The sequence below is a fragment of the Saccoglossus kowalevskii genome, chromosome 16 (genome assembly GCF_978046115.1).
Source record: "Saccoglossus kowalevskii chromosome 16, keSacKowa6.1, whole genome shotgun sequence".
Classification (NCBI taxonomy): Eukaryota; Metazoa; Hemichordata; class Enteropneusta; family Harrimaniidae; genus Saccoglossus; species Saccoglossus kowalevskii.
In genome coordinates this window covers 2,726,433-3,013,577 of record NC_140656.1, presented here as the reverse complement: position 1 = coordinate 3,013,577, position 287,145 = coordinate 2,726,433, and the positions used below count along the sequence as shown (strand labels likewise).

The 287,145-nt window shown below is 37.1% G+C and overlaps 5 protein-coding genes and 1 long non-coding RNA gene across 6 annotated transcripts; 3 read left to right on the top strand and 3 right to left on the bottom strand.

The window, feature by feature from the left end:
- Positions 1–5,893: 5,893 nt before the first annotated feature.
- On the top strand, positions 5,894–8,678 carry LOC146733607 (uncharacterized). The gene is made up of 2 exons (XM_085491438.1): positions 5,894–6,541; positions 7,347–8,678. Exons 1-2 carry the CDS (start codon positions 5,911–5,913, stop codon positions 7,856–7,858), a joined length of 1,143 nt encoding a protein of 380 aa, XP_085347564.1. The 5' UTR covers positions 5,894–5,910; the 3' UTR covers positions 7,859–8,678.
- A 37,213-nt stretch (positions 8,679–45,891) lies between these two features.
- LOC102807612 (A-kinase anchor protein 10, mitochondrial-like) lies at positions 45,892–83,040 on the bottom strand. Its single transcript, XM_085491600.1, has 13 exons — positions 82,989–83,040; positions 75,780–76,028; positions 74,345–74,872; positions 71,178–71,276; positions 70,461–70,545; positions 69,481–69,604; positions 68,577–68,713; positions 59,386–59,530; positions 56,441–56,727; positions 54,829–54,911; positions 53,903–53,952; positions 52,684–52,857; positions 45,892–51,933 (listed from the first exon to the last, which is right to left on the bottom strand). The coding sequence occupies exons 1-13, from the start codon at positions 83,011–83,013 to the stop codon at positions 51,889–51,891; spliced, it is 2,031 nt and encodes a 676-aa protein (XP_085347726.1). The 5' UTR covers positions 83,014–83,040; the 3' UTR covers positions 45,892–51,888.
- Positions 83,041–84,039: 999 nt separating this feature from the next.
- On the top strand, positions 84,040–177,263 carry LOC144352010 (LHFPL tetraspan subfamily member 6 protein-like). Its single transcript, XM_078009318.2, has 2 exons — positions 84,040–84,415; positions 176,573–177,263. Exons 1-2 carry the CDS (start codon positions 84,040–84,042, stop codon positions 176,827–176,829), a joined length of 633 nt encoding a protein of 210 aa, XP_077865444.1. The 3' UTR covers positions 176,830–177,263.
- A 73,052-nt stretch (positions 177,264–250,315) lies between these two features.
- Positions 250,316–252,577, bottom strand: LOC102807357 (glutathione S-transferase 3-like). Its single transcript, XM_006816547.3, has 5 exons — positions 252,532–252,577; positions 251,949–252,081; positions 251,282–251,417; positions 250,952–251,083; positions 250,316–250,537 (listed from the first exon to the last, which is right to left on the bottom strand). Exons 2-5 carry the CDS (start codon positions 252,062–252,064, stop codon positions 250,316–250,318), a joined length of 606 nt encoding a protein of 201 aa, XP_006816610.2. The 5' UTR covers positions 252,065–252,081; positions 252,532–252,577.
- Positions 252,578–262,463: 9,886 nt separating this feature from the next.
- LOC146733606 (uncharacterized) lies at positions 262,464–267,943 on the bottom strand. Its single transcript, XR_014926658.1, has 2 exons — positions 267,781–267,943; positions 262,464–263,377 (listed from the first exon to the last, which is right to left on the bottom strand). It is a non-coding gene; the product is annotated as an uncharacterized LOC146733606 (long non-coding RNA).
- Positions 267,944–276,773: 8,830 nt separating this feature from the next.
- Positions 276,774–278,872, top strand: LOC100374678 (BMP-binding endothelial regulator protein-like). Its single transcript, XM_002734819.2, has 4 exons — positions 276,774–276,825; positions 277,193–277,458; positions 277,609–277,913; positions 278,734–278,872. The coding sequence occupies exons 1-4, from the start codon at positions 276,774–276,776 to the stop codon at positions 278,756–278,758; spliced, it is 648 nt and encodes a 215-aa protein (XP_002734865.2). The 3' UTR covers positions 278,759–278,872.
- The last annotated feature ends 8,273 nt before the right edge of the window (positions 278,873–287,145 follow it).

Below are 287,145 nucleotides of genomic sequence, written 5' to 3'. Positions count from 1 at the left end.
TCTCAAAATTCCAGTTGATTACGAAGTTACAAGAATATGTGAAGTTATTTAATATGGTTGTCACGAATTATTACAGCATTGCGATGATTACTGTTATTTTGTTATGACATAATATTTTAACATGGCTTTCCACGGAAATTGTTCAAAAACCGTTAATTTTTACATCTTTTTAGGTATTTTTTCTCCAAACAAATATTTATACTGGGATAAAAACTCGAAAGTTCATGATAGGAGTAACAATGTCACATTTTTAAAACAAAATATTTTGATAAGTTGTTTGCTCCTATTTATTAAGTTGAATACCAGTAATCTACTGGAAATACTAAATCTACAGGAAATACTAAATCAACTACGTTCTCCTAAAACCAATAAAACGACAGACCCTACAACAACTAGTCAAAACTGGTTAAAATATTGAAAACATAAATCCGACACAGTGAACGGCAGAAAATCGTGGGAAAATGAAAAAGTCAAAAAGGAACAGAAAGTAACAAATATCAACCAACTATATGATAATATGAGTCTCGGAAGAAACAAACATATATTAGTCAAAATAATCAAAATAGGGAAAACAAATTAAGAACAACAAATTATTAAAAACAGACTTCGGAATGCAAAAAATAACAAAATAAAATACAATACTAGTGATAGAAACATTTTGACACACGTTAGAATAAGTGATCATAGTTTGAAAATCGAAAATTGAATACAAGAATAAACGTATTTGAAATATACAAAACTTTCTTTATTTTAATTTTTAATTGTGACCCATAATTACAATTACATGTATTTGGTTTTATCCGTGTAGTGTATTTGTGTTTTGTCTTCACCACACAGTACCTTTAGATGGTATATGTCACTATCGAAACTTCTGAGAGTGTATTGTCATTTTGTGAAAGATATATCCACAACAATTTTTTCTATTTGCGATGTCAATATATATGAATTAGAACGAATTACACTATAGAAAGCAATATCGCGTGAAGGCAAAAACGCAAGTTTGAGAATCCGTATACCATATAAGTCGTTCACAATATATGAACGTTACCCGAATTCGGGCGTGTTGTAGCGTTCCCCTCACACGGAATGCATTTTATGTAACATTTTTGTAGAACGTTTTAACGTAAATTTGCGATTTTCGGTGAATCACGCTACTTACAATAAACACTGGACCAATAGATAATGTCACCGCATCTGAACACAGGAGCCTCCTGAGACGATGTGATCTCTCAGGACACCGTTCATTTGTTATATTTGAACAATAAACACCGAATGTTTTTATTTTGGTGGTAATTTAACGAAGCTGCACGGCGTTTTGTGGTCTGAAAATCAGTGGTTGTTTATCAACGATAATACTCAAAATAACAAAGTTATGACTTTTTTTTTTACATATGACTTTTCATAACAGGATGACAAATAATAAAATGTAATATTCTAAAAAGTGACCATACACACAATTGGTGTACAAAATAAAGTGAAAATAGCATATATTACCTCAGTTAACATGTAACAATAATTTTCTATTGGGGGGATATATCTCACTGTTTCACATTTTTTCTTGAGGTCATATGGAAAAAACCCGATGTATAGTGCCTTTCGGGGTACCTGTTCACGTATAGAAGTGCTGACCAATTTAAATTTTATTTTAATTAACGAAATGTTTTTTACGTTGTCTATGAAAAAAGTGATGATAAAATACGGAGCATATTATTTGACAAAAGAACATCATAACAGTGAACAAAAAAATAACGTCTACATACCCATGACAATATCTGAACAATTTACAATAGGTGGATCTTGACACAGAATATTTTCACTGCTATTAATACTGAGTTTAGGTATGCCCTGATTTTAGGGTAAAACATGAGATACTGAGGAGTTTACCTTATCTTCCTTTTATTGACATTATTTTAAGAAATTTATCGCATTCCATTCCCCCAAGTATACATATTACATCTATTAGTTCAACTCACACCCGACATTGTAAATAGTATGGCGTAGTTTCCTCAACAGAGATATACGAGAGCGGGAGATTGTCACATAAAGTATTTGTCGCTTGGCAAGTTTATAGCCGATAACTTTATGAATGTGGTGCTAGGTCCGTCTGTGTTTATCACAGTTATATGGTTTTATATCGTGTTTTATAACGTGTACCTCTTGACAGGTGGTTAGCAAGCGATGGCGTGCTTTATAAATAAAACACCTGAAAAACCAAATCCGTGTGGTCCAGTTAAAGGAAACCCAACAGTTAATCTAAATGCCGATCTGACACCGTGACATTTAGAGAGATTATTCAACTGTTTATATTTGTAATCGGTTTCATTTTTAGTACTGCTGCTGTAGTCATATTTTTTCATATTTGATTTTAAAACCTTTCATACCCCACTTTTAATTAGGCGTGTGGCTAGATATGCATACAGTCTCTTGTTTGTTTTTCGGTGTTTTTTTTTTAATAAAATAAAATATTATATTTACATTGCCGTTTAATTCTATATTGTGTGGGGTCTGTAGATACCGGGGTTGTTGGAACACAAACACTTTCGACTTATTTCCTGTTGGATTTAGTGACAATGAGGAATCCTTTTATCACGAATCGCGTTTCAAATGGTATCGTTACAAAGACTTCGACAGTAAGTCGGAATTAATGTATAGCCAACAGCTAAACACATTACCGTCACGTCAGTATGAAGTTGTGATACGTATACCGTTCCAAAACTATGCTTTCATTTTCAGTACTTGTCTTGTGTGTTTCCGCACTTGATGAGACAATCACCCGATGACGTCTTTGTTAATGTGTAAATGGACCAGTGCCAACATCTCCTAGATCTGATAAAATAATATTTGCATATTGCAATTTGATTTGCGTCATATTATTAATCATTTAGATTATTACGAGGAATGAAAGAAAAAATACACCGTTTTGAGTGAATTTGTTTAATTTCACAATGCGTCAACACTAAATAATATAAAACATATGTCAATCAGTTCCAGTAGGTGAACAACCCCCGATAGCTTACAAATGAATGCCCCAGGCGTCTACACCTCAAGTTACCGGCCAGTTACTAGAGTGCGTTTTGTCTGGGTATGACAAATACGACAATAAAGCTTCACTTTCAACGATCAATGCATTATGTGCATGTGTCGCTTCTGATGTATCTGTATCAATACCACCCCGGAGTGGCGCATATGTCATTGCCCTACCCTGGGGAAAACCTGATCAAGAGCGCGTTACAGCAAAATAAAACATTTTTCCATGCCGATGCTAATAATATACATAGTGACATTAAATCAGAATCAACAACTAATAGATTTTAAATCATGGACAACTTTCTTGAACAAATGGGTTTTAAGGTTCTGTTTAAAATTGTCAATATGTGTTCGATAGTGTATGGTAAGTCGTTCCATAAACGTTGCCCAGCAACAGAAAACGTCCCATAGTCACAAGTTGGTAAATTGGAATTTGGTAAAAAACAACGACCGGTTAAAGAAACGAAACCTAGATCATAGTGACAATGCAGTATGTCGTTTATATACTCTGGTGCTTTTAAACACTCGAAGTAGAATCTTGAACTAACAGGCAACCCCTGAATGGAATTTAGTAAGGTTGGGGTGATATGGTCATACATTTTACTGTCAACGATAAGCCTCTTATATATCATCTTCAATTTAGAAATCAACACATAAACCATACATCAGGTAATTACAATGGTCTATTTTCGAACTGACAAGGGCATGGACCGACATTTCGGTTAATTCAATGAATAGACATTTTCTAACTTGTGATATTTTTTGAAGATGATATAATGACGTTTTATAAAATTGACTAAGCTCCGTACACTATTCTTCACGGAAACCAATTTACCATCATTGTCTAATCATTGTATCGCATATTTCCGAGTGTCTATTAACACGCCTGGGAGTGATGTGAACTGTGATCACTAACATTCATATAAAAACAGAGATATTTGGTTTTTGGACAAAGCTCATTAATATTAAGAACTGCAAATTGTAATAACGATCATTAAAACATTTTATTTAATGATAATCCTTAAAGCGATATTTCCTAGCTACCAGTTAATCTCCATTGTACAAGTAATTTCATATAGAGCGCCTGAGTTCACCCTACCCCTTCACCCCTAAACCCAACACTAACACTACCCCTACCTTCCAGCGCTCCCCAATGTAATTGTATCGTACGCCCCTTCTAAGAACACATATAGTTATCTTGAGGGGACATAAACAATTGAATTATGGGCTGACTGAGGGTTAGTGTTAGGCTTATGGGTTGGGGTGCAAAAGAACTGTTCTCCCTGCATAGCGTTCAAGACAATAACAAAAACGTACATCGTTGCGTTAATGCTGGCAGTAATTTGTGTATTTGTAAAACATAGATTGCACGTGTGCACGCCCCAAATGCCAATTACATCATTTCTATTTCATATAATATTTTATATAAACAAGTTGCTAAACAAAATGTCATGAAATAGGAAATCTGCGCTTTTCTGGTGGGATGATTAATTGATTTGGTAGGATTCCATTCTCAACTGTTTCGCTATGATTGTAGGGACTGTAGTACAAGGCACTATGGACTCTAGTAGGTCCATAAACACAAGAATGCGTTATTTATTTAGCTACACTGATGTATATTACATCTTGCAGCCGTAAATTAATTTCCTCTAAGTTGAGAGACGGAGATACAAGACAGAAACCCGTAACAAGCTGTCTGGGCGTAAATGTATCAATAGCCACTCGGTTATTGCCACACCGCGTGTCAATGGCCACCGTGAACTGATTTAACCACATTTCGTTATCTGATAGAGAAAGAAACACTTTGAATATAAACGCCATCAACGACACAACTTGTAAATGTACCAGTGAAATGAAAATTGTTGTTACGGCAAATGCGTGTCATATTTGACCCAAGTCATGAGAACAAATTCTAAGAATGCAATATAATAAAAATACTATTTCTTATTGTGTCCATCAATATACAGAAAATTCTTTTTGCAATTCATTATTAATTTTACAAGATTAACTGAAACTGAGAAAGCGTGTATTGTTGTCCACTCTAGGTGACTGCATAGCACATTTCATATGGTTATTCTTTTAACTTTGTTAATCAACTATAAATTATTTCAGTGAAACTGATATTAAAAAGTGCTGTCTTATATTGATATGTTGATTTTTAAATTTTCTATCGTGGATGACAGTGAAAAATTAACGTCAAATAAAGTTATTTTCATTATTACTAGCATTATCATGATAAAAGAACTGCACTGGTCAATCAATCACTACCGAGTTAGGGTTGCTTACCGACTGAAGCTGGTTACATTTTAAACAAATATCTTATAGATTTGTAATTCATAATTACGGCATTTATGAAATAATAACAATTTTTACTGGAAACAATAAATAAATATCTGTATCCTTTTCTTGCCTCGTAATAATCTAAATATTTGAAAGTTTGATAACTGAAATCGAATTGCCATATGCAACTATGATTTCATCAAAGCTGATGGATGTTGGCACTGGTCCATTTACACATTAACAAAGACGTCATCGGGTGATTGTCTCATCAAGTGCGGAAACACACAAGACAAGTACTGAAAATGAAAGCATAGTTTTGGAACGGTATACGTATCACAACTTCATACTGACGTGATGGTAACTTGTTTAGCTGTTGGCTATACATTAATTCCGACTTACTGTCGAAGTCTTTGCAACGATACCGTTCGTAAAGCGTTTCATGTTGAAAGGTGAGAAACAGATTATTTATAATCATTAAAGTTGAGTGGACGGATACAGGAAATGCTTCTAAAATGACATTTTTTTCAAAAACCTCTGTATCTATATAATGGCGTTTTAATCATAGTCATTATTTGCATCGATACAGGCAGCCATCACACAGACATGCATGCCAAGTGTATCATTGTGGCGTTTACGTTGATAACGTTATCAGTCATCTCCTCTATACCTGTGAAAAGATCTGGTGTAGTGCATCCTTATTCAAACAGACCACCATCATATTCGTCAGAAGACGCAAAAGGCAGTAGAGAGGAGGGTCATCTTCTTGATGGGGTTGTACTCAGAACAATGATAGAAGACGCAGGCGCAGGTATCTTAGACATAGAGGAAGACGAAAAGTCCCTAAAACGACTTGAAAAGGAATGCCGCCAATTGTTTGCACTAAACAAACCTAGATGGGGCCGGAAATTGGACTATGCGAACATAAAAAGCTACTGCAAGAAAATGGTTAGGGACGACTTCATCCTCACTGGCCAGCTTTCTCCACAACCCGTTTGCACAGAGCCATGGCATGATAACACAGAGGAGCTTGAGAATAGCAAACCAGACCAAACCACGACCATGAGTCCGTCAGATCTCTGTGACCAACAGCTGAAAGATCTCTGCAGCCCTTCACAATTGCAAGATTCTCTGAGAGACGAATGGTTGATAACAAGGTTATGTAACAAGTGTAATGGCAAATGTGGCGTTGACTGTGTTAATTCTTCGGACCACACCTACCCGAGTCATTTCCCAGGTAAGTAGAATACATTGGGTAAATCATCACCAACAGTTGTTAAAGCTATTACACAAACTCGCGAACTGTAAACGCCAAATGGTTTTGTGCCAGCGTTAAGTCATAATCCTTCCCCATAATTTTGTATAATTATTTATACTAATTAGCGCAATAAAACGTATTTGAATCAGATAAACAAGACACGATTTCAAAATCCGGAACAACGACAACAATAATAATGAATTTAAACAATTCTTCAATTTGTAGTGAACTAACTCGAAAACTAATAATAAATTGAGAAACATACAGAAATTTTAAAATCAATCTGGTACGGTACTTCGTGCATGGCTTACTGCCGATTTCGCCTAAGTGACCACCAATTAAGAATGACAATAAAAACATACCAGACCTAAAACTAAGAAAGAATAAATAACGAATCCGTGAAGTGTGCACTATATAGTATACAACGGAAAAACAAACATTATAATGATTTTTAAAACGCACCTGGTACATTCTCAACCAATTAGAAAGCTCCATTACGGAACTTTAGATACACTAAATGTCTGTCAAATTTTTGTTTCATAAATGTCACAGAACATTTATACGCCTTTGTTTTATGTTGTTTATGTAATTGACCTAGCTGTGTCATTACTTATATTTCATTTTGTGTCAAATATTCTATTCTATTCTATTCTATTCTATTCTATTCTATTCTATTCTATTCTATTCTATTCTATTCTATTCTATTCTATTCTATTCTATTCTATTCTATTCTATTCTATTCTATTCTTCACTCTCATACCCATATTTGGTGTTTTATTTACAGAACAATTCACCCATGCCAAGCATAAATACGACGTGTACTTCGACGTGAACGTCTTCGACGATTCGTCCAATTACGTTGTGTATATTCCCCAGTGCCTAGTCATGGTAGCTGATGAAAGAGAATCCCTGATTCACAACGCCACTTCCGGTCACTTCTCCATCTTACACCATGAACGGGTATCCGAAGTTCAAACGCAAGAGTTTCGAGTGATGTGGATGGGAGTCAACAACGACTCGAGTTCGGCACCCGGCTCCGAACACGTCAAGCCTTTCGGCATGGAGAGTATCGGTAATGTCACGTGTCAGAAATACAATGTTACTGGATTGATCAACGAGAATATACTTAACAGCGAACCGGAGGCAGAGATCCACGGACTCAAGTTCAAGTTAGAAGCAGTCTGCACAACGCCCTCAGGCAAAGAAGCACCATGCGGCGATCGAGCATGCGTTCCTTCTACGGAGTTGTTTCTTGGTACCGAGCCGAAAATCAAAAGTGCACCTGCCACAGTTTAGACTTGGTCACACTCATACCTCTCGATCGACAAAGTATTTAGGATTTGGCATATATTGTATCAGTGTGTGTTGTTTGTCACCGTGTTTATAGTATTTGGGTACTAAGCTAATTGTCATATGTTTTACATCGATTTGAGCAAAATTAATGCATTAATCTAACAGTATTAGAGCAGCTAGTCTGATGAGGCCTACATTCATGTTAGTTTATTAATGGGAATACTAATTAACCACACCGTAATTGATGCACGTTTGATTTGAAATGTACGGACATTTTTAAAGTGCAAGTATTCACCATTCTTCACCAGTCGCGCCCTCTACTGATGAAATGCTGATATGACGTCAAAGTGACGTCGTTATATGTGACAAAATGCAGTTATTTGTCATCTAAAATATAGTAAAAGCTCTCAAAAACATGATTATCATTGCTGGACGACTGGAGATCAAAACCATATCGCCGATTTGAACGGCATAAGTGTTATCCTTTCACCCATTTACGTCATTGACGTGTGTTGTCGATAGAGGGCGCGATTATTTTATTGAAGTATTTTAATTTGTCAGCACATTCTGCGCACTATTTAGTATTTTAACATATTTTTGGCGTTATTAGTATATCATATCATATTAGATCACATGGTGTATATGTATTTATTAGGTACTGTGATTGAAATCGCCAACGAGGCTGGCGTTATTATTCTTTTAATCAAGAGTACGACCATACCAGTGTCTTTCAAATGTGTCCGTTATTTACACTTCCTGTACATCGACTGAGCATTGTAATAAGTTTGTTGTCAATTAAAGTATTTGCAAGAACATCCCAAAATTGAATATGATTTCAGTTTACAGGCGCCAAGGGTGGGGGTGGGAGTCGTGCGGGATGCGGCATCTAAAATAGAATTGGAAAAATCAAATTGTAAAAAATTGGAAACTTGTTATCTCCACTGCCATTGAAGATGACCGAGCGTTCACCAAAACCGTCAGCTGGATTGCCTTGCTATTTATACCACACCTACCTGGAATGGTCCTCTGTCAGATTTGTTCATTTCATGACATCACAATTTTTTGGAAATATCTTTGTCATTGATGGTTAAAAATTATTTTTGTCACATTGCTTTTCTTCAATTTAACATATGTTATATATGGGCTATGTATAATGCATGGACTCCAGTAGACAACTGTATCAGTTGGAAACTAGACTTTTTCAGTACACATTGTCTTGGAAAATGATCTGGATGAACCAATATTTTCCAGAAATTCTCAAGTTCAGGTTGAGGTAATTATAAGGTTTATACGTTTGCTGTTTTTATGTGGGTGGTACTGCGTAGTGAGGGGGCTAAAACACTTCTCCCAAAACCTCAAGACCAGGTCAAAGTTATCTCAAGGTCACATGTTGATTGCGTGTGTGTTTGGAATCAGGAGGTTACCCCTTCATCAAGATCTTTTAAGGAAGTTCAAGGTCATCTCAAGATCGCATGTCATATATTGGAGATATCTGAATAATGTGATTATTACTGCCAATGGCTTCTGCCCTTGTCAATTACAGTGAAGCTTCACCGACAGCAAGGTCGGATGTTTGAGAAAAGAAAGCACATAGCCCACAGCCACACATAACTATACATGCTGAACAGATGTGGTCTTGAATCATCCCTAATTCATCCAAGTAGAGAAATCGACAATCTATTTTTTTTCTCAAAATGAACGGAAATTACAGTTCTTCTAGTTAATGGCAGTCAGTCAAATTGCAATGAAGATTATATTTGAACTTACATACTTGACAGTTGTGAGGGTGATTTGGTGATGTGTAAGAATAAAAATAACCAAAACTTATACTATTCATGCATATTTGCATAGTTGTGTACATTGAACACTGCCATGTTTAGACGTGTTTAGATGACTGATATCTGATTACAACTCGTGAGGCATTGGACCAGAGAATTCCCTTGCGCAACATGAAATAGAATGATTGAGATGGATAGGTGTGATAACGACCACTGTCAGGGCCCATTGAGATGGATGGGTATGATGATGATCACTGTCAAGGCCCATTGAGATGGATGGGCATGATGACGATCACTGTCAGGGCCCATTGAGATGGATGGGCATGATGACGATCACTATCAGGGCCCATTGAGATGGATAGGTGTGATGACGACCACTGTCAGGGCCCATTGAATTGGGTAGGCGTGATGACGATCACTGTCAGGGCCCATTGAGATGGATAGGTGTGATGACGATCACTGTCAGGGCCCATTGAGATGGATAGGTGTGATGACGACCACTGTTAGGACCCATTGAGATGGGTAGGTGTGATGACGACCACTGTCAGGGCACATTGAGATGGGTAGGTGTGATGTCGACCACTTTTAGGACCCATTGAGATGGGTAGGTGTGATCACGATCACTGTCAGGGCCCATTGAATTGGGTAGGCGTGATGACGATCACTGTCAGGGCCCATTGAGATGGATAGGTGTGATGACGATCACTGTCAGGGCCCATTGAGATGGATAGGTGTGATGACGACCACTGTTAGGACCCATTGAGATGGGTAGGTGTGATGACGACCACTGTCAGGGCACATTGAGATGGGTAGGTGTGATGTCGACCACTTTTAGGACCCATTGAGATGGGTAGGTGTGATCACGATCACTGTCAGGGCCCATTGAGATGGATAGGTATGATGACGATCACTGTCAGGGCCCATTGGGATGGATAGATGTGATGACGACCACTGTTAGGGCTCATTGAGATGGGTAGGTGTGATGACGATCACCGTCAGGGCCCATTGAGATGGATAGGTATGATGACGATCACTGTCAGGGCCCATTGGGATGGATAGATGTGATGACGACCACTGTTAGGGCCCATTGAGATGGATAGGTATGATGACAATCACTGTCAGGGCCCATTGGGATGGATAGATGTGATGACGACCACTGTTAGGGCCCATTGAGATGGATAGGTATGATGACGATCACTGTCAGGGCCCATTGGGATGGATAGATGTGATGACGACCACTGTTAGGGCCCATTGAGATGGATAGGTGTGATGACGACCACTGTTAGGACCCATTGAGATGGGTAGGTGTGATGACGACCACTGTCAGGGCCCATTGAGAAAGATAGATGTGATGACGACCACTGTCAGGGCCCATTGGGATGGATAGATGTGATGACGACCACTGTTAGGGCCCATTGAGATGGATAGGTATGATGACGACCACTGTCAGGGCCCATTGAGATAGATAGGTGTGATGACGATCACTTTTAGGACCCATTGAGATGGGTAGGTGTGATGACGACCACTGTCAGGGCCCATTGAGAAAGATAGATGTGATAACGACCACTGTCAGGGCCCATTGAGATGGATGGGTGTGATGACGACCACTGTTAGGACCCATTGAGATGGGTAGGTGTGATGACGACCACTGTCAGGGCCCATTGAGAAAGATAGATGTGATGACGACCACTGTCAGGGCCCATTGAGATGGGTAGGTGTGATGACGACTACTGTCAGGGCCCATTGAGAAAGATAGATGTGATGACGACCACTGTCAGGGCCCATTGAGATAGATAGATGTGATGACGACCACTGTTAGGGCCCATTGAGATGGGTAGGTGTGATGACGACCACTGTTAGGACCCATTGAGATAGATAGATGTGATGACGACCACTGTTAGGGCCCATTGAGATAGATAGATGTGATGACGACCACTGTTAGGACCCATTGAGATGGGTAGGTGTGATGACGACCACTGTTAGGACCCATTGAGATAGATAGATGTGATGACGACCACTGTCAGGGCCCATTGAGATGGATAGGTGTGATGACGACCACTGTTAGGACCCATTGAGATGGGTAGGTGTGATGACGATTACTGTCAGGGCCGATTGAGATGGATAGGTATGATGACGATCACTGTCATGGCTCATTGAGATGGATAGGTGTGAGGACGACCACCGTTAGGGCTCATTGAGATGGATAGGCTCTGGCATAACCACCAAGGGTAGAGTAGCTGTGGCCTCCCAAATGAGTCTGTGTCGCAATCACCCTAGATATAGTAGCTGTGACCACCCCATTGAGTCTGTAGCACAATCACCTAGAGTAGAGTAGCTGTGGCCTCCCCATCGAGTCTGTAGCACAATCACCTAGGGTAGAGTAGCTGTGGCTTCCCCATTGAGTCTATGGCACAATCACCTAGGGTAGAGTAGCTGTGGCCTCCCAATTGAGTATGTGGCACAATCACCTAGGGCAAAGTAGCTGTGATCTCTCCATTGAGTCTCTGGCATAATAACCCAAGATATAGTAGCTGTGACCTCCCCATTAAGAATGTAGTGCAATCACGCAGGGTAGAATAGCTGTGGCCTCCCCATCGAGTCTCTGGCACAATCACCTAGGGTAGAGTAGCTGTGGCATCCCCATTGAGTCTGTGGCACAATCACCTAAGGTTTATTAGCTGTGGCCTCCCCATTGTGTCTGTAGCACAATCATCAAAGGTAGAGTAAATGTGGCCTCCCCATTGAGTCTGTGGCACAACCACCTAGGGTAGAGTAGCTGTGTTCTCCTCATTGAGTCTGTATCACAATCACCTAGGGTAGAGTAGCTGTGGCCTCCCAATTGAGTCTGTAGCACAATCACCTAGGGTAGAGTAGCTGTGACCTCCCAATTGAGTATGTGGCACAATCACCTAGGGCAAAGTAGCTGTGATCTCTCCATTGAGTCTCTGGCATAATAACCCAAGATATAGTAGCTGTGACCTCCCCATTAAGAATGTAGTGCAATCACGCAGGGTAGAATAGCTGTGGCCTCCCCATCGAGTCTCTGGCACAATCACCTAGGGTAGAGTAGCTGTGGCATCCCCATTGAGTCTGTGGCACAATCACCTAAGGTTTATTAGCTGTGGCCTCCCCATTGTGTCTGTAGCACAATCATCAAAGGTAGAGTAAATGTGGCCTCCCCATTGAGTCTGTGGCACAACCACCTAGGGTAGAGTAGCTGTGTTCTCCTCATTGAGTCTGTATCACAATCACCTAGGGTAGAGTAGCTGTGGCCTCCCAATTGAGTCTGTAGCACAATCACCCGGGGTAGAGTAGCTGTGGCATCCCCATTGTGTCTGTGTCACAATCACCTAAGATATATTAGCTGTGGCCTCCCCATTGTGTCTGTGGCACAATCATCAAAGGCAGAGTAAATGTGGCCTCCCCATTGAGTCTGTGTCACAATCATCTAAGATATATTAGCTCTGGCCTCCCCATTGTGTCTGTTGCACAATCATCAAAGGTAGAGTAAATGTGGCCTCCCCATTGAGTATGTGGCACAATCACCTAGGGTAGAGTAGCTGTGGCATCCCCATTGTGTCTGTGTCACAATCACCTAAGATATATTAGCTGTGGCCTCCCCATTGTGTCTGTGGCACAATCATCAAAGGCAGAGTAAATGTGACCTCCCCATTGAGTCTGTGTCACAATCATCAAAGGTAGAGTAAATGTGGCCTCCCCATTGAGTATGTGGCACAATCACCCGGGGTAGAGTAGCTGTGGCATCCCCATTGTGTCTGTGTCACAATCACCTAAGATATATTAGCTGTGGCCTCCCCATTGTGTCTGTGGCACAATCATCAAAGGCAGAGTAAATGTGGCCTCCCCATTGAGTCTGTGTCACAATCATCTAAGATATATTAGCTCTGGCCTCCAAATTGTGTCTGTTGCACAATCATCAAAGGTAGAGTAAATGTGACCTCCCCATTGTGGCTGTGGCATAATCACCCAAAATACAGTAGCAGTGACAGCCTTATTGAGTCTGTGTCACAATCACCCAAGGGTAGAGTAGCTGTGTCCTCCTCATTGAGTCTGCATCACAATCACCTAGGGCAGAGTAGCTGTGGCCTTCAAATTGAGTCTGTGGCACAATCACCTAGGGTAGAGTAGCTGTGGTCTCCCCATTGAGTCTATGGCACAATCACCCAGGGTAGAGTAGCTGTGACCTCCTCATTGAGTCTGTAGCACAATCACCTAGGGTAGAGTAGCTGTGGCCTCCCAATTGAGTCAGTAGCACAATCACTTAAGATAGAGTAGCTGTGGCCTCCCCATTGAGTCTATGGCACAATCACCTAGAGTAGAGTAGCTGTGGCCTCTTCATTGAGTCTGTAGCACAATCACCTAGGGAAGAGTTGCTGTGGCCTCTCCATTGAGTCTGTGGCATAAAAACCCAAGATATAGTAGCTGTTAGCTCCCCATTAAGTATGTGGCACAATCACGCAGGGTAGAATAGCTGTGGCTTCCCCACAGTGTCTCTGGCACAATCACCTGGGGTAGAGTAGCTGTGGCCTCCCCATTGAGTCTATGGCACTATCACCTAGGGTAGTGTAGCTGTGGCCTCCCCATTGAGTCTATGACACTATCACCTAGGGTAGAGTAGCTGTGGCCTCCCCATTGAGTCTATGACACTATCACCTAGGGTAGAGTAGCTGTGGCCTCCCCATTGAGTCTATGGCACAATCATCTAGGGTAGAGTGGCTGTGGCCTTCCCCTTGAGTTTATGGCACTATCACCTAGGGTAGAGTAGCTGTGGCCTCCCCATTGAGTCTATGGCACTATCACCTAGGGTAGAGTAGCTGTGGCCTCCCCATTGAGTCTATGGCACTATCATCTAGAGTAGAGTAGCTGTGGCCTCCCCATTGAGTCTATGGCACAATCATCTAGGGTAGAGTGGCTGTGGCCTCCCCATTGAGTTTATGGCACTATCACCTAGGGTAGTGTAGCTGTGGCCTCCCCATCGAGTTTATGGCACTATCACCCAGGGTAGAGTAGCTGTGGCCTCCCTATTGAGTTTATGGCACTGTCACCTAGGGTAGAGTAGCTATGGCCTCCCCATTGAATCTATGGCACAATCACCTAGGGAAAAGTAGCTGTGGCCTCCCCATTGAGTCTATGGCACTATCACATAGGGTAGAGTAGCTGTGGCCTCCTCATTGAGTGTATGGCACTATCACCTAGGGTAGAGTAGCTGTGGCCTCCCCATTGAGTCTATGGCACAATCACCTAGGGTAGAGTAGCTGTGGCCTCCCCATTGAGTTTATGGCACTATTACCTAGGGTAGAGTAGCTGTGGCCTCCCCATTGAGTTTATGGCACTATCACCTAGGGTAGAGTAGCTGTGGCCTCCCCATTGAGTCTATGGCACTATCACCTAGGGTAGAGTAGCTGTGGCCTCCCCATTGAGTATATGGCACTATCACCTAGGGTAGAGTAGCTGTGGCCTCCCTATTGAGTTTATGGCACTATCACCTAGGGTAGAGTAGCTGTGGCCTCCCCATTGAGTCTATGGCACTATCACCTAGGGTAGAGTAGCTGTGGCCTCCCCATTGAGTTTATGGCACTATCACCTAGGGTAGAGTAGCTGTGGCCTCCCTATCGTGTTTATGGCACTATCACCTAGGGTAGAATAGCTGTGGCCTCCCCATTTAGTCTATGGCACTATCACCTAGGTTAGAGTAGCTGTGGCCTCCCTATTGAGTTGATGGCACTATCACATAGGGTAGAGTAGCTGTGGCATCCCCATTGAGTCTATGGCACTGTCACCTAGGGTAGAGTAGCTGTGGCCTCCCTATTGAGTTTATGGCACTATCACCTAGGGTAGAGTAGCTGTGGCCTCCCCATTGAGTCTATGGCACTATCACATAGGGTAGAGTAGCTGTGGCCTTCCCATTGGGTCTGTGGCACAATCACCTAGGGTAGAGTAGCTGTGGCCTCCCCATTGAGTCTGTGGCACAATCACCTAGGGTAGAGTAGCTGTGGCCTCCGCATTAAGTTTATGGCACTATCACATAGGGTAGAGTAGCTGCAGCCTCCCCATTGAGTCTATGGCACTATCACATAGGGTAGAGTAGCTGTGGCCTCCCCATTGAGTCTACGGCACTATCACCTAGGGTAGAGTAGCTGTGGCCTCCCAATTGAGTTTATGGCACTATCACCTAGGGTAGAGTAGCTGTGGCCTCCCCATTGAGTCTATGGCACTATCACATAGGGTAGAGTAGCTTTGGCCTCCCCTTTGAATCTATGGCACAATCACCTAGGGTAGAATAGCTGTGGCCTCCCCATTGAGTCTATGGCACTATCACCTAGGGTAGAATAGCTGTGGCCTCCCCATTGAGTCTATGGCACTATCACCTAGGGTTGTGTAGCTGTGGCCTCCCCATTGAGTCTGTGGCACAATCACCTAGGGTAGAGTAGCTGTGGCCTCCCCATTGAGTCCATGGCACTATCACCTAGGGTAGAGTAGCTGTGGCCTCCCTATTGAGTTTATGGCACAATCAACTAGGGTAGAGTAGCAGCGACATCCCTATTAAGTCTGTGGCACAATCACCTAGGGTAGAGTAGCTGTCACCTCCCCATTGGGTTAGTGACACAATCACCAGGGATAGTGTAGCTGTGGCCTCCCCATTGAGTCTATGGCACTATCACAAAGGGTAGAATAGCTGTGGCGTCCCTATTGAGTTTATTGCACTATCACATAGGGTACAGTAGCTGTGGCCTCCCCATTGAGTCTATGGCACTATCACCTAAGGTAGAGTAGCTGTGGCCTCCCCATTGAGTCTGTGTCACAATCACCTAGGGTAGAGTAGCTGTGGCCTCCCCATTGAGTCTATGGCACTATCACATAGGGTAGAATAGCTGTGGCCTCCCCATTGAGTCTATGGCACTATCACCTAGGGTAGAGTAGCTGTGGCTTCCCCATTGAGTCTGTGGCACAATCACCTAGGGTAGAGTAGCTGTGGCCTCCCCATTGAGTCCATGGCACTATCACCTAGGGTAGAGTATCTGTGGCCTCCCTATTGAGTTTATGGCACAATCAACTAGGGTAGAGTAGCAGTGGCATCCCTATTAAGTCTGTGGCACAATCACCTAGGGTAGAGTAGCTGTGACCTCCCCATTGGGTTAGTGACACAATCAACTGGGATAGTGTAGCTGTGGCCTCCCCATTGAGTCTATGGCACTATCACCTAGGGTAGAATAGCTGTGGCCTCCCTATTGCGTTTATTGCACTATCACATAGGGTAGAGTAGCTGTGGCCTCCCCATTGAGTCTATGGCACTATCACCTAGGGTAGAGTAGCTGTGACCTCCCCATTGAGTCTGTGTCATAGTCACCTAGGGTAGAGTAGCTGTGGCCTCCCCATTGAGTCTGTGTCACAATCACCGAGAGTAAAGTTGCTGTGACCTCCCCTTCGAGTATATGGCACTATCACCTAGGGTAGAGTAGCTGTGGCATCCCCATTGAGTCTATGGCACAATCACCTAGAGTAGAGTAGCTGTGGCCTCCCCATTGAGTCCTTGGCACAATCACCCAAGATACAGTAGCAGTGGCCTCCCCATTGAGTCTATGGCACTATCGTCTAGGGTAGAGAAGCTGTGGCCTCCCATTGAGTCTATGGTACAATCACCCAAGATACAGTAGCAGTGGCCTCCCCATAGAGTCTATGGCACTATCGCCTAGGGTAGAGTAGCTGTGGCCTCCCATTGAGTCTATGGTACAATCACCCAAGATACAGTAGCAGTGGCCTCCCCATAGAGTCTATGGCACTATCGCCTAGGGTAGAGTAGCTGTGGCCTCCCCATTGAGTCTGTGGCACAATCACCCAAGATACAGTAGCAGTGGCCTCCCAATTGAGTCTATGGCACTATCACCTAGGGTAGAGTAGCTGTGTCATCCCCATTGAGTATATGGCACCATCACCCAAGATGCAGTAGCAGCGGCCTCTCCATTGTGTCTATGGCACTATCACCTAGGGTAGAGTAGCTGTAGTCTTCCCATTGAGTCTATGGCACTATCACCTAGGGAAGAGTAGCTGTGGCCTCCGAATTGAGTCTATGGCACTATCACCTAGGGTAGAGTAGCTGTGGCCTCCCCATTGAGTCTGTGTCACAACCACCTAGGGTAGAGTAGCTGTGACCTTTCCATTGAGTCTGTGGCACAAACACCTAGGGTAGAGTAGCTGTGACCTCCCCATTAAGTCTGTTGTACTATCGCCCAAGATACAGTAGCAGTGGCCTCCCCATTGAGTCTATGGCACTATCACCTAGGGTAGAGTAGCTGTGTCATCCCCATTGAGTCTATGGTACAATCACTCAAGAAACAGGAGCTGTGGCATCCCCATTGAGTCTATGGCACAATCATCTAGGGTAGAGTGGCTGTGGCCTTCCCCTTGAGTTTATGGCACTATCACCTAGGGTAGAGTAGCTGTGGCCTCCCCATTGAGTCTATGGCACTATCACCTAGGGTAGAGTAGCTGTGGCCTCCCCATTGAGTCTATGGCACAATCACCTAGGGTAGAGTAGCTGTGACATTCCCATTGAGTCTGTGGCACAATCACCCACGATACAGTAGCTGTGACCTCCCCATTGACTTTGTGGCACAGTCACCTGGGATAGAGTAGCTGTGGCCTCCCCATTGAGTCTATGGCACTGTCACCGAGGGTAGAGTAGCTGTGGCCTCCCCATTGAGTCTATGGCACTATCACCTAGGGTAGAGTAGCTGTGGCCTCCCCATTGAGTTTATGGCACTATCACCTAGGGTAGAGTAGCTGTGGCCTCCCCATTGAGTCTTTGTCATAATCACCTTGGGTAGAGTAGCTTTGGCCTCCGCATTGAGTCTATGGTACAATCACCCAATATACAGTAGCTGTGGCATCCTAATTGAGTCTATTGCACAATCACCCAAGATACAGTAGCAGTGGCCTCCCATTGAGTCTATGGCACTATCGCGTAAGGTAGAGTAGCTGTGGTCTCCCGATTGAATCTATGGCACAATCACCCAAGATACAGGAGCTGTGGCATCCCCATTGAGTCTATGGCACAATCACCCAAGATACAGTAGCAGTGGCCTTTCCATTGAGTTTATGGCACTATCACCTAGGGTAGAGTAGCTGTGGCCTCCCCATTGAGTCTATGGCACAATCACCCAGGGTAGAGTAGCTGTGGCCTCCCCATTGAGTCTTTGGCACAATCACCCAGGGTAGAGTAGCTGTGACCTCCCCATTGAGTCTATGGCACTATCACCTTGGGTAGAGTGGCTGTGGCCTCCCCATTGAGTCTATGACACTATCATCTAGGGTAGAGTAGCTATGGCCTCCCCATTGAGTCTATGGCACTATCACCTAGGGTAGTGTAGCTGTGGCCTCCCCATTGAGTCTATGGCACTATCACATAGGGTAGAGTAGGTGTGCCCTCCCCATTGAGTTCATGGCACTATCACCTAGGGTAGAGTAGCTGTGGCCTCCCCATTGAGTCTATGGCACAATCATCTAGGGTAGAGTGGCTGTGGCCTTCCCCTTGAGTTTATGGCACTATCACCTAGGGTAGAGTAGCTGTGGCCTCCCCATTGAGTCTATGGCACTATCACCTAGGGTAGAGTAGCTGTGGCCTCCCCATTGAGTCTATGGCACTATCATCTAGAGTAGAGTAGCTGTGGCCTCCCCATTGAGTCTATGGCACAATCATCTAGGGTAGAGTGGCTGTGGCCTCCCCATTGAGTTTATGGCACTATCACCTAGGGTAGTGTAGCTGTGGCCTCCCCATCGAGTTTATGGCACTATCACCCAGGGTAGAGTAGCTGTGGCCTCCCTATTGAGTTTATGGCACTGTCACCTAGGGTAGAGTAGCTATGGCCTCCCCATTGAATCTATGGCACAATCACCTAGGGAAAAGTAGCTGTGGCCTCCCCATTGAGTCTATGGCACTATCACATAGGGTAGAGTAGCTGTGGCCTCCTCATTGAGTGTATGGCACTATCACCTAGGGTAGAGTAGCTGTGGCCTCCCCATTGAGTCTATGGCACAATCACCTAGGGTAGAGTAGCTGTGGCCTCCCCATTGAGTTTATGGCACTATCACCTAGGGTAGAGTAGCTGTGGCCTCCCCATTGAGTTTATGGCACTATCACCTAGGGTAGAGTAGCTGTGGCCTCCCTATTGAGTTTATGGCACTATCACCTAGGGTAGAGTAGCTGTGGCCTCCCTATCGTGTTTATGGCACTATCACCTAGGGTAGAGTAGCTGTGGCCTCCCTATTGAGTTTATGGCACTATCACCTAGGGTAGAGTAGCTGTGGCCTCCCTATCGTGTTTATGGCACTATCACCTAGGGTAGAATAGCTGTGGCCTCCCCATTTAGTCTATGGCACTATCACCTAGGTTAGAGTAGCTGTGGCCTCCCCATTGAGTCTATGGCACTATCACCTAGGGTAGAATAGCTGTGGCCTCCCCATTGAGTCTATGGCACTATCACCTAGGGTTGTGTAGCTGTGGCCTCCCCATTGAGTCTGTGGCACAATCACCTAGGGTAGAGTAGCTGTGGCCTCCCCATTGAGTCCATGGCACTATCACCTAGGGTAGAGTAGCTGTGGCCTCCCTATTGAGTTTATGGCACAATCAACTAGGGTAGAGTAGCAGCGACATCCCTATTAAGTCTGTGGCACAATCACCTAGGGTAGAGTAGCTGTCACCTCCCCATTGGGTTAGTGACACAATCACCAGGGATAGTGTAGCTGTGGCCTCCCCATTGAGTCTATGGCACTATCACATAGGGTAGAATAGCTGTGGCGTCCCTATTGAGTTTATTGCACTATCACATAGGGTACAGTAGCTGTGGCCTCCCCATTGAGTCTATGGCACTATCACCTAAGGTAGAGTAGCTGTGGCATCCCCATTGAGTCTGTGTCACAATCACCTAGGGTAGAGTAGCTGTGGCCTCCCCATTGAGTCTATGGCACTATCACATAGGGTAGAATAGCTGTGGCCTCCCCATTGAGTCTATGGCACTATCACCTAGGGTAGAGTAGCTGTGGCTTCCCCATTGAGTCTGTGGCACAATCACCTAGGGTAGAGTAGCTGTGGCCTCCCCATTGAGTCCATGGCACTATCACCTAGGGTAGAGTATCTGTGGCCTCCCTATTGAGTTTATGGCACAATCAACTAGGGTAGAGTAGCAGTGGCATCCCTATTAAGTCTGTGGCACAATCACCTAGGGTAGAGTAGCTGTGACCTCCCCATTGGGTTAGTGACACAATCAACTGGGATAGTGTAGCTGTGGCCTCCCCATTGAGTCTATGGCACTATCACCTAGGGTAGAATAGCTGTGGCCTCCCTATTGCGTTTATTGCACTATCACATAGGGTAGAGTAGCTGTGGCCTCCCCATTGAGTCTATGGCACTATCACCTAGGGTAGAGTAGCTGTGACCTCCCCATTGAGTCTGTGTCATAGTCACCTAGGGTAGAGTAGCTGTGGCCTCCCCATTGAGTCTGTGTCACAATCACCGAGAGTAAAGTTGCTTTGACCTCCCCTTCGAGTATATGGCACTATCACCTAGGGTAGAGTAGCTGTGGCATCCCCATTGAGTCTATGGCACAATCACCTAGAGTAGAGTAGCTGTGGCCTCCCCATTGAGTCTGTGGCACAATCACCCAGGGTAGAGTAGCTGTGGCATCCCCATTGAGTCTATGGCACAATCACCTAGAGTAGAGTAGCTGTGACCTCCCCATTAAGTCTGTTGTACTATCGCCCAAGATACAGTAGCAGTGGCCTCCCCATTGAGTGTATGGCACTATCACCTAGGGTAGAGTAGCTGTGTCATCCCCATTGAGTCTATGGTACAATCACCCAAGAAACAGGAGCTGTGGCATCCCCATTGAGTATACGGCACCATCACCCAGGATGCAGTAGCCGTGGCCTCTTCATTGAGTCTATGGCACTATCACCTAGGGTAGAGTAGCTGTGGCCTCCGCATTGAGTCTATGGCACTATCACCTATGGTAGAGTAGTGTGGCCTCCCCATTGAGTCTATGGCACTATAACTGAGGGTAGAGTAGCTGTGGCCTCCGCATTGAGTCTATGGCACAATCACCTAGGGTAGAGTAGCTGTGACATTCCCATTGAGTCTGTGGCACAATCACCCACGATACAGTAGCTGTGACCTCCCCATTGACTTTGTGGCACAGTCACCTGGGATAGAGTAGCTGTGGCCTCCCCATTGAGTCTATGGCACTATCACCTAGGGTAGAGTAGCTGTGGCCTCCCCATTGAGTTTATGGCACTATCACCTAGGGTAGAGTAGCTGTGGCCTCCCCATTGAGTCTTTGTCATAATCACCTTGGGTAGAGTAGCTTTGGCCTCCCCATTGAGTCTATGGTACAATCACCCAATATACAGTAGCTGTGGCATCCTAATTGAGTCTATTGCACAATCACCCAAGATACAGTAGCAGTGGCCTCCCCATTGAGTCTATGGCACTATCGCGTAAGGTAGAGTAGCTGTGGTCTCCCGATTGAGTCTATGGCACAATCACCCAAGATACAGGAGCTGTGGTATCCCCATTGAGTCTATGGCACAATCACCCAAGATACAGTAGCAGTGGCCTTTCCATTGAGTTTATGGCACTATCACCTAGGGTAGAGTAGCTGTGGCCTCCCCATTGAGTCTATGGCACAATCACCCAGGGTAGAGTAGCTGTGGCCTCCCCATTGAGTCTTTGGCACAATCACCCAGGGTAGAGTAGCTGTGACCTCCCCATTGAGTCTATGGCACTATCACCTTGGGTAGAGTGGCTGTGGCCTCCCCATTGAGTCTATGACACTATCATCTAGGGTAGAGTAGCTATGGCCTCCCCATTGAGTTTATGGCACTATCACCTAGGGTAGAGTAGCTGTGGCCTCCCTATTGAGTTTATGGCACTATCACCTAGGGTAGAGTAGCTGTGGCATCCCCATTGAGTATATGGCACCATCACCCAAGATGCAGTAGCAGTGGCCTCTTCATTGAGTCTATGGCACTATCGCCTAGGGTAGAGTAGCTGTGGCCTCCGCATTGAGTCTATGGCACTATCACCTATGGTAGAGTAGCTGTGGCCTCCCCATTGAGTCTATGGCACTATCACCTAGGGTAGAGTAGCTGTGGCCTCTGCATTGAGTCTATGGCACAATCACCTAGGGTAGAGTAGCTGTGACCTTCCCATTGAGTCTGTGGCACAATCACCCAAGATACAGTAGCTGTGGCCTCCCCATTGACTTTGTGGCACAGTCACCTGGGATAGAGTAGCTGTGGCCTCCCCATTGAGTCTATGGCACTGTCACCGAGGGTAGAGTAGCTGTGGCCTCCCCATTGAGTCTATGGCACTATCACCTAGGGTAGAGTAACTGTGGCATCCCCATTGAGTTTATGACACTATCACCTAGGGTAGAGTAGCTGTGGCCTCCCCATTGAGTCTGTGTCATAATCACCTTGGGTAGAGTAGCTTTGGCCTCCCCATTGAGTCTATGGCACAATCACCCAATATACAGTAGCTGTGGCATCCCCATTGAGTCTATTGCACAATCACCCAAGATACAGTAGCAGTGGCCTCCCCATTGAGTCTATGGCACTATCGCCTAAGGTAGAGTAGCTGTGGTCTCCCCATTGAGTCTATGGCACAATCACCCAAGATACAGGGGCTGTGGCATCCCCATTGAATCTATGGCACAATCACCCAAGATACAGTAACAGTGGCCTCCCCATTGAGTTTATGGCACTATCACCTAGGGTAGAGTAGCTGTGGCCTCCCCATTGAGTCTATGGCACAATCACCCAGGGTAGAGTAGCTGTGGCCTCCCCATTGAGTCTATGGCACAATCACCCAGGGTAGAGTAGCTGTGACCTCCCCATTGTGTCTATGGCACAATCACCCAGGGTAGAGTAGCTGTGACCTCCCCATTGAGTCTATGGCACTATCACCTTGGGTAAAGTGGCTGTGGCCTCCCCATTGAGTCTATGGCACTATCACCTAGGGTAGAGTAACTTTGGCCTCCCCATTGAGTCTATGACACTATCATCTAGGGTAGAGTAGCTATGGCCTCCCCATTGAGTTTATGGCACTATCACCTAGTGTAGAGTAGCTTTGGCCTCCCTATTGAGTTTATGGCACTATCACCTAGGGTAGAGTAGCTGTGGCCTCCCCATTGAGTCTATGGCACTATCACCTAGGGTAGAGTAGCTGTGGCCTCCCCATTGAGTCTATGGCACTTTCACCTAGGGTAGAGTAGCTGTGGCCTCCTTATTGAGTTTATGGCACAATCACCTAGGGTAGAGTAGCTGTGGCCTCCCCATTGAGTCTATGGCACTATCACATAGGGTAGAGTAGCTTTGGCCTCCCCATTGAATCTATGGCACAATCACCTAGGGTAGAATAGCTGTGGCCTCCCCATTGAGTCTATGGGACTATCACCTAGGGTAGAATAGCTGTGGCATCCCCATTGAGTCTATGGCACTATCGATTAGGGTAGAGTTGCTGTGGCCTCCCCATTGAGTGTGTGGCACAATCACCTAGGGTAGAGTAGCTGTGGCCTCCCCGTTGAGTCCATGGCACTATCACCTAGGGTAGAGTAGCTGTGGCCTCCCTATTGAGTTTATGGCACAATCAACTAGGGTAGAGTAGCAGTGGCATCCCCATTAAGTCTGTGGCACAATCACCTAGGGTAGAGTAGCTGTGAATTCCCCATTGGGTTAGTGGCACAATCACCCGGGATAGTGTAGCTGTGGCCTCCCCATTGAGTCTATGGCACTATCACCTAGGGTAGAATAGCTGTGGCCTCCCTATTGAGTTTATTGCACTATCACATAGGGTAGAGCAGCTGTGGCCTCCCCGTTGAGTCTATGGCACTATCACCTAGGGTAGAGTAGCTGTGGCCTCCCCATTGAGTCTGTGTCACAGTCACCTAGGGTAGAGTAGCTGTGGCATCCCCATTGAGTCTATTGCACAATCACCCAAGATACAGTAGCAGTGGCCTCCCCATTGAGTCTATGGCACTATCGCCTAAGGTAGAGTAGCTGTGGTCTCCCCATTGAGTCTATGGCACAATCACCCAAGATACAGGGGCTGTGGCATCCCCATTGAGTCTATGGCACAATCACCCAAGATACAGTAACAGTGGCCTCCCCATTGAGTTTATGGCACTATCACCTAGGGTAGAGTAGCTGTGGCCTCCCCATTGAGTCTATGGCACAATCACCCAGGGTAGAGTAGCTGTGGCCTCCCCAATGAGTCTATGGCACAATCACCCAGGGTAGAGTAGCTGTGACCTCCCCATTGAGTCTATGGCACAATCACCCAGGGTAGAGTAGCTGTGACCTCCCCATTGAGTCTATGGCACTATCACCTTGGGTAAAGTGGCTGTGGCCTCCCCATTGAGTCTATGGCACTATCACCTAGGGTAGAGTAACTTTGGCCTCCCCATTGAGTCTATGACACTATCATCTAGGGTAGAGTAGCTATGGCCTCCCCATTGAGTTTATGGCACTATCACCTAGTGTAGAGTAGCTTTGGCCTCCCTATTGAGTTTATGGCACTATCACCTAGGGTAGAGTAGCTGTGGCCTCCCCATTGAGTCTATGGCACTATCACCTAGGGAAGAGTAGCTGTGGCCTCCCCATTGAGTCTATGGCACTTTCACCTAGGGTAGAGTAGCTGTGGCCTCCTTATTGAGTTTATGGCACAATCACCTAGGGTAGAGTAGCTGTGGCCTCCCCATTGAGTCTATGGCACTATCACATAGGGTAGAGTAGCTTTGGCCTCCCCATTGAATCTATGGCACAATCACCTAGGGTAGAATAGCTGTGGCCTCCCCATTGAGTCTATGGGACTATCACCTAGGGTAGAATAGCTGTGGCATCCCCATTGAGTCTATGGCACTATCGATTAGGGTAGAGTAGCTGTGGCCTCCCCATTGAGTGTGTGGCACAATCACCTAGGGTAGAGTAGCTGTGGCCTCCCCGTTGAGTCCATGGCACTATCACCTAGGGTAGAGTAGCTGTGGCCTCCCTATTGAGTTTATGGCACAATCAACTAGGGTAGAGTAGCAGTGGCATCCCCATTAAGTCTGTGGCACAATCACCTAGGGTAGAGTAGCTGTGAATTCCCCATTGGGTTAGTGGCACAATCACCCGGGATAGTGTAGCTGTGGCCTCCCCATTGAGTCTGTGGCACTATCACCTAGGGTAGAATAGCTGTGGCCTCCCTATTGAGTTTATTGCACTATCACATAGGGTAGAGCAGCTGTGGCCTCCCCGTTGAGTCTATGGCACTATCACCTAGGGTAGAGTAGCTGTGGCCTCCCCATTGAGTCTGTGTCACAGTCACCTAGGGTAGAGTAGCTGTGGCCTCCCCATTGAGTCTGTGGCACAATCTCTTAGGGTAGAGTAGCTGTGACCTCCCCATTGGGTCTGTGGCACAATCACCTGGGATACAGTAGCTGTGGCCTCCCCATTGAGTCTGTGGCACAATCTCCTAGGGTAGAGTAGCTGTGACCTCCCCATTGGGTCTGTGGCACAATCACCTGGGATACAGTAGCTGTGGCCTCCCCATTGTGTCTGTGGCACAATCACCTGGGATAGAGTAGCTGTGGCCTCCCCATTGAGTCTATGGCACTATCACCTAGGTTAGAGTAGCTGTGGCCTCCCCATTGAGTCTGTGTCACAATCACCTAGAGTAAAGTTGCTGTGACCTCCCCTTCGAGAATATGGCACTATCACCTAGGGTAGAGTAGCTGTAGCCACCCCATTGAGTCTATGGCACAATCACCTAGAGTAGAGTAGCTGTGGCCTCCCCATTTAGTCTGTGGTACAATCACCCAAGATACAGTAGCAGTGGCCTCCCCATTGAGTCTATGGCACTATCGCCTAGGGTATAGTAGCTGTGGCCTCCCATTGAGTCTATGGTACAATCACCCAAGAAACAGAAGCAGTGGCCTCCCCATAGAGTCTATGGCACTATCGCCTAGGGTAGAGTAGCTGTGGCCTCCCCATTGAGTCTATGGTACAATCACCCAAGAAACAGGAGCTGTGTCATCCCCATTAAGTATATGGCACCATCACCCAAGATGCAGTAGCAGTGGCCTCTCCATTGTGTCTATGGCACTATCACCTAGGGTAGAGTAGCTGCAGTCTTCCCATTGAGTCTATGGCACTATCACCTAGCGTAGAGTAGCTGTGGCCTCTGAATTGAGTCTATGGCTCAATCACCCAGGGTAGAGTAGCTGTGGCCTCCCCATTGAGTTTGCGTCACAATCACCTAGGGTAGAGTAGCTGTGACCTTCCCATTGAGTCTATGGTACAATCACCTAGGGTAGAGTAGCTGTGGCCTCCGCATTGAGTCTATGGCACAATCACCTAGGGTAGAGTAGCTGTGACCTTCCCATTGAGTCTGTGGCACAATCACCCAAGATACAGTAGCTGTGGCCTCCCCATTGAGTCTATGGCACAATCACCTGGGATAGAGTAGCTGTGGCCTCCCCATTGAGTCTATGGCACAATCACATAGGGTAGAGTAGCTGTGGCCTCCCCATTGAGTCTGTGTCATAATCACCTAGGGTATAGTAGCTGTGACCTCCCCATTGAGTCTGTGTCACAATCACTTAGGGTAGAGTAGCTTTGGCCTCCCCATTGAGTCTATGGCACAATCACCCAAGATACAGTAGCTGTGGCATCCCCATTGAGTCTGTGGCACATTCACCCAAGTTACAGTAGCTGTGGCATTCCCATTGAGTCTATTGCACAATCACCTAAGATACAGTAGCAGTGGCCTCCTCATTGAGTCTATGGCACTATCGCCTAAGGTAGAGTAGCTGTGGCCTCCCCATTGAGTTTATGGCACTATCACCTAGGGTAGAGTAGCTGTAGTCTTCCCATTGAGTCTATGGCACAATCACCTAGGGTAGAGTAGCTGTGACCTCCCCATTGAGTCTATGGCACTATCACTTAGGGTAGAGTAGCTGTGGCCTCCCCATTGAGTCTATGGCACAATCACCTAGGGTAGAGTAGCTGTGGCCTCCCCATTGAGTCTATGGCACTGTCACCGAGGGTAGAGTAGCTGTGGCCTCCCCATTGAGTCTATGGCACTATCACCTAGGGTAGAGTAGCTGTGGCCTCCCCATTGAGTTTATGGCACTATCACCTAGGGTAGAGTAGCTGTGGCCTCCCCATTGAGTCTTTGTCATAATCACCTTGGGTAGAGTAGCTTTGGCCTCCCCATTGAGTCTATGGTACAATCACCCAATATACAGTAGCTGTGGCATCCTAATTGAGTCTATTGCACAATCACCCAAGATACAGTAGCAGTGGTCTCCCCATTGAGTCTATGGCACTATCGCGTAAGGTAGAGTAGCTGTGGTCTCCTGATTGAGTCTATGGCACAATCACCCAAGATACAGGAGCTGTGGCATCCCCATTGAGTCTATGGCACAATCACCCAAGATACAGTAGCAGTGGCCTTTCCATTGAGTTTATGGCACTATCACCTAGGGTAGAGTAGCTGTGGCCTCCCCATTGAGTCTATGGCACAATCACCCAGGGTAGAGTAGCTGTGGCCTCCCCATTGAGTCTATGGCACAATCACCCAGGGTAGAGTAGCTGTGACCTCCCCATTGAGTCTATGGCACTATCACCTTGGGTAGAGTGGCTGTGGCCTCCCCATTGAGTCTATGACACTATCATCTAGGGTAGAGTAGCTATGGCCTCCCCATTGAGTTTATGGCACTATCACCTAGGGTAGAGTAGCTGTGGCCTCCCTATTGAGTTTATGGCACTATCACCTAGGGTAGAGTAGCTGTGGCATCCCCATTGAGTATATGGCCCCATCACCCAAGATGCAGTAGCAGTGGCCTCTTCATTGAGTCTATGGCACTATCGCCTAGGGTAGAGTAGCTGTGGCCTCCGCATTGAGTCTATGGCACTATCACCTATGGTAGAGTAGCTGTGGCCTCCCCATTTAGTCTATGGCACAACCACCTAGGGTAGAGTAGCTGTGACCTTTCCATTGAGTCTGTGGCACAAACACCTAGGGTAGAGTAGCTGTGACCTCCCCATTAAGTCTGTTGTACTATCGCCTAGGGTAGAGTAGCTGTGGCCTCCCCATTGAGTCTATGGTACAATCACCCAAGAAACAGGAGCTGTGGCATCCCCATTGAGTATATGGCACCATCACAAAAGATGCAGTAGCAGTGGCCTCTTCATTGAGTCTATGGCACAATCGCCTAGGGTAGAGTAGCTGTGGCCTCCGCATTGAGTCTATGTCACTATCACCTATGGTAGAGAAGCTGTGGCCTCCCCATTGAGTCTATGGCACTATCACCTAGGGTAGAGTAGCTGTGGCCTCCACATTGAGTCTATGGCACAATCACCTAGGGTAGAGTAGCTGTGACCTTCCCATTGAGTCTGTGGCACAATCACCCAAGATACAGTAGCTGTGGCCTCCCCATTGACTTTGTGGCACAGTCACCCGGGATAGAGTAGCTGTGGCCTCCCATTGAGTCTATGGCACTATCACCGAGGGTAGAGTAGCTGTGGCCTCCCCATTGAGTCTGTGTCACAATCACCTAGAGTAAAGTTGCTGTGACCTCCCCTTCGAGAATATGGCACTATCACCTAGGGTAGAGTAGCTGTAGCCACCCCATTGAGTCTATGGCACAATCACCTAGAGTAGAGTAGCTGTGGCCTCCCCATTTAGTCTGTGGTACAATCACCCAAGATACAGTAGCAGTGGCCTCCCCATTGAGTCTATGGCACTATCGCCTAGGGTATAGTAGCTGTGGCCTCCCCATTGAGTCTATGGCACTATCACCGAGGGTAGAGTAGCTGTGGCCTCCCCATTGAGTCTATGGCACTATCACCTAGGGTAGAGTAGCTGTGGCCTCCCCATTGAGTTTATGGCACTATCACCTAGGGTAGAGTAGCTGTGGCCTCCCCATTGAGTCTGTGTCATAATCACCTTGGGTATAGTAGCTGTGACCTCCCCATTGAGTCTGTGTCACAATCAGCTAGGGTAGAGTAGCTTTGGCCTCCCCATTGAATCTATAGCACAATCACCCAAGATACAGTAGCTGTGGCATCCCCATTGAGTCTGTTGCACATTCACCCAAGCTACAGTAGCTGTGGCATTCCCATTGAGTCTACGACACTATCGCCTAAGGTAGAGTAGCTGTGGTCTCCCCATTGAGTCTATGGCACAATCACCCAAGATACAGGAGCGGTGGCCTCCCCATTGAGGCTGTGTCACAACCACCTAGGGTAGAGTAGCTGTGACCTTTCCATTGAGTCTGTGGCACAAACACCTAGGGTAGAGTAGCTGTGACCTCCCCGTTAAGTCTGTTGTACTATCGCCTAGGGTAGAGTAGCTGTGGCCTCCCCATTAAGTCTGTTGTACTATCGCCTAGGGTAGAGTAGCTGTGGCCTCCCCATTGAGTCTATGGTACAATCACCCAAGAAACATGAGCTGTGGCATCCCCATTGAGTATATGGCACCATCACAAAAGATGCAGTAGCAGTGGCCTCTTCATTGAGTCTATGGCACTATCGCCTAGGGTAGAGTAGCTGTGGCCTCCGCATTTAGTCTATAGCACTATCACCTATGGTAGAGAAGCTGTGGCCCCCCCATTGAATCTATGGCACTATCACCTAGGGTAGAGTAGCTGTGGCCTCCGCATTGAGTCTATGGCACAATCACCTAGGGTAGAGTAGCTGTGACCTTCCCATTGAGTCTGTGGCACAATCACCCAAGATACAGTAGCTGTGGCCTCCCCATTGACTTTGTGGCACATTCACCTGGGATAGAGTAGCTGTGGCCTCCCCATTGAGTCTCTGGCACTATCACCGAGGGTAGAGTAGCTGAGGCCTTCCCATTGAGTCTATGGCACTATCACCTAGGGTAGGGTAGCTGTGGCCTCCCCATTGAGTTTATGGCACTATCACCTAGGGTAGAGTAGCTGTGGCCTCCCCATTGAGTCTGTGTCATAATCACCTTGGGTATAGTAGCTGTGACCTCCCCATTGAGTATGTGTCACAATCAGCTAGGGTAGAGTAGCTTTGGCCTCCCCATTGAATCTATGGCACAATCATCCAAGATACAGTAGCTGTGGCATCCCCATTGAGTCTGTGGCACATTCACCCAAGCTACAGTAGCTGTGGCATTCCCATTGAGTCTATTGCACAGTCACCCAAGATACAGTAGCAGTGGCCTCCCCATTGAGTCTACAACACTATCGCCTAAGGTAGAGTAGCTGTGGTCTCCCCATTGAGTCTATGGCACAATCACTCAAGATACAGGAGCTGTGGCATCCCCATTGAGTCTATGGCACAATCACCCAAGATACAGTAGCAGTGGCCTCCCCATTGAGTTTATGGCACAGTCACCTGGGATAGAGTAGCTGTGGCCTCCCCATTGAGTCTGTGGCACAATCACCTAGGGTAGAGAAGCTGTGGCCTCCCCATTGAGTCTATGGTACAATCACCTAGGGTAAAGTAGCTGTGGCCTCCCCATTGAGTCTGTGGCACAATCACCCAGGGTAGAGTAGCTGTGGCCTCCCCATTGAGTCTGTGTCGCAATCACCAAGGTTAGAGTAGCTGTGGCCTCCCCATTGAGGCTGTGTCACAATCACCTAGGGTAGAGTAGCTGTAGCCTCGCCATTGAGTCTAAGGTACAATCACCCAAGATACAGTAGCAGTGGCCTCCCCATTGAGTCTATGGCAATATCGCCTAGGGTAGAGTAGCTGTGGCCTCCCCATTGAGTCTATGGCACTATCACCTTGGGTAGAGTAGTTGTGGCCTGCCCATTGAGTCTATGGCACAATCACCCAGGGTAGAGTAGCTGAGACCTCCCCATTGAGTCTATGGCACTATTACCTTGGGTAGAGTAGCTGTGGCCTGCCCATTGAGTCTATGGCACTATCACTTAGGGTAGAGTAGTTGTGGCCTCCCCATTGAGTCTATGGCACAATCACCCAGGGTAGAGTAGCTGTGACCTCCCCATTGAGTCTATGGCACTATCACCTTGGGTAGAGTGGCTGTGGCCTCCCCATTGAGTCTATGGCACTATCACCTAGGGTAGAGTAACTTTGGCCTCCCCATTGAGTCTATGACACTATCATCTGGGGTAGAGTAGCTGTGGCCTCCCCATTGAGTCTATGGCACAATCACCTAGAATAGAGTAGCTATGGCCTCCCCATTGTGTCTATGGTACAATCACCCAAGAAACAGGAGCTGTGGCATCCCCATTGAGTATATGGCACCATCACTCAAGATGCAGTAGCAGTGGCCTCTCCATTGTGTCTATGGCACTATCACCTATGGCAGAGTAGCTGTACTCTTCCCATTGAGTCTATGGCACTATCACCTAGGGTAGAGTAGCTGTGGCCTCCCCATTGAGGCTGTGTCACAACCACCTAGGGTAGAGTAGCTGTGACCTCCCCATTGAGTCTGTGTCACAATCAGCTAGGGTAGAGTAGCTTTGGCCTCCCCATTGAATCTATGGCACAATCATCCAAGATACAGTAGCTGTGGCATCCCCATTGAGTCTGTGGCACATTCACCCAAGCTACAGTAGCTGTGGCATTCCCATTGAGTCTATTGCACAGTCACCCAAGATACAGTAGCAGTGGCCTCCCCATTGAGTCAACGACACTATCGCCTAAGGTAGAGTAGCTGTGGTCTCCCCATTGAGTCTATGGCACAATCACTCAAGATACAGGAGCTGTGGCATCCCCATTGAGTCTATGGCACAATCACCCAAGATACAGTAGCAGTGGCCTCCCCATTGAGTTTATGGCACAGTCACCTGGGATAGAGTAGCTGTGGCCTCCCCATTGAGTCTGTGGCACAATCACCTAGGGTAGAGAAGCTGTGGCCTCCCCATTGAGTCTATGGTACAATCACCTAGGGTAAAGTAGCTGTGGCCTCCCCATTGAGTCTGTGCCACAATCACCTAGGGTAGAGTAGCTGTGGCCTCCCCATTGAGTCTGTGTCGCAATCACCTAGGTTAGAGTAGCTGTGGCCTCCCCATTGAGGCTGTGTCACAATCACCTAGGGTAGAGTAGCTGTAGCCTCGCCATTGAGTCTAAGGTACAATCACCCAAGATACAGTAGCAGTGGCCTCCCCATTGAGTCTATGGCAATATCGCCTAGGGTAGAGTAGCTGTGGCCTCCCCATTGAGTCTATGGCACTATCACCTTGGGTAGAGTAGTTGTGGCCTGCCCATTGAGTCTATGGCACAATCACCCAGGGTAGAGTAGCTGAGACCTCCCCATTGAGTCTATGGCACTATCACCTTGGGTAGAGTAGCTGTGGCCTGCCCATTGAGTCTATGGCACTATCACTTAGGGTAGAGTAGTTGTGGCCTCCCCATTGAGTCTATGGCACAATCACCCAGGGTAGAGTAGCTGTGACCTCCCCATTGAGTCTATGGCACTATCACCTTGGGTAGAGTGGCTGTGGCCTCCCCATTGAGTCTATGGCACTATCACCTTGGGTAGAGTAACTTTGGCCTCCCCATTGAGTCTATGACACTATCATCTGGGGTAGAGTAGCTGTGGCCTCCCCATTGAGTCTATGGCACAATCACCTAGAGTAGAGTAGCTATGGCCACCCCATTGTGTCTATGGTACTATCACCCAAGAAACAGGAGCTGTGGCATCCCCATTGAGTATATGGCACCATCACTCAAGATGCAGTAGCAGTGGCCTCTCCATTGTGTCTATGGCACTATCACCTATGGCAGAGTAGCTGTACTCTTCCCATTGAGTCTATGGCACTATCACCTAGGGTAGAGTAGCTGTGGCCTCCCCATTGAGGCTGTGTCACAACCACCTAGGGTAGAGTAGCTGTGACCTCCCCATTGAGTCTGTGTCACAATCAGCTAGGGTAGAGTAGCTTTGGCCTCCCCATTGAATCTATGGCACAATCATCCAAGATACAGTAGCTGTGGCATCCCCATTGAGTCTGTGGCACATTCACCCAAGCTACAGTAGCTGTGGCATTCCCATTGAGTCTATTGCACAGTCACCCAAGATACAGTAGCAGTGGCCTCCCCATTGAGTCAACGACACTATCGCCTAAGGTAGAGTAGCTGTGGTCTCCCCATTGAGTCTATGGCACAATCACTCAAGATACAGGAGCTGTGGCATCCCCATTGAGTCTATGGCACAATCACCCAAGATACAGTAGCAGTGGCCTCCCCATTGAGTTTATGGCACAGTCACCTGGGATAGAGCAGCTGTGGTCTCCCCATTGAGTCTGTGGCACAATCACCTAGGGTAGAGTAGCTGTGGCCTCCCCATTGAGTCTATGGCACAATCACCCAGGGTAGAGTAGCTGTGGCCTCCCCATTGAGTCTATGGCACAATCACCCAGGGTAGAGTAGCTGTGACCTCCCCATTGAGTCTATGGCACAATCACCCAGGGTAGAGTAGCTGTGACCTCCCCATTGAGTCTATGGCACTATCACCTTGGGTAGAGTAACTTTGGCCTCCCCATTGAGTCTATGACACTATCATCTAGGGTAGAGTAGCTGTGGCCTCCCCATTGAGTCTATGGCACAATCAACCAAGATACAGTAGCTGTGGCCTCCCCATTGACTTTGTGGCACAGTCACCTGGGATAGAGTAGCTGTGGCCTCCCCATTGAGTCTATGGCACTATCACCGAGGGTAGAGTAGCTGAGGCCTTCCCATTGAGTCTATGGCACTATCACCTAGGGTAGAGTAGCTGTGGCCTCCCCATTGAGTTTATGGTACTATCACCTAGGGTAGAGTAGCTGTGGCCTCCCCATTGAGTCTGTGTCATAATCACCTTGGGTATAGTAGCTGTGACCTCCCCATTGAGTCTGTGTCACAATCAGCTAGGGTAGAGTAGCTTTGGCCTCCCCATTGAATCTATGGCACAATCATCCAAGATACAGTAGCTGTGGCATCCCCATTGAGTCTGTGGCACATTCACCCAAGCTACAGTAGCTGTGGCATTCCCATTGAGTCTATTGCACAGTCACCCAAGATACAGTAGCAGTGGCCTCCCCATTGAGTCTACGACACTATCGCCTAACGTAGAGTAGCTGTGGTCTCCCCATTGAGTCTATGGCACAATCACTCAAGATACAGGAGCTGTGGCATCCCCATTGAGTCTATGGCACAATCACGCAAGATACAGTAGCAGTGGCCTCCCCATTCAGTTTATGGCACAGTCACCTGGGATAGAGTAGCTGTGGCCTCCCCATTGAGTCTGTGGCACAATCACCTAGGGTAGAGTAGCTGTGGCCTCCCCATTGAGTCTATGGCACAATCACCCAGGGTAGAGTAGCTGTGGCCTCCCCATTGAGTCTATGGCACAATCACCCAGGGTAGAGTAGCTGTGACCTCCCCATTGAGTCTATGGCACAATCACCCAGGGTAGAGTAGCTGTGACCTCCCCATTGAGTCTATGGCACTATCACTTAGGGTAGAGTAGTTGTGGCCTCCCCATTGAGTCTATGGCACAATCACCCAGGGTAGAGTAGCTGTGACCTCCCCATTGAGTCTATGGCACTATCACCTTGGGTAGAGTGGCTGTGGCCTCCCCATTGAGTCTATGGCACTATCACCTAGGGTAGAGTAACTTTGGCCTCCCCATTGAGTCTATGACACTATCATCTGGGGTAGAGTAGCTGTGGCCTCCCCATTGAGTCTATGGCACAATCACCTAGAGTAGAGTAGCTATGGCCTCCCCATTGTGTCTATGGTACAATCACCCAAGAAACAGGAGCTGTGGCATCCCCATTGAGTATATGGCACCATCACTCAAGATGCAGTAGCAGTGGCCTCTCCATTGTGTCTATGGCACTATCACCTATGGCAGAGTAGCTGTACTCTTCCCATTGAGTCTATGGCACTATCACCTAGGGTAGAGTAGCTGTGGCCTCCCCATTGAGGCTGTGTCACAACCACCTAGGGTAGAGTAGCTGTGACCTCCCCATTGAGTCTGTGTCACAATCAGCTAGGGTAGAGTAGCTTTGGCCTCCCCATTGAATCTATGGCACAATCATCCAAGATACAGTAGCTGTGGCATCCCCATTGAGTCTGTGGCACATTCACCCAAGCTACAGTAGCTGTGGCATTCCCATTGAGTCTATTGCACAGTCACCCAAGATACAGTAGCAGTGGCCTCCCCATTGAGTCAACGACACTATCGCCTAAGGTAGAGTAGCTGTGGTCTCCCCATTGAGTCTATGGCACAATCACTCAAGATACAGGAGCTGTGGCATCCCCATTGAGTCTATGGCACAATCACCCAAGATACAGTAGCAGTGGCCTCCCCATTGAGTTTATGGCACAGTCACCTGGGATAGAGTAGCTGTGGTCTCCCCATTGAGTCTGTGGCACAATCACCTAGGGTAGAGTAGCTGTGGCCTCCCCATTGAGTCTATGGCACAATCACCCAGGGTAGAGTAGCTGTGGCCTCCCCATTGAGTCTATGGCACAATCACCCAGGGTAGAGTAGCTGTGACCTCCCCATTGAGTCTATGGCACAATCACCCAGGGTAGAGTAGCTGTGACCTCCCCATTGAGTCTATGGCACTATCACCTTGGGTAGAGTAACTTTGGCCTCCCCATTGAGTCTATGACACTATCATCTAGGGTAGAGTAGCTGTGGCCTCCCCATTGAGTCTATGGCACAATCACCTAGGGTAGAGTAGCTGTGACCTTCCCATTGAGTCTGTGGCACAATCAACCAAGATACAGTAGCTGTGGCCTCCCCATTGACTTTGTGGCACAGTCACCTGGGATAGAGTAGCTGTGGCCTCCCCATTGAGTCTATGGCACTATCACCGAGGGTAGAGTAGCTGAGGCCTTCCCATTGAGTCTATGGCACTATCACCTAGGGTAGAGTAGCTGTGGCCTCCCCATTGAGTTTATGGTACTATCACCTAGGGTAGAGTAGCTGTGGCCTCCCCATTGAGTCTGTGTCATAATCACCTTGGGTATAGTAGCTGTGACCTCCCCATTGAGTCTGTGTCACAATCAGCTAGGGTAGAGTAGCTTTGGCCTCCCCATTGAATCTATGGCACAATCATCCAAGATACAGTAGCTGTGGCATCCCCATTGAGTCTGTGGCACATTCACCCAAGCTACAGTAGCTGTGGCATTCCCATTGAGTCTATTGCACAGTCACCCAAGATACAGTAGCAGTGGCCTCCCCATTGAGTCTACGACACTATCGCCTAACGTAGAGTAGCTGTGGTCTCCCCATTGAGTCTATGGCACAATCACTCAAGATACAGGAGCTGTGGCATCCCCATTGAGTCTATGGCACAATCACGCAAGATACAGTAGCAGTGGCCTCCCCATTCAGTTTATGGCACAGTCACCTGGGATAGAGTAGCTGTGGCCTCCCCATTGAGTCTGTGGCACAATCACCTAGGGTAGAGTAGCTGTGGCCTCCCCATTGAGTCTATGGCACAATCACCCAGGGTAGAGTAGCTGTGGCCTCCCCATTGAGTCTATGGCACAATCACCCAGGGTAGAGTAGCTGTGACCTCCCCATTGAGTCTATGGCACAATCACCCAGGGTAGAGTAGCTGTGACCTCCCCATTGAGTCTATGGCACTATCACCTTGGGTAGAGTAGCTTTGGCCTCCCCATTGAGTCTATGACACTATCATCTAGGGTAGAGTAGCTGTGGCCTCCCCATTGAGTCTATGGCACAATCACCTAGGGTAGTGTAGCTGTGGCCTCCCCGTTGAATCTATGGCACTATCACCTAGGGTAGAGTAGCTGTGGCCTCCCCATTGAATCTATGGCACAATCACCTAGGGTAAAGTAGCTGTGACCTCCCCATTGAGTCTGAGGCACAATCACCTAGGGTAGAGTAGCTGTGGCCTCCCCATTGAGTCTGTGTCGCAATCACCTAGGTTAGAGTAGCTGTGGCCTCCCCATTGAGTCTGTGTCACAATCATCTAGGGTAGAGTAGCTGTGACCTCCCCCATTGAGTCTGTGGCACAATCACCTAGGGTAGAGTAGCTGTGGCCTCCCCATTGAGTCTGTGTCGCAATCACCTAAGTTAGAGTAGCTTTGGCCTCCCCATTGAGTCTGTGTCACAATCATCTAGGGTAGAGTAGCTGTGACCTCCCCATTGAGTCTATGGCACTATCACCTAGGGTAGAGTAGCTGTGGCCTCCGCATTGAGTCTATGGCACAATCACCTAGGGTAGAGTAGCTGTGACCTTCCCATTGAGTCTGTGGCACAATCACCGAAGATACAGTAGCTGTGGCCTCCCCATTGAGTCTATGGCACAATCACCTGGGATAGAGCAGCTGTGGCCTCCCCATTGAGTCTATGGCACAATCACATAGGGTAGAGTAGCTGTGGCCTCCCCATTGAGTCTGTGTCATAATCACCTAGGGTATAGTAGCTGTGACCTCCCCATTGAGTCTGTGTCACAATCACTTAGGGTAGAGTAGCTTTGGCCTCCCCATTGAGTCTATGGCACAATCACCCAAGATACAGTAGCTGTGGCATCCCCATTGAGTCTGTGGCACATTCACCCAAGTTACAGTAGCTGTGGCATTCCCATTGAGTCTATTGCACAATCACCAAAGATAGAGTAGCAGTGGCCTCCCCATTGAGTCTATGGCACTATCGCCTAAGGTAGAGTAGCTGTGGCCTCCCCATTGAGTTTATGGCACTATCACCTAGGGTAGAGTAGCTGTAGTCTTCCCATTGAGTCTATGGCACAGTCACCTAGGGTAGAGTAGCTGTGACCTCCCCATTGAGTCTATGGCACTATCACTTAGGGTAGAGTAGCTGTGGCCTCCCCATTGAGTCTATGGCACAATCACCCAGGGTAGAGTAGGTGTGACCTCCCCATTGAGTCTATGGCACTATCACCTTGGGTAGAGTAGCTGTGGCCTGCCCATTGAGTCTATGGCACTATCACTTAGGGTAGAGTAGTTGTGGCCTCCCCATTGAGTCTATGGCACAATCACCCAGGGTAGAGTAGCTGTGACCTCCCCATTGAGTCTATGGCACTATCACCTTGGGTAGAGTGGCGGTGGCCTCCCCATTGAGTCTATGGCACTATCGCCTAAGGTAGAGTAACTTTGGCCTCCCCATTGAGTCTATGACACTATCACCCAGGGTAGAGTAGCTGTGACCTCCCCATTGAGTCTATGGTACTATCACCTTGGGTAGAGTGGCTGTGGCCTCCCCATTGAGTCTATGGCACTATCACCTAGGGTAGAGTAACTTTGGCCTCCCCATTGAATCTATGGTACAATCACCTAGGGTAAAGTAGCTGTGGCCTCCCCATTGAGTCTGTGGCACAATCACCTAGGGTAGAGTTACTGTGGCCTCCCCATTGAGTCTGTGCCGCAATCACCTAGGTTAGAGTAGCTGTGGCCTCCCCATTGAGTCTGTGTCACAATCATCTAGGGTAGAGTAGCTGTAGCCTCCCCATTGAGTCCATGGCACTATCACCTAGGGTAGAGTAGCTGTGGCCTCCCCATTGAGTCCATGGCACTATCACCTTGGGTAGAGTAGCTGTGGCCTCCCCATTGAGTCTATGGCCTATCACCTAGGGTAGAGTAGCTGTAGTCTTCCCATTGAGTCTATGGCACTATCACCTAGGGTAGAGTAGCTGTGGCCTCCCCATTGAGTCTGTGTCACAATCACCTAGGGTAGAGTCGCTCTGACCTTCCCATTGAGTCTATGGCACAATCACTCAAGATACAGGAGCTGTGGCATCCCCATTGAGTCTATGGCACAATCACCCAAGATACAGTAGCAGTGGCCTCCCCATTGAGTTTATGGCACAGTCACCTGGGATAGAGTAGCTGCGGTCTCCCCATTGAGTCTGTGGCACAATCACCTAGGGTAGAGTAGCTGTGGCCTCCCCATTGAGTCTATGGCACAATCACCCAGGGTAGAGTAGCTGTGGCCTCCCCATTGAGTCTATGGCACAATCACCCAGGGTAGAGTAGCTGTGACCTCCCCATTGAGTCTATGGCACAATCACCCAGGGTAGAGTAGCTGTGACCTCCCCATTGAGTCTATGGCACTATCACCTTGGGTAGAGTAACTTTGGCCTCCCCATTGAGTCTATGACACTATCATCTAGGGTAGAGTAGCTGTGGCCTCCCCATTGAGTCTATGGCACAATCACCTAGGGTAGAGTAGCTGTGACCTTCCCATTGAGTCTGTGGCACAATCAACCAAGATACAGTAGCTGTGGCCTCCCCATTGACTTTGTGGCACAGTCACCTGGGATAGAGTAGCTGTGGCCTCCCCATTGAGTCTATGGCACTATCACCGAGGGTAGAGTAGCTGAGGCCTTCCCATTGAGTCTATGGCACTATCACCTAGGGTAGAGTAGCTGTGGCCTCCCCATTGAGTTTATGGTACTATCACCTAGGGTAGAGTAGCTGTGGCCTCCCCATTGAGTCTGTGTCATAATCACCTTGGGTATAGTAGCTGTGACCTCCCCATTGAGTCTGTGTCACAATCATCTAGGGTAGAGTAGCTTTGGCCTCCCCATTGAATCTATGGCACAATCGTCCAAGATACAGTAGCTGTGGCATCCCCATTGAGTCTGTGGCACATTCACCCAAGCTACAGTAGCTGTGGCATTCCCATTGAGTCTATTGCACAGTCACCCAAGATACAGTAGCAGTGGCCTCCCCATTGAGTCTACGACACTATCGCCTAACGTAGAGTAGCTGTGGTCTCCCCATTGAGTCTATGGCACAATCACTCAAGATACAGGAGCTGTGGCATCCCCATTGAGTCTATGGCACAATCACGCAAGATACAGTAGCAGTGGCCTCCCCATTGAGTTTATGGCACAGTCACCTGGGATAGAGTAGCTGTGGCCTCCCCATTGAGTCTGTGGCACAATCACCTAGGGTAGAGTAGCTGTGGCCTCCCCATTGAGTCTATGGCACAATCACCCAGGGTAGAGTAGCTGTGGCCTCCCCATTGAGTCTATGGCACAATCACCCAGGGTAGAGTAGCTGTGACCTCCCCATTGAGTCTATGGCACAATCACCCAGGGTAGAGTAGCTGTGACCTCCCCATTGAGTCTATGGCACTATCACCTTGGGTAGAGTAACTTTGGCCACCCCATTGAGTCTATGACACTATCATCTAGGGTAGAGTAGCTGTGGCCTCCCCATTGAGTCTATGGCACAATCACCTAGGGTAGTGTAGCTGTGGCCTCCCCGTTGAATCTATGGCACTATCACCTAGGGTAGAGTAGCTGTGGCCTCCCCATTGAATCTATGGCACAATCACCTAGGGTAAAGTAGCTGTGGCCTCCCCATTGAGTCTGAGGCACAATCACCTAGGGTAGAGTAGCTGTGGCCTCCCCATTGAGTCTGTGTCGCAATCACCTAGGTTAGAGTAGCTGTGGCCTCCCCATTGAGTCTGTGTCACAATCATCTAGGGTAGAGTAGCTGTGACCTCCCCATTGAGTCTGTGGCACAATCACCTAGGGTAGAGTAGCTGTGGCCTCCCCATTGAGTCTGTGTCGCAATCACCTAAGTTAGAGTAGCTTTGGCCTCCCCATTGAGTCTGTGTCACAATCATCTAGGGTAGAGTAGCTGTGACCTCCCCATTGAGTCTATGGCACTATCACCTAGGGTAGAGTAGCTGTGGCCTCCGCATTGAGTCTATGGCACAATCACCTAGGGTAGAGTAGCTGTGACCTTCCCATTGAGTCTGTGGCACAATCACCGAAGATACAGTAGCTGTGGCCTCCCCATTGAGTCTATGGCACAATCACATAGGGTAGAGTAGCTGTGGCCTCCCCATTGAGTCTGTGTCATAATCACCTAGGGTATAGTAGCTGTGACCTCCCCATTGAGTCTGTGTCACAATCACTTAGGGTAGAGTAGCTTTGGCCTCCCCATTGAGTCTATGGCACAATGACCCAAGATACAGTAGCTGTGGCATCCCCATTGAGTCTGTGGCACATTCACCCAAGTTACAGTAGCTGTGGCATTCCCATTGAGTCTATTGCACAATCACCAAAGATAGAGTAGCAGTGGCCTCCCCATTGAGTCTATGGCACTATCGCCTAAGGTAGAGTAGCTGTGGCCTCCCCATTGAGTTTATGGCACTATCACCTAGGGTAGAGTAGCTGTAGTCTTCCCATTGAGTCTATGGCACAATCACCTAGGGTAGAGTAGCTGTGACCTCCCCATTGAGTCTATGGCACTATCACTTAGGGTAGAGTAGCTGTGGCCTCCCCATTGAGTCTATGGCACAATCACCCAGGGTAGAGTAGCTGTGACCTCCCCATTGAGTCTATGGCACTATCACCTTGGGTAGAGTAGCTGTGGCCTGCCCATTGAGTCTATGGCACTATCACTTAGGATAGAGGAGTTGTGGCCTCCCCATTGAGTCTATGGCACAATCACCCAGGGTAGAGTAGCTGTGACCTCCCCATTGAGTCTATGGCACTATCACCTTGGGTAGAGTGGCGGTGGCCTCCCCATTGAGTCTATGGCACTATCGCCTAAGGTAGAGTAACTTTGGCCTCCCCATTGAGTCTATGACACTATCACCCAGGGTAGAGTAGCTGTGACCTCCCCATTGAGTCTATGGTACTATCACCTTGGGTAGAGTGGCTGTGGCCTCCCCATTGAGTCTATGGCACTATCACCTAGGGTAGAGTAACTTTGGCCTCCCCATTGAATCTATGGTACAATCACCTAGGGTAAAGTATCTGTGGCCTCCCCATTGAGTCTGTGGCACAATCACCTAGGGTAGAGTTACTGTGGCCTCCCCATTGAGTCTGTGCCGCAATCACCTAGGTTAGAGTAGCTGTGGCCTCCCCATTGAGTCTGTGTCACAATCATCTAGGGTAGAGTAGCTGTAGCCTCCCCATTGAGTCTAAGGTACAATCACCCAAGATACAGTAGCAGTGGCCTCCCCATTGAGTCTATGGCAATATCGCCTAGGGTAGAGTAGCCGTGGCCTCCCTATTGAGTCTATGGTACAATCACCTAGGGTAAAGTAGCTGTGGCCTCCCCATTGAGTCTGTGGAACAATCACCTAGGGTAGAGTAGCTGTGGCCTCCCCATTGAGTCTGTGTCGCAATCACCTAGGTTAGAGTAGCTGCGGCCTCCCCATTGAGGCTGTGTCACAATCATCTAGGGTAGAGTAGCTGTAACCTCCCCATTGAGTCTAAGGTACAATCACCCAATATACAGTAGCAGTGGCCTCCCCATTGAGTCTATGGCAATATCGCCTAGGGTAGAGTAGCTGTGGCCTCCCCATTGAGTCTATGGTACAATCCCCCAAGAAACAGGATCTGTGGCATCCCCATTGAGTATATGGCACCATCACCCAAGATGCAGTAGCAGTGGCCTCTCCATTGTGTCTATGGCACTATCACCTAGGGTAGAGTAGCTGTAGTCTTCCCATTGAGTCTACGGCACTATCACCTAGGGTAGAGTAGCTGTGGCCTCCGAATTGAGTCTATGGCACAATCACCCAGGGTAGAGTAGCTGTGGCCTCCCCATTGAGTCTATGGCACTATCACCCAGGGTAGAGTAGCTGTGGCCTCCCCATTGAGTCTGTGTCACAATCACCTAGGGTAGAGTCGCTCTGACCTTCCCATTGAGTCTATGGCACTATCACCTAGGGTAGAGTAGCTGTGGCCTCCCCATTGAGTCTATGGCACTATCACCTAGGGTAGAGTAGCTGTGGCCTCCCCATTGAGTCTGTGTCACAATCACCTAGGGTAGAGTAGCTGTGACCTCCCCATTGAGTCTATGGCACTATCACCTAGGGTAGAGTGGCTGTGGCCTCCCCATTGAGTCTATGGCACTATCATCTAAGGTAGAGTAGCTGTGGCCTCCCTATTGAGTTTATGGCTCTATCATCTGTGTAGAGTAGCTGTGGCCTCCCCATTGAGTCCATGGCACTATCACCTAGGGTAGAGTGGCTGTGGCCTCCCCATTGAGTCTATGGCACTATCATCTAGGGTAGAGTAGCTGTGGCCTCCCCATTGAGTCTATGGCACAATCACCTAGGGTAGAGTATCTGTGACCTCCCCATTGAGTCCATGGCACTATCACCTAGGGTAGAGTAGCTGTGGCCTCCCCATTGAGTCCATGGCACTATCACCTTGGGTAGAGTAGCTGTGGCCTCCCTATTGAGTTTATGGCACTATCACCTAGGGTAGAGTAGCTGTGGCCTCCCCATTGAGTCTATGGCCTATCACCTAGGGTAGAGTAGCTGTAGTCTTCCCATTGAGTCTATGGCACTATCACCTAGGGTAGAGTAGCTGTGGCCTCCCCATTGAGTCTGTGTCACAATCACCTAGGGTAGAGTCGCTCTGACCTTCCCATTGAGTCTATGGCACTATCACTTAGGGTAGAGTAGCTGTGGCCTCCCCATTGAGTCTATGGCACAATCACCCAGGGTAGAGTAGCTGTGACTTCCCCATTGAGTCTATGGCACTATCACCTTGGGTAGAGTGGCTGTGGCCTCCCCATTGAGTCTATGGCACTATCACCTAGGGTAGAGTAACTTTGGCCTCCCCATTGAGTCTATGACACTATCATCTGGGGTAGAGTAGCTGTGGCCTCCCCATTGAGTCTATGGCACAATCACCTAGGGTAGAGTAGCTGTGGCCTCCCCATTGAATCTATGGCACTATCACCTAGGGTAGAGTAGCTGTGGCCTCCCCATTGAATCTATGGTACAATCACCTAGGGTAAAGTAGCTGTGGCCTCCCCATTGAGTCTGTGGCACAATCACCTAGGGTAGAGTAGCTGTGGCCTCCCCATTGAATCTATGGTACAATCCCCTGGGGTAAAGTAGCTGTGGCCTCCCCATTGAGTCTGTGGCACAATCACCTAGGGTAGAGTAGCTGTGGCCTCCCCATTGAGTCTGTGTCGCAATCACCTAGGTTAGAGTAGCTGTGGCCTCCCCATTGAGGCTGTGTCACAATCATCTAGGGTAGAGTAGCTGTAGCCTCCCCATTGAGTCTAAGGTACAATCACCCAAGATACAGTAGCAGTGGCCTCCCCATTGAGTCTATGGCAATATCGCCTAGGGTAGAGTAGCTGTGGCCTCCCTATTGAGTTTATGGCACTTTCACCTGGGGTAGAGTAGCTGTGACCTCCCCATTGAGTCTATGGCACTATCACCTAGGGTAGAGTAGCTGTGACCTCCCCATTGAGTCTATGGCACTATCACCTAGGGTAGAGTAGCTGTGGCCTCCCTATTGAGTTTATGGCACTATCACATAGGGTAGAGTAGCTGTGGCCTCCCCATTGAGTCTATGGCACTATCACCTAGGGTAGAGTAGCTGTGGCCTCCCCATTGAATCTATGGCACTATAACCTAGGGTAGAGTAGCTGTGGCCTCCCCATTGAGTCTATGGCACAATCACTGTGCCGCTCGTATCCCCCGTAGATAGAGCTACGTGTTGACGCCCTTCATGGTACTTTCGTTTTTATTGACATCTTGGAGACTATTATGGGCTGTTGAGTAAGTTGACCACACCGGCGATTGACTTTTTGGGTTTTCGACGTTCAGTACGCCTGTGAGAGAACATTATAGACCCAACAAAGTAGGTTAATTTCATTGTAACTGTTTAATCTTTTAGAGTCTATGTTTTAAGAGATTCTGAGAGATAATTGTGAATCTTTGATGTATTTTTCGAAATATCGTTTCACACGTGATTCCGTCGTAGTACATTGTACGCTACATTTGTTGTTGACAAACTGTCATTTTCTGTTTGTAGTATTCACCGCTTGGAATAAATGATTATCCCCTGAAGCACTTGTGGGTGGTTGTTTTTCGAAGTGGTTGATCACAAGTACGGGTATAAAAGCACCTAGACCCCGGAACAATCACCCAAGATACAGTAGCTGTGACCTCCCCATTGAGTCTATGGCACTATCACCTAGGGTAGAGTAGCTGTGGCCTCCCCATTGAGTCTATGGCACTATCACCTAGGGTAGAGTAGCTGTGGCCTCCCCATTGAGTTTGTGGCACAATCACCTAGGGTAGAGTAGCTGTGGCCTCCCCATTGAGTTTGTGGCACAATCACCTAGGGTAGAGTAGCTGTGGCCTCCCCATTGAGTCTGTGGCACAATTACTCAGGGTATGGATCTATCTCTTTGAAAGTTCAACTTGGCATGTGTCCAGGACAACCACCTGTCACCAGTGATTATATTGAGTGAAATGAATGACCAGAGACGGAGAAGTCTGAACAATAATTTATATGTTATACTTCATAAATCTAACACACAACTTGTTCAAATTTGATTAGAATGGTATAAACTTAACTGACAGCTAAAATATCATTTTCTTTCCATGCATATAAACACATATTACAAAAAGTTAATGTACTTGTTACTGTTTATAAATTATATGTTTTTATTTACAAATTCAATAACCTTTTAATATATTTTTAATTACTAAAATATTTGAATCTACTTTTTTAACGTTATTTCTATCAACTAGCCACAATATTTTGAAAGAGACTCATAAATGCTTATACATTTCAGTATATATTAGTTGTAGGTAAATGTAGAACATGGTAATTATTCAATAACCAGACGTTTCGGACAAATTATCCTTTCTTAATGATAGATATGAATAGAATATCTTATCTATTATTAGAATTAAAGGTTTCTATAACATCACAGCTTTACATTGACACACGATAATGTAAACCTCTATTCAAAAAATACACAATATTGTACTTAAAACTCTGATGGAGATACTTATAAGCCATGTATGGCACAGTTCCTGTTAGTTATCAAATTCAAGATATATAGTTTTGTTTATAGTAATATAGTTTGAACATAAACATGTCAGAGATATGGATCCAGGTGCTGATGCTTGATTATGATTATTTTTTAACATTTAACATCTTGTATCTGATCGTCCATACTGAGAGACATTGCATTAATTAAAACAAAACGGCCACAATATGTACCAGGTTTGAATGAAATCTATCCAAACAACTGAGAATGCTGGTTCTAGAATGCCATAAATGCTTGATTTTTTTGAGGATTTTTCAGCAAAAATACATCTTTACATCTATGACATGATGTGTAATGAATATATAAAATTTGAACATAATCAGTCAAAGCATGTCAGAGATATGGCTCAAGAAGCCCATTCATTGATACAAACTTGCCACCAGTCGGCCATTTTGAATCTATCCAAAAAATAACCTGCATGATGACATGCATCAAGGTCCTATAATGTCCAAAGTATGTACCAAGTTTGAACAAAATCCATGTGTAAACAGCAGAGATCCGGAATGCCAGAAATGATTTTGATCATTTTTCATCAGCAAAATGGCCGCCATTCCGCCATCCTGAATCAGACCGGTAAACAACTTGATGTACATATGTCTGGACGCCATAATGTGTTCTGCTTTGCCTCACATATTATCTTACCATAGATCCTTCCAATATTTCATCCAATATTGCACTGTGTGTGATTCATTATAGTTTAGATAGTATCATATTTATCATTTACAAAGAATACTTTGTCTGAAGTGCATGGATGTATTGAATAATTACCTACTTTTATGATAATCTATTGTCATGTGACAGTTATGGTTTAAAACCTTCACAAATATTGAATACTCATTGTCAAATTTAACACTCATGGTAAAAATACCGTGGTTGATGCTCTGAATAAAGTTGTAAATTCATTTCATATTCTGAGTTGTTGATATTTTAATCTATAACCAGGTTGTGGCATAGAACAACGACAAATTCAGAATGGCCAGTTCAATACAGCCATGAACTTTTCAATTTGTAGCATGGTTGTTGTTTCAGCCATAAAACAAACAGAGTATAATACTATTGGAGGAGATTGTATTGACGTCACAAATCCTAAAATAAGATGATAGAAGTGACAACTAAACTCATCAATATAGGAGATACTACTTGGTGTTCAAGAAAAGATTGCAAAGCATGTTCTGAAATATAATACATAGATCAGTGCATTCTAAGATTTGTGAACAAACCTTGCATACATTGTAGAGCCGTAGAGATGAATGCTAACACAAAACATTAGTATTTTAACAAATTGTATTAATTTAATACATGAGAAACAGTACCAGTACATTAACCAGACTAGTTCACCACTCCAGTAGATGAACATTCAATCTACTAATTATCTAATGTATTGCAACCAAAGAGTTATTGTTATACACAGCTGCATGATCAAATGAATGTTATATCATTGCTGTCCGAGGCAGCAATTCTGTCAACATTCAGAAGCTATGAATGTGTTAAAGTTATTCAGTGGTGGCAAGGCTACATATATGTAGAACAAGAATTATTTGTAACCAGAATTATCACCTTATTATCATTCTGCCACTAGGACTTGTGAAAACTAAAACTAATGCACATGTAACATATTACAGTGTAGATTTAAAACTACTGGTAAATGCATGTGATTTGTATACATTATTGCTTATATAGATTGTGTAACAAATCATTTGTGTAGAATTTGTCTGAAAACATAATACCGGTACGTGTTCTAAATGAAAAACTTAAAAGTTTACAGGTCTTTTATCAGGTGGTGGACATCACAGATACTGTCATATTGTGTATAGCAATGCACATGGATGTGAATTAAAGACGTCATTTATTCACACAAAAAGCATACAAATTTAATGGCCACATCCTTTTAAGGTAGTTTGCTATCATTGAAAGAAAGAAATACCGGTACTGAGAAATCTTTAAAATCCAGTAAGTGGGGTTGTGTTACTGTAATGTTCAAAATTCTGAAATAAAAATATGAAGTTTTCCATAAAACGACCTCAAAAATGCATTTTTTGAATAGGTTACAATTGGTTCATATGGCAGAAAAATTCCAACATATCTCAAAACTTTGTTCAGTGCCCTATGAGGGCTATGACTAACAAGATTATTTTGCACGTTTCTTTGGAAACGCGTCTTTCTTTCTCTGTGAAATGATTAAATATGAATGTTGTACATGTATATGAATCATCAGACAACATTTTTTGAATGATTTACTGTGATCATTTTTTGCCCATGTTTTAATGCCAGCAAACTACCTTAAAATAAGGCAATGGAGAAGAGATTGGAGAGTATGCAAGTGTAAGGCAGGTTTTACTGTCAATTACAATATAATGGTATAAACAAATATATCATTAGGTCATATACAACTCAGTTATATCAATTTTCACCAGTCACTGAATTTAGTTTAATCAATAACAATAAAGTAAATACAATATATCGGATGTAAGTTCATCAGATACAATGATCATTCTCAAAAAATTAATGATATTTACTGGTGCAAGTTTACAAAATTAGAAAACCTAAGATAAAAAAAATAGCAAAGAACAGACTTTAGCACTTGAATATATTCATAGGCTGTAACTAGGTTTTAGTTACCGTAGTAACTATAAGTGCTGAAACAAGAAATACGCTATAAATAAGAAATGTTCCATTATAGATCAAGTACTATTAAGAAATAAACAAACTTTTAACATAGCTGGGTCATTTCCACCAATCAGATCACAGGATGCTCATGTTATGATCAACTTTTAACATGGTTGGGTTGTTTCCACCAATCAGATCACAGGATGCTCATGTTATGTTCAACTTCTAACATGGCTGGGTTGTTTCCACCAATCAGATTATAGGATCTCATGTTAATTAAACTTTTAATATGGCTGGGTGATTTCCACCAATCAGATCACAGGATGATCATGTTATGATCAACTTTTAACATGGTTGGGTTGTTTCCACCAATCAGATCACAGGATGCTCATGTTATGTTCAACTTCTAACATGGCTGGGTTGTTTCCACCAATCAGATTATAGGATCTCATGTTAATTAAACTTTTAATATGGCTGGGTGATTTCCACCAATCAGATCACAGGATGATCATGTTATGATCAACTTTTAACATGGCTGGGTTGTTTCCACCAATCAGATCACAGGATGCTCATGTTATGTTCAACTTCTAACATGGCTGGGTTGTTTCCACCAATCAGATTATAGGATCTCATGTTAATTAAACTTTTAATATGGCTGGGTGATTTCCACCAATCAGATCACAGGATGATCATGTTATGATCAACTTTTAACATGGCTGGGTCATTTCCACCAATCAGATCACATGATGATCATGTTGTGATCAACTTTTAACATGGCTGGGTCCTTTCCACCAATCAGATCACAGGATGCTCATGTTATGATCAACTTTTAACATAGCTGGGTCCTTTCCACCAATCAGATCACAGGATGCTCATGTTATGATCAACTTCGAACATGGCTGGGTTGTTTCCACCAATTAGATCATAGGATCTGATGTTATGTTAAACTTTTAACATGACTGGGTATATTCCACCAATCAGATCATAGGATGCTCATGTTATGATCAACTTTTAACATGGTTGGGTCATTTCCACCAATCAAATCACAGGATGCTTATGTTATGATCAACTTTTAACATGGCTGGGTCATTTCCACCAATCAAATCACAGGATGCTTATGTTATGATCAACTTTTAACATGGCTGGGTCATTTCCACCAATCAGATCATAGGATCTCATGTTAATTAAACTTTTAATATGGCTGAAATTTTGAGATGTGAATGTTGTCATTTGAGACAGATCTGGAACAAATTGAACTCCTAAAATTTCTGTTGTTCCATTTCTAGCTAAATTTACGATGATTATACATCATTATCAGAGTCTAGACTGACACAAAAATATTAGCAGCAACAAAATTGGCCTAGAACTATGACTGCAGTCATGTATAGAAGATAGAAAAAATGACAATCACTTTTTACAGGATGCTAGTGCAACAATCAGAAACTGCTAGGAAATGTTTTTAAATTTCAATTAACATATTTCATGTAAATATGCAAATATGAACTGTGAAAATGATACCTGATAATTAAACTAAACTAATATTGCCAACTAATATCATATTTATTTTATCCAAGCAGTTTCAATGTATTTAATGTTTCACTTGGTACTTTACACAGGGGATTCACAACTTCGGTGAAATAGCAATCAAAATGCAACTATTCACAGTACTATTGAACTAAGACTTGATTCAATGATGGACACTATTAGTTAAGATGATGTAGTTAATTAGACATTGCAAATTATATGTAAATGATGCTAATTGACATTTTATAATCAAAAACTACACTACACAATGTTTGAAACATATATATTAGTCTATGAAGTAGACATATAAACTATTCAACTGGTACAGTGAAAATAAATGTAACCAGGTGAATCTTATTGTAAATTCATTATATGTGTGATGCATATAGTATGACCCTTGTTGGTAAACAACAATGTCTGTTAACACTGACACTTAAAGTAAATCATAAATTAAAATTTGCATATTCATCTGTTTCTATTATAATGTAAACGTTAGAAAGTCAATAAACACAACAGAAAGAAAAAAAAATTATAAAAGTTTGATCTGTCGCTGTCTGTGTTATCTGAAAACACATGGAAGCTCACTAACAGGCTCATATGGGTAATGTCTTGGAGTTTTATTCAAAAAAACAAATAATATAATATTACACCTGTAGTATGTGCATTCTACCATTGGGAATGTAAATAAGAAACGATATGCCCTTAGCATGGCATATGTTTTACAATAACAATATTGACCATGTCAGCCATCAAGGCACTATATGCTAAACAAGCATGCACATCTTACCCAAGCTTTAGCAAAAAAAAAATTACAATAGCCCATACTGTCTGTTTTCATGCATACTCATACATCATTCTCACAGTGACTTTGTATTAATTTATAATAAACTTTCTATACACATGCCTAAAAACATGTGGGAGATCACACAACGGTACATTCGTACACATGTAAGTGTAATTAATATTTACATCTACAAATATGACATGGTGGTCAAAACAAATGTCACAGTTCTGGATGAGATAAAGTTGCATGCTAACAATGTTAGATTTTGTCAAAAGTTTGGAACACAAAACCTGTAAAAGCTTCTCTAATTGCATCATGTATTTAAACTATCACACCCTAGCATTCACTGCCACACAAAATACTAATTTGATTACTTTGGCTTTGAGGAAAACACAAAAAGAGTGAAAGACAATAGTTGAAATAGACACATACATATATATACATATAGACACATATATATATACACATGTATACTGGCATACACAATTGTAATTGCAACATAGTCGTCATAATCTCTCTCAATTTATTCTCTTGCGTTGTTCTTTCCCTGAAGAGTTACTACTCTGAAATCAAAAGTACAACAAGATTAGGATAACATACATAACATCAATTTTTTTCATGTGACATGTTTATCAAATGAATACAACACATCGTATATCATGATCTAATTTGTTTGTATTGCACAAGATATTCATCCTACCCTATTAGGAAGTATGCATTCCAAATATGGAATGATTATACGATATTTACAAAATTCAAAGATTTTTCTACTAATCAGCACTATCTTATTTAGTTTTAAGTTTCAGACACTCAGGAAGATGTACAAATAAACAAGGATATTGAGAAGTAAGCACTCAGACAGTACATGGTTGCACCAACCTGTGTTATATGTGATCAATACTCTTTGTACACACCTTGCAATATTTACATAATAATGTAATATTATCACAACATTTCTTATTTTAGCATCTCATACTACTTCAAAATTTTGTAAATAATAAAATGCTAACGATGTTCACATGTCAAAAGTTGGATTCTATTAAACTTTTAAACACTTTTAAAGTCAACTTTTGTCACCTTAAAATCATTTTTTTTTATATTTTTCAAAATTTTTATCAAGACCTGAAGCCAATAGGTTCAAAATTAATCAAAAAATTATAGAAAAATAAACAAAAATTTCCGAAATGTTGCATAAATATTTTGGAGGCAAACAAAATATGACTGAAAGCAACTTGTATTATTTGCATTATGTAATGTTAAGTACTCTTTTCACAATATATTAACAATCACTGAAGATAGAACTGGGACACTACCTTTTCCTGAGTGTTCCCTGTAGCTTCCTCACTTAATTCATCATCTGAATCAGAGACATCAATCTCTTCTTCATCATCTTCATCTTCATCATCATCTTCATCCAATCCTAGAGTTTGTTTGCTGACATCATTTATAATCATCTGTGCTACCTGCCACGCCATCTCTTCCTGTACCTGACATGGGAATAATAATTATAACTACATCAAAATATGTCAAGTGCTAAGTCTACCCTGGGTGAGTGTGTTACAGACTCAATGGATAGTCCAATTCAACTTGCCAAGATTCATTCACTTTGAATGCGACTTTGGTCACTTCTACAACTACAGTACTTCCCCAATTTTAAGCCCCTTCCAGAGTATGAGCCTACCCCTCTATTTTTAGACATTCAATGATTTGAGGGCATCCCTGGTTATAGGCCAAGGGTGTTGACAATTCATATTTCTTTGAGTGATAGCTTTCAAAACGTCAAAAATGTGACTGTCAAGTCATGAAATCTGGTCATTGGACATCGTTTTACTTGATAGTGTCAACTGAGACTATAGTGAATGGGGTGTAAACGAGCAAACTATTCCTTGATGTGATTCGCAACGGTGAAAAGTGTTTAAATAATTCCTTCACACTCAAATCACCAGTTTTCAGGGAAAAAAAATAGATTGCTAATAGATTGCATTTTAACACTGTGGTAATTCACTTCCGCATTTGTAAAAAAATCACATCATCAACAATCGGGAAATGTTGTCAGTATGACAGCATTTTGATTGGTTAATGACTCAACAACAAAAATAATAATAAGGATTTTGTCTTTGACTGTTTCCACACGGACCCATTTTCACACCATAAATTCAGACGGTATGTGAAACGTATTGTAATAAAATGTGTATATTTTTATGAGCATGTTTGTTTCTTCATTGTAAAAGTGTAGTTTCGCATTTTTTTTTACGAAAAGACGTATCATTCCCTAGAGCCTGGAATGGTGAATGAAAGATGTAATTTGGATTATTTTTCCTGGGTGTTAAGATAGTTACAATGTTACCCCCCTCCCAATTATCTTTTCTGAGGTTGTCCTAGATTATAAAATGACTCCTTACTTTCCAAGATTTTACATGTTCAGGCCCCTTGGCCTATGATCAGAGAAGTACGGTTGTTCATCACTATGATACATGACTAGTATTGCATGTTGAGTAGAATATTTTGGTGACATAGTTTTTACATGCTTACCTGGTCCTCATTACCAGTAACCCACTGTTTGACTTTATCCAGCTTAGAAGCTGTAATATAGAATTGGAAAAAAATCAATGAAACACATGTAGGATGCATTGTGAGAATTTCTTACAATCAAAAACATAGTGTAGCTATGAAAATCTTGCTCTTGGCTTAATGAGATAATAAGAATGGAGTATGTTTTGTGAAATAACAACATTTTCTAAATACTTAGAACTATTATAATACAATCCTCTTGACATCACATTATATTTATGATTGACCTTGGTATAAAAATAACAAGATCACAAATAAAATGTTGTGATATCACAGACTGTCAATCATGTAATAATATCATACATAATTTCACAGTATATATGTTCTGTTGGATGAATACAGATGATTTCACAGTTGATTTCTCATTTTATTTAGAACTAGAATCAATTTTTTAACCAGTCAGATTCCACATCATGCTATAATGACAGGGAATAAAATGTACATTATTCAAATCTAAGTAAGTTATTCAAATAAAATTAAAAGGTTGTGGTCAATGCCCTCTTCTAATGGGAATCAAGAATATGCATTTTGACCTTGGCTGGACGTGCACTAATTACTACAGCTGACTCCTTCAATACCTTCAATACCTTCGATAAATTATCTAATTAAAACTTAATAATGTCTCAGTTTGTACTCAATGGTCTGTGCAACAGTCAAAGTCGCCATCTTTGTTTCTATGAGACGCATACCTTGCGCATGTGTGGCACAACAACCACCCTTTTAAGTGGAAAACATATGGAAACAAAGTTTAAAGGTTATTGCAAGTACAGGGAAAGAGCAAAGACCAAAAGCAATGGAGGCAATGATGAGTAAATACGGTACACTTTTTCCTTCATGAATCTTCCCTCAAGGGCAAGGTTAGGAGTGAGTTGTTTACATTTTCTTACTTTTATTTTTCTTGACTTCTGGGTCTGGTTCACATTCTGCAATGAACTGACCAAATTCATTGACTTTACCAAATGACATCATACTGTGAGAAAAACAATAAAACAATAACAATGTGATCATCTAGTTATTACAACAAGTACACATGCATGTGCCAAGTAAAAAGTTATTGCAAAACAAATTTGAACAAATTTCTTGCTTTATATGTTTACTTGAATTAATCATTCTTATTAACTGTTCATTTATTGAAAATATTTATGGTATTTATGGTATATTTGTTGCCAGTAAGGCCACACTGACTTAATTTTATGGATGACATCTGCACGCGCATTAATTTTTGCCTGTTCTCGAAAAAAAAAAAAAAAAATCTCCGAAGACGAGTCTCCACAGATCGGTTTTCTGTCCGGAACTTGCCGACTCATATTGTCCTAAAGTGCCGACTTGTCGTAAAACTCATTTTGGACTATCTCAAAACCAAACTCTGCACATTTAGATGCGCGTTACGTAAAGCGCAAAGACCTATGGGAAGTAGATTGTCTCAAAATATGCCAATTTTGTCATAAATGATCCAACATGGCGACCACACCACCAAAATACGTGAGCATAAAAGTTCAGAGGTAAAACGGAGGAACTGTTGTAGACTGGTACGCAATTGATGTTGGCCTGGGAGATGTGACGTTTACACAGCTATTCGATGAGAGAAATGAGATGAGAGGAATGGAGGTGTATGGTGGCCTAAAAGTCGGTCAGACGAAAAGTCAGTTCGGTTGCTTTGTCCGCATTGAAGTCGACAAAACTGCAACGAAAGCAGCAGAAGCTCCTTGGCCAAAGTCCCCTTACGGGGTGAAGAAAAGTTTCTTCTTATTTTTTTTTCATTTTCTGATTCGGATAATTTGCTTGCACAGACAGTCAGTAATATTTTGATCATATGACAAATTTTCATCAAGATACATGTACATAATTTTCTGCATCCAAATTTGTGTTGACTCTCTGTTGGTGTTATTTTTTCAATATCGAGCCTCTTATAATTTGTTACATAGTTGAAGTAGTTCTAGAGCATTTGTGTCTACACTTAGTCTATCTGAAGTGTCACTTTAAAAGCTGTAGTTTGAATGTCAAAGAAGTTAATTTCCAGGTTGCTGTTGACAAACTTATTGTTCATTTTTAATTATTTTTTTTTTTCAACACAACACAGTAAGTTTTTCTTTATTATTGAGTTGATGTGTATGCCTTTGGCAAAGCTAACATCTGCCTTATCCTCTTGCCTTTTCAAAATCAAAGGTGATGATACCTGTGACAGTAATACAGTACGAAATGTGTACATCAACAAATAAAGACTTTTGATACACTGTGGTTCAATTCGTAATAACAGTTCCGTAGTCCTGTTTTTTTTTTGGTAGGATTTTTTTTTTTCTCGCCCTCTCGCATTAGTTTTGGGGTCTTCAGAGGATGTCATCCATAAAATTAAATCAGTGTGGCCTAAAATTGAGAAAAAAAAATGTGTCAAATGTTTAAATACCACACAGTTTGTAATCGATATTGTTTTCCAAAATGGTTTTATCAGGCTTTTTTATGACGACAGTTATTGAAAAGTTGTCATATAAATGTGCTTACTTTGCTGACGGCCTCTGCCATAAGGCATCAGGATCAAAGTTACCAGTATCAATGCGAAAATTACCAGATTCCACTTTCTCTGCTACTTTCTTGACAGTACCGTCAGCAAGCAGTGTATTTTTACCATCTTTAAAGCTGCCATTACTGTTTTCACTACTTGACTCACTGGGATGTCTTTTCCGTCTTGTATGGGGACTTGGTTCCACCTGCTCATTCTTTATTTGGTGTATTAATTCATTCAAGTACTTCAAATACATCTCACTGGTGAAATAACTCTTTAAGTACACCTAAGAGAGAGTACAGTATGGTTAACATTAATCAATCTAACCATCAGTATCAACCACCACAAACTGTACCAGCCATTGCAACTGGTATCAACAGTCTCAACCAGTATTACTAGCACAAGCCAACCAGCATTATCAATCCAACCAGTAACAACCAACTCAATCAGCATCAACAATATTAAAGTGCAGTGGCTGCCCAACAGAGCAGGTTATAAACAAGACATTGACACGACACAGTCCCTGATGTGCAATAGTAAACAAAACTGAAACTATTCAGACATTTTGACTGATGTACAACTTGTATGTAAAGTTTCATTTAATCCTGATTCAGAATGTTATGTTGAATTTGAACATGAAGCAAATATATATGCATATGTGTGACATGACGTATGGTATATGTTGAACATGATTGGTCAAGACATGAAGACATGGCTCTGAAGCAACTACTAGTCAGCCATTTTTAACAAGTTTGAATCTATACTCAACCAAGATCTGGTTCCAAAATGACATATTTTTTAGCACTGCAATTTGGCCATCTTGAATCAAATCACATAACAAATGCACATGCATATATGCATTTCAAGATGTATGATCTGTCAAGGCATGTCTGAAATATCGGTGAGATTGAACATATGAACTCATGCACTGAGGTGAAATTATAAGTCCCTATTTTTAGACTTCATTCGAGTGCAATAAATAAATACTACATTTTACAGCGTGATGACCACTGAACTTTTTTCAATACAAAAACAACTCAACCAGTACAACCAGTACAATTCAGGCATCTGAACAGTACCAGATCATTTCAATCAGCATTACCAAATTAACTACCGTACTTATCCGGGTAAGAGCCCATGCCTGGGAAAACGCCCACCCCCACTTTTGACACAATAAAGGAGTTGAGGTCATATCCGGGCACACGCCCAGGGGGTCTTTTTCTACACAAAAAAAAAACTATTTTCTATTCGTTGACTGTGGTTGTATTAACAGTTGACTTTCTTGAAGACTGTCGTGATACTTATAAAAAATGTTAACTGCGTAAAACAAGGGGTGAACGCAAAATAGCTGTGACAGCTTTCTGCCTTCAGGCGCGTTCTGAATCATAACAGTCTATAAAAATATATATTAAAGCAGAAACGGTAGTTCTCTTTTTAAAATCGTGGCCCTAAAAATGGCTGGCCGTTTGGTTTGTGCTTCCTTAGTAACTTAGAAACGATTCAGGCAAATCGGAAAAAGAGAGCCCAAGTGTCGCACTCGATCGGCTTTAGCGCTGTCGACAATGAAACCAATGTTGCAATATTGTAGCAACCTGTACCTGGGAGAGTGGTTGAAATCACGTTATTTTGGCTTTATAAAATATTTTGTAGCAGCTTGCGAATCCATAACTGGGGTCAGCAATTTTGCAATGTCACGCCGAAGACTGCCAACTTTTTTACCATCTTTCATCACCGTCATGAAAACATTCTTCTGTCGTTGGATAAAAAAAAACTTCCTATTTCAAGTCCACCACGATATCCATATAGTGAGACATTCCAACCGCCGGAACTTGCTGAATGATAACTTTCACCGTGATTAATAAGCATTGAGTCTGATAAAAAAGCAATGTCACGATTTGACCTTTATGATGAAATACGAGTTGTGATGTCATTATTAGCCAATCAGTAAAGCAGATGCATAAAGTTCAAAGACGATTGCTAGACTGTAAACAAAAGCATCGTGTGCCATCGCAGCAGAGCGACCCCATTTTTCTTGTCTCTTTATTATGATTAGACATGAATGAAAAGTGCCAAGCTGACAGACTGCGAAATCCGTGGATTAAAAGTGCTAAGTCCAAATTGTGTGGGACGATATCGACGAACTTCAGGAATAAGTTGTAGGGATTTTGTTCGACGGCTACAGTGACGCAGACTTGGACTTTGAGGGTTTTGAGTTTGACGAAGATGGCAATGAACGTACAAATAAAGATCTGAGAAGTTTTTTTCAAACATCTATGAATTTTTATAATTTTTACTGTGTAAATTTGTAAATTATTATTGATCTTGTATGACGGTTGATGCGTAATTTGTCGAGACCGGAAATCATTTTACGCAGTTTAACCCCTGACATTTTAATTCATTTTGAGTTCACGCGTATTGGGTGTGTTTGTCGGCGGGAAAATCCTAATTCAAATGATTCCTCACTGTCGATTTTTATTATTTCTGGTTTTTTGTCACATTATAAGCAATACATTATTTTTGTTTTACTTCTAGTGTTGCATATTGTTCATTTATTTCCGTTGCATGTTTTCATTTGCCGTTCTATTCCCTGCCGCAGTTCGATCGAACTGCGTGTTGCCGATTTTCGCGAATTTTTGTTTTTTTTGCCAGGGATCTCCTGGCAAACGCCCACCCCTTCTTTTTGGCAATTTTCCATGTTCAAGACCCTGGGCTTATACCCGGATAAATATGGTAGCGTGCCTGGCTACTCATATACTAAATATAATGCAGCAACATCATTTCAATACATCCAGCAACTTGAACATGTAAAATAAAAGTAAAACTTAAAACCAAGTAAAATTGTTCAAAATAGTGAAATTAAATGCCGGTGAAAAATGTGTTTACAGTATATGATTACGTGTTTGCTAAAAAACAAATTAGAACACATTGACACTGTTTTACTCACCTTTTCTAAAGTATTATGGGCAATCCTCAATGAAGTAGAAAAGCAGTCTGGTAATGGTCCACCTTCTCTACAAATATTGCACTCCACTTCAAACCGTACTGCATCACTGAACCCAACAGGATTGGTGGCTTGTAAAGAAAAATACCTGTAATAGAAAAATACAAACATAATTATGTCACAATTTCAAGCATATTGCTGACTTTTTATAACAGTAGTATGGCCACCTGTTAGACATGCAGGACATGTTTTAGATATTGTTTTTGTGTAGGTTTAAGAATCTATGCTTTTGAGTGTCTATGGAATCCTACGGTACCTGTCATACAGTATCATGGCATCATTTTGTGTCTCTATAGAATCATACCTGTCATACAGTATCATGGCATCATTTTGTGCCTCTATGAAATCATACGTGTCATACAGTATCATGGCATCATTTTGTGTCTCTATAGAATCATACCTGTCATACAGTATCATGGCATCATTTTGTGCCTCTATGGAATCATACCTGTCATACAGTATCATGGCATCATTTTGTGTCTCTATAGAATCATACCTGTCATACAGTATCATGGCATCATTTTGTGTCTCTATAGAATCATACCTGTCATACAGTATCATGGCATCATTTTGTGTCTCTATGGAATCATACCTGTCATACAGTATCATGGCATCATTTTGTGTCTCTATAGAATCATACCTGTCATACAGTATCATGGCATCATTTTGTGTCTCTATGGAATCATACCTGTCATACAGTATCATGGCATCATTTTGTGTCTCTATAGAATCATACCTGTCATACAGTATCATGGCATCATTTTGTGTCTCTATAGAATCATACCTGTCATACAGTATCATGGCATCATTTTGTGCCTCTATGGAATCACACCTGTCATACAGTATCATAGCATCATTTTGTGTCTCTATGGAATCATACCTGTCATACAGTATCATGGCATCATTTTGTGCCTCTATGGAATCATACCTGTCATACAGTATCATGGCATCATTTTGTGCCTCTATGGAATCATACCTGTCATACAGTATCATGGCATCATTTTGTGCCTCTATGGAATCATACCTGTCATACAGTATCATGGCATCATTTTGTGTCTCTATAGAATCATACCTGTCATACAGTATCATAGCATCATTTTGTGCCTCTATGGAATCATACCTGTCATACAGTATCATAGCATCATTTTGTGCCTCTATGGAATCATACCTGTCATACAGTATCATAGCATCATTTTGTGTCTCTATAGAATCATACCTGTCATACAGTATCATGGCATCATTTTGTGCCTCTATGGAATCATACCTGTCAGACAGTATCATGGCATCATTTTGTGCCTCTATGGAATCATACCTGTCATACAGTATCATAGCATCATTTTGTGTCTCTATGGAATCATACCTGTCATACAGTATCATAGCATCATTTTGTGTCTCTATGGAATCATACCTGTCATACAGTATCATGGCATCATTTTGTGTCTCTATAGAATCATACCTGTCATACAGTATCATGGCATCATTTTGTGTCTCTATAGAATCATACCTGTCATACAGTATCATGGCATCATTTTGTGTCTCTATGGAATCATACCTGTCATACAGTATCATAGCATCATTTTGTGTCTCTATGGAATCATACCTGTCATACAGTATCATGGCATCATTTTGTGTCTCTATAGAATCATACCTGTCATACAGTATCATGGCATCATTTTGTGTCTCTATGGAATCATACCTGTCATACAGTATCATAGCATCATTTTGTGTCTCTATGGAATCATACCTGTCATACAGTATCATGGCATCATTTTGTGTCTCTATAGAATCATACCTGTCATACAGTATCATAGCATCATTTTGTGTCTCTATAGAATCATACCTGTCATACAGTATCATGGCATCATTTTGTGCCTCTATGGAATCATACATGTACCTGTCATACAGTATCATGCATCATTTTGTGTATATGGAATCATACCTGTCATACAGTATCATGGCAACATTTTGTGTCTCTATAGAATCATACCTGTCATACAGTATCATGGCATCATTTTGTGCCTCTATGGAATCATACCTGTCAGACAGTATCATGGCATCATTTTGTGTCTCTATGGAATCATACCTGTCATACAGTATCATGGCATCATTTTGTGTCTCTATAGAATCATACCTGTCATACAGTATCATGGCATCATTTTGTGCCTCAATGGAATCATACCTGTCATACAGTATCATGGCATCATTTTGTGTCTCAATAGAATCATACCTGTCATACAGTATCATGGCATCATTTTGTGTCTCTATAGAATCATACCTGTCATACAGTATCATGGCATCATTTTGTGTCTCTATAGAATCATACCTGTCATACAGTATCATGGCATCATTTTGTGCCTCTATGGAATCATACCTGTCATACAGTATCATGGCATCATTTTGTGCCTCTATGGAATCATACCTGTCATACAGTATCATGGCATCATTTTGTGTCTCTATGGAATCATACCTGTCATACAGTATCATGGCATCATTTTGTGTCTCTATAGAATCATACCAGTCATACAGTATCATGGCATCATTTTGTGCCTCTATGGAATCATACCTGTCATACAGTATCATGGCATCATTTTGTGTCTCTATAGAATCACACCTGTCATACAGTATCATAGCATCATTTTGTGTCTCTATGGAATCATACCTGTCATACAGTATCATGGCATCATTTTGTGCCTCTATGGAATCATACCTGTCATACAGTATCATGGCATCATTTTGTGTCTCTATAGAATCATACCTGTCATACAGTATCATGGCATCATTTTGTGTCTCTATAGAATCATACCTGTCATACAGTATCATGGCATCATTTTGTGCCTCTATGAAATCATACCTGTCATACAGTATCATAGCATCATTTTGTGTCTCTATAGAATCATACCTGTCATACAGTATCATGGCATCATTTTGTGCCTCTATGGAATCACACCTGTCATACAGTATCATGGCATCATTTTGTGTCTCTATAGAATCATACCTGTCATACAGTATCATGGCATCATTTTGTGCCTCTATGGAATCATACCTGTCAGACAGTATCATGGCATCATTTTGTGCCTCTATGGAATCATACCTGTCATACAGTATCATAGCATCATTTTGTGTCTCTATGGAATCATACCTGTCATACAGTATCATGGCATCATTTTGTGTCTCTATAGAATCATACCTGTCATACAGTATCATAGCATCATTTTGTGTCTCTATAGAATCATACCTGTCATACAGTATCATTGCATCATTTTGTGCCTCTATGGAATCATACATGTACCTGTCATACAGTATCATGCATCATTTTGTGTATATGGAATCATACCTGTCATACAGTATCATGGCAACATTTTGTGTCTCTATAGAATCATACCTGTCATACAGTATCATGGCATCATTTTGTGCCTCTATGGAATCATACCTGTCAGACAGTATCATGGCATCATTTTGTGTCTCTATGGAATCATACCTGTCATACAGTATCATGGCATCATTTTGTGCCTCTATGGAATCATACCTGTCATACAGTATCATGGCATCATTTTGTGTCTCAATAGAATCATACCTGTCATACAGTATCATGGCATCATTTTGTGTCTCTATAGAATCATACCTGTCATACAGTATCATGGCATCATTTTGTGTCTCTATAGAATCATACCTGTCATACAGTATCATGGCATCATTTTGTGCCTCTATGGAATCATACCTGTCATACAGTATCATGGCATCATTTTGTGTATATGGAATCATACCTGTCATACAGTATCATGGCATCATATTGTGTCTCTATAGAATCATACCTGTCATACAGTATCATGGCATCATTTTGTGTCTCTATAGAATCATACCTGTCATACAGTATCATGGCATCATTTTGTGCCTCTATGGAATCATACCTGTCATACAGTATCATGGCATCATTTTGTGCCTCTATGGAATCATACCTGTCATACAGTATCATGGCATCATTTTGTGTCTATGGAATCATACCTGTCATACAGTATCATGGCATCATTTTGTGTCTCTATAGAATCATACCTGTCATACAGTATCATGGCATCATTTTGTGTCTCTATAGAATCATACCTGTCATACAGTATCATGGCATCATTTTTTGTCTCTATGGAATCATACCTGTCATACAGTATCATGGCATCATTTTGTGTCTCTATGGAATCATACCTGTCATCCAGTATATCATGGCATCATTTTGTGCCTCTATGGAATCATACCTGTCATACAGTATCATGGCATCATTTTGTGTCTCTATAGAATCATACCTGTCATACAGTATCATGGCATCATTTTGTGCCTCTATGGAATCATACCTGTCAGACAGTATCATGGCATCATTTTGTGCCTCTATGGAATCATACCTGTCATACAGTATCATAGCATCATTTTGTGTCTCTATGGAATCATACCTGTCATACAGTATCATGGCATCATTTTGTGTCTCTATAGAATCATACCTGTCATACAGTATCATAGCATCATTTTGTGTCTCTATAGAATCATACCTGTCATACAGTATCATGGCATCATTTTGTGCCTCTATGGAATCATACATGTACCTGTCATACAGTATCATGCATCATTTTGTGTATATGGAATCATACCTGTCATACAGTATCATGGCAACATTTTGTGTCTCTATAGAATCATACCTGTAATACAGTATCATGGCATCATTTTGTGCCTCTATGGAATCATACCTGTCAGACAGTATCATGGCATCATTTTGTGTCTCTATGGAATCATACCTGTCATATGGCATCATTTTGTGTCTCTATAGAATCATACCTGTCATACAGTATCATGGCATCATTTTGTGCCTCTATGGAATCATACCTGTCATACAGTATCATGGCATCATTTTGTGTCTCAATAGAATCATACCTGTCATACAGTATCATGGCATCATTTTGTGTCTCTATAGAATCATACCTGTCATACAGTATCATGGCATCATTTTGTGTCTCTATAGAATCATACCTGTCATACAGTATCATGGCATCATTTTGTGCCTCTATGGAATCATACCTGTCATACAGTATCATGGCATCATTTTGTGCCTCTATGGAATCATACCTGTCATACAGTATCATGGCATCATTTTGTGTCTCTATGGAATCATACCTGTCATACAGTATCATGGCATCATTTTGTGTCTCTATAGAATCATACCAGTCATACAGTATCATGGCATCATTTTGTGCCTCTATGGAATCATACCTGTCATACAGTATCATGGCATCATTTTGTGTTTCTATAGAATCACACCTGTCATACAGTATCATAGCATCATTTTGTGTCTCTATAGAATCATACCTGTCATACAGTATCATGGCATCATTTTGTGCCTCTATGGAATCATACCTGTCATACAGTATCATGGCATCATTTTGTGTCTCTATAGAATCATACCTGTCATACAGTATCATGGCATCATTTTGTGTCTCTATAGAATCATACCTGTCATACAGTATCATGGCATCATTTTGTGCCTCTATGAAATCATACCTGTCATACAGTATCATAGCATCATTTTGTGTCTCTATAGAATCATACCTGTCATACAGTATCATGGCATCATTTTGTGCCTCTATGGAATCACACCTGTCATACAGTATCATGGCATCATTTTGTGTCTCTATAGAATCATACCTGTCATACAGTATCATGGCATCATTTTGTGCCTCTATGGAATCATACCTGTCAGACAGTATCATGGCATCATTTTGTGCCTCTATGGAATCATACCTGTCATACAGTATCATAGCATCATTTTGTGTCTCTATGGAATCATACCTGTCATACAGTATCATGGCATCATTTTGTGTCTCTATAGAATCATACCTGTCATACAGTATCATAGCATCATTTTGTGTCTCTATAGAATCATACCTGTCATACAGTATCATGGCATCATTTTGTGCCTCTATGGAATCATACATGTACCTGTCATACAGTATCATGCATCATTTTGTGTATATGGAATCATACCTGTCATACAGTATCATGGCAACATTTTGTGTCTCTATAGAATCATACCTGTCATACAGTATCATGGCATCATTTTGTGCCTCTATGGAATCATACCTGTCAGACAGTATCATGGCATCATTTTGTGTCTCTATGGAATCATACCTGTCATACAGTATCATGGCATCATTTTGTGTCTATGGAATCATACCTGTCATACAGTATCATGGCATCATTTTGTGTCTCTATAGAATCATACCTGTCATACAGTATCATGGCATCATTTTGTGTCTCTATAGAATCATACCTGTCATACAGTATCATGGCATCATTTTGTGCCTCTATGGAATCATACCTGTCATACAGTATCATGGCATCATTTTGTGCCTCTATGGAATCATACCTGTCATACAGTATCATGGCATCATTTTGTGTCTATGGAATCATACCTGTCATACAGTATCATGGCATCATTTTGTGTCTCTATAGAATCATACCTGTCATACAGTATCATGGCATCATTTTGTGTCTCTATAGAATCATACCTGTCATACAGTATCATGGCATCATTTTTTGTCTCTATGGAATCATACCTGTCATACAGTATCATGGCATCATTTTGTGTCTCTATGGAATCATACCTGTCATCCAGTATATCATGGCATCATTTTGTGTCTCTATGGAATCATACCTGTCATACAGTATCATGGCATCATTTTGTGCCTCTATGGAATCATACCTGTCATACAGTATCATGGCATCATTTTGTGTCTCTATAGAATCATACCTGTCATACAGTATCATGGCATCATTTTGTGTCTCTATGGAATCATACCTGTCATACAGTATCATGGCATCATTTTGTGTCTCTATAGAATCATACCTGTCATACAGTAACATGGCATCATTTTGTGCCTCTATGGAATCATACCTGTCATACAGTATCATGGCATCATTTTGTGTCTCTATAGAATCATACCTGTCATACAGTATCATGGCATCATTTTGTGTCTCTATAGAATCATACCTGTCATACAGTATCATGGCATCATTTTGTGCCTCAATGGAATCATACCTGTCATACAGTATCATGGCAACATTTTGTGTCTCTATAGAATCATACCTGTCATACAGTATCATGGCATCATTTTGTGCCTCTATGGAATCATACCTGTCAGACAGTATCATGGCATCATTTTGTGTCTCTATGGAATCATACCTGTCATACAGTATCATGGCATCATTTTGTGTCTATGGAATCATACCTGTCATACAGTATCATGGCATCATTTTGTGTCTCTATAGAATCATACCTGTCATACAGTATCATGGCATCATTTTGTGTCTCTATAGAATCATACCTGTCATACAGTATCATGGCATCATTTTGTGCCTCTATGGAATCATACCTGTCATACAGTATCATGGCATCATTTTGTGCCTCTATGGAATCATACCTGTCATACAGTATCATGGCATCATTTTGTGTCTATGGAATCATACCTGTCATACAGTATCATGGCATCATTTTGTGTCTCTATAGAATCATACCTGTCATACAGTATCATGGCATCATTTTGTGTCTCTATAGAATCATACCTGTCATACAGTATCATGGCATCATTTTTTGTCTCTATAGAATCATACCTGTCATACAGTATCATGGCATCATTTTGTGTCTCTATGGAATCATACCTGTCATCCAGTATATCATGGCATCATTTTGTGTCTCTATGGAATCATACCTGTCATACAGTATCATGGCATCATTTTGTGCCTCTATGGAATCATACCTGTCATACAGTATCATGGCATCATTTTGTGTCTCTATAGAATCATACCTGTCATACAGTATCATGGCATCATTTTGTGTCTCTATGGAATCATACCTGTCATACAGTATCATGGCATCATTTTGTGTCTCTATAGAATCATACCTGTCATACAGTAACATGGCATCATTTTGTGCCTCTATGGAATCATACCTGTCATACAGTATCATGGCATCATTTTGTGTCTCTATAGAATCATACCTGTCATACAGTATCATGGCATCATTTTGTGTCTCTATAGAATCATACCTGTCATACAGTATCATGGCATCATTTTGTGCCTCAATGGAATCATACCTGTCATACAGTATCATGGCAACATTTTGTGTCTCTATAGAATCATACCTGTCATACAGTATCATGGCATCATTTTGTGCCTCTATGGAATCATACCTGTCAGACAGTATCATGGCATCATTTTGTGTCTCTATGGAATCATACCTGTCATACAGTATCATGGCATCATTTTGTGCCTCTATGGAATCATACCTGTCATACAGTATCATGGCATCATTTTGTGTCTCAATAGAATCATACCTGTCATACAGTATCATGGCATCATTTTGTGTCTCTATAGAATCATACCTGTCATACAGTATCATGGCATCATTTTGTGCCTCTATGGAATCATACCTGTCATACAGTATCATGGTATCATTTTGTGTCTCTATAGAATCATACCTGTCATACAGTATCATAGCATCATTTTGTGTCTCTATAGAATCATACCTGTCATACAGTATCATGGCATCATTTTGTGTCTCTATAGAATCATACCTGTCATACAGTATCATGGCATCATTTTGTGCCTCTATGGAATCATACCTGTCATACAGTATCATGGTATCATTTTGTGTCTCTATAGAATCATACCTGTCATACAGTATCATAGCATCATTTTGTGTCTCTATAGAATCATACCTGTCATACAGTATCATGGCATCATTTTGTGTCTCTATAGAATCATACCTGTCATACAGTATTATGGCATCATTTTGTGTCTCTATAGAATCATACCTGTCATACAGTATCATGGCATCATTTTGTGCCTCTATGGAATCATACCTGTCATACAGTATCATGGCATCATTTTGTGTCTCTATAGAATCATACCTGTCATACAGTATCATGGCATCATTTTGTGTCTCTATAGAATCATACCTGTCATACAGTATCATGGCATCATTTTGTGTCTCTATGGAATCATACCTGTCATACAGTATCATGGCATCATTTTGTGTCTCTATGGAATCATACCTGTCATACAGTATCATGGCATCATTTTGTGTCTCTATGGAATCATACCTGTCATACAGTATCATGGCATCATTTTGTGCCTCTATGGAATCATACTGTCCATTTTGTTCAAGTAAATGTCTCTGGAAGTTTTCAGCAGCCGTCCAAAACTGCAATAGATCTATACATCCCTCTTGTTCCGCATACTGAAAATGAAACATGAAAGTGTACATGTTTATGTTCAGCAGACAATTAAAGTCAAACATAGCATGGCAATACCATGGCATTCCACTACATTAGTTGCATAAAAACATTATGAAAATTTTGCTATATATTTAAGTCAATGGTAATTAATGATAGTGTTTTCACTGCTTTTTATAGTTGGTTTGCGAAGAAAACAAAACATTTTACAGTTAAGACTACTGAGATAGATAAAACTAAATATATTTTATAATTTCGAAAACTTCCAGAAAATTCTTCAATATTTTTGTAAGTAAAATGAGTATGTAAATCTGTAGCACCTGTTGTACTCACAGCTATAACTACATGCACAGCTAGCATTGTTATGTCACCACAATATTGGGTTTCTGATGATGTATAATCACAAAATGATGTTATTCACAGAAAATGAACAATAACTTTGTAACTAAGTGTTGCTATTTTAGGAGGAAATTTTATTTCAACACTAGGTGGCACTATACAGATTTGTTTTTTGTTCAATTTGTGGTGTTGAAACTGAATCGTCACATTACATTTAATGCAAGGTTTTATAGTCGGAAGCAATCATTGAATGCATGTGTATTTGTTAGCATTACAAGACCCAATGCTCTTATAAACTACTGGAACAGAAATTACACCCTAAGGATTAGGACACCACATGACTTCTATGTAAAGCTGTACATGAGCAAATAATTGTGACACGAGGGAGATGAAGACTTGTCTCTCCCTCACAGTAAATATGGTTTAACCTTACCTCCATGAAATAAAACATGGCAGTTTGATTGTACAGAATGTCTGTTAAGTATACACTGCCACTAGTCAATACATCAACTTGATATTTACAATGGAAATCACTTTGCAGGAATGCATCAAAATAACTGTGTACAAGAGATAATACAAATTGAATTCAGTAAACATACAAGGAAATAATACTATAACGTTATCGTGACAATAGGCATAAAACCATAATGACATCAGTATTTTTTGACATGTAATTGAGGTTGATGTAATTCTGTCCAGCCAGCTTGAGTGCATATTTTGCAGTATTCTCAATACCCTTATTATTATACTGCTTGTAGTCATAATTGAATAAACAATAACAGCCTGAAATATCAGCAGAAACAATTAGTCTTTATGCAAATCATCTGTGTTGTTGGAATATACGCCATGCAGTATTATAACGTGCTGCTAATTCCTGCCAGATTATGGTTTATACAACGTACATATTGGTTTATAGTGAGCATTGATAAGAACAAAAATATCTTTTGTCAACGGAGATAGAGATACTCTTCTCATAAAGTGAATACAGTAATACAAGGTTATCACAAGAATGCTTGTATTGAATGATGCATAGTAGAGGGAGATGCATTCCTGTGCTGCCTGAGGGCATACTTTGTAGTATTCTCGTGATGACCTTATTATTATACATTCAGCTTGTAGTAATAATGGCAACAAACGTAAATGTTTGCATTTAATGACAGAACTCGTGCTTCTCCGTAAGATGTACACAAAGGGAAGTGTTTGAATACGACATCAATAATTTTGAACCTGTTAATCTTGGTGAAGATTTTGGTGTCAAATTATATTACCGGTATATATAGTAAATTAATAAGTGTTTTTAAACCCTAAACTTTAAAAGAATCCTAAGAAACTTACACTGTTTAAATAAATAAATATTTTGAAAATTTATTTCTGAGTGCATTCACTCAACAATGAAGAGGATACTTTACTTACTTTTCTTGAATATGTTTCTGTACAAAATGTTGCACAGGTACAAAACAATTAGGGTCAACCTGTCCATCCTCCATGCATATTTTACCTGAAAGCAAAAATTAATCTATTAGTTGTTTGAGTAAAGGACATTGCTGAGGTGTTTACCCATTAATGACTGAGGCATTCATTCTAGTCACTGTAAACATTGTATTTTGAATGACAACCAAAAACATAAATTTGATTCTCTTCAATTTTGAAATGTGCCAAAAATGAAGCCTAAATTAGAGTACTTTTGGTACATACCCATATAACATATCAAGTACTATTAACACTAGAGCTGGTCTAGTCCAGTCTAAATTAGAATAAAACCCAACGTAAGTAGAGTCATTGATTGCTTAATATATGGCCGTTGGTGTACACAGCCAGTTGCTCAGAAATAATCAAAGTGTACAAGAAATGACCAGAGCCTGTAACTACGTCGAATTGTGATCACAATGGTCCAGTTGTTTGACCGGAAGTCCTCAAATTGTGCTTCAATTGCCACAGGCTATTCATCATTATAAGAAATGTCTTGAAATTGAAATGGTCTTCAGCTTTTTTATTCTTGTACAAAAAATGTACCTCTTTGGAAGTTTCATGCACACCTCATCAGTGTGGAGGTAGCAGGTGATCAAGACAGAATTGTTGAATAATAACAAAATACAGTCCGACTACACAGTATAAAAGTCAATAACTTACGGATTACTTCTAATCTGAGATCATCCGGGATTCCAATCGGGTTAGGTGCATCCTGGCCCAGATATCGAGTGAAAATGTTGACTGCATCCGATTCTATTGCTGTGATATATAAGAAAGCAATATAAACAATACATAATTTGCGTGCAATGATATCTGATGACAATATATTTTTTGTGTCATTTTTACGAACGGGTCTTGCATTAAAATGGGGGTTCCTCTTGCTAATCCTGGGGAGGAGGGGTCTTAGAAGCAGAATATGTGGTTCGCCATCTCTGATGGGTATTGATTACGTATTTGTTTTGATTGAACAAATATAGGGTCCAGATTTGGACATTGTCAATGTTCATTTTTAGACAATTGCTTTTTAGTATAAAAGTCATAGTCAGTAGTCAGCTCACCAAGGGTGGCCTTTAAGCCTGTGGCGCACACGAGAGCTATCAGCTCAGGCAAAATTCATTCGTGGCTGTTTGCTTAAGCAAATATCTTCCGTGTGCGTGCAACTTTACGCAAGATTTTAGTCACTCGGGGCGATACGGTGAATATCTACCATGTTTGATAAATTTCGCCACGAGTGGCAGAATGCTTTCTGTGTGCGGTGAAATGAAAGCTATCTGCTTACGCGTACTCGTAAATGCGCATGCGTCGCGAATGTTTACATAACAAAATGAGAGCGGCATATAGCAGGAGATGGACAAGGTCATGGGTTATGAGAAGGCAGGGCCAATAAGCCTACTGCAATTTCAGACACAGCATGGTCCCTCTTATCCATATTCTTGAAATTCTTTGACCTTACATCATACAAACAAGGATAATCCGGCCAAATATCAACAAGACTCTCTTCTAAGAGAGCATCATTCACAAATTCAGAGTCCGTGGGCGCAGCCATTTTGTTGTTATGTAAACATTCGCGACGCATGCGCACTTACGAGTACGCGTAAGCAGATAGCTTTCATTTCACCGCACACGGAAAGCATTCTGCCACTCATGGCGAAAGTTATCAAACTCAGCAGATATTCACCATTTCGCCACGGGTGACTAAAATCTTGTGCAAAGCTTAAGCAAACAGCCACGAATGAATTTTGCCTGAGCTGATAGCTCTCGTGTGCGCCAGGCTTCATGTCTGTGGGATTTTAACTTTAAATTCAGTGTTTGGGTGAATGGTTGGTGTTTCAATAAGCGAGTGATAAAATGTCATCATTTTCCAGACAGAAAATACTGTGCAGCTGTTTATGATAAGCAATCAATTGATATAAAGTATGATAGATTAGTAAAAGCGAGAGCGAAATGAGCACTGTACTCGTATTGGGTGTTACTATGCTATTGCCATGTTGCTTATGTCAACAGAAACTATGAACATATGATAGTTTGTATCAACACAACAAACAGTTGCTTAAAGATGCTATCACAATTCAACAGAAATTTATTAAAACTATTGATGGCTGTAATTGTTTAGGAGAGCAAACTTCCAGCAATCAAAATTAGGGCAGACACCTGGGTTTGGAGCTTAGAAATTTACCAAAATGCTGACAAGTTTAAGAACATGCTGGCCTGACAAGCCAGCTCCTCAAGTCTGTTGACTTTAAAAATAAAATTAATGTTCAGGATGACAGAATTCATTGTGACAAATTACTCTGCAAGTCGACATAATTACACATTACCTCAACTTGCATCTATCTATCTCAACAGAGAAGCATATACATTTGTTCTTTCATTGACTCCGGTAACTACGTATTACTCTGTCTCCTGGATGTATCAGCTGCATTTGACACCATCGATCACAATATTCTGCTCAACAGACTGTCCAATCTTGGTGTTACTGATATGGCTCTCCAGTGGTTTGAATCGTATCTTCAACATCGATGTCAATCAGTTTCAGTTTCAAGTGTCACTGGTGAGCCATCTCAGCTTCACTTTGGGGTACCACAAGGCTCTGTACTTGGCCCTATTCTGTTCACCATCTATATTTCCCCCTTGGGTAAACTCATTCGTCAACACAACTTAGACTTTCACCAGTATTCAGATGACAACCAGCTCTATCTCGCTTTCACTCGCAAGGACTCCATCTCGGCTGTAGCCTCAATTGAGGCTTGTGAGCTTGATATTAAACACTGGATGATGCAAAACAAGCTCCAACTCAACGACTCTAAGACTGAAGTACTGCTCATTCGTACCAGTTCAATTGCACCAGTCACATCTGCTCGTAACATGGGAGTTACTTTTGACAATACTCGTATGTTCAACACTCACATCAAGATTACTTGCAGATTCATCTACAACCATCTTCGTCGCATCGGTCGCATTAATGCCAGACATTAATTCATGCTGTTCTATCTGCTAAGCTTGATTATGGGAATTCATTATTATTTGGACTGCCGGACAATGGCATCAATCTTCTTCAACATGCTCAAAACACTGCTGCAAGAATCATCACCCGCACTAGAAAATATGATCACACATCTCCAGTTCTACAGAAGTTACATTGGCTACCTGTTCGTTATAGGATTGACTACAAACTTATTCTGTTGACATTCAAAGCTCTGAATGGACTTGCTCCAAACTACATTCTTGATCTACTTCATGCGTACACACCCAGTCGCTTGTCTTCGTTCTTCCAATAAGAAGCTTCTCCATAACACTAACTACAGACAGAAAACATATGGTGGACGTGCCTTCTCATATGCACCTCCAAAACTCTGGAATGACCTTCCACTTGATCTTCATGAAGTTACTGATGTCAATATATTCAAGAAGAGACTTAAGACCTTATTGTTCAGCAAAGCCTACAGTGTGGAATAACTGTAGGGTTCGCTTTCAGCGCCTTTGAACAAAACTTAGTTTTGGATACTGGCGCTATATAAGTTTTTTAGATAGATAGATAGATCTCTATTTTGTGTTCATATATTTGGGGGAGCATCAACACTTCAAGCATGGCCAACAAATCTTTCAACTTGCAGGCCCTATAGATCATTGACTCTGATATTAGTGGCAAACACTGCAAACTTCACACATATCAACAGAGAAGCATATACAGGAAATACAAATACTGTATGGCAGTTTGTGCCTTCATACATAAACATTTACCTGACATTATCCTGTACTCTTGCACAACATTCATCCAGTATAATAATTCATAATTTGTTTACACACTGTAAACACAATATACTGACCTTTCTTTAGTTTTGCCGCTGATTTATCCTCACATGAGACTGAACTAATAATGTCTTTATTTAAATTATGGTTAGTATCACTGTTACATGATGTACTACTGTCTGTGCATCCAGAAAGTGATGATTCCCTCAATTTCTGTGCTAATTCTGTGCCCGATCCTGGGTCTGTTGAATTCTGTTCAGTGGTTTCACTATCATGTGAATTTCCCACATTTTTTTCACTCGCTGCATGTTCCTTATGTTTATTGCTTAAAATCGATTCCAGTTGCTGTACTTTAACATCACTGCTATTACTAACAGTACTTTTACTAACAGAATGCAATGACTCTGCACGTAGTTTTGTCCATGTAGCTGACCCAAAGCTTTCCGCTGACAACCAAAATTGTACCAATTGTGGGCATCCTTGTGCACTCATAAACTGAATCAAATAGGGCAATGCACCATGGCTGTCATAAAGCACTTCTTGTAATGGTTTAGATAATCGTGATTTAGATTTCTGCACTGATGACCTTGTTGGACTTTCATACCCTGTTAACAAAACAATTACAAAACAAGATTAAACTAGTTTAAGATTCTTCATTAATATTTGACATACATTAACATATTCATTTCAAAAATTTTACAACCATGTAGTTGTTGATTTAGACACAAGTCATTGACTTTTGGAATATTTCACTGAGTAGGAAATAATTTTTTGGAGAAAAACTGTTTGAAAACATACAAAAATGGGAACTATTGGAACTATTTCAATAGAAACTATGTTGGAGCATCACTAGCATTTCTATAAAATAAATAGTATTCACCATAATTTCACAATTATCCAAGACAACGTGTCCAAGACAACTTATCCAAGTACCAATTTCATAATCACATATGATGTATCCAAACAAAAGTTTGACGTAACTTTTTTAACCATAGAAACCAATAAGAAATGGTTAAAAAATCACAATTTTCATGGGTGTTTGACACATTTTTTGTGCAAATAGTAGTTTGGTGACCATACCTTTTATTTGGATTGTGTAATTAACATCATTAAAATCAAAATATATAGTAAAAGTCAAGAAAATCCAGTGATAAATTTTAATGACAGAAAACCACCTTAAGACAGATTCAGATTTGCAAAGCTTTATGCAAAAGTATTAATTTAAAAGTATTTCCACTATTAAATGTGCGCTATATTTGCTCTTTCAGAAGTTCACATGGAAAAAACTTACAGTTAGTATATACTAAAATACATGTATGCCTTATTTTGACAACAGACACAGCTGTTATTCACATATTGTAGGTTTTGTTTCAATGGTAAATCATACTAGTAGTTATAAGGTCTAAAATTCTCATTTTTACATACGTATATTGATTTAATTTATAACATTGTCAATGAAATTTATCATGAATGCTGAAACTAACTGTCCAGAAGAACATCATCATATCTTACCTATTCCCAGGTCTCCAACTGAAGTTTCTTGTTTACTTCTATCTCGTAATAATGGAACCTTAGGTCGAGCACCAACACTGCTAATGTCAGCACCATCCGATATAACTCTACTTTGTATGCCATTGGCCATGTGTTGTGAATTACTGGGATGGTGCACTGGTGATGGTGTATTGCTGGATGGGGGTGTATTCTTTACAGGGTGTTTATTCTTGTTATTGCCTTGCTTGACAGAGCCATCGTTTGTTTTCTCTACAAATGATCATAACCAAAATGACAATATTAATTAACCGTCATTATATGCACCATAATGTACTTGATAGATAGATAGATAGATAGATAGACGGACGGACGACAGACACAGGACAGAAAACCATCCCATAAGCTCAGTGGACCTATGGTCCGTTGAGCCAAAAACTGTAACATCTTTGACTAGGTATAACAAGTCAGGTCATTTTCACATCACTGCAGCATAAAATGAATTCTAGTGTTTCAAATTATTAATAAGATAGACAATGCTGTATCCTTCACTTTCTATGTACTAAGACATTATGACATCAAAATGACAGACAGTATAGACCAAGCTTAACTCACTAAGCTGGCTTTTCCTTTCCATAAAACAAAGTGTGTCTTAAATAATTTCAACTTATACTTTGATGTATTTACCAAAGTTACTACAATGAGACATATTTAGATTACTGTACAACTAGATATATTTAGTGGTTTGGGATATATGATCATCTTAAAAGCAAGTTACATGTACCGGTACATTGTATACTATATATAAGTCAGTTGAACACAAGCTAAATGTTAAGTTACGTTCAGTCTGTACTGTACTGTAATACTGCTGATGTAAATTAGTTTTTCATACTAAAAATAGGTTTTTATTCCCAACACTGGTGTAGAATAGGAATTGTAGTAGTTTTGTCATAGGCCACCATGTTAGTCATGCATTAGGTTTATACAATACGAATTAGGGTTAAGGGGTTGGGGTTAGAGAGCATGGATATACATAGGTATGTACAATACGAATTAGGGTTAAGGGGTTGGGGTTAGAGAGCATGGATATACATAGGTATGTACAATACGAATTAGGGTTAAGGGGTTGGGGTTAGAGAGCATGGATATACATAGGTATGTACAATACGAATTAGGGTTAAGGGGTTGGGGTTAGAGAGCATGGATATACATAGGTATGTACAATACGAATTAGGGTTAAGGGGTTGGGGTTAGAGAGCATGGATATACATAGGTATGTACAATACGAATTAGGGTTAAGGGGTTGGGGTTAGAGAGCATGGATATACATAGGTATGTACAATACGAATTAGGGTTAAGGGGTTGGGGTTAGAGAGCATGGATATACATAGGTATGTACAATACGAATTAGGGTTAAGGGGTTGGGGTTAGAGAGCATGGATATACATAGGTATGTACAATACGAATTAGGGTTAAGGGGTTGGGGTTAGAGAGCATGGATATACATAGGTATGTACAATACGAATTAGGGTTAAAGGGTTGGGGTTAGAGAGCATGGATATACATAGGTATGTACAATACGAATTAGGGTTAAGGGGTTGGGGTTAGAGAGCATGGATATACATAGGTATGTACAATACGAATTAGGGTTAAGGGGTTGGGGTTAGAGAGCATGGATATACATAGGTATGTACAATACGAATTAGGGTTAAGGGGTTGGGGTTAGAGAGCATGGATATACATAGGTATGTACAATACGAATTAGGGTTAAGGGGTTGGGGTTAGAGAGCATGGATATACATAGGTATGTACAATACGAATTAGGGTTAAAGGGTTGGGGTTAGAGAGCATGGATATACATAGGTATGTACAATACGAATTAGGGTTAAGGGGTTGGGGTTAGAGAGCATGGATATACATAGGTATGTACAATACGAATTAGGGTTAAGGGGTTGGGGTTAGAGAGCATGGATATACATAGGTATGTACAATACGAATTAGGGTTAAGGGGTTGGGGTTAGAGAGCATGGATATACATAGGTATGTACAATACGAATTAGGGTTAAGGGGTTGGGGTTAGAGAGCATGGATATACATAGGTATGTACAATACGAATTAGGGTTAAGGGGTTGGGGTTAGAGAGCATGGATATACATAGGTATGTACAATACGAATTAGGGTTAAGGGGTTGGGGTTAGAGAGCATGGATATACATAGGTATGTACAATACGAATTAGGGTTAAAGGGTTGGGGTTAGAGAGCATGGATATACATAGGTATGTACAATACGAATTAGGGTTAAGGGGTTGGGGTTAGAGAGCATGGATATACATAGGTATGTACAATACGAATTAGGGTTAAGGGGTTGGGGTTAGAGAGCATGGATATACATAGGTATGTACAATACGAATTAGGGTTAAGGGGTTGGGGTTAGAGAGCATGGATATACATAGGTATGTACAATACGAATTAGGGTTAAGGGGTTGGGGTTAGAGAGCATGGATATACATAGGTATGTACAATACGAATTAGGGTTAAAGGGTTGGGGTTAGAGAGCATGGATATACATAGGTATGTACAATACGAATTAGGGTTAAGGGGTTGGGGTTAGAGAGCATGGATATACATAGGTATGTACAATACGAATTAGGGTTAAGGGGTTGGGGTTAGAGAGCATGGATATACATAGGTATGTACAATACGAATTAGGGTTAAGGGGTTGGGGTTAGAGAGCATGGATATACATAGGTATGTACAATACGAATTAGGGTTAAGGGGTTGGGGTAAGAGAGCATGGATATACATAGGTATGTACAATACGAATTAGGGTTAAGGGGTTGGGGTTAGAGAGCATGGATATACATAGGTATGTACAATACGAATTAGGGTTAAGGGGTTGGGGTTAGAGAGCATGGATATACATAGGTATGTACAATACGAATTAGGGTTAAGGGGTTGGGGTTAGAGAGCATGGATATACATAGGTATGTACAATACGAATTAGGGTTAAGGGGTTGGGGTTAGAGAGCATGGATATACATAGGTATGTACAATACGAATTAGGGTTAAGGGGTTGGGGTTAGAGAGCATGGATATACATAGGTATGTACAATACGAATTAGGGTTAAGGGGTTGGGGTTAGAGAGCATGGATATACATAGGTATGTACAATACGAATTAGGGTTAAGGGGTTGGGGTTAGAGAGCATGGATATACATAGGTATGTACAATATGAATTAGGGTTAAGGGGTTGGGGTTAGAGAGCATGGATATACATAGGTATGTACAATACGAATTAGGGTTAAGGGGTTGGGGTTAGAGAGCATGGATATACATAGGTATGTACAATACGAATTAGGGTTAAGGGGTTGGGGTTAGAGAGCATGGATATACATAGGTATGTACAATACGAATTAGGGTTAAGGGGTTGGGGTTAGAGAGCATGGATATACATAGGTATGTACAATACGAATTAGGGTTAAGGGGTTGGGGTTAGAGAGCATGGATATACATAGGTATGTACAATACGAATTAGGGTTAAGGGGTTGGGGTTAGAGAGCATGGATATACATAGGTATGTACAATACGAATTAGGGTTAAGGGGTTGGGGTTAGAGAGCATGGATATACATAGGTATGTACAATACGAATTAGGGTTAAGGGGTTGGGGTTAGAGAGCATGGATATACATAGGTATGTACAATATGAATTAGGGTTAAGGGGTTGGGGTTAGAGAGCATGGATATACATAGGTATGTACAATACGAATTAGGGTTAAGGGGTTGGGGTTAGAGAGCATGGATATACATAGGTATGTACAATACGAATTAGGGTTAAGGGGTTGGGGTTAGAGAGCATGGATATACATAGGTATGTACAATATGAATTAGGGTTAAGGGGTTGGGGTTAGAGAGCATGGATATACATAGGTATGTACAATACGAATTAGGGTTAAGGGGTTGGGGTTAGAGAGCATGGATATACATAGGTATGTACAATACGAATTAGGGTTAAGGGGTTGGGGTTAGAGAGCATGGATATACATAGGTATGTACAATATGAATTAGGGTTAAGGGGTTGGGGTTAGAGAGCATGGATATACATAGGTATGTACAATACGAATTAGGGTTAAGGGGTTGGGGTTAGAGAGCATGGATATACATAGGTATGTACAATATGAATTAGGGTTAAGGGGTTGGGGTTAGAGAGCATGGATATACATAGGTATGTACAATACGAATTAGGGTTAAGGGGTTGGGGTTAGAGAGCATGGATATACATAGGTATGTACAATACGAATTAGGGTTAAGGGGTTGGGGTTAGAGAGCATGGATATACATAGGTATGTACAATACGAATTAGGGTTAAGGGGTTGGGGTTAGAGAGCATGGATATACATAGGTATGTACAATACGAATTAGGGTTAAGGGGTTGGGGTTAGAGAGCATGGATATACATAGGTATGTACAATACGAATTAGGGTTAAGGGGTTGGGGTTAGAGAGCATGGATATACATAGGTATGTACAATACGAATTAGGGTTAAGGGGTTGGGGTTAGAGAGCATGGATATACATAGGTATGTACAATACGAATTAGGGTTAAGGGGTTGGGGTTAGAGAGCATGGATATACATAGGTATGTACAATACGAATTAGGGTTAAGGGGTTGGGGTTAGAGAGCATGGATATACATAGGTATGTACAATACGAATTAGGGTTAAGGGGTTGGGGTTAGAGAGCATGGATATACATAGGTATGTACAATACGAATTAGGGTTAAGGGGTTGGGGTTAGAGAGCATGGATATACATAGGTATGTACAATATGAATTAGGGTTAAGGGGTTGGGGTTAGAGAGCATGGATATACATAGGTATGTACAATACGAATTAGGGTTAAGGGGTTGGGGTTAGAGAGCATGGATATACATAGGTATGTACAATACGAATTAGGGTTAAGGGGTTGGGGTTAGAGAGCATGGATATACATAGGTATGTACATTCAAGTAGTTCCATAGAGAATAGTGCTAAGGTAGACTGTTTTTAAATTTGTCAGTCAGAAAACCTAATTAATATTTTCACAGATTTTGTGCATGTGTGATGCAATTTGTCGTAGAATATTTGTACATTGAATGTTTTAAATCACATTTGAAACCCAAGAGACATTACATCAAATAAATGACCACCGTTGCCTGTCCTTGTATCCTCTAGTGTCCGACAGAGTAAGTAATCATAGAAATTTGTTCAACACATGAAGTAGATCAAAGTGTGCAGATAATAACAATGTCCAGCTCAACTGCATCTCATGACTTGTGAAACCTCACTATTTCTAGTCTATGTTCTGTTGCATATTTCAGTTTGCATGTGTACACTGCTACTCAATAAGTCATGCTGTGGGACACATACTGGAGAAACTTTGCAGCTGTACTGTTAAAATTGAAAGATGATCTTGGTTTGGGAATCAAAATATCAATGAGTATACTGAATATATACATTGTATATACTATGAGTAGCTATGAATTACTTTGCACTAAAATGATGGCACTCTACTTCCACAAGAATAAATCAAACACCTTATTGGTGAAAACTTAGTTACGGTAAAATCGTTTATTCTCACATTTTCAGATGATTGACAGACAAGAGTATGTCCAAGTTTCCCCAGTCTCTTGTAGCAGAGTAACACTAGTTCAGAAACCCAGAGACTGGAACTGAGTCTATGCTATGGTGGTTCACGGTTACTAGAAGAACGGTTAGGAAACTTCAGATATACTAATTATCCATTGACTTCACTTTGATTCTAGTCCAACCACTATGATATCATCGTTTATATTTTTACATGTGTATCCCTGTTCATTTCCATGTGTGTCCACTAAATTGAAGAAATAAAGCTCATTAAGCCGAAAGATCAACGTAGAAGCATCACCAACTTCCGTGCGAATGTGATACTTGAGGTTTTGTTGTTCTCAAAAAAATGAAAATACCGAGAGTTTGTTTTGTTGACAGATTTGTCGTCTGTGATTTGAAATTGAACATGGCATTTTGTTCCCCAAAACCCTGTCTGCGAATGTTCTGAAATATCAGTACTTGTTACTACGTTATTGTTTGGGTATTTTAATGTTGTGTTACGATTATCATAACTTGTTTCAATCGTAACTTTAGACAATAACGTTTTTTTGTTGAGGTTAGCAACGTCAGCCGTTTTGGCTGCCTTTGTCATAACAATTTGGAAAAATTGCTAAAAACTAAATTATATTTTAGTACAACGCAATGTTAAATTAATATTTATAGTTTACATCGTTCTCATTTCTGTGAGTTGAATACTACGTTAATGTAAAAAAATTTCATCGTTTCAGTAGGGCGATCGTAAGTCTGGCGTCTACTGATGGCCAACAAACGAAGATTTGTACTCCAAAAATGCATCTCCGAAAGTTTCATAAGTCTTTTACACTACGATAGTTCAAACAATGCCAGTTTCATTTTATTTTACTACCAGATAGAATATCTTTAATATGAATATATATTTTTTATTTCAGTGTTCATATTCTTACTAAATCCTGACAATGTTGTATAAATCGGTAAAATTAGTTTTGAAAAAAACATAATAGAAAACCCCAATCGATGGAATGAAGATGGCCGCAACGTCAACAGTATGCTAATTCCCTTTTTAAATGTTTACCAAGACACGCATTCTAACAAACAAAGTGAGAGAGTTTCCTCACCGTTCTTCTAGTAACCGTGGGTGGTTGTTAAGTTTTGGCAAAAAAATATATCTGTATCTGGTTCAAAGCTTCCTAAAAAAAATGTGGGGTGCAGTAACCAGATAGAGCAACATGATTGGCAGGCACCCCTGAATTGGATCTTGTATCAACCTACAGTGTACTAACATCCATTCTAGGAATTTGGCCGAGGCATTAACAGTGCCCCACATTTAGTGTTCACCTTACTCAGATGTATGTCACAGTTATTAATAACGCCCCTCTTGCATGTAACAATGTATCAATCACCAATTTTAGTGCTGTTCACACACCCCCACATTCATAATTACCGTCTTGTCATCTCAACTTGATTTTCATTCATTGTACAGTCTAGGACAACATGGTTTGTACAATAAGTTATTTTTATTTGGGGTAACCGATTGACCTTGCATTGTAATTATCGGCGATTCAGGCATAACGATTTGAAAGGACGTCAATGTTGTTACGTACAGTTATGTATGCACAAAGAAATGCACTTACCAGACTTTCTTTTGAAGAACGGCATCTCCACTGGATCGAATCCCCAGTAAGTTTGTCGGATCTACACTGGAAAAATATCCATATTTTGCGAAATAAACAAGACTATTCAATGAAAAAAATCACGAAGGAAGTGAACGATCGCGGAAGTCGCCATACTGGATTTTCTCGCGATCTCGTTTCGACTGTTCCGGGGTCTTTACATCACACACTGTTAAAAACTGACTTCTCAGCGTAAACAAACTGTAATAAAGATATACTTTTTTGCGAAGAAACAGTGATAGAAAAGCACTTGAGAACGAGAAAGACTTCAGTCAAGGGGTTAAAGTTCGGTTATTCTCACGATACACACCAACTCGCGAGAGTTTGCGAGACTTGTCAATTACGCGATGCATGGCGGGTAAAAATAAAATGTGCACTTCATTCATAGTCGTACAGCGGGAGTGAGCGTATCTACTCACAACGTTGCCGGCAGGTGCTTCACTCATCGTATGGTAGAGTGGGACTTACATGGTGCGTGAAACATAGCCAAGTGGTGTGAAAGCGAGGATTTACCAACCATATTTTGCGTTTATTTCCAATTAGCTCCCATAGAGTTGTTCAACGGAATTGCACTGATGATAATGATATCGTAGCCCCAACGATCTCTGTGACTTTTGTATCGTCGCTCGGAGGATTTTCGTCACACTATGGATTTGCGCCCTCCGGCAACGGAATCGCTCAACTACAAGTGTCTACTCGAGAACTCAATAGTATTTTTATGTAAAAAATTTAAAAAGTAACACATACACATTGTACTAGGATAGGAGTGGCGGCCTTGCGTGTTTTCTCTGCGTACACTAACAATATTTGACCAGGCCGCGGTAACAATTTCGTCTGAACTTTGAAAGGGTCGCAAGAGGACGCCGTCACTACGAAGCATAATCGTTATTCGAAGAGAGGGTTCATCATTCACGACTGTGTGTAACTACCGTGATGTAGCGTATCATCAAGTTGCTCCTTTTTGGAAATAAGCTACAGAAAAGTTTTGCCTTGCGCTGACGTGGATTTTGCGATGTTGACTCTGACAATGACACCGCTCGCAGTATTCTGGACCCTTATGTCGTTGGCCTTAGCTGCGGCTTGCTGTGTCAGCTTCGTGGCTCCGACATGGTTTTTAAAACCCGATGGCTTGAACTTGGCCAGTTTCGGTTTATATAGTTACTGTTTACACGATCCCAGGGAAGGTATCGTTTGTCACATATTTGGTGGAGGTAGGTTTGATTTGATGACCCTGCCCGTTGGCGTGTGGCAGGCTGCAGTGGTACTTTTTGGAGGTGGCTGTATAATGTGTGTATTGGGATCACTTCTTTCGCTGATCAGTTTATTCTGTCACACGAATACTCATAAAACTCTAGCGCTGTTTGCAGGGTATGTGCAGATTGTATCAGGTATGTGTTGTCTTTTTTTTCTCACAAAATTCACAAGTTATGATTATTCAATATAACTGTCACGGCCAATCATCACCTGTTAATTACTTAAAGTAATTAACTTAAGAGTCAGACAAAGACCTACACTTATTATCTCTCAACTATTTATTTAAAATACATTTCTGACACAGATTATCAAAAGAATATTATTTAAAAAAAATACTTCAAGTTCAAATAATTCAGCTCAACTAATTCTTATTAATATTAATATTAATATTTCACTGGAAACTCGCGAAAATGCATTTATTTTGAAAAAAAAGTTTTTAGCGACCATATCTGTAACATGTATGTCTTGTTCATCTCGTGCCTCTATGATGTGAACAGCTTTAGACAAATTGAATTATTCATTCACCATAGAAACCAGTGAAACAAAATAAAAATTTTGCCAAGTTTGTAAAATTGTCAGGTAACCACACTATTTTTCTTCATAACTGAATTATATTGAAAATTATATTTAATATTCATTCAGTAGATAAATGTTAGATTTCAGACAAGATAAGTCTGTTATTATGTCTTGATGTTATATCTATTTTTTTGAGCACCATTTTTCATATTCTGGTGTCTCATTTTTCTCATATTTATGTGTTTTTCTACAATTATTTTGTTAATTTTGGATGGAAGGAACATAATTTCCTATTGGCCACAATACTTGAACAAAAATTATAAAAAAAGATGAAAACAACTTGTAGGTTTTATTTTGTGAAAGGTCAAAAGGTTAATGAAATCCCTCAAAAGCTGCTACCATTCAGGAAATATAAATATAATTTATTTTAAAGATATAAATATTAAATAATATTTGAGAGAGTGATTCTCAAATATTCATGAAAGACCGACGGATATTTTCAGATGATTTGATCAATTGAAAAATATACCGTTTGATTATATTTGAACAGAATTTAGATTGTTCGGTGAAAAAAAAAGTGTAAATTAAATAAAAATGAAATTAAGTAAAAGCTAGTCAACTAGTTAATGAAATGTTATCCTAAAAGGTGGGATGTGTTCGTTTCATATGGGAAAAGGATGGCACAATTAAATGGGTAGAACTTTGAAAAGAATAGGTTAGTACAAGCTGAGTGATTTACATCCAACAATATAGCTAATGTTCTTCTTTGTGTAGAGGAACGTAAACCTCTTTTCAACATCACCATTTACAATGAAGTGAATCGGCTGTTCTCTTTGCTTTAGCTGTCACGCTTCTATACCTATACTGTTGAATTCAAGGTGGCCAGAATAAGGGTCGGTCACAGTGCAGTTACTTCTAATGTTTAGATAAACATGGAGAGCTGTTTATGTGCAGGGGACAAACAAACTATTTTTTTTATATTGTGGTAAATTGTGCAATGGGAAATGTTTAATAGGTTGGGAGAATGATTAAATTTTCTGTATACTGAAATTATAACTGTTCCAGGTGTACAGTGAAGGAATATGCAAATTAAAGAGGTCACTCCCATATCTTTATTGGTCAGTCCCTTGAAACAAATTTTTCAGAAACAAATTTTATAATTCTTAGATTTTTCAACTTTCTATTTAATGATTTCATTTTAATTTGCTGTGGTCACTTTTGCATGAATTAAATAAAAATTGAACTAATTAACAAATTGGATGTCGGTGATTATCAAATGAACGCAAATTCTTTCTGAAAACGAAAACCTCGAAACGGCAAGAATTTTTTTGTTTGAGGGAATCTGAAGTATCCGTTACTGCAGGGTAGATTAGATTTGTTGAAATAGAGACAGACTCGTTAAGTAGCCTGAGGCTTGGCCACTGATTTGTTTGTATCGTGCCTACCCAACAATTAAGAAGTAGGATAACTGTATATGTATAAAAGTACAAAGTGGAGTCTGTACATGCATTGAATATCTGCTCTTCAAAAGTGAATTGAGCGTAATACTTGCCATAATAGTAACTTTATCTGTGTTGTACACTTTAGTTTCCATTCATTGTTGATTACTAGGATTAAAGTATGAAAGTTAATATCTCCCCACAAATCTTAAATTCTAACCTTATTGTGTGTCAGCCGTTGTTCATTTCAGTTGGTGTTTCAGGTATACTACAAGTCAGATTAGTATAGAAAGCTGATATTGGAATCCCCCGAGATGAATTTCAGCACTACTGGCATATTTTCATGTATAAGGTTGCTTGTTTCATAGAGTTCATTCATCATGAGTTATTTAGGTTTTAAAGTCATTTTAGATTAATCCAGGAAATACCAGCATTCTCATGAAGGCGAATTTCACCAAAGATTGTACATTACTGGTATTTTATGCTTTTTGTTTTTTTAACCATGAAGGCTTTATCTGTTAATCGTTTTCTAGCAAGTCTTTAAGTTTGAAATTGATCTGATGAATGGCTGTCAACCAAAACGTATTCCCACCTTAATCTTAAGTAGCTTGAAGTTTAGTTCCATACTTCTTTCAATCAAACTTCTTCTCAGAGCTGCTTTCCCCCTCCTGTTCTTATCCAACCTACATCCGGGTGATATTTTCCATTAAGAGTTTGAAGATAAGAATGGAATGCTTTCTAAAATAATATCTATGTAAAGATTAGCGGAAACCCATAACCGTTTAATGGGTCTTATTTTAACTGCAAAATATGATAAGTTATCTGGGACGGTAGGTGGGATTTTCATGATCAGTGTTTATAGGATACTAACAGCATGAAGTACTTAAATTGAACACAAATAGTGGAATGTAACATCCCTATTCTTAGTGCATACTGATAACAATAACTGAATTATTCAAGTAAATGTGAAATAATTGGACCATACCATTATATCCATAGGGGTTGGGCGTTTCAATGAGTAGAGCTACAATGTCGCCATTTGGTTTTTTTTACACTTGAGTATGTTGGCTTCATATCCGTATTTACATTTTTGCGAAATTCTATTGCGTTTTTTTACAAACCTCGTGAAAACACCAAAAACTTGCTAGAAATTTGTTATTTTCAGAAAGGAAAAACAAACTTGATGTACAAAATAGAAATACGGATTTAAACTACATGACTGTTGCTTCAAAACAGTGTAAAGTTTTTGGTTGCATGATGAAAAATGTATTCACGTTAGTTAATTATCAGCCGCGCCGATTTTCAGAATCATGTGACGCCAAAACAAACACAATGTTCACAAAATATTAATAATAGAAAAGTACAAGTCAAGGGCTTTCCAAACATATATAGATTGTATAGGTTCTTGTAAAATTTATTCCGATTATAGATGTTTACATTTTTCATGCCAAAAAACTATCCCGCTACCTTAAGGATTTCTCACCCACCAGTTAGTTTACTCTGAAACGGAAAGAAATATGTTAACATTATACAAATAGAATAGACGTATGGAAAGCACTCCTCATTACAGGTGTCATATCAAAACCCCTCCAAAACTCTTATAAGCCGATCAGTTAACGACACCTATCAATTGCTACAAATATAAATTGGCCTTAATTCTAACTGCCAGTAATTGATGGTATATCTTTTCACACCCAGCTCAATGATTGAGCACATAGTAAGGTTGTGCGTATGTTCATTGAGTTTTTCATACCATTCACCATGACAACCCGTTAATGACCCATTCTAACAGGATTACTACACCTGTCACATCAGGCATAATATGCCAACAAATGGTTTTCCCATTTTTCTTTTTTGCGGAAGATTTTAATACAAATATGTTGCAGATATTCTGGTAACCTTTATAGAGGCACATTCATGTAGGCAAAAATGATGTGATCAAAGGTCAAATTTTGATATTTGTATGTAATCCCATGCTATTTTTTTTTTAGTTTTGTATCAATATGAGTTACATACTGCTGTAATCACAAGTGTCTGCTGTCCTAGGAGTATCTATTTATCACATGTATATTTCCACAGTCTGAAAAAGTAAAACAGCAGTGTTAGTGAAACTATAGCTGAAATAACACTCAATACAAAAGTGCATTGCATACACCTTGTATATTAATTTTGTTGAAGAAATTGTGTTCCATTTCAAACAAATGCCTTGTTTACGCTGTGTAGCAATTCAGCTTGTTTGTAATATTTCTTACAATTTGTAAGAATTTTTTTAATTTCAATTGATTTTTGGGAGGGAATGAATAATACTTCTTAAAATATGCAAATTAATAATATTAATTCAATCTGTTGTTATCAGACTGAATATAAACCCAGAAGCTCCAAACAACCTTCAGGCCACGTAAATCAGCAGTTATATGAAAATATTTGCATGACTATCCTAAAAACATAAACATACTGTTAAATTTATTTGTTAATTCTGGACTTAAATTTTTATTATCTACAGGTCTTTAGAATTGTTAAAAAAAAAATATGGAAAATTTATTAAAAGTTGTCAACAAAGACAAAACTCTTACTGGATACCTGTTCTTTTATACTCAATTGTAATGATTATCACATACTGTGTTGCTGCCATCCGTACTGTACAAACATGGATACGTAGAATGGGAATTGCTAAGGGCAGTGTCCAATCAATATCACTGATTCAAGTAGCTAATGAGTGCTTTTGAAATAGTCGTTAGGAAAGGATGAAAACGAGGTTTGAAATGTACAACAAGTCAATAGCAGGTTGTACTTTACCTTGTGAAATGTACATCTGTATCTGCTTGTCAGTGATAAGTTTCCATTAAATTGGTGAATTAGTTGTTCTTGATGGTTATGGTGTAAAGTACTATGAATATATCATTCAGAGAACTGCCTAAAACAATGTTCCTCTCTTGTGATCACAAAATGTATGTATGTCTATGCAATGTTGTAATTTGTGTAATTAAATAGTTAACATATTACTAGAGGTTTCTGTTTTAATTTAATTTAATTGCTAGCATATGTTAGCATAAGAAAAAAATGTAATTTATGTAATGAATGATGAAAATTGGCGATTTGCCTCTAAATTTAATTGTAAAAAAATGTAATTTGTGAAATTAATTTTAGTGATGAAAATTGTTTAAATATAATACAGTATTTCATTAAGAGATGGCAGGTGGTAGTAGTAAATGCTATCAACTTACCAAGAATGGTTGGAAACTTTGTCATGCTGCTTGTCTTATCACAATACACATTACACCAAGTATTAAAGCAACATTGTAATCTATTTTGAAATATGAGAAAGTGGGTACTTTATATGTAAAATAATTAACAGTCACAAAATATTGGATCATATCCTTTTTCAAAGAGTTTTGAATAATCAAGATATTTGATCGTTTTTTTTTTTCATTTTCTAAATCTTTGTCAATGGCCCAATGTAAAAGCTATCGCCTATCGAGTCTTCTAGCGCATGGTGATATCAGTAAATCTTGATAAATTTAATAAATAAATAAGATATTCCTTTCTAATTAAAATGCTGACAATACTGATAGCTTCTTAGGAGTGAAAACAAATGTGAAGAAGCAAACAAGCTATTGAGTCTCCACTTTGGTGGAATAAATCCGTTTAAAATTTCACTTGCATGCAAGCATGTTGGGAGGCCTCATTTGTCGCTATCAGCAAAAAAAGATAATAAATAATTAATTTGTGATTATATTAGTTAATTAGACTAAACCCAAGTCAGGGTCTCTTTATCAAATAAATAAATAAAATTGTCATAAAAAATGTAAAGTGTGTATGGATCCTCAGATGGGTAATTTTCTGATTATTATCTGGTGGTGGTTGTGGCCATATACATTTGAGTTTTGTAAGACACATTTGACTCGTGTAAAATGTGAGTGGCAACATAACGACCACCATCCTTTAACAGGTAACAGGTATACAGGTAACAGGTATACAGGTAACAGGTATAATAATTATACAAATATTTACTGAAGTGGTCATCAATATTTAGTTGTACATACGGAGACACAGCTGAGGTCAATAATTCTGCCGAGGTCATTAAAACTGGATATTGACCAATACTGAGGTAACTATATGTTTTATTATACCGAATAAATAAACACATAAATGGAATGTTCAAAGTCACTTTTGTAGAGAACTACGTGTAAGCAAAAACAAGATCAAGTCAGTAATGAGTTTTGTTGACGACCACATGACCCACACTCTGACCAATCAACATTATGATCTTGCACATGTGGTATTATGGTATATTATGGTATATTAGCAATATATACACTGCTTTAAGGTTATTTGACCCAAATTAAGATTCTTTTAATGAGTCTCTCTGTAGCAATCTTATAGGATTAGTGCCATCAAGGAAACAAGACCTATAGTGATGTTTCTTAAGACGCTGCAGTATAATTCTCATCTCTGGAAGGTTGTCTCCATGGCAACCCGACTTGCTGTTCATCATTTGCTTCCCAAGAGACCTGGTGAATTTTCTTGAAGTGAAGAAAAAAGACAGTAGGAGGATTTGGTCGGCAGGGATTTGGTCAGCAGTGGTGGTTATTTAAGATGTAATTACTAAACTACACTTTTGTATTATAAATGCTGCTGACCAATTCATTAAATAGCGTTACGATCCATTTACCAAGACCTCGCATTGATTGCCAATTGGATTCCATCACTCTATTTTGCATTCCAATACACAGTAATACAGCCTTGACACAAGCCCCCCCCCCCTTCCCTGCACTACTCCAATTAAAATAACTTAAAACCAATTATAAAATTATATTTTCTATTATACTCTAATGAGCAAACAAGTGTGTCTTTGTTTTGAAGAATATCAAAGAAAAGCTCATTTCACTTTTTAATTCTTCTCCCATGAAGTAAGCCGAAAACATTGCCAACACGTTTCAGATGCAGGTAATCTGCTTCTTAAATAATTTGGGAGCAAAAATAATTCTAAGCAAAAGGTGGTGTTTGCCCTCTATTTGATGTTCATTGAAGGTTCGTCTTATAGTTGAATGGTTTACGAAATATCTCCTTGGGGTCAGTTGTAGGTAATAATGAGATTGCAATGGTCTCCATAAATCTCACAGACGCCTGTTACCAACTAAAATCTACTGGCTATAAATCCCTGTCTTAAATATACCGGTCTCCAAAGACTGTCAGCAACAAGATATGTATTTACTTATGAATTATTAGATTATCACAAGTTTTAATTGTATTTTGTATTTTCTGTATGTCAATCATTTTGTAGCATATCATTTGTACAAGAAATGCAGCGTCACATTTTTTTTTTCATAGGGAGAAATTCCTCTCAAATTTTGAAAATACAAAATAGATATTTTTGTTTCAGCAGTCAATTTGTGTTGTGATGGAGTGATGATTGAAAGGACCTTTTCCTAATTCATCCAATTAGGGAATAAGCGGAACACGGATGCCCTGCAAACCTCAAATACCATGACGACAAATGAGCATTTAAGCTTGCCAAATCCATCCAAGAATCGCAAAGATAACCTCTCTCTAGCTTTTCTACTGCGCATTGCAGAATACCAATTTGTTCCTTCAGGGGTCGCGAGGTCAAAGATGTAGATTTCTTTGTACACAATTGTGACTGCACACCAGCCTTCAACTTTCATCCATTGAAGTGGCTTAAAATAAAATTTTTGTTTAATACCTCCTCAGCTGAATCATCTTAAAATTCCATCAGTTATATTTATCTAGTGAAGCTGTGATAGAAATTACTGCCAAATTTAGTTAACTCTCTTGGCTTTGTTATCTGTTGCTGATAGAGACTAACAGGCATTCTGATAGCATTGGAGCTTTTAAGCATTTTATAAATCTTTTAATTTTTTTCAATACATATTAATTCCAACCCACAATTTTGAACTTATTAGAATAAAAAAAAAACAAGCTTGAGATGAACTGTCTGTCTTTTTTGACAGCTGTTATCATACGATACTGTTGTCATGGTGATGTGCATGTGAAATTTAACAGAAAATCTAATCATTTTGCCCATGTAATGCTATCTGCTCAAATATAAAGTAACACTCTTTCAGATCAAGTTCCATGTAAAACAAAACTCTTAGTACTCTTTGACTTGTTACAGCTTTTAAAGGTTCACTGACTAATTATAATTAATACATGCAGTTTGAACGATTTACGATTTATGCAAGAAAGAAATATCATTAAATATTTTGAGAATTGTAAAGATTTGGTGACAGTAAACAGGTATAACATGGTGACCTTCTCAATTCCCTACACACCTTGCCATTTTCTTCTACTATGGCTAATTTTCTTTCCGCCTCATTAAGTATTCATCAGCCGCAGACATCCTGGCGCCACAGTTTTCCGACTCAATAGGAGTTTTGGGCAATGGGCAAATCTAATTGATTTCCATGACAAATTATTCAGTGACTCTATTTTTTCTTTCTCCAAGCTATCTGAGTGATATGTGTTTCTTTTTTTTTAATTCACTGAGATATGTTAATGAGAGGTCATAATCTTGACGAGTTTTTTGGCACCTGTAAGTAATGTTTACCAATTGTACATGTACGCTTAAGTGATTTGCGTTAATCTGGGATTTTTCTTGCACCCGATTTGATTGATTTCTGATTTACGCTAGCTTCCTTTATGTAGGAAAAGCGGCTCCAGTTGCGGCTTATGTCTTGTGAATTTATTCATTCTCAGCATGTTGCTTAGTTCGTATAGTACACAGATTGATAAAGCTCTTATAAATTGAAAGTTTCTGTGTTTGCATCTTACTATTCAAGTTTTGCTCATACAGCCCTAACACAAAAAATGAAAATAATTTGGGAACTTTGTGATGTGTGTGCAGATTTCTAGTTTCATGTTTATGTGTCCTTGCTTTAATGTACATGATGGAGAATTTAATTTTTTTTCTTTTTCAGTGAGAGGTAGGTAATGTTATCATGTAAGTGATAAAGTATATATAAAAAAGGCTTCCTGCAGCAGTTTCCATGGGAACTATCAATACTTTGTGATTTCCCCACAATGTTATTCTGAATATGACCTGAAAAGTATTCCGAATCTGGACTAAATTAGTATTCAGTTCTTGGACTGAATCACATAATTTTTTATCTTCTATAGTTGAATATCAGGTGTTTCAAAATGCATCTTGTTTTTACTACCCCCTGTAGAAGGCTTGTGAAAAGACAGGAAACATAATAATATACTAAATTACAAGTACAGTTCTGTAAACTCAAAACCGTTAACATAAATATGCACAATTTTTATTGTGTCTTAAAATTAGTATATTGTATGAGTTTTTGTGCAAATGTCCTATCTGTCACCTTTGACCCATGATGCAATGTGTGAAAGTGAGAGCATTTGTTTTCAAGAATTAAAAATAAGCTGCATTGTTAGACATGCAATGCAAATTGCATGATGTGTTTTAATAAATTAATGAGTTAAATTGTACCTACATTATTAAAATTGATTAAATTAAAATATTTATCTTTACACTGCTGTATGTTGCTGTCATTGCTGGTTTTATGCTATGTCATAGGAATTTAGTGGTATGCAGCCATACAACAGACTCAGTCATGGATCACCAAGACAATTAAGAAATATATCAAAAATTTTCAATTTCCTGGTACTGTAGAAGTTACATATGTAAATGTACTGACTCGTAGTCTTACTTTGACAAGGATTGATGAATATGTAAATCAATCCCCCCATGTTTCTTCCGTCTCTTCTAAAAGATTGATAACTGACATGAAATGCCATACTGGTATACCTCCTGTTGGCCCAATCTCAAATGCTCCTCTTTCACTGTAATTGTCCTTAAGTAGCAGTGTACTAACCCAATGTATTGCTCATATCTTATGTTTTCGCTATTTGACTATGATGTATTGCATGTTTTTTCGGAACGCTGTTAGGGAGCTTGAAGGTTTGCAGTACAGCTCTCCACACATGACAAATGACTTCATGAGTAGCCACTTGTTGATCAAAGCTAGATGTGTTGTCTTTTTCATTAAAAGTTTTCTTCCAATACAATGTTTTTTTATTTGCATTTCATTTCCATTAGAATTTGCTTAGGCTCCACAAAAAAAGGTTACTTCTGGTCAGTGCGTGTGTTAGTTTGAATGATACTTTTTATTGTTGAAAATATGGTAGAACTAAAAAAAAACATGTTCTTCTGTGCTTTAGGACCAAAAACAAATTTTACTAAATTTATTTCAACATTTTTTCTAACAATAAATTATTTGATTCTGATTCTGTTATATTCAAAAAAAATGTATGTGTGTCACACTTTTTTTTCACCATTTATTCAGTCATTACAAGATTTTTGCAGAAACAAAAAGTTTATTTCTTTAGTGTCACTTTTTAAAATCAATTGAAGAATAAACTAAATGTGCCATAAACCAAGAGCTGTTGATTATTTTGTTGTAATTGATGGTGAATTATAACTAACTATATTAGTGGTCCTGGTCCTGGTCCTGAATATAACTGAATAATTCAGACAATGACATAAATTTTATAAATTTGTTTTAGTAGCACATATTTTTCATTTTCCCAAATATCAAAAATGTTGTAAAAATTAAATAGATACAAATATGAAATATTAATATAGTTTTCTATGATGAAAACTAAAAATTTTAATTGTGTTATCTGATTACATAATTCTCATACCCAAATTAATTTCCTTTCATGTACAAAATTCATGTAGAAAATGTATCAGCTGTGTGATATTTATTTTATAATGTATATACATTAAATATTCACTGGGTTTTAATTTTGCTATTTTGGCTGTTAAGTAAAATCCGCTAAATTAAATCCATGTGAACATGTATAATAACAATAGAACTCAATGTTTCTCTGCCAAGTTTATGAACTTAAAACCTCAAATTGCTCAAAACATCAAAATAGTGAAATTAAATGTCAACGTAATTAGGTGTTGTTTATACAGGGAAACAAGCATATTTGATTAAACAGTTTATTTTTTGGGTGGTTGACAATTTTACATTTTATAATTAAATGGCAAATAGAGCCAATTTTTGAAATTTACAGTGAAATCTGACATTTAGTTTATACTGAAAACTTGTCTTCGTTCAATTCATTAAATTTGTGTGTGATATGTTAGAAACATGTGTTATTCAGTTATAATTCAGTTATAAACCTGTGACTGTGTTCATTTTGTGCATGACCCATTTATTGTATTTTACAATAATGTCTAGATCAGTTCCAGTGAAAAACCACAAGTCTGTCTAGCCCTTAAGACAACGTCAATTTCTCCTGTCACATGGTGGATATGCATGAATAGATATCAGGAAGTCACATAATGTTCATTTCCATTCCCACCTGCAGGTGTTCTCAACAATTTAGCTCATAATCTTATTATCTGTACTGAAAGTAGTCTGCTGTGAATTAGCATTACTCCCATTTCCCTCTGTTAATTAATCTTATGTGTAGGAAATGCAGGTTTCATGTATAAAATTTCTAATTTTGGTCTAAAATCATAGATCTGATAAAATGACAGTTTTCACAGTTGTTGCTTTTAAAACTACCGGTATACACTGTTACAATCAACCACTTCAATTATGTTGTATTCATCAATGTGACTGATATTTATCTCACATGCCACATACCTACTTAGAAATTAAAAGCACACCACACATTGCTGGAATCGGATACTGAATACAGGGAAATATTCCACAGATGGTGTCTGTATAATAACATTTACGTAACATTAGCATTTGATTCTCATGTGTGCAGTTCTCCCATCCATGACAACAACACTGCCAGACTTCATCTGTTGTATCTGGGAAGAGTGTTGGTTGGTGAATACAAGACAACGTGTTCAAAAATGGATATATTGCTCGCTACTTTGGATGCCAAAGTCAATTTTTGTGTCACAAAATAAACATACATAATTTTTTCTAATGTTTTTCCCAAGATTTTGATCACAGCCTGGGAAAATTATGTCCACAAAGTTCAAAAGTATCAAACCACATTTATAGAAAAAAAAACATGAAAATATTAAACTCAAAAAAAAGATTAAACTCAAAAGACACTATGTGTATGCACTGTAATTAAATGAAAAAGCATTGCATCTGATTCTGCAGTAAACTAGTTTCTCTTTTTAAATTAACATTGTTATAAGAGCTGCACATTGTTCATGTTCATCCAAGATGAAAATTTCCATAGTAATAAACTTTTTGAAAGCTGCTAAAAATCTAGGAGTTAGAATTTGAAAAAAACCCATAGATCTTTATAGACTGTAGGAGTGATACGAAAACACAGTCTGTTTTGTATCTCATTTCAAACTGTTATAAGCAATGCACGTTATGTTGCTCATGGTTACTGATGTAAAGATGTCTAGAGACGGAGAAGCTAACCGTCAGTCACATTATAGATCACAAATCAGGTAGAAATTCTCTTCTGTGTTAACCTTTTGGTTGAATTTTGAGTTAATTGTCAGGGTTATTGAGAACTGTGTGCCAACTTTGCTCGGATATTAATCCCAACCATGTAAGCAGAAATCCAACACAGTCGAGTTGAAATCAAGCGTATACAACTGACGCCTGTTGTGGAAACTACCTGAATGTATGAAAAGGCCGCTAATTTTTCAAGTAGACATCTACCATTCATCGTCTTATTTATTTATTGCTGGTTTCATTTCATGCTATTGTTCGGTTCATACATTTGTCAGTGTGTCAATTTACGTTAATCTTTTTGCTTTCAGAATTTAAAACATGATATTTTTGGCCATCTTTTATCAGTTTTGCATCAAACTACGATAAATTGACGTTAATGGATTGCAATCATCGTAATTTTCTCCAATCATGATGGATTTTGGTATAAATCACTGCTGATATCACCATGGCAGTCATAATGTTTTTGCCATTCTACTCTAATTAAACCCCCTGCCCCTATGAATCGTATCTTCCTCTCCATCATGTTGATCCATCTATCTGGCTTTATTATTACATAGCCCACAGAGTCCATGTTAAGGTTGTGTTTGTGTAACTGCATACCTTGCAGCATGGTAGACCCCAGACTGACTGTTAGCAATAAGAACTTATTCACTGAACAAATTTACTGCTGTTAAGTGCATACATACTTTGTTGATGGTTTATCAATGATATTGATTTTACAGAGTTTAATCGATGACTAATTTAACTATATCTAACACTCGTAAGATTCTGTATTTGATGTATGTATTTAAATTGGATTTGAAGAAAATGTGTAAAATTGGAATCTCAATAATCAACAAATTTATAGAGAATATTCAGGGACTATGTTTTACATATTGTACTTTTAGTATTTGGTTTTTGCAATACATATTACCATTGTGTAAATGCATGTAAAATATTAATCAGAGAATCTCCTGATGTGAGAACAAAAAAAACATTTCTAAACTTGGTATTGCTAGGTACATGTAGACAGAGCTTAATTTGAACTTTGACCCATATCAGTCGTTTTCAAATTACATTTTACTTGATTTGTTTATTGATGGATAGACAAAAACAGAGAACCAATCTCTGGCAGCCTCACTTAAATCATTATACTATGCCTGTAAGTTAAATGATCCATGTAAATAAGATATGAACTAAGAAAACCAACTTTCTCATGGTTGTTGAAAAATTAAATTATGATAAATTATGGTATTGTTGAAATGAACATTCTGATTGAAAAATGTCTGGTTTCATATTTAGATAAATAAGAATAATTAACCATATATGTTAGCATAGAAGAACAATTTCTAGTAAGGGGCAGACCATACAAATTTGTGGGGGGCTGAACAACATTCTCGTAATATTGGTCAATGCTTACTGATTGTCGAGTCAAATTCAATTCTTTATGTCCTTTTGGATCCTGTAATCCACTAAGAGAGTCTTTCCAATCCACTAAGAGTGCCCAATCATTTTACCTTCCAGCTCTTCCCTTATAATTACTAAGAGTAATTGCAATAGCCATAAATCAGCCAACTCATAATATTTGGTGGTTTTAACATAAAATTTGTCAACATACAGACATACATGTATGTGAAATTTGTTATCTGTTTGAAGTACTTCATAATTAAATTAAATTAAAATTACGATTCTCATTTATAAAGGATCTATGGTCGGTTGATTAGTAATTTAATCTTGTCTGCAATAGTGATAGTCTATTTTTCAGAAATGTTTGAAAATTGGGCTAACACTTTTAGAATCAAAAAATTGGCCTGTCACCATTTCTAATTTTCACTATTCTTCAATTCAAAGTCAATCAATGTAGCATTAAATATGAATTCCCAAAGTCTTGGTTTCCGTGGAAATGACCTCCTTTTTTTGCATTTGGTTGCCAAATTGATGCGATTTATTACTCAGCAAAATATGAAACATCTGTAGTGCCTTTAAATGCATTCTCCTCTATAGTTACTAGTAGGTACTAGCTATAGCAGACCCAGACTTCATGTCACCACCATATGTATTGTAGAGTGCTCTACAAACACAAACGAATACTGAGAAGCAAACACATGGCAAGGTAATGCGTCTGACACAGAACGCACTCGAAATGTGTAAACTTTGGAAATGGACATTACGGTATATGGGAAAATCTGTTGGAAACAAACTTGAACATTAATGGCCATGCAAATGAAAAGACTTGTGACATCACTGATTTTGTTGAGAAATAGATCATCAGCAAATTTGAGTATGTGTGTTTTATAACATTACTGTAATATAATTTTATTTTCCATTGTACTCCAGTAATTGTGATACTTGCGACTTCTTTGTTACCAAAATTGATGTGTATTGCCTTAGCCAGGCTTCAGTGCTTTAAAGTTAAACACAAAATTACATGTTTTCAATAAACAAAAACCACATGGGTTAATTCTATGTGGTTCTTAGGTCAAAAAAAACATAAGCAGACATCTAAGATATAAGGTACAAGCTATTTATCTTTATTTGGAGGGGGGCAAGCAAGTTAAGATATAAGGTATGAGCCATTTAATTTTATGGGGGGCAAGCTAATTTGAAACATCTATGATATAAGGTATGAGCCATTTAATTTTATGGGGGGCAAGCTAATTTGAAGCATCCATGATATAAGGTATGAGCCATTTAATTTTATGGGGGCAAGCTAATTTGAAACATCTATGGTATGAGCCATTTAATTTTATGGGGGGGGGCAAGCTAATTTGAAACATCTACGATATAAGGTATGAGCCATTTAATTTTATGGGGGCAAGCTAATTTGAAGCATCTATGATATAAGGTATGAGCCATTTAATTTTATGGGGGGCAAGCTAATTTGAAACATCTATGATATAAGGTATGAGCCATTTAATTTTATGGGGGGCAAGCTAATTTGAAGCATCCATGATATAAGGTATGAGCCATTTAATTTTATGGGGGCAAGCTAATTTGAAACATCTATGGTATGAGCCATTTAATTTTATGGGGGGGCAAGCTAATTTGAAACATCTACGATATAAGGTATGAGCCATTTAATTTTATGGGGGCAAGCTAATTTGAAGCATCTATGATATAAGGTATGAGCCATTTAATTTTATGGTGGGCAAGCTAATTTGAAACATCTATGATATAAGGTATGAGCCATTTAATTTTATAGGGGGGCAAGCTAATTTGAAGCATCTATGATATAAGGTATGAGCCATTTAATTTTATGGGAGGCAAGCTAATTTGAAACATCTACGATATAAGGTATGAGCCATTTAATTTTATAGGGGGCAAGCTAATTTGAAACATCTATGATATAAGGTATGAGCCATTTAATTTTATGGGGGGCAAGCTAATTTGAAACATCTATGATATAAAGTATGAGCCATTTAATTTTATGGGGGGCAAGCTAATTTGAAACATCTATGATATAAGGTATGAGCCATTTAATTTTATAGGGGGGCAAGCTAATTTGAAACATCTATGATATAAGGTATGAGCCATTTAATTTTATGGGGGGCAAGCTAATTTGAAGCATCTATGATATAAGGTATGAGCCATTTAATTTTATGGGGGGCAAGCTAATTTGAAACATCTATGATATAAGGTATGAGCCATTTAATTTTATGGGGGGCAAGCTAATTTGAAACATCTATGATATAAGGTATGAGCCATTTAATTTTATGGGGGGCAAGCTAATTTGAAACATCTATGATATAAGGTATGAGCCATTTAATTTTATGGGAGGTAAGCTAATTTGAAACATCTACGATATAAGGTATGAGCCATTTAATTTTATGGGGGGCAAGCTAATTTGAAACATCTATGATATAAGGTATGAGCCATTTAATTTTATGGGGGGCAAGCTAATTTGAAACATCTATGATATAAGGTATGAGCCATTTAATTTTATGGGGGGCAAGCTAATTTGAAGCATCTATGATATAAGGTATGAGCCATTTAATTTTATGGTGGGCAAGCTAATTTGAAACATCTATGATATAAGGTATGAGCCATTTAATTTTATGGGGGGCAAGCTAATTTGAAGCATTTATGATATAAGGTATGAGCCATTTAATTTTATGGGGGGCAAGCTAATTTGAAGCATTTATGATATAAGGTATGAGCCATTTAATTTTATGGTGGGCAAGCTAATTTGAAACATCTATGATATAAGGTATGAGCCATTTAATTTTATAGGGGGCAAGCTAATTTGAAGCATCTATGATATAAGGTATGAGCCATTTAATTTTATGGTGGGCAAGCTAATTTGAAACATCTATGATATAAGGTATGAGCCATTTAATTTTATGGGGGGCAAGCTAATTTGAAGCATCTAAGATATAAGGTATGAGCCATAAAATTTTATGGGGGGGTCTGATTTGAAACAGCTAAGATATAAGGGATGAGCCATTTAATTTTATGGGGGGTCTGATTTGAAACAGCTAAGATATAAGGGATGAGCCATTTAATTTTATAGGGATGGGACTTTAAAATTTATGCCAAACTCTAGAATATATGTGTCTGGCATTGATAATTATTAAGCATTTTAATATATTTATTTATACTGAATATAATCATGGTTACGGTAATTAAGTTTGTGGTAATTAATTCTTTAATTTAATTATTAGTCCAACTCATTGTTTGTAATTGCAATGATTGAAGCATTTTAGAATATGTTTTTACAGGAAAAACAAATCAGGGTTGAACCATTATAAACTTGGGAGGGTCTGCAGAGAAGAAATAATCTACTCATGGGGTAATTGACAGAAATAAAGAAATAAATAAAACCGGTAGATAACATATTATTGAGCCATTGATCTACCTTCCATTTGGCACTTAAGTAGTCTAGTTTTAGTGAATATACAACAATAATGTTTATAAAACCACCTGATAATTCAGTATACATATATTCTGCTTTAGGATACACGGCTGTGTAGATCCTGATATCAGTATGTGATATGAGACAGCATCCAAGTTTGCTGCCAGGGATCATTTTCCAGTCTGCTAAATCATGCCAAGTCTACTAAGAGCCAGTGAACCGATTCACTAATGGTGAATTTTATGCTGTTCGGTATGGACTTCACGATATTTTGAGATTATGCAGCTACACAAACTTTTTACTTTAAAGTTAAACTGTATTTTGAGATTGTGCTTTGAATACAAAACAAGATATACAGTTATCATTGCAGAACCCCATAACTAGTGTTATTCAGTACCATGTAAATCTACTCATGTTTCTCTATTCATATTTTTTTGCACGATCACAAATTGACTATTTAAAATCAGTATGAAATATTATAAATAGAATCCTTATTAGTTAATAAATTCCAAAATGTTGTTACCATAACCTTAACTAAACAGGAAACACTAACTAAACATTTTTTGTCAGAATACACAATGTGTACAATTTAAAAAATCAGAATATTCTGGGCTGAATAAATTGTATTTGCAGGGGGGCCACATGAGCTTTTTTGGCAATTTTTTTTGTATTTGTTGTCTACCACAATGGTTTTCTCTTAAGTCATTCCTGAAAGGAAGAGGGGGGGGGGTTGTTGTTGTTGTTGTTCCATGATAGACTCGTAGGAAACCTATCTTCAACTGATTTATTCCTAAATTATTATGTAAATAAGTAGGAAGGATCTCAACTCGTGTCTGTTTTGGACTGTTTTCAGGTCGAGTTCATTGCTTTCATTTTGTTCATAACTGTCCAACACCAGGTAATTTTGGGTTGTCCTCTCTCCCGTTTTTCTATCTGGTGTTTAGTTCTTTCCTCATCTCATGTCCAATCCAGTCTTTCTCTGAAAATACTTGTGACTATATTGGTTCTCCTAGTTTTAATACTCTACCTCCTGCTTGGTCCCTTTATTAGTATGATGTTACTACATTTATACGATAAATGCTGATGAAAGTGCATTTAGCAATGAACTGTTAGAAACCTGAGGGTAGCTTTTAAGAAAAAAATCATAAAAATCTGATCATAAAAAATTCTTGACAAAAACAAAAGCAATTTTATAAAAAAAAATTACAATTGATAAAGGAAAGCAAATACATGTTTAAAGCAGTATTAACCTGAAAATAATATTTAGCTCAACTACATGTAAAAAAAAACTAATCTGCACAGTTTTACTTCCATCCAAAGTTTATACAGCCCTACAGAAAAAATAAAAATTATTGTATATTACTGTGAATTCCATTCAATATGTTAACAGTTAGTCATATTTTTGGATCACTAACACCCCAGAATCAAGCTTGCAATAATTTGTATCAAACAAGCTTTGAGATTTTCTCATTTCTCAGTATTGCAATTCATTGATAAGCCAAGGTATACATTTTAATGAGATGAACTTGAAAGTGACTGTAAATCAAACAGCTCCTTGGGGAGCTGCTGTAATTGACATGTGAAAAGGTCTTAAAACTGTGCATGAACATTTCATGACCATTTTGCTTATTTTAAAGTTTTATTTTTCCTGTATCCCCAAGGAATCGCATTGTTTGCGTTAGAGTTATGAGTGGTTCATGACAATCTAGCGTAGTAGAGTACTGGGATGGCCAAACATTTGCATCAATAAATTCCCCAGAAACAAAACTAACAACCTTTACATATTCTACTTGCCTCTATTCCCGAAATGACCTTTTGTTTTCAGTCTCACTTGATTGAGTATTCTCTCCCTACTGGCATACATGTAGTCGTCGTTTTCTCTGGTGGCCATTTTGAATACAGATTATTCACTATTTAGAAATATTAATTATTTATTAATTCTTATTGGCTGTGGAAAATTTCTAAGTTGCATTCTTGCTAGATTTTTATTTACCATATTTGCTCTTTCAGTGCGTACTTACATGAATTACAGAGATATTTCTATAATCAAAAAAAGTTATATTTTAATGATTTTGTATACATATGTTTAATGATTTTGTATGTGCTTTTATTGGAGATGTGTTTCTAATAGAGCAAATACAGTGGATAGAATATTTATTTGAGCATGTTATAATTTAATCGCTTAGTGTGTCGGCCTCACATCGTTATGTGAATTGTAGGTTTGAACCGCTCAGCTAGACTGCTCACTCAGCAGTCTACATTAGACCACCACATGACATGTGATACCCTGTTTGGTAGAATGTCATCCCATTGGATGTGACTGATACAAACTGGGGCCGGGTGCTGTGAGCTGTTCCAATTTGTAGTCAATTTTTCAAATCACAGACTCTCAAAGAGTAACAGATTTCTGGGGTTCATTCATTCTCTCATATGGGGATTCTAGATCTGTACTTAGGTTCTTTTCCTGTTGAGTAATAAATAAATGTGTAAGTATATTACATGTACCTGGTATTCATCGGATCTTGTCTACGTGGCTGGCTGTCAGTATACCTAAGGCATTAAGATTATGTATAGTATGAATACACAGGTTAAAATTGGTGATGTTTAGTGTTATGTTGTGAATCTAAGTGTAATTCTTCACTGAATCAAATTTCCACAATACAGGCTTGTTATAAGTTAGACAAAGTAATTCTAGAATATAAAGCTGTAGTTTTAATGTTACTGTAGATATAAGTACAATGTTGCATCCTTAATGGTAGTAGAAGAAAACCATGTGTGCTTCTTGTCTATATTAGTTAACCATCCATGAACATTTCTCTTATACTTTCAAATATTTATCTAAATGTCAAAACAAATAGTGCTGCTCCTAAGATGTAATCTGCTCTTCAGGGCAAACAAATAAATGCATGTCACAGTAGGGAAATGATAGAGAAGTCCTGGCATTTGATACCGCTGTGGGTGGGTGGGTGTGGATGCTATAATAGGATATTGTCAGTTTATATTTGCTTCCATGACTAACAAACTATAATGTTGAGTGACTCAATGATATGCAGTGTACCATATTTGTTATATTAAAAGTGCATCTATATAAACCAAATATAAATAAAAAATGGCATTAATTGTATGTTAGATCATTAAATTGACTTATTTTATCAATTATGGCTTCAACGATTGCTGAAAACTTTCAAAGATGAAATCGGGGAAAAATAACATCAGCAGACAATAGGACTGCATATTAATACACAAATATGGTACATCAGCCGTCTTTAAAGATTTCGCATATGACAATTTCTGCTTTTGATTATAACACAATCTAAATCCTTCTTTAATCTAATAAACTTTCCAGTATTTAGTGATGAGCCACTTTGAGTGTTCAGAGAGGGAACGACCAATGCGCCTTTAGAAGGATAACATGAAAACTTGATGGATTATTTTATGTTATTACACGTAATATTAGGTTTTGCAGGGTGCTGGGTCCAAAAAAATACACTATTAAATGAACCAAAAAGCATGCATTAAAGACAACCTGAAACTGAAAAATATTTCCAGACTATCATGTAAACATTCTTCTGAAATGTACGTACCAAACAATTCATGACATGCGGCAAGTACTTATTACTGGTTCTATAATTATAATGACTTAATCTCTTCTTTATTCCATTTACCTCACTAATAATGAATTAGCTTTATTCAATAAATGCTTTTATCTGATTAGTCAGTGCTTTCATACATTTTTTATCGTTTTAAAAAAAGTCTTTTTGCGAGGGGAACAAACCAATCTTAATACAATTCTATTCAAAGTCATTACAGTTTTTCTGTAGCACATTTTGAAATCTGAATGACCACTAAATTTATTTATGTAAAACTGAAGCTGAGTATGAAAGCCTGATGTATTTATCTAAGGTCATTGATATTCAGTTACTAATGGGATATTTGTTTTGACTAATAGTTCAGCTCATCTCCAACTAGACCTATTTAGATTCTTATCTATTTTGATTTTAAGCAAAATCCCTTTATACAACAGAAGCCTTCTACCGAGCAGATTCTTCTCAATGCATTTCAAAACTGAATCATGAAACGCTTTCCTTACAACATGAGCATCTGTGATAAAAGGTGTTGTAAATAATTATTAAATAATGTATTTCTTCCTTAGTGTTCATTTCATAGAATAAATATTTGCTTTTTGATCTTGAAACCGCTGTTTAATCGATCATGAAAACATCAGATAGTAGCAGTTTCTTTTCCTGGGGCAGAGTGTTTCATTTCCATCCAAGTTTATTTTGAAAAAAAAAAATAGAAATGCCAAATGGTGAAAGTAAAATAGCAATTAGGATTGCACCTGAAAATATGTTGCTATGGTAACCCTTCATATTTATAATGGTCTGGCCTCCTTCCTGATGTTTAATTTCTGTACTTGAATGATTTTCTGATCTGAGAAATCCTATTTTGTTAAACCATTTTATGCTATAATGTTTCTCACTAAAATTAAGCTGCAACATTTTGTAATTTTTAATGTATTTATCTGTTATTTATCACTGTAGTGAATTTTTTGTCCAAAATGACATAATTTGACATGGTCTACCGCTCCTGATCAAAATTGTTGAAAAAAATAATTAATAAAATTAATAAAATTTGGCAGGTTTGTTTTGTCAAAGATGAGAAATGTTAGACTAGCTATTGTAATTTTATTGATGACATGAGTGAAACTAATTCCGCTTGCCACTGTTCATCGGTTTGAAATACTGTGATAACAGTTTTGTTCTGAGAAGTTAAATATGAGATACTGTAAAACCATTTATTTTCACTGGAATTTAATTACCTACATGATTTTGATGTTTTGGGCAATTTCACTGGGTTTTATCACTTACTTGGCATCTCATAATGCTATTGTTTCTTGTCAGTATGCTTATCAGTATGGTTTGTCACATCTTTTTTGTTTGTTTCTGCCAAATCAGTTGTTGATCAATTTGTATACCAAAATTGATGAAAATTGATATTTTCCGTATTCAACATAACAGCAACAAAACAAAACAAAACAAAAAAGTTTTTACCTGATATATATAATCCTCAAAAACACATATATAGTGCTGGTCTAGTCAACCATTCTGAATTGAACAAAATTATTTAGATCTGTTTTTGAAATAATGATTGAGAAAGGAATGTGTCTATTTTGAAAGAAAAGTGTCTGCAGAGGCTACTTGCACTGTACGTGTACTGGAAAATAATTTGTTCAACCTTTAATTAATGAAAGATTAGCCAAATCAAAATATGTCTTGATTGTGCCAGGTACCCCTAATCCATGGGAAGGAAAGTAAGCATGGATGATCAACTAAATTCATAAAGTTGTTAGTAAGAATCGTGGTCAGAAGGTCAGGCAGGCATTAACACCATGTTGTACGCTAATGATTGCTACATCACTGTGAAATCGACGATGTTGAAGCTATAAGAATCACCGTACAGCAATCTGAGTAGGCATAATTCCATCAAGTGGCATCCAAGCAATGTTCATTTGATTGCTTTGGAATTTTTTGCAGGAAATCCATTTACTCGAACAAAAAAAATCATGGACTGGTAAAACTTGTTAAGATTACAGCTAAGAAGTTGCTGCCTAAGAAGCTTAGTTTCCTGTCGTTTGGCTCAATCACTTTCCTTTTCAGGTGGTCTCTTTATCAGGTGTCTTTGGCAGTTTTAAGTCTGCGGATAAAGACAAGACTTCAGAAATGATATTGTAAAATTGAAAGGATGGGAATATGTTGTCTTTGTCTGAGAATAACACCTTAACCAGCACGATAATTAGACCACTATGAAAGAGCATATTTTGACACCTTTAGGTTCCTGCTTCTCCGTGGGATGAAAAATCCATCAATTAAGGGTCTTCTCAAATCTCTATGACTCACATGCTTTCTCAGGTTTTAGTATTTCCTTTCTCAAATCATGTAATTACCATGAGGTGGACTGCCAGTCAATGATTGTACCATTGTTAAACCTAGAGGGTGGCAGGTTGTTTTATCAGGCAGTAAAATGTGGATGAGATTGGGGAGTGTGTAATTCAATATGGAAGAGGTAAAAATTGAAATAAATTTTGATAAAATTATTCCTACATTTCGTGTTCTACAATTCTAAATGAACCTTATATTGTCAGAAACTGTGGGAACTGTAGGAAAGATAAATGGTCATAACACAAGTTGAGTTGTTTCTGCCAGTCAATGTATTATGTTTTAGCTGATGAAATATGGTGCAAGTTCTAAATTTTAAATTTTTTTTAATTTGTGTTTGTGTTCAATGCAAATACCTAATCTCATTTGTTCCCGTGATACAATGTGCAAAACAAAGTGAAATGTTCCATAGTCATGTTTGAATGTGAAAACTTTAACCTTTTGCCAAATTTTGCCAAATTGATACAAATTTGTAGCTGATTAGAAATTATTGAATTTGGTTCGAAATTATAGAAACATACGTAAAAATGTGCAAGATATTACATCAAAATTTTGATGGGAAAATGTTTCCATTCAAATGGTTTGTCCCGAATAAGAATTCCATACTTGAATTTTGTTGCACTTTTCAGGCTGGAAATTTGGGATCTTTGTCAAAATACTGGCACTTTAACTCTTTGTGTCATGAAAAAATGTGTACATTTGGTTGTGTACGGCTAGTTAAAGTTGAATTTACTGATGGCTCTTAACTAAAACTCTCACGCATTTCATCTGTTATTTTAAATTAATTGTTAATTACCAAGTACATGTACTAAAAGAAAACAAGTAATGTGCTGTCACTCAATCAATAAATCAAGTAATTAATCACAAGTTTTCATTAATTCCCTCACAACAATTCATCCTGCGTATACACCAAACATGTGTGAGGGAAATTTGTAAAAGTGTTGACAATTATTTCTTACTTAGTACCTACATGGTGGCATTATTGTGCAATATTATCAAGTGCCATTTATTATTAGTGTGAGCAATATGGCATTTGAAGCATTCACATTCATTCCTGGTGACATTAATGAATTATTAACTTTTTTTGTGTTGAGTGCATTATTTATCAGGTGGCATTAACATTTACTGGTGCATTATTATTATTATAAAACTTATTATTATCATCTTGAACACTGTTAATTTTTGATATTAAAATGTTGTGTTATTTACCTCTAGGTATTATTGCTCTATACCATTTACCAATGCATTGAACTAGGGCCATTACTTCCTGGTTTACCAGTAGTATGTTTTTGCTACACTTCTCTGCATATCAATTAAACTAATATGCATATTACTTATTTTTAATCTCATAATTAGCCTTATTCCTGCAAAATCCTTAAATATTAGTTTTTTATGACATTGATATTTATATATAATGTTAAAAATATGAAGAAATGGATTATGGTTTGTTTTCCCCCGTGATAGAATTTATTTTCCAAAACATGAGCTTAAAATGATATTTTACTTTATTTTTTGATATTTTATCTGAAAATTGATGAAAATTGCCAGTTGTAGAAATATTTTTTTTAGTATTTGTATTTCATATTGACATTTAACATCTGTTACTCACATGTGTATTATTTATTTTTCAAACTAAAAATGAAAAAAAGATGTTTACTTGAGTTTTCATTTTTTCAAATATTTGGTCACATATGGTTAAATTAACTAATTTTAACCAATCTGTTGTGTATCTGATGCTAAGATTCTGAAGTCTAAAAAAAGCCTTTCATGCAAATAAACACATTTCTTTTGTAAATGACATTTTGAAGTGGTTGTTATACTGTGGTAATTACCGAGGCTAAAAGCGAGTCGATCTCAAATTCGCACCTCGGTGCAGCTGAACAATATACTCAAACCTTTAACTTAAAACTCAGCACTTCAGTTTGTTGTTTCATCGAAGTGTAGCGATTAAAATTCATGTTATTTCACACACTAGTGATAATTGCATTATTAATTCTACCCAAAGTTGTCAAAGTGCTGTGAAGAGCGAGTAAAACGCCTTGCAGTGTGTGATTTTTGATAACCCAGATTGTTCCCTGAGTGACGCCATTGCATAACATCATATCTAAATGGTATTGTTCAAGTGAGCATCTTGTTGCTCTCAAGCATTTTAACGATGATCCAATTAGCATGGATAATTCTAAAGTCAGTCTCCTTTCATTTTGTACATATTTATATTCTACATCTGACATTTTATACATGTAGTGCAAATATTTCGAAAACTGTTTTCCTGTTTTCACATTTTTCCTTACTCGCAAGAATTGGCATACATGCATGCAACTGGGTAATTAACACCCAAGCCTTGTTGATCGTTACTGTTTATTACCAGAAGTTATAATGATTAAGTCTTTATTAATTAGTGGATCAGTTGCTGTGAATGCAAATTATTAGTCATTTTGTGGTAACATTAAAAGCTCATTTGTATGTCAATTTCGTAGAATGAATTTTCTACATAAAAAAATTCTTAAATGACATGCATGTTATTATGTTTGGACAAACTTACCAAGCTATCCCAAGTCTGATCTGAGCTTATGTAAAGTACATAGCAATGGGAGGTAAACTGTCACTACTGTCGTTGTTGTCGTTGTCTTTTCTTCACCAGCCAATGAGGTCATATTATATAAATAAATGGAGGTATGGTAAGGTCATATATAAATAAATGAAGGAATTTTGTTGGATGCATTAAAAATAAAGAGTTTAAAATATATTTATTGATTAAACAAACGCTAGGTATTGAAATAGGATAAAAAGGACTACTCATCCTCTGTGATTCCTAACTCAGTTGGCCTGATGCCAACACCTGTAATGTTGTTCTGGATGTATCCTAATGCAGTGAGATATGCCAATCCAAATGTACCAATGTACTCATCGACAGACATTATTTGGGTCTGAACTATTTTTTTTTTGTTCAAAAAATACTCAAAAAAATCAAAGCTCTCTTGGTACTAGTACTCAAAAATAAAATTATGGCACTGTTTGCTGCTTATTAAATATACATTGTACATGTAAAAGTCCTTACTTTATAAAACAATCTATGTCACGGTAGATCAAGTGCTAGTTCTGGTCAGTGAGCATTCGTATTCTAGTTGGCAAAATATGTCAACAAAAGATGTCAGTATGATGATCCATACTCTAGTGTAACCATGTTAGTTATTTACATTTTGCTATTGTTTTCCTGAATTTGAAAAAAACAAGAGAACCCAATTTAAAATTTGATTAAATACAGCCAAACATGGAAGACGCATAGTGGTGAGTAGCTCAACGATACTTTATTGTTGTAAGTGGTTCACTTATTAACTATAACATATATTCTAAATGGCTTTCTCTGAAACAGGAAATAAACATAAGCCTGTTGTATCACAAATGTGGCACAATTTACCAGTACGAAAAATTGCAGTTTTCAAATTGACATGCATGATGATGGGAAAATATAGAAATGATTGATAATTCGTTTTTTAAACGTACTGAATTAAAAGTAAAAATTCCAAGCATTGTACTTCTGCAATAAATAATACTACTTATAAGTATTCATGACACAAACATAACAAAAATCTACAAGCAACAGGAAAGTGAGTTGTAAACCCATGAGATACTGTGTAACATCTACCCTGAAGCACAGAAGAGAAAGCAACATTTTGCCGCAAGGAGTGAACATGTTCGAAACACCCCTGAGATCCCAAGAAGTCTGTCTTAAAACAGGAAACAAAGTGTGTGATACTTTCAGCATTCTGATTTCCCATATGGCTGTTTCTCATTTTCATCTTAAAGTAAAAAACCAATATCTTTAAGTCGCCGGCTTCCACAATCTCAATTCAGTGGGCTAGTTAATTTGATTCTCTTGGGTTATAAACGTTTTCAACTAGTTCAAAAATAATCCTCATTTGACTTCATTGTTTTGGTTGTTTGTTGCTGATTTTTTTTCCCTGTTTTTACCTTGCCCATACCATCAAAGATGTAAGGGAAAGGTATATTAAGGGACAAATTTCTTTCCGGCGGCGTCGTCATCATCGTTGTCGTCATCGTTAATAATTGTTATTGTGTGCACAATAACTTTACTATGGTAAGTCTATTCCAAACTTCATCAAACTTGGTCACCTTATTCATCAGTATAAAGTCTTCCCTGAGTATAAACAACAGATGTCCTGTATGAAAATATCATGCAAAAATTGAGAAAATCTGCAAATCATTTATCTTGTAATAATATCCTCGGTAATGTATCTCCCAAATACCATGGTAATACTAGACTGGGTTTCAAAACCAACTCATGGAGAGAGTTTTTGCACAGTCTGATACACATTTGCAAACCTACCAATAAAACCTTTACAGAAAAAGAAAATCAATATAAGCACTCCTATGAACTGGGTGCCAAACTTTGATCAAGATCTGAAGCTAATAGAAAATCTGTTTAGTTCAAAGTTATCAAATCAAAAAAAAATTCATAAAAAATAAATAAAAAGCAAAACATTTCATCCACATTTTGAAAAGAAAATTGTACTCAAAAATATGTATATTGTATTTGACGAACAGTTCATTCAACAAATGAAAATTCACTGGAATTTGTTTCAGCTATTAGAACAGAATGATAGAGCTTTTATAATACTAATTTAAAAACGCACTTCAAGAACAAAGATTGCAGTGGTTGAAGATAAAGATTCTCAGGAGGCAACAGTACTGTTGACTTCTCTCTTCACAAGACACCAACTAACTGTTTAAGTTTATTTGCATACAAAGCAGAGCTTGCAACATGATAGCTATTCATAGAGGGCATTATTTTTTTACTTTTCATATAATACAGTAGTCACACAATAATAATAAGGCAGTTCATATTTGTCTCAGTGAATCATTAATTTTTGACAGACACCTGTACAAAATACTTGGACAAAAGCCAGCTAAGATTTTCTGTTATCTTGCATGTTTTATGAATCTATTCTTGTCTAAATGCAGCACTTTTTTTCTGAGATGAGGCATTTGTTTTTATACTAAAATATCTGAATTACTTTGAATAAAGCTGAAAATTATGTCCCTTAAAATAATTAAACAAATTAGGCACCAATGTTTTTGTAAGATATTTACATCTAGGACATTCGGTAGACTGATTCCCTACTGTTGTTTCAACCTCAAAACTTGTTTCTATTCAAAATTATTGATGACAATGCATATTCATATTGAAATAAACTATTATTATTACCAGATTCGGCTGATACCCCGCCCTGGGCGATCTTATTGAGGATTCAATTTTGTTGTGTTATGGCAGATATTACGAAGCCCATCTTGTCTGGAAAAATAATCCTGTGTTGATAAAAATGGTCTCAGAAAATGTTTAGAAAAAATAATGTTTCGCGTTGACCAAATATAATCATGCAAAGTATAAATTCAAAGTGTTTTATTACATTGGTGAGAGGTTGCATTTTACGTGAACAAGAACGTGCACTAAAAAGGAAAAGCAAGCCAAAGTCGAAACTGGGTGCATCATGAACATGACACAACACACGCTGTGACAACTGAGTGATCAGCGACATCATTTTGGGACGCAATTGAACTACAAGTACTTTGTGAAACTTGCTGCGCGGCAATGCTGACATCAAGTGTGTGGATCGAAGTTTGACCCCAAGTCACGCACTGAACTGGTGCGTTACCTTAGCAACCTTTTTCTTTCGTGCTCCACACATCAATCTGGTAAAATTTTTATTATATCCGATGGTACTGTAATTACGCAACTTGTATGCAACTCTGTACTGGCTTTGAATATATCAACGTCGTTTACTTAGTGCACTGCTTTTCTAATTACGCAAATTTGTTTACAATATTGTACCAACTCTGAATATTTCAACTTTGTAATGTATTGCTTTCATGATAATTACGCAAACTCAACTATTGTTTGGGCACTGACCAGGGGTATTGGGTCTGTGAATATTTCAATATTATCGACTTAATAATGCATTGCATTCGTAATAATTACGCAAACATAAACATTGCCGCATTTAAATCATTAAAAAGGATAGTGTCAGGTTCTACGGAAAGTCGAGAAAATATTTTAAATACTTGTAATTCATCGATGTTCCAATGGTGAATTATTTTATTCGAAATGAAGTGAACATGTAATATAAACCATACCATGCGTCAAGTTGAATTTTACTATAATATAATAAACCCTGGGCAGCGCACTTCAATCGCATAATTCACATACATTTCGACTGAACTCTAATAACCACGTGTTTGAATTACGTGCGGCATTGGGCAATGACCTCCAGAGTTCATGCACTGGTATTTAAATTCGAGCCATCCAGTTTGACGCAAATCAATATAGTTACTTGTCATTTGTACTTGTCATCTTTCAACTCTCACAAATACCATGAACGCGAAGAGTTAACTGGGGGTTAACTGAAAAGGAACGTCGTTTTTGGACAAAAAACACATCAGTACAAGAGTATGTGTACAAGGTTAGATTTATAGAACGTACATGACCGCTTAACTAATAATCATGTCGCATGTGAAATGCAGGAGACATTTTAGTTCGCCAATTTCTTGTTTACCGATCTTGAACTTTTTATCTGGAATACAATACAGACAAACTTGATTAAACATTACTGATACCTACCGTTGTTAAATCAACCAAGAGGCTTGAATCAGGAAGGCTTGGCTAATTTAAACTTCGTAAATAGCATTCTTTTCAAGCGTAGACTTTATTCAAGTGTAATAAACGTAAGTGAAATGTATTAAGAGTCGTAATACGCAACAACAATTCGTATACAGCATTGGATTTATTGGAGTTTTATGCTTTTCGACTTCACAGTGAATTATTTTTGGAGCCATATTTGAAATAGCGCGCTCGATGCAAGATGTTAGACAAGAAAATTGGGGTCCGTAAAAATGTTTGTTGGTTCAGTCGTGTAATGTGTGAACCGAAACATCACCCACTATTTGAAACATCGTCCATGGGCGGGGCTTAGGATGGGCAGGGTATCAGCCGAATCCGGTATATAATAAGGGCAAGGTCACCAGAGTTCAACTATGTTTATTCATGGCAGATTTTTTTTTTTTGTAATTCGAATATATTGAGAATGAAGACCTGTGTGTTTTCTAAAACACTAATTCCAATCCTTCACAGACTTTTTCTATATGACCTAGGAAGCCCCAAAAGTGTGATGTTTTATTGATGTGATTTCTGTTGATTATAATTACTACAAATGTCAATAATAACATCAAAATTCACACAAGTGAACTGTGTTTGTTTATTGTAATCTCTGATCATTTCTAGAAAACTTGAAATGTAGCAAAAGTATGGAATATGTATGTTCTATTAGTTGTGCTTGCATTTACATAAATTACAGAGGTGTGTCTTTGGTCAAAATAAGTAATATTTTAATATTTCATTATATAACAAAATGTGATTATTTTTTTTGGTTTATATGCACTTTTAGAGATATGGTAAGAATGAACTATAATAACTTTGATGACAACCGTGGCATCAATGTTTCAAGTCTTGGACATTCAGAGAATGAACAAATTGGCACTAGTAGTTTGTCTACAAATAATAACCATTTTGAAATTCCTCTTGCTTATTTGAAATATATGCCATATTTTATCAAACTCACACTATTTGCCCTACCGGTAATAATAAGAGGTTATGTATGGTAAAACTAAACCCTATTTTAAATATAGGAAATATACAAAATTCAATGAGTTCGATCTTGTGTCATTTACAGGATTCTGTTTATCCTAAAAACCAACAGCTCAAGTTTAAATTTCTGACTTTGCTTTGCTCTATACACTGCACTGAATGTAAAATAATTTGCATATGCACATGAATAAATCAATGCAGACCATGTACCATGTGACATTGAAATGATCATTTCTATGCCTATATTTACCAAGTTCCTCCTATAAAATTCGCAATAGCTCAGCCGTTGAAGACACTACCTACTGTGGTTAATGATGTGAGATTGAACCCACAGACGCATATACTGTATGTGCTACTTATCGACTGAATGTGTGATTTTGGCTCAAACTGAATAACAGTCTCGTCTCTGAATGCAGGATTAACACTTGTTTCAAAACACAATGAATGCCTGTATGAACTTTGCTAACGAGACATGTGAATTTACTGTAATAAAAGTATTACCAGAACAATGGGTCACATGACCAAGGCCAATTTTTGGTTTGTGTGTGCTTCTACAAGAGATGCATTTCCAATAGTATTGTCTTCTTATGCTTTTGGTGAAAGGAATTTTTTGTTTCTTGAGTTTCTGAGTTTCTGTGATACAATGAGATCATCTCTTAAATCTTGTCATGACAAAACACCTTGGAAATTTTAAATCAATCATTTTCAATCATGAAGTGTGAGAAAGACTTGATCAAGTTTGAAGTGAGATTGGCTTTCACACATGATGAATTAGATATGGTATAGAGTGTATAAATCTTGTCGTTTTTGTAAAATGCTTAGCCGAAGTGCACATTCCCAAGATTTCTGTTACTTGTAAATTGTTTTAAATTTTTGAAAAAGCCATTTTTTCTTGAAATCAAAATGTGATTTCATAAAAAAAAACAAGTTCGTATGGCTGCCTATAGGTATAATCACTGTTTAATGAAAGGAAAAAAAAAACACCACGAAAGTCTACTACATCCTTCAAATCTTGACAACAAGCTTCAGAAACAATATGGTATACAAATGTACTATTCCCTGACATACAAGCTTGTCTTGAGAGAAATAAAACAACAATTTGTTTTCCCAACTTTACTGTACATGTGGACATTAGCTAGTGGACATTAGTTACATTAGGTACTGGACTAGGCTGGCAAAGTCGGGACTTCTTTTTTGTTAACAAAAAGAAATAATTAATTGTTTTAAGTCTTTTTAGCGTGATCTCGAAAACTAAAGTGACCGTGAAAGAAATCCCGACTGGACGCATCTGCAGGCATTTGACTGCTATTAATTATTCATGATGTCATTGATTATTCATGAGTGGGTGTGTGAAAGTAAACACATCAAACCCCAAAATTGGAGCTTCCGGACTTGTTCTTTCATTAACGCTGTCAAATGAGAGATAATCACAACTATTGTCGCCAATAAGTCGCTCAGCTTTGTCAGACGGCATTGACCTAAACAGAAAGGGACAACTTCGTACTTCAGTGATTGTCTGCTTCCCGTCGCAATGGCAACAAACATGTCCTTACTGGAGTAATAACTTTCAATGATCTCTCTTTGATTCGATCGCAGATATAGATATTTTAACTTTCTAAGTGCAAAGGCGATACTTTCATCCATGTTTACTGAAAAAAACATGTCGATATATATAAGTAGTCTTTCAAAATCGCCAGGTCCTCAGAAGTGAAAGGTCACGTACATTAACAAACTTAGTAGATAAATTATTACGAACACAGCTGCACTCTGATTCGTTGTCAGTGCTAGTCAACAGCTTTTAATTAGCATAATCACCATAGTGATTCCGCTCCGGTTTTCACTCCAATGCAGGGGGTCGCCTGCAGATGCGTCCAGTCAGGATTTCTTTCGCAGTCACACTAGTTTTCGCAATCATGTTAAAAAGGCTAAAATGACAAGTATATTGTTTATGTAAAACAAAAAAGAAGTCCCCACTTTGCCAGTCTAGATACTGGACATGTGGACATAGTTACTGTACATGTGGACATTAGCTAGTGGACATGTGGGCAGAGTTACTGCATGTAAATGTCGACATTAGCTAATGGACATATGGGCAGTTACTGTACATGTGGACATTTGCTACTGGACATGTGGACATTTGCTACTGGACATGTGGACATTAGCTAGTGGACATGTGGGCAGAGTTACTGCATGTACATGTGTACATTAGCTAGTGGACATGTGGGCAGTTACTGTACATGTGGACATTTGCTACTGGACATGTGGACAGTTACTGTACATGTGGGCATTAGCTAGTGGACATGTGGGCATAGTTACTGCATGTGCATGTGGACATTAGCTAGTGGACATGTGGGCATAGTTACTGTACATGTGGACATTTGCTACTGGACATGTGGACAGTTACGGTACATGTGGGCATTAGCTAGTGGACATGTGGGCAGAGTTACTGCATGTACATGTCGACATTAGCTACTGGACATGTGGGCATAGTTACTGCATGTACATGTACATGTGGACATTAGCTAGTGGACATGTGGGCAGAGTTACTGTACATGTGGACATTAGCTATTGGACATGTGGGCAGAGTTACTGTACATGTGGACATTAGCTAGTGGACATGTGGACAGAGTTACTGTACATGTGGACATTAGCTAGTGGATGTCTGGATAGAGTTACTGCATTTACATGTGGACATTAGCTAGTGGATATGTGGACAGAGTTACTGTACATGTGGACATTAGCTAATGGACATTAGCTACTGGACATGTGGGTAGAGTTACTGTACATGTGGACATTTGCTACTGGACATGTGGGCAGAGTTACTGTACATGTGGACATTTGCTACTGGACATTTGGATAGCATTTAAAGAACCTTTATGGGGAAACTGTATTTAATGAATTTGGATGTTTTGGATTGGAAAATATGAGATGTGTGTTTAGTGTTAACTTGAGTCACTAGGGATGGATTGTTTTATCTAGTCATCCGTATGAGTTACAATACATTTTGCACTTGCATTCTTCTGTGAGTTTGTGTGGATTTTGATTGGTCAGAAGAGGTGTAATTTGCATTTAGCATTGAATATTGAAGTATTCTGATTGGTCAGTGGAGGATTATTGGTAATTTCATTCATCATTCAGTGGAGGTGTAATTTTGTATCGAATATTGAAGTATTCTAACTGGTCAGTGGAGGTGTTGTAGGCATTTAGCAAAGCGCAAATTGTGAATTGATTTTTTGGCCTTTCTAAATCAGATACCTATCTTATTTATTTATTTATTTATTAACACACAACATCCCTCGGAGGGGATGAAAAGGGTTACAAATCAGATATTAGTAAAAGAAAAATAACCACATAAAGAGTAAGGGAACAAAAAGGCATAAAAAAAAAAAAAAGATAATAAGTTGAATACAAGGAATGTATTACTGGCTTAGTTTATGTAGGTGCTGCTGTCTTGTATTAAAACAGTTTTTTAAATATTGCGCTAAAGGAATTGACATTTTCTCGTCACTTAGTAATGATATGAATTTATTTTCATTACTAAATTTGTCAAAATTTGGTATACGTTTATTAGCTACAATGTAAAGTTTTGATCTTATTTCATTGTAATGAGGACAATTTGTGACAAAATGTTGTTCATCTTCAACATGGTCATTGTCGCACATATTGCAGACTCTGTCTTTAAAATCCAATCCTGTATGCCGGCCTGTTTCAATTTTCAGACAGTGGTTGCCAAGTCTAAATTTTGTTAAGGATTTGCGAAGTTCACTGTTTTTCATAATTGTTAAGTAGTTTTCTTGTTCTATTTTGGTTTTAAAAAGTTTGTAGGTTCTTAGTTTATTTTTAGAATTTGATTTTTTCCTATTGTCATTATTTATTTCATTTTTCCACTCAGTTGTAAACTCTTCTTTTAATTTCTCATCAATTGTTTTTAATTTTGATAATGAGATAATATTTGTTTCATTTAAAAGATAAGAATGGTTAATATTATTTAATATCAGATCAAGTTTTTTAAACCATTTACTTTTAATAATTTTATTGACATAGTATGCTTCTTGAAGTAGAGTATTTGTGGAATTTGCAATACGATTGGCATATTTTATCATTTGTTTCTTAATAAAAGAGTCAAGAGGTAATTTTCCCAATTCACTATATATTGCCATGATTGGTGTATTTTTTGAGATACCAAGAATGTACCGATAGTATGTAAGCTGAACATCCTCTACAATTGATTTTGTAGAGCTTTCTTCTCCCCAAATGTCACTCCCATACACAATAACTGGTCTGATAAGTTTATCAAATAGTGACAGTAGTATGGACATGTCCAGATTACCAGATCCAATTTTGGTCTTTAATGAGAATAAGGCTTTTATTCCTTTTCTTTTTAGGTTTTTCATTGCATCTTTAAATTTACCATTTGGACTCATAGTTAAGCCAAGATAATTGAAATCTTTAACTATATTGATTTCTTTTCCTTCATAAAAGAATATTTCCTTGTTAAGGAGTCTGTTACACTTATTGAATATCATTATTTTTGTTTTATCTGTGTTGACAGACAACTGCCATTTTGATGTGTAGGCTGATAGTTTATCCAAACAGTTTTGTAATCCCCTTTTGGATTTTGAAAGAATCACAATATCATCTGCATAAAGAAGGCAATTAATGGGTGTGTTGTGTAACAGTGTAGGGTCACAATGATCATTATCAAAAATATCAGGCAGGTCATTAATAAATAAATTAAACAGACTTGGGCTAAGGTTGCATCCTTGTTTTACTCCGATATTTGAAAAAAATGATTCTGTTAAACCATTTCTTGTTTTTACCTTATATTTCACATCACCATACATATCTTTTATAATTTTGTACATATTACCATTTACACCATTTTTCAACAATTTATAAAAAAGACCTTCATGCCAAACACTATCAAAGGCTTTTTTGAGGTCTACAAAGCAGGCATAAATTTTATTTGATGTTTTCAATTTATTTTTATCATTTGCCTGATGGATGATCTCCTTGTCCTGATGGAGGTATTTATTAATAATAGTTTTCAGGATAAACAGATTGTCTGTTGTCCGACAGTCTTTCCTGAATCCAAATTGTTTATTAGAGAGGATATTATTTTTTTCTAGATATGAAACTAGTCTTGTGTTTAAAATACTATTAAATAATTTACCTAAACAACTTGAAATTGCTATTCCCCTGTAATTAGAAGGGTTCAATTTTGATCCAGATTTGTGCAAGGGTACAATAAGACTAGTATTCCAAGAATCGGGGAATTTGCCAGACATGAACACTATGTTAAAAAGTTTTTGTAGTGCGTCTGACAGGTAATAACCACCACATTTAAAAACCTCATTACTGATTTTGTCTTCTGCTGATGACTTATTATTTTTTAATTGGCTAATTGCTTTTTTAATTTCATTTTTTTGAATAGATGTAATGAATGTCATTTCAATATGATGATTCAAATGTGATGATTTAATTACGAATTGTGATCAACTTGTAACATGTATGCATGCATAGTTTTCTAAGGTATAATTTGTACATAACTCCGAGGTTTTAAACTTTCTAATAATTTATACCTTAGGGTTCTAACAACTGTTTTTTTGGAAACCGACAATTGCACACATATGCAAGTGTGCTTCATACATATAGCCCATATTGACAAAACTCTTTTAAATTATTGCTGTCCAATTTGGACAATTAAGGTCATATTGTCTTTAATCATATTGGTTTTAAATTACTGCAACATTTTGCCAGTTTCCTTGACTGAAATGAAATTTTGTCACAATAAATTAAAATAAATTAAAGCAGATTATAGTATAGAGAATAAATGATAGTGAACAGAAAGAGACCGTTATTCATGCTATTACATGTAATATGATATTATATATGCATGCATGATAAATGATTAAATACATTGTATCAAAGTTCATCTCTTAGGTCAAACCCAAGGTCGATTTGCAATTGACGTAAGCCACTGCCAAGTTACTCACCCAATGCCTTTATGGAACAGTATCAAATCCTCTCAATTTTCCATTAGATAAAATTTGACATGAATTTTTTTTTTATAATCTGTCAGCGTCAGTAAAAATTAATTCTAATTTGCGTTATCAGTTGAAGTTCAAAGCCGAAAAGGTCATGTAGTGCTATATTGAAATGAGAACTTGATATGCTTAAGCAACATATTTTCTGTACATGTCTGTAGGCAAAGAGAATAAAGAGTAACTGTGTACGCGTGTTTAATCCATCTATGTACCCCGCAGCAAGGCAGTGCATACTTCATGCAAACTTCATATTTTCTACAATCAGCAAGAATTTTAGTCTCAGTTTTTCTATATATAAACTGTTCAAAAATGTTTCATAGTGTATTTGTTCTGTTAGTAACACATGCACTTAATGCATATGACAGGTGGTAATACAGATAAAATACTTTATTTTCGCTTGAAATTAATTACCACTGTTTTTTTGCATTCAACTCATCATAAATCAGTGAAAATATATTCCATACAAAACACCCACAAATTCTATTCAACGAAAGTATTTTACAGTATGCAATCTTTGTTAATGTGTGATTCCATTTAGAGTAAATATTATATGTAACCTTAAAACCTAATAACATACTATACTAAAACCACATAAATGAAAAATATATATATTATAAAAAATGCATGTTTAGTTTGTTGCCATTTTGTAGTCCCAATTCGAACAATGCCTGCAAATGAGAATATATAATTTATCTGGTATGCATGCATCTTGTCTGTTTCGTGGACATGCCTAGCTTGATCACATTTAACTGCAAATAATAATGATTTGATTCAAGATTGCCAAATGGCGGCCATTTTAATTGAAAAAATTATTCAGATGTCAGTGTGGAAGAGTTTTGATCAAACTTTGTACATACCTAGAACTTCATGGGACCTTGATGCCTGTTATGTTTTTCAGATCATGTTCCAAATGGCTGTCATGTGGCCATTTTATTTTAATGAATGGTGTTCCTGAGCCATATCTCTGACAAAATATCATTGAAATCACACATTTGTGAATAATGAATGTTACTGAGACAGATCTGTGATGTGTCTTGTTTATCAAGGGGGATATGTATGCTTATAAACCTGTATGTACAATGTATGTTTATCCTTATAAACTTGTACTAACAATAGACAGGGACTGTGTCATCACTTGTTCCTGATATACTGGCTAAATTGAAAATAAAGTTTTGTCTTTATCTCCCATGACAAGATCTATTGAGACCTTAATGAGAATGTGACACCGGAGTATATGAAAGAAACCTGGGAAGAGATTCCGGTTGTTGATTTGGCATCAGTATGGGGTGTGAAGAATTAGAAATACAATTTATAGGCTGTTATCATAGGCTTTGATAGATTTTGACACTTAGCTATATCCCTGATATCGTTACCATGACAACCATTTGTCATTTCATATCAATTATGGCCACCCACCCCCAAATAGACATTTGATGTGTGCTTGTAGCTGATTTATTGACACAAATTTGAGTGACTTTAATTTGGATTAATTCCAATTGAATCAGTGCTATTGACAGGTTGCTGGTTTTTGGTTGCAGTGTGGCTAGGTTGTCTGTACAGCGATCATGTTTTTTGTAGAAGGTTCAACTATTTGTTTTGGTAGGGGTGGTTGCTAATAAAGTGAGGGATAGAAAGAACTTCTGCTATTAAGGTTGAGTTCACTTGTTTTATAGGGGTGGATGGCTATGTATAGGAGGGACATGTTAGATATTTTAATTTCTGTTCCCTGCTCTTCAGGAACTTTTCTGTCCCACCCCTGCAATATATCAAAATAGCATGTGCCTTGTATTGCCATTATAAGTGTAATTTTAAACTCAAGTTCAATAAAAGCTGTTTTTTAACAAATTTGTAACAGTACACACACTTCTACCTCTGTTTACAATTTGTAACTTGAACCTGAATAAATTTGCTGGCAAATTGTAAAAATAAAAAAAGAGAGTACTTGAGTTGCAACTTAAACTCTGTCACACTGAGACCGTGTGAATTGCAACAATTGGCAGTCAATTACACCGATCTCATCAGTCATGTAGCCTTCATAAATTTGCACTCATTTTTATTCTAATGTTCAATTTTGACCAAATCACCAAGATTTATCATTATTAACTGATTCTCATCAACGTTTCTGGGATACATGCTTGCTCATATTTTTGAAATTTCCATGAATTGAAAATTTTTATTATGACTGATTTAATTGTGTCAGCCATAGTTGTCACACAGTGATGTGTTTGATATGTGTTACAGGCAATGTTTTGGTAATATACTACAACATATGTAAAATACATAATTATATTCAATATCTGAACGCATACTGCATGGATAGTGTGGATAATAATTAAAACCAAGAATTTATAAGATTAGAAGATGTAACTTTCATATCCATGTACGGTGTGTGATGTGATGAAGATCTCACGACAATCAAACTCTTACGATTTGTGAACGTTTAAAGCTACCTCATTTTGTGTGCGTTAATCGAATGTACTGTAAAATATGTATTAAAAACCGTGGCTTCTATTAGTGCATCTACACATATGAGAAATAATGATTTTTTACTTCTCCATTATTCAAAAAGAATGCATGCGACTTCTATTAGGGATGTGGCTTTTAATCAGATTTTGCTGTAATTCTAAACAACAGCGTAACAGACCACCATGGGTGCTTGGAAATGTTTGATTGTGTGAACAGAAATGAGCGAGATTATGGTTGTATTCAATATATACGTAATGCATACACATTCGCCATATATGCAAGGCCAATAGCAAAATGTAATACAAGATTTGCGAATAAGAATTGACACTATCAAAAACAGTCAGATCAGTTCTTTCACTCTAAAAATTATTAATTAAGATTTCTAAAAATTCAGTTTTCTCTATTGCAATTTTGTGATTATATTGCATTTTGCATGACATCTACAACTCATGTAAGATCTTGACATCTATCATACTCTTGATTCCTTTAATCCTATAAATCCATGGTGATACCAATTATCTTACTGATACTACTTACTATAATAAAACAATTGTTTGTGAATTGGGCTTGAATGAATAATCGCTGAAGACTACCAGTATGATGTATTCCCAGGGATAATCAATGAGACTCAGTACCATTTACTGGTTTCTAAAATGTATTGTTTCTTACACAAACCATTAAATTTAAAATCTAGTGAATATCCATGCAACATCAAATTAAAAAAATTAAAAATGGTGAGTGTTTCTCATTTTACAAAATACCGGTATTAATAAATTCTATAAAAATAAGATTCACAATTAATATTTTTTACCATTTTTGTTAGTATCATAGCAAGTGAATTTCATGAATTTTTTCTTCTGGAAAATTATAAAAATCATAGAACACTCACACTTCTTGAATCCAATGGATTCGCTTTCATTGGCTATATACAAGCCATTTGATAATGTCCATTACCCATGAGTCTTTGTGGCTTTCTTTCAATCAAAACATTTATGCTTTTATGAAATTCACTGTATGTATCTATGATTATTGTACTAAATTACACTTATTGATGGTGGTTATTATTTGAAAAAGAAAATAAGTGATTGGTAGTATACACATGTATGCAGAATTAGAAACAAAATTTACCAGAATTAAGATGTACAATAGTTTTTAATGAAATTACATCTTTAAGTTTTAAAAAATAGACAAATTTTTATTCATGTGGTTGTACAATATATCATATATGCAATATACATACATGTATATGTATTATTTTGAAGCAGTCCTGTAACTTGAGACAAAATTAAAATATTTTCATTTTACCGAACTGGATATTTGTAAATTTTGTCACCAAGTTAATGTATTTATTATTGCATTGCAAACTGCTTGTGTATTGTGTATTTTGTATCTGGTAACTGGAGTTGAGATAATATGAGGGGAGGGGGGGGGTTGTTCAATTAGTCTGTTAATGGTATCCATGATATTGATTTGGAACATTTGCATCATGGATAAATTTTAATTTTAATCAATTTAAAATAATTAAATGTATTTTGCTATTTAGTATCATGTTGACATGTCTATTGTTGGTAGGCATGTTTCTGAAATCTAAATTCAAGTATGACTTCTCTATTTTAGTCTGAATGTTGAAATTTTGTTATAAACCTTTTCACCACCAGTTCTCTTTTTTCACCACAAATTCACAAAATAGTCCCGTTTATAGTCTGTACTTTCTTTCAGAAGGATGGGACAAAAATATCAAAAATTTAATCAAATTTTTGTCTGTTGGCTCCAAAATTTAGGGTTCATTTCCAGAAAAATTGAAGAATATATGAAAAAAGTGCAAAAAAATTTGGTAGAACTAGTGGAAATCTTCTAGTGGGAGTTTTAATGGTAGCAAACCACCTTAAGTTTTAATAAATATGATCATATCTTGCCAAATACCTATGTTTGATTATCTCCAGTTACATTGAACAGTCAAAACCCTGGGAAAAAGTGTTATTAGTTTTCCAGCCCACAGGTGGCCATACTTTGCTCTGTTTGATTTGAGTATTTTGTGTTGTTTTTCTGCAGTGGTTTTCTTCTCTCCCGCTGTTTGTTTTCCATGCAGTCTACATGCATTATGTCCTTTACCATGTCTATATTTATATCAGGTCATTAGGTAACACCTTTTTGGTCATTATCTCAAATCAAAATCAGTCCGGTTTGTTCGTCAGTATTATATTACATTATATATTATATTATTTGTTTTTCTCACTCTTATTTTTAACAGTTTTTAACCTAACCTTCATAGTGAAAGCACAACAATATTTCATCATGTTTAAACTTTGTATGTCACCATTTTTTTTGTCATAATATTGCACATTTTTTCTTTTGATTTTTTTAAGTTTGAACCATTGCAAACACATCTTATTCATGCAATTTTTTGAAGACAAACTGTTGTGAAGGAAGTTTTAGCATCTCTACAATTCGTTTCGCATCACTGTCAGAAATTGTTATTTTCATTATTTCAAATAACCCCAAATTAAAAATACATGATGCTTAATTAAAAGTCATATTGATGATGTAACATTTGTTCACCTATAAAAGTCAAAATCTTTCTTTAATATCTTTCTTTCTAGTTTAATATTAGTCAACAGTTTGTGTGTGTGTTCGCTGTTCACAGATGACATTTCGTAATCAAAACACATTTCATTATTAAAGCCCACTAAAAAATGTCTATTTATAATGCTTCTAGACACTTGCCTTTTAGATACTACTAGTTTTTTCATCCTTAATGTCACTAAGCAAATGTTTGTGATATTGAGATTTATTCTTGCAATAGGAAACAACAGAGAAAAGCACAAAAATAGACAATGCGATTTTCGTTCAGTTTTCATACATCAATTTTCTCTGAACTTTATACAGTGACGACATATTCCTGTATTCAAAATGAAATGTCATACATGTATATGTAACAATAATTTTATCTATTAGGAGATTCAATAGAAGCATGCATTGTCCATTTATTATATGCTAGAGTCTTACCTTTTACACATCTCCTTATTTTTGTAAGAAATATTTTTATTACTTTTGAGTAGTACGTACTCTACCATGAAGTGATTCACATTTTTTGTTTGTAGATGGTAACTGTACAAATGTAAATGAAGACAGTGGCGCTGAAACATGTCGCTGATAGACGAAATAAACTAAAATCTGAAAATACAAGATATCTAGGAATAAGCCACATCAATCATTTAATAATAGCATGATGTTCTCTATTTTTATTTTGTGGTCGTGTGTGCCCAAAGGTAGGGACACTGTACAAGGATAAGCGAGTGCTTCATACCCTACTGGGAAACAATTCTAATCACAAGTGATTTCCAAACAAACAAACTCTCTGCTAGTCCCAGCTGATCTATTTCAGTTTTACCACCACAGTGCCTCCTTCAATTAAGATTGTGTTATAATTGATTTTGTGACAAAAGCATTCATCGTACACTTGGCTGCATCATTAAAATGCGAGGTACGCTGTTTAATTGAAAAATGTTGTGTTTAATTAAATGAAGTTATTCACACTCACGTATTGGGATATTGTTATAATTAGGTTACCTGATACAAGTAAGTAATTTCTATTTTCTATGTACAGTGTGAAATAAAGAAATATGCTTTCTCCAAGGTTTTCCTATCAGGCTGGAGTAAAGAATAATCAACAATCAGATACCGGATATATGAGTGTGAAGTTAGTTTTAAAAATGTACTTGTTAATAGTTAGTTTTTCAGTGAATCAGTGTTTGTTAACCTTTTCATCACCAGACTTTTTCGTCCAAATTTTTCTGCACTTTTTCTTATTACCTTGCCTGTACCATCAAAGATGGAAGGGAAAGGTATATTGAAGGAAAAATTTTGTCCGGCGTTGTCGTTGTCGTCGTCGTCGTCGTTGTTGTTGTTGTCGTCGTCGTCGTTAATAATTGTTATTGTGTGCATAATAACTTTACTAATTCTATTCCAAACTTTATCAAACTTGGTCACCTTATTCATCAGTATAAAGTCTTCCCTGAGTTTGAACAACAGATGTCCTGTATGAAAATATCATGCAAAAATTGAGAAAATCTGATAAAATATTTTGACTGTTTCTACTTGACTGATCACTGGTGATACACATCAAAGGTCACTGATCTCAGTGGAAATATGCATTGTTGTATGTGTTCAATGAAGCAAATGATTTATCTTGTAATAATATCCTTGGTAATGTATCTCAGAATCCCATACTGGGTTTCAAAACCAACTCATGGAGAGATTGCACAGTCTGATACACATTTGCAAACCTACCAATAAAATCTTTACAGAAAACAAGATGTCAGAAAATCAATATAAGCACTGCTATGAACTGGGTGCCAAACTTTGATCAAGATCTGAAGCTAATAGAAAATCTGTTTAGTCAAAAGTTATCAAATCAAAAACAATACATAAAAAATACATTAAAAGCAAAACATTTCATCCACATTTTAAAAAGAAAATTATTCTAAAATATATGTATTCTGTATTTGACAAACAGTTCATTCGACAAATGAAAACTCACAGGAATATGTTTCAGCTATTAGAACAGAATGATAGAGTTTTTATAATACTAGTTCAAAAACGCATTTCAGAGATTGCAGTGTTTGAAGATGTAGTTTCTCAGGAGGCAACAGTACTGTTGACTTCTCCCTCCACTGGACACCAACTATTTAAGTTGATTTGCATACAAAGCAGAGCTTGCAACATGATAGCTATTCATAAAGGGTGTTTTTTTACTTTTCATATAATACAGTAGTCACACAATGAGGCAGTTCATATTTGTCTCAGTGAATCATTCATTTTTGACAGACACCTGTACAAAATACTTGAACTAAAGCCAGCTAAATTTTTCTGTTATCTTGCATGTTTTATGAATCTATTCACATCTAAATGCAGCACTTTTTTTTTGCAATGAGACATTTGTTTTTATTCTAAATATCTCAATTACTTTCAATAAAGCTGGAAATTATGTTCCTTAAAATAATTAAACAAATAAGGCACCAATGTTTTTGTAAGATATTTACATCTTTTAAGGACATTCGGTAGACTGATTCCCCACTGTTGGTTCAACCCCAAAACTTGTTTGTATTCAAAATTAATTATGACAATGCATATTTATATTGAAACAAACTATGATAAAGGGAATTATATTATATAACAAAGGGCAAGGTCACCAGACTTCAACTATGTTATTCTTTATTATTTCTGGAGCCAACAGAAAAATTCAATTTTTACTCAAAAACATTGTATATTTTTGTTCCAACCTTCTGAAGGAAAGTGCAGACTATGAGTGGGACTATTTTGTGAATTTGTGATGAAAAGAGGGAACTAGTGGTGAAAAGGTTAACGTTTCTGATGAATATGTGCATACCATAAATTTTTGTAAATTATGCTAGTGACTTTAAATTTGGTGAAATGAAATCTTTAAAATGCACAAATTGTTGGTCTATATAACGGATTCAAAATGCAAGTTGTTTATTTCATATATACCCAGATCACATGCAGCTAGATGCGTTCATTTGCACATACAGATACAAATCTTGGGTGATCAGACTAGTACACTATGTGAATCACCATTGAATACACCATGTAAGGATCACTACAGGATACCATGATGTGTAAATCAAACTGCAAAAACACACACTCTTGTTATATTAATTTTGCTTGGATTTATACTTGCCCGTGGCTATTGTCAAATATTGTGAGTGACTACCTATTTAAAATGAAAAATATTTTGTTGTGCATTTATATACATATCCTCTGGCTTTAATAATCCTATGCAGTTCTAATCCTAATAATTTTATGTCAAATAAGCTTTTCTTAATTCTCTTCAAGTTTGGGAATTAAAAGGAAGATCATTTGGAGGAGGTGGATAACTGATTTTACTTTGGTGCGATATTTGTTTTTGTTTTTTATCAACTAACTATAGAGATTATGCACCAATACCATATTACGATCTCAGAGAATAATCCTGATTTAATAATCTTAATTGGAAATATTTAATACACTACATTTGCATGTGTCATCACTGAACTAGCAACTTGCATGTATGAAAAAATAAAACTCTTGAGAGACAAAAGTTTATACATTCAATGTCTGAAACTGTTGCCTGGCACTAAAATATTTACAAAATGAGATTAAATTGAAGAAAAAAATTGAAAATAAAATATTTAAGCAGTTAAGTTCAGTTTTCCAAAAGATCAATTTCATTCTTTGAGATGTCATCACTGCACATCACATCACATCACATTGCATCGCATCACATTGCATCGCATCAGAAGATGCCTTCCCTCTATAAAAGCATTACATGTTTTTACCACTTGTTGCATTCCCACTATGTTTTCCTTGTAACATTTGTTTTTGATATTTGATAATTCTGTTACCATGGCAACTTTATGTTTGACACAACAGTTGTTCCATTGTGAGTTTTAACCTTTTTAATGAATTGAAGGAATCTATTTAGATTAGTAATTGAATGACTATCAACTGCAAACACAGAATAAAGCATACTACTGTGAATAATTTCCGGAGTGATTGTCATCTAATTGGAAAAGTTGCTATTGAACTTGAAAAGCATTCAATTTGTGCAGAATTCACATAATTAGTTGATGGACTTCACACTTCAGCATAAAAGCATTTCCTATTAACCCATTCAGATGGAGACCTGTACTAATATTATTTGAAATTCAAGCATATTTAGTTTTCGTGTACATTAGTATGTGGATCTTAGCAACTGAGTTATGTGCCAAGGATTCAATCCTGCTTCGTCTTTAACATTAATTCAAATATGTTTTCATCATCCAAGTTGTAACATGCTAATATCCATCAATTCAATGCTCAGATGTTGTGTACCACAAAAACTATCCATGCATATTGATGACTTGCATTTGATTGATAATAATTCAAAATGTAACTTGAAAATGATTTACAAATTTATATAAATTTCTGCTTGCATGTAAAAATCATCATCTGGTTGAGCTAATTTCTGCAGACATATGAAAACCTTGTTGAACAACATAGTTGAATGTGATAGTAGATAATCATAGCTTTGTGTGATTACCATAAAACACTAAAATGTATTATTATGTTTAAGTATGAGTAAAATAAGGTGTATAAACAACATGTATCACTGGGGTGATGGTGCAACACAATCCGGCATATCTTATCTGTAACTGATATTATAATATTTGTGAAATATATAACTACTGCCCTTATTATGATATAGAAAAATTATTTTGATATTTATGTTTTCAGTATTTGTTACTAGTATTTCAACCAAAAAAAAAATGATAGTTGATATTTTTCCATTTGAGCACATCCTGATCCCACAGTTCGTGATAGGACTTGTGTATAAATTTGCTTATGTTGTATCCTAGCGACTAAGATAAATGAGAATGGATATGAAATTTGTACTTGTAGTAGATGCTTTTTCTCATTTTCCTTCTTATGCAAACAGAATGGAGAGTATAATTTTTTTCCTTTTAGTTTTTCAAACAAGGTGATTTATAGGTAATATTATTAGGTAATTTATCATGAATATGTCTGACTTTATTTGCCTGACCATACTACGTGATGATACTTCTGCAAACAGATCCCTGAGAATCACATAGAAAATTGAGCACAGTCAAAATTACATGGAAGATGAAACCGTAAAAGGAAATTGCATTTTTTTTTCTGACCTATTCGGAATTATCTCTATTTGTTTAAATATAATATACGGGAATAAATATATCCCTGTGGCAGTAAGAGAGAGTGAGCATAAGAAAAAGAATCAAAGCTGTTCAATTTATGACTGAATACAAACTAAGACTTGTGGTGCCAGCGCGACTGAATTGCAGATTATGGCAAATATCTTATTAAATAAATATGTTAGAGTTTTATCACCTTAGGTGATGTATTTTTATTAATTTTCTGTCTTAGGAAATCAAAGTTGCAAACTGATTTAGCAATGAGGTTGTGTCTTTGTTTGGATTAGAATCGGATGCTTTCCTGTTTATGGTTTTTCATCAGTTTGTGAAGATTAAAATGCTGAGTAATCTGCCAAGTGTAAAGCTTTAACAAAACAATTCACATAAGCCTAAGTATAAAATATTCTTTGTGAATCAAATAAATATGCATGTTTGACTACATGTAGCACATGTCGGCTCAATTTTACCATTTTATAACAAAAAAATGTTTTGTCTCTGTTATTAATTATGGAAGTCAATTGCTGATTCCTGATGAAAAAACTAATCGCTACAGGAAATTACCTATAAATCTTTTTTTTTTATCATCTGTTACCATGGTAGCACAGACTAATAAGTCAAGAGAGATGTTTAATTAGGGAACCAGCATGTCTGTGATGTCAAAAGAGAAGGGGTTATGTATTAAAAAAATCATCATCTCTCGTTTTCAAAAACACATACATGTATGCGGAGAAACCATTTTGAAAATGTTCTTTTGCTGAGTGATGTATTACGTATTTGTGACTGGCACTGGGATATTAGTGTCAGTAGCGGAGGGCTTTATTTCTGTGATAGGAAAGATAAGATGCATCTGTAGGCACAAACGTGACTATGGAATCATGAAACAAATCAAAAAAAGGTTTTATTCATATTATTTAATATTCCAGTTGAATACAATATTCTATAAGCGTTTCCCCTTCCTAATAGCACAGACCATAGGGATGTGGTGTATTCTAATTGAAATGGAAAACTTGGATGGTGTAATGTACATCGTCTGAGTAGATCGCTTTCAAGATAAAAAAATCCAACAGTCAAAAGAAGTCAAAATGAGAAATCTTGATAAAAGAGCTCATCAAAAAGAACACTCAGCCTTTGCATTGATGAGTGGCACTGTTCAATCAGTTGCAATGGCTATCTCTCTGGAGCTTTCTTGATGCACTTTTACTTACCATGACTGATGTTTCCAAGTCCTATTTTAATTCAGGGAATTAATACAAGTCAAGACTTTGAGAAGTCATGTGAAAGAATTCTCTTATATGCTGGGACGATGTCGGAGAAATATCGGGACTAATTTCAGATTCTCAGATACGTGTTTGCAATTATCTTGTGTTTATTGGAACTTGCCGTTACCTTAGTGATGGTGGAGACAGAAAATCTTAGTTGCTATGGCAGTAAATTGTTGTCTGGTGCCAGTAAGTTTTTTTTTATTGCTGCGCACACTTTGAGAATGTTTCTACAAGTATCTAACACTTCAGTACTGACCTTCCTGTTACAACTAATCACGTAAATCTAAAAGACTGCAATCACAAGGGAAAATTGTGTGCATGCAATATATCTGACTTATGGCTTGGCATTTTAAGTTCCCAGTTTTTGATTTAATTACTTTGTTGCTAAGTGGCAATATTTTTTTAATTTCTCACACACTGTGTAAGGCAGTATATAAGGTGATTTTTAAAGTAAACTTTCATTATTCTGACTGGCCTTCTCAATTATGGCATTAAAACTGTTCTCCCGGGGAGGTTTGAGTGAGGGTGTTGCAAATCAGTATTATACAAGTGGCTGTTTGTGGTATTTGTAACTCACAGGTAACTCACTGATGTGGAGTAAATACATTATGTCATGTTTTCTCTGTGTACTAGGTGTCTGTATGAAGTAAAGAATCATTCTCTATTCACAACTTTTGAACATTTGATCTCACACATTGTATCACTAAAGCTAGGTTGAGTATTAAAAAATAAAAATAGACATTTATGTTTTTTGAGTTTTTATGTCTAAGTTTGTTGCATTTTCATAAAACCAACCCATCATGCATTTGTATTATAGAATATCAAACATGTTGACTTAGCAAGTTTGAAAGTCACAGTGTAGATATCATAAAAACAAGATTCTGGGAATTTCTTTAACCTACATTGTAATGAATATGATTGTTTACAGCTAGGGGTTCAGTTTTCTGGGTCCTATTGTAATTCACAGTTAGGGAGTCAGTCTTCTGAGTCCTATCATAATTCACAGTTAGGGAGTCAGTTTTCTGAGTCCTATTGTAATTCACAGTAAGGGAGTCAGTTTTCTGAGTCCTATTGTAATTCACAGTTAGGGAGTCAGTTTTCTGAGTCCTATTGTAATTCACAGTAAGGGAGTTAGTTTTCTGAGTCCTATTGTAATTCACAGTAAGGGAGTCAGTTTTCTGAGTCCTATCGTAATTCACAGTTAGGGAGTCAGTTTTCTGAGTCCTATCATAATTCACAGTTAGGGAGTCAGTTTTCTGAGTCCTATTGTAATTCACAGTTAGGGAGTCAGTTTTCTGAGTCCTATTGTAATTCACAGTAAGGGAGTCAGTTTTCTGAGTCCTATTGTAATTCACAGTTAGGGAGTCAGTTTTCTGAGTCCTATCATAATTCACAGTAAGGGAGTCAGTTTTCTGAGTCCTATTGTAATTCACAGTTAGGGAGTCAGATTTCTGAGTCCTATTGTAATTCACAGTTAGGGAGTCAGTTTTCTGAGTCCTATCATAATTCACAGTTAGGGAGTCAGTTTTCTGAGTCCTATTGTAATTCACAGTAAGGGAGTTAGTTTTCTGAGTCCTATTGTAATTCACAGTTAGAGAGTCAGTTTTCTGAGTCCTATCGTAATTCACAGTAAGGGAGTCAGTTTTCTGAGTCCTATTGTAATTCACAGTTAGGGAGTCAGTTTTCTGAGTCCTATTGTAATTCACAGTAAGGGAGTCAGTTTTCTGAGTCCTATTGTAATTCACAGTTAGGGAGTCAGTTTTCTGAGTCCTATCATAATTCACAGTAAGGGAGTCAGTTTTCTGAGTCCTATTGTAATTCACAGTTAGGGAGTCAGATTTCTGAGTCCTATTGTAATTCACAGTTAGGGAGTCAGTTTTCTGAGTCCTATCATAATTCACAGTTAGGGAGTCAGTTTTCTGAGTCCTATTGTAATTCACAGTAAGGGAGTTAGTTTTCTGAGTCCTATTGTAATTCACAGTTAGGGAGTCAGTTTTCTGAGTCCTATTGTAATTCACAGTAAGGGAGTTAGTTTTCTGAGTCCTATTGTAATTCACAGTTAGGGAGTCAGTTTTCTGAGTCCTATTGTAATTCACACTTAGGGAGTCAGTTTTTTGAGTCCTATCGTATTTCACGGTAAGTGAGTCAGTTTTCTGAGTCCTATTGTAATTCACAGTAAGGGAGTTAGTTTTCTGAGTCCTATTGTAATTCACAGTAAGGGAGTTAGTTTTCTGAGTCCTATTGTAATTCACAGTTAGGAAGTAAGTTTTCTGAGTCCTATTGTAATTCACAGTTAGGGAGTAAGTTTTTTGAGTCCTATCGTATTTCACGGTAAGTGAGTCAGTTTTCTGAGTCCTATTGTAATTCACAGTAAGGGAGTAAGTTTTCTGAGTCCTATTGTAATTCACAGTTAGGGAGTAAGTTTTCTGAGTCCTATTGTAATTCACAGTTAGGGAGTCAGTTTTCTGAGTCCTATCATAATTCACAGTTAGGGAGTCAGTTTTCTGAGTCCTATTGTAATTCACAGTAAGGGAGTTAGTTTTCTGAGTCCTATTGTAATTCACAGTTAGGGAGTAAGTTTTCTGAGTCCTATTGTAATTCACAGTAAGGGAGTTAGTTTTCTGAGTCCTATTGTAATTCACAGTTAGGGAGTCAGTTTTCTGAGTCCTATCATAATTCACAGTTAGGGAGTCAGTTTTCTGAGTCCTATTGTAATTCACAGTAAGGGAGTCAGTTTTCTGAGTCCTATTGTAATTCACAGTTAGGGAGTCAGTTTTCTGAGTCCTATTGTAATTCACAGTAAGGGAGTCAGTTTTCTGAGTCCTATTGTAATTCACAGTTAGGGAGTCAGTTTTCTGAGTCCTATCATAATTCACAGTAAGGGAATCAGTTTTCTGAGTCCTATTGTAATTCACAGTAAGGGAGTTAGTTTTCTGAGTCCTATTGTAATTCACAGTTAGGGAGTCAGTTTTCTGAGTCCTATTGTAATTCACAGTAAGGGAGTTAGTTTTCTGAGTCCTATTGTAATTCACAGTTAGGGAGTCAGTTTTCTGAGTCCTATTGTAATTCACACTTAGGGAGTCAGTTTTTTGAGTCCTATCGTATTTCACGGTAAGTGAGTCAGTTTTCTGAGTCCTATTGTAATTCACAGTAAGGGAGTTAGTTTTCTGAGTCCTATTGTAATTCACAGTAAGGGAGTTAGTTTTCTGAGTCCTATTGTAATTCACAGTTAGGAAGTAAGTTTTCTGAGTCCTATTGTAATTCACAGTTAGGGAGTAAGTTTTTTGAGTCCTATCGTATTTCACGGTAAGTGAGTCAGTTTTCTGAGTCCTATTGTAATTCACAGTAAGGGAGTAAGTTTTCTGAGTCCTATTGTAATTCACAGTTAGGGAGTCAGTTTTCTGAGTCCTATTGTAATTCACAGTTAGGGAGTCAGTTTTCTGAGTCCTATCATAATTCACAGTTAGGGAGTCAGTTTTTTGAGTCCTATTGTAATTCACAGTTAGAGAGTCAGTTTTCTGAGTCCTATTGTAATTCACAGTTAGGGAGTAAGTTTTTTGAGTCCTATCGTATTTCACGGTAAGTGAGTCAGTTTTCTGAGTCCTATTGTAATTCACAGTAAGGGAGTAAGTTTTCTGAGTCCTATTGTAATTCACAGTTAGGGAGTCAGTTTTCTGAGTCCTATTGTAATTCACAGTTAGGGAGTCAGTTTTTTGAGTCCTATTGTAATTCACAGTAAGGGAGTTAGTTTTCTGAGTCCTATTGTAATTCACAGTTAGGAAGTAAGTTTTCTGAGTCCTATTGTAATTCACAGTTAGGAAGTAAGTTTTCTGAGTCCTATCATAATTCACAGTAAGGGAATCAGTTTTCTGAGTCCTATTGTAATTCACAGTTAGGGAGTCAGTTTTCTGAGTCCTATTGTAATTCACAGTTAGGGAGTCAGTTTTTTGAGTCCTATCGTATTTCACGGTAAGTGAGTCAGTTTTCTGAGTCCTATTGTAATTCACAGTAAGGGAGTTAGTTTTCTGAGTCCTATTGTAATTCACAGTAAGGGAGTTAGTTTTCTGAGTCCTATTGTAATTCACAGTTAGGAAGTAAGTTTTCTGAGTCCTATTGTAATTCACAGTTAGGGAGTAAGTTTTTTGAGTCCTATCGTATTTCATGGTAAGTGAGTCAGTTTTCTGAGTCCTATTGTAATTCACAGTAAGGGAGTAAGTTTTCTGAGTCCTATTGTAATTCACAGTTAGGGAGTCAGTTTTCTGAGTCCTATTGTAATTCACAGTTAGGGAGTCAGTTTTCTGAGTCCTATCATAATTCACAGTTAGGGAGTCAGTTTTTTGAGTCCTATTGTAATTCACAGTTAGAGAGTCAGTTTTCTGAGTCCTATTGTAATTCACAGTTAGGGAGTAAGTTTTTTGAGTCCTATCGTATTTCACGGTAAGTGAGTCAGTTTTCTGAGTCCTATTGTAATTCACAGTAAGGGAGTAAGTTTTCTGAGTCCTATTGTAATTCACAGTTAGGGAGTAAGTTTTCTGAGTCCTATTGTAATTCACAGTTAGGGAGTCAGTTTTCTGAGTCCTATCGTAATTCACAGTTAGGGAGTCAGTTTTCTGAGTCCTATCGTAATTCACAGTTAGGGAGTCAGTTTTCTGAGTCCTATTGTAATTCACAGTAAGGGAGTTAGTTTTCTGAATCCTATTGTAATTCACAGTTAGGGAGTCAGTTTTCTGAGTCCTATTGTAATTCACAGTAAGGGAGTTAGTTTTCTGAGTCCTATTGTAATTCACAGTTAGGGAGTCAGTTTTCTGAGTCCTATTGTAATTCACAGTAAGGGAGTTAGTTTTTTGAGTCCTATTGTAATTCACAGTAAGGGAGTTAGTTTTCTGAGTCCTATTGTAATTCACACTTAGGGAGTAAGTTTTCTGAGTCCTATCGTAATTCACAGTTAGGGAGTAAGTTTTCTGAGTCCTATCGTAATTCACAGTTAGGGAGTCAGTTTTCTGAGTCCTATTGTAATTCACACTTAGGGAGTAAGTTTTCTGAGTCCTATCGTAATTCACAGTTAGGGAGTCAGTTTTCTGAGTCCTATTGTAATTCACAGCTAGGGAGTTAGTTTTTTGAGTCCTATTGTAATTCACAGCTAGGGAGTCAGTTTTCTGAGTCCTATTGTAATTCACAGTAAGGGAGTCAGTTTTCTGAGTCCTATTGTAATTCACAGTAAGGGAGTTAGTTTTCTGAGTCCTATTGTAATTCACAGTAAGGGAGTTAGTTTTCTGAGTCCTATTGTAATTCACAGTTAGGAAGTAAGTTTTCTGAGTCCTATTGTAATTCACAGTTAGGGAGTAAGTTTTTTGAGTCCTATCGTATTTCACGGTAAGTGAGTCAGTTTTCTGAGTCCTATTGTAATTCACAGTAAGGGAGTAAGTTTTCTGAGTCCTATTGTAATTCACAGTTAGGGAGTCAGTTTTCTGAGTCCTATTGTAATTCACAGTTAGGGAGTCAGTTTTCTGAGTCCTATCATAATTCACAGTTAGGGAGTCAGTTTTTTGAGTCCTATTGTAATTCACAGTAAGGGAGTTAGTTTTCTGAGTCCTATTGTAATTCACAGTTAGGAAGTAAGTTTTCTGAGTCCTATTGTAATTCACAGTTAGGGAGTCAGTTTTCTGAGTCCTATTGTAATTCACAGTTAGGAAGTAAGTTTTCTGAGTCCTATTGTAATTCACAGTTAGGGAGTCAGTTTTCTGAGTCCTATTGTAATTCACAGTTAGGGAGTCAGTTTTCTGAGTCCTATCGTAATTCACAGTTAGGGAGTAAGTTTTCTGAGTCCTATCGTAATTCACAGTTAGGGAGTCAGTTTTCTGAGTCCTATTGTAATTCACACTTAGGGAGTAAGTTTTCTGAGTCCTATCGTAATTCACAGTTAGGGAGTCAGTTTTCTGAGTCCTATTGTAATTCACAGCTAGGGAGTTAGTTTTTTGAGTCCTATTGTAATTCACAGCTAGGGAGTCAGTTTTCTGAGTCCTATTGTAATTCACAGTAAGGGAGTCAGTTTTCTGAGTCCTATTGTAATTCACAGTAAGGGAGTTAGTTTTCTGAGTCCTATTGTAATTCACAGTAAGGGAGTTAGTTTTCTGAGTCCTATTGTAATTCACAGTTAGGAAGTAAGTTTTCTGAGTCCTATTGTAATTCACAGTTAGGGAGTACGTTTTTTGAGTCCTATCGTATTTCACGGTAAGTGAGTCAGTTTTCTGAGTCCTATTGTAATTCACAGTAAGGGAGTAAGTTTTCTGAGTCCTATTGTAATTCACAGTTAGGGAGTCAGTTTTCTGAGTCCTATTGTAATTCACAGTTAGGGAGTCAGTTTTCTGAGTCCTATCATAATTCACAGTTAGGGAGTCAGTTTTTTGAGTCCTATTGTAATTCACAGTAAGGGAGTTAGTTTTCTGAGTCCTATTGTAATTCACAGTTAGGAAGTAAGTTTTCTGAGTCCTATTGTAATTCACAGTTAGGGAGTCAGTTTTCTGAGTCCTATTGTAATTCACAGTTAGGAAGTAAGTTTTCTGAGTCCTATTGTAATTCACAGTTAGGGAGTCAGTTTTCTGAGTCCTATTGTAATTCACAGTTAGGGAGTCTGTTTTCTGAGTCCTATCGTAATTCACAGTTAGGGAGTAAGTTTTCTGAGTCCTATTGTAATTCACACTTAGGGAGTAAGTTTTTTGAGTCCTATTGTAATTCACAGTAAGGGAGTTAGTTTTCTGTGTCCTATTGTAATTCACACTTAGGGAGTAAGTTTTCTGAGTCCTATTGTAATTCACACTTAGGGAGTAAGTTTTCTGAGTCCTATTGTAATTCACAGTAAGGGAGTTAGTTTTCTGAGTCCTATTGTAATTCACAGCTAGGGAGTTAGTTTTTTGAGTCCTATTGTAATTCACAGCTAGGGAGTCAGTTTTCTGAGTCCTATTGTAATTTACAGTAAGGGAGTCAGTTTTTGAGTCCTATTGTAATTCACAGTTAGGGAGTCAGTTTTCTGAGTCCTATCGTATTTCACGGTAAGTGAGTCAGTTTTCTGAGTCCTATTGTATCTCACATTAAGGGAGTTAGTTTTCTGAGTCCTATTGTAATTCGCAGTTAGGGAGTCAGTTTTCTGAGTCCTATCGTAATTCACAGCTAGGGAGTCAGTTCTCCGAGTACTATCATATTCCACATCTAGGGCTAAATTATAATTTAGAAGACATAAATTATCACCAAATTTGTGAATTAGTGAATATGTTATTAACTGTACCACTTGTAGAATCGAAATACAGTACTGTATTTACTGTATTAAATGCAAATGCACTTTATACTAGAGGTGAGTTAATTGTCAAAATAAGTCATATTTTAATGATACAATTGTAATAATTTTTGTTTTCTGTGTAACTCAATTGGAAATGTGCATCTAATCCTAGGTATATGTAGTTAACAGATGATAGATATTCAGTTCTGTGACAAAATGACCATTACTATGTATTCAAATCTACATCAACACAGTTGTACCAATTCTCTACATCAAAATTGTAATAAGAATATGAAATATTTATTGTGAAATGCATATTTTAACAACATGTGATATTATAAAGTCCAGCTATTAATTCCACTTCTCAAAACTATTAATCTTGTTATAAATAAAACATTCTGTATGATATAATCTGTGCTATCCTGCCCGGAAGGTCAATCGGTCATCTTTTTGCAGTTTATCAAAGTTCTTATTTTGAGTTGTACAGCAATTGTTACTTTTGTTCCTGTGAATAAAAGGGTATTTGCATACTGGTATGGTTACACATGTTTTACATGTGTAGCGTTTATCATCTATCTTGTAATTGTTTGCAGTGAATAGTCCTGATTCAGTTGTACATCCGCTACAAAGTTTGTGCTACCTGGAATAGTGCATGCATATTAGTCTGTTTCTATCACAGTTTACAAGCCTACCTTGACTTGTTATTTTGAATACATATAGAGTACTTAGGATAATTATAACCAAATAATATGAGGTTATTACAATAGTACTGAAAAGTATGCACGAAGACAGTACAAAGGGAGTATCGACCGATGCGTAGCGGAGGTTGATGCGACAATGTACTGTCTGAGTCCATACTTTGCAGTATCCTCATAATAACCTTATTATTATACATATTTTCCTCCCAATTTTGAACAGAATCAGCAAACTTCTTTGTGTGGAGTCCAGTCAAACTCTGGTGGCAACCATGTTTTGTTTTTTTTATTAGAGGACGCTTACATGCGTAATCATTCCTTATATGGTAGGATGAAAATACCCTGTAAAATACCGTAAAATTACGGCACGCTGTAACTTCTGCCGTTACGGTGATAGATGTATAATATTGCCTATTATGTCATATTTATCTTCTCAAACTCCTTTCTTTATTCCCTGTAATGGCCTTTATTCATCATTAAAGGGGAGCAGAGGTGTGGCTTTTGACACTCTGTACATGAAATTTGAGATCTGTGAATGAATTCTGTCGATAAAAACAACTTGTATGTGCTGCGAAATGTGCTCTAGCTATAGTAAACAGTGAGTAATAATAAATATTGTTTGAGTTAAAAACTAAATTAGAAATACGCTAATATCACTTGAACTACAGTAATCATTTCACCCAACTTCCCACTTTTAATCGACCGCTTATTGCTTAATTTCCGACCGCACTGTATTTTCCGACTGGAAAACGACCGCATTTTTATCGTAATTTTTCTCTCACCGACCCATTGAAAACACTGACCGGTCGCCCAAACACTGGTCACTTGCACAGGAGTGATCGAAATAGTGGTTTTGAGTGATATAGTTTGGGGATACAACGGGTATTAACTATATAATGATTAAATTCCGAACTACTCTTCAAATCTATACCACATTGTATCCTGTCGTTCGCAGACGAAACTTCACCTGTGTCCAATATTAAATAACTGACTTTGCGTAATTATTATGAAAGCGATATATTACAATATTGAGATTTTTAGAGCCGGTACAACATTGTAAACAAATTTGCATAATTAGAAAAGCAGCGCACTAAGTAAACGACCTCAAAATATACAAGTTTGCGTACAGCACCGTCAGAACTAATAACAATTTTACAAGGTCGATGCGCGGAGCATGAAAGAAAAAGATTGCTAAGGTAACGCGCCTGTTCAGTACGTGACTTGAGGGTCAAACTTCGGTCAACACACACTTGATGTCAGCATCGCCGCGCAGTAAGTTACGCAATGAAGTACTTAAAGATTAATTGTGTCCCAAAATGATGTCGTTAATCACTCAGTAGATTTGAAGAGCCATTCAGAATTTATAATATTTAACACTCGTTGTATATCCCCAAACATTTTGAATACTCCTGTGCCGGTGACCAGTGTTTGGGCGAGCGGTCGGTGTTTTCAATAAGCGAGCGAGAGAAAAAAAACGGTAAAAATGTGGTCGTTTTCCGGTTGGAAATACAGTGAGGTCGGAAATTAAGCGATTGTTTAAAAAGTGGGAAGTTGGGCAAAATGAGTACTGTGGTTCAAGTGATATTAGCATATTTCTCATTTAGTTTTAACTCGTACAATATTTATTCACTCACTGTTTACTATAGCCAGTATGCTGTACGTGTCTTCACTTTCAGGTTAGTTCTTCTGCCGATTTCTCGCAACCAGCAACATGAATTTTTATTTGGGATTTCGAGAAACATAACATGAATCGTTATGGCATTCATAACACAACACCTCTCCATGTTTCAACTTTTAAGTTGTCGGTTAACAAGGTCTTTCATAGTAGCATTTCTATGGGATTGACGTACATGTACTAGCATGAATGGGTTCAGTTATCAGTGTTCACTGATGACATCATTTGACTGGCCCTCTAGAGGCGAAATGACGCCAGGCAAAGCGGGCTTTTGTCGTCTGCTTCACAGCCTGTTTTATACCCGATATTTAGGGCATTTCGCAGCACATACAAGTTGTTTTTATTGACAGAATTCATTCATAGATCTCAGATTTCATGTACAGAGTGTCAAAAGCCACACCTCTGCTCCCCTTTAAACTGGCCCCAAGTGATTCAAATGAAACTTGACAAGCAGGTATATGCCAAATTACCACGAGAATTATACATTAATATAACACACAATTTTTCTAATTAATCTTGTGAACTAATTATATAGTTAATTCTTTTCAGTCATTTATGAACTGAGTGTTTTCATTAGTGCAATCAGTGCACATTGGAAACAAGTGATGAGATACAGACATGTCCTCGGTGGGTTTCAAACCTGCTTATACGGCGACCCCTGTCTACTTCGCAATGTGTCGCATTATAGACTGACATCTCCTTCAATTTAAGTTTTTCTTTTTTTTTTGACAAAGAATTTACCGTAAGTTATAGAATCTGCTTGAAAAGATAAAACTGAATAAATTGCTGTAAAACAGTAGAAAAGTTAATGGGATTTTGTTGTACTGCTTCTAGGCTTCAAGCACCCATGTGTGTCAATATATTTGTACTAATGTTTTAGAAGGACATTAATGTGATACATTAAAGAAATCTTGTTTGCCTCCCCAGTGTACTCCCAAGCAATCTTTCTCTTGGCAACTAATGCTTTGATACTTAAATCATGAAAAGTCAAAATACGTTAAGCACTTCCTCTAAGCAATGCAATATCATTTCACTGTGACATAATTTGCCAATAAATTATGAGCTAAAGATCGTAGAGTCATCATGGATGTATGGTGTCCATAATAGGCTCTTCTATTGTTAATTGCTACTCCCTTGGTGGAAACCAGTATCCATTGGATTTGTACTCTGTTTCTATGTGAGATCAATTCATGCTATGTCTGCTGGGCAAAAAGCTCTCCATGGTTAAATCTAATATGGAATTCTAATCAAGTTTTCTGTTTTGCTTTTGTATTTTCAGCTTTGAAATTTTGTTTGGTCAATACTTTATAAAGCAGCCACAATCTTAGTGATTGCTTGAGGTTGGCTCTTCTCCCTAATGGACACCTCCCACTAACAATTATCCAGATCTTGGTTACTAAAGATTAGGTTCTGATATTCATACTTGGGAGGAGAAGAAAGGGTTATGGTTTACAACAGTTAAGGCATGTACAAGTACATCAACAATCCAGAAAGTCATTAACTTGCTCAACTATCAATTGTTCAGGCACCATTAGTTCCAATCTATGTCAGTAATTGGCATTCTCTTTCTGTATTTTATATTAACAAAAAAACAAATAAGGGAATGACTATCAAATTTTAAACTAATGATTTTGTTGGAGATTGCTGTAGGCCAGCAGTACCTCTGTAGCATTCTATTGAGAGCTGGCAGTTTAAAGGTTTAGGCTCATTATGCCTTTCGGCTGGATCAGGACTTTGACGTTTCTTTGTGGAATTTGCATTTTCTTTTGCATGTGGGTTAGAATGGAGCAGCAAAATGGTTGACCCTGTCAGAACTTATTTATGTTTTTCTCTCAAATTTCTATAATAAATTAAAATTGTGTTGCACATTTAATGATGTATAGAGGCAAGCAGGTTTTATTGCGCATTCAATTAATTCAACATAGTATGTGTATGAGTAGTATGAGTGTTGATTGGAATTAAACACACTAATCGCTCTAAACATGTCGGTGTTTTGTTTAGTGGTACTATCATCTTAACATTTGTTGAGTGATCAAGCCAAGTTGTTGAAATTTATTTTTGCACTCTTCTATGAAACATTTCTTGAAATAATTTAATTTGGAAAAATGTTTTTGGGTATTCACAATGATTCATTTGCTTATGATTACATATTCAAATAAGTGTTCTCAGTAACTTAAAGGGCAGTAGTCGTCGCTCAGCACATGTTTGAATTTCATGTAAATAAACAATGTATTCAATATGCGTTGTTTACATCGCGTAACGATCGCCACTCTTCAAACATTCAAAGAATTGTTCTGTATATAGCCAATGTTTAGACATAAACGTTCTCAGCAGCTGGCAGTCAGAATACATGTTCAAACAGATATTCACTAAACATGCATACATGTATATTAGTCTAGTAATTTTTCTACATACTTGATGTTGACATGTTCGATAGCAATTGTATATATTTAGTTAGGTGTTCAGAATGGTGTTTAAAGTATCTTGTATACATGTAAAAGATGATCTTTGAAATATCACGTCTAACAGGTATTCTAATATGAATACCAGTATATATAATACCGTACTTGTCCAACGGTATGTTGTAAATATTTTATTTTTGTTTTCAAATCTACTCGCGTACAGATACTTACTGTCAAATACTTTATTTTAGACTTTTTGTTTTGTATGGAATTTATTTTCACTAATTGTTGACAAGTTGAATGTAAATTATAGGAAAAAGATATATTCACTTGATTTTATTTTCACTGATCATTCAGCGAAAATAGCAAAAATTAATTCCAAGCGAAAATTAAGTATTCCACAGTATTGTAAGACATTGGCCATACATTGGCTGAAAAACTCTACAAACATACCAAAATAGTCATCAGGCAGTGAGTTAAATGCACAGTCATCAATTTTGTTTCGTATTGCTTCCTTGCCCTGTAAAGTCTGATTGGTAGTGTCACATTGATATCTCCAGCTGATCTCTCCAGCTGATATGAACATCAATGCAGCAAAATAAATGAGAAAATAGAATTACCTGCAGTTGGTGGGTATCACTAATAAGACGAAGCCTAGTGATTAATTTCACTTTTTGATCCCACAAAGGACACCTGTTAATAAGAATTTTTTATAGTACATACTCCCAACAAAGGGTGATTTATAGTACGTACTCTCAACAGAAGACAGTTTATAGTACATACTCTCAATGAAAGGTGGTTTATAGTACGTACTCTCAATAGAAGGGGTTTATATGGCAGTACATTCTCTCAATAGAAGGGGTTAATAGTAGTATTCTCAACATAAGGCAGTTTATAGTACATACACTTCATGGATAGGTTGTTTTATAGTACACATTCTCAATGAAAGGTGGTTTATAATATGTTCGAAAAGCTTTCCCCTGAATTCAACTTTTCTCCCTGATTTAGTTCTTCCTATCACATTATTCCTTACAGAGGATGTCTTACAAAATTCAGCATTATAGATTTTATATTTGGCCTTTACGAATTGAACAAAAAGAATGAACATTAGATTTGCCTTCAGTGGTTCACTTAATCATCAGGAGGTTATGATGGATGTTGCTGAGGAAACTCAATGCTAAAAGGTCATATGGTTATAGAAGTTCATTGCCATTCTCACATTCATACTGATAAGACTCTACCAAGAATATACATGTACATGACAACTCCATTTCACATAATTATACATTTATACTGGGTTATACATTTATGATATGATATTTTATTTAGAATGTACACAAACAAAAGTAAGGTAACATCGAAAAGAGCAAAAGACATTACTAAAGACTAAAACAGATCTAAAATACAAAACAAAATTTGAAAGGTTAAACTTGTCACAACTAGAGAGAATTTCAATGAAAAACTCAAATTTTGAAAAAAGTGGCTCATCAATAAAGAAGGCTGCGAGAAATTTGTGTCTACATTGTTTGATAGTGCTATATTAACAATGAAATAGGTGATGTTTTTCATCTCCAATCTTGTTACAATCATGGATTGTAAATTTACTGTTATGAAAAAAATAATGTTCAGTCACAAGAAATATTTTATTTGGTTTTGTTTGTGTGAAAATATTAATCAGCATTTTCCTTTTTGGATCTTGTTAATTAATTTGTTGATGCCAGTATAGAAAAATTTTAAGGAATATATATAAAAGCATTTAAGCTAGAAGTGCATGTCACAATTTGAAAGTTTGTTCCCACATTATGCATGGTGAAAATCTTTTAATTTAAATACAATGTTTTATGTATACAGAGTAGAGTACGTGTTCATGTGTTAATTTCTACAAGGATCACTGTATAACATTCCCGCATATGACATGAACAAACTATGATAAATGTTAAATGATAAGCAGAGTTCACATTTGTTGGATCTTTATAGTTCATCTTCTCGAGATGTTTTTACTGCCGTATAAACCTGTCCACAATTTTAGTGAACATACGTGTTACATGTACTATTGCACCATGACAACGTGTAAGCACGTAGGAGTGAATAGCACTGCACAAATTATGTATAATTTAATTTAATTGAGGATATTCTATTATATAATCTTTTTTAATATCCCATGCCTATGTAACTCTGTTATTAAATTCATTGTGCATGTGAAATTGTCTGTATTTTCAACTCCAAAACTATTATGATAAACTTAATGTCCAATCATCTCCCCCATTTTTGTTATTGAAGCATCCCTATAATTTTTCAGTACTGCACTCCATGATTATTAACTGGCTTCCTTACTTTAATACCTTATTTAATTGAATGTAATTTTGTAGTAATTACGTGACATTCCTCGTTCTTTCACATGTCTGCAGCCTGTCTATTGTGTTAATTGATAGTTAGCAGTCTCCCAATAAGAGTTATTGATGTATGCTTGCTAGGAATTTAGAATCATGTGATTTGTGTTATGATTGGTCAGTGCTTAATTAATATGTACATCGCAAGGGGATATCTTCTATTAGGGTATCTTATAAGATAAGTTCAGCTAAGTCTGGCCAGTTTACAGCTCTTTGTCAGTTCATATTGATATATACTGTTAAGTCTGCAATTTATAGAGTACTGAAGCTTTCTATCTAACCAGATTAAGGATTGGTGTATGAATGGATTTACTGGATTAATGTGTCAATACAGGACAAAAGATAAATCACAGCATAACCAAATAGATGTTGGTTTCCCACAATGCAGTGGTTTAAAGATAAAAGCTACTAAAATGTTCTGGAATCCTATTATTCTAGCACTGATATTCAGTCCCCAAAATGATGACTCACAATGTATAGTTTCACTTCTGTATCTCAGACATGCCTGGGTCGATTACATTCAAACTTTACACTCGCATCATACATGCACATCATATCATACATGTACGTCACACATGCACATCATATCATCATACATGCACACCATGTCATCATACATGCACATCATACATGCACATCATATCATCGTACATGCACATCATATACATGCACATCATATCATACATACACATCATATCATCATACATGCACATCATATCATCATACATGCACATCATACATGCACATGCACATCATATCATCATACATGCACATCATACATGCACATCATACATGCACATCATATCATCATACATGCACATCATATCATCATACATGCACATCGTACATGCACATCATATCATCGTACATGCACATCATATACATGCACATCATATCATACATACACATCATATCATCATACATCATATCATCATACATGCACATCATATCATCATACATGCACATCATACATGCACATCATATCATCATACATGCACATCATACATGCACATCATACATGCACATCATATATGCACATCATATCATCATACATGCACATCATACATGCACATCATACATGCACATCATATCATCATACATGCCATCATATCATAATACATGCACATCATACATGCCATCATATCATCATACATGCACATCATATCATCATACATGCACATCATATCATACATGCACATCATATCATCGTACATGCACATCATATCAGCATACATGCATATCATATCATACATGTACATCTTGACTGATCACTTTCAAACTTTACAAATGCATCAGACATTATGTCACATGTACTCATTTCAAGATGGCTGAATTAATGTGGCCATTTTAATGTTACAAATGCATCAAAACCAGAATCTGTCATGTATGCACATAATTCATTCATATTTAGTATATATATTTATTGCTAACAACTGATAGAAATGTTTTCTTTTTCTAAAAATGCAATTACATGTTTCTATTATTATTTGGTATGTAAATTGAATATGCTTGGACCTTATGTCATTTTTAGCCCCCTGATCAGTTTCAATATGGCTGACTGGCGGCCATAACAGATGGTAAAGACGTGGATGGTTTGCATTTATTTCTGCTGACATACTACTAGCAATAACTGTGACACCACTCTACTGATGTAATCTACCATCATACTAACCATACCAATTTCAATTGACACATGTAATAGGTCATTGCTTTCTACTGGAATTGCATGAAATTGTTTCCTCTCAGACATATTTCAACCTTTTCTGTGGGATGTCCGGTGTTTAACTTTTTGACAGTGTCATTTTAAATTTTTGAATCAATTTCTAATTCATAATGGCCACGCCTACAAAATCTCAACATTCCGTCACCATGGAAACACATGGTACCCAATCTATATTTCTCACCAAAATAGCAATTTGTGGTACAGTTCATTTCATCTGATTTTCTATTCTATTGCTATCGATTAAATTAACAATTCCAATCCTGATCATTTTATTTACAATTTGTTGTTTAGTAAAATTTAAAATAATACAATGTGATAATCATTGCTTGTCATGACAATTTTGAACCTGGATGGTTGCCATAGTTACAGGTGTACATTATTTGATAATCTGTCACATTGATATTATTTGAATGTTAACTTGAAGCAAAAAAAGGTAATACATAAATGGAAATTTGCTAGTATTTAAATTGTAAAGCAAACACTGTGGCTTTAGCCACTGTAACCAAACTGCATTGACACATAATATGGAGTGTGTGAATGTCTCTAATTTTACCTATTGATTATCGTTCTTCGTATTGCATTTCATCTTAAATCTATACCAAACTCAAAACACTCAGCTCTGTCTATTTATTTCGGGTCTACGAAATTTTAGCCATGGAAGGAAAATGGTTTGTCGCCAGGTTTGTTGATTCTATAGTGAGGAGATGTGACGTACATCCTCCGTGATGGACGACAGCCGATCCTAAGTCAACTGTGTTTAGTCTTAAGGTTTCAAGAGCCGGCAGTTTCTGTTTCTTAAAGACATTGTCAATATTGATATTCAAGGCAGCCAGTATGAAATGAGATGATTATATGTCCAATAAAGAGACTTGAAGGTGAAATGTCAGGTCAGAAAGATTTGGTGCATTTGAACTCGCATTAGATCAATGTCAAATGAGAGTAAATCAATATGCACGTTTTCTCCTCAAAACACATCATTTTTTGATGAGAACATTTCTCAGTATTGCCAATGTATTTTATTAGTATCAATATATATAATCCATAAAGCAATTGATAAAATGGTTCATTAAAATATATCAATATTTTAGACTATTCAAAAGAAATTTCTCAGTTAGCTGTGGAGTGAGCAATTGCCCAGGGATGTGACTATCACAGTCAATCAAAGGATGGCAGTTAAAACTGAGTATATAACTTCTATTATTAACTATTAACTATTATGAACTGTATCAGGTTGTCATATTAATAGTTAATATTAGATTGATTACTTGTGGAAAAGATCTCTAGAGAACTGCCGAAAGACACCATTCCCTGCTTGAGCCTTTCATGCGTTTAGCATTAAGCCTGGTAACAATAAGTCTTTGATCTGCATGTCTTTCAAACATTGAAGTTTTTTTTTTTTGACTCCCATGTGCGAAGCACATAATGGGAGTCTTTGCAGTTAGTGTGTGTGTGTGTGTGTGTGTGTGTGTGTGTGTATGTGTGTATGTGTGTGTCCGACTGTTCCACAGCTATCTCAAGAACCATACATCGGTTTTTGATGAAACATGGTGCATAGATGCTCTGGGCCAATGCGCAGATTTGATTAGGTTTTGGTAAAAATCCATGCTTGTTAATTACCTAATTTGCATGATAATTAGCTAATTTTTAGCTGTTCTATGACTGTTCCACTGATATCTAAAGAACCACTCATTGGATTTTGATGAAACTTGGTACATAGATGCTCTGAACATATGCGCAGATTTGATTAGTTTTTGGTGAAAATCCGTACATATTAATTACCTAATTTGCATGATAATTAGCTAAATTTTAGCGGTTCCATGACTGTTCCACTGATATCTAAACAACCACTCATTGGATTTTGATGAAACTTTGTACATACATACATGCTCTGAACTAATGCTAGGTTATGATTAGTTTTTGGTAATAATCCGTGGATACTAATTACCTAATTTGCATAATAATTAGTCAATTTTCGGTTTTTCCACTGATATCTCAAGTACTAATCATCACATTTCAATGAAACTTGGTACATAGATGTCATATGATGCTGCACAGACCTGATAGTTTTTATGGTAATATCAGTACATATTAATTACCTAATTTGCATAATTAATTAGTTTTCAGCATTTGATATAAGTAGTGAGCATTACATTTCAATGAAACTTGGTACTTACATACTCAAGGACTATGCAGAGACCTGATTAGTTTTAGGGTAAATATTTGTGCATATTAATCACCTAATTTGCATAATTAGTTAATTTTCAGCTTTTCCACGGGTATCTCAAGTACTAATCATCGCATTTCAATGAAACTTGGTACATAGATCCTTTAGAACTATGCAGAGACCTGATTAGTTTTAGGGTAAATAATTGTGCATATTAATTACCTAATTTGCATAATTAATTTTCAGCTTTTCTACTGATATCTAAAGTACTAATCATCGCATTTCAATGAATCTAGAATTAAGCAGACCCAATTAGTTTCCGGTAAATATTTGTGCATATTAATCACCTAATTTGCATAATTAACCAACTTTCACACTGATATTTCAGGTACTAAACATCACATATCAATGAATGTACATGGATGCTGTAGGACAATAGACAGACCTGGATAATTGTGGGTTAAAATCTATACATATTAATTACCTAATTTGCATAATAATTTATAATTTTTTGGTTATAATCACATTTCAATTAAACTTGGAAACATAGATTTTCTGTTACATTGCGCAGACCTCATTAGTTTTACACTCAAATCTGTTCATATTAATTTTCTGATTTGCATAATTGGTTTTCAGCTAAGTAATTTCGAATTATATTTAATGTGTCGCCAATACTCTCAGCACATGGGAGTTCTTTCCAAGCTTTCTTTGATTTTAATTTAATATTAAAATTGTCATTTAATCTGCATTTATTTAGATTTTTTATAAAAAAATATTCTTCTTTCCAGAAAGGGATACTGCAATGAACATGTTTTCAACTGATACCTGTAATGAGTTGAGATATCAATGTTTTTTATCATGATCTAAAAAAATTCCCATCTCCTGCATCATATCCAGCTCAAATTGGTAACAAATTCACGAATTTACGATCTCATCGTAACTGCCTTGGCAAGCAATCTCTGTAATGCTCATTCGAGAAGAAATTGTGTTTACGTGAAATAACGTGTCTCTCGAGTCATTTCACTGTCTTACTTTAAAACACTGCAAAGAATTGCTATTCCGGTGAAAACCTCTATTTATAGGTATTTTTTATTGCTTTTGAATTAAACTGTCATTTTAAGTTTACATCTAGTGCTGCATGCATCACACTCTGGGACGTTTTAACAAGTGTTCATGGGTGAGTGATGTAAGGATTTCATGATTATTGTTACAGTCACAAACTTTGAACGCTGTATTCTGACGTGATTAGCATTAGATATTGGGGATCACACCAGATCAGCTTGTAAAAATGAATCAGTTAGGGTGTTCACAGTACATGGTTAAATTTATTTTGGCTGAGGGGTGTTTGAAGTATGAAACATTGACATTGCAGCTTTCAATAACTTAGGGGTGCTTGAAGAATAAAACATTGAGGATTGCAACTTTCAATAATTTAGGGGTGCTTGAAGAATGAAACATGCAGGATTGCAACTTTCAATAACTTAGAGGTGCTGGAAAAATGAAACAGTATATTTTGGATAAATTTGTTTGACCTAACTCATCTGACCATCTCCCATATTCTCAGATGATTTCATTCAGAGAAAACACGTACCATAACTGCTCTGTTATTGTGTTAAATGACAAAGGTGTATATCTATAGTGTCAATACAAGACTTATTATAATAATCCAGTCCACATTACATGAAAACTGTTGTTACAGGTACATGCACTGCTGATACAAACGTATTATTTCATGGCATGCATATTCATGTGCATTCAGTTCAATATGGCTGATTGACAGCCATTTTAGTTAGTAAAATGTACTAAAGTACTGAACCAGATCTCAGGTCAGCATGGACTGATTTCATTTAAATTTGTTGACTGATACATAAATAGAACATCATGATATCAGTACTCTTGCTATATGTACCTATTCACAAAATGGTATATTTATTAAGTGGCTCATCGAATTGCACAAATATGGCTAAAGCTTTACTGTATTCCCAAGTATATGGTAGGCCAGTATTTCAATCATAACAAAACAGTAACTTGATGACCAGTTTGACTATAAGTTTTTTTCAACCTAGTGGGGTTACCCGAATACCCTGACATAACTATGTTTGTAGATCTAAATAACTAATTAGCAGCATAAAAAAATTATTTTCAAATTAAAAATACATGAAAATGTCTGTAGCACCATATTCATTGTATATTTGAAGCCATGTATAGTGTTATACTGTCTGCCATTCTGTAAATTGAGTAAATTGTTTATTTCTATATGAATTTCCGTTAAAAAGGAGGGTGTATAACAACAGTAATAAATTTGATGTTAGTCTGCAATTGAGATGCAGTGTTCATCTGCCCAAACTTCCCTGTCATTGCAAAATGATGTCTATTATGGTGATTATTTACTGTTGATTCTAATTTTTGTCCTTAGTAAGTGTTGATGGGCTTCAAAAAGTGGCGTATTTGTCACCCAAGCTTAGATGATCAGTGTGGAAACACACTTCTTGCAATGTACATATGTGCACATTTGCATTATTGTGCAATAGAAGTCTACACTTTCTCTCATTGACATGCATGACGTACACTGTGGTTGCAGAGATTACTTTTACTTTTTACTCACAATGATGTTCTAACTTGCAAACCCTCGTCTAAATCATTGCTTTTACTCTCGTAAATCAGCACTAAAACCCACGCTACTATGTCACGTATCCATCTGTTAAGTAAATTTGATTTCTTTTGCTGGAATGTGAATGTTGTACAATTGTTCAATTTCCAAGATATATTGTGCACATCTCGTCATCAATAAAAACCTGCATCAATTCTTTAATATAGTATGTTTCACATGCATTCATGGTATTCCATCAAGTTTCAACCTCTTCTCATCCTCTGCTCTCTACAGCACAAAGGATTTTTAACTGGGGTTATTTATGACCCTTCTAGAGTTAATTTAGCGAGATAGAATGAATTATTGCCTTTGTTGTCTCTATGTCCTTTTTTTTGTTTGATTATATGAATACTGTTCTCGTTTTTATTCTGAGCTCAAAATGATGGATTGAAATCTCTGCATACTTAGCTAAATTAAAATCTTTTGTAGACATTGTAATCAGTGTATTTGTCTTCCCATCTTTGAGTTATTGAATTAATATCTCGTGCCATACCACAGTCAATAAAAAAAGACTTCGAAATAGGGGTTTTTCAATTTCAAATTGTTCTCAAAACACTACAATTTTCGTGAAAAACCTGAACTTAAATTTCAAGAATAAATTTTCTGTCAATTGTTTAATAAACATGACAGATGAAGATTTTTGATATGAACATTTCCCTAGCATGTATTTTCTGGTTCAGAACAATATTTGGACCCATCTCAACAGGAGCCATGGACAGATTGTGCTTGGCACAGTTCCTTAACCTCATACATTATACATAAACAGATTATTGTTGCTTGATTTCCTTTTTTTCTTAAATTTTGTCACTTCTCATATTGTATTTTTGCCTAATTCATTCCATCATATGATCTAAGCTTTATGACTTTTCATCGGTCATATCATGTGCTTTCCTGCATCACTGGAGTTTTTTCTGACAAATTAATTCTAACTTCTGAAAAGCTTTGCATCATTACAGGATTGTTGTGTCTGATTCATTCTGAATATAAATAACATTCATCTAGTTTTAATTTGTTGCTCCATAATTTGTACTCACTTTTACATTTATTCATCAAGTAAGCTTTTCTTATTTTATTCTATTGAAATATTGTTTTTTTCCCAAAGTCTATATTTAATTTTTTTCTGTAAATTTCTGTCTAGTGAATTTCTGGTCATCAAGGGTTTCTATACTTAACTTTACATGGAAAATGCTAAACCTTTGATTTTTTCGTACAATGAATATTTTACTATGTGTTCATTAATAAGAAATCTACCTAGTATTCAGTAATTTTCTGTATTTACCAGTACAAATGTTGACTCCCAAATTCCATGGGAATAAAGCAGTCTTGATAACATGTCGTGTTAGAATATAGAATGTTTTTGCTGCTAGTAGTACATACGTGTACATGCATGTAAAGCTAATTATCATGAAACTTGTCTAAAGGTCTGCTATACAGCACAGCCAAGATCTTGAAGATAAAATGGAATGTGTGCCATTTTCTCCATAATGTACGCAGTGCAGTATCATTACGTTAATATGTCTGAAAGTCTGAGCTTTTTGGTGCCATTAGCTTTTCCGAGACTGCATAAGATAGTCTATCGACACCAAGTATTCCATACATTTGTAGTACAAGCCAGTCACATTAAGTATATAATTAAATTTGTAATCTGTACACATTATTTATTTTAATCGACTTTTGAATACACATATTTCTAGACAATTCTTCATTTTTGCGACCCCCCCCCTCGTCCCCTCCTCCCTCTTATATTATTTGTTTCTGTATTTTAGAAATTGTTTAATTATATGGTTTTGTAGATTTCTCCTTGTGCAATTAAAGCTAGCGGGAAATGAATGTCTTATGTAAATTGGATACAAAATGCATTGCTTTTTGAAGCTGAATATAGGGTTTGAATCTGTTAGATTGATGCACCATGCTCACCTATGATACTGATGAGAAAATAGTTCATGGTGAGATAATTTGTGAAAGTCATTATTGTTTGAGTCAATCTGCCTGATCGTTATAACGGGACATTGTTTTGGAAGATCTTTGAGATTTTTAATTTCATTAATTTCAAAATCATTTACTATTGATCTGTAAAGGGCAGTGGATGTCACATAACATAGATCCAAGACAATTAACTATGTAGTTTATGTGTTGCATACATTGCATGGGACTCGCATTGACCATCATCCATTAAAAATAATTTACAGACTTGTTTATATCATTATATTTTTATCATTTCAATAGACAAAGAGTTACCTATACTTCTCACAAGAGTGACACATTTGTTGAAAACTAGTTTTCATTTTGTAAATGGAAAATTATATTAAAATTTGAAGTGGCATACATGTATTTTGACAACTGTCTCCGGCATCACCGTTCAATCAAGCTGAACTTCATTGCATCAGGTGTGTGCTATAAAAGTAATAATCGCACAGGACATGTATTTTGTGTTAACCTTTAGAAGGAGAATTCAGAGACTGACTCTAATAAAAACTCAGCAGTTTACAAGGCCTTGACTGTAGTCAATAAGTCTACGTTGTTTCTATGCTATTCTCAAGTTGCCAAGGGAGAGGACGAGATCATAGGCAGGATTTAATCCGGTTTCAAATCACTTTTGAATTTTGATGACTTCTTTCAGAAAGGTTCTCAGTATATCATCATCATGGAAGCTAGTTTTCTCAAAAGCCGTCTCAGGTTTGCCTCTGAGTGAACATTTTTTAATAAACAGGAAATTTGCATGAGGGCATTATTATTTAACGTGGTCCCTGTGATTGTCCTTGCATTTGTAGGTTTTATCGTGTGTGTGATGTGACAAGTGAATCGACTACTTGACACCTTGGCATATGTTTGTAATCGTTCTGTAATATGCTATGTCACACTAAAAGTTATAGTGAAGGATGTTATTATATGGCCAATGCTTTTTGTCTAGTTTTTGCATTAAAATCCAGGACAATTGTCAGCTTTAGTTTATTTCAGATTTTAAAATCTTTATCTTGACTTAAAAATTGTCAGAAGTTGATAATTGCACAAATAAATTCTATTATTGTCTGTGTTTAATTCGGGGCAATGTCATCTGAAAACTACCAGCTCAATTGCATTGTCTGTTTTGGTGTTTTGCTGTATTTCTTTAATTACTCCTGTATGCTAAGACAATTTTATAAATTGTGACTCTCTCTTCTCTGACGTTCTCCCCCTGCAATGACCATATATTTCAAAGACAGACTAAACATTTGCCTCATTCTTTGTGGCAAGTTGGACAGAAATGTACATGAAAAAAATTGGTTACTAAACTCAATTCCAATTGTATAAAACTATGATGATTTCTATCAAAGCATTTTGAGTAAAGACAACAATAAAATAAGTGACATTTGTTGAGCTCTTATGATTTTTTGGGAATTTCATTAATACAATTATGATAACTTGCAAAATCGTTTATCGTGCTACCTTAACTAATTCAATTTTAGACCACAGACATTTCTCGCTGCTCAAATTAAAATTGTTTAAGAAAACAAATATATACCTTACAGGAATTTGACTAAAATGGCATTGAATGATATGACTTGGTTTTTGATATTGGTCATGAATGGTCATTCCATCATCCTACCTTGGATAGAACACCAAAAAAGACAACATTTAATACTGATATTAATACTACAGTAGTACTGAGAGGCAAGATTTCATTAAAACTTTGTGTAAACCTTGTTAACACATCACCTGGTAAAAGCCTTTACAGATGAAGACAGATGATGTGCTAAGATCCTCACATGTTTTTAACCAGAAACAGTTAATGCCAGGATAGGTAGTGCATAAAATTACATTTTACAAATGTCATGACATCTCATGCAGACCTGTTTCTGTAGAATGCATAATTTACATAGCATATGTGCTATAAAGAATGACTTTTCAATGCCCAAACTTTTTTTCTATAATCTTTTTTTCTATAAAAACCATTTGCATTGCTGAAGTAAGAAATTTTCATTTAAATAATTTTGACAACTTGTTTTCAAAGCAGGTATTTTTTTTTTTATAGCCCTGTTGGTAAATTCGCAGAAAAAACATAGTTGACAAGGAAAAAAACAGAGGAGAATTTCTCATGGTGTTTTTCATTTTCTAGAGTAATCTTCAGTTAAAACTTTCAAACCTTTTTTATTTTATTCCGCTATCTTTTTAATATCCCTATGTTTATCCTGGTGTGAGAATGTAGATATAATCCACCAGTAGATGAAACTATATTCTTGGAAAAATTATCACTCTCGTGTAGCAAGAATTTAATGCATATTTTATTTTTGCTAGCTGTAAATCATAGATGACATACCTTATCCTGTCTTCTCTCATTACAAGATAGTAAAAAATACATTTAGAAACCATAAGCAGCTACCCATCATTTATGCTAGCTTTAGAAATCATCAAAACTTGTATAGATGTTATGCTGGATGGTTTTGTTATGTCTCTGGTGCTGGGTGATTCTTTGGACTCAAATGTCACTTAATATACCCAATATCGTAATGCCTGAATATTTTACTTTAAAATTGCCAAAAATGCCCTAATTGATGGAATTATTTGCATCAATACTAATCATGCATGGATTAGTTTTGTAAATGATAACTTCCTTTTGGTCATTACATTACATATTATTATTATACCTCATAACCATGACAGCCAATCAGATTCACACATTGCAGGTAGACATATTTGTGTGTCGATTTTGCGTTATTTTTAGTCAAGCTTGCAGTGCATTTCGCCAGCGCACTCAACTACGCGCTTTGAGACATTCGATCTGCGATTGCGTAGTTCATCTACCTAAATAATCTGCAAGCTGTGGGCTTTTTCATGTGACGGCACCATTTTGTTTCATTTTGTTATGTATTTTGTTTGTTTTGGCAGTACATTGACATATCATGTACAGTGTATTTGTTGAAAGAGAATGGTGTTTACATAAACCAATACTCAAGCAGTGTGCAGCTCCGTGTGCAGCTCGTTTCAGTATTCTATGACGAACTATAACTAAGTGTAGCGTATAGCTGCGCACACAGGACGACGTCGGATGTTGTTGCAAAAATCAATTCTTCGCCAGACTGAAGCTTTTGAGATTAGGTTTATCAAAATAACCATGAAAGTAAAAAGGCGTCCATGATAAAACTTAATAGAATTCAATCACTTCTCTTGAACTCTTTCAACTTGTATATTTGTGTTCATACATGCATTGAGATCTACAAGCATGACCTAGAAGATTGCCATGATTTCTGTTTTAAGATTTATTCGGTATAATAATACAAATGTACACCCCAACAGCGGTGGATATACAGTTTTAGAGACCCTCAGAACCTATTGTCAACCTCAGCTTCACCTCGGTTGACAATGTCAAGCTCTTCGGGTCACTAAAACTGTATATCCACCAATGGAGGTAAAACCTCCATGATTCATCTCTGTTGGGGTGAACATTTGTATAATGTTATCCACTCTACACAATTCTATATTAATATTATTGTATTCTCTGTGAAAATACCCAACCATAGAAATAGAGAAATTCCAAGAACACAACAAATGACTGACAGCAACTGAAACAAAACAAAGGAACTGTCACTACATTGCACTGCACAACACGACATGACACAGCATGACACAAGACTGCACTGCACTACATCCTATCGTACTACACTACATTACACTACATAGATGAATCGGTAAGAGAAAGATAGATGAAACATATTCCTGTAGTCATGTTAATAAGATTATTTTTCTTCCGATACAGTTTTCCGGCACATTAAACCCATGATGTTCACTCAAGCTTTTGAAGAAAATTAAATAGACATGGCTAATATTGCTCTGTGTACTTCATTGTACAGTAACTGATTTGTAAGATTCGTAAGATGTGTTGTGAGAGACTTTCCAAGGACCATTGACGCTTCCTAACGATTATACAATATTTATAATCATAGACTGCAGGAAGAAGAGACAATTTCTCTGATTCTCTGTCTTGCAAACCTGATTATGTGTGGCAATAATGTTACTATAAGTGCACTTCAAATGATTAAATTTATTACGGCTTGTTCCTTTATCTTTTGTTGTTGCTCATAGCTTTTTCTCCTCCTGTCCAGACGCCATGTGATATTGTTTTATAAAAGTCACTAAAAAGTCACTGAGTCAAGAAACACTTACTTTAGGGCCATTTTATTCATACAAAATTACCTTTCTTTTTCTTAATTTTAAATTTGCTCTAACTAAACTAATAACAAATGGGTAATTCTTTTATGTGCACTTGTTTTTGGTGGTCATGTAATTGAAACCGAACAAACATATTGATGGGAAAATGCCCGTCAGTGTTCTTGCTATCAACATTGTCACAATTGTTTTTGTTTTTGCCATAAAATTTTAATGTTGGTTGTTGCATTGCACAGTTGAACTATTCTTGAAACTTATTAATTATTTTTAGAGCTACCATAAAATCTTTGCTTAGTTTGAATTGCGTGATTTACAGATATTTTCCATTTAGTTTAACATGTACATGTATGAAATATTGAATATTGTTGCTTAGTGTGCCTGCACAAATATATAATGAGGCACAACTTTGGTGTTTGTTGAGTTTAGTGGAAAGGTATAAATAAAATGATGTTTATCGTTAAAATCTGACAAATCCATCCATCTTTCTGTACTGTAGATAACCTCTCTATCATAGAGACATGTTTTATCTCAAAGAAATCACTTTACATCTTGTAATTAGACTTTGTTGAAATCAATGAATCATCCTATATATTGTGTATAATTTTTATCTTAGCCTCTCTTAATGATGGGATGTCCTCTAAAAAAAGATATGCAGACCTATGATATAGAAGATAGTGTAGATGGACACTTTTTTACTCTTGTGTGCGAGGCACACAATGGGAGTCTTTGTGGTTACATTGCGTGTATGAATGTATGTACGTATGTCTGTTACACCATTATCTCAAGAACTGCCAGTTAGATTTCAATCAAACATAGGTGTTCTGAAACAATATGCAGACCTGATTAGTTTTGGATACAAAAGTATGCATATAAAGTACCTAATTTGCGTAATAATTAACCAATGTTCCAATGCTCTACTTCAAAAAAGACTTGGTACATAAGTGCCTATAGACAATGCATACCGTAAAAATCATATTTGAGGCCGCAGCTTTAATAGAAGCTGCAACCCTAACTTGAGACATTGTTTCATGTTGAAATTGACAAGTTTTGATCCCAGGAAAAAGTCTGCAATATAAGCCGCACCCCAAACTTTCACAAACCAAGCAGCTACCACATATTTCAGAAAAAGATATGCCATTTAATTTTAAATTAAGGCATAATTTTTCGAACATTTCAATGATTCCTGACGCTTAAGATTAAAGTCTAATTTAGGTTTTCTGTAGTCATTGACGCTTATTCCAGAGTACAGGTTTATTGTGGGTAGCATGACTGGGTAAACTGCATTTCGACAATGAACTGTTATTATCATCAAAAGTGTTAAATTCTTCTTCAATGCTCAGCTTATCTTTTGAAAACAACTAATTTCTTGATTTAAAAAAAAAAAATCATGTCGTTTTCCCATCAAAATCAAAGCCAAACGATCGCACTACAACAACGGTAAATCTCTACCATGAGGTCGTTTACAATGAGGTCGCTGAACTACATTAACATATTTAAATGAGCTATGATAATTTAATCAGGTTGGCACCATCCAGCGTTTCGATTGGTTAATTAGCGATTTGACCTATCAGGTCAGCAAAACAGTTTCAAGTCACTCAAGATGTTTGAACAAACATGGCGGATATCGTATAGGATCAAGCGTTTATATGTGACCGAAATCATTCGCTTGCGGTGAAACTAAGTTGAATTTTCTCAACAATTCAACGAATTTATTTTTTGTACGTCATTTTAATCACTACTGAGTAATAATCAGCAATTGTAACACTTCGAAAACAAGTAAGTTATTCACTTGTGTGAAACGCAGCATGACTGTTACCCTGATCATTTGCTACTAAGAATGCATTCGTTTTTGTTTTGACTTCTTTTAGAATATGTATTTCGTTATCAAAAAAATAAGAAAATATATATATATTACATTAAATAATACACTGAGTATTTTTTTTGTTATCATGCGAACATTTTTTTTTGATTGACTTTTTTAGCTTCGCTGTCGAATTTGTCGAGCAGAGCTTATCATATGAGAGATTGTCAGTCGTCGTCCGTGTCAATGTTTTACTTTTTTGACTTCTCAGATTGTTCATTTCATGATGATATCTTCATTTGTCTAATTTTGGTGAATATTTTTGTCATTTTTGGTAAAATGTGATATTTTCGACTTCTTGTTAAAAACCACAAGTCCAATTACCGGTACTTTGATACTACATATATAGGTACTACATGTGGATCTCTCTCAGATTTGTTCATTTTGTAATGATATCTTTAATTCTCTAATATTGGTGAATATTTTTGTCATTTTTGGTAAAAAATGATATTTTCGGCTTCTTGTTAAAAACTGCGAGTCAAATTGCTTTGATATTACATATATAGGTACTACATGTGGGCCTCTCTCAGATTTGTTCATTTTGTAATGATATCTTCAATTCTCTAATTTTGGTGAATATTTTTGTCATTTTTGGTAAAAAGTGAAATTTTTGACTTCTTGTTAAAAACCGCAAGTCTGATTGCTTTTATATTACATATATAGGTACTACATGTGGACCTCTTTCAGATTTGTTAATTTCGTGGTGATATCTTCAATTATCTAATTTTGATGATTATTTTTGGTGACAGTGATATTTTTGAATTCTTGTTGAAAACAGCAAGTCCTGTTGCTTTGATACTATACATATTGTTCATTTTCTAATGATATCTTCTGTTCTTTAATTGCAATGTGCATTGCTAACAGCGGAGCTATCTCAGCCGACAGGCTGCTTGTTTATTTTAATTTTCCCGATGTCTAAATTAAACATGGAATGTACAGTCACTCTGCCGGAAGTCGGACATGCCGTCTCTCACTTGTGACCTATACCGTTGCTAACGAATTAGTCTATTCAAGAGATTGTAGTATACAGTACCGTAATCTGCAAATGCATACAAATCTATTTGTAGTTTGTCTGTGTGTAAAAATCCGAAAGTGCCTTAGAATCGCAACAAAGTTGCAATCGAGTGTCGTGCATCTCATTAGCATATTGTTATCCCTTCTGGCTTTTGTTTTTTGAAAAAAATTCCCACTGTTACTGAAGTGAATGCTCTAATTAAAGCCGCACCAAGACTTCACGCATCTGAATTCGTCCATTGAAAAAGTGAATTTTAATTAAAGCCACGGCCTCAATTAGGAATTTTACGGTACTAGTTGCCTAATTTGTATAATATGCATAATTATCAAATTTTATTGAAATTTGGTTCATAGATGCTCTGGGGTAAAAAATATGATTAATTTAATGTTGAAAATCATACATATTGATTATCCAATTATTATTTGCCATTATCTGGTATCTCAAAAAATCAGATTTGAACTTATGGTAAAGCTGCTCTGGAATAATTTTGACTACAAACAACAGAAGTAAAATCAATTTTTTTTCTGTGAGTATTGTATACTTTAATAATGTGGACCTCATTGTTTTCATGTTGTGCATCTCAAATAGCAGACAAATATTAGTTATCATTCTTCTTGTTTGAAAAGCTTATATTAAATTTTTAATTAATATGCCTCTAATACTCTTATCACACAGGAGTTCTTTCTAAGCATTCTTTGATTTCACAAATGTGTTCACAATACTCCTTGTGTATATTAAGTTGTGTAGTTTTTGTTCTATGTCTTGTCGTTTTGAATAATACATGTATTTTGCATCTAGGGGATGCCTTTATATATTGTCATTAAGTCAAATGATTTGGTACCTGTTTAATTCTGATGTCTGCTGGAATAATGGAATAAGCTACTGTTCTGATTATTACATTATTTCTAGTTAAACTCAAGATAATTTCCAGTACAGTAATTTACAGTTTATCTGTCTGGTGCTTTATAGATGCCATTCTAACAAGTGCCCACTTACATCCATGTGGTAGTCATCAATAAAAAATGGTGTAGAAAAAATTGTAATTTTTGTATGGACACCAAAGAAAACTTTTAAGGCATAGAGGCAATTACATTCCATGCCTCTGGAAAAAGTTTAAGTCCTGTATGCATAAACTTAGAAATATTTACAAATCAAAAATGTCCTTTAATTGAAAGTAATAAATAGGATTTGTCAGTGTGTGCAGCGGAAACGCTCTTGTTATTTATGAAAAAAAGCTATATTTGTCATTTTCCTGGTGAAGAAACTTCAGACTGAATGACAGAGAGTCTCTAGATGACAGTCTTCGTAATAGGAATAGTATTTATATTTAGTGATGCAGGTGTATCCTGTTTTTACATATATGACTGTTACGTATCCTAAACGTATGAACAGCCTTACTGATGAGTACCTCAAATATGAACACTTTTGATATTTTCCTTCTGTTTTTCTTATTACATCAATGAAAAAAGGGAGACAAAGACAACATACAGTAAGCCACTATAGATAAATTTCAGCAAAATGTTGTCTCCCTGAAATCCCATCAAATTGCCAACATTTCAAACTGAAAATTAAGCGGTTGTGCTTAAAGCAAAGAGCTGCTGTAACCAGGTATGATAAAAATACAAATTGCAGTATGCATCATAATAAATAAGGTTGACAAATTTATCATAATTATTCAAAAGTGTTACATAAATATTGATGTGTAAACATGTCATAACAAGAAATGACAAGATATAATGCATGAAAAAAATTGCATTTTGGGGATTTTTTAAATTCATTAAAAATAAACAAGTATTTATTAGAAACTTATAATGTGAAACTGGTAACTACTCATTTTATAGCTACCGGTACATGATGTTTTTCTGTATGTTACCAAACAAAAATGTTATAGTTGGTGAGACCCTTGTACCATAGAAACTAATGAAAAGTCTTGTGCAAAAAATAGTTTGGTGAAAATATTTGTTTTTATTTGGTTTGTGTGAAAAGCAGCATAGTTATTTTGAATCAAGGCATATGTAACTGATAATTGTAGCATTATTCACTCTGATTGGTACAGTACCTGCTGATTGTCACACCCCTATTTCTAGAATGGTACAGTCAACTGGATTCTGAAAGTAGATTGTGTCATTTAGAAACAGGGGTGGATCTACACCAAGCAAATTAATAATATCCATTGATAATCATATTCACATACAATTTATACAACACGTGGTATTAAACTGGGGGAAAAAATGAAAGTAATATTTAAAATAAGTAGTGAATGTTGTTGTATGTGCACTACTATTGGTGGATATTCAAAGATGTCCTAAGGAAAACAATATGTGAACTTTGTATTGACCAATAATGTCATATTGGAGTCAAGGAGATATTGATGACACATCTGTAAACTAATAGTCCTCTTCATCTTCTTCTTTAATGTAGAGTTTTCATGGAGACAGTTGTGCTATTTTTCCTCCATTACACGCTACAATTGATAGACAATAGAATCAGGGTATTCCCAATGGTTGGATGAGGCTTAATTTGGTTCTGAGATGAAAAAAAACTGAAAATGCATAGAAATTGTGTCTTAACTTAATCAGTGTGCTGGAATTCAACTGGATTCCGCCATCTGTGGCTCTTGGCGGTTTTCTTTTCATGAATTGTAGCAAAATTTCATCTTAAATATTGTAGGTGACATTTTGAAAAATTAATAGAAAATGCTGCATGTCACCCTTCACTTTTAAAGAGTTTTTATTTTTTTTGTTTTATTTTATTTTTGGACAGTGAAGTGAGCTTTTTATTGATTATGCTAGAAATCAAATAGAAATTTACTTCAAATATAGCTACAAACTGTCTGTGAGTTAATTTAGAATCAATGAAATCATGCCAAAAATAAATATACCACAATGTTTTTGAATAAAATGGCTGCCATTCCAACTCCCTTGTTAGACTTCATCTTGTACATCATAAACAAAAGTGTGTGAAAGAAAAACATGTTTTTTGTACTTTTACTTCATTTCAATTATTTAAAAAAAAAGGACATTATATTTAAAAAAAAAAGTATTTTGGGTGTGATAGCATTCAAGTCTAAATAAACTCTGTTTGTGAGACCTAGAGACCGAGAATAACAATTGTATCAATTGAAATAACATCATATATCACATTCTCAGCGTTGTCTTTAATGAAAGCTATATTGACAGCAGTGTCATAAATTACCATAAATGTATTCTATATTGAGAAAGATTCATCATCATCTTCTAGTTTAAACAAAGCACACATGCATTATTGATGTCACCAGGGGGCAATAAATGAGATAAAAATGGCTTTTACTTGCAATCACATGGCAAATACCTACTATTGAGTATATAGTGTGTTTTCTGATACTTTCTAGTCTTTTATAGAATTAAATGAAATAAAAATCACCTCAAAATTTATATTTGTATGCAATAGTGATTAAGTTGGTAAAGTTTGCAGAATTTGTTTTGAGAAAATTTTGAAGCAAACATGTATGTGATGTACATGTATGTTGTAAATATTATAGTTGCACACACACACACATCATTTATATAACTTCATTGGGAATCTTGAGACTATTTAATGGTATGGGTATGTTGTGGGAATTATTTGAATATTTGGCTTTTTCTTATAGAATCAAATCAGTTGGGATTCATATGCATCAAAACAATATCAATGGAATTCAAACAATCAAATAGGAATAAATTTGACTGACTGTTTTGAAAATTAAATGTTTAATAAATATTTCTTGCAATTCGTGCAAATTTACATCATATTTAAAATAAGTGAGCCAATACTTTTAATAAAGATTTATAAATGTTCTATAGTATAACAAATAACTTTATCTTTCTCTTTGCAATGTGAAGTATTTTTTTGTTTCATTTTCTTCATTTCTTTTTTCTATTGCATTGAAAACACCACTTATATGAGCTTTAATAAAATACTCATACATGATTCAAAATCATGACCTGTCACCTGTTCTGTGATATCTGTCATCGTTTCTATGATAACACCTCTGTAACATGAACACCTGTAATTGTCTGTGTGACCCATCACTATCTCTGTGAAATCATTTATTCCTGTGATACAAACACTTGTCATTGTTGCTATAGAACATGCAAACTTATCTCAGTGACATGAACACCCTCCGTCATTTTATGAGGGAAGTGTATTTTAAAATATGTGACCAGTATTAAATATGCGACCAGTCCTAAATATGCGACCAGTACTACCATATTTGCTCTACTAGTAGTGCATGCGCTTACTGTTGCATAAATGGCAGATATTTATAGTCAAAATAAGTCATATTTTAATGATCAAGTAATCAATAAACATAATCTTTGTTGTATATTTAGTGGCATTTCTAATATTAAATTTAAGCAAATACAAGATTTGCTTTTAAAAAAAACTATGGAGAAAATACATGGCATTTACATGTATTGTATATTGGGTCATTAAAATATGACTTATGATGACCATATAGACAAACCTCTGAGATTTATTTAACTGTATACGGTGAAAACTTTTAGCCTTCTGTGCATGTCGCTTAGATTACAGTTTTTCTAGGCAATGTACCTTGTCTTTAATAAAGCAATTTATTTTGGTTATACACTGTATACATGGATGATAGATAGAGAATCACATTGCCAGCAAATGTTAAGTTATACATAATACATGTATACTGCAATCCGCGCCATAGACATATGTAATAATATACTACAGTATTTCTAATAAGTACTGTGATCAAAGTTCTCCTCTTATTTTTCATTGTAAAAATCTTTTCTGATTTTAGTGTGATTGATAGTACTAGATTACTCTTTGTCAGAGGCTGCCCAAATCGTTTTATTTTTAATATAGCATCTTGTGTTCGAAAAATGTCATGCTTTATCCCAGTGGCTGCAGGCATTGTACGTATAGTAACCGCCCGCTATGTAAACTTTTAATAACGTTGATTCCCTGCAAATTAGGATCTCTCTGGCTGCGTGACTGTATAACGGAATGTAGATGAAACCACAGGGTGTATACGTGACTGTTACACTTAGTGACTGTTGTTTCATTTTTAATTTTTATTTACAGTACAGAGTATTTGAGTTCACCTTGGGTGGGAAACTTTACTGAATACTCCTGTTGTGTCTCTGTTGAACCATGTCTTATGCACACAAAATACCTCTTCTCAAGTATTGTAATATTTATTGGGCAAATAGTCTTGTTGTAGATACCTTCTCATGTATTTTCCTGAACAGGACGAACAAAGGGCATAGTACGTGCTGTAGTGGCATTAAAACAATATACATAAAACTGTATTTCCTGCTTAATAATGTGCTATAAATATATGATAATACTCAATTTTAATGGCGTAAAGATATCACAATGCCATATTCTTCTCTGAAAGACAGAAATTCACGTCTGTCACGTATTACATGAGATCTCGTAATGAATGGTAAAATTACCTAATATGTATATGCCTGAACCACTAACTATTTTATTAGGGTCCAAGTTTGTTTGGACCATATTGTTTTTCGTTCAAGATTTTTTTCTTTTTCGTCGTTTCATATATGGGTTTGTCGATCCTATTCAAAATGGTCGAATGGTGGCCATTTTTGTGCTAACAAAATCATCAAATATCAAGCATTTCTGGATGGATTTCGTTCAAACTTGGTACATACATTAGACATTACAGGTTCCTGATGCACGTTATTTTATTTTTTCAGATCGGATTCAAAATGGCTGACCGGCGGTCATTTTGTTTTAATGAATGGGCTTCTAGACCCATATCTCTGACTTGCTTTGACTGATTATGTTAAAATTTTATATATTCGTTATACATTATGTTATAGATATACACATTATTCAAAATGGCTGATTTTGTTTTAATTAATGCTGTTCCAGAGCAATATCTCCCAATATGGACAAGTACCCATTTGACGATCAGATATAAATGTCAATCATTTTAATGTTTCAACAATCATCATAATCATATTCCTGACATGGTTATATTCCAGATATGAAGGCATCTTCTAATTTCACTGTTTAAACTTGGACACAATAAAACTGATCTGCAGCTTTGAACAATGGAAGAACAAAAACTTGCTTGACAATGGTGAAATTCCTCAGCCATACCAAGTATCACAAACAAATTACAATTTGCGGTAGCAAAAATAATTAATTATGTTTTTTGGTTTTCTGACATGGACTATTCTGGCAAGTCATAATAATTTTGCAAATGCATTTTAATTTTTTTTTAAATTTCCTTTGAAGCATATATGGATTTTATAAAATAAATTTTGAAATAATCACTTGCATTGTCAAATGAATAATATAGAATGAGTCAATGTGAAAGAAACTCTAATTCCTTCTTTTGGTAGAGTATATTAAAGGTATGTGAATCATCATTAAGAGGGTGTTTGTATACGCTGTATGTGTACATATCGAACAAGACATTTTGCAACGATCACCTAACTTCAAATTTCTTAAGTATTGCAGTAGATTGGATTTATCGATACCTTTTTCAAAATGTAATCCTCTGAGGAACTAAATTTAAACTAAAGCTCAAGTTTATCAATATTTTTTTTGCAGCATCAGGCTTGCGATTATCATCACTGATTGAATCTCCTGATATATGCTAAAATTTTGACACTTTTTTTGATAAGTAAGCTTTTAATCCGCAGAATAGACCAAGATTATGTGTACTTTACCTTGAAATAAGAATAGTACGGAATGAGTTTTCACGAACTAAATCGTGAGATATTGAATGGACTTTAAGACAGGTGTTAGACCGTAATGATTATTCCAATATGGTGGAATTACTTATAAATAAGCTGGATTAATCTCAGTAATACGTTGTCATGCACCAAGTAGGTAGGATTTGAAATTTAAGTCGCAAGCTAATTTTGGAGGCTCATATATTTCTATGTCTGAGTTATCAATATTTTTAAGGATCATATTGAGGTTGCGTCAAATAAATAAGAAAATAAAACTGAATGATGCAAAATGCAAATAATAAAAATTTGACTGCCCCATGTTTCCATGGTTACTATGAATTTGATTTCTCTCCATTATGTTGCAGCCTTTAGATTCACAGGCAGCCATTTTGAAAACCAAAAACAATACTGATTTTAAATGACTGATGTTAAAATGATTTTGTTCTTGTGCCTGTCATTTTGTAACATACTTTCCACAGTTACTATGGTCTTTCTCATACAATCAGAGTGAAAAAATCCAAAGAAAACAAATGGCAAAGAAACATACTTTCTCATCTAAATTTGTCTGCACTTTTTCTTATGTTTTTCAATATTTTTGGAAATAAACCATAATTTTGGAGCCAACAGTCAAAAACTGAGTTAATTATCAGTTTTTACTAAAAAAATTTGGCAGACTATAAACAGATGGTGAAAAAGTATATGTAGTATTACAAACACTACATTTGCATGAGAACAGCAACATTAGTCTTGATAAACTGTCAACAAAGCTCACAAATAATTTCACAGTGCTAGAATTAAATTTATTTTTTAGACAAATCACGATACATCATGGATTCCATCCAATTTGGATTCAAATTGAATTTGAAAATATCTTAACGACTATAAAGGGCACTCCGAATACTTGACTTTATTGAATTGCACCTTATTAAATAGTTCTCAAAATTACACAAGCAGTTTATAGGAGACATTTTCTTTCATTGTTGGGGCCATGCTCATCAGGGGAAAAACTCCAAATTTGATAAATAAATTTAATCTATCCCAATTTAATTTTTTGTGCGACCTCAGCAATCAGCCAAAAATGGTGTATTTTTGTTTGTTTTCACAGTTTTTCATTTACTAAACCTAGCGACTGACATCAATTTTAAAAAGTTAATTTGTGTAATAAGAACGCGTACTGGTGTTCTGTTATTACATGTATTGCAGTGTAATTGAAATGTCCTATTCGTGCATTGCGACGTTTTCACGTCTACAGACGCTATTGTATGTACGCACTGATCGGTTTAATTGAATAACAAAGGCTATAATTTGTTTGCAACACAATGGCAGTTCTATCGTGAATGCACGGACTAGTACATGTATGTACTTGTATGACTGGCTGTCATTGTATAAGTGGTAACAATTAGAAACGTCTTTTATCAGTGTGTATGTTAGTATTTACATAATTTTAAGTACTAATAACTTTGGTAAAAATATGAATGGATGATCTATTAAATGCAATCAATTTGAAATAAAATAAATTAAAATATTGTATTTTTTAATTTTTTTTTTTCTGCACTATTTTTTAATTGGTAATGCGGGCATACATGTTAATAAACTGTGTATTTGTAATATTTTCTGATAAAAGTAAAAAAAACACTTTGCAGTCTCATGTATAAAAGTGTTGTACAGTGTATTTACCCCCTTTAACAACCAAATCAAATTTCACTAATACGTATTATTTCAATAGAATGAGTCATTCCCATCATAGTCAATTTTATTGTTGTAATTTTTTTTCAGTTATTTATCAGCGACTAGACACCTGATTTTTATCTTTGTCACATATATAAAATGAAAATCTCATCTGTCTGTTCCTTTGTACAGAAAAAATAGTCTAATCATGTCTAGCTAACTATGAATCCTAATGAGTATCGATAATTACATCTATTCTCATCATCTCGACACATCGGATTAATATATACAACCTTTCATTTTATGCAAATATATTTTAAATCAGTGAATAATCAATTTTCATTTGTATGGTTTTATTTAAAAAACTAGAAAAAATTGATGTTTTTTATTGTGGACTTTTATGTTTTCTTCTAAACAGTGTTACTTATATTAGGATGAACACTTGTCAGCTTTCCTGCCTTCAGTTTGAAATTATAACATCATATCATGTACATTTGTAAGCACACTCAGCTGTACTGCCATGCATACATAAAGACACACTCAGCTGTACTGCCATGCATACATAAAGACACACTGAGTGTACTGCCATGCACACATAAAGACACACTGAGTGTACTGCCATGCACACATAAAGACACACTGAGTGTACTGCCATGCACACATAAAGACACACTGAGTGTACTGCCATGCACACATAAAGACACACTGAGTGTACTGCAATGCACACATAAAGACACACTGAGTGTACTGCCATGCACACATAAAGACACACTGAGTGTACTGCCATGCACACATAAAGACACACTGAGTGTACTGCCATGCACACATAAAGACACTGAGTGTACTGCCATGCACACATAAAGACACAATCAGCTATACTGCCATGCACACATAAAGACACACTGAGTGTACTGCCATGCACACATAAAGACACACTGAGTGTACTGCCATGCACACATAAACACACACTGAGTGTACTGCCATGCACACATAAACACACACTGAGTGTACTGCCATGCACACATAAAGACACACTGAGTGTACTGCCATGCACACATAAAGACACACTGAGTGTACTGCCATGCACACATAAAGACACACTGAGTGTACTGCCATGCATACATAAAGACACACTGAGTGTACTGCAATGCACACATAAAGACACACTGAGTGTACTGCCATGCACACATAAAGACACACTGAGTGTACTGCCATGCACACATAAAGACACACTGAGTGTACTGCCATGCACACATAAAGACACACTGAGTGTACTGCCATGCACACATAAAGACACACTGAGTGTACTGCAATGCACACATAAAGACACACTGAGTGTACTGCCATGCACACATAAAGACACACTGAGTGTACTGCCATGCACACATAAAGACACTGAGTGTACTGCCATGCACACATAAAGACACAATCAGCTATACTGCCATGCACACATAAAGACACACTGAGTGTACTGCCATGCACACATAAAGACACACTGAGTGTACTGCCATGCACACATAAAGACACACTGAGTGTACTGCCATGCACACATAAAGACACACTGAGTGTACTGCCATGCACACATAAAGACACACTGAGTGTACTGCCATGCACACATAAAGACACACTCAGCTGTACTGCCATGCATACATAAAGACACACTGAGTGTACTGCAATGCACACATAAAGACACACTGAGTGTACTGCCATGCACACATAAAGACACACTGAGTGTACTGCCATGCACACATAAAGACACACTGAGTGTACTGCCATGCACACATAAAGACACACTGAGTGTACTGCCATGCACACATAAAGACACACTGAGTGTACTGCCATGCACACATAAAGACACACTGAGTGTACTGCCATGCACACATAAAGACACACTGAGTGTACTGCCATGCACACATAAAGACACACTCAGCTGTACTGCCATGCACACATAAAGACACACTGAGTGTACTGCCATGCACACATAAAGACACACTGAGTGTACTGCCATGCACACATAAAGACACACTGAGTGTACTGCCATGCACACATAAAGACACACTGAGTGTACTGCCATGCACACATAAAGACACACTGAGTGTACTGCCATGCACACATAAAGACACACTGAGTGTACTGCCATGCACACATAAAGACACACTGAGTGTACTGCAATGCACACATAAAGACACACTGAGTGTACTGCCATGCACACATAAAGACACACTGAGTGTACTGCCATGCACACATAAAGACACAATCAGCTATACTGCCATGCACACATAAAGACACACTGAGTGTACTGCCATGCACACATAAAGACACACTGAGTGTACTGCCATGCACACATAAAGACACACTGAGTGTACTGCCATGCACACATAAAGACACACTGAGTGTACTGCCATGCACACATAAAGACACACTGAGTGTACTGCCATGCACACATAAAGACACACTGAGTGTACTGCCATGCACACATAAAGACACACTGAGTGTACTGCCATGCACACATAAAGACACACTGAGTGTACTGCCATGCACACATAAAGACACACTGAGTGTACTGCCATGCACACATAAAGACACACTGAGTGTACTGCCATGCACACATAAAGACACAATCAGCTATACTGCCATGCACACATAAAGACACACTCAGCTGTACTGCCATGCACACATAAAGACACAATCAGCTATACTGCCATGCACACATAAAGACACACTGAGTGTACTGCCATGCACACATAAAGACACACTGAGTGTACTGCCATGCACACATAAAGACACACTGAGTGTACTGCCATGCACACATAAAGACACACTGAGTGTACTGCCATGCACACATAAAGACACACTGAGTGTACTGCAATGCACACATAAAGACACACTGAGTGTACTGCCATGCACACATAAAGACACACTGAGTGTACTGCCATGCACACATAAAGACACACTGAGTGTACTGCCATGCACACATAAAGACACACTGAGTGTACTGCCATGCACACATAAAGACACACTGAGTGTACTGCCATGCACACATAAAGACACACTGAGTGTACTGCCATGCACACATAAAGACACACTCAGCTGTACTGCCATGCACACATAAAGACACACTGAGTGTACTGCCATGCACACATAAAGACACACTGAGTGTACTGCCATGCACACATAAAGACACACTGAGTGTACTGCCATGCACACATAAAGACACAATCAGCTATACTGCCATGCACACATAAAGACACACTGAGTGTACTGCCATGCACACATAAAGACACACTGAGTGTACTGCCATGCACACATAAAGACACTTAGTGTACTGCCATGCACACATAAAGACACACTGAGTGTACTGCCATGCACACATAAAGACACACTCAGCTGTACTGCCATGCACACATAAAGACACACTGAGTGTACTGCCATGCACACATAAAGACACACTCAGCTGTACTGCCATGCACACATAAAGACACACTGAGTGTACTGCCATGCACACATAAAGACACACTGAGTGTACTGCCATGCACACATAAAGACACACTGAGTGTACTGCCATGCACACATAAAGACACAATCAGCTATACTGCCATGCACACATAAAGACACACTGAGTGTACTGCCATGCACACATAAAGACACACTGAGTGTACTGCCATGCACACATAAAGACACACTGAGTGTACTGCCATGCACACATAAAGACACACTCAGCTGTACTGCCATGCACACATAAAGACACACTGAGTGTACTGCCATGCACACATAAAGACACACTCAGCTGTACTGCCATGCACACATAAAGACACACTGAGTGTACTGCCATGCACACATAAAGACACACTGAGTGTACTGCCATGCACACATAAAGACACTTAGTGTACTGCCATGCACACATAAAGACACACTGAGTGTACTGCCATGCACACATAAAGACACTTAGTGTACTGCCATGCACACATAAAGACACACTGAGTGTACTGCCATGCACACATAAAGACACACTGAGTGTACTGCCATGCATACATAAAGACACACTCAGCTGTACTGCCATGCACACATAGACACACTGAGTGTACTGCCATGCACACATAAAGACACACTGAGTGTACTGCCATGCACACATAAAGACACACTGAGTGTACTGCCATGCACACATAAAGACACACTGAGTGTACTGCCATGCACACATAAAGACACACTGAGTGTACTGCCATGCACACATAAAGACACACTGAGTGTACTGCCATGCACACATAAAGACACACTGAGTGTACTGCCATGCACACATAGACACACTGAGTGTACTGCCATGCACACATAAAGACACACTGAGTGTACTGCCATGCACACATAAAGACACACTGAGTGTACTGCCATGCACACATAAAGACACACTCAGCTTTATCATGAATGCTATTATGAAATACATGTAGGAAAGAGAGTTGTGCACTTAACTCTTAAGACATTCAGGAGGGCAATGTACTTTTAAATAATGTCAGTATAGCATATGAAAGCAAAGCATATATATATATATATTCTTTTATCCAGTAAATTCTCTCTTGCAAGCTATCATTAATCCTAATTTCATTTCAAAGATGGCAACTTATTGTTTGATAACAGATTGTCTGTTTGGCTAATATTATACATATTACATGTGTGCATCAATTATGATTAGACAGTGGGTGTCACATCTCACTTGGCACCATTATAGCCTGGGGGCCATTCATTTGGTGCTCATATAATATGGATTGTGATCAACTATTGAATGACAAAACTTTAAATATAAATACTGGTGATCACATGATGTATGGGAAATTTAATGAATATAGAGTGTGATGTTTTCATAAATCTTAATAAGTAATGAGATATTACAAGCACCGTAGCTAGGCATCTTGGATTCTGGACTGAAAATTTAAAAAATTCTACAAAGAAAGTTGCACACAAAAAAATCTTGCACACACTTAAAAGAGGATGGCATAAAGGAAATTTACAGGAACATCATCATAAAAAATAAATCGCTCAAAAGTAGGTGTAGGAAAACAATGATTGGTACAGTAGTATCCTTCCTTTCCCGGCTTTCTATTGGTGAACACTTAAAGGCTAAAAACTCATTTTCTAAATAAGGTTAATTAATATACAGGGCCATTTACATTATTTTTAATAAAAAGTAAATGTTCAGTGTAACAATAAGTCACGTTGTGCCTGAAATTCTTAAGTTAGGTCTTGTTCTTTGTCAAGTAGTATTTAATGCATCATCTGTAGTTGCAATTTACAAGCTGTGTAAAATATCTTTATTGAAATTATGTCTGATATTCCTATTCTTCATCACATGCAAAAATAATATATTCATATTTTTTCTTAAATTAATTTTTATCGAAATCATGGAATACTTCAAGACCATTTAGGAATCTACTAAAAACCATGTTTGGAATTTGTGAATTGATACAGCCTGATGTATATTACGAAGATATCGCAAAGTATGCATGAAGACAGTACAATGAGAGTGTTACCTATGAAGATTCCAAATCTTAATATTAGATTAGCTTAATTAACATTCATAATGTGGCAATTAGCCTCTATATAGCGCTGACACTTATATTGTTGATTTTAAATTGTTTTAAATTTTTTTCATTGCAGTGTTAATAATGTCAGCTGGTTTATTGCTGTTCCCACTTGGATTGGACAATACATTTGTGAGGCAATATTGTGGAAACACTGCCATATTCAACTCTGGAGATTGCGACATTGGTTGGGGTTACATGCTAGCTGTTATGAGTACAGCTATCTCTATGTTCTGTCCTGTTCTAGCAAAGTACCTATCGGGGTCACAAAAGCAGTACATGACCCTGGGTAACAATCTAAGTTCAGGTGGACCAGTTCTGTCACATGTATAGCAGTGATGAAAAAAGCAGCCAAAAGACGATAGGTGCTGCTAGCTATCACCTAATGTGTCTTCGTATACAATAGGAAACTGAACAGAAAGTTGTGGGGAAATACAGAACTACAAAACTATGTGTGCTTTACAGAAAGGAATGCAGACATTACATTTTGATGACATGGATGTGTTCTGATAGCTCTTATACCGTGTCCAACTACCGTAATCGTATTTAGGTCACACTCTGGAGAGTATAATTTTCTTGGAACGCTTCACATGGATCGCAATCAGCAAAAACAGATGATGGTCGCTAACGTAACAGAACTATTGTGAAAACAGCAATGGCGGAAGGTTTCTGATTCAACTTACAAGTCAGATGTGCTGATTGCAACAAACTTTGAGATTTATTGTACCTGACTGGTTTTGTCATCAAATGAAGATCAAAATCAGAAAGGTGATAATGTACATCGCAATTATTTGACATAATTCATAAATTAATGCCACTGAAACAAGAACATAGCTCCTCATCTAATGTCTGTACAATTATTTTAAGTTGTATTAATGTCTTCTACAATTTCATGAAATTACTTTTTAAACTATAATGACATGAAATATATTCAGTAGTTTTGGCATTGAATTTATATTATATTGGTGTCATCACCCTCCAGAATCACAGACGAAAAAATATTGTACACACAATGCATTATCTTGACTGGTAACAACACTATACTTTCTTTACAAATAAAATCCACATCATACATTTTTTTTTTATTTTGATCAACACCTCGTAATAGCAAATAGGAAATAATTTCCAGTGTTCATCTAAAATTATCAATTATCAATGTTGCATACATAATTTTTAATGGGTAAAAATATGACTCCCAAAAATGTGATTTCTGAAACACACAAATATATGGAAATTCGCAGCAATCATCACCAATTAAAAAAGTTAAATCTTAGACCATAAAGGTATGTGATACATACAATTTTGAACATTTATAGTCACTAAAAAGAATTTAAGAGGAATTATGTATGGCCATGTGACTGTAGAATGTGAATGTTATTTGGGTTAACCTTATTACAATAAAACCTTAAAGTCTACAGATTTGGGGCATGTAGCATAATGACATAGATCATCAGATATATTTTATAATGATTGAATTTCTCATCATTTCCCTCTACTAAGACAAATTACATTCCAGTCTATCAATTCTTTATATGTGTGCGGTCTTTTCTTTTTCTGCTGAATAGTTCTTTCAAACTGCCAATATTTTTAAACATTTTTAAATTAAACACCACAATTCTATTTGCTCATAGCCGAGGAATTACTGAGAAATTAAAATAACAGATGTAATCTTTATATTTTTGTGAAAGTAAATTTTTCAACACTATTATTAATTATAACACAACAAAGTTATAGTCTTAAATTATTAAATAAAAATACACTTTCACACATTGCTTAATATTTATTAATATTTAACTTATGGCAACTTTTGGCTATGAAAATTCAAACTTTTCTTTTTGCGAGTGTCATTTTTAATTCAACTACGAACATTGAGTAAACAGTCAGATAAATGTTGTGCCTTTTTGTGCATGATGTACTTTTAAACATGAACTCATTGTACTTCAATATGAGTGCTGTATTTATTCTCTTGCATGAGTGCAATATTTGTAGTACTGTTGTTCACTTGATTGCAATATTTGTAGTATAGCTGTTCTCCTGAATGCATTTGTAGAACCTTTATTCAGTTACTTCAATGCAACAGTTTTAGTATAGTTTCTCATATTCGTACTTGAATGCAACATTTGTAGAACCATTATTCTGTTACTTAAATGCAACATTTGTAGTACCATTATTCTGTTACTTGAATGCAACATTTGTAGTACCATTATTCTGTCTCCTGAATGCAACATTCATAGTACCTTTATTCTCTTCAACATTCACAGTACAGCATTCTTTTGCATGATATGTATATAATGTACATGTACTTCATTGTAGAATAGTGTATAAAATAGAATATGTAAATCTGACAAGTATTATGGGATATAATGTTGTTTAAATTAGTTACCTATATAGTTTTCTGCTGATTTTGTATGAACAAATTATGCTAATTACAGTCCTGAAATAGGATCTAGTCACAGCATTGCAATTCATTTCTACTGGTTGATATGAATGAAAAATAAATTATGTACATCTGACATCGGTGGTGGCACATTTTCTCAAACCCTTTGATTCATACATTTGTATTACTATAAAAGTGAATGTGCTATTTTATATCGCAATGCATGCTGGGTTGTAAAAGTTAGGGATATACTACTTTGTATGGGAATGCCAGCTGGTGACTCACTAAAAAAAAAAAAATTCTTCTTCTCATATTATTTCATTTGAGAATGGCTCCCAAATAGTGTAAATAGTTAGATGTGAATGATCTCAGGTATTTTTAAAATAAATATTAACTTTCCATAGCATGACATTGCATGTTTAACAGCATAATTTGTCTGTGTATTTTTCAAGATGTATACCAAAAAATAAATGGCTGATACTATTTGTTGATCAAATGCTGAAAAAAGAGTGTGGTAAGAATAGTCGCTAGTTGATCCCACCACCGCTACATATAATTATGGTAATTATCTGAACTACAAAATAGGTATTTACAATATTTATGTATTTCAAGACACAACAATATCAACACTATATATCATGAATTTGAAACCTTGGCCACTAGTCACCTTGGCAACAACCAATGACATAGTATAGCATAATGACTTTTCCTGGAAGAAGTAACAATATATGAAAAACCATTTATGATTTTATCCAATTTGTAAGAATGGAAATTCTTTGTACTGAAAGTGCCTACACACATCTATTAAATTTGATTGTTTAAGTGTTTACTCACACCATTATAAGAGTACAAGCCCATATCCCTCCTATAAAATCACAATTTCTTACAAAGGAAAAAAAAGGTAAACAGGACAATATGTTGACCATTGTCTTCCTTTCAAATGGTTCTTCCAACTATGTTTATTGCACATTCTGTAGTTGTTCAGCAACCCCCTAAATGATGTGCCTTCATAACCTTTGCCTTTTGACCTTACAAAGGTCAACTAGCATGCCATATGTGTTTACCAGAGAGCACTAGTTTTCCTGGATGACAAGAGTTGAGCTCATCCTCTTCATTGTTATTTCAAAATTGGAATTTTGTGACCTTTTTGTTTCATTCTGAAAGATCAGTTAATGAGTATTTGTGTCTGAAGTTGGGCATTGTAGCGACCTGGTTACAAAATGGTGATTTTTTCAATAAATTGTTAAATATAATTTAGAATGAATGGCAAATTGATTCTTTGACTGTGTTGACTGATCAGTGGAGTAAACATTTTACATAATTAGTGTCAACTTTGACCTTTTACCATCTGTTAACCTTTTCATCATCATTTCCAACTTCGACCTTTAAGCTTTCACCTTCAGTGTCCCCTGTGTCCCTTCTTAAAAAATGGCCATTAACCATGTATATGACATGAAACTGAATGTTACAAGGTTTTGTCCTGTTTAGTCTTCATTCATTTCTAACAATGTACTTGATCCTGAAAATACATTCATAGTTAATTCTGTCATTGTATCAATCATTCACTGCTTTTTAATTCTGTCAGTATCACTAGTAAGGACTCTTGCACAATTATTTGTTGCAAGTTGTAAAACTTAGAACATTTTAATATTTTGCATTATCTATAAATATATTGTTTATTATAACCATACATCTTTTTTTGGAGGATAATTTAATTACAAAATTCTTTCACCGTTAATATATGACCAGACCCCAGGGCTGATGGTTTCTATCTTGCCTCAATCCACATGCATGTAATGCATTGATAATGGTATTTGCTCTTGCTGTATATAATAATGCTGTTTAGTTAGTTTGTGCAGCGTTCAAACACATACTAGGCCAATTTGCAGGAAAAAAACATGAGTCATATTATTTGGTTAAATACAAATACTGTGAAACATTTGTGTCATGTTTTGGTTTATTGAGTATTCCACCATGGTATTGTATATTTAATGGGTTGCCACTCGTCATTACTTTCAATTTAAACTCTAAGAAAGGCATTTTGTTCTTGACGACTGAGGATCTTTTCCTCTATAGAAGAGAATCAGTTTTGTGTATAAAAGATTGTATTTAACATTTTTAATGAAAATACAACCAGTGATTATTGAGTATACTAATAACTGTTTCAAATTTGTAACTTGTGTAACCTTTATTCAGCACATGTGTGGCAAAACCTGTACATCCATTTCGCCTTGTATATTTCCATAACTAATTACTCATGTAGGGAGTTACTGGGATTGAATGTAATTTATTTCATAATCCATACATACTGTGGGATTTCTTGTAAATAAATATAAATATGAATAAATGTAACAACACTTGATGATATTGTATGTTCTTTCTTTTCGAACACTTGATTATTTGATAGTATGAAACTGGAAAATTCTTGTGTTGTCATCATAAAAAGGACAATAATTTTTTTTTTTTTTAATTGTGGTTTTCAATAGGTGTTCATTCTGGGAGAAGGTGTCACATCTACAGTCGCACTTTCCAATCCCCTTGAATAATTATACTATTGATATGACGACGTTCATGTCCAATAGATTACACCATGACGCGAGTACAGTTCATGGAGATATCTTTAAATATCTAACTGCTGATTTGACCTGTATGAACGGCAATATTATTCAACTGTACAATTATTGTTAGTGCCTATGTACCTCTCTTTTTTTCAATGATATATTCTGCCACAAAGAAATCAAATGCAACACAGCAGAAGTGTTGTGTAGTACTGTTACCATGACAGTAATTCAATCAAATCACTAAAAATATACTAAGTTCGCTGGAACCACAAACCCAACTACTAGGAATCACAATTCACGCCACGTTGTAGATCTGAGTGTGCTCTTTTTACTGATTATGAATCTGTGAAGGGTCCTATTTCAGGGTTCAGGTCTGGAAAAAGGGCTACATTACCAGGTGCTCTGTTGCTGGAAGAAAACAAAAGTATAAAAAAAAATATTTGGGCGACCCTGAAATCCGGTGAACGGCTCTGAGTCATACTGTAAACGAACCTACCATTCAACATTTAACTTCCGCCGCCAGTTAAATGCATTTTGCTCAGATGACCAACTCAACTGTTATGTTCTAACACACGCCACAACTTGACACTCATCTGAAAATTCAGGTACTGGAAATTCGTACACTCACACTTGTCAGTCTTTGGCTTTCAGTTATTATACTGTGTTTGTTAATAGAAACTATTATTTTCTGCCCAGATAATTTAACTGATATTATATATATATATATATATATATATATATATACATACGTGGACAGAGAAATTAAGACACGACTACTTGAGTAAAGTTAACTCTACAGTACTGTTTCGTAAGGTACATGGAGACTTTATTAAATAAACCACCGAAACAGACTACGTTGTAAGCGCTACAGATTTGCATAACAATATATATATACGTATTGTTGGAGACGAGTAACCAAACCAAGCTTAATTTTGTTTCTACCAAATCAGCTATGGTTTTAAATAGTTCAAGTGTAGCTTTGTATGTGTATGATTTACCGGTGTGCATTCTTGTCTCTATGTAATAATAATAATTTCATTTATTACACCATAACAAATCGTTTTGGGCTGTTATGTAATACATTTTAGAAACAGTAACAAAAAAATAAAAATTAAAGAAAATTAAGATAAATGTAGTTTAAAATGGCAAGAGAGATAGTGTGATAATATACAATTATGTATGATAAGTACATGTCTATGTGTCATGTTTCTTGAAACAAAGTTTTAAGTATTTAGTCACATGCTTGATTAATTTATGTTATTTCATATTAATAATAGTGAATAAGTGGTTTATGTTGATTTCTGTTGCATATAATTTTATTGAACTATTTTGGTGCCCACAAGTCTAAAATATTCCTGTGTTACACGAATAATCTGGTTAAGAAGCGCACACGAGATGGTAAAATATTGATGATTATTTTGTGTTTTAGCCTAATATTTGATCCGACCCCTGACCCCTGGCCTGGTGACACTTATTCTGAAAGTGTTCCACGATATATGCAAATTATCTTAGGTATCTGATGATTGGTATCCGTCTGGACTAATCTCAAGACAGCGTCTCAACAGACATAACTGATAAGAATATTCAGAAAAATCACTCCTTCTAGAATTATACAGCGTGATCCCTGGACATCAGTCGCTTTCATTCACATACCCGTATAACTCAATGTATAATAATTCATAAAATGGCCGAACTTGCTATGAGTGTTTCGTCGTCAACAACACATAAAATGTGGGGGTTTCGCTAGTATGCCGGGCGCTTTGAATTTTGAATCTAAAATCTGGAACTACAATTTGCATCTTAAATAACGGTTCAAATGTTCACCCGTGGTGATTTTTCGTGAAATATTACTCTTTTTCGTTTAAAATACTCAATTAGGAAATATTAAAACTGAAACTTCCGCTCGTCAGCCCCAAGAACTGAACAATCGTTATTATTTTGCCATTATTCTTCCCAAATGTATAAACAACTTAACTACTATGTGAAAAAGTAATGCATTGCCTAGAAGCAAAAACACATTCAGGGTTCCAAACATAATTATTTGCATGTAAACTGTGCTGATAACATAATGTGCCCAAGGACTGGCGACAGGGTAATGGACATACAACAATTTCAGTTTTTATACGTCTACAAGTATATAACCTGAAAACAACGATTATGGAAGTAGGCGATCATGAAATAAGTAAGTGTCCACGGGACAGATAAAACCGTGCATTGACACAATCTGAAAGTAATTAGGCTTAATATGTTATCTCCATACTATATAATGTATATTTCCCAATAAACTCGAGTTTATCTCACCGAGTGCACATGGGGTCAACATGTGGCATGGTACACTATACCACAACACCACATAAGACAACATAATGTTATTTATTGGTGAAATTCATAATCATGAAACCAAATTCAACAAATTTTCAAGAAAGATCCACCGCTCAGGGGTTATTGTAAAATGAACTCATTACCCCTACACATGCATTACTACTATATTAACACAGCTTCGATTCCTGAAAATATCAAAATTGACTTGCTCATTTTAAAACATAATTTAGACCCAATAGGTGCCATGGATAAACATTAGTAGGTTTCTAGTAGTGACTCCCTCTCCCGGCAACATAACACAACATGACACAAATCAACATAACACAACAGGGAACGGGACAACATAACATGATACTGCGTCGCACGACATCACAGAACACCATAATACAATATTATAGAAGATAGAAAAAAATTCTAACTAAACGAGTTATCAAATGCACCACATCTGTGTAGTATGGGAATGCTATTATATTTGTTATGACGTCATTGTTCTAAATGCACGTATTGTGCACGGTTTCTTTCGATCAAATACAATAACACTGAACACAACTTAAAGCGCGCAGCGCGTGTTCGAATTTCTTGTAAACAAACAATGTATTTTACGTATTTTACACGCGTTGAATACGTCGCTATGAGTCCCATATCGAACAGAACGCGACACGACGACGACTGCCGCCCTTTAACACGCGTCAGTTTTTCGTCTGTGCTTGACTGGTCAAGGTTTAGGCGAGGTATCGCTGCATGTGGTTGGTTCATAATTTAGTAATAATTGTTCTTTATGTGAAATGATCCACAATACCGATAGTATAACTACAGAAAACAACACTACATTAGTATGAGAGGCGACTACGAATGAGTTAAATTTTCAGTGCCCGGTTAAAAACAAACAAAAAAACAATGCACCTCATTAAAAAATGTTCAATGGTTTGCGAACGTACTGTGAGATGGCAGTATTTACCAAATTTTTATAAACTCATCGAGATAACAACATTTGTTTGAATAAAAGTGACTCATCGGTCGACTCAATTAAAATTACATTGGTGGTATGATTTAATAGTCTGGTTTAGAAACGTATGTCACTTTCACGAAAACAGACAAATTTAATGAAACGCACAACCCAGTGTCTCCTGGAAGATTGGGGTCATACTTTTCTTACAAGACGTAATTACTGTAATATGGTGCAGACAGTCTGGCTAATGATGATATAAGAATGCTATTGTCTAATGGCACAGTGATATTATTGACTTTCCCATTTGGGAATACTTCTTAAGCGTAGATTTCGGTGAAAACCGTATAGAGTGTGTCACATGTTTCCAAATATTAAACTTCATTTACCGACAACGCGTCGGTATTTATATGTATTTGTGATGAAATGTTCGATCTAGTTAATATAGGCGCCTTTTCTGTAATAATAAAGATAATTGGAGTCAACTTTTTCTCCAAATTGATCATTGGTGCTAATACTAATAAAAAGATCTTTCTACTCGTATTTCAATACAGAAATGATTAAAATATTTGTTTTAACTAATATTTTCTCCTAAACAGTGGATTTTGTTTCCTTCATATTTAGTTCATGATGGTAATTGCGATTTGTGAATGAAAATCTTGACCTCAATAACTCCCTTCTGTAACGCTATTTTGGAGATATATAATATAATATATATATAATATATTTGAGCTGCATTTTGGAAGCTTACATTTGTAATATTATTTATAAAGTATTATATTATAAGCTCGGGTAATGAGTGCGTATAGTTTTGGTGATTGGCGGCGCATTAAACCCAGTCGTATTCTCATTTTGTTTCAAACCATTTTCACTCTGTTGCCACAACAAGTGCTGACTTCCCTCCAGCACACCACATATATTACAGTTAGAACCACCTAACAGCTAAATTTGATCACTTTGTTGTTATTACTCAATTTTAGTAACAATTTGTTTTCTAATTATCGTTAATGTCCTGCGACACTTCAGTATGAGAGGGGCACTTTTTACCATGTTACAGAAAACATATTAGTCATGACATTTTGGTTTTATTGTGTATTATTTATTGTTGACATATTATTCAATAATAATATTGTTTAATTGGGGGTTACTTTTTCAGTTAACCATGATTGGAGAAAGGGGAATCGCTATGAAACGAAACGAAACGAAACACAGTTGAAATCGCGTGGTGGCTTTGAATTATATTTAATCTGCTTGAAAGGTACCTGCACTGATATAAACACCAAATATGTCACAAAAAGTTAAATATCTAATAAGAACTTCAAACATGCGGATAAGCACACTTTAGAATCTGATATTATTTAGACATTGAGGATTAGAAGCACCTGGACGAAATTGCACTATTTCAGCTAACAGATCACAACTATGCGAACATAACTACGTGCTTTAATTAGTCAGCAAGATATTTTCTAATATCTTTGGATGAATGTAATTATTGTCATAATAAATATTTCAATATTTTGGCCAATTTCATGTGTACCCTAAGATTACCTGTCACATCCGTCACAATTAGCGAATTATATTATTGCTTTTGACATTGATGAATTACTGATGGCCTTGCTATATTTCGAACATAACGTATACTATATATCTAGCGATGTCATTCATTCCTTTCCTTTATATAGCATCATTTATATAAGTATGTATTTTTTAATTTTAACTTTCATTCATTTTACCAATTTCCTCCACTACTATCAGCTGTTGACATAAACGTATTCTGTGAGTATTCTTTTATAATGATTGACGACATGTCTCATCAAATCTGAAAAACCACATTCCAAGACTTATGTCGCCATGGAAGTCAGTAAGTATATAGCACGGCGATACACAAATTTTATTTGCATCTGAACTATGCATATTAACAATTAATCAAAAAATATGATTAAGTAAAATATTGAGATATGAGAAGCAATCCAAGACGTTCGTTTGTTTATTAAGTTAACCATATCGTCAAGTAATCAATGGCAATCCAAGACATTCATCTCAGTTAACCATTTCGTCAAGTAATCATTGACAACCCAAGACATTCATCTCAGTTAACCATATCGTCTAGTAATCATTGGCAATCCAAGACATTCATCTCAGTTAACCATATCGTCTAGTAATCATTGACAACCCAAGACATTCATCTCAGTTAACCATATCGTCAAGTAATCATTGGCAATCCAAGACATTCATCTCAGTTAACCATATCGTCTAGTAATCATTGGCAATCCAAGACATTCATCTCAGTTAACCATATCGTCTAGTAATCATTGGCAATCCAAGACATTCATCTCAGTTGATCATATCGTCTAGTAATCAATGGCAATCCAAGACATTCATCTCAGTTAACCATACCGTCTAGTAATCATTGGCAATCCAAGACATTCATCTCAGTTAACCATATCGTCTAGTAATCATTGGCAATCCAAGACATTCATCTCAGTTGACCATATCGTCTAGTAATCAATGGCAATCCAAGACATTCATCTCAGTTAACCATACCGTCTAGTAATCATTGACAACCCAAGACATTCATCTCAGTTAACCATATCGTCTAGTAATCATTGGCAATCCAAGACATTCATCTCAGTTAACCATATCGTCTAGTAATCATTGACAACCCAAGACATTCATCTCAGTTAACCATATCGTCAAGTAATCATTGGCAATCCAAGACATTCATCTCAGTTAACCATATCGTCTAGTAATCATTGGCAATCCAAGACATTCATCTCAGTTAACCATATCGTCTAGTAATCATTGGCAATCCAAGACATTCATCTCAGTTGACCATATCGTCTAGTAATCAATGGCAATCCAAGACATTCATCTCAGTTAACCATACCGTCTAGTAATCATTGGCAATCCAAGACATTCATCTCAGTTAACCATATCGTCTAGTAATCATTGGCAATCCAAGACATTCATCTCAGTTGACCATATCGTCTAGTAATCAATGGCAATCCAAGACATTCATCTCAGTTAACCATACCGTCTAGTAATCACTGGCAATTCAAGACATTCATCTCAGTTAACCATATCGTCTAGTAATCATTGGCAATCCCAGACATCCATCTCAGTTGACCATATCGTCTAGTAATCAATGGCAATCCAAGACATTCATCTCAGTTAACCATACCGTCTAGTAATCACTGGCAATTCAAGACATTCATCTCAGTTAACCATACCGTCTAGTAATCATTGGCAATCCAAGACATCCATCTCAGTTGACCATATCGTCTAGTAATCAATGGCAATCCAAGACATTCATCTCAGTTAACCATACCGTCTAGTAATCACTGGCAATTCAAGACATTCATCTCAGTTAACCATATCGTCTAGTAATCATTGGCAATCCCAGACATCCATCTCAGTTGACCATATCGTCTAGTAATCAATGGCAATCCAAGACATTCATCTCAGTTAACCATACCGTCTAGTAATCACTGGCAATTCCAGACATTCATCTAAGTTAACCATATCGTCTAGTAATCAATGGCAATCCCAGACATCCATCTCAATTGACCATATCGTCTAGTAATCATTGGCAATCCCAGACATTCATCTCAGTTAACCATACCGTCTAGTAATCACTGGCAATTTCAGACATTCATCTCAGAAAACCATATCGTCAATTAATCATTGACAATCCAAGACATTCATCTCAGTTAACCATATCGTCTAGTAATCATTGGCAATCCAAGACATGCATCTCAGTTAACCATATCGTCTAGTAATCATTGGCAATCCCAGACATTCATCTCAGTTAACCATATCGACAAGTAATCATTGGCAATCCAAGACATTCATCTCAGTTAACCATACCGTCTAGTAATCATTGGCAATCCCAGACATTCATCTCAGTTAACCATATCGTGTAGTAATCATTGGCAATCCAAGACATTCATCTCAGTTAACCATATCGTCTAGTAATCATTGGCAATCCAAGACATTCATCTCAGTTAACCATATCGTCTAGTAATCATTGGCAATCCAAGACATTCATCTCAGTTGACCATATCGTCTAGTAATCAATGGCAATCCAAGACATTCATCTCAGTTAACCATACCGTCTAGTAATCATTGGCAATCCAAGACATTCATCTCAGTTAACCATATCGTCTAGTAATCATTGGCAATCCAAGACATTCATCTCAGTTGACCATATCGTCTAGTAATCAATGGCAATCCAAGACATTCATCTCAGTTAACCATACCGTCTAGTAATCATTGACAACCCAAGACATTCATCTCAGTTAACCATATCGTCTAGTAATCATTGGCAATCCAAGACATTCATCTCAGTTAACCATATCGTCTAGTAATCATTGACAACCCAAGACATTCATCTCAGTTAACCATATCGTCAAGTAATCATTGGCAATCCAAGACATTCATCTCAGTTAACCATATCGTCTAGTAATCATTGGCAATCCAAGACATTCATCTCAGTTAACCATATCGTCTAGTAATCATTGGCAATCCAAGACATTCATCTCAGTTGACCATATCGTCTAGTAATCAATGGCAATCCAAGACATTCATCTCAGTTAACCATACCGTCTAGTAATCATTGGCAATCCAAGACATTCATCTCAGTTAACCATATCGTCTAGTAATCATTGGCAATCCAAGACATTCATCTCAGTTGACCATATCGTCTAGTAATCAATGGCAATCCAAGACATTCATCTCAGTTAACCATACCGTCTAGTAATCACTGGCAATTCAAGACATTCATCTCAGTTAACCATATCGTCTAGTAATCATTGGCAATCCCAGACATCCATCTCAGTTGACCATATCGTCTAGTAATCAATGGCAATCCAAGACATTCATCTCAGTTAACCATACCGTCTAGTAATCACTGGCAATTCAAGACATTCATCTCAGTTAACCATACCGTCTAGTAATCATTGGCAATCCAAGACATCCATCTCAGTTGACCATATCGTCTAGTAATCAATGGCAATCCAAGACATTCATCTCAGTTAACCATACCGTCTAGTAATCACTGGCAATTCAAGACATTCATCTCAGTTAACCATATCGTCTAGTAATCATTGGCAATCCCAGACATCCATCTCAGTTGACCATATCGTCTAGTAATCAATGGCAATCCAAGACATTCATCTCAGTTAACCATACCGTCTAGTAATCACTGGCAATTCCAGACATTCATCTAAGTTAACCATATCGTCTAGTAATCAATGGCAATCCCAGACATCCATCTCAATTGACCATATCGTTTAGTAATCATTGGCAATCCCAGACATTCATCTCAGTTAACCATACCGTCTAGTAATCACTGGCAATTTCAGACATTCATCTCAGAAAACCATATCGTCAATTAATCATTGACAATCCAAGACATTCATCTCAGTTAACCATATCGTCTAGTAATCATTGGCAATCCAAGACATGCATCTCAGTTAACCATATCGTCTAGTAATCATTGGCAATCCCAGACATTCATCTCAGTTAACCATATCGACAAGTAATCATTGGCAATCCAAGACATTCATCTCAGTTAACCATACCGTCTAGTAATCATTGGCAATCCCAGACATTCATCTCAGTTAACCATATCGTGTAGTAATCATTGGCAATCCAAGACATTCATCTCAGTTAACCATATCGTCAAGTAATCATTGTCAATCCAAGACATTCATCTCAGTTAACCATATCGTCAAGTAGTCATTAGCAATCCAAGACATTCATCTCAGTTAACTATACCGTATAGTAATCATTGGCAATCCCAGACATTCATCTTAGTTAACCATATCGTCAAGTAGTCATTAGCAATCCTAAACATTCATCTCAGTTAACCATATCGTCAAGTAATCATTGACAATCCAAGGCATTCATCTCAGTTGACCATATCGTCTAGTAATCATTGGCAATCCCAGACATTCATCTCAGTTAACCATATCGTCAAGTAATCATTGACAACCCAAGACATTCATCTCAGTTAACCATATCGTCTAGTAATCGCTGGCAATCCTAAACATTCATCTCAGTTAACCATATCGTCAAGTAATCATTGACAATCCAAGGCATTCATCTCAGTTGACCATATCGTCTAGTAATCATTGGTAATCCCAGACATTCATCTCAGTTAACCATACCGTCTAGTAATCATTGGCAATCCCAGACATTCATCTCAGTTAACCATATCGTCAAGTAATCATTGACAACCCAAGACATTCATCTCAGTTAACCATATCGTCAAGTAATCATTGACAACCCAAGACATTCATCTCAGTTAACCATATCGTCTAGTAATCATTGGCAATCCTAAACATTCATTTCAGTTAACCATATCGTCAAGTAATCATTGTCAATCCAAGGCATTCATCTCAGTTGACCATATCGTCTAGTAATCATTGGCAATCCAAGACAATCATCTCAGTTAATCATATCGTCAAGTAATCATTGACAACCCAAGACATTCATCTCAGTTAACCATATCGTCAAGTACTCATTGGCAATCCAAGACATTCATCTCAGTTAACCATATCGTCTAGTAATCATTGGCAATCCAAGACATGCATCTCAGTTTACCATATCGTCAAGTAATCATTGGCAATCCAAGACATTCATCTCAGTTAACCATATCGTCTAGTAATCATTGACAATCCAAGGCATTCATCTCAGTTAACCATATCGTCAAGTACTCATTGGCAATCCCAGACATTCATCTCAGTTAACCATATCGTCAAGTAATCATTGGCAATCCAAGACATTCATCTCAGTTAACCATATCGTCTAGTAATCATTGGCAATCCAAGACATTCATCTCAGTTAACCATATCGTCAAGTACTCATTGGCAATCCAAGACATTCATCTCAGTTAACCATATCGTCTAGTAATCATTGGCAATCCCAGACATTCATCTCAGTTAACCATATCGTCAAGTAATCATTGGCAATCCAAGACATTCATCTCAGTTAACCATATCGTCTAGTAATCATTGACAATCCAAGACATTCATCTCAGTTAACCATATCGTCAAGTAATCATTGGCAATCCAAGGCATTCATCTCAGTTAACCATATCGTCAAGTAATCATTGACAACCCAAGACATTCATCTCAGTTAACCATATCGTCAAGTACTCATTGGCAATCCAAGACATTCATCTCAGTTAACCATATCGTCTAGTAATCATTGGCAATCCAAGACATTCATCTCAGTTGACCATATCGTCTAGTAATCAATGGCAATCCAAGACATTCATCTCAGTTAACCATACCGTCTAGTAATCATTGGCAATCCAAGACATTCATCTCAGTTAACCATATCGTCTAGTAATCATTGGCAATCCAAGACATTCATCTCAGTTGACCATATCGTCTAGTAATCAATGGCAATCCAAGACATTCATCTCAGTTAACCATACCGTCTAGTAATCACTGGCAATTCAAGACATTCATCTCAGTTAACCATATCGTCTAGTAATCATTGGCAATCCCAGACATCCATCTCAGTTGACCATATCGTCTAGTAATCAATGGCAATCCAAGACATTCATCTCAGTTAACCATACCGTCTAGTAATCACTGGCAATTCAAGACATTCATCTCAGTTAACCATACCGTCTAGTAATCATTGGCAATCCAAGACATCCATCTCAGTTGACCATATCGTCTAGTAATCAATGGCAATCCAAGACATTCATCTCAGTTAACCATACCGTCTAGTAATCACTGGCAATTCAAGCTCAGTTGACCATATCGTCTAGTAATCAATGGCAATCCAAGACATTCATCTCAGTTAACCATACCGTCTAGTAATCACTGGCAATTCCAGACATTCATCTAAGTTAACCATATCGTCTAGTAATCAATGGCAATCCCAGACATCCATCTCAATTGACCATATCGTTTAGTAATCATTGGCAATCCCAGACATTCATCTCAGTTAACCATACCGTCTAGTAATCACTGGCAATTTCAGACATTCATCTCAGAAAACCATATCGTCAATTAATCATTGACAATCCAAGACATTCATCTCAGTTAACCATATCGTCTAGTAATCATTGGCAATCCAAGACATGCATCTCAGTTAACCATATCGTCTAGTAATCATTGGCAATCCCAGACATTCATCTCAGTTAACCATATCGACAAGTAATCATTGGCAATCCAAGACATTCATCTCAGTTAACCATACCGTCTAGTAATCATTGGCAATCCCAGACATTCATCTCAGTTAACCATATCGTGTAGTAATCATTGGCAATCCAAGACATTCATCTCAGTTAACCATATCGTCAAGTAATCATTGTCAATCCAAGACATTCATCTCAGTTAACCATATCGTCAAGTAGTCATTAGCAATCCAAGACATTCATCTCAGTTAACTATACCGTATAGTAATCATTGGCAATCCCAGACATTCATCTTAGTTAACCATATCGTCAAGTAGTCATTAGCAATCCTAAACATTCATCTCAGTTAACCATATCGTCAAGTAATCATTGACAATCCAAGGCATTCATCTCAGTTGACCATATCGTCTAGTAATCATTGGCAATCCCAGACATTCATCTCAGTTAACCATATCGTCAAGTAATCATTGACAACCCAAGACATTCATCTCAGTTAACCATATCGTCTAGTAATCGCTGGCAATCCTAAACATTCATCTCAGTTAACCATATCGTCAAGTAATCATTGACAATCCAAGGCATTCATCTCAGTTGACCATATCGTCTAGTAATCATTGGTAATCCCAGACATTCATCTCAGTTAACCATACCGTCTAGTAATCATTGGCAATCCCAGACATTCATCTCAGTTAACCATATCGTCAAGTAATCATTGACAACCCAAGACATTCATCTCAGTTAACCATATCGTCAAGTAATCATTGACAACCCAAGACATTCATCTCAGTTAACCATATCGTCTAGTAATCATTGGCAATCCTAAACATTCATTTCAGTTAACCATATCGTCAAGTAATCATTGTCAATCCAAGGCATTCATCTCAGTTGACCATATCGTCTAGTAATCATTGGCAATCCAAGACAATCATCTCAGTTAATCATATCGTCAAGTAATCATTGACAACCCAAGACATTCATCTCAGTTAACCATATCGTCAAGTACTCATTGGCAATCCAAGACATTCATCTCAGTTAACCATATCGTCTAGTAATCATTGGCAATCCAAGACATGCATCTCAGTTTACCATATCGTCAAGTAATCATTGGCAATCCAAGACATTCATCTCAGTTAACCATATCGTCTAGTAATCATTGACAATCCAAGGCATTCATCTCAGTTAACCATATCGTCAAGTACTCATTGGCAATCCCAGACATTCATCTCAGTTAACCATATCGTCAAGTAATCATTGGCAATCCAAGACATTCATCTCAGTTAACCATATCGTCTAGTAATCATTGGCAATCCAAGACATTCATCTCAGTTAACCATATCGTCAAGTACTCATTGGCAATCCAAGACATTCATCTCAGTTAACCATATCGTCTAGTAATCATTGGCAATCCCAGACATTCATCTCAGTTAACCATATCGTCAAGTAATCATTGGCAATCCAAGACATTCATCTCAGTTAACCATATCGTCTAGTAATCATTGACAATCCAAGACATTCATCTCAGTTAACCATATCGTCAAGTAATCATTGGCAATCCAAGGCATTCATCTCAGTTAACCATATCGTCAAGTAATCATTGACAACCCAAGACATTCATCTCAGTTAACCATATCGTCAAGTACTCATTGGCAATCCAAGACATTCATCTCAGTTAACCATATCGTCTAGTAATCATTGACAATCCAAGGCATTCATCTCAGTTGACCATATCGTCAAGTACTCATTGGCAATCCCAGACATTCATCTCAGTTAACCATATCGTCTAGTAATCATTGGCAATCCAAGGCATTCATCTCAGTTAACCATATCGTCAAGTACTCATTGGCAATCCAAGACATTCATCTCAGTTAACCATATCGTCTAGTAATCATTGGCAATCACAGACATTCATCTCAGTTAACTATATCGTCAAGTAATCATTGACAACCCAAGACATTCATCTCAGTTAACCATATCGTCAAGTACTCATTGGCAATCCAAGACATTCATCTCAGTTAACCATATCGTCTAGTAATTTATTGGCAATCCCAGACATTCATCTCAGTTAACCATATCGTCAAGTACTCATTGGCAATCCAAGACATTCATCTCAGTTAACCATATCGTCAAGTACTCATTGGCAATCCCAGACATTCATCTCAGTTAACCATATCGTGTAGTAATCATTGGCAATCCAAGACATTCATCTCAGTTAACCATATCGTCAAGTACTCATTGGCAATCCCAGACATTCATCTCAGTTAACCATATCGTCTAGTAATCATTGGCAATCCCAGACATTCATCTCAGTTAACCATATCGTGTAGTAATCATTGGCAATCCAAGACATTCATCTCAGTTAACCATATCGTCAAGTACTCATTGGCAATCCCAGACATTCATCTCAGTTAACCATATCGTCTAGTAATCATTGGCAATCCCAGACATTCATCTCAGTTAACCATATCGTGTAGTAATCATTGGCAATCCTAAACATTCATCTCAGTTAACCATATCGTCAAGTAATCATTGGCAATCCAAGACATTTATCTCAGTTAACCATATCGTCAAGTACTCATTGGCAATCCAAGACATTCATCTCAGTTAACCATATCGTCAAGTACTCATTGGCAATCCCAGACATTCATCTCAGTTAACCATATCGTCAAGTACTCATTGGCAATCCCAGACATTCATCTCAGTTAACCATATCGTCAAGTACTCATTGGCGATCCAAGACATTCATCTCAGTTAACCATATCGTCACGTAATCATTGGCAATCCAAGGCATTCATCTCAGTTAACCATATCGTCAAGTACTCATTCACAACCCAAGACATTCATCTCAGTTAACCATATCGTCAAGTACTCATTCGCAATCCCAGACATTCATCTCAGTTAACCATATCGTCAAGTAATCATTGGCAATCCCAGACATTCATCTCAGTTAACCATATCGTCAAGTACTCATTGGCAATCCAAGGCATTCATCTCAGTTCATCATATCGTCAAGTACTCATTGGCAATCCAAGACATTCATCTCAGTTAACCATATCGTCTAGTAATCATTGGCAATCCAAGACATTCATCTCAGTTAACCATATCGTCAAGTAATCATTGACAACCCAAGACATTCATCTCAGTTAACCATATCGTCAAGTACTCATTGGCAATCCAAGACATTCATCTCAGTTAACCATATCGTCTAGTAATCATTGGCAATCCCAGACATTCATCTCAGTTAACCATATCATCAAGTACTCATTGGCAATCCAAGACATTCATCTCAGTTAACCATATCGTCAAGTACTCATTGGCAATCCCAGACATTCATCTCAGTTAACCATATCGTCTAGTAATCATTGGCAATCCAAGACATTCATCTCAGTTGACCATATCGTCTAGTAATCAATGGCAATCCAAGACATTCATCTCAGTAAACCATACCGTCTAGTAATCATTGACAACCCAAGACATTCATCTCAGTTAACCATATCGTCTAGTAATCATTGGCAATCCAAGACATTCATCTCAGTTAACCATATCGTCTAGTAATCATTGACAACCCAAGACATTCATCTCAGTTAACCATATCGTCAAGTAATCATTGGCAATCCAAGACATTCATCTCAGTTAACCATATCGTCTAGTAATCATTGGCAATCCAAGACATTCATCTCAGTTAACCATATCGTCTAGTAATCATTGGCAATCCAAGACATTCATCTCAGTTGACCATATCGTCTAGTAATCAATGGCAATCCAAGACATTCATCTCAGTTAACCATACCGTCTAGTAATCATTGGCAATCCAAGACATTCATCTCAGTTAACCATATCGTCTAGTAATCATTGGCAATCCAAGACATTCATCTCAGTTGACCATATCGTCTAGTAATCAATGGCAATCCAAGACATTCATCTCAGTTAACCATACCGTCTAGTAATCACTGGCAATTCAAGACATTCATCTCAGTTAACCATATCGTCTAGTAATCATTGGCAATCCCAGACATCCATCTCAGTTGACCATATCGTCTAGTAATCAATGGCAATCCAAGACATTCATCTCAGTTAACCATACCGTCTAGTAACCACTGGCAATTCAAGACATTCATCTCAGTTAACCATACCGTCTAGTAATCATTGGCAATCCAAGACATCCATCTCAGTTGACCATATCGTCTAGTAATCAATGGCAATCCAAGACATTCATCTCAGTTAACCATACCGTCTAGTAATCACTGGCAATTCAAGACATTCATCTCAGTTAACCATATCGTCTAGTAATCATTGGCAATCCCAGACATCCATCTCAGTTGACCATATCGTCTAGTAATCAATGGCAATCCAAGACATTCATCTCAGTTAACCATACCGTCTAGTAATCACTGGCAATCCCAGACATCCATCTCAATTGACCATATCGTTTAGTAATCATTGGCAATCCCAGACATTCATCTCAGTTAACCATACCGTCTAGTAATCACTGGCAATTTCAGACATTCATCTCAGAAAACCATATCGTCAATTAATCATTGACAATCCAAGACATTCATCTCAGTTAACCATATCGTCTAGTAATCATTGGCAATCCAAGACATGCATCTCAGTTAACCATATCGTCTAGTAATCATTGGCAATCCCAGACATTCATCTCAGTTAACCATATCGACAAGTAATCATTGGCAATCCAAGACATTCATCTCAGTTAACCATACCGTCTAGTAATCATTGGCAATCCCAGACATTCATCTCAGTTAACCATATCGTGTAGTAATCATTGGCAATCCAAGACATTCATCTCAGTTAACCATATCGTCAAGTAATCATTGTCAATCCAAGACATTCATCTCAGTTAACCATATCGTCAAGTAGTCATTAGCAATCCAAGACATTCATCTCAGTTAACTATACCGTATAGTAATCATTGGCAATCCCAGACATTCATCTTAGTTAACCATATCGTCAAGTAGTCATTAGCAATCCTAAACATTCATCTCAGTTAACCATATCGTCAAGTAATCATTGACAATCCAAGGCATTCATCTCAGTTGACCATATCGTCTAGTAATCATTGGCAATCCCAGACATTCATCTCAGTTAACCATATCGTCAAGTAATCATTGACAACCCAAGACATTCATCTCAGTTAACCATATCGTCTAGTAATCGTTGGCAATCCTAAACATTCATCTCAGTTAACCATATCGTCAAGTAATCATTGACAATCCAAGGCATTCATCTCAGTTGACCATATCGTCTAGTAATCATTGGTAATCCCAGACATTCATCTCAGTTAACCATACCGTCTAGTAATCATTGGCAATCCCAGACATTCATCTCAGTTAACCATATCGTCAAGTAATCATTGACAACCCAAGACATTCATCTCAGTTAACCATATCGTCAAGTAATCATTGACAACCCAAGACATTCATCTCAGTTAACCATATCGTCTAGTAATCATTGGCAATCCTAAACATTCATTTCAGTTAACCATATCGTCAAGTAATCATTGTCAATCCAAGGCATTCATCTCAGTTGACCATATCGTCTAGTAATCATTGGCAATCCAAGACAATCATCTCAGTTAATCATATCGTCAAGTAATCATTGACAACCCAAGACATTCATCTCAGTTAACCATATCGTCAAGTACTCATTGGCAATCCAAGACATTCATCTCAGTTAACCATATCGTCTAGTAATCATTGGCAATCCAAGACATGCATCTCAGTTTACCATATCGTCAAGTAATCATTGGCAATCCAAGACATTCATCTCAGTTAACCATATCGTCTAGTAATCATTGACAATCCAAGGCATTCATCTCAGTTAACCATATCGTCAAGTACTCATTGGCAATCCCAGACATTCATCTCAGTTAACCATATCGTCAAGTAATCATTGGCAATCCAAGACATTCATCTCAGTTAACCATATCGTCTAGTAATCATTGGCAATCCAAGACATTCATCTCAGTTAACCATATCGTCAAGTACTCATTGGCAATCCAAGACATTCATCTCAGTTAAGCATATCGTCTAGTAATCATTGGCAATCCCAGACATTCATCTCAGTTAACCATATCGTCAAGTAATCATTGGCAATCCAAGACATTCATCTCAGTTAACCATATCGTCTAGTAATCATTGACAATCCAAGACATTCATCTCAGTTAACCATATCGTCAAGTAATCATTGGCAATCCAAGGCATTCATCTCAGTTAACCATATCGTCAAGTAATCATTGACAACCCAAGACATTCATCTCAGTTAACCATATCGTCAAGTACTCATTGGCAATCCAAGACATTCATCTCAGTTAACCATATCGTCTAGTAATCATTGACAATCCAAGGCATTCATCTCAGTTGACCATATCGTCAAGTACTCATTGGCAATCCCAGACATTCATCTCAGTTAACCATATCGTCTAGTAATCATTGGCAATCCAAGGCATTCATCTCAGTTAACCATATCGTCAAGTACTCATTGGCAATCCAAGACATTCATCTCAGTTAGCCATATCGTCTAGTAATCATTGGCAATCACAGACATTCATCTCAGTTAACTATATCGTCAAGTAATCATTGACAACCCAAGACATTCATCTCAGTTAACCATATCGTCAAGTACTCATTGGCAATCCAAGACATTCATCTCAGTTAACCATATCGTCTAGTAATTTATTGGCAATCCCAGACATTCATCTCAGTTAACCATATCGTCAAGTACTCATTGGCAATCCAAGACATTCATCTCAGTTAACCATATCGTCAAGTACTCATTGGCAATCCCAGACATTCATCTCAGTTAACCATATCGTGTAGTAATCATTGGCAATCCAAGACATTCATCTCAGTTAACCATATCGTCAAGTACTCATTGGCAATCCCAGACATTCATCTCAGTTAACCATATCGTCTAGTAATCATTGGCAATCCCAGACATTCATCTCAGTTAACCATATCGTGTAGTAATCATTGGCAATCCTAAACATTCATCTCAGTTAACCATATCGTCAAGTAATCATTGGCAATCCAAGACATTTATCTCAGTTAACCATATCGTCAAGTACTCATTGGCAATCCAAGACATTCATCTCAGTTAACCATATCGTCAAGTACTCATTGGCAATCCCAGACATTCATCTCAGTTAACCATATCGTCAAGTACTCATTGGCAATCCCAGACATTCATCTCAGTTAACCATATCGTCAAGTACTCATTGGCGATCCAAGACATTCATCTCAGTTAACCATATCGTCACGTAATCATTGGCAATCCAAGGCATTCATCTCAGTTAACCATATCGTCAAGTACTCATTCACAACCCAAGACATTCATCTCAGTTAACCATATCGTCAAGTACTCATTCGCAATCCCAGACATTCATCTCAGTTAACCATATCGTCAAGTAATCATTGGCAATCCCAGACATTCATCTCAGTTAACCATATCGTCAAGTACTCATTGGCAATCCAAGGCATTCATCTCAGTTAATCATATCGTCAAGTACTCATTGGCAATCCAAGACATTCATCTCAGTTAACCATATCGTCTAGTAATCATTGGCAATCCAAGACATTCATCTCAGTTAACCATATCGTCAAGTAATCATTGACAACCCAAGACATTCATCTCAGTTAACCATATCGTCAAGTACTCATTGGCAATCCAAGACATTCATCTCAGTTAACCATATCGTCTAGTAATCATTGGCAATCCCAGACATTCATCTCAGTTAACCATATCATCAAGTACTCATTGGCAATCCAAGACATTCATCTCAGTTAACCATATCGTCAAGTACTCATTGGCAATCCCAGACATTCATCTCAGTTAACCATATCGTGTAGTAATCATTGGCAATCCCAGACATTCATCTCAGTTAACCATATCGTCTAGTAATCATTGGCAATCCCAGACATTCATCTCAGTTAACCATATCGTGTAGTAATCATTGGCAATCCTAAACATTCATCTCAGTTAACCATATCGTCAAGTAATCATTGGCAATCCAAGACATTTATCTCAGTTAACCATATCGTCAAGTACTCATTGGCAATCCAAGACATTCATCTCAGTTAACCATATCGTCAAGTACTCATTGGCAATCCCAGACATTCATCTCAGTTAACCATATCGTCAAGTACTCATTGGCAATCCCAGACATTCATCTCAGTTAACCATATCGTCAAGTACTCATTGACAACCCAAGACATTCATCTCAGTTAACCATATCGTCAAGTACTCATTGGCAATCCCAGACATTCATCTCAGTTAACCTTATCGTCAAGTACTCATTGGCAATCCCAGACATTCATCTCAGTTAACCATATCGTCAAGTACTCATTGACAACCCAAGACATTCATCTCAGTTAACCATATCGTCAAGTAATCATTGGCAATCCAAGGCATTCATCTCAGTTAACCATATCGTCAAGTACTCATTGACAACCCAAGACATTCATCTCAGTTAACCATATCGTCAAGTACTCATTGGCAATCCCAGACATTCATCTCAGTTAACCATATCGTCAAGTAATCATTGGCAATCCCAGATATTCATCTCAGTTAACCATATCGTCAAGTACTCATTGGCAATCCAAGGCATTCATCTCAGTTAATCATATCGTCAAGTACTCATTGGCAATCCAAGACATTCATCTCAGTTAACCATATCGTCTAGTAATCATTGGCAATCCAAGACATTTATCTCAGTTAACCATATCGTCAAGTAATCATTGACAACCCAAGACATTCATCTCAGTTAACCATATCGTCAAGTACTCATTGGCAATCCAAGACATTCATCTCAGTTAACCATATCGTCTAGTAATCATTGGCAATCCAAGACATGTATCTCAGTTAACCATATCGTCTAGTAATCATTGGCAATCCAAGACATTCATCTCAGTTAACCATATCGTCAAGTACTCATTGGCAATCCAAGACATTCATCTCAGTTAACCATATCGTCAAGTACTCATTGGCAATCCAAGACATTCATCTCAGTTAACCATATCGTCTAGTAATCATTGGCAATCCAAGACATTTATCTCAGTTAACCATATCGTCTAGTAATCATTGGCAATCCAAGACATTCATCTCAGTTAACCATATCGTCAAGTAATCATTGACAACCCAAGACATTCATCTCAGTTAACCATATCGTCAAGTACTCATTGGCAATCCAAGACATTCATCTCAGTTAACCATATCGTCAAGTAATCATTGACAACCCAAGACATTCATCTCAGTTAACCATATCGTCAAGTACTCATTAACAACCCAAGACATTCATCTCAGTTAACCATATCGTCAAGTACTCATTGGCAATCCCAGACATTCATCTCAGTTAACCATATCGTCTAGTAATCATTGGCAATCCAAGACATTTATCTCAGTTAACCATATCATCAAGTACTCATTGGCAATCCAAGACATTCATCTCAGTTAACCATATCGTCAAGTAATCATTGACAACCCAAGACATTCATCTCAGTTAACCACATCGTCTAGTAATCATTGGCAATCCAAGACATTTATCTCAGTTAACCATATCGTCTAGTAATCATTGGCAATCCAAGACATTCATCTCAGTTAACCATATCGTCTAGTAATCATTGGCAATCCAAGACATTTATCTCAGTTAACCATATCGTCTAGTAATCATTGGCAATCCAAGACATTTATCGCAGTTAACCATATCGTCTAGTAATCATTGGCAATCCAAAACATTCATCTCAGTTAACCATATCGTCAAGTAATCATTGGCAATCCCAGACATTCATCTCAGTTAACCATATCGTCAAGTAATCATTGGCAATCCCAGACATTCATCTCAGTTAACCATATCGTCAAGTAATCATTGACAACCCAAGACATTCATCTCAGTTAACCATATCATCGAGTATTCAATGGCAATCCAAGACATTCATCTCAGTTAACCATATCGTCAAGTGATCATTGGCAATCCCAGACATTCATCTCAGTTAACCATACCGTCTAGTAATCATTGGCAATCCAAGACATTCATCTCAGTTAACCATACCGTCAAGTACTCATTGTCAATCCAAGACATTCATCTCAGTTAACCATATCACCAAGTAATGGAGTGGTGGAATGGTGTTGCCCATGGTTAAATTGACTTGGACGCACAGTTCAAAATACATGTCACTTCGTAAAATATGCTCACGTGTAGCGTTCGTCAATACTTGGTGTGTGCTCTATATGTCTAATATTGAGTAACATTTGACATCGCGATTTACTGGACCTATCACACAATTTAACCAAATAACGGCTCCGCTGCATTTAATTCTAATCTATGTGTGTTTAACTAGTTTGTCTAGAAACGTCGCCAATAAATATATATGCAGTCTATAGCAAGACTATCCAAATGCGATATTGGTAGGCGTGACTCAAATAGAGTAACAATAGTATGGTATCTTTCCTGTAGCATGATTCTATCACAATGTTTCAAAATTTTGGTCGGCATATGGCGAAAAAAATATATATTGTTACTATCTTATGATGTATTTTTCAAGAAGTGTTATTTTAGTAGGGTTTTAAATGACGAAATGTGTTTGCATCGTATAGTTTATGGAAATTGCTACCAAATTACCATTTTATGCAAATTACCATTTTATGCAAATTATTTGACATTTTTTTGTCAACAAACAGGTTGACAGTCAATTAAAAAATGTCGACTGTCGACTACCGCTAAAACGATTACTTATAGAAAGATTTCAACAAGAAGTATTCTCACTGCCATATGCGCTACAATGTGCGAACATGTGAAAACACACGAATAACATTCTACATTTAGTCTGTACAACGTTTACTACATCGCAAAATGTTTTACACCCTAACAACGATATCAAAAATGTCTACACATCACCTATATATCATAATTCCATTGACCCATTTTATTGTAACGCGTTTGTAGTCAGCTAAATGACAGGATTCCCACGTGACACACCATCCTTGAGCCTTGAGCTGTCCATTTGAAGCATAAGTGAATCTTGCAGGATTGTGTGATTACAACATAGACCTGACGGTCCTGATACGACTGACCGATTTATGTAGATGGAATATTAATCGAAAAATATACGTTTTTATCCCATTGCGTTTGATATGCCCTCAGATATTACATATATATAGTATAGTCATGGAAGGTACCAAAAGTAAAACACAAGAGTTGAATTGTCCGTCAGGTGATCTCCTAGACAAACATTGGTACACTACTATATTTGCATATAACTCAGCTTTCAGATGACGTATATGTTGTAATAGTAGCATACTTAATAACATTGGGAGATTCACTGAATCACAGTATATTACCATTTCTCATGGAAATATAAGTACATGCATTTATAACTTTCCCATTAGCGTGTCTCGTTCCTTGATTATCAGCGTTGCATAATAGTGTAACGGTGGCCGTGAAAAAAATGTACGGTTAATTTCTGGCTTTTTGTGAAGTTATAAATAAATTCATTGACATTTCCATGGGAAATGATGTTATACTTTTTCATTTCACCGTGTTTTGAGCCTAGTAAATGCTTATACGAAGGCATTTTTGTATCGCCCTAGAGAAACAAAAGTATTAACATTAGCGTGGAGGTGGCTATACGCATCTCGTTGTCTTTGTTCTATTAGATGCGCACGTGATTACATGAAATAAAATGGTGTTTCTATAGTCAACATAATATTTTCATGATTCAATACACAGTATAGAGTACAATGTTTATCGGATCTGTATTATTTTGGAGGATTTTTTCTAGTTTTACCAGAAAGATGTACAAGTTTCAATGAAGCCTAATTAGTTCATCCAATTTGAATAATTATGATGGTCGTAATGAATATTGTAATAATTTAATCAATTTTAATTCATCGATAGGCGCGTTAATTATCATGGGTCCATGAATTACCTTGAGTTGCGTGATTTCAAATTAGAGGCAAAGTAATTTATTTTTAGCCACAGGCGATGAAATTGATCATTTTTACAACAAAACTGTTGTAAATTTCATGTTTGTAGAGATGATAGATATCATAGAAAATATGATGAGTTGTTACTGGTTGCAGTCAGGTTGTGGGGGTGTCGTTGAGTGTTCTCAGTAAAAGTGTGTTTGTGGGGGGGGGGGGGGCTAAATCTGTTCAACTAATCTGAATAATTTGTGAGGAGAATTATCCTGTGACGGTTAGAACAAATCTGACATCCAAGTTCAATTGGTGTTATAATAACATAAATAGTCAACTATATTGACTTAGAAGGTAAAAAGTACCGTGACCTCCAGCACTGCAGTAACCATCTCAGTGCCTTGTGAACCATCTGAAAGAAACCTTTAATTTTTAGAAGTATTTATGCCTGAATCTACAAACTGCAAACAAGTATTTATAAACTTCTAAAACATCGTTTATTGTACGACAATAATAGAGGATAGAAAATTACACTACAGTGCCACATTGCTTTTTCATATCAATAATTCATACAACGTTATCACTTGTTTTTGTTGCACGTCTATTTTATCGGCGTTCGATACTAACTGCAATATTTTTTTCTTACTTTGTTTTTACATTTAGTTTCTGCCAAACAGAACATAGCTTGAATTGAAATGATGGCTTGATATATGAACTGAAAATGTTTTGTGACACTCTCGACGGTAAGGGTGTGATTATCTTCATATGGTACGCTCTTCATTATTTCAGATCATCGCCATGGCAATAAATGTATCAAATTGTCATCTTTCTTTCTGATATCATAATCTAAAACGACACGATGTCTGCCAGCTATTTTAGTAAATGAGTATTTCACCCATTTGTTCATTGGTTTAGACTTCTCGTAAATTTTAATCTGTCTCATATCGATCTCTAAAAACAGTCGATTTTTTCCGTTACGTCATCATTACCGTGAAATCTTGTATAATACATACAAGCATGGAATGGTAAGCATGGCGCTTTTCTTCATGTACAATCGACCAAACATCGTCTTCTATTTTTGTAATGGGATATGAAATTTGATCTGAGCCGGAGGGCCACTAGAAATGTAACTCGGTGCGCAGGCGCAACACAAAAACGAATATCATGTTGGAGAGATGTGTGTAATATTGGAGACTGGTGTCGGGCAATGTCGGGTAATTTAGTCGATTTTGTTTATAATTGCTCACAGTGAGATGTATCTAACTAAAGTAAGTGTTTGTTGAATGTCACCACGTACAACTCTTGGGATACAGTGATGTAGTAAATAGTTTAGAACGAAGCATTTCACTACTGGAAATGCATTGGTCAATGCCACGTGCGACACTGCAGACACGGATAAGACCATATCAAATCAATAATACGCGTTAGGCGACCTTTGCATACAATTAATTCGAACATAGAACTCAACATTAACACTAAGTAATTAGTCATTTCACTCATGTGATCGATTCCAGTAATAAAAATAATGTATAAAATATAAAAAAAGTTTACACGTACACTGTCACGATTGGTGGTATTACTTTCATTTCAAATTGTAAATGAATACGAGACTAATTTAGTGTACCCCGAGGCAAGAAACATATTATGTGCTATACACGTCGTGTTCGTGTTGCTGATTAATAGCCTAATTAACCAGTGAAATGGACAATATCAGGTACGTTTCTATTGTTCGCCAAACATTGTTATACGGTCGTGTTTTAATTCTTGTGTAGTCCTGGAAACTGGGCCTGGAGACAGGTTAAATCGAGGGAACTCCTCACCACCACAGATAACAAATTTTGCATCATATATGGTCAAGGCGTTTTGGATTCACTAGTGTTTGACAACCGAACACTATCATGGCAAAATTAATATGTTTAAACTAGTGAATGAATGAACCAAGGTGATATTATTTGACTACTAAAGGTTGAACTTATTATTCCGCCTTTTCAAATTGTGTTTTGGGTACTAGTGTTGGGACCCTGTGCTTAGTGCTAGGATGGGATACATTAGTGTTGGGATGCTAGGCTTAGTACTAAGATGGGATACATTAGTGGTAGGATCCTGGGTTTAGTGTTAGGATAATATTCACTAGTGTTGGGATTCTGGGCTTAGTGCTGGGATGGGATACATTAGTGTTGGGATCCTGGGCTTAGTGTTAGGATGGGATATACTAGTGTTGGGATCCTGGGCTTAGCGCTAGGATGGGATACATTAGTGTGGGATTCTAGGCTTAGTGCTAAGATGGGAAACATTAGAGGTAGGATCCTGGGTTTAGTGTTAGGACAATATTCACTAGTGTTGGGATTCTGGGCTTAGTGCTGGGATGGGATACATTAGTGTTGGGATCCTGGGCTTAGTGTTAGAATGGGATATATTAGTGTTGGGATCATGGGCTTAGTGCTGAGATGGGATACATTAGTGTTGGGATCCTGGGCTTAGTGATAGGATGGGATACATTAGTGTTGGGATCCCGGGCTTAGTGTTGGCATGGGATACAAGAGTGTTGGTTTCATGGGCTTAGTGCTGAGATGCGATACATTAGTGTTGGGATCCTGGGCTTAGTGCTAGGATGGCATACAATAGTGTTGGTATCCCGGGCTTAGTGCTGGGATGGAATACAATAGTATTGGGATCCTGGGCTTAGTGATGGGATTGGATACACTAGTGTTTGGATCCTACGCTTAGTGTTGGGATGGGATATAATAGTGTTGGGGTCCTGGGCTTTGTGTTAGGGTGGGATATACTAGTGCTGGGATCCTGGGCTTAGTGCTGGGATGGGATATACTAGTGTTGGGATACTTGGCTTAGTGCTGGGATGGGATATACTAGTGTTGGGATACTTGGCTTAGTGCTGGGATGGGATATACTAGTGTTGGGATACTTGGCTTAGTGCTGGGATGGGATATACTAGTGTTGGGATACTTGGCTTAGTGTTAGGATGGGATATACTAGTGTTGGGATACTTGGCTTTGTGCTGGGATGGGATATACTAGTGTTGGGATACTTGGCTTAGTGCTGGGATGGAATATACTAGTGTTGGGATACTTGGCTTAGTGCTGGGATGGGATATACTAGTGTTGGGATACTTGGCTTAGTGTTAGGATGGGATATACTAGTGTTGGGATACTTGGCTTTGTGCTGGGATGGGATATACTAGAGTTGGGATACTTGGCTTAGTGCTGGGATGGGATATACTAGTGTTGGGATACTTGGCTTAGTGCTGGGATGGGATATACTAGTGTTGGGATACTTGGCTTAGTGCTGGGATGGGATATACTAGTGTTGGGATACTTGGCTTAGTGTTAGGATGGGATATACTAGTGTTGGGATACTTGGCTTTGTGCTGGGATGGGATATACTAGTGTTGTGATACTTGGCTTAGTGCTGGGATGGAATATACTTGTGTTGGGATACTTGGCTTAGTGCTGGGATGGGATATACTAGTGTTGGGATACTTGGCTTAGTGTTAGGATGGGATATACTAGTGTTGGGATACTTGGCTTTGTGCTGGGATGGGATATACTAGTGTTGGGATACTTGGCTTAGTGCTGAGATGGGATATACTAGTGTTGGAATACTTGGCTTAGTGCTGGGATGGGATATACTAGTGTTGGGATACTTGGCTTAGTGTTAGGATGGGATATACTAGTGTTGGAATACTTGGCTTAGTGCTGGGATGGGATATACTAGTGTTGGGATACTTGGCTTAGTGTTAGGATGGGTTATACTAGTGTTGGGATACTTGGCTTAGTGTTAGGATGGGATATACTAGTGTTGGTATACTTGGCTTAGTGCTGGGATGGGATATACTAGTGTTGGGATACTTGGCTCAGTACTGGGATGGGTTACACTATTGTTGGGATCCTGGGCTTAGTGTTAGGATGGGTTACACTATTGTTGGGATCCTGGGCTTAGTGTTAGGATGGGATATACTAGTGTTGGGATCCTGGGCTTAGTGTTAGGATGGGTTATACTAGTGTTGGGATACCTGGCTTAGTGTTAGGATGGGATATACTACGAACCAGTTGAGCAAGGCTAACTGAGTCGTGACCTCGATGTGGTTCGTAACCAGTCTTGTGATTGGTTGTTGACAAATGCAGAACCGGCCACGCCTCCAACTGTGCCATGCGTTCGGGCAAACCGTTAGGAATTCCCAAATGGAGTAAATTTGTGTAGTTTTCTTGATTTATTCTGCAGATATCGGTAAAATGTAGGTAAGGCTTTGGCGAAATTTGAAGGAGCAACTAATATTCTTCAACCTGGTATTTTTTTTTAGATTTTATTTTTCATTCTTTTTGTCTGTTTTTTGGAGTTTAAAAAATGTGAGCTGGCTGGAGCCTTCATCCCTTGTCTATTTCTTACACTAGATACCAGCCGATACTCCCCCCCCCCCGCTCATAGAGACTGCGTATTACAGTTGATTATAGTTCCTGGGTTCCCTGTGATGTGATCTGGCGCGCCAATAAACATCTCTTACAAAATAGACTCGTGCCTTGTCCAATGGTACTTTGCGCTCCTCCCGCTCAAAGGGACAAGTCTCGCGCATACCGCATAGCACCATGGGACAAGAGACGAGCGTGACACACAGAACAGACTAATATGCTCCAAAGAATGGCAATTAGACGTGAGTCTAAATAACGCCTGGGGCAATGCATTATAGAAGATAGGCAGGTGACTCTACTTACTATATATGCACCTGACACTGAAGTCTGCGTGATATTAGTTTATGACGAGACGGCTTTAATCGTGGGGGGCTTTTATGAGACATGAAACTGATTGAAATAATCCCTGCAGTTTTTCCGTATGTGTCGTGCTATGCAATTAACTTCATGAAAGTGAATAGAAATCGCAGAAAATTATTTCAACTCGACAATATTTGTGTTAATGAGATGAAATTCAATTTATTGATACTTTTAAAAAGGATTTGTAAAATTATTGACACTAGCTAGTATTTGGAGCAGTGTATATTCTAAAAGAGGCATTAGGAAAGTGGTTATTACGTTAATACTATAAACGTTGTCATCCTCGGCGATCAGTTGCTGGCAATACAGTGACGTCATAACGCATTTTTAGAAGGTCTGTAAACCATAATGTCGCATTTCTGTTGATGCTGAAATTACTCATGGATTATTAGTGATGGTAAACTCGCATCATTGTAATTACGAGTAAATGCAGAATATTTTTAAAAAGCGCATGCGCTGTGAATTACTCTTATAAACGATATTATATTTTGTTCAACAAAACACTTGATGTATATATTATTCATACTGCCTCGGGTAGAATAAAAATGACGACGTCATTGTAACGTGGTCTACCGATTGTACAAATTACGAATAACTTTCCGTTAAACCAAACTCTTCTTCTTGGTCAGCATGCCGCTTTTTTGTCGACATTAGGATGTTGAAACTTTCATGAGTATTTGACTTTATGGATTCATAAGTAATCATGCCTGTGGGGATGCTATTAACATCACGATGTCAACGTGCAATCAAAAATAGCATCGAACATATATTTCAGCAAGACTTCTCGTTGCAGTCGGAAACATGTGATGAAGATGGAGTGTTAGGATTGGAGCACCCCCGCATTCTACCTAATATTGATCAATTACGCTTTAGTCACAAAATGACGTGTACAATTGGGCATGATGTACATAATACGTCACAACATTTAGAACTCAAATATTGTATTGTATGAACAAAATATAATATCATGCTTTTTTTTGAAAACATGTCATTTTTAAATCCAGTCTTGAGTCAAACAATTTTAAAGCATGTACTCTATATAATTCGCATTGGGAAGCCATTCAGATTTATAATATGGGTCGATTAATAATGGTTAGGTGACTATTATGATCACAATAATCACATTCAGATTTATAATATGGGTCGATTAATAATGGTTAGGTGACTATTATGATCACAATAATCACATTCAAAACGTCAAATACTATAATATTATACGTGTATTAAATTAAACATCGTTTAAACTATTTTAAACGAGTCATGCCAAAAACTTGTGTTTATTGAATCAGTTCGCTATGGGGTATATGTCCACAACAAATGAATTAATCGATCTTTTCCCAAACCTCAGACCAAACTAAATCGCTGTCACGTTTGTTTGATTAGAAACTGTTAGTTCACAAAAATGGGAGGTTAAAATGGTGGGAATGCATAGAATAGTTTAACATCATCTAGTCTGATAATCGAACTTCTCGATGGTAGTTCCCATTTCTTTGGGGTATAATGTAATGAAGGAGCCGTGATTCAACAACAAGAAAACGTCCCCACTGGCAATGATTTAATCTGCGTTCTATATAAGACAGACTGTGATATAACTTTATTCTGGAGTTTCTCTTACAAGTTGTTCATTTCGGGTCAGTCTACTGATACGGTACAAGTAAAACACTGCGTCATTTTGTTATCCGTGTTCTGATGATATTTTTGGAATCGCGAAGGTCATGTTTACAAGTGCGTAGCCGGTCTATGATGGAAGTCATTTTGAAATTGAACATGGAAAAATAGATTTTATAAACGTGGGAATGCGGCTTTGTTCTGTTCATAACTATAACAAAGCAACGGTCACATTTGTTATACTAGTTATTGGTCACATGTCGCTATTGTTCTAACGTACTGACAACTTTCTATAGCTAACGGTTTTCGTTCAGCGTTTACTTGGAAAGTACTCTTTCTTAGTTCCAAACAGACCCTGTTTACTAATTCCTTTGTTTTCAACAATGTCCGTTTACCGGCTAAATACTCTTTCATAGTTCCTAACAGTACCCGTTTACTAGTTTCTTTGTTTTCAATAATACAATACCTATGAGGGCCTGTTCCAAGGAATTCAAAATTGGATTTTTTGGACCAGCAACCACATCCTGGATTCAATCCAACAATTTTCCGAGGAGTGCGGATATGTACATGAATCACGTCCGATTTCTAAAGTTATTGTTTTTCTACACAAAATGAGTCACGTGACACGCGTACGCTGTGACAGCAAACAACCCGCGATGGGACTACAGGAAAACCATCCAAAACTCGCTATATTCGCAACGTTACTTCGTTAAAGTACGAAAACTCTGGCGTTAAGACATCGGGCGTTTACTAGAGAACCTGTACACCGCTAGCTTCTTGGTAACCGACCTTTCACTATCAGATAACACTTTGTCAAACAGTCACTCATCACACAAAGTATTACAAGTGCTGTGACAGTATGACAACTTAGAAACATGTTGATAATCACCAATGATGTGTCATTTTTCTTGCCATCTTTAATTAATTAACTTCTCAATCATATACATGTAAGATGGACAGAAAACAATTGTTTGAGTACAACTACTACTTTTCTGGAAATTATAACAATTTTGAGGAGTTTTGTTTTTGAAGATGGTAAACTCGATAGAAATATTGTATTTTTTTTATACCTGGAAATAATATATAAGATTTCCTTATATATAACGCATTGATTTTAGGGTCGTCATTAAGAACCTTGATATCACCTTTTATCTCACACCATGATTGGTTAATACGTGATCACGTGGTGGTATATAGTTTTACGCTAACATTCGCGCATGATAAACTATTCCCAAAGTGACGTCATGCGTGACTTACTGACATCTTTATTTACATGGCAGCATTCAGAGCCTTGGATACGCATACCGAAAGTAAATCCGAAACGAAGACACTATCAAATATCTTATCAAACCCTCACTTTAACTACATCGCAAAACTATTGCATCGAAGTTGCACTCCGGTAAGAGGCGTCGAGCGTTTAAGTTGAACTATACCCTGCGTGTTTCGACGCAGCTACTTCTACGCTGGAATACATAATACGGGCAACTATTATTATTAGTAGTAGTATTATGAATTGAATTGTGTTGATCATTGATGTGTTGAATTTCGCTGTTAATTAAATGTTAATTTTTGGGCGACTCACCCCCCAGTTAATGTGTGTGTTAATAATGGCGGTTTCTGGTGGAATGGCTGAACAAAAGTAGTTGCAGCGCAATAGCGCAATGACAATATCCCAGAAAACTGACAACACGTGTATATAGATGGCGCTGTGCTATCATTAAAAGTCTCTGCCACAATTGGCACTGTGTTAGTTTCGTATGTGAGTGCACGCACGGTGACACAGTCCCTCTATACAGGGACTGTGACCGTGATAATACAATAAAAAAAAGATCCGTGGTGCTTATAAGTCTCGCTGTACTACCCTGTCGTGGTTTGCTTATGTCAACATAATAGGGACCACATCTCTGCTTTAGAAATACAAGAGTACGAATTATTTGTTGCGTTGTGTGTACATCTGATTCCTCCCATAGGAAGTTGTATACATTGGAGATATGAGTGCGATTTATCATAGAGCTAAACAGAGAGAGACTGGGCCACTAGTTAAACCTCTTATCTGCGCTTACCTAAACGTACCTTGGGAGCAGTGCTATGCAGGGTAGTTTTTTTTGTATGTGTTTTCCGATTATCAAAATATACACACATCACCCAGAACAATGATTACAAAATTTTCACTCAATCCCATTTAATGAGCATTTACGACTTTCACTGGCAGAGATACTCCTCTACCATGGCATACTATGATATACTCAAGAAATCTCGTTAAAGCATGGAAAACTCATAGTCAGTTCAACATCGTGGCCTGGGATGATTGGAACTAATAACATCGTCATCTCGTCGTTATAATACACATATTCTGTGTACTGTAAATGCATTAATTATTCACTGGCTTTTAATTTAACTATTTTCGCCGATAAGTAAAATTCCCTAAATTAAATCAACGTGAGCATGTAAAATAACAATAAAACTCTTTGTTTCCTCGACAAATTCGTGGAATTAAAACACAGTGAATATGATGAAAACATCAGAATAGTGAAATTAAATGTCAGTGAAAATAAATGAATTTTACAGTATGTTACAGCACGCACACAGAAATTACATTTACCACGTTGATCAGAAAATGCACTCCCCCAACTTTCATGTCGCAATGCATAATTTACATTACATTATGTTGAGGATGATTAGGTTTGGAAATGAATTGTTGAAATCATAGATTTAATTCTCACATTTATCGAAGCTAACATCGTCTCATCGCATCATAAGAACCAAACAACTACCTCATAATAATACCGACAACAATGGACGGACGTATAATGTGTGTTTTGTTGCAATGGATGAGTGAATTTCATGAATCATAACAATAGAGTATTAAATGTCACGTGATCACAGGCTACACGTAATGATACAATGACAATAACGGGAGACTAATAAAAACGTAACACTTCAGTGAGTGCAGCGTTTCAAAGGTTGTCTGCACGTTGGTGATGTGTCCCACGGCGATGGCTATCAATGTGTGATTGAGTGCTTTAAGAGTGAACATATATAAATCATTTCATTCCTTTGTTCTGCTATCTAAAAGGCGTTCTTTAATTTTACATGAACCAAGTATAACGTATTGAGTTTACATTAACACCACGGTTAGTAACCGTTTTCACACTAACAATATCGCTTCATAACGAACACGGCAAAGTGAGACGCTATGTCAGGTTGTTGTGGTTCGGCCTTTTTTACGATTTTGTTTTCATCAAATATTATAATTTGAACTTTTATATTTCTAATAATAACGTTGTTTGCAATCGGTGAACACTGTAAAGCTCTTACCACAATGTAAACATATTCTGCTGCGGTAACTGTATGATTGGATTTGTCTTACTGTTTGTTTTAGTTCGTCACAACATGTACGTTATTCGCCTTCGTCGTTTTATAGCAAACTCGCTTTAGGGTTGCTGAGGAAATTATTTGACTATCGAAAAGTGTATGAGAATCTACTCACCAATACATAAGTGTAATTGTTGTTGTGTGACCACTTTATTCAACAAACAAGACTAAATACTACGGACTTTAGTTTTTAATATACCCTTGTATATCGATACTAGTATACCAAATGTTTACCGTTTTTACTCCGCTATCGACATTTTATCCACGGGGAGGGATCGATAAAAACAACCCAACATCATACATCAATCTTGTTCATAAACCTTAGCAATAAGCTTTTGTTGTGTTCAGGCGAATTTTCGGCCAATAAATTAGCCGTCGTCACAATTCTAGATTAAAGCGAGTTCCTCAGTCGAATTTTTAGTTTGGTTAACCGGAAAACAAAGACTGAATATTTTGTGGAAATCAGTTTCCTATGCTATTCGTATGAATTAGACGTCTCCACTGACCCGAGGATTCGTCACTGGCCCCGTCGACGCAGGTACGCCATTTTCTCACAAAGCAACATATAATATTCCACGGGAAGACAGAGAGTAGTAATAATCCTATATCATTCCTCTGAACAGGAAACACGTTTTATTGTATTTAATCATTATGGAAATTAAGTTTTGATTATATGAACACGACATTTCAAATAAAGATATGTAAGACAATAATGACAGATATGTGTGAGGGGGTAACTGTGGAGCTCTGTACGGCGTTATTGTGATAACTACATAGTTATGACATGTAGTGTAGGTATTAGCCCCGGTATTCAGTATCAATATTTGTCCATCCAACCGTGAGATCGGCATTATTCACTCACGTTTTTCGTTTCGAAATCTACCAAATCGGAATTATTATCGATAAACCCGATATTTCAGTCAAAAACAGTTGAGTGGTTTATTATTCATAAGTCATAAAAATGTTAAACAAATCTGCAAAGTATGCACTGTAAAATACTTTTAATTAATTTGCGCTATTTTCACTCTAGGAATGATTCAGTGAAAATAAAATCCAGGGAATATACCTTTATATATATTACAATCAACTCGTCAAAAATCAATGAAAATTAATTCTATACAAAACATCTAAAAAGTCTTTTCAGCGAAAATAAATTCCAGCTAAAATAAATTATTTTACAGTATTAGGTGGGCCGGGTCGAGTGTGGCTCTAAAGTTGTCCACGAAACATGATAGCATACTGTAAACTACACATACTTCACATAAATACATCGGCCAATACAGTTGGCAAAACCATACTGGTATCCCGACGTCACCCATCAATCTTTCATCAAGACCCACAGCGCACATCGTAGAACCTATGATCTCTAACATCGGCAACGAGTCATGACAATTAGTACAGCGTTTCCATAGCGACGATATTCACATACATCGGAGTTTATCTGCTTTGCTCAGTATCAGTATTCATCGCCTTAGTATAGTTCACGGCAATCAGTCTGAACTGCCTCAGATTGACTAACTTGCGAAAAGTCACGTTCTGTAATTTGCTGCAATATTGTAGTGCAAATAGAAGTTCCGGGAAAGCGGTCCGTGAAAGCAGCTATATAACCGTAGAATCGATACGGTAAAACTCCACTCAATTTACACAGGTTCTTTAATCTTAACCGACTCAATATTCCCGCCGACAAAATACACTTTCTTTCAGTATGTAGGCACAAGTATTTGACGAGGTCTGATAGTAGTAATTCGTGTTTACGTCTCATGTCTTCATAGTCACGTGTTCACGTTGTTCAAGGTAACATATATGAATATATTATATTATACATGTATCACCGAAAACAATAGATCTCCGATACGCCTCGGTTGATACAACTACCGTACTGCCTTTGTGCATAGTTTAAGGTATTCTCGCGACAACCTCATAATATACAATGAGATAAGAGGGATTGTAACATTACCCATAAATCTCCCCTAAATACAGCCTTTGCAGTCTGGGCATAGTCCCTCTATCATAGAGGTGAAAGATGCACTGTGGTCTGGCTCAATGGCGTAGAGGTGAAACAATTCACTGTCGATGAACGCTAAAACTGACTCACGATAAAACGTCAGTCGTTCGATTTGGTTGTCGTGATGAGGGTTGGTGTGAAAGATAATGTTTTTTCGGTCACACAACGTCACAAAACGTTTTACGTTGCTACTAGTATTTCTATGGAACGCCGTTCGAAGAGCCAGTGAAAACAGTTATTTTATTATTATGTTGTTACCTGTATTGTAATCTTAATAGTGTACTTTACTCCGTTAGTATTAAGTTGTTTATTAATAAAGTAAATTTCTTATCTCCTATATCTTCTCGTGGTATGTATTTTCAAACGAGGAAACAGCGCAAACTCAAGTTGAAGTAACCCCTAGCAACCAAATTTATATATGTTACACATGTAGGGGTATTCTCCTTACACTGTTCAGAGTCTCAACAACTATTCCAAAGTACAGTTTTCGGTCTCTGTTTTCTCCATGATGGTTGCCAGGCGTTGAAACTGCCCGGATGTCTGCCCGAGAATTGCGGAAGTATAGGGCTTTGTACTACTCAAAATTTCGCATTAGGAAACTTACGTTTTTTAAGGAACGGGGGGTGGTTTACATGATCCATGCGGCAGTTTTAATCTGGACAACCCCTAACGTATCTATCTTGGTATCTTCAATGTCCATTAACGATCGTACTGCCCTCTCTGTTATATTCGGAACACTTCGATGTTCATAATGTTAACGAGTCAGTTTCAGAGACGATGTATTTATTTATTTTTTAATTACTATAGAATTATTTTTTTATTAGCGTAATGTCTATCTTCCAATTAGTCCGTGTTGGAAACTGACAAGTGCGAAAAAAGAGCCCCCTCAACATGTATTTAAAATATGCTTTAATACAGTCGACCCGCTCTCACTGACAAAATTTGTACTTAACTAACATATGAATTAAACATACGTTGACGTGTTTTGTTCACTGATTTCGCGCCTAATTCGTAAATTAAAAATGCTGTCTCGACATATTTCTTGACCCGTATTGACTCCAATATCCAGATAAAAGTGTGTGTTGACGTCACACTTTCGACAAGTGACGCCGCGCGTGTCAGATGTCAACAATGGAATAAGTACGTCACAGGAAATAGTTCACATAGTACGGATGAACGAACCCATAGGACGTCAGCACACTGCTTGGTTTGCACAAAATGAATGACAGTCAGTGCGTTATTTGATTCGGCGCGATCGTTTGACTTTTTTGAACTTCGGGGTCTTCCTGGGTCTATAATACGGAATGTACTTTGTTTTGTTGGAAAAGGGCTAAACAAATTCACAAAAAGATATTCGTAAACATAGATATCTCCTGGTATCTTTTTTTTCTTTCTTTTTTTTCTGCAGACACCACCACCATGTTAATGTTCTTAATAATATTTATTTCACGTGACGTCTCATCGGTGAGATTCGCGCAGGTGATCACGGGTCGTCAAATCCATTTTATGCACCGCGCTTAATTTGGCGCCAAAAATGCTAGCTAAATTATGACCGTAGATGTCAATCACATGGGGAATTTGACACGGTAGATTAGAAGTGCGACACTTTTTAATTTTTTTTTACAAAAATACGACGATAAATCGGGCATCAGCTGTTTTTACTCGAAACTGATTGTACACTGCATATGAACCTGCATATATTTGTACTAATTTCTCGAACACAAGTAAGACAGCACAGAATGTTACAAATCTGTAGATCTCAAAAATCCATATCATCATTATCAGGTTCGACGCAAATCATGACTTTGATATACGGATACCCGGATGTATACGCGATTTCATCACTGGTAATAATTTCACACTTCCCCGTAAGAAACTGATTACCGGCGGCGCCAGTCTGACTAATTGGAGTCTTTACTTTGGCTTTCAAAACTTGTTCTAATATTGGATATATTGCTAAAACCCTGTAAATCACAGTTATTGATCCATAGGGTCTCGATATGGCAGGCTCACTTTTACTGCTCCAATTAGCTCTTTAAAAAAGCTATGTACTTTTTTCCATAGAGGTCATACAAACTAATTATTTGAAAAGTCTGTCTCAATTCTAGTTGATTTATTTGAGCCGTCCGGAAGACTGTGCATTTGTGAGACATCATTGTGTGACATGGTCATACAAGCGGTATAAGCTCAATCATTGAGTATGGCGATTTGTTCAAACAATCCAAGACCGATACCCCTCTTAGTTATATCCATTATTTACGTGCAATTTATACGCTATGTACTGCCTAGCGGATTTGGAAGAAGACCGTCTATGCTGCTAAATGCCGGAGGTGGTGAATGGGAGCATAGACAAACTAGTAATACAGTATTGTCTTTGATGGGGAACCTGTTTGATCTCACCTCGAACTGTATCACGCACAGCACACTTCGCACGATCTTGGTGCATATTGGATAGCAAGATAAGACAGTGAAGAGCGTCAGGTACAAATAACCAAGCAAACGAGGGCCCCACCTTGACATTCGTTACTCATACCCATACTCATATTCGTAACCAACGAAACAAAACAAATAAAACCCCTGGAAATAAACTAATTTGTTCATTAATACACAACACTGAATAAAGTGTACGTACCATCAAATGAAAATACATTTGCATATGGGTCATTCAATACTTAATATAACAGCAAACGTTACGTTTTTAATTTACGATATAAATTGAGCAATAATCAATTCCATATCGTCTCCCAGTGGACAATGTTAGCGGACACGAAATTAGGGGTCACGGGTCATGAACGCAAAACGCAAAGGCAAGAATAATTCATCGTATTTAATCGGTTATTGCTGACTTTACGCATCTTTTAAAAGCTTAGATATGACGTCACAGTCAGATCGGTTTCTATAATAGACGATCTGAGAGAGGGACTGTGGTTTTATTCAGCGGAGACTAAATCTTATGGACAAGTTATTGCATTGTATGTTATCACCTGAATCTTACGTAACACCGATAACGAACCGAAATAGTAACTTACATGTATATCATGCTTTTATTTTCGAAATCACAGCACGAAATGAAACGAAAAAATCACAAAAATAGGTTTACAATCTTCCAACGGTTTTAATTTGAAGTTTCATTTCACCTTCGTAAGCATCGTAGTGATTTTGGTTTGTGTACACTTTATGAGAAATGTTGTGCACACAGTCCCTATGCAACAGAATCCTGTGTCTCCTAAGATAAAGTGATTACAATCACAAACATTATGTTTGATTTGGAGATTAAACACACGACATTCTGTGCAGGTTTCTGTGCTCCATAATTTATGATTTGTTGCCATACTAACTAATCTTATCATTTCCATGGTGATCACAATAGTCAGCGGGGGTATGACCCAAGTCCGAGCCAGTATGGTCCAATCCAATTCAGTATGATCCAGTCCGACCACAGGGAACCCAGGAACTATAATCAACTGTAATACGCAGTCTCTATGAGTGGGGGGGGGGGGTATCGGCTGGTATATAGTGTAAGAAATAGACAAGGGATGGAGGCTCCAGCCAGCTCACATTTTTTAAACTCCAAAAAACAGACGAAAAGAATGAAAAATAAAATCTAAAAAAAAAATACGAGGTTGAAGAATATTAGTTGCTCCTTCAAATTTCGACAAAGCCTTACCTACATTTTGGTTCGTAACCAGTCTTGTGATTGGTTGTTGACAAATGTTGAACAGGCCACGCCTCCAACTGTGTCGTGCGTTCGGACTAATCGTTAGGAATTCCTAAATGGAGTCAATTTGTGTAGTTTTCTTGATTTATTCTGCAGATATCGGTAAAATGTAGATAAGGCTTTGGCGAAATTCGAAGGAGCAACTAATATTCTTCAACCTGGTATTTTTTTTAGATTTTATTTTTTTCGTCTGTTTTTTCGAGTTTAAAAAATGTGAGCTGGCTGGAGCCTTTATCCCTTGTCTATTTCTTACACTAGATAGCAGCCGATACCCCCCCCCCCTCCCCGCTCATGGAGAATGCGTATTACAGTTGATTATAGTTCCTGGGTTCCCTGTGATCCGACCTAATATGGTCCAATCCAATTCAGTATGATTCAATGCGACCCAGTATAATTCAGTCTGACCCAGTATGATCAAATGCGACCCAGTATGGCCAATTCCGACCCAGTATGGCTTATTCCGACCTACTGTTGCCCAATCCAGCCAGGTATGGCACATCCCGACTCAGTTGAGCCCAATATGACCCAGTCCGACCCAATGTGGCTAAGTTCGACATAGTGTGACCCAATCCGACCAACTATCGGCTAGTATGAACCATGTGTGACCCGATTCGATCCAGTATGATCTAATCCGACCAACTATGGCCTAGTATGGTCCTTGTGCGACCCGATTCGACCTCGTATGGTACTATCCGACCCACGATGACTGCAGAGAGAAGGTTTCACAATGTATACCAGTATTTAACAGAAACTGGATCGTACTGCAAACACACGACAGACGGTATAAGCACAGACGCTACAACCATAATAGCTCGGATTTTAATTTTAACTCACATTAAAGTGGTAGTTTGGGCACATCTGATAAAATATAGCTTAATTTGTTCGGACCAAACAGTAATTCACTCGACTCTGAGCGCGCCATTGAGAAAGAACGGCAGACTGAATGGCGTTAGCTTATTCATTTTTCCAGTCAGCAGTCGACGCGAACAACATGTTTAAACCCAGTCTCAATGATTAATTGCCACCCGATGTCAACTCACTTTTTTTCCTGATAAATTTATAATGTCATGTTCAGATTGGTTTCTCCGTTGATCTGCTTTTGGAAATAAAAGTAATGTTTTATTGAATTGCGTGGGTCAATTTGGCCACGTTTTCTGACGCCAATGAATTCACATAGAGACTCACCAGTATTGCACAGATGTGAACGCATGGTGGCGCTATATAACTTTAAATTTAAAAAAAAATGCTCGCCCTTTCTAAATATCGATTGACTACTGGTACGTATTACAAAGAACTTTACTATTCCGCTATTCGCCACATCAATAAATGAACAAGGGAATCAGTAATAGGAAGCCCTAACAGGTAGTAGGTGTTTGTAAACAACCTGTTCTTTTTTTTCAGTTCATGTGATCTTTAGCCGTTGCTACACTTATATAATATCGACAGGCTGTCGCCATAATTAACAACATGTGTTTCATCTTGGTCCTAAACTAAAACTAAAATTAAAAAGAAAGAATGTTGATGGAATGCGGCATAAGCTGAGGCGCCATACATTTGGTGATTAAATAATCATCTTTATTGTTATCGTATCCTTTATGGGACTTAGATTATAAAATACAATAAAGGTATAGCATTGAACAAATATTAATAAAATATATTATATTATATTAAAGTAAATACTATTATTATTATTATTATTATTATTATTATTATTATTATTAAGTAAGTATTTATTTTGAACTGGTTGTACTCTTTCTTGTTCTCCCGAATTTTAAAACAATCATGTATATGTACTTAGCAATTTGAGGAACCAATTTTATACTACCATTGTTTAGTATTGCAACTATTTTGTCTTTGTCAGAAAGTTTGGGAGGTAGCAACAAATTGTTGAGGTCATTTCTTTTTTTCTTTCTTTCTTATAAAGGTCACATTTAAGAAGGAAGTGCTGTTAATTTATTATTTCATTTAATTAACAAAACTGACATTTTCTTTTTAAAATGTCAATGTTTTTGTGTCTTCAAGTTTCTATTTGTAACACATGAGCATTGAATCTCATTAGTCATCGCCAAATAGAGTACATTTATATTATTCACTTTCGTGTTTAATATTGGAGTCTTCGAAGTACAACTCAGCGCGGTGTACATGTGCAGTAATTTAATTTATCGGCATCAAGGTGTATAAGAATACAATTAGCACAGTGTCAAACATATGTCTATAAGAATACAATTAGCACAGTGTCAAACATATGTCTATAAGAATACAATTAGCACAGTGTCAAACATATGTCTATAAGAATACAATTAGCACAGTGTCAAACATATGTCTATAAGAATACAATTAGCACAGTGTCAAACATATGTCTATAAGAATACAATTAGAACAGTGTCAAACATATGTCTATAAGAATACAATTAGCACAGTGTCAAACATATGTCTATAAGAATACAATTAGAACAGTGTCAAACATATGTCTATAAGAATACAATTAGAACAGTGTCAAACATATGTCTATAAGAATACAATTAGAACAGTGTCAAACATATGTCTATAAGAATACAATTAGAACAGTGTCAAACATATGTCTATAAGAATACAATTAGAACAGTGTCAAACATATGTCTATAAGAATACAATTAGAACAGTGTCAAACATATGTCTATAAGAATACAATTAGAACAGTGTCAAACATATGTCTATAAGAATACAATTAGAACAGTGTCAAACATATGTCTATAAGAATACAATTAGAACAGTGTCAAACATATGTCTATAAGAATACAATTAGAACAGTGTCAAACATATGTCTATAAGAATACAATTAGAACAGTGTCAAACATATGTCTATAAGAATACAATTAGAACAGTGTCAAACATATGTCTATAAGAATACAATTAGAACAGTGTCAAACATATGTCTATAAGAATACAATTAGAACAGTGTCAAACATATGTCTATAAGAATACAATTAGAACAGTGTCAAACATATGTCTATAAGAATACAATTAGAACAGTGTCAAACATATGTCTATAAGAATACAATTAGAACAGTGTCAAACATATGTCTATAAGAATACAATTAGAACAGTGTCAAACATATGTCTATAAGAATACAATTAGCACAGTGTCAAACATATGTCTATAAGAATACAATTAGCACAGTGTCAAACATATGTCTATAAGAATACAATTAGAACAGTGTCAAACATATGTCTATAAGAATACAATTAGAACAGTGTCAAACATATGTCTATAAGAATACAATTAGCACAGTGTCAAACATATGTCTATAAGAATACAATTAGAACAGTGTCAAACATATGTCTATAAGAATACAATTAGAACAGTGTCAAACATATGTCTATAAGAATACAATTAGAACAGTGTCAAACATATGTCTATAAGAATACAATTAGAACAGTGTCAAACATATGTCTATAAGAATACAATTAGAACAGTGTCAAACATATGTCTATAAGAATACAATTAGAACAGTGTCAAACATATGTCTATAAGAATACAATTAGCACAGTGTCAAACATATGTCTATAAGAATACAATTAGAACAGTGTCAAACATATGTCTATAAGAATACAATTAGAACAGTGTCAAACATATGTCTATAAGAATACAATTAGAACAGTGTCAAACATATGTCTATAAGAATACAATTAGAACAGTGTCAAACATATGTCTATAAGAATACAATTAGAACAGTGTCAAACATATGTCTATAAGAATACAATTAGAACAGTGTCAAACATATGTCTATAAGAATACAATTAGAACAGTGTCAAACATATGTCTATAAGAATACAATTAGAACAGTGTCAAACATATGTCTATAAGAATACAATTAGCACAGTGTCAAACATATGTCTATAAGAATACAAATTAGAACAGTGTCAAACATATGTCTATAAGAATACAATTAGAACAGTGTCAAACATATGTCTATAAGAATACAATTAGAACAGTGTCAAACATATGTCTATAAGAATACAATTAGAACAGTGTCAAACATATGTCTATAAGAATACAATTAGAACAGTGTCAAACATATGTCTATAAGAATACAATTAGAACAGTGTCAAACATATGTCTATAAGAATACAATTAGAACAGTGTCAAACATATGTCTATAAGAATACAATTAGAACAGTGTCAAACATATGTCTATAAGAATACAATTAGAACAGTGTCAAACATATGTCTATAAGAATACAATTAGAACAGTGTCAAACATATGTCTATAAGAATACAATTAGAACAGTGTCAAACATATGTCTATAAGAATACAATTAGAACAGTGTCAAACATATGTCTATAAGAATACAATTAGAACAGTGTCAAACATATGTCTATAAGAATACAATTAGAACAGTGTCAAACATATGTCTATAAGAATACAATTAGAACAGTGTCAAACATATGTCTATAAGAATACAATTAGAACAGTGTCAAACATATGTCTATAAGAATACAATTAGAACAGTGTCAAACATATGTCTATAAGAATACAATTAGAACAGTGTCAAACATATGTCTATAAGAATACAATTAGAACAGTGTCAAACATATGTCTATAAGAATACAATTAGAACAGTGTCAAACATATGTCTATAAGAATACAATTAGAACAGTGTCAAACATATGTCTATAAGAATACAATTAGAACAGTGTCAAACATATGTCTATAAGAATACAATTAGAACAGTGTCAAACATATGTCTATAAGAATACAATTAGAACAGTGTCAAACATATGTCTATAAGAATACAATTAGAACAGTGTCAAACATATGTCTATAAGAATACAATTAGAACAGTGTCAAACATATGTCTATAAGAATACAATTAGAACAGTGTCAAACATATGTCTATAAGAATACAATTAGAACAGTGTCAAACATATGTCTATAAGAATACAATTAGAACAGTGTCAAACATATGTCTATAAGAATACAATTAGAACAGTGTCAAACATATGTCTATAAGAATACAATTAGAACAGTGTCAAACATATGTCTATAAGAATACAATTAGAACAGTGTCAAACATATGTCTATAAGAATACAATTAGAACAGTGTCAAACATATGTCTATAAGAATACAATTAGAACAGTGTCAAACATATGTCTATAAGAATACAATTAGAACAGTGTCAAACATATGTCTATAAGAATACAATTAGAACAGTGTCAAACATATGTCTATAAGAATACAATTAGAACAGTGTCAAACATATGTCTATAAGAATACAATTAGAACAGTGTCAAACATATGTCTATAAGAATACAATTAGCACAGTGTCAAACATATGTCTATAAGAATACAATTAGAACAGTGTCAAACATATGTCTATAAGAATACAATTAGCACAGTGTCAAACATATGTCTATAAGAATACAATTAGAACAGTGTCAAACATATGTCTATAAGAATACAATTAGAACAGTGTCAAACATATGTCTATAAGAATACAATTAGAACAGTGTCAAACATATGTCTATAAGAATACAATTAGAACAGTGTCAAACATATGTCTATAAGAATACAATTAGAACAGTGTCAAACATATGTCTATAAGAATACAATTAGAACAGTGTCAAACATATGTCTATAAGAATACAATTAGAACAGTGTCAAACATATGTCTATAAGAATACAATTAGAACAGTGTCAAACATATGTCTATAAGAATACAATTAGAACAGTGTCAAACATATGTCTATAAGAATACAATTAGAACAGTGTCAAACATATGTCTATAAGAATACAATTAGAACAGTGTCAAACATATGTCTATAAGAATACAATTAGAACAGTGTCAAACATATGTCTATAAGAATACAATTAGAACAGTGTCAAACATATGTCTATAAGAATACAATTAGAACAGTGTCAAACATATGTCTATAAGAATACAATTAGAACAGTGTCAAACATATGTCTATAAGAATACAATTAGAACAGTGTCAAACATATGTCTATAAGAATACAATTAGAACAGTGTCAAACATATGTCTATAAGAATACAATTAGAACAGTGTCAAACATATGTCTATAAGAATACAATTAGAACAGTGTCAAACATATGTCTATAAGAATACAATTAGAACAGTGTCAAACATATGTCTATAAGAATACAATTAGAACAGTGTCAAACATATGTCTATAAGAATACAATTAGAACAGTGTCAAACATATGTCTATAAGAATACAATTAGAACAGTGTCAAACATATGTCTATAAGAATACAATTAGAACAGTGTCAAACATATGTCTATAAGAATACAATTAGAACAGTGTCAAACATATGTCTATAAGAATACAATTAGAACAGTGTCAAACATATGTCTATAAGAATACAATTAGAACAGTGTCAAACATATGTCTATAAGAATACAATTAGAACAGTGTCAAACATATGTCTATAAGAATACAATTAGAACAGTGTCAAACATATGTCTATAAGAATACAATTAGAACAGTGTCAAACATATGTCTATAAGAATACAATTAGCACAGTGTCAAACATATGTCTATAAGAATACAATTAGAACAGTGTCAAACATATGTCTATAAGAATACAATTAGAACAGTGTCAAACATATGTCCCCTGAGTTTACAATGTGGCACAAGCTCAATTACAATTATTGGAGTCGTAAAACTTATTTAATGGAATCGTTGTATTCGTTGTGTCAGGCCCCGATAACCACATAAATATAATTACAGTTGAATGGCGACATCGTTATACATGTGCAGTGACGGATTTAGAGGGGGGCCGAGGGGGCCGCGGCCCTCTATTTTTAACAACCAACAAAACAATCAGCAATTTTCAATTTAGTGAAACGCCAAAATTAACTCCAAGGCGGTAGTGTTACAATTACACTACAATGTCTAGCGTTTTGTATGCGAAAGTGCTCGAGACTAACTTGCTTGGGAGAAAAAAGTCCAGAAATTCACAGCGTCGCAATCCGATCATCACGCCCGACCGTGCATGGCTGCCATGCCAACAACACGTGACTCACCAACAAACGCAAATCACAGCAGCTCACGCTCTTCGATATTTTTCCACGAAAGAAAGATTTGTTTCCATTTTCCTCGTCCTCTGAAATATTTCATGATGAGTATGCAATATTTCAAGACTACTCAAATATCAAAACAAGATTTTGAAATCAGATGAAAGTGCTGCTAGGAAGATAAAACAAAAGAAACCAATGTAGCTTCATTTACATTTTGAAATGACAGCGGCATGCCTTTCACTTTGCGATTATTCCAATCGATTTATAAAGTTTTGATGTATTCGTAATTTCCCCTGCCATGTCTCAAGCGATTATATTACGTGGAAAAAGTTTACCAAACGATCCGAATAAAAGGTATGATTTCACAGTCCCACTATTTTCAAACAATAGTATTTTCACTTCAGCCAAAGTCAACCCCCTTGGTGAAGATAATGACCAACCCACTTCGTCAGACCTTTCTGACGGAGAATCAGAATTTGACCAAAATGAAGATGCTGTTCCTTCCTCATCGAGTACTGCTGCAACCAGTGCCACTGTTGAGCGAACCGATTCAGCGCTGAGATTCGTGAAGAATACCTATAGGTCAACCATGGGTGAAGACAGGTTCAATGCTCTGGTTCTTCTCTTCGTGCATAAGGACATTCCACTTGATTACGGAATAGTCATTGATATGTATGCTCGGAAACATCCAAGACGGGTGCTCTTTGCTAATCCATTATCAAATTGACAGATAAATCACCATTTGACAATGATGACAGGTGTTTTTCAGTGTTTCATGAACTATTTCAGAATGAGTGGTAATGTAAATACCGGTATATCGAATGTTAAAAAAACTGTGGTATGTAACTGGGATTATAAAACGAATGATGTTTAATTTCTGATTACCCTGCATTGCATCTATCATAGATTATCTTATTGAAATATCATGTGCGGCGTGGAGTCAATACTAATAATGAGAGAAAACATTTAACTAAGTAGCCCTTGTCGTCCACCAATTGTCAGGCACTTTATTATAGACAACTTTTGGGAGAAAAGCTCTGCATTTGCCGTCTTTATGCAACAGCAAAAGTTGTTCACCTTCGGGATGATAATTTAACTACACTGACCTGGCAGTATTTTATTTGGTTGAGGAGTTTTTATAATAAATGTAGGTTCCTTTTCAGTACTTTTCAGATGTGGATATTGTTACCCTAAAAAATGGGTGATTATATTAGGAAATTATGCTCCTAAGTGCTTATAAATCGCATCTGAGCGCATCTAGAATTTAATTTTTTTCTGGGGGAGTACCCCCCAGAGCCCGCACAAGAGCTTCGCACAAGAGCTTCGCGCCATCGGCGCTCGCGAACTTGGCCTTCGGTCAACTTATCGGCCCCCCTTATTCCAGAACGCTAGATCCGCCCCTGATAAGTAGTGCAAATAAACAATGGAGAAACCCGAATACATATGGACATAATAGAATGTTAAATTATATGTTGTATATTGCATAATACTGTGAATGTACCGTCATGTCGTAGTGGACATGTCGTAGTGGACTGTCACCCCGGCAACCGTGAGGTTGCCGGGGTGACAGTTCACGTGTATGGTGAATCGTATACTTTCTGATTTGTACTTGCCATGATATCATGGGGTACATTCTCACTCACTGAGGCTGCCTAAATGTAATTTCATATCCGAATGTCTGTACAAATATGCCTATTGTGATGCGAGGGAGGCGACCCACTGCCATTGCAATTTAATAGAACTTTTTTTAGCTATATACAGTTTAATCATGCTGATTTATGGTGAATTACAAGTAAAACATATTTCATTTGGTTTGATGTCTTTCCCCTCCAGCGAAAGTTGTCCCTCAGCTCTTACGCTGTACATAAAAAATGATATATTTTTGTACACATTGCGTGTAAAAAAGTATGATTTTTATCACCAATTTCATATTTTTTTGTTAGTATTCAACGACATTCACTTCAATGGCCGAGATACTCGAATAAAAAGGGGCATTTTCTGATAACTTCAACAAAACTGAAAACAAACTCGATGGAGCGATGATCATAATCCCCGAAACTAAACCTGGTATAACTAGAATATATTGTTCATTTGCCATTCTCTTATCAGGCCCCAGGGAATGAATTTGTCGCTTTATAATTGCATATTTGACCCGTTGAATGAGAACTACACGTTTGTTATAAATATGAAATATGGCGCAGGTGGTGGGAAGAGTGACTATCAAGCCGAATAAGTCCCCCTAGCTCACCACACGTCAAATCAATTGCTATGGCTATTGTTATGCAAATATACAATACTTTGTGTTTTTATAGCAGTAAAAACTGTATTGTCACCGGAAAACTAGTTCGTTAGTCCCGTTCCGGAAAAACAGACTTAAACCTTGAACTGTGGGTAATATGAAGAACAAAGGCGCCGAGAAGCAGACCCCAAATTTAATTGAGTTTTTGCGCACATGACGTGCGTTTACAATTATGTAAATATTGCCAAGTTCACTTTCCGAGCCGTCATGTTCAGATCCAAGATGGTCCCTGGAAACAACGTGCCGGGGATGTCATATACTAATTACAACCTCCATCATAAAATAGTGAATTCTTGCTTCAAATTTATCTGAAATCCTCCAACATTTTGGATGGAACACTTATTACCAATCAATTTTTTGTGAATTTTGACAACCCTTGTCTCAAATATATAAGTTTTCGTTGATACAAAACATAAATCCGTGTCAGTCACGTCAGGGGATTCTGATGCGCGATTTGTAACGTGGGAATGTGCAAGGTAACCATGGCACCCGCCGTCACTGGGCATCATGGATACTGAGGTAATCATAACATGGAGTAAAAGTCGAGTAGTTTATCTTGAAAAAGAATCGGATAATGACTCATATTACGCTATGATATTTAAAATAAACAAGCGAACAAAAACGAAAAAGCGCTGCAAATGAGGGTAAATGGTGATACGTTGAAAACTTTGCATGGGCGGGGCTATCCCTTGAGCCTCATTTGTCTTCCTGGCTTTATCTCGAGTTCTCTAGGGATGTTGTACTGATAGATACGTAGGCTAAATGAAAATGACAATGGGTGGATAGACGCTGATAAACCACTCCACCCGAGGCGCCTCTCAGCTTTCTTGGCAGGGTGCCAAGCGATCGTTTAACAAAGGAGATGCCCTTTCTTGTCAGCCAGTCTCATTGTCTAACCAAGCCCTAAATGAGCCGTCGTTCTTCACTTTTTTCAGTTGGTTAACTATTACAGAAGACAATGGCAGCACATTTCACCGATACGGTAATGAAATAGTAATTTGGCGGTACTTGAAAAGTCGTCGTATACGATGGGAACCGTTGTACTTAATAGTCACCGAGGAAGATAATACGTGATTATTCCTTTATTGAAAAGACTGTAAAGTAGAACAATTCCTAACGGTCATAACTGAAACAAGCAGTGGTATGATTAACGAAGAAAGAAGTGACGTAAATACATTGAATTGTCAAAATGCAAACATAAATTGTTTCAATAAACAAATATTTTCTTTATCGGTCCATCTACATGCTGATACAGTTTGCATTATTCTGGTGAATACATATTTATTTATCATTTTTTATGAACCTAGTATTCTTCTAAATACAGCATTTTTAGTGTGTCCCTAAAAATTGGGTTATGTTATGGCGTATTTGCAACAAATAAATTAACAGTTAAACGTAAAGTTCGATACATGAATTATTCGTGGTACGCATGAATGGCCCAATATGACTCAGGCTGTGACACACATCATTCGTGAAAAACTAATTAAATAGTGTCATAATTAAATTTACTATATTCACACTAACAGATCAATATTCCTCATCATTATTTATTATACAAAAAAGTTTAGAATTCATGAAATGTCAACTTGTGCACAGCATGTGTCTCCGACCAGGTTCGCTTAAGTTCTGATGTGATACATACTTGGTTATAGCAGCGACACATCCTCTGGAGCGTGGCACTCCAAGTCTAATGGGGTAGAGTAACACGTTAATTCAGCCCATTTAGCACCATTAATGCCCGTACAAAAGGCAACTACATGGGCAACGTGTTGGTATGAATGCATTGTGGCAGAGGCTTTTAATTCTATCCGCTGAATATATACATCAACTCGCAGTGCACTGTGGGCTATCCCTGCGGTATGATTGATGGTGTATATTTTGACAGTTGTGACACGTGGTACTTTTCACTCCGAACACAAATGCCCGGGGCATAATGTAGCACACTATACTGTTACTATGTACCTATCTATTGTAGATTGAATCTGCTATGGTCGAATCACGTACAACCCCGTGCCCTCACACACACTGAACTCGTAAAATGTCGGCCTCCAAACGTTCGCGTCATGTGTCTGGATTCAGACATGATTTGGAACCTGATTAACATAACCCCGGGACATGTCCCAACACTATCGTACAATATTGGCCTATCATGCCACGGTTTAAGATCATTGGCTTTATACAAGTACTTATTCTAGCACCGATCCTAGACTTCTGTATGATATTTAAGGACTGGAGCTCCCTTCCAGTTCATAATAAATTTATCAACAACCACATTATTAGTTTGCCAGAAGCACCTTTTACATATGAGTTCAAAATATATTGTTTTTGTTGAGTCCATATCATTTAATTTTATCAATTTATTAGTATATTCGTGGGAAACATATTATATTTGTAATTATTGTTTTTTTTAAATATTTCTAGTTATATTATTGTCGCAAAGCCTGTCTGCAGAGTTCAATATATTTCAAACATTCATAGAATCCTTCTCCTTAATGAAAATACAATATACGGCATTATAACATTTTTATCATTTTTATCATTGGTTCTTATGGTACGTAGTTGATGTCATATCTCAAATGATTGTCTGATAACACAGGGTTACAAACTTCCACCTAAATATCGTGACTGATGGTGTTATTTTTGTTATCATGAATTAAATCTAAAATCTGACTTTTGATAGTGCCAGTGGAATAGCGCTGTAAACGACTCGGAATATTTCGTGGAACAACTACTTAATGAATCATAATTTCCGAATCAACGGTGTCGCCGTGGGAGTCAAACGACGCCGCGCGATCTGACAATCTCATGGCGCCAGGAACACGCAATTAATCATTTCACATCCGAAAATAAAAATATGCTTCGTTTCAAAAATAAAAAAAAAAACCGTGGAAAAAAAGAATGAACAACGACAGTACGATAATTTTACCACTTAATTGTCATGTAAATTATTCGGAATATTTATGCAAATGAGCGCACTGAGACACGTTGCCTGGGGTGATCAGCAAAAACTCTTTACTGGTCGTACGTGCATTTTTATTTGAAAATTACTGAAGTAAATTGTGCCTTGCAGATATTAGACAAAGAAACTCTAGTCTTAATTATAAATCAATAACGTCTAGGTATACAGCTAAGTTGAGTCACGGATATTAAGGACCGACATCGTACAGTAATAGTCATATAACCAATGATGTTTCGCCCGCGGATTTATTTCAATAGTACGATAAATAATAGACCGTTTACTCTTTACTGGAGCTGCGTTGTTTGTAACATTACGCGAAATTAGACTATTGCCCGCAACCGTGTTCTGGTATATATGGGATCGCTCGTACAAACAGTGCTCTTATTATGAAGATCAATGATACTTCTCCGCAAATTGCTCGAAGCGCAGTGGACGCGTGCGATAATCAAGATGACTTAACTTGGGAATTTCTCCGTGTGATATAAAGAAAGAATTTTATTTTAAATAAGGCTGATGTCAATCTGGAAATAAAACATCTCAATTTACTGTTGTTTTCGTTCTCCCTGTTCTCCTTTCAGAGTGCTTAGAATACTGTAAAATACTTTATTTTCGCTTGGAATATATTTTCGCTATTTTCACTGAAGGCGTGATTCAGTGAAAATAAAATCCAGTGAATACACCTTTTTTCCTATATTTCACATTCAACTCATCAGACATTAGTGAAAATACATTCCATAAAAAACACACCAAAAAACCTTTTCAGCGAAAATTAATTCCAGCTAAAATAAAGTATTTTATAAAGTATTTGTAAAGTATTTTACAGTAATTATAAAACCTCATGCACTTGCAGGCTACCGTGTATACAAGGCTGAATGTTTTACGTAGAAAAAAATGTACCGTCTCTTTTTATGCAATAAACCCTTTCATGCAAGGTTACAGAGATGCATGATACCTAGATGTTGTTGTCAATGCATTGAAACACACGGACACGATAAGAGACAGATCATTATTTTTATAGAATGGGGTAGACTACTGCAAATATACAGTACATGGATCTTAGATCTTCTTCCATGAAGAGAAACAACAAATTACGAAATTATTAGGTTCATGCATACCACCGCTTGGTGGCGCACAACATCTACTACGCATATGCCAACAGCTATCAAATACGGAGAGGTCTAGGTGGATTTGTTATAATCTTACTTAACGGGAGACTCGAGTATGAGTACAAATATCGGCGTAGAGAACACGTGACCACAGTTTTCATAGTGCTGTAGAATGCTAGTACTTCGTTTATTTTAGCTGGAATTAATTTTCATGGCTTTTCGGATGTTTTCTATGGAATTTATTTTCACTGTTTTTTAACGAGTTGAATGTAAAGTAAAAACGGTATATTGGCTGGATTTTATTTTGAATTCACTGAGTCATCCCTTCAGCATAAATAGCGAAAATTAAGTATTTTACAGTATATAAACTGTATACTGGCCAACATTTAGTCTAAGTCGATTTAACGAATACTACTCACGCAACCCCACTCTGCACCAACGATCTACTCTTCAAAATTAATATTTATCTTTCCATTAATTTGAACGTTTCTTTTCAACAGAATTCCTCATTGTCAAGTTAACGTTGTTGCCAATACAATTTGTATGCTGGACATTATGCCCATTTTGACAATATGTGTAGAACGTACACTGGTACCAACCCCTGCCATGTTTACGACAATTGACTCCGCGAATGAGAATAAGTCACTTTGTTACAACAACAGACATTAACAATTCAGCACTGGCTGACTTGTAAATCCCAGCACCTGTGACAATTTGTGATTGAAATTTGTGACTTTTACACTGAAGGCCAACCTCATTCAATTCAGCAGAAGTGAATGAACTGCAAGCTTTCCTCACTGACGGAAATACACAGAACACCATATTCTTAAATGGACCCCGGGATATCACGTATGACAACATGAGTCACGGTGAAACGCGCAACTATTTACCTTTCGACAAATCGGTTTAAAACTCCGCCATTTGTAGTAACCTGATTCATATCATTGCCCCCTGGGAGTAAAAGTATTAGTGTAAATTGCACACTTCGTAAAATGGTTACGCCGCCTCAAGCATTGCGGATAACAATGACTTTTCGCAAAATTAACTAATTTTGATAACTTTTTTTCACAGTATATACCGGGAAGAAATATGAACTCGTTCATTCAATTAGCAACGATCAAATTATCACTAATATGCTGTCTAATTTCAGCCAACCGATTTTTTTAAGCGAGACCGGTAAATTACATTTTGCTGGAGACCAATGTTCATTTCGTTAAAGTAATTGAAAAGAGGTATGGAGCTGGCATATAAAATTAGAAGCGCTGGATAAATTTGATGGAATACCCAAACTTTGAACACGCCCTGCCATCTGTCGACTTAAGTGCCACTCAACTGTCGAATATACTTAGTAGATGGATTATACAATTGATTCAAGTATGGAAATACCAAATCACCTTTGACCCGAGCATGGGCGTTGCACGTCATTTAGAACACAAACTTTCGCCTTTGGCATATGTTTCCGAGGACTACTCCGAAGTCTATATTTTGAACGGCGAGTGAAATGAGTCATTGCAATCCAAATGAAAATACAGACTCATAAAACCGGGTGCATAATATCATCGTTATGAATACTAATTACAATATCGTAACAGAATCCATTATGAAAATAACGTGCAACTAGGAGGTCAATCTGTTTGCATCAGTAGCCAACTGTGTTTTAAAACAATCGCATTTCACAACTTTCAAGTTTCTTATCATACTGTTTATTTGCATTAAAATGTGTTATAACAATGTACCATTAAACCTTCGTGCGGTTTAATCTTAAATACACATGCCAAATCACCCTCTTCTTGAATAAATCATGTTTCTGATATTTCTCCCAATAACTGATGAATGTAAATATATATTCCAACGGTCACTGGGTTGCATTGCATCGAAAGAGGGCGCTTAACCGGTAAATTTATGAATATTCGAACCGCCAGGGTGATGGAACGTGTTTATTAAATACCACGTTGTATTCGGTTTGGATATGATGAACACGGCAAATCCAATTAGAGAGGCTCTGTTCTTTGAACGCATAACATCGACTACTGTTTTGGGCCTCATTATAACGTTCGATACTTAATTATTTACAATTATAGATAACAGCAAGCATATATGATTAAGGGCAAAATAATTCACATATTTAGACAATTTAATAATATAGTTTTTATGAAAATAAATAACAATCACGTGACAAAACGAAAATAACATACACAAGGCCAGTTCCCAATACATTTAACAATACATTTAGTCTAGTTTGTAGACACTTACCTCAATAACAAACCAAGTGAAAATGTAAAATAAAATAAACATACTATGTTTAAGTTGAGTCAATTGTTCATATTATCTGGACCCCTCAGTCCATTACATTATTAACTGTATAAAAAAAATAACAACACGTCACAATTTGGAGGACCACGTGACTACACTGACTATGCCCGCCGCACTGGGTGATGAAGACAAACGACAAAATGACTATCCACGCTACTACTTGCACACATTTGGTTCAAACCGGTCATTTCGTTTAATAGTTCGTATATTGATTTTGCTGACCAGTATGACCGCCATTGGAGGCGGCACCTCCCGACAGACCGTTATATCCGCCCCCTTGTACACCATTATACTGACCACCTGCGCCAGCACCTCCATTCATATAATCACTTTGGCCACCCTGGCCGACGCCTCCCACTGCAGCGCCTTGTTGTCCAGTCCCTTGTACACCATTAAACTGACTACCACCTTGCACAGCGTCAGCTCCTTGCATATAACCACCCTGGCCACCTCCCGTGATGCCATTTTGTTGCCCTCCACCTTGTACACCATTAAACTGACTACCACCTTGCACAGCGTCAGCTCCTTGCATATAACCACCCTGGCCACCTCCCGTGATGCCATTTTGTTGCCCTCCACCTTGTACACCGTTAAACTGACTACCGCCACTTTGTACACCATTCTGCTGACCACCTGCGTTGTACATATCATACTGCGGACCTCCTTGCTGGTTGTACTGGCCGTTTTGTTGGGCATTATGATTGGGTTGATTATTGTGTTGATTAAACTGCCCACCGTTAGTATTATATTCCCAAGCATCGGGATGGTAAAATGAAGTGTCCCAAATTACATCAGCAGGAGGTTTCGGTCCTTCTATCGATTTTTCGTCGGTAACGAACGCCTCAACTTCTGTCGGTGTCACTTGATCGAGAATGCTTTGATGTGCAATTTTATATATCCATTTCATTCCATTGATCTCAGCAACCTTGAGTGCAACTGCACAGTCGTCCATGGATGACGCTTCCACAATCTGCCGACAATTATTTTTAAACAATAGTGTGTTAACAACTGCAAAATACATGAAAGCTGCTAGAGCCGATGAATATAATATATAGTAAATGGTCTGAAGGTAATCGGGGACTACTGTCCAAATTGAATAAAATGTATTATTGTTTTTTCCAGCATCTAAGCAATTTCTTTCTTTGCCTTTCAGTACACATTCGATGTAATTTCCGTCACAGTGTTCACGGATTCTTTCATTCATTGGTTTACATATGAAAGGCGACCGCATTTAATTTTCAATGAGTGGCTACTTAATCGGAATCTGTAAGTTATTGGAGACTCTACATGTCCCAATATGACCATGAGTTTCATAAAAATGGAAAAATGGCAATGTTATATATATAACATATAATAATATAATATATATATAATAATAATATATATAATAATAATATATATAATGTTATATATATGTTATATATATATATATATATATATATAAAAGATTATGTCTTATTATTTCCTTCTAAAACCTGTATATTAACTGAATTTCTCAAAAACGAGGTTGGTGACTCCCGCTTTTTATTATAAGTTGCTAATAAGTTATACTCTCGCTCAGTTTACCAGTGTTTTTGTGAAAATTCATTAATCACCATTTATCTGTCTGTTCATCCTTGGAGATTTTACCAATAGATAACGAACAACTCAACAACGAACGAACAACTTATTCAAACACTGTAGTCGAATATTTAACTTATTTATTAATCCAACATTTTGACATCACAAAACTTCTTTGTCACTAGAGGGCAGCATTTATTGGAATGGTGTATGTTTGTGTTTGTATTTATCTATCTGTTGTTTGTGATTGATATTTGACATTGCTATCCTGTGAAGGATATCGTAATTGTTTAATTTGGTTCATATCAAAAAGTACTTCATATATCAAAAATATATCCCATAATACGACTTTAAAGACTGAGTACTTTAGTAGGACGCACATTTAAAAAATATATTTTAGTTAGTTAGGCAATAAAACAATTAATCAATCAATCAACTAACCTCAGTGCCAGTTTCCCTGTCAATTTCACAAATACGATTTGCCAGGTAACAATCATTAAGATAAATGTGGCCGTTGGTGGCGCACACACGGTCAACATCTTGTTCTCGACAAGTGTACATGCAGCAAGTCGCCTCCATTTCCAGTTGACCTTTCACACGATGCATATCCCCAAGACCAGCCTGAAGACTCTGGCATTTTGCCAAGGCATAACTAACCAGAAAAAAACAAACAGAAGACTATATTATGTCATAATCTAATATGCAGCATAAGACCCTTCCTGACCTCCAGTCTTTACCAATGACGACAAAGGCGGGAAAAGATCAACAATGGATAGATTACCTGCATCTGCTGGCATAGAGATTACCGTCACTTCCACAAGTTGGTCTTCTTTCACTCGGAGACGTTATACTGTCATAACACGTACCTTGACTCAGTATGTCTGCACAAAATCTTGTAGAAAAACAAAAGTCATTACACTAACCATCCACATATTTACCGTTTGTGTGTGAAGATCCACACACTAACCCAGTTTGTGTGAAGATCCACACACTAACCCAGTTTGTGTGAATACCCATACACTAACCCAGGATATACTGTATACATGTGACAATCCATACATTAACCCAGTTAGTATGAAGATCCATACACTAACTCAGAGTGTATGTGAAGATCCATACACTAACCCTGTTTGTGTGAAGATCCATACACTAACCCAGTTTGTGTGAAGATCCATACACTAACACAGTGTATATATGAAGATCCATACACTAACCCAGCGTATGTGAAGATCCATACACAAACACAGTTTGTGTGAAGATCCATATACTAACCCAGAGTGTATGTGAAGATCCATACACTAACCCGGTTTGTGTGAAGATCCATACACTAAGCCAGTGTATATGTAAAGATCCATACACTAAGCCAGTGTGTGAAGATTCACACATTAACCCAGTGTGTGTAGATCCATACACAAACCCAGTATGTACGAAGATTCATACATTAACCCAGTGTGTGAAGATCCATACACTAACCCAGTGTGTGAAGATCTATACACTAACCCAGTTCATGAAGATCCATACACTAACCCAGTTTGTGAAGATCCATACATTAACTCAGTGTATGGAACACAAACTCGGTTTGGGAAGATCCGCACACAATCCCAATGTGTGAAGATTCATACACAAACCCTGTGTGCGAAAATCCATACACTAAACCATTGTGTGAAGAGTCATACGCAAACCCGTGTGTGAAGGTTGATCCACATAAGTGACATATAGCAATTAACACATGGTGCTAAAAAATGTTTATCACATCTCACTGTTGCTACGCATGGTGTGATTGGTTGATAAAAATGGATATTACATGGTATATTGCCAGCCATTTGGATATTACATGCTATATCACATGGATGACATCACTGAAATTACTGCGAAATGATACTGCACATAACCAATTGTCATTTGCTGCACTGCTGCTGTCCTGGTCAATGTTGCTTCCAGGGTTGCTTTCAAAGAACTTTAGTCACCCAAAATAAACAGCGAACTAGCCAGAATGGATATTAAGTAAGATACTCAAAGTGGCCACTGAAACTTCACATCTAGGACTGCTGCAGCGTGTTCTACACTGGATCTAGGCGTGTGACGCAGACGCTCACTGGGAAATGCTGTTGGTTTCGGGGTTGCTTTCAAGATATTGAAGCAACATTAGTCACCCAAAATAGACAGTGAATGTGACAGGATGGATATTAAGTAAGATACTTCGTTTTGATGGTTATGATATTCATTCTATGAAGCAAATATGTACAGAGAAGCCACCACAGAAACGTTCCATCTGGGATCACTGTGGCGCGTTCTACTCAGTGAGGGTTCTACACCAGTTCTAGACATGCCACACGAAAGCTCGACAAGAACGCTCTAAGCTGAATGCAGATCAAAAGAGTGGTACGTTCGTGAGGAAGTCATAGCAGTCACTTCTGACATTTTTATCTGGGGACTCATGAAATAACTTGCGATTGAGAAGTTAGTTCTCAATTCATTCCGATAATTTTATACATGATAGATAGAATGATTCACACTGCTGAAAGTAATATTTACTGTGTATTTCACAGTGTTTTTTTTCAGCAAACAGTGTAAGTACAATGTATTTTATGCTATGGAGTCATGTCACTTTACAATACATGAAACAAAATGTTACATACTTCAAATATAAGTGTAGTTATTTTGTGGGATAGCGGATGTGAGAGGTTTATATTAGGTGTAGTTGTGCACGGTGGATGTCTGCCCTCGCCTTCGGCCTAGGCATCATCTATAATATGGCCATGACCACCATCCTTTGGGCAGGCAACAAATCGTGATATTACCCTCACAAACATGTGTTATTATTTAAATATCATACTTACGGGTATCGATCTGACGCGTCCCCGCCTAAGACGTCGGCATTGTCATGGTGATTATCCAACCATTTATGCTCCTCAGATTCTATTTCCTCTCTGTGAACATCTGTTTGCTGCCCATAATTTTGAGTTTGACCTCCGCCCACCTGACCTCCAGCCATGTTTCCTTGACCTTGGAATTGTCCATCATTTAAGGCCACAGACTGCTGCCCACTGTTGGGAGCTGCACCTTGCTGTTGACCACCGCCACCATTGTATGCCTGTTGTTGCCCACCACCATTGTACGTCTGCTGTTCCCCACCATCATTGTACGTCTGTTGCCCACCACCATTATACGCCTCTTGTTGCCCTCCACCAGTATACGCCTGTTGTTGCCCGCCACCATTATACGTCTGTTGTTGCCCACCATCATTGTACGTCTGTTGCCCACCACCATTATACGCCTCTTGTTGCCCTCCACCAGTATACGCCTGTTGTTGCCCCCCATCACTATACGTCTGTCCGCCATATTGACCATGGCCGTAAAATACCATACCTAAAGAATGCAATGAAAATACCATTGTACGGACAAACGTCACACACAAATATTTTCGATACCTATTTGAGCTTGAGCAACATTTTGGTAAGCAAAATGCTCGCCGAATCAAATTTCATTGCTTAGACAGAGTAGGTAGAAGAGTCAAATAGTAAAATGCAGACAAAAAGTTCTGAACAAATGTCTATGTTCAAGTATTTGAACTTATTTTAACTGCCATCCCTGTTCTGGTTAGACTTCAATGAGTTTCTCATACAACTTTATTAACTCATTGAAGTTTTGCTCGACACTTATGCACGGGTCATTTGACACCAACATCCCCTCCCCCCCCCCCCGACGCCGAGTCCGTGAGTTAGCAAGAACAGTACACAATAACACCACACAGCTCCTGCTCTCGGGAGCTGAAAAAAAATACATGAACATTTCAGGGGCCGCGGGTGGGAGTGTGGTTGTGGACAGAGATTTGCTCGAGAACATACTTTGATCTTGTTTCCTTTCGAGGGGATGATTTGCCTATTGTATAGATAGAACATACGAATGTTCCGCAAAATCAAAAACAACTTCTTTCCACTGATTTTTAAAGATAGAATTTACCCCCATCTACGATAAAAAGAGGACTTTCGGAAAAATCAAAAACCCTTATTTTTTTGAAGATACTGACTTTTAGTCTGGAATTTGACACGCTGTCTTGTGCTTTTCCGAACGCCTATATGCATTTGATGTGTTTGGTTCAGGTTGGAACTTCCATAACAACATGGTCTCCCTCTGCAAAAACACTTTTTTGGGTTTTCGTGGACAAGCAAACTTCAAAAAGTGCACCTCTTTCTCCGCGAAGTCTATAAAGCACGTGCATAACCAGCCAAATACCCCAGGGTTTCCGTTGTATAGTGGATTATCAACTAACTGTTGTTACGCAAGCTGTGATTGGTTGAGACTCGTTCACATGACATTAACCCAGTGTGTGAAGATCTATACATTAACCCAGTGTGTGAAGATCCATACACTAACTCATTATGTGAAGATCCATACACAAACCAAGTGTGTGAAGATCCATACACTAACTCGTTATGTGAAGATTCATACACAAACCCAGTGTGTGAAGATCCATACACTAACTCATTATGTGAAGGTTCATACACAAACTCGTTATGTGAAGATTCATACACAAACTCATTATGTGAAGATTCATACACAAACTCATTATGTGAAAATCCATACACAAACTCATTATGTGAAGATCCGTACACTAACTCATTATGTGAAGATTCATACACTAACTCATTGTGTGAAGATCCATACACTAACTCATTATGTGAAGATTCATACACAAACTTATTAAGTGAAGATTCATACACAAACTCATTATGTGAAGATTCATACACAAACTCATTATGTGAAGATTCATACACAAACTCATTATGTGAAGATCCATACACAAACTCATTATGTGAAGATCCGTACACTAACTCATTATGTGAAGATTCATACACTAACTCATTGTGTGAAGATCCATACACAAACTCATTATGTGAAGATCCATACACAAACTCATTATGTGAAGATTCATACATTTACTCATTGTGTGAAGATTCATACACAAACCCTGTGTGCGAAAATCTATACACTAACCCATGGTGTGAATGTCGACCCACATAAGTGACATATAGCAATTAACACATGGTGCTAAAAATGTTTAGCACATCTCGCAGTTGCTACGCATGCTGTGATTGGTTGATAAAAATGGATATTACATGGTATATTGCCAGCCAATTACTGGTGCTGTTTTGGTGTTTAGGGTATTTTATATATGAAGCAAAAATGTACGGCAAAGCCGCCACTGAAACGTCGCAGCCGGGGTCGCTGCGGCGCGTTCAACGCTGTGACCATTTTTACGCGTTCCACGCCGATACTAACCGAAAACGATCTAAAGCTGTGTGACATGTGAATATGTGTGGTACGTTCGTGAGAAGGTAATTTCAGTCACTTCATGGCACATTTTTATCTGTAGAGTGATCAAATAACTTGCGTTTGAGAATTTCTCAATTCATTTCAAGAATCCTCGATAGATTGAGTGATTCACACTGCTGAAACACGGTTACTAAAAAGAGTATCCGTGGCTGAAAATAACATTTACTGAGTGTATTTCGTTGTTTTTTCAGCAAACAATTTATGTATGTTATTGAGTAATGTGAAACTTGTTATAATAGATAAAATAAAATATTGCATACTTCAAATATAAGTGTTGTTATTTTGTGGGAGAGCGGGTGTGAGTGATGTATAGTAGCTGTGATTGTGCATGGTGGATGTCTGCTCGATGTGATAAAATAAATAACACAAACTTTAGTTGTATATTGCTTGAAACACAGAGACTAATACATGCTCGAACTGTGTAACTACAAAATACACGCCATACTCGGAGAAATACGTGTTGATGGAAATGCGTGACATTTTGATATGAGAACAACAGTATGATAATACAGGGGCATAGCAATGACAGATCCTGGTTTTGACACTGAATATTGCCCAGGACAAAATTATTTGTCACATTGTTTGTCTGGAAAATCTTCATACTGCCGACTGCCACCAGAACCGGGCCCTATAACATAGTATCCACATTTCCACATGGGGCATGGATAGCCGACACGGCGTGATATATACATGATTGATCGAGCATGTCAAGTATCGGTAATAGTAGATATACAGATATTTACATAACAATCGGCATGCACTATCGAAACACCATTTTTCAAACTGTTCCCAAACGCGGATCGAACGCAACATTTCAATCAGCACTTCACCATTCTAAAAAATATAATTGTAAAGGAAATACAAATCATGCAATAACTCACCAAACAATAATATTCCGCGAAGAAGCATATTTTTGAGATTCATTATTATAATACACCCGCTTGTCGGACCAACGATAGTAGCAGGTACAAGAAGAAAGACGTTTGCGAACAAAAGAACTTCAACGACAAAATCCACTGTACGCGGACGTCAGGCTCGGGCGCAGGCGAACACGCGCTCCAAACAAGTCGACGCAATTTGACAAAAGCAGGTTTTACGCGATCCGATTTACCCGAACAGATTATTTTCATCAGATAATCGAATGGTGTAAACCGACATTGGGAAGTTCTAGACAGCTTTACGATTATGTACTGTATAACTAGGGGCGAGTCGACTGGCGAGGTCCAGCCTCAATGGAACGTTTCGAAGCCCGACGTCCATAAACTATTGCCAAAACACAAATTCTTCTTTTACCTGTTTTACAGATTTATAAAACCATTTCATCAGCACTGTTAAAACCCAACAATGGCAAGTGAAACTTAGAAATATAATATACAAATAGACAAGCCCTGCAATTGGGTTTAATCTGTTTACGTCGCTAGTTCCTCGTCCTCGACGCGTGATTTTTGCGTTCAAAGATGTTCTATTTCAAACAGCACAAGCGCTCACACGGTGACATAAATAATAAAACAATAACAACTATACTTAGTCTAACGTGTCTCTCTCATTCTCTATGAATTTTGTAACTTCCAATCGTCACATTAAAGAGGAAACTTTTGGTTACTTTCCACAGTTTTGCTGGACTCTTTTTTTAATCAAAAATTCATTAAATAAAAATATTTTTAACTTATCTGCTTTGCATTAAATTGCCCTCCCAAGCAGTATTAGAACATTGACTTTAAAAAGTCATCACCCTAATTTTCGAGAGAATGGTTGTTGTTTTTTAGTCGGAAGTGGCCGTTTTTCACTATTATAACGTTTTTACTATATATTTATATATTGCAGAGATATAAAATTGTTGGTGGCAACATAGGCTGTACAAAATTATATATAGTGAATGATAGGGTACTGTTTGTTATTATTTCAAAAACGTATCAAAATTCAATTTCCCTTTTACACTGTGTTCTATGAAATTGTTCTAAAAATCGTGACTTCTGAAGAAAACCCGACGATTGAACGGCCTTCGAGTCACACATAGACCACTTTCCCGCAAGTCGAAAATACGGCGTTTCGCATACGCGCGCGTACCGATTGGGGTGTAACGTAAACTTGCACGCGTGATATTGTGCTTCTGGGTGTACCAATCGGCGTCACTAAAATTAAATTCTCTTCCATCGACTATCAGCAAACTAAGAAGTTTGTGTTTTCCGCCATGCACCCCAGTCTAGCTACCTCTGGGAAAGTGGTCTATATCGTCCGGGCGGACGTCCGGGCATTTTCACCGCTTGGCAACCCTCGCGGTGAAAACAAAGGCCAAAAACTCGCAGAAAACGGTACTTTGGGATGGTTGTTGAGACTCCCATGAACAGTGTAGCAAGAGTAGCCCTACGTGTGTAACATATATAAATTTAGTTGTTCAGGATTACTTCAAAGTTGAATTTGTGTTGTTTTCTCGAATTTTCACCAGCTCACCCGGCGTTCCACAGCAGCGCGCTCAAAGCCCATAGAAGTGCATGAACAGTGGTGCGCGTCTTAGCAACGTGGAACGTCTTGTGACGTAGCTCCGCCCCCGAGGATACGTTATCGAGAGTCTGAGTCTTCTTACGAAAGGTCATTATCGGCGTAAACTTTTATCGTTCAAAAATTTGCAGAAGAGTTGTAGTACATGTAACATAAATGCCAAGATGATAAATTATGAAGACCTAATGGTTATACAGGAAATAACCCAGGGATCTAGTGAACAGGTCTCAACCCCCTTAACTTTTTTCGCTTATCAATTTCCTCGTGATCAGTGAAGTTCATACAGTTTTTGACAATTCTATAATAATTATATACGGCGTTGTTTTGAGTAAATGAGTACACTATACGCACTGGTGAATAATACTTGTTCGTCACAGGATTCCGTAAACATAGTGTTGGTTGGCATATCGCAATTGTATACCCGCTTCATGCATTCAACCCTAGTACACACCCGTTATGCAAATTTAGTTTCATGGAATTGTTTCGAGAAAGCGTCAGTTTAACAACAAAAACACTGGTATGGCAACCACATAGGAAACATTTCCCGCTCTACAGCTGTGTAATCGCTATGGTAAAGACAATAATCGCAATGATTGCGCAACAACAACAACAACAACAACAACAACAACAACAACAACAACAACAACAACATAATAATAATAATAATAATAATAATAATAATAATAATAATAATAATAATAATAATAATAATAATAATAATAATAATAATAATAATAACTTTATTGCATCCTTAGAATTACAAATGTTCTATTGGTTTACAGCAATAAATATATAAGTGATTAAAATAATATCAAAGTATGATAACGTAAAAGGTATTATATCCAAAGAAAGCTCATTTCTTAAAATAAATGATTTATGTAAAAATTCCCCTAAAAGTTTTATTATATTTCTGTCATTACTTTTCATTAAATGTGATTTTTTGCAGGTTGGTAATGATTTCTTTGGGGAATAAAATATTGGAAATAAAATCATTTCTATCTGTTTGATATCGTGGGCAAACTAAAAAAAAGTGTAATTCGTCTTCGATCTCCTGTAATGGGCATTGTTTACAAATTCTATTTTCTAATGGGGTTTTTGGATTGGTATGTCTGCCTTTTTTAATGGCTAGATTGTGACTACTTGTCCTGAATCTAGCCATTGATATTCTTTGATTATTATCCAAAACATTAATGTAATTTTCCAGATTGTAATTAATTTTAAATTTAATGTATGTTCTCAGTTTTGTTGTTTCATTTGTCATATTCTCTCTCCAGTATGTTATATATTGTTGTTTAATAGTGCTGCTAATTTCCTTAATATTTTGATGTGTAAGCTGTGATGTTTTAGAGAGGTCTACATCTTTCAAGATATTTTTGACTGATGTTTCCCATTGTGCTTTTGACAAAGTCTGATCGCTTAACGCTATCTTTGTATAATTATTTTGTGACTTGTCTGTGACACGGGACCAGAACTTAATCATATTGATTATTGGTTGATTGATTATTGATCTAGTGTGTAATTGTTGTAAAATACAGTAAATAATCCAAATTAACTGGACAAAATATATAAACAACATCCGAACTTCTACTCTATTTTTTGTGCATGTTATACGTGTTCTACGCGAAATCCTGTTTAGACTTTCGTAGCGACAAATACGACTTGGAGTGTCCTGGTTGTTGTAAAGGTTCTAGAAATTGTATCGGCAACTGATACAACAACACAATAGTTATGGTTACAAACAGCTCGGATCACACCAATAAATAAAATCTTCAATCAAAAACTGCTGGTTTTAAAACTTTGTTCATCCCGATTTTTACGGTCAGTGTTTATTCAAAAACACCTCGTTTCCAGGTTGTAAACTCTAATAGGTTGAATGGTATATATAATTATTTAGAATTACACCAAATGAAACAAGGAACTCAAGAGTTGAGTGCCGATATGTAAAAATATCATGCTTTCAATTTGATAAGCAAGTTCACAATTTAAACACAATACTAAATATATTTTTGCCAAAGTACTTATACATTGTATATTGTGAAAACTGAAACGGCGTTGATCCTTAACTTGGTTCAAGTCTCTTGTCGCTGTGGTATAATAATACATACCGTTGAGGGCAGTATATCACACAGTACGTGCGCCGGACAGTTAATCCATGATGGCCGACCGCGTAGCCTGACATGTAGGCGTGAGTGGCGCCCTCGCCGGTTGGACGGCATCATACACCACTGGGTTTGGAGCATCGCGGAGGGCGGAACTCACGCGACCTTGTCAAGCTAGGTGTGGTTGAGTTCGTGAATGAATGCTTCGAAAGATAACGGAGCTCAGTCAGGTAAATTTCCAGTATGAGGCTCACAAATCGACACAGGTTTTGCCTCGAATAATTGTAATACATGTACAATCTTTCTAGCATAACTACAATACAGTTATAACTGTAATCCTGACCCAGAGTCACCTCGGGCACTAGGATGTCCATGAGCCGTGGAAATTATGGGGCGTCCATGACATGGTTATATCGTAGTTGGATTCATCCCCGCCCAGTACATAACTAATTGTACATTCCGTGATCTCATTATGCAAATTGTTAGTCTCATCGGAACATGCCTATAATCTACTAACCTGTTAAAAATATATAGGCATACACTTTTCCTATCATTTGTACCGGGAATTACACCTTTGTAAAACACGTATAGTAATTCGAGCCAACTGGTTAAAGTTTTTAGAATGTAGCAGACTAAAAACGCGCGTGAATTTGCGGGGGCACTAATTCAAGTTAGCAATTACCACATTCTGATTATAATGAAAAAATAAGACCCTAGTTTGTTATTAGTTTGTTATTGTTATTTAAATATTTTTCATATACTGTCTTTTATTATTTATTAGCTGGCAAATTGTTCATAATCTGAGCCCAATACACCTACTTACTACCTGTGTTGAAAATATTGTGAAGTCAAGTACATAGAAGCATGGAAGATATTAGGAACTCCTGCTACCTTCTATGATAGAGGCGTGGTGAACTTTCACTGAAGCGTCATTTTCGATTTAAATTAATTATTGAAAATTACGTCGTTTTCTGGCAGTAAAACGTCAACCGTCAATAAAACGCCATGCGGACTACTGGCACTTGATAGATGGTGGGGGATTTAATAAAATACACGTAAAATATATGCATTTAACCTCAGACTAGTAATAGTATTACTAGTATGACATTTAACATTGTAAATATTGTTTATTTGCTTCTACAGTCCATTGTAAGTTTATACGATGACACTGTATTTACTCGTCCGAGATCAGCGCACTATCGATATGCATAATATATTGTATTCTCGTAATAACATGATAATATTTGAATCATGCAATGCCGCACTACTAGTATCCTAAATAATCTAGATTTATAGTAAACTTAAAAATACCATGAAATCAAAGAGAATGATTATTTATTTCCTCTGCCAATTTTACGTATCCATCTGCCTCTCAGGTCTTTGTCATTGGTAACTGGATAAAATCTACCCCCTCCCCCATTGTTGCAGTCAGCTGCAAACTACGTAATAGCGTAACTAAAGTGTGTTTCAGAAATGACGTCACAGTTTGCCGTAGCGTCCACACAGTCAAGTGGGCGCTCTTTTCGTTTATTCATTTGTCCATTATTTAACGAGTCATTTAAAACGATAGAGGCGGTTTACTTTTTTAAATCTAGTTTTATTTCAATAAAATCCTTAAAGGGCGGCAGTCGTCGCGCCGCGTCATGATCGATATGGGACTCATAGCGACGTATACAACGCATGTAAAATACATTGTTTATTTACATGTAATTCGAACCGAGCTTTAAAGAATCATTGTGAAAGTGATAAATTCTAAACATTTGTATCCTTTAAAAGTTTTGGTCAGCCAATCACGGCTAGCTTTTGATACAGGCAGACAGCTTGCTCACGGGCGGAAATAATTAACAAACAATTTAATACGCATGAAGTACCGTGTTGCGTTGGATACTAGGCCGAATCAGCTGATGTGTACTTGTATTTGCAGTATGCCAAACTTTCAGATTGAATGCATTATTAGGACTCTCATTGGCACCTCGAATTTGTAAAGCGGAGTCTTCATAATTTCACCGATATTGGTGATAATTTGTTTGTTTTTGTAATGTAAATAATTACTATTTTCTCGCCAATTTATGGCCGGGCACCCCCTTAAAGATTTTGAAGTCTAGACCCCCCTGGAACGCTATTTCCTGCATTTTGAGGGACAAGTTTTGCTGACACAAAGGGTTTCAGCTTGATTTTAGAGGGGTGACGCCCCAAACATTTTTTTCGAGGGGGCGACCGCCCCTCTGCCGCCGCCACTGTCTGGCCATTATTGACGAGGATAATATCTAGTGTAGCTGAACCGAGAGAAAATGTTTCTCGCTCTAGTATAACATTTGTTTTTGATAATTTTCCTCTATAACATTAAACGTGGAGTCCAGCAATTCCAATTACATTTAATAATGGCCTGGTCTCACTATGTGACTACGTAATCAGCACAGAATTCTGTTACATCACTGATTTGCTGTTACTTCAATTGATTACTATGGAACTCTCATGCCTAGACTGACCCATACACAAGTACCACAACAATAGACCGATTTACTAGTCTACTATTCGTAATGTTGTCGTACAATCAGACAGAATATAGTATTTGCTAACATGTGTAGAAGCTATATAAGAGTGGGGTATGTGAATGGTTGAAATCTCGTTATATATGCGTCGCTTTAGATGTATATGGATAAAGTTAAAATAATACAATACAAAATTTAGTGGTAATATAATATATAAAATTTAAAAAATGCAAACATACGTAAAAAAATATGTATATAGTATCAAATTGTAATCTGATTGCAGTGGCTGCTACAAAGTTGACACGAATATGGTGTATTCTGCGATTTATGTAATATGTAAAATAAACAAATTTAATCAGTTGTTGTACATGTACAAGGAAGAACAACGAGACCAGACAGGTTCCGAAAATATCTCTTAGTGACCAGTTCTTGGAGCTGGAATGACGTTGAGCTACACTTGTAGTAGACTTCTTTTACCGTTCCACAATACTCTGGCGTATTTTTCCTCTTTCGCTGAGGCCCTTCTAAGAATGCTTTTATCCTTGGTAACGATGATATCTTGACTTTGAAATCCTGTCATAAGTCGAAACAAAGTAAGACATGATTAATTCATCTGCTGGGATACTTTCCACAAATTATGGCAACACATACATTCACGTAAAACATCTTCTTTGTATATGATTTGTATTTATTTCAACGACTATACAAGTAGTCGACACTACAGTTACCTGCATCTCGATGTTTGATTGTTTTTAATTAGCAAACATTCAGAATATTACAGAGTCCACCATGAGCTATTTCAGCCAGCGATTCTACAGGTTACAGAAATGCTCAGAAATACATGTTTCCTAGCCACTCTCGGCATCAAATACATTTCAAATGTTTGAATAAACCACTCAATACAAGTAATTTTGATACGTTTTTTCAGTCACAATAATTAGTATATTCTGCAAAACTTACTCAACTATGGATACCCTTCTTAATTACCTTTAATTTGTCATAATCTGATAGCAATTCCGGGAAATATTCCTCCGTAACAAGTAATGCTTCTAACAAGCATAGATCAGCATAAGTCAATCCATCGCCCACTAAATAACCAGATGAACTTTCACTCAGTAACTGTCAACAAAAATAAAAACGGAAACTTACTGTTCGATTCCAGACTTAATGCATTCCATCTGATTCCGTATTAAAGTGTACACAACCGATAGCATATGTTTAGCTGTAAGCACTGAATTGATTTACTCATTTAGAGGATTGGTGTTATAATCAAGATTGATGTCAGTTTTTGATGACTTTCACGAAGCTGCTACTCACACGTTCAAATATCGGCAGATATCGTGGCAGGGTTTTAGATTTAATGTTTTCCATAACCTTTTCGTCATCTCCATAAAATCCAAAGGACATAAATGAGAATAGGAAGTCTTTGGCTCCTTCATACAGCACGTCAACTCTTGAAAAAAAGTAATAATGTAGGTTAAAGCTGAAACTATTGAGATAGTAACTACTACTATAATTCTGAATATTCTGAATCCGTTAATAATGTAAGTAAAATTGTAATAATAATTGTGACTTCAATATACTTAAATACGTGTAGTTATCCGTTTGAGGGCTGAGTGAATCGAGTGTTAATTGATAAACAATCATAACTCGCATTATATTTCATATTGTATAAATAATTAATATTTATAGAAGCATCGAAGTGTTGGTTGTTTATTTACATCATAAATTATAAACGCATCTCGTGGAATAGGTTTATTTCAGCGTATATGACGCGCACTGAAAACTGATATCGAATGTTGCGTGTCTTAAGCGCACCGGTAATTTGTTGGCGGTAGTATCTATATATACTGACAAAATATGAGAAAAAAATAAAGAGAAGTAAAGATTAATATAAAGAGGATTTATAAACGAGTGTGTTTTTGTAAGATCACGAATTGTATGTATCTTTGCAGCACCACATAACATATATAAATATATATACTTTGTCTGCTCGTCAAGTGTGTTGCCATACAATCCATATTTGCGGGCAATATAACGAATAATGGCATCACGCTGTACCAGTTTTAATCCATCGATCTCCAACAGTGGAACTTGCATGAATAGAAGATCGCCCTCTATATGAAGAAACAAATTAAGGTACATGGTCAGCAAGCAGGCGCTGCCAACAGTATAACACGTGTTGTTGAAGTTAATCTGTGTTTTTATATAATTTTAACACTAATCCCTGTCATAGATTCTGGTCTACTAATGCACAAATACGGTATCATATGTGTAGTGAGAATTTTCTCAATAAATGATGTCGAATTTTAACACGTTGGAAGCGCAAATGCAGAGAATTACTATTATAAGCGAGACCGAAGATAGTTGATACGTCGATAAAAAGTCGTTTGATCCGTAATTTACATAATTTCAATATTTTATAGGAGATTTACTCATTCAAAAATGTGAATATGAATTATTTGTCTGTATATTAGACTTATCTGATGGTTGTTGTACCCAAGATTAAGCTTCGACGATTATTCTGTGTTGTAATTCAATATAATAAACGTATCTTTCACACAAACCTGTTTTCCGCTTTTCGAACTGTTCCTTCTCGGTGAGAAACGTTTCAGTGAACTGTAAACAAATAGGAATACAAGTTTTTGAGTGCTCTTTGGTGACCTCAACCGAGTCCTGTGAGTGCACGAAATAACATCTATACGCAATAAACAAGCTAGACCCAAGGGATCAGTCAAAAAGTCACATTTTTCACCAATAGGACTAAAGCTTATGCGATACGAACCATGTTTGTGTAATAGCTGTTTTAAATCCGTAAATATTCACTTAATAATATATGAATAAGGTAATTGTCAATTACAATCTCTTCACAAAAATTAAATTTACTAGTAATAGTTTCATTCGATGATCGATATGTAGATGACGTCATGACGTCTATGAAACTATATTTACTTAATTAGTATGACTGGCGTATTTATCGATGCACACTGTGACTGATTTCTTTTATGCTAGGGTTGTGTTCACGGAGCTAGTCTGTCAATATATTTTGTCAAAGGGCGGTGGTCGTCGCGTCGCGTTCTGTTCGATATGGGACTCATAGCGACGTATACAACGCGTGTAAAATACATTGTTAACAAGAAATTGGAACACCCGCTGTGTGACGAACACCACGCTTTAATTATGTAAAATAAGAGTCAACAGCTATGATAAATGCGATGAAGTTCGTATTCTTTGCAGTGGCGGCGGCTGAAAATCAAACTGAAACCCATTGTGACAGCAAAAGTTGCCCTTCAAAATGCAGATAATAGCGTTTCAGAGGGTCTATATTTCAACATTTTTAAGGGGGAGCATGCCCCGGGCCCCCTGTAAGGTCGCGACTTCGGCGCAAGGTTGGTGAGCAGATCTACCCCCCCCCCCGCAAAATTTCTAACCAATTGCATCACTGAAGGCAGTGAAAGACTGGAAAAATTCGATGACGTAAACAGCAAAAAAACGAGATTATCGTTTAAATACATTAAGCATATGCCAATAGCAAAACACTAGACAGTTAATTTGATTTGGAATAGTATTTCCTGAAATATTTGTCGTCCGATTTTGTGATCACCACGATCTCGCAATTCATGTGACTCTCGTATCTTACGTCACTAGTTTACTACCATTACCTACAGTACCATCAACAGGTAACTTAGAACTTGAGGTTAACTTAAATATGCAGACTGCAAATACATGAATCAATACTCAGTAAATGACGTGACATATCAAGTTTCAACATCACATGATACAGTGCAGGGGCGGATACAGGATTTTGTTATGGGGTGGGGGCACAGGGAGCCCAGGAACTATGATCAACTGTAATACGCAGTCTCTATGAGCGGGGGGGGGGGTATCGGCTGGTATCTAGTGTAAGAAATAGACAAGGGATGAAGGCTCCAGCCAGCTCACATTTTTTAAACTCGAAAAAACAGACGAAAAAAATAAAAAATAAAATCTAAAAAAAATACCAGGTTGAAGAATATTAGTTGCTCCTTCGAATTTCGCCAAAGCCTTATCTACATTTTACCGATATCTGCAGAATAAATCAAGAAAACTACACAAATTGACTCCATTTAGGAATTCCTAACGATTAGTCCGAACGCACGACACAGTTGGAGGCGTGGCCTGTTCAGCATTTGTCAACAACCAATCACAAGACTGGTTACGCTCCAGTTGAGCTAGGCTATAACCAAGTCGTGACCTCGATGTGGTTCGTAACCAGTCTTGTGATTGGTTGTTGACAAATGCTGATCAGGCCACGCCTCCAACTGTGCCGTGCGTTCGGGCAAAGCTCACATGGAAGCCAGTCGAAGTCGTCGAAGTACGAACACAGTTGACAGCTGCAGGTCACGTGCAACAACAGAGACGAGGATCAATGCTGCTCTCCAAATGGGTCTCTTCTTTTGTATTGACTCCCTAATAAGGATTGCTAATCCCCCTTTCTAACTCTTCCCCCCAAAATAATATATCGCCCCTTTTAGAATGTATTGATCCACAAAGTAATGAATATTCATGAGCACAGAAACTGCTACGTCATGAATAAATTAGCATAATTTAAATAAAAATTGAATAAAGTTAGGTACTCCTTCTGGAGTCCTGCCAAGATAATTAAGTTTTTGTAAAAGTGACTAAAACTCACTTCAAATTCGAATCCTCTATTGATTTCACACACAGTCAGCTGGCGCACACGTGATAATAAAATAAATACGATATTTACTATATGGGGGCCGCCATCTTGAATGACGCATAAAACTAAATAAGAGACAAGTTGTGAAACGCGTTTTTCAGATTCCTACAAATCAGGACAAAAATACCAATCTTTCACAAAAATACGGTCCGTTGGGGTTATATTAAGCCAACCGATAATAAAACTCGGCCTAATTCGTCGTTTTTGTGTGGAAAAATCCCTTGTATACGAACACCTAATTACGCGAAGAACCTAGAACACTAAGCCGGGGTATTTGAAACCGAAATTGTCATCTAAGCGTTAGGCCGTCGCTGATTGGCTGCTGAGCTGGAATGCCAATTTTTAGTTTTAAATACCCCCAGATAAGTGTTGTAAGTACGATCTCCGGTGAAATGGACCTTGCGAAGTTAGACGGCCAGGTTGAAATGAACCGTAATATTTTGCTACACAACGGCTATTCACAGTTTTTGTACTCAATCGCTCAAACGCCGGTGAGAAAAAATCGAAATGGAAGACAACTATTGTAAATCGAAACAGGTTTCATTCAAAAATTAAAACGAACCCTGACCTCTGGAAATACCTCATTCATAGAGTGCTATAGTACCAGAGGTCGCCGAGCACGGCCGTACAACGTACTTTGCGACATCGCTACAGATACATGCTAGGGGGTTTCTGATTAAGGTAACCAAGATGGCATTCAGAGTGCGTGATTTTTCCGCGATGTTTAAAAACAGCATCTCGTTGCCGATGTTTCTGTTTTCGGGGTATTTTTTTTATTTTTAAGTAACCGAGCATTTCACGTTTGTGTATTTTGCCACTGAAAAGTTAGTTATCGACGACAGCACAGCAATGGTCTGAATGGTGTTTTACCACTACTACATCGCAATGCTATCAGCACGGTGATCGTTATGGCGAAACGACAAATGTATAATTAGTCAGTTTCATAATGCCTTCGGAGAAAAAAATGCGTGAAAAAAAAATATTGAACAGTACTCCACTGGAAGCTGCCAGGCTAGAAGTTGTCGACATGTTGCGAGATAAGGGTGAAAAAGTTTACTTATCATTTACAACTGTATGTTTTTTGTATTCCGCTTGCATGCTGGAAGCGGTTACGTCTTGTCTTTTTTTTTGTAGTTTGCAAGACTAGTTGGTAGCGCTTGAGGTAAGTTAAACAGGGCCGCGGACAGGAAGTTACACATCGCCGCACCGTAACTGAGGCCAGCAACTCATTTGCATATAACATCAACAGTGACTTGTCAATTAAAGAGCAACATAAACAAACTTTCGGGACTTTTAATCACATACGCGTGTGTTAAGCCACTATTTTGGTATTTGCCACTATTTTGGTACCGTGTCAATAATGAGCGACCTAGGAGGTGGCAGTAAAGCCTATTGAATACTACTAATGAGCAAGCGGACAATAACTACTGCGACAATAAAGACCGCCACTAGTAACCAAAATAATTGCAGCTTGTTTGGACATTGGTGGATTGTAAAAGTATCAACGTTTAGCATGAAAATAAAATAAATTGAAGGTGTGTTCCAAATTAAATGTTTCTTGAAAATGGATTTGATGACAAAAATTCTTTAACAGTAAAATTGCACACAAATTATACTTCACTACAGGAATGGTACCAAAATAGTGGCTAATATAATTTAGTTGGCAGGAACTGCTATACTACACTATAGGGATGGTACCAAAATAGTAGCACATATAATTTAATTGGCGGGAACTGCTATACATTACTATAGGGATGGTACCAAAATAGTAGCACATATAATTTAGTTGTCGGGACTGTTATACTTCACTATAGGGATGGTGCCAAAATAGTAGCACATATAATTTAATTGGCGGGAACTGCTATACTTTACTATAGGGATGGTACCAAAATAGTAGCACATATAATTTAGTTGTCGGGACTGTTATACTTCACTATAGGGATGGTACCAAAATAGTAGCACATATAATTTAGTTGGCGGGAACTGCTATACATCACTATGGGGATGGTACCAAAACAGTGGCACATATAATTTTGTTGTCGGGGACTGTTATACTTCACTATAGGGGTGGTACCAAAATAATGGCACATATAATTTAGTTGGCGGGAACTGCTATACTTCACAATAGGGATGGTACCAAAATAGTAGCACATATAATTTTGTTGTCAGGGACTGTTATACTTCAATATAGGGATGGTACCAAAATAGTGGCACATAAAATTTTGTTGTCAGGAACTGCTATACTTCACTATAGTGATGGTACCAAAATAGTGGCACATATAATTTAGTTGTCGGGAACTGCTATACTTCACTATGGTGATGGTACCAAAATAGTAGCACATATAATTTAGTTGGCAGGAACTGCTATACTTTACTATAGGGATGGTACCAAAATAGTAGCACATATAATTTTGTTGTCGGGACTGTTATACTTCACTATAGGGATGGTACCAAAATAGTAGCACATATAATTTTGTTGTCGGGGACTGTTATACTTCACTATAGGGATGGTACCAAAATAGTGGCACATATAATTTTGTTGTCGGGATCTGCTATACTTTCCTATAGTGATGGTACCAAAATAGTAGCACATATAATTTAGTTGGCGGGAACTGCTTTACTTCACTATAGTGATGGTACCAAAATAGTGGCACATATAATTCAGTTGTCAGAAACTGCTTTACTTCACTATAGGAATGGTACCAAAATAGTGGCACATATAATTTTGTTGTCTGGAACTGCTTTACTTCACTATAGGAATGGTACCAAAATAGTGGCACATATAATTTAGTTGACGGGAACTGCTATACTTCACTATGGTGATGGTACCAAAATAGTAGCACATATAATTTAGTTGGCGGGAACTGCTATACTTTACTATAGGGATGGTACCAAAATAGTGGCACATATAATTTAGTTGGCGGTAACTGCTATACTTTACTATATGGATGGTACCAAAATAGTGGCACATATAATTCAGTTGTCAGAAACTGCTATACTTTCCTATAGTGATGGTACCAAAATAGTAGCACATATAATTTAGTTGGCGGGAACTGCTTTACTTCACTATAGTGATGGTACCAAAATAGTGGCACATATAATTTTGTTGTCTGAAACTGCTATAAATTCCTATAGTGATGGTACCAAAATAGTGGCACATATAATTTTGTTGTCTGGAACTGCTTTACTTCACTATAGGAATGATACCAAAATAGTGGCACATATAATTTTGTTGTCTGGAACTGCTTTACTTCACTATAGGAATGGTACCAAAATAGTGGCACATATAAGTTAGTTGACGGGAACTGCTATACTTCACTATGGTGATGGTACCAAAATAGTAGCACATATAATTTAGTTGGCGGGAACTGCTATACTTTACTATAGGGATGGTACCAAAATAATGGCACATATAATTTAGTTGGCGGGAACTGCTATACTTTACTATATGGATGGTACCAAAATAGTGGCACATATAATTCAGTTGTCAGAAACTGCTTTACTTCACTATAGGAATGGTACCAAAATAGTGGCACATATAATTTTGTTGTCTGGAACTGCTTTACTTCACTATAGGAATGGTACCAAAATAGTGGCACATATAATTTAGTTGACGGGAACTGCTATACTTCACTATGGTGATGGTACCAAAATAGTAGCACATATAATTTAGTTGGCGGGAACTGCTATACTTTACTATAGGGATGGTACCAAAATAGTGGCACATATAATTTAGTTGGCGGGAACTGCTATACTTTACTATATGGATGGTACCAAAATAGTGGCACATATAATTCAGTTGTCAGAAACTGCTTTACTTCACTATAGGAATGGTGCCAAAATAGTGGCACATATAATTTTGTTGTTGGGGACTGTAATACTTCACTATATGGATGGTACCAAAATAGTGGCACATATAATTTAGTTGGCAGGAACTGCTATACCTCACTATAGTGATGGTACCAAAATAGTGGCACATATAATTTTGTTGTTGGGGACTGTAATACTTCACTATATGGATGGTACCAAAATAGTGGCACATATAATTTTGTTGTCGGGAACTGTTATACTTCACTGTAGGGATGGTACCAAAATAGTGGCACATATAATTTAGTTGCCAGGAACTGCTTTACTTCACTATAGGAATGGTACCAAAATAGTAGCACATATAATTTAGTTGGCGGGAACTACTATACTTTACTATAGGGGTGGTACAAAAATAGTGGCATGTATTATTTTGTTGTTGGGGTCTGTTATTATTCGATATAGGATTGGTACAAAAATAGTGGCACATAAAATTTTGTTGTCAGGAACTGCTATACTTCACTATAGTGATGGTACCAAAATAGTGGCACATATAATTTAGTTGTCGGGAACTGCTATACTTCACTATGGTGATGGTATCAAAATAGTAGCACATATAATTTAGTTGGCAGGAACTGCTATACTTTACTATAGGGATGGTACCAAAATAGTAGCACATATAATTTTGTTGTCGGGACTGTTATACTTCACTATAGGGATGGTACCAAAATAGTAGCACATATAATTTTGTTGTCGGGGACTGTTATACTTCACTATAGGGATGGTACCAAAATAGTGGCACATATAATTTTGTTGTCGGGATCTGCTATACTTTCCTATAGTGATGGTACCAAAATAGTAGCACATATAATTTAGTTGGCGGGAACTGCTTTACTTCACTATAGGGGTGGTACAAAAATAGTGGCATGTATTATTTTGTTGTTGGGGTCTGTTATTATTCGATATAGGATTGGTACAAAAATAGTGGCATGTATTATTTTGTTGTTGGGGTCTGTTATTATTCGATATAGGATTGGTACAAAAATAGTGGCATGTATTATTCTGTTGTCGGTATCTGTTATTAGTCGATATAGGATTGGTACAAAAATAGTGGCATGTAATATTCTGTTGTCGGTATATGTTATTATTCGATATTGGATTGGAACAAAAATAGTGGCATGTATTATTCTGTTGTCGGGATCTGTTATTATTCAATATACGATTGGTACGAAAATAGTGGCATGTATTATTCTCTTGTCGGGATCTGTAATTAATCGATATATGAAAGGTGCCAACATAGGAGTGTGCATTATTTTGTTGTCTCATGACCCACAACAATTCATAATTCCCTTTGTTAATGTACTGATCATTGCATTATCAGATTCCCGGGGAATTATTCGAAATTTTGCATAGTGAAGCCATACCTACCTTGCCAAAACCAATGTATTGTATGTATGTTCAATGGGTACAAAGTATACCCTGGTGGTGGGTGAACTGCGGTGAGTTCAAGCCCATTAGTGACCCTCAAGTAAATTCCAAAACGGGGAAAGGGGCGCAGCTAAATAATTATCTATTCAAAATTGCAGGCACATATATGAACATATAAACTGAAACACAAGATTGGAGAATGTGCAACACGGCATTGCACGTTGTGTTGGCCACACTGTTTCTATTTCCCACTCTTTATCTCCTCCACTAGCTGGCTAGTTTGTGGGATTTGTCCACCCATGTTTTGTGATATATGCTAATACAGTTGTGTTGTCGCAATGGATGGGAACTGTTTTATTTTATACTTCATCTAGAAAGCAATCTAGTGCCCTCCCAACGTATTAGGTATGTTTATGTGGAGCTGTGCTTTCCAAGGGAACCACTCCCCATTCTATTTTCAAGGCGTCCATGACCAGTGTTATAGCCGGAGTTGATGGAGCAATCTGTTATCTCCATCTTATGTTGGTTGAGTCCATCCACTTGAGGGCAGTCAAGCTTTGTGGGATCCATGATATTTCCCATGTGGCAACCCACACAACTGGAGTGTGTGGACCTGGACGAGCATACTCCTGAGAGCTGTTTGAGGCACAAGGCCTCTCATAGATGGAGCAATTTCCACAAAGCTCATTAATTGTCTGAGCTGTGCTTGCATGCCAAAAAGTGTGGCTGCCGGGTCTCTCAACCTGAAACACTCCCAAGAATACATTCCCGGAAATACTAAATGTGATTGTTTGAAGGATGTGTGCTAAAATAACTGCTCTTGTATCAACCAGATATTGATAGAATGGATTCACATTGTTGGCCTGCTGTACAGCCACAAAACTTGCACTACCATTAATTTTGGAAAAAACCTGTGAGGCTACAATGGGCAAACATTGAACTAATATCTTAAATCAAATGTATGAGATTGAGTGATATCAGGAAATCCACTGATGTACACAGCAGTGTACCTCTGCTGGGGTCACCATCATGAAATGCTCTGAGAGAATATACTGATTCAGTTGGCTTGGGTCTATATTGTTCTTTATTGTTTACCAAAAATATGGGAGAATAACAGGCCCTGCACTGCTGCCATTTGCCAATAATTCTCTCACTTCCTGGAAAATCAGAGCCATAGACACTGGTGATGTAGTCAACTGAAGCTTTTTGGCCAACTTGATCTTGTAGCTGTGCTTGACTTCTGAAAGGTCCTACAGGGTCATTGTAATAGTTAGCCAGTTTGCTACGGTAACTGAACAATTTAACGCCACAGGAAATAAGGGTTGGGAAACAAAATGAATCCTTTAATTCATACCACTGAAAACACCTGACCCCAACCACATCCACCTCAACGATCATTTCCTTGGTTGCTATGATTGTTCCTGTATTCCCCTCGACCAGACTGTCATTATTGGGCATTCTGACCCTATGAATGAGATTACTGTTCGTGTGTATCTGTCTTCAGATTACCATATTTAGAACACATATTATATTGGTGCATCTATGCCTAGCATCATTGGTTCTGGCAATGTGGTTGACTGCTGCCTCTGTTGAGGCCCTCAAAATGGCAAGCTACCTAGGCAGGACTGGGCCAAACTAATTCCTTATATTTGGTCCCATTGAATCAAAATAGTTTTGCATGCCCCTGTTCAGTGAATATCCTTTTACCATAAATACAACATTCTGGGTGATGTTAGCCATGTAAAAAAAGGGACATGTTACGATCAGCAAATTCTTGTATTGTCCATTGAGTGCCAGCTTAAAGCCAGAGACTGCAGCAGCACTTGGTAAATCAGAAAAATGCAACTTATGTGGAAATTAAAATTTCTTTAACACTATGCGCAAGGTTAGACATTCTTCCTTGCAAAAGAATGGTACATCTGGGCCCATCAACAGTACTGGATCATATGATACAGGGTCTCCTTTACAATCTGGTTTGTCACCAGAAATACAGTACCGATGTTCCCACTTGTAATCTAATTATGCTTTGGCATGGTGTGGAATTTGCAACCCTACCTAATATCCCTGCCCTCTGCTCGACGAATGAATCAACAGCAGGTGGCAGTAGTGTAACAGTGGATCTACACTGTGGTTATTGTACCACCTCAGTCACCTCATATACTTATCTATCCCAAGAATTTTTCTATTTGGGCTACATTTTTTGAGTAGACTTGACTCATCAGAAAATATAGAACTAAACTAAAAGGCACTGGACCCCACACATGATCTATTTTATTGTCATATTGGATGATCCCATGTTTATACCAAATTTCTTTTTTCAGCACAATGTATATACATATTGATATATACCGGTATATCACAAGATGTTTGATGCATGTGTACAGTTAGAATGTTAGCAGTCCTGGCATGTTAACAATGCAGGTACATATGAACAGTTGTTTTTAAATTATTAGACATAAATCATAAAGATCAAAGCTTTATGCTTCAATCAAGTTTAAATTTTTAAAGCAAACATTTTGTAGAATATAAACACAACACAATGTGGTATTGCAAGAATCAGAAATAATATATTTTTGTCTTGTAGGTGTACAAACTGTATTATTTGCCCAATTAAAGAATCTAACACTGCAATTTCAAATATTATAGAATTTTCCATAGTACTGAGCAATTTAATATATAGCATGCTTGAAAATAAACAATGCACCATCTTACTTATCATCTCACTCATTATGTAATACACTTGTAATACAGTTTTATAATATTTTTGTTATTATCATCATGTTATAACAAAATACACCATATACTAGTAGTCACGAAATAATCAGAAAACTGAAAAAGTGGCAATACAATTACTAAAAATTACTAAATGTCACACGCAACGTAATATTACCGTAATTGGTATAGTACAGGTGTGATGGTTCAAATACCAAAATGGCAACAGTAACAGAAAGACTTCCCTGGCGGCGATGATAAAATACGAACACGGAGCCAACATATGAGGTTTCAACTGGTACTGGTATTATTATACTCTGCAAACATCAAGTACAATAACGCGGTAAAACACCACTACTCCAATAACTAGATACTTAAACTCCAATACAATTCAACGAGATCTCCGATCTGAACTCAGTGCTTGAACAACTCTCCTATATATACCTCCACTGTCTATAAATAGACCATTACATCAGCATACATAATGAGTCTGGCACTCACTACAAATTTCTAGAATGTTCCATTACCTTCTATTGCCTCCTACAGTGTTCTATTACCTATTCAACCAGTTTCTAAACAAAATCTAGAATATTCCACCCAGACACAGTACGGTTCTAGAACATTCTCAGTGACACGGAAGTGGTACATAAGTCGTATGCGACACTAAACAATTACTAAATCATTGTTATGGGTACTGAAGCCATTGATACCATATTCTTTCATTTCTCTGTATAGTATTTCCAAGTTTCCTACAATAATAAAAAAAAAATTGTTAAAATATCTATCAAAATACAAAGCTTGTATGTTATGCTAATTTATCCCAGTACAGGGCCTAAGGGTTATCTGTAATAAGTCTTCCATTAGTAGTTAGTGTAGTGAGTCAGTCAGGGAATTAATATTAATACCGGTAGTACCCAGTCCTAATTATAATTAACAAATGACTCATTGGTCATTAGTGCAGTGAGTCAGGTCAGGTTCTCTGGGATTAATAAAACCCAGTCCTCATTAACAAATGCCAGAACAGAGCCTCAGGGATTAATAATACCCAGTATTAGTATAAGTAACAAAAGTCTGATTTGTACATGAAGTTAGTGCAGTGAGTCAGATCAGGTTCCCTTGGTATAATAATGCCCAGTCCTAGATATAGGTAACAAAAGTCCCATTGCTAGTTAATGCAGTGAGTTAGGTCAGGTTATCTGGGTATAATAATGCCCAGTCCTAGATATAGGTAACAAAAGTCCCATTGCTAGTTAATGCAGTGAGTTAGGTCAGGTTATCTGGGTATAATAATGCCTAGTCCTAGATATAGGTAACAAAAGTCCCATTGCTAGTTAATGCAGTGAGTTAGGTCAGGTTATCTGGGTATAATAATGCCTAGTCCTAGATATAGGTAACAAAAGTCCCATTGCTAGTTAGTGCAGTGAGTCAGATCAGGTTCCCTCGGTATAATAATGCCCAGTCCTAGATATAGGTAACAAAAGTCCCATTGCTAGTTAATGCAGTGAGTTAGGTCAGGTTCTCTGGGTATAATAATGCCCAGTCCTAGATATAGGTAACAAAATTCGCATTGCTAGTTAATGCAGTGAGTTAGGTCAGGTTCTCTGGGTATAATAATGCCCAGTCCTAGATATAGGTAACAAAAGTCCCATTGCTAGTTAATGCAGTGAGTTAGGTCAGGTTCTCTGGGTATAATAATGCCCAGTCCTAGATATAGGTAACAAAAGTCCCATTGCTAGTTAATGCAGTGAGTTAGGTCAAGTTCTCTGGGTATAATAATGCCTAGTCCTAGATACAATGTATAGGTAACAAAAGTCCCATTGGTAGTTAATGCAGTGAGTTAGGTCAGGTTCTCTGGGTATAATAATGCCCAGTCCTAGATATAGGTAACAAAAGTCCCATTGCTAGTTAGTGCAGTGAGTTAGGTCAGGTTCTCTGGGTATAATAATGCCCAGTCCTAGATATAGGTAACAAAAGTCCCATTGCTAGTTAATGCAGTGAGTTAGGTCAGGTTCTCTGGGTATAATAATGCCTAGTCCTAGATACAATGTATAGGTAACAAAAGTCCCATTGGTAGTTAATGCAGTGAGTTAGGTCAGGTTCCCTCGGTATAATAATGCCCAGTCCTAGATATAGGTAACAAAAGTTCCATTGCTAGTTAGTGCAGTGAGTTAGGTCAGGTCCTCTGGGATTAATAATACCCAGTATTAGTTATAAGTAACAAAAGTTTCATTGCTAGTTAGTGCAGTGAGTTAGGTCAGGTTCTCTGGGATTAATAATACCCAGTCCTGGTTATAGATAACAAATTACCCATTGGTAGTTAGTGCACTGAGTCAAGTCAGGTCCTCTGAAACTAATATACCCAGTTCTAGTTATAGGTAACCTGTGTCCCATTGGTCATCAGTGCAATGATTATGGCCAGGGTCTCAGGATTAATACATGTAAAACCCAGTTCTAGTTATAGATAACAAATGTCTCATTGGTTGTTAGTGCAGTGATTCATGTCAGGGCCTCAGGATTAATAAAATCCAGTCCAAGTTCAGTGTTCTCCCCAGACCCCATGTCAAACACTGTATCTAATTTGCATAATTTTCCCCATTGAACATTCTGATACAATTACTGTTGGTATAAAATTATTTAACAATCTATCTACAATTAAATAAAGACGAGACAGTCTGATATTTTATATCATTTTACTCCATTGTCTTTTATGTATTTATCAAGTCAAATAAAGTTTGAAATAGAACAGCAAAACAAGCAGCCTGTCGGCTGAGATAGCTCCGCTGTTAACAAGGCACATTTCAATTAAAGAACTGAGGATATCATATAAGAAAATGAACAATATAGTATGTATAGCAATCGGACTTGCTGTTTCAACAAGAATTCAAAAATATCACTTTTTACTCAAAATGACAAAAATATTCATCAAAATTAGATAATTGAAGATATCATCATGAAATGAACACATCTGAGGGAGGTTTACCTGAGGTACCTATATGTATAGTATCAAAGCAATCAGACTTGCAGTTTTTAACAAGAAGTCGAAAATATCACCTTTTATCAAAAATTACAAAAATATTGACCAAAATTAGAGAATTAAAGATATCATCACAAAATGAACAAATCTGAGAGAGGTCCATATGTAGCACTTATATATATATATATATAATAGCAAAGCAATCAGACTTGCTGTTTTCAGCAAGAAGTCAAAAATATCACTTTTTACCAAAAATATTCACCAAAATTAGAGAATTAAAGATATCATTACAAAATGAACAAATCTGAGAGAGGTCCACATGTAGTACCTATATATGTAATATCAAAGCAATTGCACTTGCGGTTTTCAATAAGAAGTCGAAAATATCACTTTTTACTAAAAATGACAAAAATATTCACCAAAATTAGAGAATTAAAGATATCATTACAAAATGAACAAATCTGAGAGAGGTCCACATGTAGTACCTATATATGTAATATCAAAGCAATTGCACTTGCGGTTTTCAATAAGAAGTCGAAAATATCACTTTTTACTAAAAATGACAAAAATATTCACCAAAATTAGAGAATTGAAGATATCATCATGAAATGAACAAATCTGAGAGAGGTCCACATGTAGTACCTATATATGTAATATCAAAGCAATTGAACTTGCGGTTTTCAACAAGAAGTCGAAAATATCACTTTTTACCAAAAATGACAAAAATATTCACCAAAATTAGAGAATTAAAGATATCATTACAAAATGAACAAATCTGAGAGAGGTCTACCCAAGGTACATATACACCAAGTATCAAAGCATTCAGGCTTGTAGTTTTCAAGAAGAAGTCGAAAAAGTAAAACATTGACGCGGACGACGACGGACGACGACGACGGACGACGACGACGACGAACAATCACTCATATGATAAGCTCCGCTTGACAAAGTCGACAGCGGAGCTAAAAATGTTATGGTTATATTGTTCAGTTGAATTTTCAATCCCACAATTCTTTGCAAAATCCAATATTGAGTTAACACATTTCTCCTCTATAGGAAGCCACTATCCCATTGATCATCAGGTCAGTGAGACAGGCCAAGGTAGTTAGATACAAATAGATTGCATGGCAAACTTTTTTATTTTCAAAGGATTTTTTTAGTAATATTATTCATTCACTTATGGTACATGAATAAAGTATAGTTTAAACATTCATCTATCACAGCAAGTATTTGGAAATGAAATTAAGAAAGCATTTCTGTGAATTCATGGCGTCCCAAAATTCAGTAGGAATTCCAAATGGTTACTCACATTCTGGAGCTACATTTACAAATGTATATCCACAATGCAGCAATAATAAAGATGGTGTTTGTATTGTAAAACTTATTAAACAAATTAAAATGTAATACAAAGATAAGATAATAATAAGATTAATAACAAAATTGTATGTCTTTTCTAAATGACTATAGTATTGCCTAGGCTGTTTTATTGACTATTGACACACCTTTGTCATTTACGCAAGTGTATAATATATTATACAAATTGTTCTATCTCGTCATGTTATAGAGAAAAATATGATAAAATAAGAAAGTGACTGACATGTTTTATACAAGAATACCATTGAGGTTATGGATATAAATTACTAACATCAAGACCTCATTAATTACTGTAAATCTTGCATATTAAAACATTTTAATTTCAAGAAAATAAATAGCTGCTAAAATATGGATTTTCCAGAATGGATGCTACAACTCTTGACAACACCAGCGAATTCTGGAAAGTCATCATATATGGAATATTTTACAGAAATGCATCTCAAATGGAAGAAACACAAAACGGAAAATATCATTTCGCTCGGTGGCTCTGTTGATGTCCGCCTGCTCAACGTCCGCATATAGATTATTTACATGTAAATTCAAGCTGGACATGTACATGAAGTTTAAACTATCACTTTCTGGATCAGATGAACTATATACATGTCTATAAATTACTGTTTTGAAAAATCGATGCACATTTAAAATTGGAATTGAACACAACATGATGATGATGATGATGATGATGATGATAGAATCAAATGGACGACTCGAGACGCCGCAGCAGTCTGAGCAGGCACACTGAACAAGTCATAGTGGGATAGCTAGCTAGTAAATATCAATATTAGTATTGAATCGCCATATACTTACCTAGCAGCTTCGCCGAACAGTTTCGATGCACTAATACCATTTCAATCGGCGACGGATATGCTATACAATTGATTTTTAAAAGTACGACAGTTGAGTTGAGCTCCGTGATATGGCTGTTAGGACAGCTGATTGTAATACCCCCTAAGTTAGCGTCACTGTGTCTGCGTCAAAAAGATGACAATTCGGTCGGAAAAGATGCGCAAGCAAAGAAAACTTAAACTAAACATAACAAATTACTCCAAATTATACACAAACTGTCCAGAATTATTCATAATTATGAGATTTATTGATTTGTGAAGAAAAATAATAACAAAAAGCAAGAGAACGTTGGTTTTAATTTTCCCGGGTACCAAAATAGTGGCAAATACCAAAATAGTGGCTTAACACGCGTGTCTCGATTCCCTATATTTTAAAATCCATTTTTGGGCATGTTCCAGCATTGACAATGCTCCGAAATTTCAACACTATCTAGCCAAGACTGTCTGGGTAAGAACAGCAAAAAAAAAAAAAAAAAAAAAAAAATCCACTCCGAGTGCCCACGAACATGCATCTATACCTTAAAACACACAGATTTATTGTAGTGTAATATTATGATATAATATGTGTTTACAATACCAATAGCCACTGTTTTCATGTATCTCAGCAGATTGTAATTAATATGCAAATGCAACTTTTACATTACATTACATTACTTAATACCCTGATTATTAAAAGCCACGATTATGAATACTATTTGATCTAGCAGTTGTGTGACTAGCACCTTTCTACTATAAAGGTACAACCAGTTACCTATGGTTCTCCTTTCTCATTCCACTGCAATGTTTGGCTATAAGACAGACCTTTTTTCCCCACCCACCCTTCCCTTCACAGTATATTTGGCTTTCTTTGTTATATTTTTTAAGTGTAGGTGTAGTATGATTGTAGAATTTTCTTCACAGGGATGTATTAACCCCTAGCCTGACAATGAGGTCTGATGCCGCTCAGCCGGCGAGGGCCTACTCACGCCTACATGGCTATATTTACCCCAAGGTAGGAGAAACTTTTGTTAGTATGGTGGCTGTGCTGGCACGCAGCCACAAGCTTACCTATTTAACAAGTCGTTGCGAATGGCTAGTCTAGTATCAACAGAAAATTAGATGCATTAAATTACTCTTCTAAAATCGAAGTATGTGGCCACAGGCTATTCATGCATTTTTTGTATCCAAACTGAATTTTCTTTGCCTGGGCTCATGTACAGAGATATAGTGGTATGGCCAAAAAGCAAGATTACAGGCAGTCAACCATCTTTGATCCGATTGTGAAACTAATTGTCATTGACATGTATCATAACATGTATAATTTGAAGAGAAAAAATATATTTTGAAAAAACAAGATGGCTGCCAGTTGGACATTTTGGATCATCAAAGACATGTATGTCTTCCTATATTTATGATGTATATGCCAAACATGAATGAAAATGGTCTAAAAGCCTTGGTGATATATTGTATGGTCAAAAAACAAGATAGCCACCAGTCAGCTAGCTATCTTTAATCCGATTGTTAAACACATTTCCGTGGACATCTAAAACGTACAATGCATGTACCAAATTTTAACAAAAACTGACAAAGCATGCATAAGATACCACATTTTCAAAAAACAAAATGGCTGCAAGTCAGACATATTGGATTGAATCAGTAAACCACTGCATGTGCATATGTGTCAGGTAAAGTACGGGACACATGCACAGAATGAACAGATTTGGTCCACAGGGTTCTGAAATATGACTCTGGACGGAAGGACGGAGACCGAATTATAAGTCCTCGTTCGAACGTGGATAAAGCTGGCAGTCCCTGATTGACCGAACTTATATCTTGGTATCGTGTGCATTTTATAGGTTTATTGTTCAAGCTAGTTTTGAATTATATATTTTATTTCATTCAACATCACACTGATTCAAGAGAGAAATACTCTGAATATGATTCTTTTTCTCATTAACATATTGTACTGTTTGGTAGGCAAGTCTTCTAACAAGCTTTGGATAAAAGGCTACTCGATGCTTTTGCAATTCGTTAGCCCAGTAATATTTGGCTCAGTGTTGTTATAAAACAAGTGTATATCTAGAGTATGTAATAATAATATATAATGGTGGTATTGAACATGTGTATCACGTATTTTAAAGAATGCACACGATTCAACACACAACACTCATAAAGCTGCCAGTAAAATTGTGTATGTGGTACATACACATTATCATACATTGTTCTCTTCTCAATGAGAGCTGGGCTAACTGTTTGGGTAGAAGTTACCCCGGTAGTAATACATGTACTATCCTTTACACTTAGAAAAGAGGGAGGGTCACAATTTTCCATGCATCATTCAAGGGAGAGGTAGGCAAATTTCATGCAAATGTTTTACGCGACTTTCATATAACACCGGCCTACCGCCCCCTGTACTTTTTGTGCAGTCCCTTAATAAAATAAAATATTGCATTGTGTATAACATGAGTACTAGCACAGTACTCCAGCCAGCCAGTCAGTACTTTGATGAACATCGCAGTAGAAAGTGAAATGTCTATTGCCCCTATCCATGATATTAACATCGAAATTATACAGCGTTGAAATTGCGACAACGTTACATGTACATAGTTCGTTCATAATACAATTGATTTTAGCCAAATAATTAAATAGTACCACAGTTCTCTCTAGAACAAGGGTATTAGTAAATAAAAAATGTGAATAAGTTTACGAGCACAATTATATACCTAATATTTACATTCTTTACATTGACCTTGTGGCAAAGTGATGACAACTCCCCTTTATGACCGCCCCCCCATTAGAATACCAGACTCGTCTTTTATTGCGGCTTCTCTGCTAGCATTAAAATCGCAATGCATATTCGGCAGAATTGTTAATTCAGCTTTACTATAATCCGTTCAAAAGTATTTTTAACATAAATAAAGTTTATTGATCCGATGATAATAATACCACTTTTCCGATCTGCATTGACGTGTTCTATAATCCCATAATGCTTATCGTTTGGGATTAATTCGGGTCAAGATTAAAGTCATGTCAAAATAATAATAGCTCACATTCTTTAAAAACAATATTTGATTAGCCCAGGTATGCCTACTAATTGGTTGACATTAGTGGCGTTCACGTTAGAGATCTCGGCACGTGCTGAGACTCGGGACCGAGTCGGCACGTGCCGAAAATTGTGTGTGAACGGTCGGGACCGAGTCGGCACGTGCCGAAAAGAACTCGATCTCGGTCCCGATGGATGCTTGGGACCGAAACTCGGCATGTGCCGAGATTTGCTGCCTGTACGCTCGGCACGAGCCGAAATCACGCCCTCGGTGGTAAATTTAAGAAAAACATAAGTTGATTGATACTAGCATGAAATTACGATGACAGGAAATTCGGATATACTAGTAGATGGTCGGATGCTGTAGTAATGAATGCAAACCGCCATCAGTGACGCATATTTATGTGCTGCTACAACCTCTATTTTCTTGCACATTTTACATTGACGTGAAAAAAATAATTATGTTTCGAATCTTCTTTGCCGTTCATGTGCACGATGGCTCGTAATAAACACCATTGCAACAAATGGATATAATTTCACTATAACAATTGTTATTATCATCATATGCGTATCGTTTGTGCCAACAGATCGACGAATGAGAGCGTGATTTCGGCACGAGCCCAGTCGGTCCTAAGTGGGTCCTGAATAACGTGAACACAACTGCTGTAATCCCTCTGCAAACACAACTGATTAAAACTTTCGGCACGTGCCGAGATCCCGTAACGTGAACGTAGTAATTTTTAAATGCAATTTATTTTGATTAAAATGCCTGACAGTCAAAATGTCATCAAACCCACAAAAACACAAAACAATAGTATAGAATAGTAATATCATAATTTCCTGCTCTCGTACCAAACAAAATCTGTGAAATGTATCTGAAAATTGATAGGACACATGATTGTCGATATAACTGACTCTAAGTGAATACAACTTTACCTGAACACAAGTCAATCAAACAAATCGATCGGCATATAATATATATATGCTCTGACTTTCTACCAACTTTTAACAAATCGGACGAGACATTTCCGATAAATGCATATAGGCGCGCACACACACACAACCCAAAGCACAAGTCTCTGTTCTGGACTTCAACTAATCGAATTTAACAAATCGACATTAGAATCATCACATTTAATGTTTTGCAATTTATTGCACATATACCATTTGTGGCTTTGTTGGATTAACATTGTTGCATCTGAAGATAAATATTATCGATTATATAATTCCGAGTAAATCGATTATTGACAACAGTGATACAACATATAGAAATATACACAATATATTTGTTTTGTTTAAATTCACATCAATGAAATAACAAAAAGTATTTCCATACAAATTGTATTATTTGTGATGAATAAGTATAAGAACATGTATCCATTTGAACACAGTGTACTTTATTTCCACTTCGCCATTGCGGGCAGATGGCTTAGCAACGGCTCGGATTTAAGTTAAGCCGCATTTGATTTGACCCTGAATTGAAGGCTTTAACAACGTGCGTGTAAGAGAAGGTTGATCCTAGTAACATCTTATAATGGTATGGCGATGTGATATTGCGGTTTGTTTTATTTCACGTGTTGATAAACCGCAGTACGATTGATAGATCCACAACAAATCCAGCTACAGCCACGTATGAATGTATGTGACACTCTAGTACTGCAACAAACCTGTGTGTGGTAACGGAAACATGTCGGTGCAGTCGTTACAAGTGAAATACGCTATGTTTCGTATCGTAATTTGTCTTCTTGTTATCTGCGTAAGTTCCGTTCATGGGACTGCTTCAGTTGTGAGTATGAAATATTATTTTAATCCAGCGATTTTTTCAGTATTATTTGTTTCAGGCAATAGTTCCGGACGTTGAATGTTATTGTTGTCGACCCTATTTTTTTATGTACAAAGTACGAGTGCTAAAATATAGCGTAATTTGCAACATGAATCACATTTCATGTTTAGGGGCTACACTTTGGACCATCTTCATATCATAATAACATTACGGTAATTCTATCCGTTCGTACATAGTTACCTGCGGATCTTAAACAAGGTTCCCCCGAAGTGGCATTGTTTGTGAAGAATTTCTGTCATGTTAATTAGCCTCTCCACTGAGTCTGCGCCACACCCCAAAAAGGGTCGAATCGTTTTGGTTTTCAGGCTCAGGCAGGATTTCAGCCCGCGTTTTCTGGTCATAAGTGCAATGCAATAACCACTATATCATCATTATCATCATCATCAGTCGGGCGCACCCGGTTCCATGGTCAGCTTCCCCCACAATTCCATGTCCCTCATCAGAACTTTTAGTTCTTCAGTGCTTAGACCAGTATCATTTTGAAGCACGGATATGTCGTCATCAAAAGGTCTTATTTGTCCATGGGTTGGTTTCCACAGTAGCACCAAGGACGCTGGTTCGTTGTGTCTGAAGCAGTTTCCCGCTAGTCCGAGTTTTCGTTTTCTTATTGTTTCGGATACTTGTGGTAGATTACCATAGAGGTCTTTATTTGTGACATGTTGTCTCTAGCTGATATCCTGCTCCAAAGTGTGTAAATCACTTTCAATAATTTGTTGTTATGACTACATTGAATGTTTCTAACCTAAAGCTCGTTGCTATGCTGGACAAGCATCTGGGTAATTTATTTGTTCATGGTTTAAATGTCATTGTATATCAGACCATATCAGGATACTTTGTGAAGAGTGTTTTAAAGTAATCGGCGGGTATTGCCAAGTGCAAATAGTACACATAAATGGGTTTTCATGAACTGAATACAAATATAACACAATATAGTACAAAATAGAATAACATTGCATTTTAAACGGCGCTAATTGATAATTGCGATGTTACACAGTATTTGAATGACCGCGTATTTATTACTAGCACTGGATTGAAAGGTAGAGTTTGAAGTCAGTAATTTTGACGACGACAGAAACATGGTCATGTTTTTTCAGTCCACATTGATTATGGTAGACAACATTAATTATAAATTGGAGCTTACTTTTGAGTGAAATATTACAGGTTGAGTAGACAGGATCGGTTGATTTTGACAACTAGCTTGGGCGCTCATTACAACAAACAATGTAATACATAACTGGTAATGTAAACATATTCACCGACATTTTAATCGTTTTTTTCAAACAATCGTGTAATAATAATTTAAATAATTTAACTGATATTGTAGTTGTACCATTCTTTAATCTTTTAATATTAATGACAAAACATAATTTGAGATCGACATGTGGCGTTTAGGCTGCTTTGATTTAAAAGGCCGTGGTAATCACATCGCGTCCTGTTCGAAATGGTACTCATAGCAACGTATACTGCGCGTGTAAAATACATTGTTTTCATATCAAGGAATTAGTTGAAAATTATATCAGTGGAATGAGGGTAATGTTCATGACAATACTTCTTTACCAAGATTCCAATTAAAAACATTATGTTTATGTGCGGTATCAAACTATGAATATGATGTGTCAATTATACACACTATTACTAATATTAGTGTAGTGTAATTAATGCACAACATGACATTATACAAATGTTCAAACAAAAAATATGAACATATCGATTTAGTTTTACCTGTTTTAGATTTCTGATTTCAAATAAGGACCGAAAGTTAATAATATCATAATCCAATCGATAACAACACATTGCGCAATGCATTCTAAAGTATTTCACAATACTATTATTTGTTACTGGCACATCCATTATGCAACAATTTTGACAGGTGTTTGTCTCTAATTCTCCTAATTTTTTAAATATTTTTGTTATGCTCAGTATTACAACATAGGCATACTTACAGGTATTTTAAAAGAGAAAATTGAATATTCTTAATTTCAATTTTAATACCAGATTTCACAACTATAATTAAAGTTGTGTACGTTTTCAAAAGCAGTCGGAGAATGTAGAGCACACATTTCTTTGTGAATAAGTTTCTGGGGTGGTAATAATTGTTATTTGTTTTTCTTGTTGGTTAGAATAGAAGGATAACCAAAGTTTGAAGTTTTCGTAGCAACGTGATAGTTTAATTTGGTCACGTGTTTTCTAATTTGTTCTAGTGTGCTCCGGTTATTGAAGTGCATCCTCGGTCCTAATGTGTTCATGACTGGCTAACATTGTGGAAAACTGTTGATAAGTTAGTGACATGTCTGACCATCGTACTAGTGATCAAAAAAATGTCAGAAACTCAGAAACCCAGTTTGTCTCTTTCTTTTTTGGCACTTATTTCTTGCAATGTGCTTCAATAGGAGGTTTAATGTAGGTGTGTGGCCACCATATGTTAGATTGTGGTGATTTCAACTGGTTAGTATCCCCACATTTATTGCCTTAAGGTATTTTAATAACAAAAATAACAAAACGGGGAATTTTGTCTGACTAATGTATTTTCAATATTACGAAATAATGGTAAAAAACTGAAAATAATCTGATAGAAGTATGACCTATCTACTTATAAAACCAATAACAAAATGCCATATTTTCACCAAATATGACAACAATATTCGCCTAATTAACAAAATCACCATGAAATCGTGTTTTTATTTATAATCAAAACCGATTTACGTGAAGAACAAATGAAAAATTTATGACATTAACGCCTATAGAAATTCATGGTAATATGATAACCTCAAAGTTATATTTATTTAGGGAAATGCAAACCACGATATAACAAACTTTCTTACTTGAACATTCTCATTAATTATCGATCATGAATGCAATGCAGGTCTGCAGATATAACATTTTCAAAATATCAACTTTCACCTACTTAATGAAACACATCGTTAAATTAACAACTACTATACTAAGTATTGAAGGATTAGGTCTTTCCGGCCTGGCGGACAATTCAACTAACCATATTTCATAATTCTCTGCGGAATGTTTACAAATTGCATTTTTTGGCATAATTTCCTAATTTTCTCATGTCCAAACAAAAATTCACATGACTCTGTGCACCACAAAGAATCTACAGATTCTCCAACGGGCAGTTCAAATTGTTCTTGAATTACAGAGGAAAAATACTAGAAATAAATAACAAAAATATAGCTGCAAACCTGTCAAAAATAAACAAGAAGTCACAACCATAAAATGTTTGAACAAGATTGAACTTGAAATTGAATCATGTCTCTTTTTGAATGTATTATGACATTGGTTACACGTATGCATCAACAATATTTACAAGATGGCCGCCATCAAGTCAAGATAGGAAGTGACTTTCTTCAAAAATATAAACCAAGGCAATGTGTAGCCTATCAAATGAGTCTGCGTCATTTTTAAATCGTGACGTCACTCAGTTATAACATCATAATCGTCATCTGTGTACATGCGTCATAAGCTTCTTATTTAATTATCGCATCCTATGTATTTGCATACAGGAAAGCCGTTCTTTGAACCAATTATCGGCCAGGAACAAACAAATAATTTATTTATTATTCAACGTATTCGTGCTATTGTGAGCCAGTGCTATACGCGATCTTCACGTATATCAACAGTATATCGACCACCAGTTACGTTGATTCAGTGTAAAAACCAACCCTGTGCGTTGCCATAGTAATTTTTGGAGAAATAGAAACGAATTTAAAACGAAAAGCATTTTGGGGAATGCATGAAACTATCGGTATCTTGCTCACCCGTAAAAAACAAAACATTTATTTCAGGGTAGCTACTGACCACGAACATACGTCTTTAGAAATGAAAAGTGGCAATTGTTATTTGAGATATTTAACATTAATTATAACATAAGACTTAACGACATAATCAATAGTTTTCATATGCATAAACATAAATTTAATTGTAACATAATTTATTTAACATATAACATATTTTCATATAGTATTGTCAATTTCATTCCAATTTATTCATCTGTTATGTGTGTTACTTACACCTTAACCAGAGTTTACAGTGGTTATACAGAAATTGCTTTAACTTGTTGTCTTTTTTTTTACATGTTGCAATGTATGTTGTAATTCAGACGTCAGAAAAACGTAACGTTCACGATGGAAATGGTAAGTAACATGCCGTTTATTTACTAATACCAAATATATATCGGCGCATTTAACATTTCTTACACCCCATATGGTTCGTTGCAAATTTGAATCGACCGAACCAAAATTAAACATAAATAAATTTAGCAGACACAAGGGCATTGTTCGCGTTTTGTCCAATGATATGATTTTTGTCAAATAACAAATTAACAACTATATATAATGACATTGCAGCTAAATTTCAGTTTAAATTATTCATGTTATGGAAATACATCTAATGATCGAATACAATAAAAAGTCGGTATTAAATATATAAATTTATCGATGATTCTGTATAACTTGAAAAAAATACTATTAATGTATATTTAATATCCATCCAATGTTACAGTCTGCAGCATATGGGGTGACCCCCATTTTAGAACTTTTGACGGATATCGCTACAATTTCATGGGTTTCTGCTCTTATCACGCGTTATCCTGGTGTGGCCCCAAAAATAATGGGCCGCTTGTTACGATTGACACAAAGAACCACAGACAGCAAGTTGGTATTGGGAACGGAGGAAAGCACACTCGTATTAGTAGTATACGCATGCGCCGTAGAGGACCAGCCACAAATTTCGTCGAAGTATTTAGCAGCTGTGAGGCTGAAATCACGGTTAGTTACTAATGCACAATTAGCGCGGCAGTAGAGTGTTCAGTATCTTCATTAATGATAGCTGCATTTTGCATGTATTGCGTATTCGTTTTATACTGTATACAATCGCACATTTACAAGTCACCTAATTTGTATTCTGTGTAATCTCAGAAAAATGGTGTGACTGAGAAATTTTTGCCCGAAGATTATCCAGTGAAATTTGGTCCTGGCGGGAATTTGGGAGAGCTGACCTGGGTTGATCACGTGATCACATTAAAAGTCAGACTCCGATACACAGCCGTTTTTGACTGTAAAGAACATCGATTAGATATAGAATTAGATCCATTCATTAGAGACATCGCACCGAATAACGTATGTGGGCTGTGTGGAAATTACAATGCGAATAAGTACGACGACTTGCCAGGAGGCAAGACAGTTGAAGAATGGGCAACGGATTATAAGGATCCTGAAAGCGGGTAATGATCTGTATCATTGAATTAGTCGTATAAAAGTAAACATGACTGAGAGAGGGTGTAGGGAGGTGTTAAAATGCAGATCACAATGCAAGGAAAACCATCTACATAGAAAATCACATATTCATTTGTATACTCCATGTTTAAAATCGTCACGTTGGTTGGTGAGAACGCGATCTCATGCAGGTCAATACAGATCATGCTTCTACTGTACACAAGCCACAATATTTTAGTAATTGGTTAGCATCGACAGCTTAATACCAGCAGAACATTGCAGCACGTGTCAAAAAGTGCTTTAATTTATTTGTAGATGAACTATATATATTAATTTCACGAAGCGCAGTTCCCTGTTAGCCGTATCATTAAATAAATAAGCTAATTTGAGTTCTGTAAACTGCTGATTTTCTAAAATTAGACAGTGACTCAGTTATCTGATGGCGACAAATATTTATTAAAGCACAACCGTTTGAGGGTAACAACAATGCCAGCACCGTGCAATGACGCTTTTAACCACAGATGTAATTTAAGAATGTTTTTAGTTGAGAAATCGTTGCTAGCAACAATGATGTTCCAATGTATGCTTTCCTGAGTGAAGGATTATTTCTTTCAAAAATACCTGGTGAATGTTTTGAATTGACGGCGTTCATAGTCACTATAAATTTACGTGTCTGAATGTGTTCTGATATTGTTACATTTCATATTATATCACTGTAAGCGAGTACAACTTTACATACGCAGTCATTACGAACCTTAAATTCTAAAACTCCATATTAATCAAGGATAAATGCAAATTACTTACTATCATTGTTCATGTTAATTACAGTTGCGGCCCTGCACCAGGCTCCTAGAGACGTGGCTGCACATAGATATGGCAGTGTATAATGCTACAGTAGAAGCACATCATTGGTAGAGTTTACGAAATATTCGATTTTTGAAGCTGAAATAAATTGGTTTTGATGGGATTCAGTTTGTGTATCTTTATTATTTTTTTCAAGTTCGTATCATATCATATTATTACACATAGTATATGTACACGTGTATTATCTTCCCTTCACAACTAGGTTATTGAGTTATATTATATTATAAGATTCCATTTAAATGACACATGGTTGTTTATGTGCACCTTTGGTGTGATAAGAATGAACTTTCAGAAACGCGAAGTTGTGAACGGAAAGCTAGCGAAATTGCTTGGAAATTTCACCGATGTTGTTGTTATTAAATCACGAATTTGAAAGTTCGCAAAAAGTAGCAACACAGATTCATAAGCACCCATTGGCGGACTTTCAGGCGAAGAATGTATATGTCATAGGTTCGTTAATATTTTGTTTCAAAAAAATAGTTTCATGGGAAGTTTTACCGTGACGATTCGTAACAAATGTCAGTAAAAATCATTTCCGAGTTTACGTCAGACGTGTAAAAGTCATGGCAAGTAAATAATTAACTCATGTATGTATTCAGCAAAGTCTGGTTGTAACCTAAACATCGTACTAGGGATGATTGGATGTTTGAGATGTTGCTGAGAAATGTGATGTTGTCTTGTCGAATCTATGTTTGACATTATGTTTAATGTGTGTTTTATGTCGAAAATCAACGTCGTGAAAATTACAGCTTTAGATGTTCAATAAATTTCAAGTATTTTGCACGTAAAATAATATATAACTTTTTTTTGTAGTCGGCAAATTATGGCTTAACTCAAATTCTAAATAGTAAATGACTTAAGGAAGAACAACGAAACTAAGAGGATTAAAAAAACCTTTGTCTTAGTTTATCTTACAGTGCTTTCGCTTTTGTTTCCACGACATTAGTCATACTCCATGTTAGTTGCCGCCGATACGCCCGTTTCAACCGCTTTGCTGGAAACGGAAAACTTGAAAAATAAATTTCATATCTGCGCAGTAAAATATTTCGTTCACTACGCATGCGCAAACAAGTCGGTCTGCAGGGTGACCTTCAGTGTACCGGAAATCATGCAACGGGTCGGAGTTTTAGCGAGTTTTCATAATTTTTAATGTCGTTTTTAGATTACTTCTTGTTTTTTTCAACCCTCGAAAAAATAAAGTTGCGAAAGTTTGCGAAACATGGGGTTTGGTGAGCTGTTTGTTGTTGAGATATCCCGACTAATTCCGTGTTTCCCTTCGATCGCCAGAAGTGGCAATGTGTTTTTTTTTTCCGTTGAATGTCGATCATTTATCAGTGCTTTGTCTTGGCGCCATTGTTTTTTTATGCTATAACCGGAACAACTCGGTCACGTGATCTCCCGGAGTCGTCCGATTGACTCCGAAAATGACCGATAGTCGGAGATAAACGTTCATTTGCGTAAATCGGCTTATTTTTTAATGCGACAAAATAAACAGTCAAAATAAACAGTCGACATCTCGGCAACTATCATAGTTCAAAGGAAACGAAGTGGTTGTTCTTCCTGGGGTTTATAGTTCCATGCTAATTCGAATGAAAGTGATCTACCGATCTCGAAAGTTCTGCTGAATCGGGCGTGGCTAGTACACGCATGAGAGACAACCTGAGCATGCAAGTTGGCGTACATATTTTGGAAGTGGCGTCACACACATTGGTAGGACATACAACACACCCGACAACACATGTTTTTTATGTTTACAGCAAGTCTCAGAAACTTTCGCAATTTTATCATCACAAATATCACGTAGTCTGGTTTTCTTAACCGCCCTCAGCGTTGAAATTGGAGCAGGGGACCAGACTAAAATGTCTCAAATATCACGATTCATGGGCGCCGCCAATTTGTTTAAAATGAAACGCCAAAGAGGGATTTGCAACACGCAAACTGATTGAACAATGACTAGCCGCAACTGACTACTGGGGGCGCTGTTAAAATACGCATAGTTCTGCCATAGTCTGTTTAGAGGCTTGGCCGAATAAACTTAGACCTTGGCTAGCGAAGATGCCAATTTGCAAACTTGCTCGCAAATTGGCTAACTGCTTTGATTTTGTCTAAACGTTTGGCTTTCGAATATCGCTGGCGTCGTCTGTTGGTCACGCCCACTTTGGAAGAATCTATATAACAGTAGGGGACAGTACGTCTTACAGTTGGATAGCGATTTCACATTCAAATATACCAGGGAAAGTGTTCTATGTTCTTCGTGTAATTTGGTACATGGGATTGCCCACACAAAAACGACGAATGAGGTCAATTTTTTTAGCCGTTGGCTTAATGTTACCCCGATTTACTCCCTGATTTGTAGGAAACTGTTTTTCTACTTTTCTTTTTATTTAGTTCCAAGCAGCGTTCCCGATGGCTACCCCATATAGTAAATATCTGTAGATTAGCCTTAATCGTATTCATCATATTATATTGTACACCAGCTGACTGTGGCCATTCTAAGGCTGACCAGGAAAACTACTTTTTACATTATCAAGCCTTGCGTAACAAAAGAAAATCATTCAGGGGAATCCAGATAAAACATTCTATGTCCCCTTATGCAATATAGACTCGCCCAGGGTGGACGCGACCATAAGTCGGCGCCAGCGAGATTCGAAATCCAACTAAAAAACCCAAGCAGTTAGCCAAGCTTCTGAGACTTGCTGTAAATAAATCTACTAAAAATGGCGTTAATTTTTTAACATATCTCCGCGCTGAAAAAAATGAAACCCTTGTGTGTAATTGTTAAGATAAGGTTCAGGGGTGGATAACAAGAGACGAACTGGTGTACACTATAACAGATGACTTTATTGAAACTCCTGCCGTGATGTGTCAAAGCACCCACTTATATACACAAGTTTACATTTCTTGCATTTTGGCGGAAAGTGACTTTGGCCTTGTACATGATTGGGTAATAGGGAGACGAGCTGATAGGTAAATAACTATTTATGAGGTTGTTTTATTGGCTAAAATTAACGTACTATGATTGGCTAAATTATTTGTAAGCAGAATCCTAAATCGACATCAAGCCCGGCTAGTTATATTTCCGATAACACTTGTGACTCACAGAATCTGTTTTTGATAAAATGATGTGTAAAACATTATACGTGCTGATTACAATCTGCTTGAAAATCTACTGCAATGGAAATGTGTTGTGACATTATTAGCTGTGCTAAAACCACACTACATAAACGGCATATGGACTATAATGATAAATGGTGGGCCACGCGTTGAATGTTGGAGTACACTATATACGGCAACATATTGGCACGGCAAATGGGTCTGTTGAAGAAAAACTTAGTTAATTCATTATTTAAGATATCCACCCAAATACACTAGAGACTATCTAAAATATGTTATAATTCGAACCCTATTCTTGGATTCTTGGCCCTACTTTTCAATAGTTTAGGAATAACTCTACTATCTCCTTATCAACTTGAACACTATACGTTGTACTTTGACTGAACTGGCCCCAGTCTGGATTATTGAAGCAATAAACCACTGAAGGATTGTAATGTTCTTCGTTACGTTCTTTGTCCGCAACAAACAAAAACAAATTTGCCGATTCCATTGACAGCAAGATGTCACAATGAATGAAGACAATGAAATACAAATATGGTGTTTTGTGAAAATCGATTTACAAAGTGAATTAGTGCATTTAACCCTTGTTTAATATGACAAGAGAATATCGCGATAACATATATAGTTTCTTACAGTGTACTCGTTTTAATGACGTGTTCAAGGTAATCGGCTGCTGATAGTTTTCCTCAAAACAGATTGACAGTGGAGTAAATAACACTCAACAGACTACTACAAAAACGTTTACTTATATACATTTGACACGAAATATTGTCAGTTGATTATGCTCGATGATATGCGCATTCGTCAATTGAACAAGACATATTTTATGGTTTTCAGCATATTCCGGCAGTACAGTTGAACAAGACATATTTTATGGTTTTCAGCATATTCCGGCAGTACAGTTGTGCAGTCAATTGAACAAGACATATTTTATGGTTTTCAGCATATTCCGGCAGTACAGTTGTGCAGTCAATTGAACAAGACATATTTTATGGTTTTCAGCATATTCCGGCAGTACAGTTGTGCAGTCAATTGAACAAGACATATTTTATGGTTTTCAGCATATTCCGGCAGTACAGTTGTGCAGTCAATTGAACAAGACATATTTTATGGTTTTCAGCATATTCCGGCAGTACAGTTGTGCAGTCAATTGAACAAGACATATTTTATGGTTTTCAGCATATTCCGGCAGTACAGTTGAACAAGACATATTTTATGGTTTTCAGCATATTCCGGCAGTACAGTTGAACAAGACATATTTTATGGTTTTCAGCATATTCCGGCAGTACAGTTGAACAAGACATATTTTATGGTTTTCAGCATATTCCGGCAGTACAGTTGTGCAGTCAATTGAATATGCCGAACTAGTCGATCAGTTTAATTACAAATCTTATTAAAATCTGATTTTTTATTTCTTTAATCGTTATTTTTATAGTTACAGAGACGGCAAAACGTCAAATAAAACCAAAAATATTTATAAATAAACAAAAATATAATGAAAAATGGAGCGTATACCTACATGTTTAATTACGGACAGATTAGTATTGTGTAAATTTCAAGTTGGCAATAAATACTAGTGCAGTTAAAACATTTAGTTCCAGTATCTACCGTGACTGCTAGCGGTTTGGTTTGACTTCGGAAAGTCATATCTTAACACTCTTTGAGTGTTCGTACTGCTCATAGGTTGTTTGAATATTCACATGACAGTAGAGTGAGTGTAATGTTTGTTAGTAGTCGTGAGAATACTGTTACAGTTTATGTAGGAAACTTCATGCATTTAGAGAAAGGCTTACATACATATATATATATATATATATATATATATATATATATATATATATATATATATATATATATAAAGCTTCTGATGAGTGAGGTACTTGTATTTATTTATTTATTTATTTATTTATTTATTTATTTATTTATTTATTTATTTATTTATTTATTTATTTATTTATTTATTTATTTATTTATTTATTTATTTATTTATTTATTTATTCAGCCTTTCTTTTCATGGAGACATTCGTCTGAAAGCATAATAATCATCATGATTTTTTTCCTACATTATTTGCGGTATGTTGGAGGATAATTTTATGTGTCATTTCCCATAAAGGTGTACGTCGAGTACCACATTTTACGGTCTTTGTCACGTGACTCATTTCATCGACTCTTCGATTTCACATCGCATTTCATGTGATATTAGACTTGTGTAGGGTCACTTCGTCCATACAATTGTGTCTAAAACATTATTTCGGTAGGATCTGTTTAATTCTTTTAAAAGATTCCTCTCATTAGTAAATGGGGCCCTCACTCAACAATAAATAGAAAGAGTGGTTGGTCAAAAGTTTGATGAGTCAATCAGGTGCATCTATTGGCTAAGCTAGTTGTACATAGATGGCAACTAGAGATAAGCATCTCAAAATCAAAAACTATCATTTTCAATAAATCAGGGAAAAGTCTAAACAAGTTCAAATTTTATGTAAATAAAAAAGAACTTGAAAAAGTTTCTTCTTATACATATCTGGGTATCAAAATTAATTCCACAGGAAAACTTCATAAAGTCCAAATTGACTTGAAAAACAGAGCAATGCAATTATATTCAGAAACAAATATCCTGGTAAAAATATATCTAAAGATGTTTGATGCAGTGGTCAAACCAATTTTGCTTGACTGCTCTGAGGTTTGGTCATGCGATAAACAATTGTCAAACATATCAAACTGCACAACACCAGCAGAAAAACTCCACCTGAAATTCTGTAAATTTCTTCTGAAAGTTGGCTTTAAAGCCACAAATGTCGGTAGTCTAATGAAACTGGGTCGCTACCCTGTCACCAATCTGATGTGGTACCCGCATACACGTATGACATGACAATTGCATTCAATTGTCTATGTCAATACGTGTTAACTTTCCCATGCTTATTACTTTAATGTTCACATTCCTACACCTATATGTAATATCTAAAGTATTGTTTAAAGCCTAAACCATATTAACACTTTTATACACGCCGTGTCAAACGTCACCATGACTGTATAGCACTTCTTATTTGGCATGTTAGTAAGTTCTAACCAATCACGTTGACTTGTGCTAGGCGTCGTAGTGACGTCACTATATCACGTGGTTTTACTTATAAATAGGGGGACTGATGAGAAAGAGGGGGCTGAGGTTATACGGGAGGTCTGTCTCTAGGCGTGGCTGTAAAGCCATCGCCTGGAAACCAAGTTTACACTTCACTGTATTATCACTGTATCTGATGTCTCCACGAATAAATATCCTGATTGTATCACCACTACCCTCAACAGTTTAATATATAAGTCTGTTATAACCCACTGCTCTTAGCAAGCCTGACACAAATGTTTAAATACTGGCTGAAAATTGCTAATAAACCGGAAAATACACCGTGACTGGTCAATGAATATTACAGACTATGCGTAAAAACTGATGAAACAGGCACCTACAACTGGGTATCAAGTATTAAACGTCTACTCAAATTATTAAACATGAGTGACGTATGGAATAAAAGCAGTGATAACCATGACAATCTAATCTTTAGATTTAAAGAAAAATTGCAACGGCTATATCAAAAAAATGTCAAGGAATCACTACATGATGATAACTAAGGCGGAAACTACAAAAATAAACTACGAACCTATAGAGAAATAAAACAAGATTTCACCTTTGAAAATTATCTGGAAACTATTAATCCAAAACACAGGTCGGTGATGACCAAGCTAAGAATCAGTGCACATACACTGCAAATAGAAATAGGAAGACACAAACATATTGATCTGAACAAAAGAACATGCTTAATATGCAACAATGGTCAGATCGAAAATGAAACACACTTCCTTATACAATGCAATTACTACAAAAAAGAGAGAGATGTCTTCAATAAACACAACATACTCCATGACAATTACTCTGACTATGAAAATTTTATGAACATACTAAAACTAAAAGATAAACAATTATTAAAAAAGTTAAGCAAATTTATTTACCAGTGCTTTATTATGAGGGAAGACAGTTTAAAAAAAGGATTACCAGCTGCCTCATAACAAAGAAACACTATTTACTTTTTTTACTATGCATGTCTTTATAAAATATCTTCTTTTCTCTAACTGTTATGTATTTTAGTAGTTTTAGTTATATTTGTAATTTTGTTTTGTCATTATTTTTATATACATTACCTTTATTGTATTTATCAATACCCCCTTGTGGATACGATTTCAATAAAGTTATTATTATAGATGCAAATGAGTATAGGAACCATTAATGCTGTAGGGTGTACTGGGAGGGTTGGAGGATTTCATGTTTGTAATGACTGGTTGTAATGTGCTATCTCGTTGTTTTCAAGATGCAGCCTGATATGTGTTGCTTTCTTGGTTGTTCAATTATTTGTGGTGGATGGAAGATGTGTTTATTGGTTGTTGAGTCATTGTTTAGACACCCTGCAGCTTGAAATGGTATGTTCCAAATCAAGATATGACGGTGTCTTTTAAAAACATAGCATCAAAATGATTTCTGTTTATTTATTACTGTTGTAGAACTTGAGAACTAGCCACTGAATATGATGTGATGATATTATAAATGGTATTCTAAACAAGCTTAATTAATTATTGCTGGCAATATTCCAGTATGAATTGGGAGCAAACTGTGACACCAAATCTAGCCATTGTATTGTTATGCTTCTAAAATATTTTATTTTAAATGTCTTGAAACAGATTTAAATTTAAGGATATGGATTGTGAAATATTGAGATGAAATGGTGTCCAAAAATTAATTTGTATATGGTAAATATATTTTAAAGAATTCAGTGAAAATATTATAAAATAAATTAAATAGAAATATTATGTGTGTTTGTATGTGGGAACTTGGCTGGCCCACTCAAAGATGTGAGGTCTGTAGTCTGTAATTTTTTTATTTGTGAAAAAAATGGTATTTTACAGACTGCAAACAATAAAACACTCACAGTGCAAGGCTAGTTCACCAATAAGTCTATATTCTTGCTTGAGTGTGAAAGTACATGGTTTAGTGACTACCTCTTATGTTTTTAAATATTATAATTTTTTTTATTTGGGAAGATTCTTCTATAAATATATATATATATATGGTAAAATAGCTCCCAATTCATTTGCGTCGTGTGATTTTTTTCATATTGTGTTGCCTGGGCGTCACGGTTGGCGACGAATTCCGACGCAAGCAAAGTCTTAAAGTCCCGCTTCTAACCCATAATGGATATGTATCATGTTGAACACTAATCTTTA

Coding starts and splice junctions, on each gene's coding strand:
- LOC100374678 (XM_002734819.2), top strand. CDS start 276,774: ATGTATGTTGTAATTCAGACGTCAGAAAAACGTAACGTTCACGATGGA. Junction 276,826..277,192: donor TAACGTTCACGATGGAAATG/GTAAGTAACATG, acceptor CCAATGTTACAG/TCTGCAGCATATGGGGTGAC. Junction 277,914..278,733: donor TATAAGGATCCTGAAAGCGG/GTAATGATCTGT, acceptor TGTTAATTACAG/TTGCGGCCCTGCACCAGGCT.
- LOC144352010 (XM_078009318.2), top strand. CDS start 84,040: ATGTTGACTCTGACAATGACACCGCTCGCAGTATTCTGGACCCTTATG. Junction 84,416..176,572: donor GTATGTGCAGATTGTATCAG/GTATGTGTTGTC, acceptor TTTTCATTGCAG/TGTTAATAATGTCAGCTGGT.
- LOC102807612 (XM_085491600.1), bottom strand. CDS start 83,013: ATGCCGTTCTTCAAAAGAAAGTCTG. Junction 68,714..69,480: donor CCATGTTTTATTTCATGGAG/GTAAGGTTAAAC, acceptor TTTCATTTTCAG/TATGCGGAACAAGAGGGATG. Junction 53,953..54,828: donor AGAAGTCAAGAAAAATAAAA/GTAAGAAAATGT, acceptor TCTATATTACAG/CTTCTAAGCTGGATAAAGTC.
- LOC146733607 (XM_085491438.1), top strand. CDS start 5,911: ATGCATGCCAAGTGTATCATTGTGGCGTTTACGTTGATAACGTTATCA. Junction 6,542..7,346: donor CTACCCGAGTCATTTCCCAG/GTAAGTAGAATA, acceptor TTTTATTTACAG/AACAATTCACCCATGCCAAG.
- LOC102807357 (XM_006816547.3), bottom strand. CDS start 252,064: ATGCAAGTTCCACTGTTGGAGATCGATGGATTAAAACTGGTACAGCGT. Junction 251,418..251,948: donor ACACTTGACGAGCAGACAAA/GTATATATATTT, acceptor CTTTTTTTCAAG/AGTTGACGTGCTGTATGAAG. Junction 251,084..251,281: donor ATCTGCCGATATTTGAACGT/GTGAGTAGCAGC, acceptor TTTTGTTGACAG/TTACTGAGTGAAAGTTCATC.